The sequence below is a fragment of the Manacus candei genome, unplaced genomic scaffold (genome assembly GCF_025592945.1).
Source record: "Manacus candei isolate 608988 ecotype Guabito, Panama unplaced genomic scaffold, ASM2559294v1 h1tg000050l, whole genome shotgun sequence".
In the NCBI taxonomy this organism is placed as follows: Eukaryota; Metazoa; Chordata; class Aves; order Passeriformes; family Pipridae; genus Manacus; species Manacus candei.
Window position 1 is genome coordinate 13,597,332 of NW_026138098.1, and position 207,536 is coordinate 13,804,867.

The 207,536-nt window shown below is 48.1% G+C and overlaps 5 protein-coding genes across 11 annotated transcripts; 2 read left to right on the top strand and 3 right to left on the bottom strand.

Annotated features, from left to right (window-relative positions):
- Window positions 1-1,412: 1,412 nt before the first annotated feature.
- TRIM8 (tripartite motif containing 8) lies at window positions 1,413-31,966 on the bottom strand. The gene is made up of 7 exons (XM_051800486.1): window positions 30,931-31,966; window positions 29,988-30,643; window positions 5,841-5,936; window positions 4,723-4,956; window positions 4,353-4,384; window positions 3,683-3,798; window positions 1,413-2,977 (listed from the first exon to the last, which is right to left on the bottom strand). The coding sequence occupies exons 2-7, from the start codon at window positions 30,555-30,557 to the stop codon at window positions 2,370-2,372; spliced, it is 1,656 nt and encodes a 551-aa protein (XP_051656446.1). The 5' UTR covers window positions 30,558-30,643; window positions 30,931-31,966; the 3' UTR covers window positions 1,413-2,369.
- Window positions 31,967-43,056: 11,090 nt separating this feature from the next.
- Window positions 43,057-141,804, bottom strand: SUFU (SUFU negative regulator of hedgehog signaling). 3 transcript variants are annotated; one of them, XM_051800495.1, is made up of 12 exons: window positions 141,506-141,803; window positions 135,707-135,841; window positions 111,755-111,891; window positions 89,458-89,600; window positions 86,912-86,997; window positions 84,739-84,811; window positions 79,977-80,133; window positions 78,418-78,529; window positions 67,758-67,892; window positions 66,182-66,320; window positions 52,999-53,067; window positions 43,057-49,821 (listed from the first exon to the last, which is right to left on the bottom strand). In XM_051800495.1, the coding sequence occupies exons 1-12, from the start codon at window positions 141,685-141,687 to the stop codon at window positions 49,732-49,734; spliced, it is 1,458 nt and encodes a 485-aa protein (XP_051656455.1). In that variant the 5' UTR covers window positions 141,688-141,803; the 3' UTR covers window positions 43,057-49,731. The 3 variants fall into 3 exon arrangements, with proteins under 3 accessions (XP_051656455.1, XP_051656456.1, XP_051656457.1); XM_051800496.1 differs by having other exon boundaries at window positions 79,977-80,130; window positions 141,506-141,802; XM_051800497.1 differs by lacking the exons at window positions 43,057-49,821; window positions 52,999-53,067 and adding an exon at window positions 53,074-65,862 and having other exon boundaries at window positions 141,506-141,804.
- Window positions 141,805-143,466: 1,662 nt separating this feature from the next.
- ACTR1A (actin related protein 1A) lies at window positions 143,467-157,196 on the top strand. The gene is made up of 11 exons (XM_051799556.1): window positions 143,467-143,604; window positions 149,127-149,191; window positions 150,070-150,145; window positions 150,849-150,974; window positions 151,749-151,873; window positions 152,187-152,403; window positions 153,324-153,416; window positions 154,142-154,316; window positions 155,177-155,238; window positions 155,610-155,650; window positions 156,039-157,196. Exons 1-11 carry the CDS (start codon window positions 143,557-143,559, stop codon window positions 156,139-156,141), a joined length of 1,131 nt encoding a protein of 376 aa, XP_051655516.1. The 5' UTR covers window positions 143,467-143,556; the 3' UTR covers window positions 156,142-157,196.
- Window positions 157,197-158,881: 1,685 nt separating this feature from the next.
- On the bottom strand, window positions 158,882-172,110 carry MFSD13A (major facilitator superfamily domain containing 13A). 3 transcript variants are annotated; one of them, XM_051799554.1, is made up of 9 exons: window positions 172,050-172,110; window positions 166,262-166,530; window positions 165,736-165,815; window positions 164,481-164,930; window positions 163,474-163,591; window positions 162,437-162,533; window positions 161,527-161,698; window positions 160,788-160,981; window positions 158,882-160,592 (listed from the first exon to the last, which is right to left on the bottom strand). In XM_051799554.1, the coding sequence occupies exons 2-9, from the start codon at window positions 166,424-166,426 to the stop codon at window positions 160,339-160,341; spliced, it is 1,530 nt and encodes a 509-aa protein (XP_051655514.1). In that variant the 5' UTR covers window positions 166,427-166,530; window positions 172,050-172,110; the 3' UTR covers window positions 158,882-160,338. The 3 variants fall into 3 exon arrangements, with proteins under 3 accessions (XP_051655514.1, XP_051655513.1, XP_051655515.1); XM_051799553.1 differs by lacking the exon at window positions 172,050-172,110 and adding an exon at window positions 171,740-172,035; XM_051799555.1 differs by lacking the exon at window positions 172,050-172,110 and adding an exon at window positions 171,740-172,035 and having other exon boundaries at window positions 160,476-160,666.
- Window positions 172,111-175,579: 3,469 nt separating this feature from the next.
- On the top strand, window positions 175,580-185,766 carry CUNH10orf95 (chromosome unknown C10orf95 homolog). Of its 3 annotated transcripts, none has more exons than XM_051800025.1 (2): window positions 175,580-175,783; window positions 184,038-185,766. In XM_051800025.1, the coding sequence occupies exon 2, from the start codon at window positions 184,102-184,104 to the stop codon at window positions 184,774-184,776; it is 675 nt and encodes a 224-aa protein (XP_051655985.1). In that variant the 5' UTR covers window positions 175,580-175,783; window positions 184,038-184,101; the 3' UTR covers window positions 184,777-185,766. The 3 variants fall into 3 exon arrangements, with proteins under 3 accessions (XP_051655985.1, XP_051655984.1, XP_051655987.1); XM_051800024.1 differs by having other exon boundaries at window positions 175,580-175,646; XM_051800027.1 differs by lacking the exon at window positions 175,580-175,783 and adding an exon at window positions 178,698-178,729.
- The last annotated feature ends 21,770 nt before the right edge of the window (window positions 185,767-207,536 follow it).

Sequence of the window (207,536 nt, forward strand, 5' to 3'; positions counted from 1 at the left end):
GCAGGAGGCAGCTGTGCCAAGGAGGAAGTGGATGAAGAGGAGGACAGCTGAGGAGTCAAATTTGGAGGCACCAAAGCATAGGGCTGGGGAGCACCCTGAGGTGGGGGGTGGCTCTGGCTGTGCATTGGGGACCTCCCTTCATGGGAGGGACATCACTCATCCCACCTGTGTCCCCCTGACCCCTGGGGCTCTTCCTCACCACGTGGCAGTGGGCACTGGGAACACAGAGGGGAAGCATCATGAGGTCCCTGCACAGAGGCTGGGAACATCCTGCTCCTTCCTGCTGCCCCAGGATGCTTTGCTTGTGACTGAGAAGCAAACCCCCAAGTATCCCAATGGATTGGGGGATTCCTGAACAGCCCAGGCAGGACAGGGTTGGGAAGAACCTGGCAGGACAGTGGGGCCGTGCTGCCACCCTCTGCACCCAGTGCATGAGGCAGCATTAACCCAGACAGTGGCTAGAAACATAGGGACAAGAGGTGCTGGCTCTACACTCCAACACTGCCTGGGAAGGGGGCCCCATTGGCCAGGGATTTGCTGCCATCTCCATTGGGATGGAACGGGGGGAGCTAGGTGTGAGGGTCCCCTCCCTTGGACCCACTGTTCCCCTCTTTCAGCTCACTGAGACTCTCTCCCTTTCCTGTTTCCCACCAAAGCAGCACGGGGGAAATCCAAACCGGAACTAAAGCCAGGGGCATTTTGCAACCAGGAACAAAATAAGGCAAGCCAAGCCTGAAGAGAGTGATGAAAAAACCCTCCTGCCTCTAGGACACTGCTCTGCTTTATGAAGTCAGCCTCATTTTTCCCAGACCGTGAGCTCACCCCTGCACAGCCACAGCCAGGCCAGCCCACGGCTCCACCACACGTCCTGGAAAAAGCGTTCCTCCTCACCCTTCCCAGCCTTGGCTGAGAACAGAAGGTCCCCAAACGAGCCCAGGGTGCTGCCAGCACCCATAAGGCCCCACGGGGCAGTGGGGCTTTAGGTGGGGACAAAGCCTCAAGGGCTGGGTGCCGGGGCAGCGGCGTGGTCGGAATGGTGGATACTGGCAGAGTCAGGAAAGCTGCTGTCCCCAACCCCATTCCCATCCCACAATGGGGATTGTTCTGGAGGCTGTGGGCAGGATGTGGCCCGGCCGGCTCCATGCCTGACTCACATCCTCGCCGTCTGGGAGGGAGCTGGTGGAGAGCCACGGCTCCAGCACACTTCCCCATGGGGATGGGTGCTAGTGGCAACCCCCTCCATGGCTGGGACCTGCTGCCCCCCATCCCTGAGCTGCTCCCTCCCAAACAGCCCCTCCAGAAAACCTCCCACCGTCCCCTTTGGGACCAGGGAGTGGTTCCTTCCAAAAGCAGGTGCGAGCCTCCTGTCGGAGCTGGCGTTCCTGGGGGAAGAGCTGCAGCAGAGCGAGGCATTTGCACTAAGTGATCACATTTATTTGAATATTTTATGTGTGTGTGTGTGTCTGTGTGTGTATCTAAAATCGGTTACAGAATAAATACCTGTGCCTTATAGCAGGAAGTCCACTTTTTTTTTTATACAAAGTGCTTGTTACAGGAAGTTGCATCAGCGATACACAGGACGGGGGTGCCTTTCAGCAACGCTTCCCCTCCTGAAAACTAGAACAGATTTTTTTTTTATTTATTTATTCGTGGTTTTTTTTTTTTAAAGTTTCTTTTCCCTTTTTTTTTTGTGCATTAAATTTCCTGCCATTGTGTATTTACAAATCTCTGAAAGAAGGAAAAAAAAATGCCAATATGCATGATAAGTGGCCTCATAACACAAAAAAACCCAGCCTTTAAAAAAACAAGGTAACAAACCCAAAATCTACAAGTATCGTTTCATACTGAATCAATGATAGACTTTTTTTCTTTCTTTTCTTTTTAAAAAGGGAAAGAAAGGGGTGGGGAAAAGGGAAAAACTGAATCAAACCAGAGAAAATGAACTTGGAGAAATGGAAAGAGAGAAGGTGCCATTGTCCCTTCTGAAGTTTTCCAAAGGCAGAGAGGAGTGAGGAAGAGAGCGACGCACAGACCCAGACGTCCGACTGAAATCCCCATCAATTTCTTCTCAGTAATTTCTCCCTCGTGTTTTCCCAGCGAGGGGCAAGAAGGACTTTCCAAAATTAAATTAAAAAAAGAATTAAAATGAAAAAACCTTATTATTTAATTTTAAAAGGATTAAAAAAAAAAAAAAAGAAAAGAGAGATACGATAAAACAACCCTCCCCAAAATCCTGGAGGGGTGCGAGGCAGGGGAAAAAATTGAGTTTGATTTAAAAGGGGTTAAAAAAAAAAAAAGAAAAGCCAAACCAAACCAGACTTTTCTGTCTGAACACGTCATCGAGCGGGACTCTCCAGAGAGTGTGACGGTTAACTGGTGACGTAGTGTTTCGCCGATGGCTGGCCGTAGACCCTATAGAAATCCTGCCGCCCGTGCTGCTGGGATGCGTCAATCCATTCCCTCACGGCAAGTCCCGGGAGCGACTGGGGGACGGCGGGGGCGGGTGGCAGTGGGTGGGAGTACTCCTGCGACGAGACTGTCCAGGGGAAGTGCCCCGACCGCGGGTAGGGCTGGTGCCCGCTGTGGTTGGACACAGAGGAACAGTAACAGTTATCCACGGAGCAGACGAGGATTTTGCGCCCGCCATACTGGGAGAGCACGGACTGCTGAGATGACGTGGTGTTGGGGTAGTGAGATGGGTTGAAGACGGAGCCCGAGTGCACCGGCTGCGGGCCGCTAGGAAGTCCAACTATGTGCTGCGTGGAGCTACAAGGCACCATGGCTTGTGCGGACTGCCCCTCGCCAGCTGAAGCGCCCTGGCTCATGTACTGGCTCGCCACAGTCCCGGACGATGGCTCGAGGAAGCTGCCCTCGGGGAAGGCGGTGGAGTGCTTGCGCTTCTCTGCGCCGGAGTTGCTGACGGTGCAGGGGTACATGGGGATACTCTGCAGGAAGGGGACAGGGGTGCTCAGAGGACCTGCGGAGGGGAACGGGAGAGGGAAACTGTATCAAGCACAGCATGGAACAGCTAAAGGGTGCTCTGGACATTTATCCAAACCTGCAGTGAAGCCCCAAAACCTGCACTCCAGCCCCATATGAGCAGAGGGTCCCCCACCCCACTCCACCAGTGGCAAACCGGGCATGCAACCACGCACAGGGGTTTGCAGGTTCAGTGCTGGACCCTTGCCAGCAGGCTTGGGGTGGCCTCAGGCACTGCTCTCCAAACAGCTCATCACCATAGTCCCTAACAGGACCAGGGTGGGACAATCTGGGGGACAAACCCAAATCCCCCAAGGAGAGAGAACTGGGAAGCCTCTGCAGGACATGATCTGCTCTCAGGTATGGGCTGGGGGCTGTGGGACCATGCTGGGCCCTGGTCCCTGCCCACATCGTAACCCCTACTTTTCCACTGACTTTTCCTGCTGATGGCCAGTCCCTCAAGAAGCCCTATATTTCAGGGTTTCACGTAACTCTAAAACACAGTGCCCTTGGGAGAGTCAGGATCTTGCTTCATGACTCCCTGTTCCCCTGCTGACTGCAGAGGGGCTCCCCCCAGGGGTCCCTGCACCCTGACAGCTCTCCCCACCCTTTTGTACTGGGATCTGCAGGACACCCAGCTATGGATACAGGAGATAGTGAGGTCCCATGCCCATGCACCCCACAGCCCTCAGGTTTCACCCACCTTCCAGCAACTTCCTCAGCTGCTTCTCCTTCTTGGCGATCTCGTTCAGGAAGAGCTTGGAGTTGAGGTGGCCGATTTTGGGTGGGGGCAGGCTGCCACCTGTACAGTTCTGGGTCCTGTTGGGGACAATGGACAGAGAGGAGAGGCATGAGGGACAAGGCAGACTTAGAAGAGGATCAGAAGCTCCTTCTCCTACACCCTCCCAGGGCCAGACTCCCTCCCTAGGGTGGAGGGCAGAAGGGAGCTGTCTCTGGCAGGCAGGACCTTCCCTGTCCAGCTTTGCCCCAAGCCAGGGCACATCTGCAGCCCATGTCCCCCCTGCACAGCCATCCCAGATCACCTATGCTCTGCTGGTGCTGGCTCTGAACCCCCTGCCCTGTCTCTGGCCCTGTGGAGCTGGACTGAATCCTGCACCGCAATCTGGCTGGAGTCCTGGGTCCTAGCTTTGCTCTTCCACAAGCACACTGCTACATTTCTCCTAGTCCAAGGGAAGGACCTGATTTAATGGCTGCACGAGGGGATGTTTTCATCCTCCCAGACAGAGAGGGAAGCTGAGGCATGGCACGTCTCTCCCAGGCCCTGAAGCATCCCTGCCCTTGTCCTCCTCTGGACATTGTGCTGTTGTGCCCCTGTGAACATGAATGTGCCCTTTTCCCACAAACATGCTTACCTGTCCATTAAGATTTTCACAGACTTGGTGTTCTAGGAGTAGAAGGAGAAGCTCTGGTCAGTAAGGCCATTCCCTGCCACATATCCCCTTTCAGTATCAGCTTCTGTGGTCCCCCAGGAAGGGACAGGCTGCACCAGGGCTGCCCTAGCCCCATCTCCAGGCTGCAGCACCTCCTCATTTGAGGCTGGCACCGAGCCTACCCCACTGCTCCTTGCCTTCTCCCACTGCTGAGCCCTCTGGAGGCATCAGCCAGCCCTGCCAGTGTCCCTAGCCTGCTCCCTGCCATGCCCCACACCTCCCCAATGCTCCCCACACAACCAGCCCTCCCCACAGTCCCTGTCCCACCCCCACCACGGGCAGCTTGTCTTACCTTCATGAAGTTGATGTCCTCAGTTTTGTCAAACATGACCTGAACAGAGCTGAGGAGCTTCTTGGCCTCCTGCATGCGCTCATTGAGGTGCAGGACTTGGGCTGCATTCTCGTTGCAGAACTTGGCCTGGGCCTTGTCCAGGATCTCCATGGTCTTCCGCAAGTCCTCGTCCAAGATCTGGTGCATCTTCTCATACTGCAGGCGAACCTCATCCTTCAGCTGGCTTACCTTCTCCTGGGGAGAGGAGCAGGGTCAGGCCCTCTGAGCCCTCCAACCTCTCCCATGATGTCCCAGGACACCTGGGTCCTTTCTCCCAGGGAGAGAAAGCAGGGAAAGGTGCAACCTGAAAGCTGCACCCCAGTTCTGCTCTCCTGCATCACCCACACAGATCCAACCCTGCCATCAGCTACCACATGGGACTCCTATGTGCCAGATCCAACAGGGACACTGCGGAGGTTTGGTTGGCCCAGGAGATCCCTGGACCTACTTTCTGGGGTCTACCTGTGAATTGCCTCCAGAGACCTAATGTCAAGCAACAACCTGCTGCACCACCAGTCCAGGTGTGCTCCCCTGAAAAACCCCACCTATCTTCATCCCCAGCCCCACCCCAGGCTGGAGACTTCATACTCCAGAGACCTTCCCTTCATGTTCTGGGAGGCTGAGGGGCTTTAAAGACCATGACCTGGTCTTGTTTTCCCTGTATCCCAGCAAAACTCTTGCTTGCATCTCTTCCATCCTGTGGGTATTTCAGTGGTTTATTCAGGGATCTCCCACTCCAGACCCTCCCTTTCCACTCGGGATGAAGCAGGCAGGCTGGGGAACTCTGCACTGAGCTGAGGGCAGAGTGGCCATCTGATACTCAAGGACAGTCTTGTTCCTCACTTCCCAACTCACCTCACGATCCATGAGGCTGTAGGGCAGCTCCAAACACACTTTGTCCCCAAAAAGGATGACTGCCAAGACTAGAATTGAGGCAGCAGGTCTCTCCAGCTATTCCTCCCCTGCATGTCTGCCTTCCTCCCTGCCCACCTGGTCCCTATGTCCCAGAAGCTTGTCTCCATGGTGCCATGGGGTGACAGTCCCCAGGACTGGCCACAGCAGGGTGAAGGACCAGTTACCTCGACCAGCCGCTTGTCCGATTCCAGCTTGTAGAGCTGCTCTTCAATGTCCTGCTCCCGCTCCTCCAGGCGGTCCTGCTGTTTCATCAGCATCTTCTGCAGAGGTGGGAGAGAGCAGCATTGTCAGAGCCCAGTGGCCACACACAGCTGGTGAGCATTGGTGCTGCCCACACCAGCTCTGCCCATGCAGTCTGGGAGGGACAGTGCTTTTTCCCAGCAGGATGTCACTGCTGAAAGCCCATGCATAGCTGGTGGAGCTGGAAACCACGCAGAGGGCTGCGTGTGCCGGGCAGCATTATCTGCTGGGGACCTTGGTCTGGGTTCCCTGGATGGGGGCAGCCCCTCAGGTAACTTTCTGCAGCCCAGTCAGAGGGGTCAGAGCAAAGCCCTTGGGACCCTAGTGGGGACATGGAGAGGCTCATCTTCCACTAAGGCAGTACCATTTCAAGGCCCATCACCCATCGCCAGCAGGCTCCTGTTAGACATCACCACGTCCCTCACGCCCCTGTACACCACGCCAAATCCTTTCTCCCTTCCCTGCCTCTGTGACAAGCCCCAGAGCCAGCGTCATCATAATCGAGAGGGACAGAGTGAGGAGGAGCGGGGCCTCCCCCCGCCACACTGCCAGCCCCCGGCCCCACTCCTCAGGGCTGGGCCTGGGCCATCAGCCCAATAACTGGGACAAGACCTTATCCCCAGCTACCAGCGTGAGTGCCTCGCTCCTGTGCACTTCCCCAGCCAGGATGAAACCCACCACCCATGAGAGAAGGGCTCCATCCCTGCAAGCAGGAGCAGGGATTCCCAAAACACCCTCAAAATCAACTCCAGATATTCCTCCTCCATGGTTATTGGGGGGAAAAGCCAGGACACCAATGGGTCGAGGAGAAGGGCTTTGCCTGGCACAGAGATGCGGCGTTAGAGACTCAGTGATGGGGGTGAGATGGGAAGAAACCAGCAGTGAGAATGAATTTCGAGGGGATTATTGCTATTATAAACTGCCACTCGGGAATTTATAATCAAGTAATTAATTCCTGGACGAGGCAGGAGGGGGAGGGTGGCAGAGGCGCTGCCGGGATTAATTGCATTGCAGGGAAAGGCTGTCACCTCCGACTCAATTCAGGAGCAGGAATGTGAAGCCTCCTCCCTCCTGTTGTTTTTCTTAAGGTCTCGGGCACCTCCAGCCTCACTGTCACTGGGCTCGTACCACTAATAATAACGAGGAGCAAAAAAAACCTGGCTTCCCACTCGCAGGCGCACTCCATGTGCATGCCCGGGGCCCACACGTGTGCACCCACCCAGGCACATGCAGGCAGACACAGACAGCACTTCCAGTTGAAACAGGGGCTGAGGGGCAGCCACAGTGATTCAGACACCCCCAGCTATGGGGGGACATTTGTTGGCACGTGTGTACAGAAACACAGGGACCTGCAGCATTCAAGGGCATCATTGCTGCTGCTGCTGCTGGTTTTAAGACCCAGTGAAGAGGTGGGAGCATCCACACGGAGAAAGATTTGATGCATATATTAAAAACCTCCTTTTTTCATTGTAAAAGGGTTGTTATTTGTGCTGCGGTAGCATCAGGAGTCTGTGGCCCACTCCCAAGTTAAACATGATGGGAAATGAGCTCTGGAGAGCGAGTGAAACACCACTTGCTTGGAGAGAGAAGGGTGCAAGCAGGAATCATGTCCCAGGTCCTGTGTCGGTAGCTGGCCCTGGGTGTGGGGCTGCTGGGGAATTTTCTGGGGGCTCAGACAGGGTTTTGGGTCCAGCACCAGGCAAAGCCACAGGGTTTCGGGTCCATCACCAGGCAGAGCCATGGGGTGGGTGGGCAGTAGCCCAATATAGCCAAGTGAGAAGTGGCAGAAGGCAAGCCCACTCCAGGAAAGAGCCGCCTTCCCACATCCCTGCTTGCAGGAGGCCAACTGAGCATGGGAGCTGAGGCAGGTCATGCTGAGCTGCTCATTCTCCATGCTGGAGAGCCAAAGGACATAGCGAGCTTTGCATCTTCCCTGTGTCTCCCTCCCTGCTGCAGAGATTCACCATCTCCATCACAAGCAGCCAGATGCATCCCGCACCAGCCCACCAGGAGGACAGCTGAGTCCAGCAGGGTCCCCAGGAGCAGCCCAATCCTCTGCCTGACTTCCCTGTCTGACAGCTGGGACAAGGATGTGGAAAAACCTAGGACAGGATCCAAGGCTTATAGCTCGCTGGGCACAGAGGCCAAATCCCTGTCCCACTCTGACGTACGCATCAGGTATCTGACATGGAGGCAGCAGTCTGAGGCAGCCCCTGCCTTTCTCCCTGGTGCTGCTGGGATGCTTTCATGGGAGAAAGAAGGCTTTCCCATCACTTCCAGATGCCAGGCAATCAGAGGTCATCCTGCCAGCCCCACTGGTGTGAGAGACCCCTGAGAGAGGGACCAAACAGCCCCAGACATGCACGTACCATCACCCTGCAGCTGCCATGGCAGAGCTGCCAACCTTTGTGTTTTGTAACAAACCTTAAACTGCTCCACTCCTGGAATCATACAGTTATGTGAATTCACAAATATACACACAAACATATATATAAATAAGTTTTTACATATATAACTTAATAGCCCCTCACAGCTGCAAAAATTGACCAAAAATTCAAACTAAAGCCACAGAAATCAGAGAGAATAGAGGACATGCAGTGTTTTCTTTAAATCTCAGATTTGAGTCACTCTCTTGATTTTAGGGTGATTTAAAAACTGTGCATGCCTGAGACTGCACTGGGATGGGAGGGCTTTTCACCCATGGCAACAAAACCTTAACAAGACACATGGGTATGAACTACCCCTTCCAGCAGCGAGGGGCAAAATCTCATTGTCTATGCAGCACAGGCCAAATTCCTTAGGTATTTTGAAAAGGAAAATATATCCCTTCCCCTTCCATCCCCTCCCAAATCTGGTATTTCTGAAGTCATGAACTCCTCCTTCTCCTCCTCTTCCTTCAGGATCAGAATTTCTCGGGGTAATTTCTCATATTTCACGCATGACCTTGATGCCAGGAGAACCGCAGTTCCCTCATACAGGCGCCCTTTCCTGGCTCTGAGCAACTCTGATCCCAGTTTGTCTTTTCTGAGACAAGTCGCCAGTTTCCAAAACAGACACTAAGAATGCTCTGTATTCCAACACCAGCTGAGAGTGAACCCATCTCATTAATTAATGAGTTAACCAGTGGCTGGGGTAAGTGGCTGGTCCACCATGACCCCACTGGCCCCAGTGAGATGGGGCTAGTTGATGGACACTAGCTTATTCTGAGATGGACGTAATCTGTCCTCTCTCTATGGAAAAAAATAAAGTCGAGGTACAAACGTGCTGAGCCCATACAAGGAGTCATGACACACACTGTGGGCATTAGCCCCATGTGGGAGCAGAACCACTGGAGGTGGAAGGAGAAACGAGAGGAGGCTGTCCTCGGCTGGTCCATCAGGAGCCCCACCATCAGCAGAGCAGGGATTCCTGGGGAGCCATCGTGGCACGTTGGATGGGTTTGGGATACCAAGGTCATGCACTGGGAGGGAAATGCTACTTGGAGGGGCATCTCTGCAGGAAGCAAACAAAGCAAGTGCTGCAACATCTCACTGCAGGGAGGATGCACATAGCTGGTCCCCGTGGGATTGTGTTGGGGGAAGGCTTGCTGACCACTGCTATCTGCCCACGGATTGCTGGGAGGAAACCACCACCAGGGAAATACCACCCTTGCTCTGTGCACCTTACTGCACCTCCCAGTCAGTCCCCCTGAATCTGCACTGGCCCCAACTCTCAGTGGCCGCTCCAGCATGGGACACATTCACCCCCCAGGCAGGGGATGGGGGATGTCTGCTGGGGGACAGGCAGTGAAGAACTACTGCAACATCAAATTCCTGCAGCCACAAGATAGCAAGATGGTAGCACAGAGTTTAACAGCTCTGATGATACAGAGTATCTAGGCTCCTTATCTGAGAGTCACTGCACCGCTTCAGCACGGCAACATGAGATGTGTTACATACACGGTCCAGCCCAGCCAGTTGGGCAACCCCCTACTGCAAAGAGGGGTACTGGGGAGTGGGAAGGGGCTCACACCCACCCAAAACCTCCCAGGCAGGGAGAAATCTGTGGGCAAGATGTCTCCCTGGCTTGTCTTAAACTGGTCTCACCAGTGTCCTCTCCCAAAGGGCAGAGCTAATCTTGTTGTCACTGCTGAGCCCACCATAACAGCAGATTGTGCCCTTGCCCTGCCTGAGGCCCAGCACTCCCCTCATCCCTGCTTCACAGCCCCCAGCAGCCCATGGCCCTGAGGCAGCAAAATCCCATGACATGCCTCAAGGTTTCACCTTCTCCGAGGCTGGTCAAGGCCCTTGTGAGCCTCTTAAGGAGAGCTGGCAGGAGAGAGCCTGTGGCACCACTTCCCTGGGGTGCTCGAGTGCTCACCAGCCCGTGCCCAACTCCCAGGAGGATCAGGAAGGAGCCTGGCAGCTTCACCTGACATAAAGCAGTGCCCCATGACCCGCTGAGCTGCTGTGGTTTTAGACAAGAGCTGAAACAGTGAAAAGCCTGACTGTGTTCATAGGGTAAATAAAGCCCACGCAGCTTCTCTGATGTTTAATAAGTGCTGTGCATCCTTCAGGGCCATTCACCTTGCAAGAGCAACCAAGTCCCCGCACGCTGACCTGTGGGATGCTTGCAGGATGCTAATTCCCAATCAGCTGTGCTGAAACTGTCTGTGGGTTTGGAGGGTGCTATAGCAGGGCAGGTGGACAAACCATAGGAGTGCACAGCCCTTGTGCCTGTAGGAAATTGGGAGGAGGAGAGAGCCAGACTGCCCCACAGAGCGCCTTTAACCACAGCTGGACGGCTGGCCCAGGACAGGCGCACTCACTTCCCTGCCTCTCTCCTTCCTCCTCCTCTGCGCCCAGGCCTTCCCCTCGCCGCCAAATCCCAGCCACGGAGTGAATAAGGACATTGTTTGCAGTCACCGGAAAGCCAGAACGGAGGGAGCAGCTTGAAGGACAAGGGGGAGAAAGGGTGAGGAGGAGGAGGAAGGTGGAACCGGAGCAAGGAAGCCGCAAAGGGCAGATGCCTGTTGCGGGAATGGCTCCAGACACCTGCAGCTCAGCCCAAGGACCGGGATCAAGGGCTCCCATTGAGACACACGTCCCGGCACGTTGCTGGAGACGGGCCTGAAGTCACAGTGACTGAATTTTAATGCACCAAAAGCCCTGGACCAAGGAGGCGAACGCAACCTTTCGCCTCCCCGCGCCTCCCACACACAGACTTCCCTCTCCCCAGCCCCGCTCTGCTGTCAGCTGGACAGTTTTCTGAGAAAAACCCATGCAGTGAGCTATTTTCATCCCTCCTGAAAGCATCCCCCCACCTGCTAACACACCAGCACGTTGACACTGTGAACATCTGGGGCACAGCACTCTAGTGTGCCCCAAAAACAGGATGTCAGACCACGAGGTCACACTGCCACAGCTCAAGGGGACCAGTCCCAGCAGCCTAAACCCCCTGGAGCATCCCTCCCACCCTGTCACAGTCTCCTGCTGACCAGACCCAGGCAAAACCAGCTCTTTCAAACTCCTCACAGCCCTCACAGCACTCGCAGGAGACTTGATCCCCTTACAGGGACAGGAAGGAAATGCTTTCACGTTGGGGTTTCATCTTGCACACATTTACAGTAAGCACCAGGCAGGAGGGGAGGTCCCCAGCCAGAGCAGGAGGCCTTGCCTTCCCTGGACAACCCGGAGTACACACACATTGCTCCAGGCGTTGGTTTTTCTCATGGTGCTCCCTGTGCAGAGATCAGGCTGGTTTATCCTCAGCAGGTGAAGAAAGAAGGGAGGGGAACAGTGTCCAAAATATTAATAGCTGCCCTTGCTAGGAAGTGATGGAAGCAGCAGCCATGCAGTGCACAGGCATCAGAGACCCCCTTGCTAGCCAGAGACCCCTGAGCACCGGGAGAGCTGGGGGTGGAGAAAGGCTAGAGGAAAAATATTCAGTGCCAGCTTGGAGGAACAGGATGCACGGTGCCTCCAGCCTGTCCCCATCACCCTGTGAGGTGCTTGAAGTCACCAAGCCTCCCCCAGGACACTGGGAAGGAGAAACCATGAGGCTAAGACCTATGTCCCATCTTCAATGGCCACCCCACAGGCAAAGTCCCATGTTCCACCTCCAAGTGCCCACTCCAGCACAGGGTGTCCCTGTAGCAGCTGGATGCTCCCGTGGAACCATGACTCATGGTTGCTTGGCAGGATTCAGGCTGGCCCTGGTTCCTAGGGCAGCCCGGGATGGTGGGCATGGCAGACCACGCTTCTCTGCATGTCCCTGTACCAGAGCAGATCCCGGACTGCCATTGGGCTGTGCCAGTGCCTGCAGCCCGGGACAACTTTTCCCCTTGTTTATACCCAGCAGAAAGGAAGAACTCATTAGTAAGGGGAAAATAAAAAGAATTGTGTTGCATGGGGCCAGCAGCAGGATTTCTGGAGGCCAGGAAATGAGGACCTATTCTCAGTCAGAAAATGACCTTCAGAAGGACCTTGAGGATGTTAATTCACCTTCCTGGGCCTCTGTGTGTCCCCCCTGCTCCTCGCTGCCACAAGGGTTACTTGAGGCTGTGCCTCTCACACAAATAGGGGAACAAGGCTGGTGCTCTACCCACAGTTTTTGGACCCCAACTTCAAGCCATGGACTGGCTGCCACTGCTGTCAGTGTCCTCTGAGTAGGGACAAGGATCTGCTTCAAGGAAAAAAAGGGGATAAGGGAGATTAAGGAGCAGAGAGACAAGGCAGTGGCTGGAGACGCATCACCTCTCTACCAGCAGCCCTGCAAGTCCTGGAGGCAGGAGCCTTCCTGATATGGGGTGCCCAGTATGGATGATGCGTCCCCCAAAACAGAGGCTCCCTGAACCCACTTTTGCAGCATGTTGGTGGGCAGGAGTGAGGCCATGCTGATCATGAGCCAGCTATTGACAAGCTGCTCACATGCAAGAGGCAGTGAAAGAGGGGCAAACCACCTCTGCCAGACCTGGGGCTCAAGACTTGCTCATAGCGTGTGCAGGACAGGAAGAAAAGAGCTGGAAATGCACTGGGAAGATAAATACCAGGGCAAGAAGCTGGTTTGCATGCTGAGCATGCAGCCAGGCCAGTCACAACTGATGCTGCTGGCTCCACAGGACAAAGATGAGCCTTGGTGACAGAATCATAGAATCATCAAGGTTGGAAAAGACTTCCAAGGTCATCAAGTCCAAACTTTGACCAAACACTACCACGTCAATTAAACCATAGCACTCTAAGTGCCACATCCAGCTGTTTCTTGGACACTTCCAGGGATGGTGACTCCACCACCTTCCTGGGCAGCCCATTCCAATGCTTGACAACCCTTTCAGTGAAGAAATTCTTCCTGATGTCCAACCTGAACCTTCCCTGGTGCAGCCCATGGCTGTATGCTCTTGTTCTGTCACCACCTTGCTACAACCTCCTTTCAGGTATTTGTAGAGAGTGATAAGGTCGCCCCTAAGCCTCCTTTCCTCCAGGCTAAACAGCCCCAACTCCCTCAGCCGCTCCTCATAAGACTTACTCTCCAGACCCTTCACCAGCTCCACTGCCCTTCTCTGGACTCCCTTCAGCACCTCAGTGTCCTTCCTGATTTGAAGGGCCCAGAACTGGACACAGCACTCGAGGTGTGGCCTCACCAGTGCCGGGTACAGAGGGACGATCACTTTTCTAGTCCTGCTGGCCACATTACTGCTGATACAAGCTCAGATGCCATTGGCCTCCTTGCCCACCTGGGCACACACTGGCTCATATTCAGCCAGTGTCAAACAGCACCCCCAGGTCCTTTTTTGCTGGGCTACTTTCCAGCCACTTTTCTCCCAGCCTGTGGTGCTGCAGGGGGTTGCTGTGACCCAAGTGCAGGACCTGGCACTTCACTTTATTGAACCTCATACCATTGGCCTCGGCCCATCAATCCTGCCTGTCCCCACCCCTCTGCAGAGCCTTCCTACCCTCCAGCAGATCAACACTCCCACCAAGTTAGTGTTGTCTGTGAACTTACTGAGGATGCACTCAATCCCCCCGTCCAGATCATCAGTAAGATACTAAACAGGACTCGCCCCAAAACTGAGCCTTGGGGAACCCTGCTAGTGACCGGGCCTTTGGCCAACCTCCTGCCCTGTATCTTCCAGGAGAGACGGCATCTGACCAGGGAAAATACTCCCACGCTGTCCCAATAGCAGAGGGACAGCAGATGCTTTTGGGTGGTGCAGGAGCATGATGGAGAGACCAGCTCTGAGAGCTAGTGGGGCTGTGGCTGCAGGCGCGACCAGGCCCTCGGGGCAGCAAGAACTCAAGAAATCTCTTTTCTTTCTGCTGGGAAGGGAGGGAGAGGAGATCCCCACCCAGGCCTGGGTGCGGACACTGGCCAGCAGCCCACTCCAGCCAGCTTTTGGCAGGGAGGACAGTCCAGGACACCTTCGCCTGGGAGCAAGGAAAGCCAGGAAGAGGCACAGAGTTCAGCTCCGTGCTTATGAAGGACAAGGTCCACATTTTCTTTGCCATCAGGGGTGTGAGGGAGAAGCTCTTTTCCTCACCCCTTTCAGTTTTAGGGGGAAAATGTCCTGGTTTGGGGCTGCTTATAAATCAATGCCAAAATTCACCCTGCTGCTGAGCCATCACCAGCATGAGGCTCCGGCTGCAGGCCTTGGCACAAGCCTGCCCTGCCCACCACCAAATGCCCTTTGAGTAACCGGCTCTGGAGCATCCACATCAGGGCATTGCTGGGAAAGCACAGGGGTTTGTGACATCCAGGAAGTTTCAGACATCCAAGTCCGAGCACCTTGAGCAACCGTTTCCAGCCACCTGGGACCTCAGACTGGCACCAACACCTGGAGCACATCTGGTTTAGATGACTAGTGTCCCCTTATGCTTCCTCCCCACCATGCCAGAAAATAAAATCTGGTCCCTGAAGCTACTCTGACTGGGATTCATCAGATTTCACAATTTTTCAGAGCCTAAAAGATTGTGTAAAAAAGTCCTACCCTTTCCACCTGTGCTTGTGGTTTCTCAAATGCTTCAATCGATTGATATGGACGTTATGGGGGCCCTAACCTCCTCTTCTCCCTCTACTGTCTGTTTTCATACAGCTGCCCCTTCCTAACCATGGATCCAGATGAAAAATTATTCCAGGAAAAAAAAAAAGCAGTCTCTTTTTGGTGGGATCATCTCCCCCAGCTCACTCTCAGAAGCACTCTGCCAGCTCCAGTGGTGGCAGTCTGGGCAGCAAAGGGAGGTTGTTCAGTGCTGAAACTCAGTCAAATCACAAAATCCTGCTCCTCATGCAAGCCCTATTGCTCTGACATATCAGTGAGTTGCTCCTCCCATAACCCCCACGAAAAATCAACAGGCTTTGGCAGCACCCCGAATCCAGCCTCAATCTGCTGTTGTCCCAGTCTTGTCTAGCTCTGTTACATTCCAAGATCTTCCTGACGTGCTGAAATCTCAGAGTCTCAGCCAGTTGTCCCCAGATTGTGGCTGGGGGAATGGCTTGCCTTCCAAAGCAGCCATCCTGCAAAGACCCGCTCCCATCACTTGTCAGTAAACCTACCCCCATCTGCAGCCCCTGCAAAATTGAGAAACCCTCACTCTCCCTTCCAAATAAACATCTTGGATTCAAGATCCAGCTGGCCTGTGTGATCTCAGAGCCTTCTCCCTGCAGGGGTGAAACACAGCCAGCCTCTTCCACCCTTCCTCCCATTGCAGGCTGAGCAGCCGCTCCCTCGCCCAAAGACCTCTGCTCCATACCCACGACAGCTGAGTCCTGCCATGGGGAGCCCTGAACTCTGAACAACAGCCCCTTAGGCTTCCTACTCCCCTGATTTCTAGTTTCTGCTCTGGAGGGAGCCTGGCCTGGGGATATGAAAGCACAAACAGGTTTTTTGGGGGAACTCAGATACCACCGAGGAGCAGAGCAGCAGCAGCAATACCCACGTGCACCCACATCCCAGCCATGAGACAATGGGCATGTGCCCCATCAGCATCTCATTTGGGGACCTAGAGATGAGGGGTCCAGCTGCACAGGCAGCTGCAAGACTCAGGAAGCACCAGAAAGAAAACCTTCCTTTGATTTAAAGGCCATGATTTTATTTTTTTTTCCTCCCAACTGATCTAGTTAAACTTCCAACCGCTCAAGGCTATTTTAATTTGTACTGGTAAGTTAAATCAACACAAACAAGGGCAGAACAGGTTTATATGCACCTCTATTACTGGCTTGCACCAACTAGAGTGCAGCTACATTTCTCCAGGCACCTTTTTTTCTCTCTAATAAAGATAAGGGGGGACGTTTTTTGTGCACCTTCAACTGACAAATGGAGCCTGAAAGTGAGTTGGGAGTCAAAGCCTTGAGGAAAGTCAAGGTGACTTATGCACCAATAGGCTGGATTCAAAGAGCTTTGCAAAAATGCAGATCAACTAACAAGATTTATAAAACCCGTTAGGGGCTTAGAGGTCGCTTAATTCTCAGAGGTGCCAAGGAAAGTGCCTGACTCGCAGAAGGATGGATGGGGTTTACAGAGGTGGCTATCTCAACCTTTCAGTTGCTTCAAGAAAAGGGGACTCAATTTCTCTTGGAAACGAGGTTTTGACATGCCAAAGTGTTTACTCTGAGCCTTGGCTCCTCCATCACCTACTTTAAAGAAAAAGAAACTAAGTCCTGTTGCTGCAGACAACTGTTACAAACATCTACTGAAAGCAACAGCAGAATCTGCTGCTTCAGCTCACCAGCGCCAGACACCACCCAGAGGAGTATGAGACTCAACCGCATTCGGCACACAAGTTAGAAAAAATAGAAGGGGGGAAAAGACTTTGCACTTCTACAGCTCCCCTGTGCCTGGTGTTTGCAGGCTGGAAGCAGCCTGTCAGCACCTGTGGGCAGCCAAGGCAACGTACAGCCAGTCCATCCACCTCACTGACCACGACCACGATCTGCTGGACGCCGAGGACCCTCTGCTGCCTCCCTGCTGCGTTTTCTCCCTCCCCCATTTTTTTTGTGAGGCGGCAGTTGAGAACCTGAAAGCCCGGATTATAATCTTTATGAATCCCATAGTTAGATCGTGCTGAACAGCAGCCCAGCAATACCAGATGTTCAAACAAAGCTGCCAACCGACAGCTGTCTGCAGCTTGCAGCGTGTTTTTACTTTAAAATGCAAAATGATACCAATCTATATTAAAAGAGAGACGTTCTGAGCCTTGCGATAGCAGCTGAAGCCGTGGATATTGCTCTTTCACGCAGGGTGTGGCGGCAGAAGGAAATATCTCAAAAACTACTGCTTAAGCCACCCTCCCAGCCCCCCCAAATCCTGGCCCCTTTCCTAATGGGAAGGAGACTCACGTTACTGCCTGAGTGCTGTGAATGTACCAGTGCGTGTCCAAACAAGCCAGCAAAAAGAAAAATGCAGCATGAACAAATACCATCTAATGAAGGATGCCAGAACGAATCTGGGCGCTGCCTGCACCTGGCTCTCAACAGCGTGCAGAGGACAAAATGACACATGGGGGGACAGAGGGAACTGGGGCGGAGGGTGCAGCCCCTCCTGCACCAGTCACCAAACTGAGACAGCAAAGGTCTCTTCTGGCAGCAAAGCATCACCAGTAGAAGCTAGGGATGGAGTGGCATCTTCCACTGCTTCAGCCCATCTACCCAGCATCCCACCTTGGGTTGTCCCACATCCCTCTAAGCTTGTGTAGCACTGACCCCAGTGGGGAAACTCTTCCTCTGAGACTTGGCATGCAGCAGGTTTTGAATATGAGGTTTTGAACTTGCACTGCTTTGTACCTTTTTCTGTTAGGCCGGCTGGGACCAGGCACAAAGCCGTACACCCTGCAACCCTTTCCACATGTCAGCTGCTGGGGAAGGCAAGAACCGGAGCCCAAACTTGCTCTCTGTTATTCTTCCCTCTGGAAATGCAAGCCACGCACAACCACTGCATTTTGGGGATGGCAAGTCCCGAACACACTAGGCATGGCAGAGTACTCCTGGATTGCAGGAATTGTTTGAAGAGGGTTCTGACTTACTCAAACGTGACGTCCCAAATTCCCCACCAGCCGCGATCACAGGAAATCTTTGGGACCGGTCCCAAGGCTGCCTCATTGTGCTCTGAGCAGCAACAGCATGAATGAATCATGCTCCTCAAAGTGTCGCCCAGCTCCCAGCAACATACTCGGGACCAAAATATTTACATTGCAAATGAGTAAGAACAGGACCAGATCCCCTCCCCAGCACGGTGACATAAAAAGGCCAACCTGGTCTTGAATCAAGCAAGTGGGTGGCAGGAGGATAGGAAAGCAGGAGGCAGAGATCAGCTGTCTGCCTCGCAGCCTGGTTTTGCCCAGTGATGCTGAACCAGAACCCTTCTCCTTGACAGCAAAATTCCCGCAGCGGTGAGCACTGAGACTACAATCCCCATCGTACCATGCTCACGCTGGAGCTCAGCAGCAGGGTGATATGTGAGGGAGCATGCTGGGATCTGTAGTTTCCAGTCAGCCAGCTGCAAAATGCCATCCTCCAGTAAACACATCTTGAATTAAAGCGATGCGAGGCCCCCAAGCTCCTGGCAAGGCGCCAGCCACGGCTTCTTGTTGGCAGGCGCTTGGCCAATTCCCATGTGTTGTATTAGCCCTTTCCAAGGAGCAGCCAAAAGCCCACACCCCGCAAACTCCCTTGCAGCCGAGCTGCAACCTGCCCTTGCTGAAGAGACTCTGCATGGACAGAGCCCTGGTGCAGCCCTGGGCCACAGGAGATGGCAGCCCTGCTCCTGCCTTGGTGTTGGGCCCCTCCACTTCTGCTGCATGGCACTGAAACACTGACCCTGGAGCAAGACTCTGCAGCCAGCACAGGCCAAGCTTCAGCTATATAAGGTCCAACACTGTATCCCTGGAGGGGTCCAACAAAGATGCCACAAAAGCAATCAGAGTCATAGGCAGCAAGAAGCAACACACTGGAGTGGTGCTTTCAGACAGAGCACCACAAGCAAGGCAAAACTCCACCAAATCACCACATCGACAAGGCTGCGGACAACCCCCTCTCCACAGCACCCTGGACGGGCATGCAGCCTCTCCTGGAGTGCTGCTGCCCCATGCTCCAGCACAGTCAGACTGTACGTCAACCCCTGGGGAATGTGGCACCCTTCTCCTTGCCTGCTCACCCTCCCTGCTCTGGAGGAAATCGTGCGCCCGGCTGATGTCAGGAGGCATCACTTCACACAAAGGCCAGGCTTCCTGGCAGGGAAAGGGTGGGGGAGTGGGGAGGAAGGGGAAGAGGAGCCCGGGGCAAAGGCAAGCAGCATTTCCAGCTCCTTGTGTGTGCATGAGAGGCAGCATCAGGAGACAGTAAGGCCCCTTCTACTTTAATCACCCTTGCACTTGGGAAAGAGAGGCAACATCCTATTTCTCAGTGCCCTTCACAGGAGTTATAGCATGGCCCTGCCCTGAAAAGCTGTGATGGAGCACCCTGTGCACCCCTTTAAGGATGCAGAGAAAAAATGGACTCAAGTCTACTTTAATTTGCTTCTGCAAATAAACCATTTACATCCTCTTCACCTCAGCCAGGCTGCTGATGAATAAGGGAAGCTCTCTGCTCAGCACCCAACAGGAGAAAAGCCACTTCTATGATCAGATCTAACACCAGCACCCCCAAAATGGGCATGAGTGCACACTCCATCTATCTTCTGCTCATGGGTGGCTAAATACTTGTGGTTCCCACAAATTGATAAATACAGGTAAAAATAACATATTGAGAACAAAGTCAAGAGTGAGCTCCAGTCCTCATCCCCCAAACTCCTCTCCCCAGTGTTCTCCCCAAAGCCAAGCATCTTTGCAACACACAGCATTTCATGGTACCCACAGCATCAACATGACCTCCTACTTCAGCCTCTCCTCTCCTTCCTCCTCCACCTTCCAGAGTCCCAGCTCATCCCCAGGCAGCAAAAGCGGCTGGTGGCCAGCACCAGGCTGCACTGCTTTTGTCTCCACCTCAGCCACGCTCCCAAGGGCAGGAGCACTCTGGACCAGCTGCATGGGGACCAGTGAAGAGGGCTTGGCTGTAGGGGACCTGCAGAATCTGGTCAATGTTGACTGAAGAGGGCAATCACTGATATTGCAGGGGGCAGCCGGGAAAGGTAGGTTTGGGATATGGGCACCGCCAGGGAATAACTGTAAAGGAGCAAACCCTACCACTCTCCTTCAACATGCTGACTTCTGCTCCTAGGAGGAAGCCTGTCATTGGTTTTTAATCTTGCCCGATTACGGGACAGCCTTTGACATTATTGATCTCAGGCCCCTGAAGTATCATTTATCTTCCAGGTTTGACTTGGCAATCGGAGCTCGACAGCTCAGACTCCAGTCAGCTCCATCCTCCCAGGGAGCCAGGGGAACTGCTCTGCTCAACTCCAGTCCTGCTGATGCAGGTGAGCCATATTCGAGGCTCAGTTTCCACCCTCAAATGAGGTGGCTTTCACCAGATGCCCTCTCCCTACCTGGCATTTCATCTTCTGACTCAAAAATCCAGCTCCTCAGGTCTCTGGTAGATCAGCAGTGTGCACTGCTTCCCCCTTTCAGTTTCATTATCCTCGTTGAAAGAGGATGCAGGGAAAGCACAAGTGTTATGGGATGTGCTGAGAACTGCACAGAGACTGAGGGAGCAGTGCCAGCATGCAGGGTACAACCAGAGAAGCCATTTCTAGCTGTGACTGCACTGCCATTTTCTGGAGCAGAAGGACCAACAACAGCAGCTCCTCATTCCCTGGAGAGATTGCACCCAGAGGAACCCAGCAGCCAGTGCAGTTCTGTGGTGGCTTCCCCTTACCTGCTGGCCAGCAGAGCTGCCTTGGGGCCAGCTCATGATTTCTGCTTGACCTTCAAAATGTTAATGCCTGCTCCCTCCACTAGGCACAAGAGATGACCCCACAGATTCCCTCTCCCATGGTTACCTCCATCTTCCACCCAAGTTGACAGACACTCCCAGCCTCTATTGTTTGGGAAGAACAAGAACAAGGTTTTCCTCAAATGTCTTTGTCAACAGTTACTGGGTGCAGTGTGTTGTGTTTGTGAAGACTGCCTTTTCAGATGCCTCCTCTCTCTCTCTCTCTCTCTCTCTCCCTCCTGCAAAGTCAGGTCTTGTGTTTTGGGAAGGAGGAACATTTCCCAAGGAAGGCTCCAGCAGGCAGTTTTTAACACATAGAGAAAGGTTTAGCTTTTGCTCATTGCCTTGTTATTGTTTATCAGATTGCTGAACGCACTTTTGTTAAATGGGGATTAGTACCATGTGTGTTCACAGATCATAGCAGAAGCCAGCCTGGGAGGAAGCGCCTGTAAGGGTGCAACTAGCAGGGTCCATGTTCTGCAAGGTATCACCATCAGCAAAAAGAGCTCCAGTCTCCAGGACTGCTGTCCCACACTTCCACAGACTTCCTGACTCCCTAGCAGGTCCCCCCACCTCTGCTTACCTCTACTTTAGGGTAATGCCCTGTCTTTCTGACCCAGATTTTAGACTGTTGCAGAGATTAAAATGACCTTTTTCTCCCCCGTTGTAAATAGAATGCTACAAGTTCCTTAACTGGAAAACAGTCCTTGGTTTTACCTCCTGGGCTCACACCCTCTGGAGATGCATTTGGCAAGGAGTGGTCTTCACAGGAGGTGCTATTTCCAGTTCCCTGCCTGGATGTCCTGTTGTGCAGGATGCCAGCAAGCAGAGGCAGGAAAATAACTCCAAAATGTGCTCCCATTCCCTTGTAGGGGCCAGGTCCTGTGCCCACCCCCTACAACCAAACCACCTCTGACTGAAACAGGGCTCGCAGGCCTCAGCCACTCAGCCACAACAGTGCAGCTGTGGCAGGAGAGCTGCAGTAATTCCCTCCCGGATCTGGCCACCCCCATCACTAAGGGGCTAGCACAATACCAGAGGGAAGGGGGAGCGCAGCACCCCCCCCGCACTGTCCCCAAAGGGTCTGCAAGGGGGACAGAGACCTCGCAGCGCATTTATTCCGCTCCATCCATTTGAGAGGCACGCTTCAAGGGGCTTTTTGCCGTCAGAGGCGGGTGCACCAGGACAGGAAAAGAACAAAGGGAGGCACCGGCACCCCCAGCCCTTTGTCTGAGCGCAGAGGAGTTCACCTGCAGGGAAAACCTGCTCCCACCGCAGAGGCAGCAGCTCCACACAGATTCAGATGGGGAGAGGGATGCAGCCCCACCACCCCCGCTGCTAGAAGGAGGATAATGAGCAGAAGGATGCAATCACATTACCCTCTCTCTCCCCTTGCCACACGCACAAGCCCGTTACAGCTCACACCAACCCCCCCGACTTTCCAACAACCGCAACCAGCAATAAAAACCATTGCCACAAAAATATCAACCCACCCCCCAAGTGTGATCGATCTGTGTCTGCGTGTGGCCAAGCACCAAACCCTGGAGCTTGGCTCCACCGACCAGGATTGACTGGGAGGGAAGGGGGTGGGAGACTAGTTTCCAGGGGATGGGGTTTTAAAGCCACACAATAACTGGCTCAAATGAGGGTTTAGATTAAGCTGTCGTATGGCAAGGGAAAACACTGCCTCCATTAGGACATGGGGGATTTTCTTTCCCTTTCTCCAAAGCTACAGCTCTAGGATGAAGCTTCCAGGTCACCCAGGCAGAGAGAGGAGAACTGGGTGATGCTGAGCAAATGGGGGATCCTGAACAGGGAAAGATGTGCGGAGGGAGGAAAGGGCAGATCAGCCCTCCCCAAACCCCGGATCATACAGTCGGCTGGTCTGACAATGTTTACTCATATTTCAGAGAGACACAGCCATCCGGAACGTCACTCCCTGCCAACTGCCTCATCTGGAGCCATCCGCAGCTCGGCTCTTCCCAGCCTGCTCCAGAGACAGCCCTCCCCCAAAGCATCCACACAGCAAGGAACTGAAAAAAGGACAGGTAGGGGGAAGAGAAGAAACAGATAAATTAAATAGATTTGTGTTTAATTTTTTTTTTTTAACAGTTCTGGTACATTATCCCAGCAAATGGATGACTTCGAGTGCACGTTACATCGACAGCACTGCTGCAGAGTGGCAGGGCGCTGCTCTGAGCTGGGAACTTCTGCTCATGTTACCATCACAAGAGAATCACAAGACAGAAGAGGGACAACCATGATGCCCTGGTGCAAACGGGCTGAAGCTGTCCTTATCAGAAAGGATTTGGGACTGGGAGCCTCTTCCCTGAGTTCATCTGGGGGACATATGTAAAAACTTTTGCGTGCATCTACAGTCTCATGCCTGTAAATAACTGTCCCTCCCTCTGTATTTGGAACCAGGCATCTTTTCCTCCCATTCCCAAGCACGCTGGCTGTAGCTCTCCTGGGAAAAGAAGGAGTGGATGCCTCTATCAGTCCTTCTTCCGTGGAGGAAAGAGAAGGACATCCCTGATCCTGGACATTTCACATCTCCCCATTGGTCCCCCAGCATCCGCTCCACCTTCTCTACCAGCAAACAGAGGTTCATTGCAGAAAACTGGCTACCACTGCAAACAAGCTCAGCAGCTCCAACTCCTCTGTGCCATTCCCCTTATTCCAACCAAATCAGCACCTCCACAGCCCATAGGCTATTGATAAATGCAGAAAGTTGACAAAGTCACCAGAACCTAGCCCAGATCCACAGCATTTTATTTTTTTAAAAGCAAAAAAGCCAGGCCAGACCAGCTTCTGCCCCGGAGCCCGCGTGGCAAAGCAGAATCCAGCTCCAAGTGTTTATTTATAAATCTGTACATACGTGTACATTTGAATTCTGACAGAATTAATTCTGGCATCCAACTAATTCAAAGCATTCCTCCCCCATCACACTACTGTTGCAGGCCAGCCCTGCACAGAAGCTGATTATAAAATGCTGCACTAGCCAGGCATTTCTGCAAAGGCTTGTGCTATTGAGCATTCAGTCTTTCCTTGCTTGGCTATTTCATTGTTTCGGTGTCGATCCCTCCTCTCTTGCCCTGTGTTTCCTGGTTACTTTTGTCCCTGCTCTGGAAGCACTGCTGCTCTCAGCCCCATTTCAGTGTCAGATTGAAAAAAAATGCCAAAACAATTACATGAAATTAAATAAAAGAAAAGAAGAAATTATCACCATGTACCAAGATTTCCAGTAAACAGATAGGTAATGAGCAAAAAATAGGCCAATATGCTGCAAGGCAAGCTGCAGACAGATCTGGGGATAAAAACCCCGTTGCCTGCCTCCCAAGTACAGCTAAGAAATCCCTGTGTGGTCACACGCTGTCCTCTGGAGCAGAGAGGAGAGAGGTCAGGGCAGCCAGCACTGTAAGAGCCTCTTTATTCTTGGGCAGTTGCATGAATCTGATCGCTTGTGCCCTTTGTGAGACATGGAAATCTGCCTTCTCCTTCCACCCCCTTCACCAGCCCCTCTTCGGCTCCCCCACTCAGATGGGGACAGAGGCAACTCTTTGGCTCCAGAGGCAATGACCAGAGCAGCAGAGAGGCCATGGACGCTGCTCGGGCAGGACCGGGCCAGGCTGAGCATGCAGGAGACCTTGAGGACAGTGTTTTTTTGGAGCAAGGGGAGGGGACAAGATGAGAAGGATGGTCTTGGGACTGACACATCCCTTGAAGGGCTCACCCAGGCTCCCACATGTAAGGCACAAGGGTGAGAGGTGGAGAGAAGTCCAGGGTGTCACACTGCAGGTCATGTCTCTCCTACTTTTCCCTCTCCACCATGCTCATGAGGTTGAAAGATCATGAGAGTGGCACGCTGCATACCTCCATGCCAGCAGCTGCACGATGCTCACATAAATATCACAGGTTGGATTTAGATTAAACAAGGGTCTATTATGCCCCCATCACCACCAAAAGCTGGGCTTGCACCTCCTGGTTCAGAGACCAGACCACAACAGCCCAATTTCAGGGGCTCATTCAAAGTCACCACCTGGGGATATCTTCCAGGTGAAAAAAGCTCTAGGCCAAGGCTGCCTGGCAAGGGTGGGCAAGCCTGTGCCTAGACATACCCACCTGTAAAGTACAGACAACCCCTATATACCACAGGGGGGTAAGCCTGGGCTATATTTTCTTCCTTTTCCTTGCAAAGCAACTCAAGGTCCTCAGATGAACCTCTCTTTCCCTATCCTCCTTCCACCTCCCATTTCAAGAGTACCCATCCACACTGCATTATTCCCCATGGGAAGAGAGCACTCTTCACTGCAGCCCCTGTCCTACTCCTTTACCAAAGCTGTCCCCTCCATGCAAGCCTTCTCCCTCCCACCCAAACCCACCAGGCTGCCTTCTGGCATCTTCCATCTCTGCTGTCACTTCTTGGATTTACTCTGCACAGAAGACTTGCAGCTGCAGGTCTGGAGCAACCGCTGGCAACCTGATGGGCTAAGGGCAAGGAAAATGCTCAAGCTTAGCAGGAAAGCAGCAGAGAAAAGCCCTTAATCCAAACCCCAGGGAAGCAGGAGACTGTTCCAGTTCAGCCAAAGATCTGGGACCGCCAAGATACCCACTGCTGCTTGGCCAGCAAACCCAGAGGGGTTTGCAGCAGGGTGGCTCAGCCCCCCTCCAAGACCTCTCTAGGGCAGCACAGGCTGGTATGGGTTCAAAATATCGGTTGAAATATGCTGCCCCTGACAACACGGCACAGCAAAGCTTGACAGATCAATGGTGGTGAGTGGCACAGAGCTAGGAAGCCAAACTAGGTGGGTGCTGGGATTTGTGCCACTGCCCAAGGCCCAAGAAGTCAATGCTTATCATGGCAGCTTGACCAACTGACAGCATCCCAGGGCACAATGATCAGTCACATTTAGGAGCATAGTGCCAGACTCCTGAGGCCCCTGAGCAGGAATCAGGGAATGGACAAAGTCAGGAGAGGGAGAGACCTGGGTTAGGCTGACCTAACCCCTGGGTTGGGCTGGCGGTTCAGCTTTGGGGTGTTGGTGGAAGTTCAGATGGAGGGTGCAGGGAGAAGCTGCCCAACTCCAGCTTTATAGGACCTACTGCAAAAATTGTCTGGGGACCAGGTATGCTCAAAGAGTGCCACAGTGAACACCTGCCAGGCACCAGCCCACACCATCTACAGTCACAAGAGCTAAATTAACACTCAAGCACTCAGGCACTTGCACTCACAATGCCTCCAGTGAGCTGCGTGCCGCGCTCCTCATAAACAAGTCATCTGGAAAATAAGTAAGCCTGTAAAAATCCAGTCCATCACAAGTTACCAAACCTGTTTCAGAGTAAAACAACCTACAGCAGCTCATGCCTGAAGCCTGGCAGTGGAGCTGATCCCAGCCTCCCCACCAGTGGGGAGGTCTCAGCAAAACGTCCTGGGCACAGACAGCAGCATGGGGATGCAATGGGACTCACTGGTGGCCAACGCTGGCAAAGAACCTGAGTTTCTGGTACTGACTTGGGATTCATCTCTTCCTGTGCTCCCACCAAGTGCTCACCTCTCCTCTTTCTCATAATTTAGAAAGCACGTGAGCTGGCCTTATGTGGGGTGCTGCCAAGAAAGTAAGCCCAAATCCACAGAGTTGCAGATGGACTCAGCAGCCCAGTCCCTGTCCCCCTGGATTTGCTGAATGGGCACTGGGGAGGAAGTGTCTGTAAGGGTGCAGCTAGCAGGGTCCAACATGGCCACTGCTGGGTGCTGCTCCTACACACCTGCAGGAGGATGCCGAATGTTTTCCTGCAGGTTTCAGCACCACAGCACATTTTCTCCCTCTTAACGTTCAAACCACAAGAGATCCTCAGAATGTGTGAAGGGATTTCTCCCAATTTCCAAAAAACGTACTGCAAACTAAGTCATGGGGAAATCTATCTCCTTCCCCTGAAACAAAACAGAAGCAGCAGAAGAACCCCTCTACCCAAGTCCCTTTCCACTGGTGGCACCTCCAGCGAAGGACAGGCAGCTGGGACAATCCTAAACAAGCTCTGATGTACCTGGCCTCAATCAACCCTGCACCACACAAAGAGAGGCAAACATGGTAATACTCTGCAAGTGAGTCCCTTTCTCTGCCTGCTGACCCATGCTCCAATCCTGACAATGTATTTTTCCCCTTTCTGGATGGGAGTGAAACAAAAAAAACAACAGATCAACCTCAAGCTGGAGCAACTTTCTTTTTCAACCCTAAAAGCAGGTTCCCCCATGCAGGCAGGAGGCACGTGGCTGGTGCAGCAAAGGCAAAGATGGAAGAAAAAATGTTTCGTTTTCAGACCTTGACACAGACAAAATGACAAGAAGTAAAAAAAAAAAAAAAGAAAAAAAAAGAGCACGTTGTTGGCTTTCCCCCCCTCTTCTGTTTAAGCACTACAAAAACAGGAAACAAAGGAGAAAACATCTCACGGGGGGAAGGGGAGGTAAGCACTTTAAACGCCCACGAAAGAAAGATTAACCACATATTTTATTTACTGTTTGTATTATGGTTGCACCGTGGAGTTCAACTAATTCTGAGCCAGGGCTCTGTGGGTTTGTGCAGTGCCTAACGCTGAGCAGGGTCCTTCCCCCAAACCCACCAAGCGCGCGCCTCTGCTTCAGGCAAACCCTGCACAGACACCCTCTTTCCTCCCGCAGACACCTCCTGCCTCCAGCCTCTTTCCCCCAGCATGAGCACTCTTGCCCTAACTGCCAGCTCACAGCTGACAAAGCGCTGGTATTGTCCCCAAGGAGTTCTGAGCCCCTTTTCCCCTTCAAATCAGCCTGTAACTGGGGGTAAGGTGCCCTTTGAGACATCTGGCAGCACAGCCAGAGGAATAAATGCTAAAAAGGGGAGTTTATAGGGAGAATGTTTGCAAGCTCCGGTCCCTCCTCCGGGCTATGGGGGCCACCACCACCACACCAGGTCGATGTTGCAACCCCCATGCTGGCAAGTCCCCTGCACCAAGGACAGGGCTCTGAGCCTCCCAACTTTGACTCATTTCTCAATTAACGGCTTTCCGAAGGCAAGCCACACATGGAACAAACCTCTCACAATGGGGCCTCCCCCGGACCTCCCAAGCCCAGTGTTACTCATCTGACCCCCAGCCCCAGCCCTTCTTTCCCGGGATGCTCCAAGTGTGGCTCACCGCCGCTGCAGGGTGAGCAAGCAGCCAGGAATCCCGGGCCTGGCTCCCGCAGGCGGGAAACTGTCACCAGCTGAGCTCACGCACCCTAATTCGGGAGCCGACGAGGCCACCTTCCTTGCTGGCTGGCGAGGGGTGGCTTTCACCCAGAGACCTGGCCAAGGCCATGCAGCAAGGGCTGGCAACCTGCTGGGTGATTTTCCCAGGGGATCAACCCTACTCTAGCTGCTTCATGGAAGAACTGCTTCAACTACAGGGGGGATCCTTTGGACGCATGGTCCCCCAGCTTCGTGCTGTCCTTCATCGCCCCAGACTCCGAGCACCCAACCGAGCCACGCGCCCAGCGGGAAGAGACAAGTTTATCATCACAGAGAAAGGAAATTAAGATAACGTGGCGATGGAGGTACCGAGGGATTTGGCCAAGGTCACAAAATAATTCTGCGGCTCTACAATACAGCTGCCCGACACTTTTGGTGTCTGGCCACATGTCCTAAAATTTCAAGCCAGGGCCAAAATCCAGTCTAGTTGGTGGCAGCTTTCTGCCAGGTCATTAGCAGTGTGCATCCGCAAGAAGCGGCGAATATCCAGCCATAACAACGGCAGCAGCAACAAAAAAAAAAAGCCACGCTGCAAGATCGGGAACAGATGAGATCGAAGTGTCCTGGAAAAGGACCTGGAAAAATAGTTTTGGTCCCTGGCTAAAGCTCCTGGGAGATGCACATGCGAGCCCCATCCCAGCACCGCGCAGCCCTCCCGAGGTGGCTCCCCACCCTGGCAGAGGGAAACCAAAATGACTCCCTATAAATAGAAGCAGAAAAGCGCTTCTCCAAAAGCCTGACTGGGTCTTTCCCCTTCCAGCGTGTGTGGTGGAGCTGCTGGCACCTCTGTGGAGGTCTCTGGTTTTCCCCCAAAAAACCTGGAGAGGAAAATAACCTTCCTGTGAGCTCAGGCTGGCTCCTCTGCACAGAGCTGCCCCCCCCCCCCCCGCCCCACTTCCAGGCCTGGCCATCCAATTGGAAAGTAATTATACTGCAATTTTTATTTATGACTTCTTCTTTTTTTTTTTTTATTGCTAAATGGTGACTCATTTTGGCAACATTAAAATACACAGGAAATCATCCCCATTTTACAGTAATCACCATTCAATTCATTGTTAAATATTTATTCGGCAGACAAGCGCCGGGCCTCTTTCGAAGGGTCGGAGAGGGAGAGGAGGGGCAACCCTGGACAGGGGGAAGGTGGTAGTGGGGTCATGGCAGGGCTGCCTGCAGGGCTGGTAAATGCCCGCCAGGAACTGGAGGGTGGGGAGCCAGGGGTGAAAGCTCCTGCCAGATGGCCTTGCCAGAAGCAAAACACAGACTCGCTTTCCCTCAAATCCAGCACTACGGCCCATGCTGCTCAAGGGAGGAGGTGCAGCCCTGTGCCCCCTAATAAAAACCCCATTATTTGTCCAAACCCCAAGCCTGAATCTCTATCAGTGAGACGTCATGGGTCTCTGACACGAAGCTCTTCCATTGCCGGGGGGAAGGGGATGGCAGCCACCGGCCCCAGTGGGAGGCGGTGGGAAGAGCAGGCAGTTTGACATTCACAGGCCTTACAATGGACGGGGTCCGTTCCTGCGGCCGCTTTGTCCTCCCAGGAAGCCCAATTTCGAGGCGACTTGACCTCAGATGCAGGCAGCTCCTCTGCCTTCCTCCGAACGGCTGCACAGCCCAGCAGGATCCTGGGAGATGACCCCTCCAGACCCCCCTGGCCCAGGACCTCAACCCTTCACTGCATAGCCCAGACCCAAGCGGCTGTAGGTCCTACAGCTCAACAGCCACAAAGGCCTCCTGCCGCAGATCCCCTTCCCTGGGGAGCCCTCCTGGCACTCACGGGCTCTGTCACTGCTTGGCTGGGGAGGCCACCTAACATGTCTGCCATGGGGGGACCGGGTGGAGGAGGAGCAATGCCAGGGTGGGTTTTGTGTAGGTCCTACACAAGCACAGGGGAGCAGACTCGGCAGGGGAGAGGGTGGCCGGATGCCCCTGGGCTGGGCAAACCCGGGTGTCCAGAACAGTCCGACTCACCCGGATCTCATTGCGGCGGATCTCCACGTCGCACACCGAGTGTCCCTGGTGGGCCCCGCTGTAGTAGCAGCAGAACTGGCAGACGGCCACCTGCTCGGCCTCGCAGTGGTACAGCCGGTAGGCGTTGTGCTGGGGGCAGCTCCAGGCCCGCACGTCCTCCGCCTCCACCAGGAGATGCCCCCGGGCCGTGGAGGGCTGCTGCAGGTGGGTCTGGACATGGGACTGGCAGCACGGAGCCTCGCACCTCAAACAGATCTTCTGTGCGGGCAGCGGTGGGCCCCGGCGGCAGAAGACGCAGTGCAGGACTGAGGGGGGCTTCTCCAGGTTGAGGGAGTTGAACTTCTCCACAATGTTGGTGAGCTTCAGGTTCTTCTCCAGGTTGGGCTTTTGGTTGTAGGCCTGGTTGCACTCCGGGCACCGCACCAAGCCCGACTCCTTGGCCCACGCCTCCCCGATGCAGCCTCGGCAGAAGTTGTGCTTGCAGGGCAGCTGGACTGGCTCCACAAAGACGTGCAGACAAATGGGGCAGATGAGCTCCTCTTCGAAGCAGTTCTTCCAATTCTCGGCCATCTCTGCCGGCAGCTCTGGTGACACTTCCCCCGAGCCACTTCGGTCGCTCAGTGCGGTCTAGGGGCGGACGCCGGGGTCTGTCCTCCCTGCAAGGGGAAGGCTGAGGGTGAACGGACAGGCTCCCCCCTCCCCGCAGCACGCGCCATAAATAATAAACCGCAGCAGATTTTAAAATCAGGGATAAAATAAACCACAGAGCAGCACTCTAGGAATATCCGGCAAAAAAATGCGACGTCCCCGTCGCTTTGTTAAAAAAACAACACAAACGGTTAAAAAACCCCAACACGATCTTGTTGGACCTACAGCCCAAAGTCCTAACCACCCCTAAAAGCCATTTGCTCCTTTTTACCCCAGAAGGTGAATCGAAACTTACCAAAGGTTGAAAAAAATCCATACAAAATCCAGCAGCAGAGTCCAAGTTCCATATAAAGCTCCTAAATTTAGCGCTCCAGATCAGATTTTTCTTTTCTTAGGTTTGCAACTGACATTCAATATTTTAAGGGGACTTTTGTCCCCCACCAAACCTGGCCAACAGCTGAGGGCACCGACTCGCTCGGGCTTTTTTTTCTCCCCTGGATTTCTCCTCCCTCTTCCCCTGATGGGAGTTGGGAATCAGAGTCTTTTAAAGGAAACAGATCAAAGGGTTAAGATCCAAAATGGGAAAAGGAGGAAGATTAAAAAAATAATAATAATAATAGCGACGATGACGATGGCGGAAAAACGAATTCTCTCCGCGGCCCCCGAGATTTGCTTCTAAATCGGAGGAGCAGCAGGAAAAAAAAGGAAGAGGGGAAAAAAAAAGATAAGGCAGAAAAAAAAAAAAAGGAGAAGGAAAAAAGCCCTCTCGCCTGCTTCGAGATTGCGAGGTCTTGAATGGGAGAGCTCGGTCATTCAGAGCAAACCCCAGCCAAGCACAGCCCGCCCAGCTCCTCCGACGCTCCCGGAGAGGGATGGGAGAGGGGACGGGCTTTGCAACGGGGGGATCTGAGCCCCGCGGACCCCAAATCAACCTGCTCCCACTTCCCACCGGGGCTGGGGAAAAAAAAGGGCGCCCGGGAGGGTCCGACCTAGCCCGCTCTCATGGCCAGCCGGGGGGTCGCAAGCCCCCGACGGCAACAATGCGCTGGGACGCGGGGACGATGCCCGAGCCGCCGGCGGAGCGGTGCCTTCCCCGGCGCGGCCCCGCCGGGAAGGAGAGAGGCGGCGGCGGGCAGCCGGGAGGAGCGGCCGGAGCGAGCGGTTCCGGGAGAGCCGAGTCAGCTCTCAGCCATCTTGAGCTGCCCGGCTGGAGAGCGGAGACCGGGGGCGCGTTAAAAATAAAATAAAAAGAAATTAAAAAAAAAAAAAAGGTTTTCTTTAAAAAAAAAATATAAATAAAGTCACCGGAACAACCCCGCTCCCGGGAACCGCCTCCCCCGCCCGCCCGCCCGCCCGCCCGGCGAGGCTCTGCGGAGGGGCTGCGGGGCCAGGCGAGTCCGAGCCGAGCCGTCCCGTCCCGTCCCGGCGGGGCCGATCAGCACAGCCCCCCGCGCCCGCCCCCGCCGCCTCCAGCCATCTTGGGGTCGCCCTGGGCACCGGAGCCCCACGCCCCGGCTTCCTCCCGCCGCCCCCGGGGAGGCGGCCGCGGCCGGGGGGGGGGAACGAGGAGCGAGGCGGGCGGGGGCGCGGATCCCCGCAGCGGGGAGGGGAAGCGGGGGCGGCGCCTGGGAGGCTGCCGGGCTCAGCCCCGGCGCTGGGGGCCGGGGCGGCGGCGGGGGGCGGGCGGGGCGGCCATGGGGGCGGCGGCCGCGAGGGATCGATCAACCGGGGGAAGGGGGGCACGGACGGGCGCGCCACGCCCCGGCGCGCCGAGGGGCCGCCCCGCTCGGGAGGCGGCCGGGGTGGGCGGGCGGAGCGGAGGCGCCGGTGCCGGTAGGTCCCGCCGGACGCTGCCGCTGCCGCCGCCTCGGAGCTGCCGCTGCCGCTGCGCTGCGGCGGGAACAGCCCCGCCCCGGCCGCGGGACCGCCCCGCGCGTCACCGGGCACCGCCCCCGCCCCGCCCCGGGGCCGCGCCGCCGTAAAGGGGACACGGCCGGCGGTGGGGCCCGGCGCGGTGCTGGGTGCTGCGCGCTGCGCGCCCCTTCGCCGCTGCCTCACGGGAGCCCGGGTTTGGGATGTCCCTTCTGGCCACGGCATCCCTGCGCGACCAGGGTTGCTCGGGGTGCCAGCCCTGGAACCAGCGCACATCTGGGTCACAGCTGGCGCTGGATACCATTCCTCATCGCAGCCTACAACTTCCTCGCGAGTGGGGGGGAAGTGGAGGGCCAGGCACCGATCTCTTCTCTCTGGCGACCGGTGACAGGACCCGAGGGAATGGCCTGAAGCTGTGTCAGGGGAGGTTTTGGTTACATATCGGGAAAAGGTTTTTCACTCAGAGGGTGGTTGAGCACTGTGTAGTGGTCACAGCACCAAGTCCGACAGGGTTCAAGAAGTATTTGGACAATGCTCTCAGACACATGGTGAGACTCTTGGGGATGGTTCTGTGCAGGGCCAGGAGTTGGACTTGATGATCCCTATGGCTCCCTTCCAACTCAGAATATTTTGTGGTTCTGTGATAAGTGCCCTCAAGAGCTTCCTGTGCCCTCTTGGCTGGCCCCTGTATGGGCTGTTACTTTGCACGGAGCCATTTCAGGTGTGTTTCCTCCCTGTGCAGAGCAACAGCCATTTGTCCCCCGGGGTCTTTGCCAAACCGGCAGCCCCAGCACCTCCCACCAGAGCTCAGGGCACAGAGGTGTCTCTGTCAACAGCTCTCCCACCAAATGTTTCCGCAGCTGTTTTGCAGGACACTGTATATCTAACCCCTGCCATATGTGCCAGGCCACTGGGAATAAAGCACATTGCTGGTGTAAATCCATTTCCCACTGGCAAGAGAGCCACAAATGGCTTGAAAGAGGGTATTTACACCCAAAACTGCTTGGGGTCCACAGTCAAGGTTTATGGTGAAGTGACAAGGGGGCAAAGGCTCAGTCAGTGGCTTCAGGACCTGGCCCCAACCTGACTCCTGGATGATGCTAGCTGATAGCAATTTGCCTCTGGGGGCATTTATCAGGAATTCTCCCACTGTGGCCTCAAAGTGTTGATCTAATTATATGTATCTACTATAGCACCCTATACCCCCAGTGCCTTGGACCATCTGGAGCAGCTTGCGAGAGGGATGAGCACCATTCCCAGTGTGTGGGTTATCCAGGTCTTTCCACTCTGTCTTTTACAGGAATCCCCTGCACACAGGCTCCTGCCAAGAGGCACTCTGATAAGGAGACAGTGATGGGTACCGCTCAGGCACTGGGGCTCACACCATATCACCCCTTGGCCACTCCCCTCCATGCCCACACAGCCATCCCACAGCTCCTGGAGCTCAAGCACCAATTCCTGAAAAGGGAGCGGTTTGACATGTAATTCCTCTGCCAGGCCTCAAAGCCCGTGGGCTGTACCTCTCCTCCGGGGTTTTACAGGCTGTCCGGCAGCCAGGACTGGCGGGAGCTGGGCAGGGCGGCATGAGATATGTCAGAACCGCAGCTGACTGGCTGAGCTCGTGAGGAGGCAAACCTCTCCTCAAAAAGTCAGTGCAAAACTATTCATGACTCTCACTTCTTTATAAACACAGGCAGTACCAGACAGCCCCTGGTGACAGCCACCATTCCCATCTCGGCCAGTGCATGGCTCTTCTGCAGAGGATACTCAGGCCCCCTGTGCTCCCACTGTGGGTGAGCTGGGAAAGCCAGCTGGTATTTACCAGTATTTAAAAGAGGAAGGTGGAAGGGATGGGGCTGAGTCAAGCCAAAAGATGCACTCTACTCTTGGCTGGGAATCCCTCTGTCCTGGGATCGGCACTGGCCCTGCTGTTGTCACACCCACATCTGCATGATGCCATCTCCCCACCCAGCCTGGAGAAGGGAAGCCCCAAAGCCAAGCTTGGCATTTCTGCCCTTCCACAACTAGCAGGAGCTGCCTGGAAGGGGGCTGTAGACAGGCCCCCCTCTGCCTACACAGATTTCAAACCCCTTCCTGACAGTGTTGGGTGACTGATGGACACCAGCAGGAGCAAGCTGCAGAAAGCCTGCCTGTGCTTTATAGCCTCTCCTCTACCAGGATCCAGCCTCATGTGGGTGCCCCAGCCCACGCCAAGGAGCCACAGAGGTGGTTTGTAGCTGAGTCTTGGTGTGCATCCCTCAACCCTCCCAAGCCTTGGTTTTTCCGGGCACTGCCAGGCCATCATTCTCCCTCATCAGTGGTCTCACTTTGGCAGACCTTAGCCCTGCCCTGGAGAGACCAGTTTGGTATTTAGGGCTTTGGACCCTCCTGAGCTGATGGGAGAGGGAGGATGTTCGCAGAGATTTACAGAGCAGTTTGCTGTTGAAGTGACTCCATCCCTACCTGCCACCACCCCATCCCAGGAACACTCCTGAAGGCTCTGGCACACAGCCCCACGCCTTCCCCAGAAGGCTGGAGCCCTCCAAAAGTAATACAAAGTGCTGTGCTTCTCGGGTCATTTATAACTCAATTAACCAGTCAGAGAACAGCCATCACTACCCTTCTGTCCCTCTTCCATGTCAGCCTGGTGAGGTGGCTTAGTGTGACGGAGAAAGCTCCCTCCACCCTCCTCCATGTGATTAACGCACTGAAGGCTTTCACTGAAGACTGAGTTTAAGGATGTAAAGAATGTGCAGGGTGGCAGTAGCCTGTTTTGCAGCACTAAATCTGTCTGCTTGTGGCTATCTCCCATTCCTGGTTGGGGTGGAGGAGGAGGGAAAGAGCCCCATGGAGGAGGCACAGCACAGAGGTTCCCATGGCTGGTCAACCCCTGAGCCAGCCCAGGGCACACCACCAACAGGCACCACTTGTGCCCATCCATCCCATGGTGTCACACTTGTCCCTCCCTCACTGTCACCTGCCTGCTCTGGCCTGGTACCCACTGGGAGAAGATGTATGTGTGGCGCATCTGCAGGGGAAACCTCCTGTCCTCTGACATTAATAAAAAGAGACCAGGAGCTGGGTGTTCAGTTTGGTCCCCATAGCACACAAAGCAGGTTCCCAGCCCCCCAGGTGCTGGGATCCAATGGCACCCATATTTGATACTAGCAGCTGGGAACAGGGCTGGAATGGTGCGCTGGATGCAGGGATCGTGATGCCCTTGTTGGCCCCATGGGAGAGCTTTACCCTTGTGCAACGGGTGCTCAGCTGAGGCTCCTCTTGGGCTACAATGCTGGGTTTTCTCCCTTCCCCCCCAAGCCTAAAGCATGGACCAAAGTGGATACTGAAGTCCAGCCAAGGGGAACTGCATGGGGTAGCAATGGAGTGGAGCTCCCCTTTGGCAAATCCAGGGTGGAATAACCCAATCTGAGGTTGAATGGCCAAATCCAGGGGTACACAGCCAGCCACCAGGCAGGAATGGTGCTTCAGGGCTCTCTGCCTTGGCTGGTGCTGATGGGTGCTGGTGAGCGCAGAGCGAGTCCGGCAGCTGCGGGACTGGAGCACGGGGAGCCGGACGAGGCCGAGGGCCGGTGCGGTTCCTTGCCTGGTGCGGTTTCTTTCTATGCAAATGCCTGGGAGCAGCTGCCCTGCCGGCGTGACTCATTTCCTGCTCTTGTGTCACATTCTGGTCAGGCCAGTTTGGCAAAGGCTTTCTTCTCTCCCTCTTTGGCTTCTCCTCCTTCTCTCCCCCACTGCCGAGGGCTGGGATGTGCATTTGCTCAGTCCCTGGCAGGATGAGGCAGGATTTTCAGGAAACTGCGTCAAAGCCACAAAACCTCCATATATATTAAAAAAAAACCCCAAACAACCAAACAAAAAAATCCAGCACAATTTTCTTTTTTTTTTTTTTTTTTTTTTTTTTTTTCTGAGCACGATGGAGTCTGGTGTCCAGACAGGCTCCTCCGCTCTTCCTCCCGCTGGGGCAACTCCTTCCCCTGACACCCGGGGGATGGGACCTGGCAAAAAAGCTGTAAAAGTTTACTCGGGGGCACAAAGGGAAAAAATGCAGCTTGGTCTCATTTTACCTTCTGCTGCCAGTTGGAGAGGTGCTGCCAGAGTCAGGCTGCCAGTGGGCAGCCTTTAACAGCGGATGGATGGTGAGAGCATCCAAGGGAGCCACCATCCCTGGGGTTTGCCTGGCATTTTTTATTCCTCGGCAGAGCTATGGGGCAGCCTCACCACTGTGGTCTAAAAAATATACTGGCCAGGGCTAAAAGGCATTTATCTTAGTGGAGTCAGGAAGGGACAGTAGCAAATTCTGGCAAACCTCAGCTTGATGGGTCTCCCACCACAGGTTGTTGGGGTAAGGCAAGGTGATGCTGGGAGTGAATTCCTCCAGCTGCTCCTGGAGTCCATCCAGGCTGGCACTGCCCTAAGCCCAGGCTGTTCACAGGTAGAAAAGTCACTCTTCGAGGCATTTCCAACCTGATGTGTGTTGTAGTGGTGAGGCTGAGATTTACAGCCTCCCAGGTGGCCATGCAAGCCCTCCTGCCACAGGGCTCTCGCTCTGCTGTGTCACTGTCCTCTAGGTGCAGAGACACACACATGCACCCCTCGCCATCCCCACGGCCAGGGCAGAAAGCAGCAGCCCTTTGCTCCAAGCCTGTGGCTACCAGAGGCCCTGGTTCTGTCTCTGCACCAGCCCTTTCCCCAGTGCATCAAGCTCTGGCACAGCATCCCACACCACAGCGGGGCATCTCCCTGAGGGAAAAACGGAGCTCCTTAGTGCTGCCAGCCCAGCAATGAGCTTGGGGATGTGAAAATGCCATCCCCAAATCTGATCATGGGAGACAGGGTGGAAGCAGGATGTGATCCCACCATTCCCATCTGCAGTTCGGTTCAACCACCCTCCCACAAGAAGACCCCTTTTTTCCCTGCCCAGATCAAGGTGCAACCTTTGCAATCTCCACTCCAGAGCAATTTCTCAGCCTTCCTCTTCCTTTCCTGCATGCTCCCTGCAATTAAATTTGGCTGCAACCAAATGACTCAGTGCCACACACATGCTAACTCCCCCCCACCAGGCAGCTGCTGGGCTTTCCTTTGAAGGGCAGAACATTCAATGCTGCTGTGCCCCGTGTGACCCTCAAACCCGAAGCCCCAAAGCCCAGTGGCACCACTGAGTTCCAGTTTGGTTCAACCAGGGGAAACTGAGGCAGGAGAGGGCAGGGGATCACTCCAGAGCTTCAGCCCATGCACTCATCACTGCTGGGGCTCAGCTTCCTCTCCAAAAGCTTAAAGGTCTGTTTGTCCACAGTAAGGGGAAGAGCAGGAGAGTACTGGTGTAAATTAGGTCAGGAAGTATTGCTAATAAACTGTTACTCTTGGTTGTGTAATGGGAGCAATTATGGGTTTAGGTCTCTTTAAGACACCAGGAAGGAAAACATGACCTGTCTGGGGATAGGAGTGTGATGGCAAACAAAAAAGGAGGGTCCTGTTGACAGAAGGATGAAGCTGCTTTTGTGTCAGAGGCATTTCTGTCCTATCCTGGTGTTGGCAGCCTGGGGCTTGGTTTGACTCTCATGGAGGGGGATGCAAGGGGTGGATTTCCAGTTCTCTCTGTCCTCTACTCCTTTCTCCAGGTACCCCAGCACTCCAGGGTCTCCAAGCTGGTGGTTTTAACCCCTCTGAAGTCTCCTTGTCCCTAATCCACTCTGCTTAGCTCAGCACTCGGTACCTACTGTCCCCCCACAGACCCTCCTTGGGGTCCAGTGGGGATCTGTGGGTGGCAGGGCCTGTGCTTGGCTGTGCCAGGAAAGCCTGGGAGAAGTGCCCAAGCTCCCTCCGCCTGTGCAGCCACCGATGGCCTTCCTCTCCCTGGGGAGCTGCCAGGATTCCCTTTTTGCCCACCACCTTGTGCTGCCCACTGCACTGCTGGCAGTAAACACCTCTCTGCCTATCCCTCCCTGCTACCGGTCTCTGGAGGGATGCTTGGGTGCTGGTGGAGGTCACCCAGAGCTTGCCAGAATAGATCTAGAGCTCCCCATTAACAAAACCCCAGGGCACTGCCAAACCTGGGGTGGGTGGGGACACCCACATCCCCTCCATGGGTGCTGGGAAAGCGGGAGGCTCCTGGAGTGAATCCAGCTCATGTGCACCACTAAGGAGGGGCCAGGACACCTGGCAGCCAGGGTTAGCCTTTAACCACCCAAAACACAGCACGGAGGGAGAGGAAATTCTTGAGGCATCTATTAACATAAAAGGAGTCATACTTTACATTTGGTCCCACTTATGGCTTATAAATGATTACTGCACCTTTTAATAAATGGTTAATCAAGTGTTAGAGTCCAAACAAGTGGATGGGTTGCTTATTACCACGGTTTATAACCTTTTATGAATGCCTTCTGTCGATGTACTTATAAACATCCATACCACGTACTTCTCGTGTCTTGACATGTTGGTCACATCTGTTTGAAGTTTATTAACTCTTGAGCTGCTCGCTAACAGCAGACTGGGGGGATCCCGCTATTTTTCTGTATCGATCCGTGCGGCTCAGGGAGCACACCTGCGTGGGAGGCACCAGCTGAGGGACAGTGTGGGCATCCCCCTTCATCCGAAAGGGGCTCGAGACAAGCAGGATGCAGCCACATCAGAAATAAGTTGACAGCAGGGTCTCATGGGTGCTTTTTTTTTTTTTTTGGCCACCAGGACAAACAGCCAAGGGAAGTTGGTGGTAGATTCTTCCTCTCTTGAAGTCATCGAGCCGAGACAGGATGTCGTCCTGGACTACCCGCTTGAATCAAAAACACAAGTTATTGGGCTCAATGTGAGGAGGATTGGGGAAATTCTCTGGTTTGCAAACACAGGAGGTTAAACGCGATGATTTAATGGGCTCTTCTGGACAAGAAATCCACAGAAACATCCCTGGCCATTGCTGTTCCTGTGCAGCCGAAGCCCCCCTCCTGTTGTGTTGCAAATAATGAAATGAAACGTTCAACAAGCTGAATAATCAGAAAACAATTTTCCAATAAAATCATTCCCTGAAATCTCCTTTTAAGGCAAGGACTGGGATTCCCACTGCCGAGCGTGTTCCTGACGCCTCACATTATTGTTCGGCTGGCTGTGCCGGGCTGGGCAGGCTGCCACGCCACCCCGCACCCCAGGGATGCTCCCCGTCACACAGCCCAGCCACCCCTCTACTCCTGAGCCCCTGTTGCCTTTATTTTTCCCCCTCTGCTCCAAGCTTTGGATAATTTTCCCATTCAAAAAGCAAGCGGGAAGTATGAGGTGCCACAGCGTTGTGCTTGCTCCAGTGTTTTTAAGAGCCAGAGAAGGGATTTGTGCATTAAGCAGACAAGGATGATCCCAGCCCGGGTGGGAAGCTGGGTCTCCCAGGTCACCTTGGCCTTGGAACTCCTGGAGATTTTTTTATATCCAACCATGCTTTTGCCTTTGCTTCCTGCTGTCCAGTCCTTCTGGAGCAGGTATTCCATCTCCTGCAGCAGGAGCATCTCCAGTGTGGGGCAACCTTGCTTGCTGCCCTCCAGAGGATTATGGTTTGTGTCCTGGAGTGTGGGAAGTTTGAGGAAATGTGAAGGATGGGAAAGGACATTAAAAGTACTCCTCCCCTTGGAAAAACAAATCTGAACCTGAAGTACTACTTTTTGGAAAGCCACTGTGGCAATGGCTGCTGCCTGAAATGCGCCCACAGGCAGTGCATCCCTGTGGCAGGTGAGTGGTGGAGGACCAAGGGGACAGAGCCTTCACTGAGGCCACTCTGGCTGAGCCACGGGGGCCTGTCTAAACACTGCTGCAGTTAATGTGAGTGATGAGATGTCAGGAAAGGTAAAGCCATTTTTTTCTCTGATGCAAACTCTGCCTGACAGCAGGAACAGTTGCTCCGAAAGCTATTTGGAGAAGCTGGAACTTCTGGACACACCATGGACATCCAGGTAGGGAGCTGGGGCATGCAGGAGGCTTCCCTACAGTCTTTTCCCACTTCTGCCAGGTCCTGGTTTCCTGCATCAGAAGGTGAGGCTGTGACTAGCAGCGGAGCAAGGATGCTTGCTGGCTGCCTGGTGTCGCCGAAGCTCAGCTGTGGAGCTGAGGGTGCTTGTCCTGTGCCAGAAGGAGCAGCAGGGCCCAGCCCAGCCTGGCTGCTTTGGGCCCCTCTCAGGAGCCTGGGGTGTTAATGTGTTAGGTCCTGCACACCGGGTTGTGTTGGGAGCCTTTCCTCTGCACTGAGGTGCTACCACAGGTGACTGTGCCAGCTGGGCAAGAGAGCAAGCAGGAAAGAAACAAGGCAGAAAGAGCGGAGAAAGAAAAATCCAAAGGGACCTAGTGTGCTGATCCCCTGCAAACCCACGTTTCTGGGTGCTGCATGACACATATTTGTGGTCCTGGGGGCTCAAGCATGGAAAACCCCTCCTTCCCATATCTGCACCCTCCTGCCATGAGCTGGGCAACATGCTGTGGGATGGGGACATGCCATGGGAAGAGACATGCTGTGGCAGTGATGCTTTGGGAGGGGGCTTGGGAGTCAGAACCATCCCTGGGTGCCCAAGTTCAGCACAACCAGTGCCCATGTTGGCTCTGTCCTGGGTAGGAAGGGAGCACCACGGGAGTGGGAGCCCCTTGCCTTGGGGGATGCTCCTTTGTTCCACCCATGGGGCCCCGTCTCTCATCCCATCCCATCTCCTCTCCTGCTTCACAGGTGCACCCTCTTCACCACTGAGGTTCCCAGGCACCACCATTCACTTTTCAGAAATGAGCCCCAGCCCTCCCTTCGCACTCCAGAAAAAAAACACCAAGAGAGGAGAGAAATAAACAAACAAATGCCTTCCCTCTCCTGGCTTGGCATCTGCTCACAGCCTTTCCATTATTAATTAGAGAAGCTGCCGGCATTATTAGCAACAAACCGCTCCTAATGAAGTTCAGAGCCGCAGATCCAGGAGGGGCTCCCAGACACTGCTTTTCAGAAACCTTAATTAAATTCACTGCCCGAAGGTGCTTTTGGCTGGGGTGGAGGCAGAGCAGTGAGGCTACCGGAGCTGGGCATGGCCATGCTGGCGGTGGGGTTCGAGGAGAAGGGTGTCAGCAAGAGAGGGGCACCCCATGGTGCTGCAGCTCCAGGGACACCCCATCCCCTCTGGATTTGGGGCTACACAGAGAAATCAGCTGGCATGCAGTGTTGCAAAGAGGGTGCTGCCTGGCCACCCCAGGAATGGGAAAAGTGGATCGTTTAATTCATCGATTAAATCAACCGAGTGGCCGGCGATGAGGGTTCCCAGCACTGTGTGAGCAGTGGGGTCCCTTGGTGGTCCCAGCTCTGCCGTCATTGCTGGGATATGCTAAAGGGGTGACCCTGTGCTTGCACATGCTTTAAGAACTGGGAAGGCAAGAGGCACAGGGGATCTTTGCCAATGGAACAGCTGTAGGTGGCCTCTCACCCCCCAAACCACTGCCTCCGTAAATAACCTTGCTGGAGAACCCAACTGACTGGCAAGGTGTCCTCAAGTGACATGATGAAACCTGGCCAAGCTGTGGTGATGTTCCCTTCAGCATGTCCAGCATGGGCTGCTCTGCACTAGCAGAGCTTGGAGATCCCACTGCTTTGCTTTGGGGCTCGGGCAATTTGTGTCTAGATATGGTTGTAGGAGGGGTTCTTAGGGAAAGAATGGTTTTCACCCCAAACTTCAAAAGAAAACAAGTCCTTGCAGAAACCCATTCCACCGATTGCTCCCCTTGTGATGCAGGGTGGGCTCAGATAACACCCACAAAGAGCAATGGCAAAACCTGCCCAAAGTTGGATTTTGGCTCCCTGCACATCCTTTCTTTCCCCTACCACCCTTCCTCTGCACACAGCGATCTCCCTTCCCCCCCAGATATTCCACCCTTTCTCTCTGACCTTAAAGGCATTTATTACTGAGGAGTGTAAAAATATTACTGCAAAATCATTCTGCGTTACTGGGAAATCATTGAAACATTAGCTCAGTAATATTTTTTCATAAGTGTTTGCTGTGTCTCTTCCCTGACACATTCAGTCTCTGCGCGCACATCCACACCCCCACAAATCCTGCTGAAGCCAGGAGGTGCTTGGCAGAGCACAGGATCACGGACCTGACCCGGCACTCACCCCAGCTCCCTCCTTCCCGTGCTGGTGGACAAGGTTGCCATCCCTCAGCCAACTGGCTGCATCCTTGGACCCACGTGCAAGCATTCCAGATCCCAGTTTGTCCAAATGGCATGGAAAACTCTGGCTGTCAGGGCACTCAGGCTGCCTTGGCTCAAGAAGTTTTGCCAGAGGATACTCATGGAAGATCCTAAACCTGTTAGGGCCTGGGACTGGCTCTTTTGCTGAGTGTTTTTGGGAAAAGAAAGATCCCTTTCCCTCCCACACTTGCACTCAAGAGGTCTGGGCAGCAGATCTCACTCCCCTGGGGCCAGGGGGAAAAGGTGCCAATGAGGAGAAGAAGGGGCTGCTGAAGCAGCCACGGGGCTGAGCAGGAGACAGTCAGTCCCATTGAGTTGCTCACAGAGAAGGACACTGACAATTCTGCAAATACGTTTAATGCACTTAGAATACACGGGAGGAAAAAAAACGTTTAGTGATTCACAAAAATATTACAAAAAGTCATGTGCAGGCGAAACACACCCAGCACTGCAATAACAATGTAAGAATTTACATTAGAAACTAATATAAAATATTTTAAAACCTCTGCTAGTTTAGCTTTCCATTTGTTTTTTGTCTTTTATTAAAAAAAAGGAGGAGAGAGGGAAGAAAGGCCATCTACAAGGTACTGATACACCGGCTGCAGAAACGCGGGCTCCTTCCAGCCCCCTCGGGAGTGTCCTGGGGCTCCTTGATCCACATGACCCTGTGCCTGCAGACCACACACACACACACACACACACACACACACACACTCACACACACACACACACACACACACAAACACACTGCTTAAGTACAGAAAGGTTCACCTCCGGGCTCAAGGGCAGCCCCAGCGGTCAGGGTTCACTGTGGTCCTGGTCACCCATGTGTGCCCTGCCCAGGGAACCTTGCCTTTGCTCTAGGATTTACAGAAATCAACCAGCACACAAAACAAGTAGTGTTCCCAGCGAGCAGCAAAACTTCTATAACTTTAATAAAAGGGAGAAGTTGGTATGTCCAGCCTAAGCTAGATGAGAGAAGGGTTTTGAATGACTAAAGTTGGGTTTGGAGCATGACTGTGGCCAATCTCAGAGTATCAGGACTACAGGGCTGGATGTGTGGAAGGAACATCCCAGCATGAGGGCCAGGGCATTGCTGTTAGCCCCTGGTGGGATGCTGCCTCCTTCCATGGGGTTGCACATTCCCACTCTGGGGAAAGCCAAAAGCCCAGAGCCCCCCAGCCTGTGATCAGCCCCTACTGGAATGACATGGCCACTCACACCCACCTCCCCTTCCTCTGCCTCCACGGGTTTTGCATCCTGCTCGCTGCCACAGGAGGAACGGTGCAGGAGCCTTGTCACCAGCACCACAGAGTCCTTCTGCGCCCATCCTGCTCCCAGCATTGTCAACACATGCCGTGTTTACGTAGGACCTACCGCATACGGTGACAGCTTGGTCCCTCCCACCCTCACCACTCATGCAGCGGAGGGTTTCCGGAGCCGCACTTTCGCTGCAGTTGGGCCCCAGGGAAAGGAACAAAGGAGCCATTTTCATCTCCAGCCTCGCTGGGAGTGGAGGGAGAGGGCAAGAGAAAAGACCAGTGTTTGCAAAACACAACAATCGGCAGGAAATTTTCCTCTGGCTTTTCAGGGTTGTTTTTTTTTCTCTCTCCCTCTTTTTAAAGAGGGCAGACACAGCATCAGGACAGTTTAAAAACAACCAGGCACTGGCCTGTCACATCTGCCACATGCAGCCCTTTCTGAGCTGATGTTCCTCTCCTGCTGTCGGGGCTCTACGAGCCAAATGGTGAATAGTCTTTCAGTGAGGGAAAGAAAAGGGATACCCCCTTCAGAGCAGACTAGAAATGATGTTTCTGAAATGATCTGCTACTTAGGATGATTTTATGGTCTGTCAGCGATTTTAGGGGAAACAGAACTATGGTAGAAACGAAGAGGTGGTGAAGCACAATACACTCCAGGTTCTCTGCCTGAGAGAGACAAGTCAATGCGGGACCAGGTTTAAAACACATTTGCAACCTCAGGCCTATTCCCCATTTGAAATTTTGGACTCATGTCAAACACAAGGGTTGTTTTTTTTTAAAGAAAAGAGAACAAGCAGACACTGCACAACAGAAAAAATGTCGTAAGAATAGGAGGTTGAAAGAGAGCTCATTAGGTCCCAGAGACCTAAATCCAGCTTTAAAATCTTGGGAGGTGAACCTCAGAGGCAAATGTGGATTTTGAGATTGTTTTGGATACTGTTGTGCAGGCTGGCATTTATCGATAGGGACAGATGCACAGAAAGGAATTTCTGGTTGCCCAACAATTCGAGCTGCCCTTGCAGCCTCACTCACAAGAAAAATTAAGGCACAATGTATTCCCTCAGTGGAGGGCAGTTACGTAGAGGACCGAGTCCCCGGGAGGTGGAAGGGCTCCCCTGGTGCTGGAGCCCCTCCTCAGCTGGCTGTGATGGTGCAGGGGTTGAAGCCTAAGACTTCATACACAGGAGCCACAAGGTGCAAGGCCATGCCCTGGGCAAAGGGAAAATTGGACACATGGGTCTAAGGGTTTCCACTGGCCTGTAGCTTTTCTCCTCAGTTGACATGATGCTGCCCTGCCCTGGCCAGATACAAGCTGGAAAAGCGGGACTCTGGATGCCCATCTAGGAGGAGGGAACAGTCATCAGGACAGATTAACAGCCGAGCAACCACAATCCCATGCCAACCTGTGAGCTAACCCAGCATCCTGTGAAACATGCAGTCAGACAAACATTTTCCAGTGAACATTTTCCAACACAGCCGCTCACAGAGATGTGAACACGGTGGGATGTGCATGGCTGGATGCTTGCACCTGTGCTGGACCTCTGTGGGTCCTGGCATGGAAATGAAGACTGGCCTGCAGGGATCCCGTGCTGTGCTGAGGGACCGATGATTCCCACTTTGGTTTCCAGCTTCCCTTGCAGCTCCACTTGCAGCGCCTGAGACGCATAAGCACTGCACTGCCTTGAACAGGCCTGAGCTGTGGGTGCAGGAGGGGAGCTGCTCACCTGCTGCCCCACACACACCTCTCCGCAGCAATCTGCCCCCACAAGCCAAGCATCACTTTCAACTGGGTTTTTAAAAGATATTTCTACTGGTCACAGATGAAAAACAACACAGCACTCACTTCTTCCAAGACTATTTGATGACCTGATGGTGTAATTTCAAAAGCCATCCATGAGCAACTGAATATCTGAAGAGAAGAGCTTCAGAATATTTCAAATCACTGTTGGCAAATTCACATACAGTAGAACTAGCATATTACCATCCTCAAAGACATTAGATGCAGCAGGCACCACCTATCTAAGCCACTGAAAATATGGGCACAACAGCTACAAGACTGACTGCTCCACTCAGATCACATCCTACATACTTTAATACTGAAATGATACACTCCTTGCTCTGTTTTTAATCAGAAATTGAGAGGGAGAGTAGTCCTGGCTTTTAGACCTTCTGTTTCAGAATTGCTGTCACATGTTGGATTTTCAAGGCTCTTCATCTTTCGAAATATCCTGATTGACCTGCATCGCTGGATTTCTCCAGAAAGGAGAAAACCTGTACGTGCTGCTTTCATTTCCATCCAGGTCACTGTCTTTAGCTAACACAAGCCTCAGAGGTTTTGGTTCCATACAAACCTGCTTCAGACCTTCTACGCAATCTAGGAAAAAATCAGCACCAGTGGACCTACTATCTCAGCAGGTTTGGGCTAGAAAAATACTGTGGCACTTATTAACACTGATGCATTTCCCTGTTTCAAACTACTTGCTCACTAAAATACAAAGGTTTCTTTTCCATTTCCTTCACACACAGGCATATCCTCTTGCCCCAAGATGAAAATACCCAGACTTGACATCTCATTTACTTGCCAATGAGTAAGTTTGCACAGTTGCAAACTTCATGTGAATTGGGGAGGGGAGGTCCTGTGGGTGCCCAGCTCTTCATGATACAGAGTAATGTGCAACTTTCTTATTCTTAGATAACTTGCTGAGAGGCAGCGACATGACCTGGGAGCTTAAGGGCTGACTTTCACCAGCTTCTCTCTCATAATTGGTCTACCAATTAGACACATATTTCTATTTTAGCAGTTATTTGTCTAATATTTTCCCCCTTAACTAAATAGGAAGATTTCACTTCCTTCCCTTCAAGCCTTCCCCTTAATTGTTATCTGGCTACCAGCAATGATCTGTGAGAAAGTGTCTCAGAAACAGAGATTTCTGGCATGCCACCTGTTCATAACTCAAATATACAGAACTATATATAAATACATGACATGGAACAAAAATACACACACACAAGGATCCTGGGTGGATTATCAAAATGCATTCAGCCTGCTCCCTCTGAAGTCAATGAAAATCCAAGCCAGAGTGTCTGATGAGAGTAAATATGGTGAGGAAAAACATATGCATGAGAAAGGCAGAACTGAAGCACAAGGCAGCTTGGAGGAGGTGCTTTCCCTGCGTACAGCACCACATCCCTGCCGCGAAGGCTCAAAGAGTTCATAGGGCACGAGGTCCCAAGCTTTCCAGATGTGTGTCAGAGCTCAGAGAGGGTCTGATGGACTTCTCTCTGTTCCGTGCTGATCTCTGCAGGAACAGCAACAATTGACCTTCCAAATGTCCGTTCTCCACTAAGATGTGGATTTAAAGCTCCTTTTAATGAGAGCTAGCATCTGGAAACAAGGAAGAGCAGCCAGCGTGGTGGCAACAGGCCAGCTCTGCTGCAGGCACCCCCAGCAAGCTCGTACAAGAGCATCCATGGGCTACTGTTGGCGGATGGCTTTGGGACAAAATTGTAGCTGCTGCCCTTGCCTTTTCCCCCACTGCCACAATCATCTGTTTGTTCGTTATCTTGCAGCGGGACACTTGGGCACGTCGTTTTTGAAGCTGGACTAGTACATTTTCATGCCGCTTTCTCACCCACGCTGTCCCTTGCATAGACATCTACAGTACAGAAGGGATGCTTACTGCTAACCAGGACAATGAAAACTGGCCAAGAGATCCCACGGATGAATGCAGCCTGCCTCAGCACAGAACTCACTCTGGTTGGCACATGCAGATATCTGAAAGTTTGCTCTCTCACAGCAGGATTTTAAGATGATCCTCTGAGTTCAGACAAAATGACAAACTCATTTACATGTAAATTGCTTCATAGCTTTGCAGAAAGGAAGGTTCTGCAGAGCAGTGTTGGACTCTGCATTTGGCCTGCCTTAAATTATAATATAAAAACAATTATAATAGTACAAATACTACTTGGTACACAAAGCACGCCCTCCCCTGCAAACCCTGGCATGCTTCGGTAGGTCCTACAGCCCTCTAGTCAATAATCACCCTCTCTGCACAGAGAGACATTGAGTGACTCGCCTGAGGCCACAGAGGAATTCTGTAGCAAGTCCAAGGAAAGCTTTGTGGCTCCTAGCTCTGCTTCTTGACCAACATTAACCAGCCTCAAATATATGCAAAAAACATCAAAGCTGACTGTGCCGGGAAGAAATTAAATCAGAAAACAAACAGAAAACCAACCCTGGGGTACTGTGAGGCCTCCTGGACTTTGCTGTTTGATCAGGGGAGTTAAGTGTTAAAAGCTTTTGTTATACTTGTATTATGATCACACAGCAACTGCGCATAAACCGCCAAGTTATCTTGTAGGCAGAAAGGGGTGGAAGGAAAGCTGCACCTCCCCTTGACAAGGAGTGAAGAGTTGTCACCAAAAGACAATGGGAGAGGAAGGCTGAGGAATATGTATCAGAAACAACCTGCAGCAGCAGCAGGGGGTAAAGCCTGCGGTGGTTTGCTGCAGCGTATCCACAGGGCCAGCAGCTCTATGCAGAGACACAAGCTGGCACTGCAGAGACCAGCTCCTCTGCACACCATGTTTTGCTCCAAGGAGGAAGCCACAGGGATCTAGAGAGAGGGTCTCTTCAGACTGATTTTGATGCTTTCCAGTTCAAGCCTATCTGAAAGGAGGAAGGTCAGCAACAAGAGCCACCATAGCAAGGCTAGAGGGGAAAACAGCTGCATTAGGGCAGAACCCTGCTGAACAGGAGAATAGTTGGCTTTATTGAGGCTGAGTCTCCTCTCTGCTATGCCAGGGCAGCAGAGATCTCCACTTCATATGCTTTCAAGCAGCCTCCTGGATCCTATAGAGCTGCTGAAGTTGTCCCTGTGAACAAATGATCCTTTCTAGCTTCTAAAATTCTGTACAATAGCAAGGAAAAAATACTTGACAGTATCTCTTTAAAGATAAACACACTGTAAACAGGAGATCTCCCCCGCCCCGGTAGCTTTCTTCCTCCTGCTTGTGCAAAACCAGAGGTTGCGACCTTCCCTGGGGTTCAGGCACAAGGACAGGATGCACGAGAATAAAGTTGCCTCTGTTTGCAGTGATACCATAGCTAATAGCACCAAGACCAACACTTAAAACATGCCTAACTTGAGGGCAGGGAGGATCTGGGTTTGTTTTTCTTGACTGAACTAGAAAGTTCATCTTTAAATCTGTTCAGCTTCAAGCATGTGAGCTTTTGGCCTCCTTTAAACAGGGGAAATACCATTCTGTTTCTGAAAAGAAAAAAAAATAGCACATGGAAGAACAGTTCTGCAGTCAGTAAAAGTTTGGCTAACAAAAGGACTCCAGAGTCACGTAAAGAACATTTAATCCATGGATTATAGGCTCGCACCTGGCAGAAATGTATGTGTAAATACAGGCGTGCAGAGCGTCTACACCCTGGGCTAAGGCAGAGGGGAGTTCTGCAGCTAGAGAGAAAAAGGATTCTTACTACTAATTTTCATAGTTAAATATTTCTCACTCACACTCACACATACGCAGGCTGCTCCCAGAGAGTTCAGCCTTGGGAAGGATAAAGGAAAGGGCTCAGTTCGGTCTGGGCTGGTGCTGAGTAGCTCCTCTTCTGTTTGCAGTGGTTGTGCAGCAAACTCTTTTTATTTGCAGGCAGAGTTTTTACTGCATTAATTATCCTGTGAGTCACTGGGTAATGGACAGTAACTTGGCTCTCCCAGTTGTTAGAAGAGTGTAATTCAGCTCTAATGCAGCGGGTTGTCGAACACGGCATCTGGCAAGATGGAAACTTTCAGTTTCTTTTCAGGCCAGCTGTACTCCTTTGGAAGTTTAAACTGTAAGACAGTAAAGAGAAACAGTTAATGCATATTGCTGCAACCTGCATAGAAAAAACCATACTTGTTGCAAAGGCAGGCAGCCCCATGTTATTATTGTTTTTTAAAACAAGAGGCCACTAAGAAAACATTTCCCCATCAGTATGTTTTGGACAGCAGTGGACATTAGATAATGTGGCCTGCGCCACAGCTGCCAAAGTAAAGTTCTGAGCTTTCAGCCCAAGTGCTGTTTATTTCATCAGATGAATGCTAGAGGGTTTCTGCCCCCCGCCCCCCCAATTTCCCCTTCTCAACCTCTCTGAAGATTTGCAGCCAGAAGTGTCTTCCCTCTTACCTAACCATGTCCCTTTATTTCACCTACCCCAGCCCCCAGAGCCCACATTTGCTTTAAAAGTAGACTTCGGGCAGCTTTCAAACCCCTGCTCATTCAAGGGTGGGATGCAGGTGAGCCAGCACAGCTCTGCTGGGGGACAGGCTTGCAAATGGCCACCACCTCCAGGAGGACAAACTGTGTTGCCCTGGCTGTGGAAAGCCAGAGTGCCTGCACAGCATCTACAAAGGCTCCACGGAGCCATACAATGCCTTGTGCTCTCACAGGCACTCAGCTGCTCAGGCTGTTTTGCAAACTCTGGTTGAAGCACACAGAATGGAGATTTTTTTGCCCCAGTGTGGTTTACACAGCACTGGCTCTGGCCAATGTTTCCCAAACAAGACAAGTGCACTGGTCCCATCCTGCCACTCCAGGGCACCCCACCTTAGGCTAGGAAGTCACTCCAAAATCTCTGATCCCAAACACAACCATGCAGGGAGAGACCTCCAAGGAGCCTTACCACCAACCCTTCTCACAACCACATGTGACCAGTGCCCATGCATTCACACAGGTCTCTCAAACACAGGTCTGTGGAGGGTGTGGAATGTGAGAGGTGGAATCTCTTAGGCTACAAATCTGCCCCATCCACAGCTGAACGGCAACAAGTTCTGCATAGGCATTTCACACCATCCCAGACTGAGGATCCAAAACATGTGGGGGATAGGTCTGGAAGCCAGTTTGCAGGATCATTTTGTTTTCAAAACTCTACTGCACCCAGTGTTGCACTGCCTTGCATTATAATATTCTCTCACACCCTGATGAGACTCCCACTGAGGAATCACACCAGTGACAATCTGACCTGGAGATGGCTAATTCAGACTGGTTATGGATACAGTGGTCCTCTCCTAGGAGAGTCCTCAGACCAAGGCCAGCAACACAGTAGGTTCTCAGGGGCAATATGAATTACAGTTGGTACAAGGGGAGAGCAACCTGCAAATCATCCATCTTTATCCTGTCTTTCTTTCCAGAAGCACCCTGTTTCTCAAGGACCTTAACACAGGCTCAGTGGCAGGTTCCTGCTAAAGCAGATGCCCTCCAGCTGCTGCTCCACAGCAAGGGCAGCTCTGTCACGAATTTGCTCCTGACCTTGCTCCACTTGCAGCTGCCCACGAGGGTAACCTGTTGTTAGTATCCATTGACCTTAGTATGCTGGCCTACTGGTTCAGGGTCTGACCCATGATCTAGGGGCATGGCAGGAGGATTCTTCAGGATAGGGGCTACCATAAACTCCTAATCTTTATCCTCTAGGAAACAAACAGCCCAAGTCCCATTTATGGTTGTTTTTTATAAAGTCAAGCCCCGTGTACAGCTTGCACCATGTAACCTAGTGGCCGTGCACTGCCCAGGAAATTCTTCTGAGTTCACTGTCTAGGGCATGTGAAAAACATGCTAAAGATACTCAGACAGATTATTTCACTTAATTTCACCTAACGCAGGTGGCTCTTTATGCAGCAATGGAAAGACTGTCCTCGCAGCACTTTGTTCTACCACATGAACATCATCAGCAACAGTCAGGGCTGCTGAGGAATGCCTTCAGTTGGCCCAGCCTGGGATCCTGCAAGTTACAAATCCTTGGAGGAATCTGGATGCTGAAAGATCACATTTCATCTCAAGTATTTTCGTTTTTATAAACAGCAGTGGTTCCAAAGCAATCCGCTTGGAGAAGCCATCCTTTGCATTTGTTTGTTTTTCAACTTTTAATTTAGCAAAGTCACAGTAACTCAGAACCGAACACTCGGTCGCGGTGCCAGGAGCTGCCATGCTCCTTGCCTCTCAGCAGACAGCAGAGGAACATGAGCTGTCCAAAGCCTTAACTAAAGGGCCTTCAAACCAAAGTGCTACTGGGCTTCCATGTCACTAGCAAAAATGAGCTTCGGATTAGGTTTAACTGGATAAAAGCTGGCCTGAAAGTCACTGCACAGCCTGCAGCGTGCTCTCCCCACTCACACAGTGAAGAACACCCTGGCATTAAGTCAACTCTGGATTAAACAATTAGAGCCCTGAGATTTTCCTGGGGGGAGGGGAGCAGGGCAATGGATGGGAGGGCTGCTCTACAAGCCAAAGAAAGTTTCTTTAGAGTCTGCAGGGAGCTGTAAAAAATGGGATTAAAAATATTACATGTCATTTCTGCCACTGCTCTTTGAAGTCAAGCAGAATATTTATATGGCATGCATGGGAGACGGGGTGTTAAATGTTCCCCAGGAAGAGATCACATGGCAGGGGGAAGTTTAGTACCACACAGCAAAGCTTTATAAAGCTCCCCTGGCTGCTGCTGTAACGTTTCCAGGCTGGTGATGGTCCTCTGCATGCCGTGCAGGGGCAGCAGGTGAAGGCCAAATAGTAGATGTGAGAAAGCCCCTGCCTGTTTCCAAAACCAAAAAAAGAGGCTCATACAACAGATTGTTCAGCAGTAAATGTGCTGCCACCACTTCCAGCCTTTCTGAAAGCAGGGAAGGTGATGTACTTGGAGCTGCTTGCAAGGACACTATCTATGCATGGCATGGAGGAAACCCCCCCCAGACAGGGGCTGCACTGTTTTGATTTGGGATGCTCAGATATCATTTTGGGAAAGATGCTGGTGGAAAGGAAATGCAGAGTCTCTCTTAATATCTATCCCTGTCCTGTATTTCTTGCAATCCTTTCTCTCAGTGCCTCAGTTCACAGCAGATGTGAAGGTTTAGCAAGGCCTCAAGTCTGTGGGGCAGGCCCAGAGCCTGCAAGCTGAGGGGAGGATCAAAGGCAAACTGCAGGATGGGCTGAGCTCTCTGTGACAGTACACGGAAGATATGGGAACGATGCAGCCTTACTTCCTCTGGAGAATTCAGATCTTCTAAATCTTCCAGCATTCTCTCTACGAACTCTTCGGTCAATAGGATCTGCAATGGAAATACAGTAGTTTATGCCTTCACACTCTTAGTTTTAGCCAACTGCCAGGAGACAGCATGGCTTCTGCAGAGAGTAGACTGTACCAACTCACTCCTTCCCCTATGTCCTTCTTTCCCACAATACAAAGGTTTGAGGGCAAGGAGCTCCTAACTTTGCCTTCCACCCCAACCACTGAAAAAAATGTTGAAATTATACAGCAATCTTTTTTGACCCTCAATTATCTTCCTCAGTCTAAAATTAGAGGCTCAGCTTTAGACAGACAGAGTGGGGAAGGAGGAAAAAGGGTCAAGATAACAACTGTTGGAGAGACAGTGGGAGACAGCCACTTTTATCTGATCCATTGAAGTTAAGCTCACAGTTTAATCAGGAAACAGCAGCACAGGAAGAGACTGGGACCTGTGCAGAGTTGGTGCTCCAGGTATGGGGAAGGCTTTGGCCCCAGTGCAGCACATTGTTCAGATGAACCAGATGCTGGCTATGGGAGGTGTTCCCAGAGGTGCCCATGCTCGGCACCTCCATGTTGGGATGGTACATGCCCATCTTGCATGCCTGTGCTGGGAAAACTTTTGGCTCATCTCAAAGCCAGCTGGCAAGCATGAAGCAGCCCAAGAAAACAGCTGCTGTCAAGTCAACAGTCCCAGATGCAGGCCAGGACCCCAGCTCCGTGGAGTCCCCCAAGTTACAGAAACCAGAGACACCATGGGGGAAACCAGCCCCAGGAATTCAAGTGGAGGAACTCCCACCCTCTTTTAAAAACCACGTGATAGCCAAAAGCAAACACATCCTGCCCTCTTCACAACAGCCGCAAAGGCCAGAGCTCCAGGCAGGACAGCTGGTTTGGCACAGGAGCAGAGCCGGCAGTGCAGGACCAGGCAAACATCCCCACGCAGTGAGGGGGCCTTGGAGCAGCATTCCTGGGAGTTAGGTTGCAGCAGCATCCAGTGGATTATTATTCCCATTTTAGCCTACAGGCTTATTTCTTTTCCCCTGCTCCTCCTTTCCTTCCTTCGGTCCACCCTTTCCTCCATCTCTGGCATTACTTTCCATCCTGAAGCAACCACCATCCCCATGCCCCCTTTTGCACCCCTCCCTTTCCCTGTTCTTCCCAGTCACGATCCACATGCTCCAGAGAAGGGACCTGTCTAGCACTAAACACTGCTGGAACTAAGTGCCCAGCTGCACTGCTCCCCAGCTCACACCGGGAAGAGGGGCAGCCAGGCTCTCCCATCGCCATGCAGGAAGCCACCTCCCGTGCCCACCGGCAGCTTGGTGCCAGGAACATCAGTGGAGAGCAAGTGACTGCCAGGGTGCCACAGGCAAGTGGAAGCCTCTGGGCTCCATTTTGGCAATGCATAGGCAGGACTATTGGACAGAAAGAGAAAGGGAAGATTCTGGTCTCCTTCCTTTGTTTGGCAAGAGAAGAGATCCAAAACCACCAAATCCAGATCCAAGAGCTACCAGGACCTGTATGCAGTCCTCTCCCCTCAATCATGCCACCCTGCTGTCATTGTACACAGATTTCCCAGGGGGCGAGGGAACCACTAGCTCCTTTCTCTACTGCATTCCTCTCTTCACTTAACTTCAATGTGCAGCAGGCTCCAGGCCAGGGTTTATGACCAAGCTGCTCAGCATGGATGCAGGCACCTTCACCAGGCCTTTTTAATCATACCTTGAACCTGAAAAAACCCTGCTTCAGCTAGGAGCCAGGAGCTTGCTGCTTTGGACAGGACTCTGCAATCTGGCACCAATCTGCAGACTGGCAAGCTGAGGAACGTTGCACTGAAACATGCAGTACCACCACAAACTGCTGCAGTCTCCTTGTAGGGGCCTGTAACTATTCTGCCTGTTGAATTGGAGATACTCATTTGCTGACTGTTTGCAGGAGGAGGGAGATGTCTGTCCATGTTGGAGGCAGGAGAGCAACCTGATCGCTCAGCTCAGAAGGAAGAGCTGGGTGGGGAGCCGGGGCTCTGCGCAGAGCAGATCGTTTTCTGCGGAGGTGCAGTCTGCAGTGGGGTGAGGGAATGAAAACAATTTGGCAGACATCAAAATCTACAGAACAGCCGGAAAAAGGAGGAGGAATTGGTATTCACAGCAATCAGGCCAGGAGGAAATGAATATTCAGCCATCCACAGATGAGTAAAAATGCCAGAGGTTGGGATGGGTGAGAGAGCAGGAATGAGGAGCTGCAGCTTTGGCAGGGAGACTAGAAGACAAGCACAGCAGGAAGACCCCTGGGTGCTCCCAAGGTGCCAGAGGCAGGAGAGAAATGGGAACCACGTGTGCGAGGCAGCCAGCTGCTCTGAGGCTGGAGGAAAACAAGACACGGTATGAAGGGGTAAACAGCAAAGGGTGGAGATGGAAAGAGGGGACAGGTCAGGTCCTGGCTAAGCCACAGACTGCCAGAGTACCTACAAACCTATGTGGAGCACTGTGGCTAGCACTGAAACTGGGTGAAATGCCTTGAGATGGCTGAGCCCATCTGCAGCTCACTGCCCCCTCTCTGTATGCTGGTAATCCAGCTGAAAAAAACTCCCAAATGCCACTAATGTACTGAGCTGAACAAGCTCCCTGAAGGGTCTGACAAGTGGAGTGGGACAGGAGTCCACAGCTCAGCTGTCTGGTGGACTACATTTGGGGGTTCAAAGCAATGGCAGCCTGCTCTACACTGAGGAAAGATCACAGTGCTGTTCTGCCAGCCCTGCATGGACAGTTAACTTTGGTGGAGGGCAGGAATCACAGGCTGCAATGACAAACTGCTGCAGTGACATTCACACACACAGAGCGTGTCTCTCAGAACCCATCCTTAACAGTCCAAGTCAGAAAAAAAACTCACCCCAAACCCTACTACCCCATGCTGCTGGGAGACCTGCCTTCCTTCCTGGAGAAGCAGGGAGACTCTAAAGTGCTGATGTAACCAAAGGTACAAGCAGCCTCATCCCTCAATACAGGAAACTGACACTCCTGAGCTCTCCTGAGGATGCAGGGGGCAGGCATGTGCCGGCAGCTCACCAGCTGCTGAAGAGGGCTTGGAAGCGAGAAGTATTGTCATCCTGGATTCGCGTCTAGACAAGATTTCTCCTGTTAGAAGTAGCACCGTCAAAAAGGCCCAAGAGCACTAAGGCCTGTGCTCATAGATCAGGCTACCATACCCACCTGCAATCAGCAAAACCACCGTCATGCTGGTGAGTGAGTCTTATGGAGAAGGATGAGAATAAATCCAATCCCATCTCAGTGTTCCTCACTCACAATATTTCACATTTCCAGTTCTTGTAGCATGCCTGCTCCTGCACAGTATGGTACCCCATTACATTAACACACACACAGACACACACACATATTATATGTGCATGATATTAAAGGTGACATTCCCAGGAAATAAACATGACAGACTGCCATTGCTCTAGGCACCTAATTTAATTTCCTCTGGGATTTAAACCTTAGAAGCTCAAATTAAACAAATAGGCCCCCTTCACTTTATACTTCAGACCTGAATCTACAGTTTTCCTCTGATGCTTTTAACTGATCTTATCAACAGGACACTCCACAGAGATCCCAATGATGAAGCAGCTTATTCCCTTCCCAAAGGAAAACAGAGCCTCACTGTTGTGCTGCAGCCATGGGAAAAGCCAGTGCAATCTGCAGGGCAAACGAAGCCATCCCATGCGCACTGAACAAGCCTTTTCTCCCATGAAATCTCTCGGCTGGTGCTGAGGAAGCAAAGGAGTGGTCCTCTGTGGTGGTGGGTGTCCCGGGTGCTGCAGCAGCCCAGTGCTCACAGGGTTGTTTTCACAGCCCTGTGCAAACACTTGGTCAGCCCAGCCTGCCAAAGCTGGTTACAGGGTGCAGCTCAGCACTGGCAATGGCTGTTTGCAGTATGAACAGTGAACGGCCTCGCCAGCCAGCTGCGGATATCTGAAACATCTCCTTGGGTGCTGCACAGTCCTGCTCGCACCAGGATCTCTCTGACCTGACCTAGAGAGGTCTGGACACATGCTATCCCATTGCTAGCAGATCTAGATTCCATTTGCCGTGTGTTTTGTGGCACCTAGTCATGCTACAGATGCTCGGAAGATGATCACTAGACAAAAGAGTTTTCTATCACAGGTACCTCCTGCACGGCTGAGGTCCGAAGTTTGGGTTCTCACAACTTCACTAACAGCTGCATGTGTCCAGACATGTTACAAAATACCAGGCTAGGCTGTCTCATTCAGGTGGATGTGTTCAGGGAACACATGCTGTCTCCCTCTCGTGGCAAGTCTCACCTGAGCTTGCTGAAATCTACTTCTTACCTAAAGGGCTTACCTATGGGTCCTTACCTGAAGGAGTTTGTGTGGAAGCTTTCAGTGTGGAAGCTTTCATACCTGCAGCTGGCTGAGAAACCTGTACCGTGACTCATTACAGGTACATGGCTGCAAGTGTATGAAAAGAGGTGAAATCTAAAAAATGTACACAAAGTCATGGGGCTCCAGATGAGTTCAGCTCACTTTGAAAGCAACTGGTGCTTAGTAAAACATTAAAGACTTTATAGTCAGCTTACAGGTACGACCCCACAGTTAATTCCCCATCTCTCGCTACAGGGTTCGACACTCCCATGAGGGCTTGAAATTGTCTGCTCAGAAAACGCTGCTAAGACCAGAGGTCACACTGATGTTGAATGCCTGGTACAGCTGGAAAGACTTCAATGAAGAAGCTGAACTAGGAGTTGAGCTGCAGCTCTGTCCAACTTCAGGAAACACACTTTGTCCAGGGCAAGACACAAGCAATTGGCCCAGGTACAGTGAAGCAGAGGTGCTTTTACTGACAATACTCTCTTTTCTTGCCTACCTAGGAAAAAACCAAACAATCTCACACTTTGCCCTAGTGCTTTGTTTGCATTAAACACTTGCTCTTCTAGCAGGTTTGTCAAAGAAAGAAAACCATGTTTTATTAGTTCTGGACTTAGTACAGAGTTGGTTTGTATGGCCTAGCCAGAGAAGGTGGGGACACATTGCAATAAACCCCTATGTAAACCATATCAACCCTTCTAAGAAATTGTTCATCCATCAGGCGCTATCCCTGGAACAGGTGGAGCAGTTGTATCCTGAGCCACATATCACCTGTTACATCTGCAAATATCCATCTACTTTTAGGAGTCCTTTGCCCTGAAAATGTTTCAGCTTAATTTTTGTCAGCAGCACAGCAAAAAGTGAAGTAGAAGTGTGTCAGCATTTCCCACTGAAATTCCCTCCAATAAAATGCCCTGATGAATCACATGCTGTGCCACAGGCCCCCCCAAGCCCATCTCTCTGCTCTCCCCTTGACCCTGCCTTCTTTGCACTGCTTTGCTCAGACTGCAAGTGGTTCAGGGTAGAGGCCTTGTCACATCATTGTTCTACGTCACGCTCAGCCCTGACGCTGTCTGAAGAGGCCACCTTGCTGTCTGAATCCACCACAGCTCTCATTACAACCTCAAAGGCACCAGTATTGCAACAAACACCTTTGATGGGAAATTCCACTGTTGCTCTTCCAGGAAATTCACAACCCTCCTTGTAAAGGAGAAACATCCACTCACAGATGCCTCAGGGACTCTATTGCTTCACTCTGCTATGTTACTACCCCAGAAGAGGAAGTATATGATGACATGGAAAGATTTTGACCTTGTGGAATCTCTCTATGACATTCCCAATTGCAAGGACCTGAGATCCTTAGAACCTAGACTGATGAGATCCGTATTGCAGACCAGGCTGCTCTGATTCAACACATAAATTTTGGCTCAGTTGAGGACAGGGCTGACAAGGGAGCCAAGACAACAGGCAATAACAATTTTTTCAGAGAGAAAAAGCAAAGGAAGAACAGGCATTTCAAGGAATGCTCCAAGTGGGTGGAAGAAAACCTATACAAAGTAGCCAAAAATGTAGTTTGAGTGGCAAGGGAGGGGCATTAGGTGGCTGGATAGACAGTGAGCTTAAGAAGGATGAAAGAACTTGACTCATCCCAAACTAGCCTGGACAAAGTACCAGAGAACACGTTGCAGGAGAGTTGATATTGGGAGGATCGTGATGTCCGAACGGGACATTTCTACCCTGGAGTAAGTTTCTCTCAGTGTCTCATTCAGCAGTGAGGGAGAAGAACACAAAGGGATAATGCAGTGAGAGTTTGAGGAGTGTTTGGGGAACATGATAAACTTACTGGAAAAGTGTTACCTTAGATTCCCATGACCTGCTTAAGGATTTGGGGGAAACCACCCAAAAGATTCTGAAAAAGTTTTCTTGAGTGGACAGTTATAACTTCTTTGGAGAAGACCAGGCTGCAGTTGTACATTTCTTAAAACAGCTTCTGGGTGTTGTCCTCGAGCTCACCATGCTGGGCATAACACCGCTATTCAAGTTTGTGGAGACCAAAAATCAATCCCATCTCTTCAAAAGAGGACTCAACCCATAGCTGCCACTCACAAGTGAGCATCTCAAGCATCAGAGTAGCTGTTTCAAATGTTGCTTTGAACCTCTGCTGCTGCCATTATGCCAATGTGCATAAATGATTTAACATGTGGTTTAGCAGAGAGAAGAACCAGATGTGCTCATTTCCAGGGGAATGTCCTGACTCTACTGGAGGAGAGTCATTCTCTTGTGCACTCTGTCTCTTGACTAATTCAGTGTTTTATATGATGTGGAACAACTCCAATTGGACTAGCTGAGGAAGAACCAAAATACCCTATAGTTATGGCACCCATAAAGCAAAGAAGTAGAAATAGGGATTCAAATTAAAGGAAAGAAATAAAATATGAGTTTCTCATATCCTACGCAAGTATTATGTCCCTCAAGTATTGATTAGAGAAGGCAAAACTTCTAACAACTCCAGCCCTATTCTGCAAAACTAGATTTTTCCCCTCTGTTTTTATTGAGGAAAACTTTCTTATTTCTGGTTTCATTCAACATAAAAGGATTTTATTTCAGCTTTTGGTCTCTTTAAGGCTTTTGTTTCAGCAAGAAAAACTGAAAATATTTCAAGATTGGCCTCAGTTTGATCTTCTTTCCCAGATTTTTCCCTTAGGTTGCCAAACCAAAAGAATGGATCGTCCCCCATGACCCTGCTCACAGTAATCCCCCCTCTGCTGTGACTGCCAGCATAGATAGCGCATGTTGATAGCTCCTGCATGCTGGATGCTTCCCACGGCTTCCATGTACCTATCCTGCCTACAGGCGCATTTAACATTTTCTATGAGAGGTTTGACCTTGCTGTCCTAAGCCTCAACTTATTTTTCCATGCTGGATGCCTTGTTTTTGATTTTTTTCTAAAGGTTTTTAGGGAAAAAAGGAATCGAGAGAGGTATTTTGGAAAAAGTGTATTTTGACAGGACTAGCAAATGCGTATGATCATTTTGTTGCAAAGTACAAGAACTACCCATTACAAGGAAGGTGATGAAGATTAGCAAACAAGTGTTCTGGAGGACAAGTCTGACAAGCATGAAAATGCTTTGCTAAGTCAGAAGCCTCTGAAAGTACTGTTTGTCCACAGCCTTTCCAAGAAATGCAGAAAAATGTACTGAAGAGCCCTTCTTCATTGAGCACATCCCAGCCCAAGGCAGCTCTGTCCCAAACACAGGGCAGAGGTAGCTAAGGAGTGATTTTCACTCTGATCATTCCTCTGAGCAGCAAGGGATTGCTATGTCACCAGGCATACCAGGATTAAAGGCAGGGAAACTCTCCAGTACTCTCAGCGTTTCTGTTGGAAGTCAGGCCATGTGGAGGAGCAGGAGAAGGAATCTGCCAACTTCAATGAAGGGAAGGAGAAGAAAGCAAGAAACGGGCCAGGATGAGGGAAGACAGAGACGAAGAAAAACAGGATGAAGGTCAGATTAGAGGTCAAAATGGAGGCAACACAAAGGGCAAGGAGACTGGAGAACCCCATTTCCACAGCCTCAGCATCCATGTGCTGTCTGATGGACATTGTGAACCTACTGGCATAGGAATCAAAGAGCATCCCCCAGCAGTGGCTGGTGCCAGAGGGTAACACCCCACTACTGCTGTGAGCTCCTCGGCTCATGCAGAGACACAGACTTTGTGCTGAGAATCAGGGGGTGCCCAGTGACAGTGAACCATAGCCTCCATCTGCCTGACAGGATTCGTCCTGAAATCAAGTAAATTACCTGGAAAAAACCCCTCTGCACTCAGAGACCAGTGACATTGGGCGTATAAAACTTTGGAAACCGCTGCACAGAATTTGTGCCATGCTAATTTGGCCCCAGCAGATATATCCGCCTCATGAAATAAATCTGCAATCACAGGATCACCTGCAGTTTTTCTCCCACAAGACCTCTGCCCTCCTCAGTCCTCAGGATGGTTCTGCCCACTAATGCAGCATTAGTCATCATTGCTTTTCATTATCATTCAACTTGCTTCTCCATTCTCTCTTACTCTCTTCCCTTTTATTTAATATGCTCCATCCAACTACTGTCAGCATGGATAACACTGGAACACCTCATCTGACTGTCTTTATCTCTCTCATAGTCTCTGATGTGCTTGGCCTCACATTTCTGTGAGGCAGGGAAGTGTTGCTCTCCACACAGCAAATGGAGGATGGAGGCTAAAAGAAGGTAAGAGACTTACAGTCACAGAGAAAACCTGTAAGAGCAGGAAGCTGAATGTGGGTCTTTGACATGGCTCCCAGGCTGACCCCCTACCCCAGAGAGATCCTTTTTACTTGTTCTTGATCCTGACCTGCATGAACAAATTTTAATCTCATCCTGAAATTGTTTCTAGTGTTCCTCTGTGGAGCTGGAATGCCTGGCAAGCACTGAATTCATTACATCCTTCACAGGATGACTGGAAAGAGGTCTCCCTGAACAGACATAGGAAAATCAGTGAAGAGAAAAATGAATCTGAAGGTCCACTTCTCATGGGTGCCCATCTCAAGACTTGCAGGTCTCTGTTTTCCAGCCCAATCCTGTGGGTCACAAGGATATCTGCAGGGGAATTCCTCCTGGCCTCCTCCTGTCACTGGGAACACAGATCAGACCTCAGGTCTTGAGCTGGGCATCTAGAAAATGAGCAACACAAACTCCCTTGCCAGGTGAGAAGTTTTTAGCTTAAGACACTGGAATAGCATCACGAAAGAAAAGTGCAGTAGAGGCAGAAACAGGATCCAGTTCTCCAGGGCAATATTTAACAGGCTTTGCTGTAAGACTATCATGATTTTTCTGCAATTAGCTGCCTCATTCACTACACACCTTCCAATTTTGACAAACAAATGAAGTGGAATTCCTATATGCAACAGCCTACTTTACTCCACATTCCTGATTCATCCCCCAGACACACTGCATCTCTGTGCACCGAATGAGGCAGGCATGTTTTGTTAAAAATAGCTGTAATCCTTCAATTAGATATTGTATTGAAATACACGTGTAACAGGGGCAAGGCTAAAGTGCAGAGATATTTCTTAAATTCTGTGTGCTAGATTTTAAAGTTAACAAGGACTCTTTAACTATAGGTTTGTTTTTATTGCACTGTATTGGCTCGTATGTCAGAGTCTGCAGCAATATCTGATGCGTAACATGTACGCTGCACATGATCAAAGACTTCAGTGTCATCTTCTTCCCTAGAACAATGAGTGCCTAAAGCAGCAGGAGCAGAAATTATCTAAAGGTAGTGTTAAACAAACCTCCTTCTCCCCTCTGGGGAGAGTAAGCAGTCCAGGTGAGCAAGGCAGGAGGAGAGAACAGCATGCTTTGTGCTAGACAGGCAGAGAGCTCCACATAAAAGCAGAGGAGCTTTGCAGAAGCATGTCCTGACTCCCATCACTGGAGACTTAATGATGGTAATTCCCAAAGGATGATGCATGCTGACAGGCTTTGACACAAACTACCCCAGGATAATATTAATATGTATTAAAGGCTCAGGCAACTTTATTGGGACGGGCTTGATCAGTAACACATTTCAACACAGCGTCTCTATCATCTGTTGGAACAAAAGTAAGGGAGGGAGGGAGGGAGGGAGGGAGAATACACGCACAACCTCACCTTGCTTTGGGAATGTTTTTGAGACAAACAAGGTCAATCTGTGATGAATTGCACGCTTGGCACAGCTCAGACGTTGGACCAAGAACCTTGGACGCTCCACCACAAATACGAATGTCACTGTGGGGCAGTTTATGTCGGAGTCTGTCTGCATGATATGCATCCTTAACCCTCCAGCATGGGGCCAGACATCTCCTGCACAGTCTTTGCCTGTGCATCTGGAACATCTACCCCTTGGAAAGGAGAGGAGAGGTGCTTAGGAGGCAGTGTGGGGGCTCTGCTGTCACACCACCGGGGAGACTGGAAGAAAGAACCGCTGAAGCCTTTGATCATGTGTAATGTTAATGCAAGTGTTACACATCAGAGACTTTGCCACAGTAACTAGCATATAAACAGGATCTAGTGTTAACAAGGAGGACTTCTTGAATATGTTTGTACATTTCTCAGTTAAAGCAATTTCCCTATTCAACAATACATGACACAGTGGAAGAAGTTCAGAAATAAACCAGCCCGACATGCTTAGACCTTTAATAGAATTTAGCTTCTTAGAACTAATTAAATGTTACTTAAGTGAAAAAAAAATTCCAAGTACTTGGGAAAGGTGCCAATTTGACAGTTCTGGAGACTGAAATAATCTAATCATCCCTGGAGCATGGGCAGCAGCAGGACAGGCTTCCCCCACTAACATGCCTTAAACGTGACCTGGAAAGACTGTTGATACAAATGGGCCGTACAATCTCTGTGGTTGAATGACTCCTTGCTTTTTCTGCTGAGACTGCTAAAGCAGTTCCCACTGAGTACCAGCTGTGGTGGTGATATGGACACCTGTCTGGTAGGAATGGTGCTGGGACCTGCCAAACTCCTGTCATCTGCTAACCCTCCACTGGAGCCCAGCGACTCTCAGCTCATTGCTCAGCCTGGGCAGTGGGGGCTGAGCAGCAGCTCTCCGGGTGCAGCAGCTCTCCAGCCTGTCCCACCTTGGACACACTCCACTCCAGCCCACAAAATGTAAACAGGAGGTACTGTGTTTAGTCTGCAGGTTTGGGCTTTCACTGCACCAAAGCTTAGGCTCAAGAGAAGTCAGCCTCTGGCTGCTGCTGAGTCGAGGTCAGGATTTTTCAGGCTCTTATTTCTCCCCTAGGATACGGAAAAAGTCCACAGGAGAAAAAGTCTGCCATGTCTCCTCTTCTCCACAGTTTCTTCATTTACTTGTCTTTGCAACAAGCCCCTGCATTGCAGTGATCTGCTTTCAGCCACCAACTCTCCTTGGAGCTCCTCACTTGCCTGGGGTCCCAAGCGAGGGAGGAGGAAAATCCTCTCTGGGCCTTGCTGTGAAAGCTTAGCAGGGCTTGCCAACTCAGCCAGCCCAGGCTGCAATGGACTAAACCAAACTCAGCTTGCCTCTTTGGAAATTTCATGTACCACAACTTCTTTTGCTTCTGAAGCAAAGCCACATGAACCTCCCCCTCCCCTGCTCCCAACACCACAAGGGACTGCTGAGGATGGATCAAGCCTCCCATTGCATTCTAAGCCAAAAGCCTCAGACACTCCCACATGTATCTCACAACCGGGTGCTACTCCTGTTGTCCCAGGCTGCTTTCAGCCTCCCTTCCTCCCCCATCCAGCCTGTCCTCCTTCATACTCAACAGGACGGGGCAGGGGCCAAGAGCAGAGCTGGTCCTGCCAGACAAGAAGATCTAATACATTGACCTTGTGTAGGAGACAAGCGAGGAAACTTGTTTTTCCCTGCCATCTGAGCCAGCAATTCTTCACCCTTCCATCCCACCTTTGCCAAAAATCTTACACAGTTTTCAGCACCAAAGTAACACGCATGAAAACAACCAGGTTCATAAGGGTTAACATGTCTGAATGGTGACATAATTATTGCCATTCTTCACTGTTTACAGGTTACCTGACTACTCTACACATCAATACATTTCGAGATGTGATGTAAATGCAAACAAACACTCATGTTTGGAGTTAACACAGTCACAAGATCCTGTGTATCATGTGTTGGCAAGCACAGGAACCAACAGCAAATGACCCACCCTTAAACCTGACCCTTTGCTGTTAATCATTATAGGAGAGTTGCACTTTCCAGTCAGTACAATCAAAGCACACAGGCTCTTTGAAAATCCCTACACACGAGATGCTTCTGGCCAAGATCAGCTCCTTTACAAGTCATACAGCTTTCAAGGTATGATGTCCTCCAGACATATGAACATGGGTTGTGGAAAGCCTTAAAAACAAGTCACTAGAAGGCAAACTGCAACACTGCAATGCTAAAACAAACCCCTGCCTTCAAAACAGAAGGGGAGGTAGGACTGCCACGGTAACAGCGAAGGCAGAGACAAACTGCACACATAGTTAATGCTTTTCTGCATTAACACATTCCTCCGAGCTTTTTTATTTCTGCAATATGTTTATAACCATGAAGAAATTCAAGGGTAGAGTAGCGCTATGCTGTCATATCATTAGTGCATCACTGCTCCATAGGGCTGACCCTCAACACCAAGCAGATGGGGATTTTCCATGGAAAATCTGAGATACTGAAAACATCTGGGTGCAGAAAATGTGTGGGTGCTTCAAGCCATCACGAGCTTTTGTCAAAGAATCAACAGGAAAGAGCTCAAACTGAACGAAACAGTGCTCTCTGTGCTGCTCTCCCATTTGGGATGATGTTTAACTGAGATTTTGGCTCTGTAGGATCACAGTCCCACAGCTTTCTAGCTCTTCCACTTTGGCTCCATTCTTGTTTAGGTCATTCCACTCTGCCTCCCCAAATTCCTTTCTGGAAGAAATCAAGAATAAATACAGCCTGTAAAGTGTTTGCCATGGACTCCAGGAAATGGACACTACCGTATTCACAGATGATTTTTGAACTTTCCAGCCACTGCTTATCAATGTGAGTTCCATTAATACAAATAGTAACATTTCACCATTATTTTTTGAGTCCATAATTACCAAAATTATTATGCAAGAGCTATGAGAGATGTTGCAGCAGAAAATACAGGTTTGTTACACTTTTAAGTCACATAAGCCCTTAGCAGGATCATTTTTAGGACACAGTAAAGGAGAAAGGAGGAGAAACAGGAAGGAGGCTTTCTCACTTGTAACCAAGGTCCATGTGCTGCATAGGGGTGCTCCTCTGTAGCAAAGGCTCCTTCTACTCCTGTTGATACAAACGTGATTGCTGTATCTCCTGTGATACTTTTATATGTAAAGTGCCGTCCATGTAAGAGCCTTCCCCTGGAGAATTAAACATATGTGCATGAATTGAGAGGGTGTGCACAGCATTCAACACAACGATGAAGATACATCACTATATAGTTTCTGCCATCAGCGTGGGAAACCATTCTGAAGGCAGTAAATGTTAATTTTTCAGGAATATATGAAAGATTTTCTCCAAAAAGCAGGTCACAAGCCTCCTTCTGAGGCAGGGAGCTACCCCTCATCTCTCTCCTTAATCTCAGGGCCTTGTTACAGAACTAGAATACATCTAAATCCCACTGCATGCCTATCCCCATGATGAGGTGCTTATGTAGCTAAGGGCAGGAGACTGCCAGTAAGATGAAAACTGCAGAAGAGAATCCAGACTCCACATCATATGGGAATGCGAAGATGCATTTCTAAGAAGGCTCATTGCTGGAGGCAAACTTAACTACTATGACAATACCTAGTAATCAATTGCCCTGGTGCTTGACAAATGTTAGCTGTATTACTTAAGCTCATGCCTAGAAAATACACACACATGGCCAGCTGCAGCATCCCTTCTGTTTTTCTCATTCAATGCAAGGGAAAATCATGGCTCTGGTATTTAGGCTGAGAGCATGTGTGACATGCATGCATGGCTGCTAACAAGCAAGAGGGAAAACTTCAGGTAAGACATTTAGGGCCTAACAGAGTCACAGTTGATGAGTTAGTGCTGGCCAGCTGAGCTGTGGTAACTGATCAAGATAGGCTGTTTACACATTTATGATGTAAAATAAAATATGTTTGTATTAACTATCCCGTTGGTTTCTCAACAGGCACAGGCAAGTGTGCACCTGCTGCTGATAACTCTGATACTACCAACATGTAACTCATTAAGCTGAAGTAACTCAATCACCTACAATCATTTGTCTCTACCCCACAGTTCATGTTAAGGACTACAACACTTGCACAGGTATTTCCTGACTGAATCGTGGAAAACTAGAAGGCAGCCTGAACCTTCGAAAGACAACATGTAGAGTATGCATGCAATGTTTTGCTACTTCACTAATGTGACATAATTTGTCTAACAAATACACTCATATGGATAAACTGACTGGAAACAGGCTTCGCACAACCACTTATTTGAGTCCATAAGTCAGAATTAACAAGTTAAAGGATTTTTTTGACAGAGTATGTTCAGACATCCCTTCTTTATCACACAGTTGCTAGCATTAGACTAATAAAAAAAACCCCTATACTAACCCTGTCCTGCTTCAGCACTCAAAATACACTGGAGGACATAAAAAGAATGAGAAACAATCTTGCCATAATGAACACACATGCAAAGAATCATCTGTTTCCAATGTGTTTTGGCAAAATATGTCAGCTCTGGCCTTTACAGACCCATTGCATGCATGTCTGTAGGGTGAAACAATGCCACAAGGCAAAAGCAGCATGCTAGCACAAGCTGAGGGGGAGGACAGCTTCACTCACCTTAGACAGAGGGGAATGAGCGCTCCGGACTCCTGGTTAAATTTCAGGTGTACGCTCTCCAGCTGCCTTGTGCGGATTAGCTCGTGAGGAATGATGGCTGCTGAGCTCTCGCTTTCTAAACTGTCCTTACGGCTTCTAAGAGAAGAGACAAAATGCACATTTATTCAGGATGCCAGTGCTGTGTGCTATTTCTGCTGTGTTTCGGAGCAACTACAAATACTGAAGGAAACAGAAACAAACTTATGAAGACACATCTAAATTTTCATCACCCCTACAGAGACAACCTCCCTCAGACTACAAGTCCCAGCATGCAGCTCTTCACCTTGATTTGACAATCTAGGATCTGAATTGATGCATACAGGCGGTGCATCGCTTTCCAGTACAAAAGAAATATTTTTTCTGGAAAGAACTGGAGCAAAACTATACTCCCTAAACCCCCAAACACAATAAAATGGTTTGGAAGAATTAACAGGTGTGCCCTCCCTCCTGGTTTTGCTTTATCTTCAGGATTTTTCAGGCAGTGGTCTGTAGGAAAGGGTTGTCCAGTCCTTTGTGTCCTTGCTCAAATATCTTTGAGGTCTGTGGCATCTCTACAATTGTGTTCAAATCATTCCTTCACACAGTTCAACCCAAAGGTTTTGAGAATCCCCTGCTTCCACCAGCATCAAGTGCAACAGCCAAAAGACAGACTCTACATGTGATGAGTAGGAGATCCACAGATTGTTTTCCCTTGTAAGTGGGGCTGCTTTAAGACAATGGCAGCTTTGCTTTCTTATTCATTCATTTCTGCAAGACCAGCATATTATGAAGCTACGACTAAAGGTTATGTTGTTATATGATTAGGAATGTTGCCAGACAAAATCCTCTAGATAATAAAATGGTCTATATCAAAATACTTGACCATAAACACTTTATATGTTCAAAGAGCATCAGTGTGATGCCTCACTTGGCAGTACAGAACAAAGAATGAAGGACAGGGTGGGTTACAATTTTATGGATGACATGGACTGATGTGAAGTGTTTGATATGTGATTTATCTTTTTGTCACCTGGCATTCCATGTGAATTTAACAGAGGTAAGACTTTTTAAAGATAGTTTCTATAGTACAGAATCATCAGAGGAGAGGGACAGGGAAAGCAGAAGGGAACTAAGATGCCACATTGAAATGTGTCTCCACTGTGCCAGACATATCAAAAGCCAATTAAGGCTATCAAGCTGTGGCCCCATTTGGGAACATTTAAGTGTGGATCCTTCCTCCATCCAAGTTGAACCATCTTTAATGTACATCTGGAAATGATTGTAAAGAAACAGCCTGACCCTTGTGAGCTGACCTAGATGATACCTTTACTTGATTTTACCTTGGAGTGTTGTCCCAAAATTACTCCCATCAACCACACACATAGTAGTGCAGTTCAGTGTGAATTCAAGTGCAGATGCTTCTGTCAGGTCACCTAGTCCCAGGTGAGCCCTTCACCAAGCAGCTGAGCCGCCCACTCTGAAACAAGCTAAAATCTGATATCTCACGGTGCAAACCTGCATTGCCAGCTCAGAGACATGCAGGAGAAAGATATCAGAGCTCAGCTCCCTGCAAGACAAAAACTGTAAAACATGTTCCATGTTCTGCTCTAGCAACACAAAAGAGCAATAATGGATCCAGCAGGGACACAGTAGGTCAGGACAGAGCTTATTCACAGGGTGGGCTGATGGACTGACAGTCAGCAGAATATCAGTTTAGTGGGTTAACCCTGAAGCGAAGACACAACATGCTTTGTAGTCCATAGGTGGCACTTAAAGTTGTGTTTAATCTACTTCAGCAAACATTTTACAGCTCTTTGTAGGTGGGGTCTTCAAAGAGCGGAGTGGGCTAGCATTTTGCAGGCTGATTACCTGAGAAGTGCAGTTACAGTTGATTAATGATCAGTTGACCTTAAGCTAAGCTTTGTCTCAACTTCCTTATCAGATCTTATATACACAGTGAGCTGTGGGAAAGTCAGCCTGTGGTCTACAGCTTCCAATCATTCATTTATCAGCTCCTACCAAAAGGGTCAGCCATTAGCAACGCATGATTTTCAGGCAAGCCATAAGCCTGCACTCCTAAATGCAGTTCCAGAGCTTAGGCACCCTGGAGCGGATCAGGAGTTTTACAGCAATGTTATTGCTACAGACAAGAGACTGTGCCCTGCTCACCTGGACTGCCTAAGCATTCCGAGTGCGTCCCATAACACAGCTGTGGGTTCACGCCTCTGCAGGACAGACAGCTGCAGGACAGCTCCCCATACTCCTGGGCTGCAACCCCCCACCACGAGCTGAAGGTGGGTTTTTAGGTTTCCACCATGCTAGCCAGTACAGCTGCTACAATGGGGCTGCAGTCCAGAGGGGAAACGGCCTCCGGTTGTTAATGCAATAATAGGAATGACGACAATATTCTGGAGGCAAGGGGTAAAGCTTTCTAAGTCTTATTAAAAACAGCAAATGCTGTTTGTCATTACATGCTCAAGAGAAGTTGTTGACTAATGTATAACTATCAAACGGAACTGTCATGACTTTAGGGCTGTCAATAATTATGACTTCACATTAATATGTAACCAGCCCTTCTGTCAAAAAGGTGAAGCAAAATGGTAGTTAATACTTTGAATGACATGAAAGTATTAATCCTTTTCACAAAATTTTTCCAAAATAGTCTTTGTTTCTTATTTCACTTCAGTGGAGCTCACATAATTTCAGATATTTAAAGTTAAGGGTGAAACTTCAATAGTAGAAACCAAATAACCTTTTATCTAAGCTATACCTTTCTAAACAAGAGTTAGGTGTTGTGGACTGCAGTTAACACACCCAGAGGCCACAGTGCCATCACTTTCAAACATGGAAACATGTCGCATGACATGGGGACTCAGCAAGACCAATTCAAATTCTCTCTTTGGAACTGGAAATCCTTGCGCTGGCCCTTCCAAAGGATGATAGCCCAGACGAAGGGTTGGCAGGACCTCTAGGTTGTTATTAACAAAAAGTTCATGTTGTAACACACATTGCCATCTACAGCTCGTAGTTTTCAGACTTAGAAAAAAACCATAGAAAATGTTTGCTTTTTAACACTAACATGCCTGGTTTTACGACTGTCAGTTACCCGTAAGTCATTGCTTCCTCCACCCCATCACCAAATAAATCAGCAGCAAAAGTCAGTGGAGTTTTACTTGTTATGACTAAGATCTAGCTGACTATCACGTAAAATGTTGCGAACTTTGTCTATTCCAGATTTAATACTTCATCCAACCCACACAAAAAAATTTATGTTTCTCAGTGTCCAGAAAAAACAAGTCTGCAAAAGCCAGGGCTGCTGCATTAGGAAAGGCAGCAGATTTAAATGGAAGCAGCATGCCGGAAATGCCCCAGTTTAAGGACTACACATCTCATGTTTTGTGAAACTGGAGGGGAGTTGGAGAAGATTAAAGCACATTTCCCTCTGATTGGGGGCTTGTGGGAGGTGTAAACGTGGGCAGTTGTCAGATTAATTCTTTAGATGATTACATTCTTTTTGTTTCTTTAAAGCTGTTTGTAGTTGGTTTTGATGTCTCCTGTTCTGGGCAAGTGTATTGCTGCAGTTACCAAGGTGACTTTAGCTGACTTTCAACTATTTTTTCCAGCTTTGGTTTCTACCAGTAGTCTGCTTCTGGGTGGAGGAGAGCGGGAGGAAATTATGTTTGTTGTTTTTTTGTTAAATCTCATGAATGCTGATTAACATGAACTTAACCAAAGCCATATTTGATTTTTTTTTTCTATTTTTGAGAAAGAGAGGGTGGTCAAACCATTGCAAAGGTGTCCAGTGTGGCCTGCAGCTTCCCCAGACCTCTGTTAACAAGGAAAGGGCCTGAGAATAATCCACATCCCAGTGTGCTGTGCTCCTTCTCAATGTGAGAGGCCACACGCTGGAACGTGTAGCCTCCTGGGGGCCCTCTCATTGTATTAAAGATGAGGGTGGCTGCAACCTGCTTCATTTTATGCCAACTAACAGCAGCCCGTGGGGATCCTGGAAAATTGCCAATGTAATCACTGGATTGCACAAAGTTTGGATGTCCCCTCCTTCTAAGGCATGTTTATAGCAACCCCTTCTCAAGCAACCACTGGCAGTTATTTTATGGGATTCAAGAATAACCAGGTTGATCGGATTAAGAAAGGTTTATTTATTCTTGCACTTGCATTTCACTTCATGATCAGAGCACTTGATCTTATGGAGCATAATTTTGCTGCATTTCCAAGCTACTCTCTCAGGTACCAAAATCACTAGGGATATGCTGTTGGAAGCTGGCCGTGGTAGGGGCTCTTCGTAGGAGTGAGTGCCCACTGCATCAGTTTCTCTCACTGGTCTTTGCTTCCTCCATATAAAACCCAGCACTGTGAGTTAGCAAATGCAAACCATCAGTGCAAGCTTACACAGCTGGGAGAGAAAGGTCGGACTTTTTCTTTCTTCCCCGCCCTTCTTCCCTTTCCAACCGTGGCTATTTCAAACCTCCTCAATCCCTCACTAAGATATGGTCAAAGATCACTTAAGTGCCAACAATCTTCCAGAGTCTTTCCCACAGTTTCCCCTGAAGGGCAAACCAGCAGTTGTGGGAAAGAGCCTTAAGCATCTTGGCACACAGAGCTATGGCACGTCACGAACACACAGAGGCAAGTGCAGAACTGGGGAGGACACGGTTACACAGCTCTTGCAGTGGTCACACTGGGACAAGGCTCGAGTGCTCAGACCTGGGTGCTCCTCAGCCTGGTTAAACAGGATGGTGATGATGTTCTGTGTGCATTTCCTGGCATGGAAGGGCTGCAAGGACAATGCCAGTAGCAACAATCCTCTTGCCACTCACATATCCCTTTGGAAAGCTGCATAATAATTACTGTCAGAGCTTGCAGGGGCCAGACTGTTCTAAGACCTGCAGCTGAACTGGGATTGAGAGATTTAGGCTGTTCCACTGGCACCCTGCAGACTCAGGAGTAAAGTCAAACAACTCTTTTAAGCTTCAGGTTCCCCGTCTGTAAAACTGAGACATTTTTCCACATAGGGGTGTTGCAAGGATTAAGTCAATGTTTGCAAAGCACTTTTGGATTCTTAAATGGGGAAAGCTATGCAAGAGTGCAAATTATTAGCATGGTGACTGCTCTGCACTTCTACTGACACTGGTTTTCCAGACATTTACGTTTTCAGTTTGCAAGCTTGTCACCCAGCACTCAGCCTCATGCTGAGAGACACTCCCTGAAGTATATCGCCTCCCCCCATTCAGCATTCCTGACTCAAGCAGGACAGCACTGAATGGCATTGCAATGAGAGAGCATGCCTAAATAAGCAGGACTGGATTGGAAACTTACTGCTTATTGGTTGCAGAATCAGAAAGCCTAGCCAGAACCAGACAGTTTCAGAGAATGCTGAAATGCTCCCCTTTATGTAAAGTTTGCCTCCAAGAACTGAAGACAGGAAACGAGCTACACAGACAACAGCTTCCCTCCACCCAAGTGAAGCAGATTCAAAACCCAATGCAACCGGGAGAAGCAAAGGGCAGACTCGTCTCGAAGCAAAACCTACATCTCGGTATTACTGTCAGAGCTTCCTCAGAAATGCTGCTCAGATGGAGCTCGTTAATGTGCATTAACCCAATGCTACCCCCTGACAGGAGAAATCCACACGCCTTATTTACCGAGTCAGAGGAACTACAAGGGCAGTGGACTCCAGTCCTGGAAGTGGTGCCACTATTACTCATGTGCTCCAAACCAGGCACACCGTGTGACAGTCTGGGGTTATCCTGGGAGGAATTCTGCAGTGACACAACAACTCCTTCTTCCCACAAGCACCTGAGATGCTGAGGGTGCAGTGCTCCAGCAGATCACCGCCAGGACAGTCCTGCCAGCCCCACCTGCCGGAGGGTTGGTCCCTACTCTGATTGCCAGGAGCCTGCCTTTATTTCCCTGCACAGCTGCAAACTGTTCAGGGCTGGATGGTATATGAGCTACCAGATGTTCAAGTTTCCCTATACTCAACCTGTCTTTCTGCCTGGAAGTTAAATGTAGATGGGATTTGAGGTCTTTGTGGGTCCCTGGATGAATGATCACAGTGCATGAGGGGACCAGCACAAGCACAGTTACCTGGGAAATCCCAGACAGAAATATGAGAATTAGGCATATTGAACCACACCACTTGATCCTTCTTAAGAATGAGGAGAGTGATAAACAGCAGAGACATGCTAGAAAAACCTTGTCAAAGTAATACAACCTTGGGAGACCTTTTTCTATCACTCAAACCTCATCTTCAGAGACTGGGGATGTGCGTGGGCAATACCTGAATCCCGGCACAATGAAATGCAAAAATTACAGACAATTTTAGCTTCAACACGTGCAGTAATGCAGTGTGCTAGCTCTAGGTTTCTACTCCATGTCTCAGCTCGCTGTAGAACAGTCTGAGTCAGCCAAGAGGCAGAAAAACATCAATTTCAGCAATGCTGCATGATCAAGGGGACCCTTGAGGGGTAGAAAAGGTCAAGAATTCCCCTATCCCAACCCCAGTTCTCACGGCAACTGTGGCAAATTAACTCCTCTGTCCTCATCTGTAGCATGGAGATACTACTCACCTACCTCACAGGAGAGCACAGAGCTAATTACCAGGGACAACTAAAGACTCAGCCCCAGAAATTATTACATCAAGATATTAAATAGTGAATGAAGCAAGACTCCACAGGTGTCACTGAACTTTGACATCTGGAACTTCCAGCCCACTGAAGTCTTAACAGCAGCAGTGTTTAGTCTGACATTTAAACATCCCCTATGGATAACAGCTCTCCATATCCAACGAGAGTGAACCTGCATGGCTCAGGAGACTGGGAGCCTTGCCTTTCTGTCTGAGTGGCACCTACTAAGCTGATGGGTCCTAGGAAATAAATAACGTGCCACTGAAAAGCACATTTGTATTCATACACGCCTTATTTTTCCAAGAGGTAATTGACAGTATTTGGTTACCTATCGTTGAAATGATTAGTCATGTTTCCAAAGATTAATTTACATGTTCTTTTGTTTAATACGTATGAACTGATTTAATGACTGCTTATGAACTGAGCTAACAGTCATTTTGAGAAACAGATGTCCGATGCAGTTTTAAGCTTTAAGAGTGCTTTTATTCATATCCTTAGGAGAAAAAGGGCTACACAGTCTACAGTAATAACACTAATGAATCAAAGTACTACAGCTGCCCAACAGGGTTTTGACAGAAACCAGCTTTTTCTCAAAGGAACTTTTTTTTAGGGCTCTGGGACAGCGAACAACTGGTAATATGCGTGCTACATGTAAGTATGTGCTTTGCTGGAGCCAAAACACTGAATCAAGCCCTATCTGCAACCAAACAATGTGAGGCTTTTGCATAAGTGGTGAAAACTCTTGCTACACAAAGACTGAGAAATCTGTATGGAATCTGGATCCTCTATGTTTTATATAAATAAATATTTGAAAGTTTGAGTGTTTGTGATACTATTTAGTGACACTGAATGCAGAACAGGTTGTCTGCTTCAAGCCCTGATAGATTATTGTGTGTGGGTGGTAGGGTTAGGATAAAAGAAAGGGAAGAAAGCTACTAGGAAAGCAGTTGGTGGTTGCAAACCCATGATAAATAAACAGCACATTCCTCTTCTGCACAAAGCCATTAGAGTCTGTGTCAGACTTTACCATCCTAATGTCAGCTGGGTGCAAATTTGACAGCCTGGGGTTCTGCAGTGCTCCCTATGGAAAGCAGATTTGAAACAATTTGCCATGCCCCAACAGAGCATTTCTGTCAAGTTCCTAAAGAGCTTCTAATGCACCAGTTATTCACAGGACCCTTGCAAAGAACCACGGGTTTGATATTTTATGGTCTGGTGTGTACAGTGCAGGATATGATTACACACAAGCCTGCTTCCCATCAGCTAGCACCTCGTAATCGTTAACATATTTATCCTTGTGGTGCCTCAAGAAGATGACATTGTTATTAGTCCCATTTTATAGATTCAGAAACTGAAGCTCAATAGCTAAATGACTTGCCTTTGATTACACAAGATTTATAGTGAAGGACAGAACTGAGTCTCAGCCCTACTGGGCCCAAGCAATCCAAGCAAGGATCACACCAGAAGGACTAGATCTATGTGCAGAATCATCCTTCATCTCAGGTGCTCCTAAGTCCTACGAAATGGTTATATCTGCATTGGGATTTGTGCCTTTCATGTCTCAGCCTTTATCCCTGTAGGTACCTATAGGGAACATGGACGTAGATACATTACTGCATGTAAAAGCTGAGCTCGTAAGTTACATTCCTCTGCAGCAGCTGGAGATGAGAGTCTCCATATCATACTCTTGTACTTAATAGCACATTGAGCAATTTTGCTCAAACGCATAAGACATGCTGAGACAGTGTATTAAGAAAGGCTGAGACATAATAAGATCTTCCTCTTCTACTTCATCTATACCACACTGTTCTGGAAAATATGTTGACTGATCAGTTTTAGCTGCAGTAAGGGTAATCATCAGTGCCAGTTAGTTAGAGGTTGTGAGTAAACACTGCTTTCCAGCACAAACCAGCCCTTTCAGTACGGTCAATGCATTTAACAAGTCCCATTTTATCTGCTACATGAATTTGAGAAGAGAAGCCACTGCAAAAGTAAAAAAGACCTTTCCTAAACTCCTCTCAAAGCAGTCAGTAAGATGGAGGAAGGAAGTATTAGGACACACCACTGTTTTGAGATCTCCCCTATCCCTCCAATAGTATCACCAGAGTAACACAGCTGATAGCTCTTTCCTTAACTGAAGTGCTGTCATGGAGAAACAGGGTAGCTATCAGTTTCCCCCGTGGTAACCATAGACCTCAGTGAAATGTATTGATCTTCTAGGAGGCAAACACTGGGAACCAGCCATTCCTACAACTCAGGCTTCAGGCAGGGTAGGTGTGCAGCTGCTGCACGTTAAGAGAGATTTGCAACAAAGAGCACTGTCACAGATATGAGGCTCTGAATTTGACCTGCCTTCCTCTCTGTCTCAGAACAGTTAAAAATCCAGGTAAATATTTGTGTTCTTCATCTTAGACCTCTGCTAACCTTTCATCACTCTGTCTCAAGCCTATCTCTGTTTATCTTACCCTCAATAACGTAAAGCTCCCTTATCTAAGCAACAACAGCCTCCCAGCATTAAGGCTTACCCATCAGCTGCCTCCTCGACCTGATGTGCACCTGAAATGTTTCTGGTCATCCCCAAACACTGTGGACTCAGAGGTCACACTGGGCATGCAGACGCATGCAGGAGCCCAGCATCTGTGAGAAATCCTGCCCAGTACTTTTGAGCCTTCCAAGTCTGGGTGTGATTTGTGCAAATCAGATGGTATAATTTTATATTTTTTTCAGTGCGGCCAGCGGGACCAGCCAATGATCCAATGTGACCAACCTTCAAGCAGGGAAATACTACTCAAAACCTGAGTCAGATCAGAATCTGGCTCAATTTCATTACTATATAGTAAAAGTAAGATTATTCCTAAAGCAATAATAAAGTCACTTGAGATTTTTTTAAATAAGCACCAATATCTCATATTAGTTGTTATTACACAGCATCAGCAGTTGATATAATACTTCCCCCAAAGGATTAGGCAACTCAGAAAAATTCATATATAAGGCAAATCAGAAGTCACCCACAAAATGGAACAAGAAAGGACAACTACGAGAAATATTCTTCTCATGAAATGTTTGAATCAAGAATGAAACAGGAATTGAAACAGAGCAGAATGCTGTCCCTGCCTGGCACTACAGGAAAGTGCTGATTTCATGACAATTTTACTCTTGGAACAAGAAAGCACAAACATTCATCAGAGACTAAGAAACCAAAGGAAATGGCAAGATGAAGGAGTGCAGCAAAGATGTATGTCTTTCTGTGTCATTTAGGTGAAACCATTAAAATTGATGGGAAAACACTTAACTAGCAACTGAAGCCTAAGAGGAGAAGGGGAGAAACCCAGAAAGACAGAAGTGCAGAAACTACAGATGGCTTGAAATCACAGGTAATTTCCTATAGATTCACTGTATTCAAAAGTTACAAATGAGAGATCTACAGGTCCACCTAGTCCCACTTAAATCACCTGTTAGACTACAGACTATTAGAGAATAGGGTGGTATTGGCGTGTAATTACTGACAGAACACACCTGTTTCAGCAAGGCAAGATCAAAGTCACTTAAAAAAAAAAAAGAAAATCAACACTTTAAACAAAAGGTTTGTAAGTTTGAGCTTGAAAACAATATACTCAGGCAAAAATATCAGCAGTCATCTATGCCACCTAGCTCTGGATACTGTAGCCCTTTTCAGCACAGTCCATTTTATAGGGATCAGTCCAGTCTGATTTCAAACATAGTACACTGAGAACAGCGGGTTCTACAGAACACAGTCAGAGCCACTCTGCATTTGCAAGGTTTGTCCAAAACCCCTCTCAAAAGCTGCACTCCTGAGTACTAGCCCATTAATCCAACCTGAACAACTCTTCTCCCTCAGTCTTTGCACTTTGCAAGCATTCACTGCTAGTTTCCCTCTCCCCTTGCCAAGTCTTTTCCCACCCGGCTTTAACTTTGTTTTCCATGCTGAGCTCTTTTGCTTCCCTCTGCCACTGAGTGTGCAGGGTGAAACTCACGGTGCTCGGTCGTGGTTCAACCCATTCTGTCTTTGTGCATTGATTGGAGGTAGGACAGGTTTGCTGTTAATCTCAAGCCCTCTCCGCAAAGTCTCCCTGATTTGCTCTGTATCTGCAAAGAGAAATTTTTTTAATATAATTTAGAGTCCCCAGAAACATCACAGACACAAGGAGATATCAGGTGTGTTTCATCTAAACTCTTCCCCTTCAGAAAGAAATGAAGAGATGCTAAGGGTTAATACTTAACTGCCCTTCCTGCACTTCTTTAGGAGTTATTTCACTTTATAAAGTTGGTTTAAATTCTCTTGGTTTGGGCTGTGATAGTATGTCAGGCAAGGAGAGCAAGGTGTTTGCTGTTTCTGTAGCTCTCACAGAACCTCCTCATACTTCTAAGCCTTTCTACTGGAAATCATTTTTCCCATTAGGCATAACAGGAATTTGTTCCTTTACCAAACGAGTGTATGAAAATTTGAAAGGTTTTGCAATTGGCTTTGCAAATCTGTTGATTAATTTACAACAAGATTCACAAAAGAGGGGAATTTTACGCAGAGCAACCTTCAGCCTCAAGCGCACGTCTGAAAATAAGCTGCAAATTATGCAGTTCAGATGCAGTCTTTTTACTTCTGCATTTTTCTAATATGCCTACTGGCCAAATACTTTCAATAGAGATCTTTCCTGCCTTTCTTAGAAGTTTCCTCATATTTTTTTGAGAAATGTGAGAATTGGGTAGACAAAAATATATCCAAATTATTTCAAAATTTTTTGAAGGATATGCAAATTTCACCTGTATGTATGCCTGTCTTTGGCTTTTCCTTTGCAAAGCTGAGGAAAAATCACCTTTTTAGATCCAGTGCAGGTCAAAATAGTTGCACAGGAGCCAAAAGAAACTATATATGCATTTAAATAATTTCTACTGTGGACTAAAGAACAAGTAAGATACCATTTCTGTGCAAACCGTTGTTAATTCCAGGAAATCTCAAGCCCTCAAATTTTATGTTCCTTCACCCATTTGAAAGGTAACATGTATAATTTCAAGCCAGTGTAATGGCTATGACATCTGTACCCAAAGAGGGCATCTCACTGCAAAGGGGAACTCCACTGTATTTTATTTCTTCTTTCCAGAGTTCCGTATTTGCGAGAATGCCTTGAGTTCAGCTGAATCAGTGCAGAATCAGTCCAACTTGCCACCCAAGAAGTTAATAAGGACAATGTTAATAAGGAACAAAGCCTGGGAAAATACAGTTGCTTCACCTTGCAGGTGTTTACAGTCCTGGTTTCACCAAGTGCTCAGTTTAATTTTGTAGATTCAGATTACAATTTGCTTAAAAACTGAAAAAAGCATTTAGACAAAACAAGGCCAGGATCTCTTTTCCTTTCTCCTGCCTTCCTCAAAGAGGCCACACCAAAATTCATTTCACTCCCCTGAGACACACCGAGCCTCCCAATTACTTGGGTGTTTGTTATGAACTCAAAGATGCTGCATGACTCAGTGCACTGCCCAGACCCACCACAAAACAAGCCAAAAGGTCATGACAGTGACTTGGCCCAGGACATCTTACCCTTTCCAGAAAGCCGCCGGGGCTGCGTCCCAATGCAAATGCTCCTGCTGTCTTCATCATCCTCCGGTGGCCGGCTGAGGTCATCCCAGGCACATTTGGCACTCACTCCACTCAGGTTTGAGCCATCTGTCTCAATCCCTTTATCGACTCTCTCCTGCTTGAAAAGATCCAAAACACCAAGACTTTTTTGGGTGTGGCTTGAACCTGAGAAGGAACCCACCATGGTGCAGCCCAACCTTCAGCAGCTCCTGCAGATCCCTCTTTGTGGACAGTTTCTACCCTGTGGCCCCTGTGCTTTGCTGTGTCAGCAAAGAGTGACTGCACCTGGAGCCAAATCTGGGAGCTGGTCAGAACTGAATAAACCTTTTCCATAGCAGGTTTATCTGAACTTCCACCCCTTACCCACTGCTTCACTACATGGCCCTGGCAGGCCCAAAGGAGGGTAAGAGAAAAGTGGAAACCTGGGGTGTACAGGGTTGCCTCTTTCAGTGTTAGCACTGATTTACACCAACTCAAAGTATTTAAGACACTACATTACACACTCCTGTATGAAGCACAGCTTGGCAGTCGATCTATTACATGTCAGTGACAACAAATCCCTGAATAACTAAAACTGCATTCTGTTTTCAACCTTACCAAGGAGTCCTACAATGCAAACAGCTCATGGAGAGACTAATCATTCACAAGGGTTCTTCGTTTGCAAACTGCCCAGACAGCCCCTGCTTTTCAGTGTGCTGGGGTGTCCCATAAAGGACAAACGTACAGGTTTGGATGTGCAAGGAGATACAGGTTTGTTCCCAATGTCAAAGCTTTTGCATAGCTTTCTCTATTGGCAAATAAACAAACTCCCTCCCTCACAAGCTGGACTTTCCAAGCACACAACTAGCGTTTGGGCGTTGGAAGGTGTCACATACCAACCACAAGCAGTTGGATGCTCTCAGACACCAGGCATTTTCTCCACGACGTGCATCTGCAAGACTGCCCTAACTACAGCCAAAACTTTCCCAGGACACCACCTGCTTGGACACTGGCATCAGTCTGACTTTCCACCTGTGACCCACAAGGGGGTAATGTTGAGCTGAACAAACTCGGGGCTGAACTTCACCGAGGACAGGCTCTTACCGCTGTCACCTCTTCCCTGGCTCCAAACCAACCTGGATTGTTTCCCCCTTTTCTGAAGGGGTATCTCTTCTGGTACTGCTCAGTGGCACCAGCAAGATCTCCATCTCTCTGCATACATCTTGGTCACCTCAAAACAGGCAATAAAGCCCCAAGAAACATTGAAGATTTGAGGAGAGAGCAGAGCTGTGTTAGACACAATGCTCCATGTTACTACTCTCCAGCTTCACCTTGCCACTGGAGATGAGACACTGTGTGAGTATTCAGTGCTTTGCAAAATCTGTTCCCTAAGAAAGTTTCCAGACTAAACCCACATATATTCCTCCCCTTGCCCAACTGTGCACACTCTGCCCTAGGAAGAGCATGGCCTGTTCTTGTGATCATTCAAGAAAGGATTTGAGCAGCTCAAAGATAAGCACAGGCACTCAGGGTGTGGTTGCACAGCGGTTTAAGTTGATGTAATTTGCAGTGACTGCAGTCCCACCCTCCTCCATGTGCTCCTACCCCTTTCCTTGAGCCAACTCTTTATTTTTTTTTCATCTGGATCACCTCCCAAAACCCACTCTTTGGCCCAGAAGTAGAGGCAGGAACCTGTGGCTGGGGGCAGGACCAGAGCAGTCTTGACTTAGACTTAAGCATTCAAAAGACTGCCTTCCTTCCGTCTCTCTCCCTGAAAAACTGTTCCTTGTCAGGATCTTCCTCCGGCGTCAGGGGAAACTGACTTCTTGAATGCGTAATAGGAAAATCTGAGAAATAATAAATCTGCTGGGATTTTCTTTTGTTATATCCTAAATATGAAATCAGTTGTATCACCCAGAAATAGAAGTTGTGGAAAAAGAAATAAAAATACATCCGTTCCTACATATGCAAACAATGCTTTAAGTGAGATTTAGCACGTGGCTCCTCCGGGAGCCCTCTGCGGTGCTCTGCGAGGATCCAGATCAGCTGGCATGGGTGGGTGTAACTTGTCAGCACTGTTATTTTTCATCCCAGTCATAGGGGAAGCATGGGAGAGCCACCAAACTTGCCCTTGAGCAGGGAGCAGAAGAGCCCAGAGGGCCCTGAGGCTCTGGTGGGACCTGCTCCTCCATCCCTGCAGCCAGGGCCCCGCTCAGAGCCACAGCCAGGCCCTGCGGACAGTGCGGGCAGCCTCGGGGAGGGGGAAAGGGACTCTCATCTGCAGCTCAGCTGGCTTGCAGAGCACTTCCTCAGGGGAAGAAGTGCTGCTCTGTTGGCATCCCTTGGAGATCAAGGGGAGCTGATGGAAACGAGCTGGCTTAAGGCAGCCTGATTTGCATGCCTGTTTTATAATGTTTGCAAGTATTGATGTTGAACGGGAAAAGTCCAAAATAACCCCAACCAGTTCAGATTCATCCGTGGCAATTCACAGTTTTACCCCATCTTTAGCCAGCAAAGATTTGCTTGGACTGAGGGGCTGTTCTTCCCTTGAAAGGGCAGCCTGAGCAGGACGTTGGAGGAGCCCAGGGCAAAGGAGGTTCAGCTCTTTTCCTTCCTCAAAGGATGTTTCTGTCCTATTTTCCTCTCAGCATGTGGGAGGGATGCTCTGAGGCTCTTATAAGTCATTGATCCCTTTTTAAACGAGCCAGAGCACTGCAGTGTGACCCGCAGAGCAGCAACCACAACTCAGGAAATTCAAATCAGCTTTATTCTCTTCTGAGATATCTGTTAAACAGAAGCAAAGCACTGAGAATCAGTGCAGAGCTGGGGACCGACAGGGATTGTTTGACAGTGCTGCCAGAGAAATCTGAATGGCCTACAGGGAAGCCTTGGCTGAACAGAAAACAGCCAGCCGTTGCCACAGTGTTAATTGCCGACATCCTGGGATGACATCTTAGTTGGGATCCATTCTCAGCAACTCCGAACAGAAAGTACAGCTGCTGCTGCCAGGGCTGGGTTTAGGCCTCAACCAATTCCCACAAGAGACAATGCAGCCTCCAAACAAGCTCTGCCTGCTTCCCAGGCAGACAACATGCTTGCTGGCTCCAGGAAAGTTATCCATTTTCTCTGCCTGCTCCCTCCCTCCCCTCCACCTCTCTTCCACTTCTGCCTTTCTGGTCTCACACACCCTGTACCACCACTAAGAAAATAACACTTTATTCTTTCCCCACTAATTAGAGCAGGAGGCACATGACGTGGTTGAACCCAGCCTGGCACAGCCTTGCTCCCTGCACTCAGCAAAGGCTCTTTGCAGGACCCAGCAGTGGGTTTTGCCCTATGAATTCCCAGGGGCTGTGGCAGCAGAACAGGAAGGAGGTGTGCACACACACACCTGAACATATGGACTTCTGCAAGGGCAAGTGAGAACAGAAACAGGAATGTCTTCAGTGTGAAGAAGTCCGGAAGGACCACAGACATAGCAGCTTTCAGCAGCAGGACGCGCTGGTGAGGCAGAGGTACTCTTCATTTGCCTTAACTTGCCTTGGCTGACTCAGATTCCAGTAAGCTGAGATATTTTTCATTTACAGTAAATTGAAGAAAACCCTGTTATCATTAGGAATCACCAGTGTGCAGAGAACAGAAACACCTCCAGGAGAGGAGAGGGCAAAGTTCTGAAGAGCCTAAAAACTTTATGGGACTTGCAGTTGTATTAGCTCCCTTATTGTGGAACATTTGCTGAACATTTTTTTCCTGAGTTTCTCAGACTGGGGTTATTTTAGATGAACAAGTCCTTAAAAACAGTAAAAGTAGAATTTGGTTTTGTTCTTAAGCTTTCAAAATAAAAGATGTTGTGAGGCAACTGAGGGTAATCAGATGCAGACATGCAGACCATGAGCAAATGCAATAGCTTGTACAAAACGTGCACATATGCACGTGCCCTGCCAGGCTAAGCCATAAGTTCTGTGTTAAAGGCAAATACTCAGTGATTCACTGAAACATGGCCAGCACCACACTGGATTTGCCTGTGACCCATGTACTCCAGAACCATAACTACGCTGAAGGGATGCAGAATTGTCCTCCAAATACATAGAAGTCCACAGGAGAGTAACCTCTCCATAGACGTCCTATTCTGATCTTTAAATGTCAGAAATTAACTTGAACTCTGAAGAAGGTTCAGTATATCTTCCTGCATGGATTATTAATAACTGCATGTGATACTTTTGGCTTCCCATTATTTCTCAGACCACACTAAATACTTGGCCTCAAGTGTCATCCTACGGGAATAAGCAACACTATCACATTTGCCGCGAAAAAATAGGACTTAGGTGGGTTTGAGTTTTCTGTATGTTATATCACCTTATGCTTGCATATAAAAGAAAGGAGGAATTTCCTGGTGTACCATTTTAAAATATTTTATTTTTCTATGTTCTGTCATCTTCTATTTTCCTCCTTTCTAAAACATCCAGTCCAAATCTTACCAATTTGTTTCATGTAGGAGATTCTGTTTTCCTGGTCTCCCTTCTCTAACTTTTTTCCTAGACCTGCCATCCACCTAGGGCTGGACATGTGTTCTCTTGAACCACCTCTGAGAGGGAAAGGAGTTTCTAGGACTTTTACAGGATTATTGCAAACACTGAGAAGATCAAAGCACCTTTAGAGAAGATAATAGAACTGTTGTATATCATTAAACCAATTCTCTCTGTCTACTAAAAAAGACACGACATTTTACAAACTAAAGACATACTTGCAGATGTGGGTCAATCTCGAATATTGTCTCCCCTCTTCTCATATCTGTTATCAACCAGGGGCCTCCAGCTCTACAAAGAAAGACAGATAATGAACCAAACAAGTCCTTTAGCTCCTTAGAACTCCCCAGCAGGGTCCTCGGAGTGGAGCTGTTCTGGAAGGAAGATAGAAAGTTTAAAACAAACCTAGAAGCCCCGCTATGCTGTATATACCTCCCATAGTATGCATTTACCCTTTACATTTCCCAAATACTTAATAAAATTTCTTAATACTTAATAAAAGCCCTCCATGACCTAGTGGTTAATCTGCTTAGTGTCTGGCACCACCAAAAGTTGCAGAGCAGTCAGGACTGGCACACGTTATCATGCCCTGTGCAGGCCAACTTAGTCATACAAGACTGAGCTGGGTTTTAACCTTTACAGGTAACTGAATTGGGACTGAGAAGTCCAGTGTAGCCTGGGTCTAAGACAGATAAGCAAGGCATGAGGTCAAGATTTATACCTCTGTTATGTATCTAAAGATAGAGCAGGGTCCCAGTGGGACTGCACTTTTTGCCAAGATCGTCAGTCAAGTTCGGTACCATACAGAGTTTATTGCTCTGATAAATACCCTTGCAACAGGCATTTTGCTCAGTTGGTACTTAATGGCCAGGTACTCGGATGGTTCAGGAAAATCTTTGTTTTCATTTCATTACCAACAGAAGTTGGAAGGGTCAAGATGTTTCCTGACAAAGGTGATAGAAAACAGGTTACTGTGAAGATGAACTACTAGGAGACTTCGCTTTGGGTCTCAGTGCAGCCAGACTGCAGAAGTCAGCCCTAGATGGTGCTTTCTTCGTTTGCAGTAAAAACTTAAGTCTCTTGGAACTGCCATAAAAAAATTCATTTTTTTCATGAGACACTTTGTTATTGCAGTCAAAAGCCCCCTCCTCTGGCCCAGTCTGTGTTAGTCTCCTAAAGCACTTAGAGTGGGAGCAAGAAAAGTTAATGTTTTATAGTTTTTCAGATGCATCGATAGCCACTCTTTTTTCACATCACTTTGGAAGCTGTGAATTATTAACTGCAGAGGTGTGACCTGCTTCAGTTCCTCACTGGGATGCAAGAGAATTTTACCCTGACTCCACATCAATGGCTTAGTAGTTTGCATCTTTGCCTTCAAATCATGCAGATTTGGGACTTATTTTATCCTTGGAAAGGTGCTTGTACCACAGCACAAAAGCCAAAACCCAACATGAGAACAGACTGAGGAGAGGGGTGCTATATCTGCACTGACTTAGAGGAGCTAAGGGAGCTTCAGAAAGTGTTTATTGTCTTAGGGACCCAGAAACAAAGCTTGCAGCTAGACTAGTACACTCTACTCTAGGGCATTTGCAAGAATTATCTGCACTTGTGCCTAAAAAGGGAAAAGTTCAAGTTTAAGAAGTCCACCTTTTCCCAATAATCAATCAATTCAAGGCTATTGTGTCACTAGTGAGTGTACTATTGTGCTCAAAAACACACATACAGAAGTATTTTGTTTAAAAAAATGTCTTTTGAGCTACAATCACATGGCAACAACTTCCACTAAATTTAAAAATATTTAAACAAAACACCTGCAAGCCAAAAAGGCTTAGCTGTAACCTGGCACCAAATAAAGCATCAACATATAATTTACCATTTAAAACCCATCTCCTCCTTAACCCAACAGCATCTTTGTTATTTCTCCCATGGCGAAACAATGAACTTCACTTGCATGAATGCTCCTCCTGTTGCAAACTGGCCCACCAAGAGTGGGACCAGCTTGAGAGTGACTTTCTCACTTTCAGACAGTACCCAAGCTTTGTAAGCCAGACCCTCTCCTTCCTTTCTTTTGAACTACACAGAAAGGTCACCAGTAACAGTTATCCCAGCTCTCTCAGGAAGAACCAATGAGAAAACCCTGGAGGCATGAGAGGGAGGAAATTAAGCTTTCAAGACCTCATTCTGTTTCACCCTGAACATGTGGACTTCCACATGCATTAATTTGCCATCTAAGTGTCTGTGCGTGAGAACAGATTTGCAATGAATTCCCATCTCTTGCTACAGCACAGATTAAATAAGTGTCATCAACAAGTTAAAGACCGTTAATAAAAATAAACAACTGAATTGTTCTCTATGGAAATGCTCCCCTATATGGACTATATGACCACTTACACTGGGACAGTCCGAAGCAGTTCCAAGATCCCTTGACCGTTCCACTGCTGAGCCGCATGCAGTTCCTCCGTGCAAACCCCAACAATCTGGAATAAATACAGAGATATTAAACTGGATGGGAACCGTGCAAGAACTGTAGAGAAAATATACCACATGGTACTAGACCAAACAGTACAAATACAGAGAAGCACCATTTCTTTAATCTAACTAGATGAGCTAGGACAAATGGAGCCTGAGACAACGGTGGGATTCTGCAATTCCTTACGCTCTCTCTACACTTACCCTGAGAAGCACCTCAGTCATGTAACAATCTTTCACAGCGTGTGTGAACTTAACAATGAGGACGGTCTGGTGACAAATCAGGGTTTATACACTAGCCTGCTCTGACTTTTCAATCTAGTCCACACAAGACAGGACTGAGCAAGACAGGTTAGGGTCTGAGCATATGCAAACACTGCTCTTTCAGCCAACTGCTAGGAGCCAATGCACAAGCAATTGCAACCAGGCAAGGGACTTGCTGCCATACGGGATTGCTTTGGTGCTCATAAAATCCTTGACCAACTCAGTTTGCTGACTGGTTACATCTTACCCAGCACCATAAAGTAAAGCTGCTTACACACCACATAATCCACTTGTCACTGCAGGCAACTGCAGACTTCTGCCTTCCTGTATAAGGCAGGATGTGTTTGCTTTTTCAGGATAGGAGCTGCCACACTGAGCCATACCAGATGTCTCTCTCACAGCAGCTGAGATCAGCCGCTTCAAATGAAGGGGTGAAACACCCTTCAGCTGATAGGGGAAGGCAATTTCTTCCTGCTTTATCAACCTCTGACTTGTGCCTTTGAGCACAATGATTCACTCGGAGATGAAAAATTATTTTATCCACAGCCTTCTATTTTCTTCCTCAATATTCTAAGCCTTTTCCAACAACACTGAATTTTTGGTCAAAATCTGTTCAACTGATGTTTTATCAGAAAATAGGAAAACTAACAACTGGAGAGCACCAAGCAGAAGTGCACAACGTGCCTCTGCTGCAAGCGCGTATCTGCACTGATAGAGATCTGTGTGGAAAACCATCAACGTCAGCATGTACCCAGCTCTGCACACCCTACCTCCCCTGCCCCTTGCAGAGCTCACTTTCTCAGGATCCAGCCCTTGGAGATGCATTTCATCCCCACCCATCTCCCAGGCTTCCTCCATCAACAGCCTGAATCACCCTTGCTTCAGGACACCCCTCCCTGGGCCTTCACTCAATAATTACACATAAACAACAAGATTCTAAACAGGAAATTATTTTGTGTTCATTCTTTGCTTTTTGCAATCATTTATCCTCACGGGTCAAAATAAATCCATAACAACAAGCATCAAACAAAGGGGAAAAACAGGTCAACTGTATGTGTTGTGGAAGATTAGAGTCCAAGGGCCTCAGGATGAAGCAAGTTGAATGTCCTTTGATCCAGGACAGCTGGGCACTAAAGAAGAGATAAGGACTAATGCAGCACAAACTGGAGAGTCAGCCAGGAATTGCCCTGCTTAGCTTGGCACTCTGCCTCTCCTTCCAGGTCCCCCAACTCACCTTTCATTAATTAATCAATCTCACACCTATCTCTTTCTTGTTGATAAAACACAGACTTTTGGGCACCTCAGAAAACTCAGGAAGTTCTCTGCCCTTGCACAGCAGTTGCCTTGTGCAGGTTTGTGGTAACAGAGGTTCGCCTTACATATTGCAAACTACAACCAAAGACAAACGGGAGCAACTTGAAGCTTAAATTGTAAAATACAGACACTTGCATTTTCCCACAGGATGGAAGCTTTTCCACCAAGCAGGGAGAAATTAGCAGTTGGCATGAACTCTTCCACTAAGGTTATTAACTCCATATGCAATTTAAAAGTATCCAAAGCAGCCTCTATCTAAGAGACACCGCTGAGAAGAAGGACTTTGGGAAAGCAAGCAAACCTGTTTGGCCACAGAAGCTCCTCACACTGAACAGCAGGGTTAACTCACAAGGGATTTTTTTAAATGTTTTGTTTGTAAAGCAAACCTGAACATTTTTTAAACAGTAGATCAATGCAGAAAAACTCAGTTTCTAAAGAATCTTTGTGCCAATGCTGCCATTAAGTACTGCTAAAGCAGCTCCAAGCTCTTCCTTTTCTGGAACTCAAACCAATGGATCAGTTACCGATACTACCATAGAATCAATTTGAATTTATCTTTACATTAGTTTTTAAAAGTGTTTCGCTTAACATTTTTTCCTACGCTCACGTTTGAAATATCAGAGCAGTAATCTAATATTCATTTCCAGGTGGGGTGTAAATCTTCTCCCTGTCTCAAGACCTCTGTCTTGAGAACTGCATGTGCCATTGCTCAGTCCTGGTAAAATGCTTACAGAATATCTCCAGAGTAACAGCTCAAAGATGAGATCCACAGTAATTAAATAAGGAAGAAAGCTGGAAGACAGGATAACAAACATCTAACTTATCCCAGCTCAATGCAAGGTTAGCTGCATTCCATGCCCAGGAGGTGGCAGTCAGAGCCAGAGTCATACCTGTAGGAAAGTAACGACCCCAAAAGGAGTCTGCACCGGCTGCATCTGAGGGTCTTCTGTCAGTAACATATGCTGGATTCTAGATTCACTGTTGTCCAAAGGGCTATGCCACGATACATGGTCACCGCTGCAGAAGGTGTTTTCTGCAAGGAAGAGGAACAAGAAATATTTAGTCTGTGAAGTCTGTTAGAATATTCCTTCTGTTGGCACCTGCTCCTGACCACTGTCAGGCAGGGACCCCAAGCTGGGCCCAGGACAGTCACTGGTGGCTATTCACAGGGACTGCCTCCAGCCACCTCTGCTGAGTCTCTGAGTCACCTGAAGCAGGAGTGGAGTCTCATTGAGCCATCTGAATTCAAGCACTGTGAATGAACCACTCTTGAGTCCTGTGGCAAAAAATAGTGTCCTACCTTGATATTATGCCCAACACAGGAATACCAAAAAATAAAATTAGTCTGTCTCTCACTTACTATTAGTGTCCTTCTGTAAGAGGGCATAGAGAGTCATTAGGCCACACTGGGTGCCCATGGGACAGCGATTCATACTTAATTTGCAGCTCTAATTTGCCACAGAGAAAATATTCTGAAATGTGAATTAAACACAAATACTACTCTACTATATCTAATAAAAATCCATATTCTGCTGCCCAAATTGTGACGGTCTAAGTCAAAATCACTGTCTCTCCCAATTGTCTGGCGGCTTTGGTGCAGAATAATTAATATATTCCTTCTTTCTCAAACAGTGAGAAAACCAGTAGGCTATAAATTTCACTCTATGTCTGCATCAAAACAAAGACCCAGATATTATCCTTCCTTCTTCGTGGCTGTAAGCATTCCTTTCTTTTCCTCCTCTCCTACTCAGAAAGACAAAACCTCAGATAATCCCATGTTCCACACCTAGTGCATGCCAGAAGGCACACCAGAACCCATCTGTGTAATGCTGCCCCATCACAGGAAAGGTTAATGCTTGCTTTCTGAGTGAACTAAAAGTAAAACAACCAGCCACGACCATGTTCACACCAATTAAAGCACGTTCCATTTGCACACAGTTTCCAGAGCATGTGTGCAGTAATGCTGCCCAGCCGACTGCCTTGTTCTCGGGTCTTGTGCTTGCCCTGCTCCAAGTACAGCTTTTATAGCACATACAAATAAACAGCCTGGAATACATATTCTGCTTCTGTAGTGCTCCAGGGATGTACAGAGTACTGCCCATCTTCCTCCAAAGTTAGTGGCAGGCACAGTGCCCCTCTCCCTGACCAAACTCATCGATGAAGGCAGTCCAAGCTGCTGTCCTTACTGTGGCCTCTCCCAAGGCCACACTTACAGGACAGTGGGAAAGGAGGCCTTGCCCACCAGGAGGACTAGGACTTCTGCTGCAGACTGGAAAATGTTAGTGGTTACTTGAGTTGCTGTCTGTCAAGACTGGGGCATCTTACATGCTACTGACTAGGATCCAATTCAAAGAAATGCTCTCTGCCTTGCAGCTACGAGCAGATGTGGTTCTGGATCTTCACCTAACCTTCCCACAGCACATGCCAATAGGACATCACTTAAACAACTGCAGGACTTATCTGAGAATCCATGGCAGCTTCTGCAGCAGCAAGAGAGAAACAACATTTGCCAGTAATTGCAGCTTTATTCCCAGTCACATTAAACAACACACACCGAGGAACTGGGCGCTTGCACACCACCCATTGTGCATCAGCACTGCCACGACTTTGTGCACACACTTGTGCAAGGGCAGCAAGGGCAGGATGCTTTGAGGGAGCCCTCAGCAGCAGGCAAGTAAACTAAGGAGAGTTCTCTCAGAGTTGCTGTCATTAAAAATACTCGCAGTTGTCTCCCTGACGAGCCAACTCGTGCTCGCCCACTCCTGGGTGTAATGCAGCGCGTCCTGGACAACTCGGAGTGTCTCCACTGGGTGTCCCCATTGGTGTGGGTTTGAACATTTACTATATATGTATTTTCAGATGAATTTCCTGGACAGCACATTTGATTAAGAATTTAAATAAACTCTAAATACCATAAGGAACTTGGCCTGAAAAATGAGGCATGTAACAGAAGTGTTGTGATAAGTAAGGGAATGTTTTCCTTAGTTAAAATTAGCAAAGAAAGAAAACATAGTGAATGCAAGCTCCTTGAAAGAAAGAGTTTATCGATATGTACACTAAATTACACGCTTTCAGCTCTGTGACTGAAAGGACTGGTTCAGATATTACTTTACTTTCAGAGTTGAGGAAATATAAGCAGACAAATGAAAATATGTTTTTTTTTTTAGTATCAAAATCAGATTAAAGAAACAGTACTTAGAATGTTGGATCTTGCATATTTTCCAAGTTATGTGGAAATGTGACTGATTAATTTTTTTTTAAATGATAAAAGCCTCTCAGTCACAGTTTTCAGGAATGAAACAAAGCCACAAAGAGCTTATTCTTGGGCCCTGTCTTTATACCACAACATTTTGCCCATCAAATGCTCACACAATTCTATGCTGATCGATCGCTGCGTTTCACTGTTGGTGCTGCTTCTGCTGGGAAAGCCCAGCCCGTTTAGAGCAGGTTTTCAAATGCAAATGTCTCTGCTGGAAACCCACCTGTTTATGTCCATGTGAACACTGAACACTTACAAAATCTCCCTCTCCTTTGCATGCACAGGAACACCACAAAATTCACACTGACTACTCAATTAAATCACACACAAAAAAAATTCTGCAAATAACATGAAGCCAAATTGAAACCTGTGAGAGTGCAAGACATTTGGAATTACAGTCTGGAATTCAGCTTTCCACTTGTGGCATTGTCACCCATGTGGAATGTAAGATCAGCTCTTGTACAGAGACCATTGCAGCACTGAGAAAAGCCTGAATTGCAGGACTTGTAGCCACAGAAGCTAAGAAGTTACAGAAACAAAGGACTAGATAACCACTTTCTATTGCCTCATGCTGGAAACAGGGAAAAGCATCCTCCCATCCCACCTTTCACACTCACGTTTTCAAAACAGAACAACCAAAATATTTTCAAGTACTTAAGTTTTAAACAATGTTTTAGCTAGAAAATCTTGAAGTTTTGATTCCTCCAAAGTAAATTTATAATGAAATTTGCATCTTTTACAAATGTTGATTTAGAACTTGAAACTGATAAATCCTCAAAGTCATCACAGCACAGATGGATGTGGAAAAGTCTCCTGTGGTTTTTGTACCTTTCTATCATTTGTAGTGGTGTCAATAGCACACTGTACAACCTGCCTTTCATCCACAACGTGTACCATGTGCTAGTATTTGTGACATGGACACAGGTGTTTTCATAACACCAAGAGGTGGGTAGGCACAGGATATGTGCATCTCATCTTGCAAGGAGCAAGGTGTTTGCAACACACTTCAGGTAGATATGGCTAAAGACAGCTCCTTTTGTTCCCAAAAATGCATCCCTACATCTTCCATACCATGCAGACTGACTGTAGAAACAGCCTGCCATCTCCAAACTGATTTCCGAGATCTCTGCTTTGCACTGCTATGAACCCAGCACCTGTGGCACAGTTTCTTACTGAAGCACAACAGATGTTAAGGAAGTCCTTTTGTACTGTATTTATTAATGAGATGAAATGCATTTGCATCCAGCATCCAGGAAAAGCTGAGATGGCCTTCAGTGTTTGCTGTGAAGAATGATGGGCTTCTACTGAACAAGCACCTTCTCTACTGTTCCAAAAAGGAAATGATCGGTCTGGGAGCAGCAAATGCTCAGACTGGTGTCATTTGCTGCTGCAGGTTTCTGCTTCTTTGAACTTCTGTGTTATCTGAATCCACAGCAAAGACAAAAAGAGATGTGACATGTCCAAGGAAATAACTGCATATAATGGAAGGAGTTTGATATATTCATGTAATAAATAGCAAGCTTCAAAGCAGCTGGTGTGTTCCCATGCTCAGGAGTAAGGTTGGAGAAGACTTCTATGAGCAGGAGGACTAGGGACACTCTTCTCTGCAGATGGACCCATCATTGCCTAAGGAGGAAGGAGCTCTGACTAAAGTTTTTACTGCATTTGTGGCACGAACAAGAGGACCCTATCTAGGTTCACTTGTGTCTAAGATCCAGTGTGACACACCTCCACTCTTCTCCACTATAGGGGCAACAGTGTTTTCATTTGTCTGCTCATTTTTACAATCCTTTAAACACCAAGTCTCTCCAAGAGCTGTACCACTGTTACGTCTGACACTGGCCAACAGGTTGAAACACCATTAGGGTGGCACAGTCAATCCTGGAGGCATGAGAACACCATGACTGCATAAACCTCATCTTAGATGAACACAGCAAAAACAACAGTCGTCAGAAAAAGTACCAAGACATGACCAGGGAATTGTTAAATCCGTAGGACAGGTGCCAAGGCACAGAAATGATCTAGCCATCAACAGGAGAAATTAAATAGCCAGGGAACTGAAAAAAAATATGTTAAAAATTTGAATCCAAATTATTTTAGTGTATGGATAAATTGGCAAATCCTCAGGAGCAAACTAAGGCTCTGATTTACTTCACACAAGCTGACTGCTGCTGAATACTTCTGTCTCATGGTAAACTTGAGGTGGCTACATGTTCCCTCTATGGAAGGAAGAGCTAAGCTACCTTATCTGCCCCAGGATAAATTCACTCCCTTCAGCAGTTACCATGGGAGCATGGGATGTGTTGTAAATACACAGGTTTGCTCATAGTATCCTCTGGGACATTTGCACCCTTCCTGCTTGGAAGGGCCACTAACTAGTCTCAAACCTAGCAGAGCAAGGTGACCCATCCTCACAGTTTTGAAACTAGTTCTTTTCTGCAAGTTTGTGTTTTAACAAAAATCACTGATTTTTCTTTCTTTCTGTTGGGGAATAGGGATTCCATGAAATCCAACTGCTTCATAGGGAAACTTGATTTCATAAGAACTCAACAAGGAATTCAGTAAAATATTTAATTTCAAACTTACTATTTTATTTCATAATTTATAAAAGCAAATCTGAAGCCTCTCTCTAGCTCTACAAAAATGAAAAGTCTCTAAATTTGCCATAGACCAGCTTTTATACTATTCTATTATGCGAAACCAGTATCTGTAAGACAGTTATACTAGACCACTCTGTTCAACTAGCCATACTTTGAAGTCTTTAAAACGTCATTATTAATTTTCTTTTACAGCCCACATAAAGCAGGTGAGGTTCCTTCATGCAGCAACGGTCATAATTCAGCTGCACAATCCCTCCTGACTTTACTACCCAACTGCTTTATAATGAGAACTGGGGAAATAACTCAGAAGGAACCACTGCACTATAGACTAGTAAATTTTCTTTGTCTAACTTTGCTTATGTATTTTCTCAGAGCACATTCCTCCTCCCTCCTTTAATTTGGCTAAATATAGCTGATGCCTAAAGAAATAAAACCAAGTCCTATTCTTGGCCTCAAGATGTTTTATAAACAGTGTGAGGTATGCAATCTATGCTCAAGAGGTGTTACTTAGCTCTAGACACAAACACTGACTACTTCTCACTGTATTTTCAATTTCTTTTTTAAACCTGCCAGTTGGGCACATATGGCATCCTGCTAGGAGTCCTTACTCCCTTAACTGCCACAGGGAGCAAGTTGAAAAGAATGGCAAACAGAGGGGAGCACTGGGAGCTAACAGAGCTGCATCCAAAAGCTGGATGCATTGGGCTGAAATTGGGTCAGGGAAGATCTCCAGTGAGCTGGCTACCTTGCATGCAGACCAAATGGCAAATGGGCATCTGGGAGTTAAGTATCTTCTCCTGCACTGGAAACTTAAGAAGGGAAACAAAGAGCTGATGCTGTTCTACCAGCAAGGTGACAGCAAGGGCCTTTCTCCTGTCCATAAGGACATGCGTGGCCTGGCATAAAGTCCCCAGACTGTCTGGCTCTGGGGCAGTTTGGACTGTACCACCCTGGTTCATCCAAAGGCCATAAACTTGCCCCTTCTGACATGGTCACACCATGTAATTCTTTAGATAAATTTTCAAATTAGGAGCATAAATTTGTAGCCTGACTGTTCCTCTGTATCTCTTCTAAGACACCTCCTCCTTCCAAATGCCAGCTAAAACTGGCAACAGAGGGGTTAAACTGCCCTGACTAATCAGTCAGATAAAACTGCCTGGACAGTGTGTTACAGGTTAGGAGGTGATACTGCATAGAGTGGGAGAAGCCCTAAGTACATTAACTGCTAAGTGTCCTTGGTTTTAAGAAAACAGCTTCTCTATTGCACTCATATCTTTCAAAAGCAAGTTTTTATGTTCCTCCTGTTTCTAGGGAGAGCCAGGCCATTATTACAAGGTCACACATAATATTCAGGGATATGTGTAAAATTACACTGAAAGATACAATCCTGTTTGTCCCCCTGAGACAGCAAGGCTACTTGGATCACCTCCTTGAGGGAGTGATGTTGCTTAGCTATGCTAGCACAACACTGGGCAATTCTCTGCTACCTTGGTCTAAAAATTAAAACCCCAATAAATTTGCATGTGGCACTGGGGATGCTGGCACACAAACAAGATGACTACATCCCTCACACGAGCCAGACCTACATTATCTGCATCACTCAGCAGCTTGAAAACTCGCTGCTCTAAGGGGTACAAACATGCATTTTGTATTCGACCGAGAGATCTCAGCTAAACTGCAGGCAGCAAGTCACAGATGTCAGCCTGCATAACTCAGAGAAATTCTGTATTTGAGGGCAAAGGAGGATTTTAACTCCATGACTTATGGGTGCAGGAATGTTAAAAAGGCCCCCAGTGACTTCCTGACCAGCATGACAGTGATGCAGCCAGACGTTTAAATTGAACGCAGCTTATCCAATACTTACAGAAACAACGTAATTTATTGCATTGCCATTACCCCATGCACAGTCTGGATAATTTATTATATAAATGTATTTTCTCCAACACATTTTTAATCTTCAGTCTGGCTTTGTTAAAATAAGTAATCTGGCAATCTGTCGCAAGTAAGGTTTGATACTGTTTTTCAGTACCGTTTTGCACACTGAACAGCTAAAATTAATTGTGAGAAACTAGGGGCAAACACAAGAGTCCAATGCTGAAATGTATTAACTATATTTTTCACCAGAGCTACTTAATGTATTTCTAACTAGTTCAATAATGGCTATAAGCACGTACGCAAAGATGTTAGCTATAATAAATAGATACAAAAGCCAAAGATGAAAGTTGTGTTTAAAAATCTCAAAGTAATACTGTTATTGCAACTCATTAAATAGATGGAAATTTTTAAAAAACAGAATATAAAAGGAAAGGACTTTATTCGGACTCATTTGCCAGTCACGTTAAATTATGATAATTAATGCTAAATTCAGTCTGTCTGCTTAGTTTCCTAACCTAATAATTGGGATATAATCTGTGGGGCCCACTGGCAATTAGTTTAAAATTTTGTTTTCAAGTCAAGATGAATGTGTTTTAAGAATATACAAGGAATTAGCAGAATCCAAGCCATGATGTATTTGCATTACATTTAAAAAACGCTTTTCCTCCATGTTTTTCTTTTTGAGTTCAGTTTTGCTGCCCCATATCTCCTGCCTGGGAAACAGGAACTGCCCCAGCCCTGGCACTCCAAAGAGGTGCAAATTCACACACTGCTGCTGCCTGATGCAGACATGCAGCATAGACAAGATGCCTTAGGAAGAATTAAATCCCTGGAGTACAATTAAACAATAGCTCCGCTGCAGGGATTCAAATTGGGCTTTTAGAAACAAGGGGCCTAGGCAAAAGGTTCTTTTAAAAAAAATAGCAGGGTAAAACCCAGATTATCACTACTGTAAGGACTGCTTGACCTCTGAGGTTTGAAGACAGTTTCAGAACACAGAGAAGTGTGATGCAAATTTTTTTAAAAAAAATTGTTTAGCAGGTTGAAAATGCAAAATTGGTTACTGCACAGCTCCAGGGTGTTAAATCTGGAAAATTATCAGGCCTACCAAAAAGCCCCATCAATTTATGCAAACACATAAAAACTTATTTGATCACTTAATTCTCCTGGACTGAAAACCCAATGAAGAGCCTTCCACAGCTATCCAGTATGACAAAGTGATTCCTCACTTCTGTGTGCCCTGCTCAGAGCCATCACCTTACTACTGGCAGTGAGATGGTGGAAAATGTGTCTCACTGTACTGCAGCTTCCACTGATGGAGTTGCAAATAATACTTTTCTTATCACAAAGTAGATCCCAGGCACCCAGATGCCTCATGTGACAATGCAGAGTGCAATATTTTAGCCAAAAAAAAAAAAAAGAAAGCTTCTGTACAATAACCAAATTGGTTCTGAGCCTCCTCAGTCTTCTGTTTTTCAAGACATTTTTTTCCATCCCTTACACATCTGCATATCTGGCTTGCTCCTTCTCCCTGCCCATTGCTATGTGTGTACACAAATTCCATGACTGCAGACTCTGGGAATTTCTCACACAGCCTCCCAGAGAGTGACTCCCATGCCCAGGGCATGCTCCCACCCTCTGTGAGCAGTGGGCCTCCTGTCCTCTCCCTGACTCTGCACAGCCCTGCTCCGTCAGCCACTTCCTCCCACACTTCCTCTCCTCCCCACAACTTTATTCAGCTCCTCCACTCTGCTCCTTACAGCCTTCCCCAGTCCTTGCAGTCAGCAGAGGCAGGAGCTGGCATCCCCTCAGTATAAGCATTGCCCAGGGCAGGATGCATCTCCCACCTTGCTTTTGCAACAACAGAGTTCTCACCCATCTAACAGATTTATGTGCATGGATCCCTCCCACAGGGAGGGAAAGCTGGAGGAAGGCATGGCAGCATGAAAGGACTTACCTGGCATTGCTGGGTATGGCAGAGAAAGAAAACGAACACGGATGTGAGTTGCTCCTTCTGAGCCCCACTTAAGTTTCCTCCTCCAAGCTCTTCCTCCTCTATACCCAGTTACTCAGACCCATCTCTCTTGGGTGCTGCAAGGCTGGGCTGCTTTCACCTCCTCCAGTCTTCCCCTTATCTTCTCCACTCCCCATCCCTGCAACCTCAAGGGAGCAGGAGTGATGCACTTGCCAAACTCCAACAAAGATCCTTCCACTTCTGTCCAGCTGTGCTGCCACCAGCTTTCTGCATCCTTCACCTGAATAAGATGTGCTTTGCAGTTTCCCTTCAAAGGATGGTAGTTATGTCTTCAATAGTTTGAGAAAGTGAATAGCCTGAGGATGAAGTGGAGGCCCAAGAGCAGGAAAGGATATTATACAGCAGGATCTCCTGTCAGATAAGGACTCAGCTCAAAACAGGTATTTAATGACAGTTTATTTACAGATCATGTGGTCCTAACATGGCCAATCTGAAGAGATACTTGCCTGTCATTTAAAAACCCTATCCTGTGTTCTGAAACATGAAAGCCTGAACCTTTCCCAGCCAGGTGCAACTAGAACAAAGACTTGTACCCACTGCATTTAGCAACCTTTAGGTGTCCTCAGTGAGGGAAGAGAATTGCAGCAGGTTTTCAACCTTTTTTCCTTGTCGTTGGACTCCTGCACACTTGCTCAGGTGCAGGGCTCTGAGAAGGGAGGATGCTTAGATGGACACACAAGCACCATAAGCCTGTACAGTCACTTGTGATCTTCCCCTAGATATGTATCTATACGACATTCCTGCTGAAGAGTTTTCAAGGAGCTTGAAAGGGAACCAAAGGCAATATCTGCTTCTGAAGAACCCAAAGAACATGCAAGCAGCTCCGTTTAATAGCCCTCATAACACAGACATCTGACAGAGGGACAGCTACACTGCACTAGGGTATTATTCCTTTTAGCAAAAATGACTCAAGAAAGGGCAAGAAAGGGGAGAGGGTCTGTGAGAAAACATCCACAAAGTTATCACATCATAACCCCTTCAGAAAAGAATTCTGATTACCCAGGCATTAGTTCTGGGGCTTGTAATGGACAAAAGGGCAGAGGTCTTTGAGAGAGCACTGTGGTATTTTTCTCAGTGGTTGATTATTTTCCCTTAAATTTTCAGGAATTTAAAGCTTGCACAGGCCAAACTTTTGTTTTACTTTGGCAAAGCAGGAGGCTGAAGGGCAGGAAACAGAGGAACTTTGCATTCACATATACTTGCATAAAACAGTTATGCATTGAGCTCTATCCACCCATTACAGTAGTATGAGAGAAACACACTTCGTCCAAGAGTTGTATTTATGGTTCAAATGCAAAATGGCCAGCCTCTTTATGGTGCACCTTTTGAAATGCCATCCCAAATGTTCTGAGAAGACTCAGAACTTAAGCCCCTAATTTTAAACCAAAAAGCACAGGAGTCCACTTTTCTCAGGCTCTGGGCTGCCTGCAGCCTCTGAATATACTCTCCCAGTTTCTCTTCCCCACCAAGAACAAAATGCTTCCCCTGCTGTGCCCATTTGCTGACTCCTGGCTTAGCAGGCTGCAGAGGATCTTTGCATCTGAGGCTTTCAGGAGACAGTCTGTAATGAGCTCCGCACACTGCCACTCTCACAGGCAGAGTGAGTTAGTCAGAAAGCACAGTTTGAGCACCACTTGCTGCACAGATCTTCAATAGAATGTGTAAGAAGGTGGATATGTAACAGTGAACCCAACTTCCAGCTCAGTCCAGTCTTCTTTGCAGTTTCATCTAACATGGGCTCGGCAGTTGTCAAGGGAAAACACAGTCCTTTTCAGAAGGCTACTCAGTACATGTAACCTTCAGACTCTCCTCTGTGCATCCCAAACAATTGCACACAGGCAGTGAGAGAGGATGCTCCTGCGACTGCGGAACAATCCCTCTGTGTTGTGGCTTTCAGCTCCTCCATAGGAGGAGGCAACACTGTTCTCTGCAGAAGCTTTTAACTACTAAAGCGGCTGCTTCCGTTTCCCAGGAAAGGCCGGGTGGGACAAAGACCTCATATATAAGAGGCCAAAGGACCTCACACCAGCAGGAGGGGGAGTTTTCTGCCTTCCCCACACTGTTTCCTTTGTCCTGAATTCCTCCTTCAGTACAGGGGACAGAGCCTTTGTCCGAGATTGGGCTGACCATGTGCAGCTTCTCCCCTGCCTCCTTATCCCAGGATTAAGAGATGCTCTTCATAACAGGGCTTGCTAGTCTCCATCACGTGGATTCCTCCTCACCCTCCTGCAGCAGGGAGGCTCTAGGCAGGATGGAGAAAAGGCTTCTTCCTGCAGGGAGCTCAGCTCCCCTCCACTTTGGGCAGAAAGCATCAGCAAGATCAGTCCCGATCCTGAACTGCAGCCCCTCCAGATGCATACCTGCTAAGGGCCAGCACCCCGGCATCCCAGGGTATGGGGCCTGCTGGCTGTCCCTCTGCCTCTTTGGCTGCTGCAGCCCTGCACAGAGATGCCTCACACAGCTTCTTCCGGGCCTCTGTGTCAGCTTCTTTCCCCCCTCTCCCATAGCAGCTCAGGTGCAATGTGAAAGCTAAACCAACTTGTGCACTTATAAGTGTAACCATGTATCAGAGTTAAAAGTCTTGCTGCTCTGACTATCCCTGACATTTAGGAGCAGAGCCAGGGCACATGGACTGATGCAAAGCAGAAAGAGATAAGACAGATTTTTGACTCCCCCACGCCCCCCTTTTTTTTTCTCCCTTTCTTTTTTTTTTTTTTTAACAAACCAACTGAATGAACTGTACTGAACAGCTGAAAAACAACCAGTCAAGTTCAGTTCCCAGGCAGGAACAGGACATGAGTTGACAGAATTAAAAGGGACAGCATCAGTTGAAATCCAGCCAACTCAAACCAGGCCTAAACCTACTTTATCTAAATTGCAGTAGCAGCTACAAACAAGCCTTCTCTTTCAGGCTGCACTGAGATCCCTCACTTACTGCCTAGAAATAGTATGCAATCAGTAAAGCAGTCGGGGAAGACAGCTTTCCTTCTATTTCAACAAAGTCTTTTATAAGGAACAAAGACTTTCTGTGCCTCTGCTCCTGGCACAAGGTCTCTCCACGCCTTAGTGTCAACCTATCCTTTGGGGCTAGAGAAGGTCAGAGACCTGTTCCCAGCCAAGAGCTAGAAATTGGAGAGACAACAGTGGCTTCCATGGCAAGGCACAGGAAGTAACCTGCCTGACCCATGAGTCCTGCAGGAGTGGAAAAAAGACCAAACTTCAGGAGATTAGGGAGGTGGAGAAGAAAAGGCTTTAATTTATGTTATATAGCCAGCTCACTGTCAGTGTAACACATAGACTTTTCATCCTCCAAGTCAAATGAGAGTACAGATGTCCTTGGAAACTCTGGGGTTTTCAGTCATGCTTTCCTACTGCTGCACTTCTGACTGGGAGGAAGCTTTGGAGGAGCCCAGCCCAGGTTCACATCACCAGTGCTAACATAGCAAAAGGCAACGTTGCACAGCAATGGTGCTGGTCCCTTCCTCTCATATTCCTGAGAGAGTGTCCTGCACTTTTTAAACCTGGCCAGAGGGCTGCAGTGGCTTTTTTATCACTGCAGAAATAGAAATTTTGTGGAGAAGAGATTTGCTGGTGTGGCAAAAGGGCCCAGCAAGTCCCAAATTAAGGCCACAGAGATGCTACTCACCAAAAGCAGCAAAAGCTAAATAACTGACAGCTTGTGCCATCAGTGGCTGATGAAGGGACAGTGCTTGAAGGCACAGGGCAGAACTGAGCCTGGCACTGGGGTGCCTCCGGAATTGCAAAGGGGCAGCAGCCTGCCCATTCTGAACAGGAAGAGAAGTCAATATAACCAGCAAAATCTAAGGCCATGCAACTCCATTTATGCTGTCAGGAAGAACAGGGGCACACCACCCACGTGGTGGCATAACCACACTCAGCAGCATTCACAGCTGTGTTCCTGCTCTATGTGCTCAGCTAACCACCCACACCTGAAACCACTCTGACCAAAAGAGGACTCACAGAGAGGAAGGACAAGCCACCACGTGTGTGCTAGTTCACAGCCTGGGAAGTCTCAGCCATGGCCAGGGCCACTGCAAAGTTCCTCTCTTATGACTGGCAAAAGCCTGTGCCTCAGCACCCACCAAGAAAACAGAGGTGGGTGTTTCCCTTCCTCACAAGTGAGGATAAAAGCACTGGACTATGAAGGTCCCACAGATTAGTCATACAAACTGACAAATAATATTAAACTTTGCCAGCCTGCAGAGAGGGGCTGCATTGATTTAATTTAGGGAACCTAGAAGCACCTCTGCATGCTGACCCAGGCACCAGTCTCAGTGTCACCAGTGCCAAGATCTGTCCTCTCCATCTTTTTCAACTGAAAAGCTCCCTCCACTGAGGAGCCTGGGTGTTGCAAACAGTCAGTACGGGTACAGCTGGTCCTTACAGACCCCTACTGATGGTTGGCAGGACCACCTTAACATTTAAAACAAGTGCTGGAAATTGCAAGTTTCTTGAGAGGGGGGGAAAAGAAGAGCTATAATAATGAGTTCCAATGAGTTCTGCTGGACCATACCCAGTCACAGAAAAAAACCAACATGGATTAGAGGAAAAAGTTTGATACCAAAGACTAAACAATGAGAAGGTTTCTTAAGACTTGCTATGTCAGGAAAGCGGGTAGGACAGAAGCTGCCCCATTCTTCAGCACCCAAAGGAAAACACAAATAAAGCCACACCACAACACTAATGTTTCTCCTCTGAGAGCTCAGGCACACAGTTAAGTCAGCATGGGTTAAAACTGCATGCACAGGTTGAGATGGGTGTGAGACTTGGCTCTTGAGCTGCAGGAAGGGTTTCTTGCATCTGGCACTGCTCCTGTGCCAGCTGAGGGGTGCACTCACACAAGGAGAGCTGAGCTGCCACAGTAGGATGAGCCTCATCTGGCAGGACATGCAACAGGCATCTGACATCCAGCATTGGACAGGGCAGGGCACGGCAGGGCAAGCACACAGTGCCAGCAGGCAAGTTCCAACCCTTGAGCATCCTGAGCAGTAACAGCAACAAGATGGTAAGAGTAAATCTGGTCCCAGCTTCAGTGTCTTCTCTGCACAACCCTGGGACAGTATTTCAAGAGAAGATGCATTTATGTGCTTGTGGAACGTCTGCTCTTAGAGTCATCCTTTCCACAGACACAAACATTTTCCATGAGGTCTCCTCAGTGCTGCCTGATTCACAGCTTTGCAGACAGATGCTTCTCTCTGGATTACTTGCAGTGCTGCATAAGATTTATTTGTGATCTACGGTAGGGAGTAAAAAGGGTCAGGTCCATCTGCAACAAGCACTTTGCTGCAATGCTTTTCAAGACTATTTACAAGAGTTACATTTGGCAATTCTCTCCCTGACAAATTCAGAGCCGCCAGCCAGCTCTGGAGGAAGCCAGCAACAGGTTTGAGACCAAAGCACGAGCTTGATAGCTGCCTGTCGTGCCCAGCACATCAGCCAACCATTCTGCACACCAGCAACCGGTTTGTTTTATCAGCCAGCACATTATTTGGTACTGGTCACAGCACGTATGTCCCAGCTGGAAATGAGGGGATGTGACAAGGCTGGCTTAGGAGACGAGGGGAGGGATGGGAAGCTTTGGGGAGATGGGCTCACAGGCAGCAGTATGAGGAGAAGGGGATTTGTTGCAGCAGTGCAGGACACAGAGGGGCTAGTGCACAAAGACACAAGGACTAGGCTTGATCCGAGCTGCTGCTCACAGAACAGCTTGTTTTATGGGAAACATCTAAGAGGAATTAGGCTAAAACCCAACCAATTTCTCATGGACCACTGAATAACTATCAGATGATGAGAGCTTTTGGCCATGACAAACTTGGGTTAAATTGGAACCAGTGACTTAATGTTTCCATACCCCTTTGCAGAATAAGGGCATGCAGCCTGCACACTCGGGTGAGTCCTGTTCACCTACGGCAATTTACTGCGCTGCAGTTTCAGTGTTTGCAGAGCAGAATTCACTACGCAACAGGTTCTGCTGAAACAAAATTGATGTTGATTTATACTTTGTAGAGCTAAAAAATGCAGTTAATCCCCCCCCCCTTGTTTTTAATCTAAAATCCTGGAATACTACGGAGGAGCCAGGGCCAGCTCTACACTGGAAACGGGTCAATATTACAAACAGATGATAGAAAAAATACATATATTTTACAGAGCCATAGCAACCAGAAGAGAATAATAAATCAGCCTGGGGTTGGGAAAAAAAAAGATAAAGGCACAGTCAGGGAAAAATATATATGAATTACTGGGAGATTTTATTTGGCTTTAGTCATCCTACTGGGAAGAAATAAACACTGTTTTACAAACAAGCTAGACAAGCTTCATTTGTATTCAAGGAAGCAAGAAGTTTGTTTTGGGTTTGGAGTTTGGTTGTTTTGGTTTTTTTTTTTCCTTTTTACACACAGAAATTGGCCTGTGTCAAGAATATTTGAAAACATGTTGGCAAAGAAAGAGTCACTGAGGCTATTATACTGAAGCTTTTGGACTCCAGAAGATCTGAAGATGAGGCCTAGTGGTTATGGCAGGGCAGCAGGTGTCAAGTTATCTGCTGGCTTAATGGCTGCACGTCTGTGACCCCAGTCAAATCACTTAATCCCACTGAGCCCCATTTTCAGAGTAGAAGTTATAGTGCCTGTCAAACACGAAGTGCCTCTGTGGCTCAGACTAAACTAACTTGAATCAGATGAAAACTGCTGAATAAGAAGAGTGCATCTATACCTGCAGTCCTTACAACTTCTGAAATGACCCTTGTTTAAAAAAGAAGGGGGAAACTGCAGCATACAGAGATAGCATAATGGCCCCAAACTGATGCACTGGGACATCAAGCACGTGGGCAAGAACAGTGTGTGTGTGTGTGTGTGTTTGAGTGTTTGTGCTCCCTCAAACTGGACACAAGCTGTCATAAAACAATTTCTACCTAAAGAAAGTATGACATGTAAGAAATTACTAAGGAAAGTTAGATGTACCCCATTTTGGGCTTGCTTTTGAGCCTGGAGGCTGGAGGCTTATGCAGCTGTGCTGCCTCAAGGCACTTGCAGGCGTCAGAACCATCCTCCTTTCCAGCTTTGGGAAATTGGCCCACAGACTTGAATCGTGACAGAGGATAGAAGCTCATGGATACTAAGTCCCTACAGGTTTCACAGAAATAACTAAAGAATAAGAGAATATATTTCATTGCTTATACTCTGAAAAGGGAAATCCTCACCATGACAGTGCAGAGGTGTCTGCAGGGAAAAAAACTCCACATAACGAACCAGCTACAGTTAGTTAGATCATTGTTTTGACATGTTGTTATCAACATGTATAACTCACTATGTACCTACTGGAATTGGTTGTCCAATCCACTTTTCAAAAGTAGTAAGTTTTCTAAGAAATAATTAATGTAATTTTCTCCTGAAGTAATCAGCTGAAATCTACATTAAATTGCCACTGTTGAACTTAACATCTTGCATGCTTACTTTCTTTGCCTGTGCATTTGGGTACTACTGTTTTGCAACCCCCAAGGCACAAACAGCTTCCTACTACTGATTAGTCAAAGATTAAATACTACAATTCAACTTTTAAATTGAGACATCAATTTAAGTTGAGACATCAAACTCACATTTAAATATCTTTCAGTGCACTAGTAATCAGGAGACTATGAAAAAAGATAAATTATATATTTATGGAAACATAGAAAATTATATTTAGAAGACCTAGTCATTCAAGACATAATTATAATATAAAGGAGACTTAAGAAGTCTCCTACTTTGCCCTCACCTAAAGAAGGATCGGCTCTTCCTGACAAATATCCACGAAGAATAGTTTGACTTGTTCTCAAAGGTATGCAGCAGTAGGGAATCTGCAACTATTCAGTGCTTCACTGCACTTGCCATTCGAAAGTTTTCCTAATGACAAACTTTAAGCCTATTTTACAGAAATTTTCGTATTGATAAGTCTCTCCTATCCCCAGTAGGGGATTACTTTATTTATTACTTTGTTCCTTAAAGCAACCTTTTGCATGTTTGAAGACTGTTCTCTCATCTTCCTTCCATCTCCTCTTCCCTAGACTAAACAAACATAACTCTTTTGATCATTCCTCCACAGGTCATATTTTCTAGACCTCTGGATCATTCTTACTGGTCTCCTCCAGGCTCTCTCCAATTGGGATGCATCTGACTTGAAGCCTTTCACCTAAAATGAGATATAGTGGTCTCCCTTTCTCTTGCAGTGCCATCTATCATATGCCATACACAGAACATTTCTATTTGTACATCAGAATAATTTCACTTCTATCTCCCAGCGTGAAGAGGATGTTGGGTTAGGTATAGCTTATTGGTGATAGTAACTCCAAATAGTTTTCCTCTCCTTTCAGATCTGCTGCCTTTCCCCAGCTGATTTCACTGGATTACTTCTGTCAGGACAGGACCTCACACCTGTTGCACCTCCCTGCCCTTACTGCACATCGGTACTTAGGACTGTTTCTGTAGGTTGTTGGAATTCAGGCTATTCTGAATTCCAGCCCTCTGTGCCATAGTGCTTTGCTGTGTCTGCAGATTTCATCAGGATACTCTGCATTTCATCATCCTGGTCAATACCAAACTGCATGAGCTCTACAAGAGATTTTAGAGGAATCCAAACTCTACACAGCTTTTGTGGTTGATGACTACACATTGCCAATTACTCAGTCTAAATATCCAACCAGTATTGTATCCATCTTCTTTACCTTTTATCAAGATCACATTTCCTCAGCTCACTCACATACTTGTTAGAAAGGACAGTTAAAAAAATCTCACTACTAACAAGGTAACCAACATTCACTGCTTCCCATGGTGCCTGGTACTTTGTCACAATTAATTTGTTCTGATTTAATCTTGATAAATTCATGCTGGAACAACCTTTTTTTTTTCTTTTGCATTTTGGGGGTTTCTTTTTGTTGTGGTTGTTTTTGTTTGTTTGGGTTTTTTTCCAGTATATTTCCTTCAGGACATATATCAGTCAGGCCCTTGAAAACAATCTAAATTTACCTTAGAGAGAAAAAAAAGTGCAGATTTTAATTTCAGAAAAACACAAACCATAGTCTCTCTATAGTGAGCAAGTATTGTAATACTGCAGTACATAAAGAGTTAAGCTCTGGATAAGCTTTCTTTAGGCAAAGCGTTCCTTCTTTTTCATTTGAATTGAAGTATAAATTTGTTCTACCATGAGATATTTCGAGTATAGCCACGAACCATGACAAGCTAAGGTCATTGAATTGTGCAGTTTCATTTTCAAGGTTTGAGGGTTCGGAGTTTTTTTAAAACTAAAAATAACAGAGTTGGAATTTGTGGTCATGGTCAAACGGTGATAAAATTAAGAACAGATAAAGCCACAAATAAAACTTTTTGAGACTTTCAAGCTTGGTTTTGTTGAAGGAGGGTAAGTAGTGCCCTTTAATCAAAAGCACAAAGCATCAAGTGCTTGTTACAGTGAACAGAGAAGCCAAGGCTCAAAGAGGTTTGAAATTCAATGCAAAAGACTGCTTTTCTAAAGCACAGCCACAGCGCAGGAGAGAGAGAAACAAAGGAATGCAACATTCATTTGCCTGAAAGTGTTTGTTACAAAAATACACCTTTTGCAATGAGACATACTTTGCAACTGCAATACACAGGAATAATATTTAGGACAGCAGTAGCTGCTAGATGAGTATTCAACTCAGTCGTCACCACCTGAAAACGCTCAGGTTCAGCAGGAGTATAACTATACCTTACTCTCCCCTAGCTTCAACTGGACTCAGCAAAGCGCCTCTCTGATAACTAAAAAGTTGGCTTTTATCAAGAGATAAGAATTTAGCTCTTAGCATAGCTTTCAGAGTAAACAATCTTTTAACATGCAAAAGTGCTTGGAGCCTATCCAAAAAGTTTCTGCTGGTTTTATTCTTTTTCTTACTTCTTGTTCAGAGTGGATTCATAAGCATTAGTTGTTTCAGTTCATCAAATGTTTTTAAGGCTACTTTGGAGTATTAAAGAGACTCCACAGATATTTTTTTTAAACAACCAAAGAGGAAACGTTAAGGTACATACACCAGAGTCAAACAACGCTTGTCACTGTTGCATCTGACAAATGCTTTAAGTGGTACAGTCAGAAAGAACTTGAGCAAAAAGAAACCTTTCATCACGTAAAACAATGCTGTCATGCCACAGCCTGCCTAGTGCCCAACGAGCTTCAGAAGAGCCAACCTTTCAGATACTTCAGAGTTTTAAAGTTTTGACATCTAATCAGAGAAGTCCTGTTAAAAAAAAAAAAAAAACAAGGAAAAAAGATGACGGCAGAAGCTCACTTGGCTTTTCAGAGTGAGAATGTCAAATTAGGGGAAATCCTATTAGGCCAAAAAAACCAAACCAGTAGCATTGCTGAGGAATAGGTGCCTGGTTACCCAGGAGTGATGCAAGGGAGAACATGGGAACTGCTCTGGAGATTGCCAGCCTCAGAGGTGACAGCTTGTGGAGGTAAAGCAAAACAAAGTGGGACACAATACATGTAGCAGAAGGATTCAGGACTCTGAAGAGCAATGGAGTGAGAGTGCTTTGACTAAATTAGAAGCTTACTGCATCTAGCTGTGGTCAACTGGTATGGCCCTGAGAGATCAAGAAGAAACATGATAGAGTATGCCCTATTACAAGTCTTAGTTTTAAATGCACCATCTTGTCAGGATTAACCTTGATGTCTTTAGAAGATTTGAGTCTGAGAAGGTTTTTATTCAAAAGAGACATATGATATCCAATTTGTACTGAAATAAAACTAGAGCTTGTTCACTTGTTGCAACAGCACACAGATTCCCTTTTTACAAGGCAAAGAATGGTTGGTAACACTTGGTGATAGCACAAAGCTGCTTGCTTAAGGGCATAAAGCACCATGGAAAAACAAAAATCCAACACTTCTGTAATATTTTAAGAAGCCTCTGCAGGTCTCTTGTCCAGCCTGCCTATTTGAAGTGGAGCCATCACCAATGCTAGATCAGGGCCAACTTGGCTCTTTTGAACCAAGTTCCGAACATTTTCGGAAACATAGATCCAGCATCTCTCTTATAAACCATTCCCTGTCCTTTCCAACTCTCCTTGTGCATGAATTTTCCCTGAAGCCCTTCCAGGGCCTCCCACACTGCAATTCAGAGCTGTAGTCCCTTGATGTATTATCTAGGGCTTGACCCCACAATCTTGTAACTACTCTCCCAACAGCTGTAGGCTCTGATTAGATCACCCTGGCCTTCTCTTCCCAGGCTAAACCGACCCTGCTCCCCCAGCTCTCCTCATAGCTTATGTGCCCTCGGACCCTGATCACCTTGGACTACCTCCAGTTTTTCAGTATCTCTTAAACTGGAATGCCCAAACCAGAACACAGTATTTTAAGTGAGGCCTCCCCAGTGCCATGCCAAAGAGTTAATAACTTCCCTTAATCTGTTGCTCATGCTCTTCCTAAGGTAACACAGCATGTGGTTTGCCCATTGTCCAATGAGTGTAGCGTTGGCTCATAGCCCATTTCACAGTAAAAGAAAAAAGTCAATTTATGATTCATAAACTCTTGTTTTTCATAATGCAAATTGAGAGCTAAACACCCAGAGGCTAGAATCCATTAGCATGTATTGGAGCAGTGCCTTTAAAGAGTCATGGTGGATAGAAAGTCAAAACCAGCATGGATAAGCAGTGGATAACACTGGAGGGCCTGAGAAGTTCACACCAGATTGATATGTATGGGCACAACCGCTCTTTTCAGTCTAAAACCAGTTCTTTGGCTTTGAGGTCAAAAAGGTGGGACTGCATTAGGGCAGGAACCAAACAAGGGAAGTCTCTGCCTCAAATGCCAGCTTAGTCACCAAGAAGTTTGCCCTAAAGTACCTTACCAAATCCTGTTTCATTCTGCAGACCTTCTCTCACCCACGAAAAGACAAACAAGCAACTGCTATAGAGAGGTTGCTTAGTGGGTGAATAGAAGGCATGGAAACTACTCTATCAAAGAGACAGTTATGAGAACCTACCATGGACTAGAAAATTTAAAAGCCTCCAAAAGGGGCCTTAATGTAAGGTAAGTTAACATGAAACATGTATGTTATTTTATATCTAAGAAGGAGACTTTAGACACAGATGTTTTCTTTGGACTCTGCAATCATTGCACAGAAAATGTGGGTATGAATTCATCACTGCATGGTCAGTACCAAAGAGCTATTGTACAATACAATTTAGGCAGGAATGGGAACCTCAAACAATGGCAAAAATAATGACAGTCACATGGATTGAGATATTTAACAGGAGCAAAAATCAAGACAGAAAGGTGAGCCAAATTTTGAATGGCAAATGGGGAAGACAGCTACACAGTAAAGGTTACAAAAAGACAAGCAATTGTCTGTGCTGGTACTGGTCTATGTCAGTCAATATTTAGAAAAATACCCCACAAGAGTTGCCACTGCCTCAGAGATTTGTCACAGATGTTAGCTGAGCAATCCTGTTCTTATCCAGACCTTTTCCCTTCGAGAGTCAGCCAGCTGACTGAAAACCAGTGACAGAATCAGAAGTTACTGAGCAATTTATTAACTAGTAGAGCAGGTACCAAATGTTAGAAATTCAATAATCATTGATTTAGAAGGTACTTCACCTGCAAAGGACCTCAAACTAGGTTAAAAAATGTTCTTCAAATATTTTCATTCAGATCTTGTGATGCTGCAAAGTGCCTTTTAAGTACATTAGGAACTTAGCCATTCCACAAGTCTTCATGTGCTAACAACTGAAACTAACATTCAGTCTACTGATATAAATGAAACCCTGAAAGAACAGTGCAAGAGGGTCATTTGTAGGCACCTCGGTTCCCAGTTTTCTGGCAAGTCTCTATCTGCATTAATGATTCACAATTGTTAATTCCTTGGCCCTCTCAGCCTTAGCATCCCTTAGGACTTTTACATTTTCACATCTCAAGAGCTCTGTGTTTACATACATTGCTACTCCTCAACTGCAGGAACCATTGGAAGAGATTCGGTTGTGAAGGAGCTGCAATGTTTTTGGAAGTTATAACCCTTCTGCTGAGAAGTGAGACTTTATCAGATGGCTTCTCCTGAGCCATTCAGGATAAGCAAATGTGCTTTTCTTGCTGAAAGAAGATGAATCCAACTATGCAGAAGAGAAACAAAGAGTCACTGGGCAGAATTCCTATAGTTACTGGCTGTTCTGTACCTTCAGCTTTTCAGTACTTGGGACTTGCAGTTACCTGAACAGCAGTGCGTTCTGTCCCAGCAAGCTGGGCTGATGGAAGGAACACATTCTTTTAGGTTCCCACACAAAGACAATTCTTAAGATTTGATTGGGTGCCGATGAGAAAAGCGTCACACGGTGTAACAGATGTGCCCCTTCAGAACCAGAGCAGGAAAAAGCGAGGCCGTGTATCGAGCCCTGTGGTACCTGACTGGAAGACGTATCTGGCCAAGCCCTGCATCAGCTCTGCTGGCCACGTGGGCGGCGCTGACTCCCCTGTTTCTCTCTTCAGTCGAAATGTCAGCTCAAATCCGAAACCACTTGGTCCGTCTGTTCCCGTAAACCTGGAGGGAACGAAAAGAAAAAGTCACAACATACTTCTTGTAACCAGAGCAGGCTTTAAGCTTAGGACCGTGGAAAAAGGATGAGTGTTCTCCTCATAGAAAAGATAAATTTAGAACTTCTCTTTCAGCCTACTTTGGCTCAAATGGCATAACATGGTTAGATTGGCTAATGCAATACAATTTCAAAGATAACTATCAGAGTAGTGTTTTCAGTTAGAATAATGCAGCCTTGGAACCATGACTTCTTTCCTGGGACTGGTGGGATTTTCAGCAACCTGAATTTGTTTTTGAAACATCATTGTAAGTTTTGCACTGATAGCTAAATGGGAACACCGAAGAAAGTGCATAATAGAAAATAATGATATTCCACCCTTGTGAATTCAAATTTCTATGCATTGAGAAGTGGCATGCAACTGAAGTACTGGGTAGAAGGTTTCTGGGTTGAAACAGCTGAACATTCTGATGAACAACACACAATTTCTATGTTGCAGATGGTCAGTAGGGGAGGGAGAAACAAGGAGATGCAGGCAGAAAGTTAATAACCTCTCCCACAATGCACTAATTCCTAAATCCCCAGCAGCTAAAAAATGCCACATTTGCCTGTGGAAAATAAGAAACCTCATGGAGAAATATATAAGCTTGCAAACTTGAAAGCAAGTTGGGAACATTTATGTGATTCCTACCACTGTCATTTCATCCCTTGCTCATTTGCTGTAACTGTTCCACAAAGGCAGAGGAAAGAAGGAAGGATTTACACTGAGCATAAAGACACCTTACAGAAGCTTTCATAAACTAGTATCATTCTGCAAGTTCAAATCTCCAACACCTGCAGCCACTGGCAAATTCTCTGGAGAAAGTTTGCAAATGTCTTGGATGCTCGTACCTTGCTGGCACATATGAAAGACACGATGCATAAAGGTTTAATAACACTGTACTACTTCTAAAAGCAGACAAACAGAGCAGTCTGGAAAGTAACAAAAGCACTTTCCATTTGAAAAACACAGCTCACCAGCAGTGCAGTGACCAGCTGCAAGCGTTGGAAGGACTGTTCCAGTAATACGGGTTTGAAGCAGAAATGATTTATAATGACAAGGACGAGTCTTAAAACTGATCAGACTTAAGCATCGATGCAAATCCACCATGCAAAGTAACTGAGGATTCTCCAAGGAAAGTGTGATTGTAGTTGACTATCAAATGTAGTAATAAAAGTAGCTGAGAAACACACCCTAGGACAGAACTAGACTATGGGACAGCCCAAAATGGTAACAACAGTAATTACAATTACAATGCATCTCAGATGATCTGAGATAGAGCATATGCAGGAAGGAAACCTCAAAATTAGTATTTTTTATCTGCATGTGGCCCCAGGTACAAAACCTGAAAGCTGCAACACAGCATTAAGTTTCTGTGCTAAGAGATCTGAATATTCCACATAGTTTGCTTTATGCTGAACCCTCCTGTTTTGAGTGAAAGCTTCTTTTTTTTTTAAATGCTAAGGAAAAAAAATTTGGAAAAAAAATCTGTGATTGAACACAATGAAGTATTGAAAGTCATTCTGACATCTGCAATAGAGGAGTAAACAATATAGCAAATATTAGTATAACAATACACAAGCAGGCCTATTTTTATTTCTCTCAACATTGTCCTCAACAAAGAATTCGAGAATTAATACTACAGAAGCAAATTCTCTATGAACAGGGCAGAAAACCCATTTCAGAATGCTCAGCTGGTACATATAAAACCTCTTTTAGGAAAGAAATACACCTTTAAGCAACAATCATTACATTTGGTTCTCAAACAAAGCAAGAGATTATTGAGTAACCAGCCATCCAGGAATCTGGATGTGCAGTGAATCCTGTGTCCTGCAATCATGGAGGTCTACCAAACAGACTGATACAGTACAGTGACAGCCTCACCAATGCAAAGCTGTACTTTGTACATCCAAGCACCCCTCTAGTATTTTATTAGTTTCACATATCAGTTAGCAAAGGAAAAATACAAATATTTCTTAAAGGGAGAAACAAAAATGCTTCAAAGTGGATAATTTTCAAGGATTGATTCCAGGAAAAACCAGAAACTGAAACACATTATGAATGGGTCAATTTTAAGAAAGATCAAAGTCAACAAAAAGCCTTCAAGCAGATCTTTCACAGTTAAATTTTTTGGAAAGTAAGATGGCTCCCTATTGAATTTCCTCCTTTCAAGGCATGTTCTGAAACAACACAGCTTTACTTCTAATATGCAATGAGCTAGAGTTTAGTGGGCTTTTTTTTTAACTTCTTGGATCTCTGCTTCTCAAAAGTAACTGTTAAAAGGAAGACCAAGCATGCTCTATATTGATCCCTATGAAAGTTACTGATTAACAGAAGTGTTCAGGTGAGAATCCATCAAAGCAACATTTAGGAGAACATTGCTCCTCAGCAACATACCAGTAGTCACAAAGCAGTAAAACTGACAGGCAACGTCACTTACATTGATTTGTTCATATAGTAGTGAAAGTCTCTAAAACAGAGAACTACTAAATAGAATAAAAGATAAGGAAACAAGCACTAAGTTACTTCTGTTCTAAGATTTTAAAAAATTCCTGAAGAATCCATATGTATCTTCCAAAGAAAACTCAGAATATACAGCAGCATCAGTATACAATGCTTATAATTTTCAAATTCTTAAATTACCAGTTAAATATTAGAAAAATCCTATTTGCACATAAGATTTAAAGATTAGATTTAAAATGTTTTTGAATAGTTAATGGTCACAGTTTGCTGAAAATACACAGCTTTGTTACAGGGAAAATTTGAATGCATGCAATTCACTTGCTCTATGCAGCTGTTCTGAAGTAACAGTCTATAAAGTAAAAGTCTTTGATCTGTTTAATTTTAGGTTAGTAATCTGGTTTTGAGGAAATTGTGACACATGGCTTTAAAAACTTGTGATTATTTTGGTAACTTTTTGTGTCTAATTTAGACGAGTCTTTCAGAGGAGGAAATATTAATATTCAGAATGTAATTAGGACAGTAATTTTCAGCTAGTATTTTTTTCCAAACCTTTTGCTTTTATCCTCCAAAAAGGTCTTGTATTTGACAGTAAATTGAATGTAGTTTCAACAGCTGCCATGACATTTCTGTCACTGAACAATGGACCATAATCCAGGATCAGAGCTCCTGGCCGAGGTTAGGAGGATGCACCTGAGAATGGAGGCAGACACCAGCTTCAGGAGCTACACAAACCTGGTAACCTTGCCACAGGCTTCTGACCCTTGGTCTAATGAAAATCACCGAGAAGTATCCAGTAGCCAAGTTATGCAGCTTGGCTTCTCTTATGGAAGTCCTTTTCACTCGGATGCAAGTGCTTACACTAGCCCTAACTCCAAAATTTGCCAGTGTAAGGATGCATCAGTCTCCTGGTGGAGAGGCAAGTAGTAGGCACAGCCATCAAATGCATGGGAAATGATTTTGCCCAGTTAGAAGCCCAAGATCTCCAGATACATGTGCCAATGGAAGACAGAGCAAATGGCTTATTATCCTTCACAAGGACAAAGAGGCTCCTTCCTCATATTCCATGTGGAAACACTGGAATCTCATGGCAGCCTCCTCCTTGCAGAGTATGCTGCTTGAGAATTATCTTAGGGGGATGACAAGGAACTGGACAAAAAAAGGACCACACCTTGCAGGCTTGTATGTGTTCGAACTCGTGCTTCTTCCCACAAGTTCCAAATTTCCCTCAAACTCCCCTCAAACTTCCAGAGAAGTCAACTACCTTCAGCCAGCCAAAGCAAAAGAACAAGCTAAAAAAAACAAACAAGAATTCCAGAAGAGAAAGACCAAACAAGCCTCATTTCCACAAAAAACTGAGTAGAGAGGTAAGGATAACCCATAGATGGAAGAAGTCCTGCTAAAGCACATGGAAGCTGTTACCTCTTCCTCCACTGACCTTCCCAAGTTCACTGCTACCTGTACCTGTTCTAACTTGCTCCCTTCCACAGCCAGCAAAGTGTCCACAGCAGGTCAGTCTAACCCCAACTCCTGTGTCAGCTGCAGAGGCAACACACTTTGATTACACACTTTGTGAGGTACAGCAGCAAGATTCTGGAATTATTTTGGGTTGGTTTCTCTGCAAGCTAGGGAGACGAGGGTGGGATTTTTTGGTCACAGTTAGGTTGTTTGTTTTTTTTTGTTGTTGTTGTTTTGGTGGGGTGGTGGTTTTCTTTGTTTGTTTTTGTGTTTTTGTTTGTTTGTTTAATCTGAAGGTAACTGATTCAGACTAAAGCCAATTTAGATCAAAGGCTTTGGAGCTCAGTTCAGCATCTCAACACTGAAGTGCTTTGCAGGTCATTTCTTCAGCAAAACTATTACAACGTAGCAGTCCAAAAGCGCCTCAGTTTTACAGCAAGATGATGATCTGAGGGCGTGCAGGAAGGAAACCTCAAAATTAGTACTTTGTATCTGTGCGTGGCCCCAGCTTCACAAGCTGAAACACAGCTTTAACTTTCTGTACTAACAGATTTGAATATTTCAAATAGTTTTACGTCTTGGTTCTGGTAAACCCTGCAGTTTTGAGTGAAAGTTTCCTGTAAACACTTCTAAAATGCTAAGAAGGGAAAAAAAAATAAATCCATATATTGCCCCAAGACTAAAGATGCTAACTATAAAGAGTCAGCATGGGTCATATTGTGCCCACCACTGCTTTGCCCCCTCCAACACAAGGACACATCACCTTTATAGGCAACCCAATTGCAAAGCAACCAGCTAAGTTTTCACAAAAATAAACACTGATGGAGAAATTCTTGGCTTGCTGCATGGCCACTGGCACATATCAGATAGTTTTATATTATGACTACAGCGGTAATGGAAGGCTCTGGTATCTGCCAAGTCAAATCCAACCCTATATTTAATATTAAAACCTTATTTTGTCGCATGAACAAAAATAAACCTTTTGAAAGCCAAGGTCATATATTACATGCCATTCTTTGGGTTAAAACTCCCTTTATCTGTTCAGCAAATCAGCTCAGCAGAACAAACCACGCTACAACACTGCTCATACGCTGGAGGAGTCTGGCTTGTTCCTTTAATGAGGTAAGAGTTTCACTGATCATGATATTTAGTTCCAGCAAAAGAATCCAAAGAAATAGAGGCCCCTTTATTTACAGAGCCGTGCAGCCGGGCCCCCCGAGCCCCCCGCCACCCTGTGCTCTGCCAGGCCTCTCCTGAAGCCACACACAGAGAACTGAAAAGCTGCTCCCCTCTGCAGCAGAGTACCCAGGGTGTTTTTCACATCAAATAACCCAGCTTAAGAGGATCAAAAGCCAAAGTAGCCCTTTGCTTTAAAAGCAGCTCTGAAAACCAGGGGCTTTTCAGTTTAAATCAAAGCTATTTGCCAAAGCATTTTCATTCTCACTTCTGCAAGGAAGGAGAGAAGGTTTTCCTCACTGCAGTGCAAATGGCTGTAATTCTGCAATTCTGTTTTTGAAAGCTACACAGCTCTGGACAAGGAACAGAGTGTACTAGATGTTTATTTTTTTGAGAGTTTAAGAGTACGTGTATATAAATATATTAGGTGAACCCATCCCGAAAATGGGAGTTTAGGTAGGGAAATGCTGGCCCTTCACTGTGATTATTTCAGCCAGGGAACAACAAGAAAGCCCTTTCAGGGTGTTTGGGGATGGTTAGGACTGCACTTTCAGAAGTCTTAGCTGCACTCCCAGCGGTTCCAGGGAGATAAGCCAGGTCTCTTCTGGGAAGTGAGGGGAGGCTCACAGTACTCTGGACTGACTTGTCCCAGCTTCAGTTTTCAGCTCCATCACCACTACTTTCGTGAAGCCACTTAAGATGCCTTTTGCTTCAACTCCCTAATTGCATGTCCCTATATCTTCTACAGAGACAAAGCTCTGCTGCTGGTGAGCTGCTCCAATACCATTTTGAAGGCTGCAGAAATCACTACATGCTGTAGTATCACTACATTCCTAAGCCTGATATCAGGAAGAGCTGCTGTTATTTCCATCAAGTAAGCAGTTTTAATTCTACCCCCAATACACATCCCACCCCCCATAAAAACCCCAACACAGCAATTGCCAATCCACAGCTTTCAGTACTCCAGACCAGCCTATTAGGACCTTTTAGAAGTTTGAGACACTGGTCAAACCAAGCTGAGGGGTAGTATCCACCACTCTGCTTGACAACACCAAAGCACTTCAGAGCCCAACCCTCAATAGTGTAAGACTGCAGAGCCAGTACCCATCCCAGATTTTTCTATTAGCTAGCAAAGAGACTACTATTAGCAACACAGAGGACTGGCATAACAAAAAGCATCAGGGTACCCACTGACTGACTTCACAGGTCCTCGCTGAGAGAAATCAAGAGAATCACTTCCCTTTCACTGCCCACATCTGCTTACAAACAAGCAACACAAAGGGTGACCTCCTCTTTAAAACCCAAGAAGAAGCCTCCAGCAGGCTGTTACAGCCCCTGAGCCAAATACTTTAGTTTTTCCATCTCCTAGGAAGGACATCGGGCAAGAGCTGTTGTGCCCCGAACAAGATTATGCACAGTCGGTCTTCAGAATTCAAGCTCCAGGTGCATTACACAATATCTACCCACTATGAGCTAATGACTCTCAGATTCCAGAGCTTCAGAGGGAAAAAAAAATAGAGGGGACTCTACCTAGCGCTTCCAGCATCTTGCCTAACAGGAAACAGTTGTTTTTAGTGCAGCTGTCAAACAGTATAAAACTCTCATCCGAGAACCCCCACGGCAAGCTGGGAGGCTCCTGTGAAGCAATTTCATAAGAAAACAGTCACAGCAGCCCCCTTACATAAAAGATTTAAAAAGTATCCAGAAAAGTTATTTCAATCAAAACCTACCTGCTTACTCACATATTCTCCTGGATTGCTTCCTGGTATTCAAAAAAGCATCACTTCACATAAAGACATTTGAGAGAAGCAGGGGTGGTTATCTGGATGTCAGATGGTTATCTCTTCACAGTGCTCAACAGGAAATTCCATGAGCTCTTGCCACCCCAAACTTGCGCACACGATCTTACTGGGCTCCTTTCTAGCTCGATTTAAGAAAAATCAAGCATAAGCAGGGCAAATACAACTATAATAGGAACCCATGTTCAAAGATTTCTCTTCGTATAAAATCAAGGTTAGAAAGCAAGTGACATAGTGCTCAGAGATGTCAGTCCATGGCAGCTGTTGCTTAGAGCTTTCTCTTGCAGTACCTCATATCAAATGTGTAAGCCATCAACCAAATGGAAAACTCTTCTAGAAACAGCAAGTTAAATTGTTTTTAGAGATTTATTCCAACATCTAAATCCAAACATATGCAGAGGCACTCACTCTGCAGTTATTTGGTGATGGGTTTCTCAGCTTTCTGAAATGCTCATCTAGGATCCACTTAGAAAGCTTACCTTGAGATCAATCTGAGTAAAATTTGTGAATTGATTTGTGCTGGCCAGTATGAAAATAGAGCTGTGATTCACTGACCTACCATTCAGAGAGTGAAGGGTTATTACAAGGCAGAGGGGAAGAGGAGACAAGTTACAGTTTCACTCACATATACACAACACAGATTTCAAAGATTTTACTATTCAGCTTCTTCAAAACTCATCTGGTGACAATCTTGCCCCTGAAGCCTGCAGACTCACAGTTTAGATTTTGTTTTTACAAAATCATTTCTGTAAATAACAAATGTTGACACGACAGATGAATTGATTTTTCCTCTAAACCTTAGAGGAAAAGTTAACTACAGAGTCAAGTTAACCTTATTCCTAACTCTGTAGACATAACTGTCTTAGGTAATGTCACTAGATAGTGATCAAACTCTGGAATAGGATCCAGGGATGCAATCCAGGGAAGTCAACCCTCTGAGAAAGCATCAGTTGGAAACTTTCAGAGGTCCCTTCCAACCCAAGTGATCCTATGAAGCATCACAGCCAAGAACACAAGGATGAACTTTTACTACTGGTACCCTGTATCCAGAACTGAGCTGGCAGGACCACAGCTGGTAATTCTCAAACACTTAAGTTAAACTCGTTTTGAGAGCAGTGGTTACTGTATTCACCTTCTGCCCAGCTACATGGGAAACAGCTCCTGAACTACACTGTCTTCAGCCTAGCATGTTAAAGTAAACCACCGTCAGTTTTCTGGTCACTTTAATGTGTTGGGCTGCAAGTTAAGGCAGTTTAGGGGTTGCTTCTTTGAGGTTGCTGCTTGCTGTCCCTGTCATGAAAGTAGTAGCATTTGGAAGGAGGACAGGATCATGTTTAGCTGTTGGAGGTTAATTCCTTTGAGCTCTAGAGGCTTGGAAGCATTATTGTCTCACTCTGGAGAGTGCCAACACACAGTCACACACATAGGGGTAGTGCAGGTAGACCAAGAAGAAAAGGCTGCAAAGGCCCTACTGGTGCCAAAAGGATCAATCTGCTTCATTACTAAGTCAGGAAACTTCAGATGACTCTTAAAGCGTTAAAACAGCACCCACACAAGCTAAGTCTGAATCTCTTGTCTGCTACAAAGTTCTCATCCTCCTCAACAAGTTACTCAGGAATTTGATTTTCAGATGTAAATAATGATACTTCCTTGCTTCAAAGAGCAATGTGACACACTCACCATATAGGAAATGCTTATATACTCCATTTATCAAGGTCACAAAAACTGGGAAATTAACTCCACATTCTGCACAGCATGGACAAATGAACAAGGGAAATAACTAAAACAACAAAATACGAAACAGGAGGTTGCATGGGATGTGTCACTCCCCACTCCAGCAAAAGTTGTTCACATGAGGGCAGTTTACATTTTATTTTCTTGATTTTATGGTGCATGGATGAGCTATACCAGTAGGTGATGGTTTACTCTCCCATTACAGTCATAGCTAAACTGAGAAGATCAAACCATTTCACCCTCATGATTACCAAAATAACTTACTAAAAATAAATAAATCTATGTGAAATTAAGTAACTAGAGTACTGATCATGTGTTTCAGCTCAAGGGCTCACACATTTCTCCACAGAGCCACCAATATGGCTTCCCACCTCATGGCCAGCAGAACCAGTCCCAACCCAGCCCAAGTGTCCCTGAGAGCAGTTTCTAAACCACCACAACCAGCACCACAAGTGAGGCTGTGCTTCTTGGCAAAGAAAGTGCAAACAGTCTCACTGCAATGGTCTGGGGAAGTTCCGGCAGAGCTGCATCATCTTAATGCCCACTGAAAGGATCTGGAAAGAAAAAGCTAGGAGTACAATAAGGATTTACTATTGCATTCACAGAACAAGGGCCAGGGCACCAGTGAAATACAAAACTTATAAAGATCTGTACTTTAACATTTTACTTAAGCTCTCTATGCTGCACCTCAGAACTACTCATCCTTCATTTCTACATGGCCCAGCAGAACAGTGCTCACGTTTGGCCTGAGCTGAAGGTGATTCTGCAAACAAAGCACACAGTCACTGCACGACACAGTGCACTAGGGAACATAACCTTTCATCTGCACATGGATCTTGTTTCATATAGGAACTGAATCCTCAGCTCTGATACACAGGGAATGGTAATGCACCTCCACAACTTCACCTAAGGGCTCAGCTGCAACCTCACCAGGCAAGAGAACATAAGCAAAGGGCCAGTTTGAGCCTGTGTGGCTGGGAAGGACGGCATTGCTGTGCTTGGTGAGCAGCTGGGAGAAGGGCACCAACTTTCCTTGCAGTGTCTGCTGGCTCCTTCCTAGCTCCTGCTGTGGAAAGTTCTGCAGCTGCCGGGAGGAACCATTCGCATAACAAAAGCGGCTTTCAAAAGCAGTATGGGAGAGTGGGAAGAATAAGAGAAAAACCCAAAGCCAGAAACTACAGTGACAGATAGAGTTATTTTTTTTCAGCATTGCCTAAAGGTCTCAAGTGAGGATCAGGGCTCCATTATGTTACATAGAATATAAACACTGGTGTCACCCATTACTTTCCTGCTGGCTAAAGAACATGTTAAGAAAAATCACACAAGAAAAAACTTTAGCATACCCTTGAGTACATTTTTAGAACTCGCATATAATTCATTCTCCACTGCGCAATAAATGAGTTTGAGGCATAAAAGGTATTTAGGAGCTTTAGAAGCCTGAAATCCAACAGATTTTAAGGAGGCTGTGGGCACAAGTACTGTTGATGAAAACCTGGCAATGTGTGCCTGCAGCCCAGAAAGTCAGGTATGCCCTGGGTTGCACCACAGGAAGTGTGGCCAGCAGGTCGAGGGAGGCGATTCTGCCCCTCTGCTCTTACAAGATCCCAGCTGGAGTGCTGCTCTGGGTCTCCCATCATAAGAGGAAAATGAACTTGTTGGAGTGAGTCCTGAGGAGGGCCATGAAGATGCTCAGAGGGCTGGAAACATGCTGAGAGAGTTGGACCTGCTCAGCCTGGAGAAAAGGCTCCAGGGAGACCTTAGAGCACCTTCCTAAAGGGGCTAAAAGAGAACTGGGGAGGGACTTTTGACAGGGGCATATAGTGACGTGACAAGAGGGAATGGCTTTAAACTGATAGAGGGTAAGTTTAGATTAGATATTAGGAGGAAATTATTTACTGTGAGGCTGGTGAGGCACTGACACAGGTTGCCCAGTGAAGCTGTGGTTGTCCTGTCCCTGGAATTGTTCAAGGCCAGGTTGGATAGGACTTTGAGGAACCTGGTCTAGTGGAAGGTGTCCCTGCCCATGGCAGAGGAGTTGGAACTAGATGATCTTTTAAGGTCCCTTCCAACCCAAACCATTCTATGAATTTCTGATCTTGATGGATCTGGAATTTAATCCCTGATCTTTCACTTCATTAGCTATAGAAATCAAGACAATACTGCCTTACCTGAGGAGCTGTTACATAGTCTCATTTCATTGCAAAGGGTACACTCAAAAATATACTGATGAGCACCATGAGAGATCTTAATCAATTAAACAGGCAATGAAAGGCCCTTGGAGCTTGTGCTGTAATTGCAGGGAAAAGAAAGCATCAGATTGCTGGTTAAAGACTCCCAAAAGGGAAACACAAGACAGCTGCGATGAAAAGTCTACTCTAGATACTTTTTTTAATCGGCCTTTAAATGTTAAGCTTCTCCTGTAAGACTATCTTTCCTTTAAAGCATTTGAAACTTCCAGAGGTAGGCTGATATTTTTGTTCTATAGAAATAAACACTTGGCTTGTGAACATTACACAAACTCCACTTGTTGTAAGACAAAATCCAAAAGGATAAAATAGGTCTTTGCATCTTAAAAATCAAACAAAAGAGGAAAGAAATCATCATTCCCCACCTTTCTTTCAGTGGCTCCAGGCTTACCCCTAAAGATTCTAATAGTGGCAGAACAGTGTTGCCTCTCAGCCAAACCACTTCAGTTATGGAAACTGCAAAATAGCTCAGCTTGCCTTTCAAACAGGAATAAAGTTGGGAGAGAGATGTCAGGTTACAGCATATTTCAGTACTGCTTTTTAGTGCAGTAAGCAGAAACACGCTCCTCACGTTCCTGACCACTTTAGGAGGAATAACCAGCCCAGTAAAACACAGAGTTCACCGTACAGCTCATCACAGCCACTCTGCTACAGAAAATCCCTCATCTATCTCTGAACACTAAATTCTTTGCTTTTCTGCTTCATGTTACTCTTCTGGGTAAAAAGGAATTCAAGGCCCAGAGACATATTATTTTTGCGTAATAAGGTTATACATATGGATTCAACTTAGCTAGGAAATGTCAACTTAAGGCTTGTCTTCATGAGGAAATTTACTGTAACTAGTCTACCAGTATAATTATATTGCCATAGTTCTACTGGTAAAATTCCCCTGTTGAGCCTTATTCATAACAACAGCTGCCTTTATGGTTTATTTTTGTCGACTATGCCAAAAAGGGCCCCTGCTCCAGAAAGGCCACAACAATTCACAGGGGAGGAGGGGAAGGAGCTGTGCCAGTGCAACTGGAGAGGTAGAAAGGATAACTGTATAGAAATGGCAGTATTTCTATATACTAATGAATTATTTGCTACAAAAAAACCCCAAGCCCTATCAGAAAACTATACTGTACATCAGATATCATTGCAGGTAAGGTATGTGCCAGTTTCATGATGCATTTTACGGTCTTGGTAAAGGCCCCTGAGCCAGACCGTGCTCTGCATCAGTCCCTCCGTGCACATCCTTTTGTTCTCGCCTTGTCCCCAGATGCTGCAGTGCATTTCCCAGAAACCTACTCTTTCCTCCCACTCCAGCAGCCCAGCAACCGCCCAGGGCCCCTTGGACAGAGCACTGACCATCCAAAATAAATGGGTGCTAAAGACCAGCCCCGCTAGTTTACAGTTTACAGGGACCAGGGATATCTGGAAAGCAAAGAGCACTCTTTGCATAAAGGATTTTAAAACAATTGCCCTTCGCTTAGGCAGTTCGAGAATGCTGAGCTAGACAAAACAATGAGCCATCTGTGCACCCTTCCCTCCTTCCCTTGTCTCTATCCTCCGAGCTTAAATCAGAGCTCCCCAAGAATGGCTGGGTCCCCCTTCACCTCCGCCCACCCTGTTTACAGCCTGCAAAAAAAGCCAGTTTTTTGGCCTCTTTTTTTTCTTCCTTTTTGTTCTTAAGAGCCCTTGCAAAATCTTCCTTTAAACCTCAGCCCTTTGTCAGGTGGTATCCCATCTACCCAGCTTTGTCAAGTGATCAAAAAATGCCTCCCACCAGCGATCCATTCCTTGTTTACCAACCCTGGAGGCAGAGTGGCACTCAGGAGCCCTAGTCACCCCTTTGTCCAAGGAAGGGAATACCATCTGAATGGGAGACCACCAAGATTTGCAGCCCTCTTTTGTTAGCCTGGTGTCACTGCCTATTGGGCCTCGATTCAAAATTGAGATGACAGTAGAGAGGCAGCGGAGTTAGGTGATCGCTATGGAGTTTCCAGCTTAGAAGAGAGAAACACCAATAGCTTAAATATCAAATAACATTGGCAACTTTATTACCAATTATTTGTTGCTACCAATTGTAACCATTGTCTCATCAAGTAACATGTACTATTCTAGTACTAGTCCGGAAGGCATGTTCCCACCACTAAATCTGGGTTGAGGAAAAAAAAAAGGGGATTAATAACATTCAGCTCTACCTCTTCAAATATCCACTTTGTTTGTACCCCTATTCCAGGGAGCAAATCGATTAAAAAAGTCAACTATCCTTTGATCTCGCAGCTGGTATGGCCACACAGCTCAAAAATGCTTTTACCTCTATGTCCCACTGAAAAAAAAATAAATCTTTTAATTCTTAATTTTTAGAACATCCTAAACAGATCTTTATCTCATAAAGCAATCTTTCACCAGAAGACCCAATTTTGATCCGCCCCAGTCACTACTCCTCCTGGTAGGCTGAACTTGATGGGAGAGCAGAGTTTGAAAGCTCTCCCACATCATCCAGCACTAACCCAGCTGGGAGGTGAGAGTAAAGAAGCTCCGCCTCAGATCAACTCTCCTTCCATGTGCCAAGATCATAAATGTGGAAGTTCTGCTGGCCAAAAAAAAAAAAAAAAAAAAAAAAAATCATCCAGTTTGAGCACTATGTCCCTTCCCCTGCATGGCAGTGAGAGGCTCATCTTACTGGGATGTACAGGCAGATGCAGTACTAAATAGGAAGTGGGGCTTGTCTTCAGTAATGCTCAGCTATAAACCTACTTCCAAGTTTTTTCCCCATTTTCTTTGATTGAAAGCAGTCCTTCTTGTAAATGCTAAATGAATTTCCTTCAATGCTTCAAAAAAACATTCCAAATCTAGCACAGTCCAAGCATAGTCTCATCCCACAACCTGTGCAGGCAAACACAGATAGACCTCAGCACGAAGAGCGCTGCTCTCCGTAGGTGGCCCACATCTTTCATTTCATTAAGGGTACTAACTACCGCCAACAAATGACATTTGGAAGCCAAGTGTGCAGTGCCTGGGAGGAGGAAAAAATATTTCCCTTTGGTGACCGTAGCTTCAAGGGAGGTCTGCCTCCAGCAGTCAAACACAAGGCTTAGAGGGTTCTGGTGTATTGCAAAGTCATTCAAGGGACACCCTCAATGGGGCACCTAAACAGGCATAATGCTTGGTTTAACTGGGGTTTTTGCCTAGGAAATAGAGAATTAAACTTTACAAGATCACATTTGTGCATATGCTTCTTTAAAATGTCTCCATAATTTTTGAGCTCATTGGTCAAATCCAATCAGGTCCTTCAAAGGAAGACTTGTCCCCAAAATGTCACATCTCTACGAAGTACGCAAAACCAAACAGCCAGACAGAACAGAAGGATGTACAGGTGCTCACAGTAATCAAGTTTCAGTAGAAGCACAACTGTATTACCAGACACCAGACAACCCACACAGGAGAGGCTTATTTAAAGTACCTTCATTTTGTGAAAAGCTCAGTCTAACTCATTATCTTTATAGGCATGAAAAAATCTAACCACAATCTAGCCATAAAATTAAGTACTTTATTAGAAATTGCTAGCCATAGATAAATTCTATGTATTTTAGACTAAGAATTTTAAAAGTAGAGTGTTAGCTCTCATATATTTTAGCTCTCATAAAGAACCCATATATTTTAGTAAGATTGGAAGTTCCCAAGGGAAAGTGTATAGTTTATAATTTCTTGAAAATATTTGTTACAGGCAAGAATTTTGATAAAACAGAGACGGTTGCTTGCACCCATGAAGAGATGATAAAGGTGAGAAAGAAGACAAAACAGATGAGACAAGACTGGGTTTAGGTCTTGAACCAGGTCCAGAAGGCAGAAAACTGCACCAGAACCAAGGAGCCAAGGGAAAAACAAGTTATTTGAGGGGGGCATGCTGTGGGGGAAAATGGGGTGGGACACGTGAAGTAATCCTTGAATCTGTAATTAGAGAATGGTATAAAGTTATGAAACCTGTGTGATTCCAGATGCACCCTCTGGGATTTTCTCCGATGGACCTGGCACTGCAATAACTGTGTGTGCTTTTTGGCTTTCTATACTCAAAATGAGTCTAGAGAGTTTCTTCTCTGACTTTTCAGCATCAACGAGACAAATCCATTAAAAACCAGATCTTGTCCCCCCATGCAGCTAAACTACTCATTCCAACTCTGATAGATTCTCAAATAAGCTATCATTAAAAGAAAATAGCTTTTTTTGTCACAGAACTCTCTAATTCCATTGCCTCTTCCTTCCCACTCTGCCATGAACCTTCTCCTTCCCTCTGCCTCAGACAAAAGACCAAACAAAAGATAAGCATTACATTTGTGGTCAGTCTTTGATAGACAAACAAAACCTAGGAAGAAAAAGGAAGCCCAGAGTATGGTCCCCATCTGGGACTCTCTCTCCTCCAAGTCCTAACTCTTGCACCTCTTTCCTAAACTGATGCTCACTAATATCCTCATCCATGTTATTCCCTTTAGGTGGGGCAGATGCTCCACCTCCAGCAACTGTATGAAGAAGAAAGATTTCTTCAGTACACTGGCTTAAGTTCAATTCCCCCAGATGAAGCCAAGGCAACACAAAGCAGGAAGTTATGGAGACCCAGAAGAAGCCTTTCAGGGTGACTGTAAACCTCTACAAACAACCCTTCACATCATCAGCATCACAAATTCTGACCCAGGAACAGAACCACTGTTTCCTGATCTTCAGTTTGAGGATATGTCCTCAGCACTCAACCTTATTTCCCTGTTCCATGTGCTGAAGTAGCTACCACACAGCCATCCCTGACACAGCAGGTGTCCTTTAACTTCAGAGCTAATAGGCTAGAAAACAAAACAAGGATGAATAAGGAAGGGTTTACATATCTATGCAATTATTTAAGAAAGTCCTCAGGTTCCTCTGTGTGAAATATGCTTCAACATTACACCTGAAAGCAACTGGAGACCATGAAAAATGGAAGAAAACCTTGACTTTTAAACTATTTTCTTTGAATTCCAGGCTCAACTCCCAAACTGAAGTGATTTGATCTTTAATCTCTCAAGGTAGAAATACTGAACTCTAAAAATCTTGTCTGAAATATGGATCCACAACAAACACCACCTCTCTCTAACTTACTGTCTTCCAAAAGGCCCCCTATTTTATCCCATTTTCATGAAAACAAAGAGGGGCAGAGTCAGTCTTCACCATTTCTAAAGCATTCACTGTCACTTTGGAGTTTGGTGTAATATTTCAGCAGTTCTTTAGGCATGTGGTTTATAAATCACTTAGGGACCCATTAAATAGCAAAATTTAAGGCTAAAGGCTGGCAAGCTGAGGGCAGTGAGCTTTTAAATTTATGAAAGGCTACAGAACTAAGAGGCCACTGAAGTGACAGCTGTCAGCACCACTCTGTCCCATATTCATGCAGGTTCAAAGGAGAAGCCAGCACGCACTCAAAAGAAAGAGAGCACTCGTTCCAACTTTCAAGTTATTTTCTAAATACTCTTTTCAAACTCCTTTTATACTCAGAAAAAGCCTTCCAGAAAACATCCACCCCTCTGCAAGCCTTGCATTTGTTACCTGATCCAGTTTTGCGCTCCTTTTTCTTCTACCCGGCTCTAACAAGCATCCTTGCCCTTTTACAAGTTAAGATCATTCAGAGGATCTATACAAGCAAGCAGAACACAAGCTGGACTGGAGATCTTGAAAGGCTCATGCTTACCCTCACCTTTAATAGGGAGGCACCACCCACAGAGACAACACATTATCCCGGCATGCACCGCTCCCTCCTGATCCAAATGGTAAGCAGCACAAATCAAAAGGACCACAGCAAGTTGGAACCTGTTGTCTCAGCGGGTGGTACCCTGCATCTGTAATAGAGATGAAGGCAGCTGTAATCTCTTTGGGTTTATGCAAATGGGATGCTGCACTTCAGCTCCTGGCCAGCCACCATGGAAAAAAACAAAACCAAAAAAACCCCAAACCCCACCACACTTGTCAATCTGAGGATGGTGTAGTAAACATCAAAACACAGCTGATCTGTTTCTTCTTGGGATGTGGGAAGGCCACAAATAAAAATCTTATCTCTTAACCTAGTCATAACTTAAGCTTTGCTTTCTATTGTAGCTCTGAATTACAACCCTGCAATTTTAATACAAATAAGACTATTGAAGGTGTTCAGGAATTCTATCACATCATGGTTTTCATTTTCCATGTACTTCTTTAAATTGTTAACAAAAAGGGTGAGCACTGAAATGCCAGAACAGTTAAGTGAAGATTCAGCCTTGGCCTTAGAGCAAACTGGTGACAGAAGTCAGTCTGATGAAAACGCACATCCCTTCTTAGCTCCCTGGACAACCCTACAAACCCCTGTGTCAGCACAATCCAGGGCTGGAATACATCCTGGCACTGCAGTACCACAGAATGGGTAAGGCTGGAAGAGACCACAGTGGGTCACCTGGTCCAACCTCCTGCTCAAGCAGGGTCATCCTAGAGCACATGGTACAGAACTGCAGCCAGACAGTTTTTGAATATCTCCAGTGAGGGAAACTCCACATCTTCTCTGGGCAATCTGTTCCAGTGCTTGGTCCCCTGCACAGGAAGTTGAATATGAATTCTTCCTCATATTCAGGTGGAACTTCCCAAGCGTCAGTTTCTGCCCATTGCCTCTTGTCCCACTGCTTGGCACCACCGAGAAGTCTGGCTCCATCCTCTTGACATCCTCCCTTCAGACACTTAGACAATGATGAGGTCCCCTCTCAGACATTCTTCTCCAGGCTGAACAGGCCCAGCTTTCTCAGCCTTTCCTCATAAGAGAGATGCTCCAGTTCATTAATCATCCACATGGACTCACTCCATGTCTCTCTTGTACTGAGGAGGACAGAACTGAGCACAGCACTTCAGACTGGGACTCACTAGGGCAGAGTAGAGGGACAGGATCACCTCCCTTGACCTGCTGGCAATGCTCTTCCTAATGTACCCCGGGATACCATTGGCCTTCTTGATCACAAGGACACACTGCTGGCTCATGCACAGCTTGTTGTCTACCAGGACCCCCAGGTCCTTCCTGCAGAGCTAAATTCCAACAGGTCAGCCCCCAACCTGTGCTGGTGTCTGGGGTTATTCCTCCCCAGCTGAAGGATCCTGCATTTGCCTTTGTTGAATTTCAGACAGTTCTTCTCTGCCCATCCCTCCAACCTGTTGAGGCCCTTCTGAAGGGCTGCACAGCATTCTGGGGTATTACAGACTCAGAATCACAGAATATGCTGACTTGGAAGGAACCCACAAGGATCCTGGCCCTGCACAGGACCATCCATCCCCAAGAGTCACACCATGTGCCCGAGAGTATTATCCAAGCGCTTTTTGAACTCTGTCAGGCTTGGTGCTGTGACCACTTCCCTGGGGAGCCTGTTCCAGTGCCCAGCAACCCTCTGGATGAAGAACCTTTTTCTGATATCCAAGCTAAACCTCCCTGAGGCAACTTCAGGACATTCCCTCAGATCCTGTCACTGGTCACCACAGAGAAGAGATCAGTGTCTGCCCCTCCTGCCAGCTTTGTGTCATAAGTGAACTTGCTGAGGAGGCATCAACCCCTTCAACCAAGTCATTGATGGAGAAATTAAACAATACTGGGCCCAGTACTGAACCTTGGGGGACACCACTAGTGACAGGCCTCCAACTAAACCCTGTGCCACTGATTATGGCCCTCTGGCTGTTCAGCCAGTTTTCAATCCACCTCACTGTTCACTCATCCTGAGTTTGCCTATGAGGATGTTGTGAGAGACAGTGTTGAAAGCCTTGCTGAAGTCAAGGTAGACAATATCCACTGCTCTCCCTTCACCCATCCAGGTAGTTGTTTCATTGTGGAAAGCCAGGTTGGTCAAGCCCAGTTCACCTTTAGTGAATCCATGTTGACTGTTCCTGATCACCTTTTTGTCATCCCTGTAAATAGAGATGGCCTCCAGAATGAGTGGCTCCATCACCTTTCCAGGGATTGATGTGAAGCTGACTGACTCATAGTTCCCTGGGTCCTCCTTCTTGCCTTTTTTGAAAACTGAGGTGACATTTCCTTTATTCCAGTCTTCAGGCACCTCTCCCGACCCCCGCAACCTTCCAAAGACAATCGTGAACGGCCTAGTTATGCTGTCTACCAGCTCTCTCAGCACTCATGGATGCATCCCATCAGGGTCCATGGATTGTGGATATCAAGTTTTCCTTTGTGTTCTATAACCCAATCCTCCTTGACCAAGATAAAGTCTTCCTTCCAACATTCCTTTATCCTGGTCTCCTGGGCCAGAGATTCCTAGAGGCTGGTCTTGTAAGTGAAGACCAATGCAAAGATGGCCTTCAGCAGTAGCTGAAGTGATGTTGCCACTGATGGAGTCAGATTCTGGCTAAGTCTGCTGATGCTGCCTTCCTCAAGCACCTGTTCTCCATGTGGAGCTGTAAAATTAGGTACTTTTTTAGAAATTGTTAGCCACAGAATTTATGTATTTTAGACTAAGCATTTTAGAAGGAGAGTGCTAGCCATAAACCCCATGTATTTTAGTAAGGTTGGAAGTTCGCAAGGGAAAGTGCATAGTTTATAATTTCTTGTGAAAATTCTTTACAGGCAAGAATTTTGACAAAAACAGAGATGGTTGCTTGCACTTGTGAGGAGGCAGATAGAAAGCGAGAAAGATGATAAAACAGGTCCACGGGACTGGGTTTAGGCCTTGAACCAGTTCCAGAAGGCAGGAAGCTGTGCCAGAACCAAGGAGTCAAGAGAAGAACATAGCAAGAAAGACATTAATGCCCGGTATCAGGGGTTGCTTTATGACCTTCGAAGCAATTCAAGGGGGTGGGTGGAAAACGGGCTTGAACAGGTGAGGTAATCCTTGAATCTGTAATTAGAGAGTTGTTTAAAGTTATGAAACCTGTGTGATTCGGGCTGCATACTTTGGGATTTTTTCTGATGCACCTGGCACTGAAATAAACGTGTGCGCTTTTTGCCGATGGCCTGGCATCGGAGCACGATCTGCAATTGCCAGCTGAGGCACGGTGCTTTGTGCAGATGCACAGGGATACATTCCCTACTGCTGGCATTGCTGTGGGTGTTGCTGCTGGCAAGGGGTGCAGAAGGGCACAGGACCCGTCATCTCCTCTCCTGCAATGGAACTGGCCAGATGGTCCCTGCCCGCTGACACGCTGCACACACACTCACCACTGTGGTGCAGAATCTCCTCAGAAAGCAAGAACAGTCTGATAAAAGGCTCTACTTTAACACTGCTGAATAGATTCAAGAAGTTACACATTTGTTTTGATTTGAAAGGAGATAAAAAAAAAAAGCTAAAACCAGAGTATAACTTGCAAAAACATCCTGGAAGGATTTCTGCTGCCACTCAAGTTGTGCAACATGTTCAACTGGAGAGACTTATTTCCATGCAAGCAGCTTGGCATGAAATCCCACTGAAAGGCCTGTGGTTCCCTAATGCTGTCATGACGTCATGATTTAGGATTTTTAGAGCTATCAACCCAGCACAGCTGGTGTCATGGTTGCAATTATACCATGAAACACTGAGGGGTTTTAAATGAAAAAGGTTTCCCTGTTTGGAATTCTTAGATTTCTTCCATGTTATTCCATGGATTCTTAAAGCCAGACCAGTTCTGTAAGCAGAGCATAGCTGACATTTAAGCAGAGCAGGAAACAGTGCTGCTTTAACTGAAAATAAATCTGTCAACAAGGAGGCACAGGGAGAGCTCCACTTCAGACTTTTCAGGTTCTTATTAAAAAATATAAATTAAAGTCAACATTTTCACATTATTTGCTACATCTGTTTGCTATTCCATTATAAATAAAAATACGGGGGCCTCTAATTCAGTGTTAGTTCACCCAACAAAATCAAAAAGTCCTTTTCATTTAATACTGCATTATAATTGTTCTAGATTGTACTGTATTACCAGAGGAGGCCCACAAGAAATAAGCTATGCATTACCCAAAGTCAAGCTGGACAACTAAAAAGACCTTTGTCAGTGTACTATTCTTCCCTTTCCAAAGGATGAAGGACAGCAAGGTTATGGAAGCATATCCCTATTGTAGGAACCTTGCTGACTGTCACAAGCAGATCCATCTCTCCAGTCTTTGCAGAGAGAGCTGGGAAACAAAAACCCCCACAAACTCACTCCTATCTCCAGGGGCCAGGGCAGATGAGCAGAGTTCAGTGCCACACCAGCTTTAAAGGAAATATGGTAAAGATTTAAACAACTCCCCTGTCACCCTATGCTCCTGCCAACCATTCTGCAGCATGTTTTACCTGGGACAGTAGAACCCCAAAGCCCTTCAAGCAACAAAGAGACTGATATCCATTTTCTTAAACAAAAGCTTTATTAAATTCCCTATTGGAGAACAAGAGCTTCCTGGGTGCATAGGAAATCCACCACATTCCTGCAGTGTGCACCTAGGTCTGGTCTGGTGAAGTGCAGTTCCCATTGCCATCACATTTCAAGAGTAGTTGGCTAACAGCAATTGCTCTTGGGAGTAAGAATTGCTGGCGAGTGCTCAGCTCCTTTGAAAATCGTCTCTCGGGCAGTCTACAGTGCTCACCTACCTGGTGATAACTTCAGCTTCAGTGTTTAAGAGATGTGTAGGTCTTGACAGGTCTACCACATGCATAATTGTATATTAAGACTTTTGGACACAAGAGCAGAACCCACTCACTTGACAGCACAAGTAGTATTAAGTTTTGTAGCCCCAAGAAGGAGGCCAAATTAAAGGTGACTGCAGACAGCTTAACATCTCAGGGCAAGTGCTCTGGAGCCAGGAAGACTGTTCCGGCCACACAGAGAGAAGGGAAACACATGCATGCACTCAGGGCACAGAGATCACTTTGATGGATCTGAGCAGGCCTGTGCTGAAGAGGTTGCAGCCAATATCCAAAAAGCAGCACAGCAATGATAGCTTACTATTTGCATGCAGTGCCCAGCTGCAGCAGCCTCTGGCAGTGTGGTGCCAGGGGCAGCCAAGGCACACCAGCTCCCTTAAGCTTCTGCCCAGGATCACATCCAGGTAGGGCAGTCGGGGACTTCAGACCTCCCAGAGCATGGCACAGGCTTTCCTCCTGCTTCACTCAGCAAGCCTTGGAAATCACCTGCAGCTTGTGTCTAGAGATGGGACTTTAATTCCTGTGCCCTGCAACCAGCAAAAGGCATGTCCCATTACCCCAATCCAAATTTCCAGACCAAACCATATGGCAGTATGAAGAGTTAGGAGGTCTCATGCCAGGAAGTGATGTAAAGTTGTGACATTCCACCTGTGTGACACTTTCGATCCTCCACCCCCAAGTTCTCCACTATAAAAGCACAACAGGTTTTGGGAGTGAGAAGTCAGAGCACGTACCAGGACAAAGGAAGCTGTGTCTTTACAGAATTTGCATCTTCATTCATAAAACCACAACACTCTTCATGTCTTCAGCTGAGACCCTCATGTCCACTCCCCGCTCTCACCCAAAACCATCAGAAAAGAGTCTGAGCAAAGAGAACAGTCTCATTATGGGAAAAACTCGGGCTGACAAGTCACCAAAGAAAATAAGTCAGCACAGCTCTACTCTCTCTAAAATCAGTCTCATCACAAGGTGGGCAAACATAGGTCATCTAATCTTGGCAACTTCAGATTTTCAGTGGCATAGATGAAATATCACGATCTGAGAACAAAGGCACCATGTGAAGGCCTGCATGTCCATGCTAGGGTCTCTTGCAGAAGCAAGGGAAGGAAGCCTTTAATTTAATTTCTTTCACTTGCCCTACTTTTCCTCTGCCCCTGCTACTAATGACTGGAGTTAGCTGTTAGACATGTTGGTTAAATGTCCCAGGCACATCCCTGTGACATTAGAGTCCTGTATAAACTCCAGTCTTAAGAGACTTGTCTTCTGAAAAGCAGTTCTGTAATCACAAACACAAGGAGGAAAAACAAAACAGGACAAACTGCCTTGAGGACATGGGTAAGGTTAAAGAGACTGCCTGACTGCTGCTGTTGCAAGAGAAGCATTTGGGTGAAAAAAAAATGGTGGCTGAATCTTAACCAAGACAAACAAAAGGAGGAAAGCTTGGGTGAGCAAACTGGGGCCTTTGCTGCAACATTCGTCAAGGACATTTACCCTGCAACTATGAAACAATGCATAGACAGTTTCAATAAACAGCAACAGCAGAAACTTTGTGGCATTTCTGGCTGGATAAAAGGCCATGTTCACAGCCCTGAGATCATGTCTGCTTAGCTACTGCTACTCACTTTAACTGGAGTTAAGAAGCAAGGTCAATTAAAGAAAGACAAGGGTAAGATTAGCTCACGCTGCCAGCTTGATCTAAAACAAAATGTCTGCTTGAAACCATCCATACCAAGAAGCTAAGATAATAATTTAATTACTGGAGAAAAGACAGTCAAATAATTAGAATTTTAGGCTTCTAATACACAAATTGGCACTTTATACAGCAGCCACTGGGGTGGCAGCCTGCTGACAGTAACACTGCTGCGCCAGCAATAGCAAAAATGCCCTTACAGCAGTTTTCCAGAGGAAGGCATTTAACATGCACAGGGAGGGGTCAGGATTTAGGCGTATGACCATAACAGACTACCAAGAGTGAAAAACACAACAAGACAGACAGTTAAAAGAAAATTTCCCAACCAGTTAAAAGAAATAAAAAAAACCCCTCTAACAAAAAACCACTCGACTTAACACTGAAAAGAAATATATTGCATTCAAAGCCTACAGAGGGGAACATAGAAATTCTTCTACATACGAGAACAGGCAAACCTCATCCTTTGTGAGACCAGGGCTGGGCTATTCTCAGCAGAAAACCAGCTGTTCAAATAATATGAACAGCAGGACAGGGTTTTACCTACATGGCCCCAAAATGCAACACAAAACACAACATGCAGCTACAGAACTTGAATGGCACTTACTCATGTACCCTGTTGTCTCCATACAAGTCACTTAACCCAAAGCTGACGTAGTGCCAATGCTCAGGAACATTCAGTGCTGGATTTCCCAGGTTTCTGTACATGCTAACATAGTCCAGAGGGTCAGGTCCTCCCAACCTGCATTAAAAACAGAAAGATTACTAGGTAAGTTAGTTTATTCAAGACAAATAGCAAGTCTCCACAGGTGCTACAAGAGGTTGTACAAAGACCTGTTTTTAAACACAGCTAGTGACAAAAATTAAATTAGCATGTTCTAGTTACCTCTAAAAAAAAAAATAATTGAGGAGAAAGGTTGGGTTAAGTCCAGAATGATTCAAGCACAGGAAGGCAAAGCGCATGTGTGCAACATACTACAATGTTTTAAAAGTTAAAGCATAAAAACCTCTGGAAAAATCATATTAAAGCTTCTACAAAACACAAAGAAAATTGGAAAACTGTACTAGTAAAGAGCAATAGCTGTATCTGCATTGCAACCTCTTAATTCAGTCCAGAGGCACATACCTCAAAAAAAGTGATGCTATTCCTCAAAGTAGAATTTGAAAGGGCTAAGTTTTGAGAAGAGTACTCCATACTTCTGAACACAGAGAAAGAAGTTAAAAGAGTGGAGGAGAAAAACATTGATTCAGAAGAATTAGCATCATAACTTGTAAAATACACCACTTGCATTAATCAAGAATGAATAAAGAGCATCACTGCATCCCCTGCTTCAACACTAGGATGTGTTCCTTAAAATAACATTACTTAAAAGTCAATGCAGTACAGCCAGGTCATGTTAAGCAGTAATCACCACAACCTGCATCCACCCTTCCTGTTACAAGGCACAGGGAAGTGAGGCCAGTGTGCCAGCAGAGAGCATGGCATGCTCCTTCTGCCACTCCTGTCACATCTGCCCGTTCAAGGCAGGACAACTCCCCACTGAGGGAAGGATCACACCACACTGTTTTACTTGCAGTTCACTCTGTCAGTCATAAAACACCTACCACAAGCAGTTACGGAACAGTGTGAGCAGCTGTTTAACTGTTTCCTGACTACAGTTCACTTTGTTTTCAAGTAAAACTCTCAACTGCTCCAAATAAGAAAATCCAAATTAAGATGACCCCCCTTCATTGAAACCACACTAATTCCCCTCATCTGCATTGTCTGTTCAGACCCTGACACAATCATCCGCAGGTTGCAGGGCAGCCTGTGCTTCCTTTGCTAGCCCTGGGGGTTTGTGTATCACCATCAAGCAGTCTCTGTGTCTAGACAGATGGATCCAGCCCTAGTGCAGAGAGACACACTATTCGAAATCCTCTGCCACCTTCTTTTGCCCAACCTTTCAAGACTGTCTGAAGTAGCATATCAGCCTGTTATATTAAAGGCTCTTTCCACAGGTGAGCTGTGCTGCCTCCCTCCTACTGCTGCAGGAAAAAAAAGCAGAGCCTTTATCTAACAAGTGACTTTCCCTAGGACAGCTTCCACCCTCTGAAGTCACATAAGGCCACCACGGTGGCTCCAGACCAGTTCCAGTTTCCCCAGCAGGTCAGTCAAGGATGTATCCCAGGATACTGGGGCAGGACAGAGGGGATGAGTAGCCTACCCCCAGTAATGGCACAGAAGTCCATTGGTGAGGGCTACATCACAGCTATGCAGCCTTCTCATATGACAAGCAGCATCTTCATGGAGTAAAAGGCAAACTGGTGAGCAAGTCCAGGGAATGCAAGTTAGAACCCGGGATGGAACAAAGTCTGATTCTCAGTAGCCACCTGGGAAACACTCATTCTCAAAATCTAGCAATAGTTTGAAACACTCAGGAAAAAACAAGTCCCCTCTGACACACCCATTCCCCACTTGTTCCCTCTTGCCAGCACAAGGTCGCAGTGGAGGCTGGGATCTCTACCGCAAACACCCATTCAGGTGGTTCTGCTCAGAGTGTGGCACCAATACCCTGGCCAGTGCTCAGGCTCCCAGGGATCCATGATGGAAGTAGCCAAATGGAAGAAATTCCAGTCAGGACAATCACTCACTCCCAAGGAGTGGCAGTGAACAGCAGCAGCCACACACAATTACCACCCTGACTGGGAAGACTCCAGAGCAAGGGAGATCCATACACTGACCAGCAAACCAGTGTGAGAGATTAGTGAGTGGTCAGAGCAGTTGTGTAGGATTTGCAATGAAGGGACCACCTGATAAACAACCAGCACCTCCCACATGCAGAAAACCTGCTTCCAAACTGGGTTTAGTAACACCTTTAGATGTCAAACGATCCGTTCTGGAACACTGCTGACACAGGCATTCTGATATGGACAGCACACAAGACAAACCCTTACACTGCCCTTTTTCAGGACAGGGACTGTTCCACGAGTACATGCTTTTCCCTAGGGCTACTCAAAGGTATTTGTCAGGTCTGATGCAGATGGAAAGTCCTGCCTAGACTGCACCAGGTGAGGCAGACACCTCTCTCTCACTCCTGTCAGCAGCCCTGTGTTTCCTTCCAAAGGCCAAACCTCTCTGGGCTATCCAGGAGGTGACCACAGCGATGCAGCACCAGCCTGCTCAGGGGAGCCAAATTCTGTCCTGTCCAGCGCAGACCCAGACAGAGTTCACTACCCACTGGTTTACATGCTGCTCGATGACCCAAGCAGACTGCCTTTACTTCCTGAGAAATCTGGTAGGCTTGGAAGAGAGGTAAACAAAAAGCCTGCAATGGTGGTGACTAATTAAATTTTGAAAAACACATATCCAAGCCATATACCTATCCCGGAACCACTGCAACTGCAGGAGCATCCAGCAGGAGCTTTAGGCCAGCTGCCTGGAGCACAGCTACTAGTGTACCCAAGGCTCACCAAAGGTTAGTCAGCACAGATATTCATCCAGTTTCGGTGGCAGGTTTCACTGCTCTAAGGTTGGGCACCACTGATGCCTATTGTGGTACATCCTCCCACCCACGGCTGCCGTGGCAGGGCTCGACCTTGAATCACAATCTACATATCAGTACATGGTTCACACAAAGAGCTGGAAGCATTGGAGGATTTTATTAGGAAGAGCTGAACTTCAAAGCCAGAGGTACAGTACAAATTTGTTACATTCTGTATTCATGGAGCTCATTCACAAACAAGAAGGGCAGCCTCGGGGGAAACCCCCGGATTTGCATCTGCACCAAGAGTCTTCTTTTGACTGACATTTAGAGCGCTCTGAAGTTTCTGTGGAAGTAGAAATGCAAAGCGGGCAGAGGAAATAGATCCACAATGGGAAAAAATTCAAAAATTCCCAATTCATTCACCCTGAGAAGTCCTCAATGCATGGTTCATAGTCACTTCCCAGCAGGTGACAACAGGACTGCTTTTCACAGCTACCTTTTGATAACCCTTCAGAAGTAATCCACAATCCCCAAGTGGCTGCAGACCACAGGTCAGTGCACTGTTTTTTGAATATATGGCCTAAATTTAAGACAGGTGATGAAAAACCAACAGTCCAGACCAAAGTATGCCTGTTTCAAAACCTGTCACAAAGGAAAGCACACATTTGCTTGTTTCAGCAGCAATTCTATGTAACAAGATATTTCACTTAAAGATACTCAACCATGTTTTGTAATAAAAGCGGACACTGGACATCAATAGAGAAAACTTCATCTCAGCACATGGCCTTTATAAACACAGCCAGAAACTCTTCAAAAAGATTGAATCACAAACTCTCTCCCAAGATATGCAAATAGCATTTAAAAAAAGACTAGTTCCATTAAATAACTCACATGGCTAAACTTCTCCATGTAATAGGCATGGAGTTCTGCAGATTCTCCAACATTACACAGTAAGGATCTGCTCTGACACGCAAGCTGAGGACTATGATTTCAGCTACCAGAACAAAAAAAAAAAAGCACCTCTGTTAACCATAGAGAAACTGATACATATAATTAAAAGCTGATTTAGTGTTACAATATTTCTCCTAAGGCAGGGAACTTAGTTCAGCAATTTCCTCTTTCAATCTAAACCAGCTAATAGCTGGTAGCTCGGGCAGAGGAGGACAGATTAGCAGAGAGTAAGCTGTGGCAGAAGTCATTTTACCAGACTTCACAAAACCAAGCTCCAAGTTTCACCTTACAAAGGAAGAGAAAGTATGTGCAGTGTCCACATAGGCTTCACCTTGCACAAGAATTTCCTGCACAGGATAGCAGTAAGAATCTCACCTCTGGTTTCTACAAGCAAAGCTCTCAGCTCTTGCTGCTGAGTTGACAGTCGGAAGAACCACTACGTGGAAAGTGCCAGGATAAACAGGCCTTCACATTACTTCTTACTTGCAACCTGCCATTACTGCCAATAGCAGTTTTTCCAGTGTTTGAGCTCCAATTGAAGTGAAATCCTAATCAATCCCTTAAGCAAACAAGCACCAGTGTTTCTTCCCAAACAAGGGTCTCTGCCATTTTTCAATATATAACTAAATTTCCCTCAACCCCCACAAATCTTACATCACTCTAGTCAGTGTTGTTTTAAGCTGTTGACAGGAAAGTGCTGACTCCCAAATCGAGGTGACTGGAAACTCCTCAGGATTGAATATCTGAGATTAGAAATGGGTATAAAAACAGACTGATCAGACCATCACCAAAGTACTGATGCACACAATCAGGAAATTATTTGTATTTTGAAGTCTCAGATTTGCAACATCTCAGCCCATTGTGTTAGTTTAAGTACACCCCCCCCAAGCAATAAGGGCTAACAGTACTGTGAAAACCAACAGCAATAGCTTGTGTGTCAGAGCAGCATCAGGGAGGATGTTATTCTGCTGTTCCTCAGGAATCTAACCAGATAGAGTTAAAATGAACTCTAAATAAAGAAGCTGAGCATTGACTAAAGTTTTTCCAAGTGGTGGAGTAGGGACTGGTCAATGTCAGGTACAGCAAACTCTCGGGAGTGACTTTATCGCACTCCTTAGGCCCAGAAGAGGTGGTTGAGCAGCAAAGCGATAGTAAAAAGCAAAAGGAACTCCTCTTCACACGAGGTTAGATGCTAGACACTTACTCCATAGCTAAACATCCGAGTGCTTCCTTCATGCCACTCTCCCACATAAACAATGGCTGTTCCCGATGTCAGACACTGTGTCAGCAGACACTGAGCAGCAGATTCACAGTCTGCGATAACACATGGCTACGCAAGGCCAAGAGGAGCTGGCACTGCCCCGTGGGCTTTACGGGTATGCACAGCGTGTGTTCGGCCTGGGGCCGGAATGCGGGATCACTCCGGTCAGTGCCGGCCACACTGGAACCCCAAGCTCCCGGATACAAGACAGAGCTCGTGGCTCCTGTCCAGGAGGGGAAACTCCAGCCCCTCACCCTCTGTGGGAATCCTCCGATGAGTAACACACACTCCCCTTTTGTACGACCTGCCCCAGCCACGGCCTTCATCAGCCACCTCTCATTCACGGACCCTTCAAATCACCCCAGAAGCCCCAATACACCCTCCTGTCTTCACTGCAACCCTCCCTACAGCCTTCCCCCCTATTGCCAGTGCATCCTCCCTAGGATGCCCCCAAACACACCGCCTGGACACCCAATGCATTCCCAACGCCTCCATCCCATCCCGGCCACAAGAGCATCTCACCCCAAACTCTGGGTACAACTCGCGGTCCCTCTCCCCTTGCTAGGACCCTATCCAGCCCCGCGGCCTCACTCCCTGCAGCGTCCCCAGCCCCGCTGCTGCTCCCAACCCCACTACTCCTCCCAAACCCTCTCCTATCCCACACAAGGCGCCGGCCCCACCGCTTCCCCCAGCTCCACGCGAGACCCCGGCCCCATCCAGGCCGCCTCACCAGTACTTGAGGATGGCGGTGACCTGGAGCGGGTTGGGCTGGTCGGGGTAGAGGCGGCGGCACTCGCCGTAGATACCGTGCAGCCCCGGTGGGAACAGCGACGGGAAGGACCCGGACGCGGAGCCCGAGCCGGACCCCGGCCCACCCGCGGGGGGCCCCCCGCCCTGCCGCACGCCCTCCATGTCCTGGAGACGACTGGTCCCGGCGGATCCCGGCTGGTCCCGACCCCGCTCTGCTCCCGCCCGGCGCTCCCGGCCCGGCCCGGCCCGGCCCAAGCGGCTGCGCGGGGCCGCGGGAGGAGGGGGCGGGGCCTGCTGCTGGACGGCGTGACTGACAGCGCGGCTCGGCCAATGGCGACGCCGTGCGGGGCTCCGCCGGGCGGGGGCGGGGCTCCACCTCCCGGGCGCCGTGAGTGACAGCGCGGCTCCGCCAATGGCGGCGCGCGGCGAGGGGGGAGGCCGCGCCTCTTCTCCCTCCCTCGCGCGCCACGCCGCGAGCGCGCCCTCTAGCGGCGGCGCGGGGCACCGCGGGGGGCGGGGCGAGGCGCCGTCGAGGGGCGGGGTTACGCAGGTGGGCGGGGCGATGCGATGGGTGGTGGTCGAGGGGCTCACTCATGGGGAAGGGAAACCCGTGTGCGAAGCACGGTGACGGTCTGGCTCGTTCCCGACCTAAAACTACACTTGCAAAGCGTGTGGTTGGTTCGTGTTTATAGTCCTATATACATAACAAATGTCTCCTGGCATTCACTGAGGTGATGCAACACTGGCCTTGAAATAATTTAAAGCCCTCCACACTGCTGCCCCTCTTTTACAGTAGGTGAATGGTGAAGATCCCTACAGGTAAATATCTGAGATTAGACTCTAAGCCTGGAGAAGAGGAGACTGAGGGGAGACCTCATTGCAGCCTCCAAGTTCCGCATGAGAGGAAGAGGGGGGGCAGACACTGATCCCTTCTCTGTGGTGATCACTGACAGGATCTGAGGGAATGGCCTGAAATTGCCTCAGGGAGATATCAGAAAAAGGTTCTTCATCCAGTACATTGTTGGGTGCTGGAACAGGCTCCCCAGGGAAGTGGTCACAGCACCAAGCCTGACAGAGTTCAAAAAGCACTTGGATAATACTCTCAGGCACATGGTGTGACTCTTGGGAATGGTCCTGTACAGGGCCAGGAGTTGAACTCGACGATGCTTGTGGGTCCTTTCCAAGTTGGCCTATTCTGTAATTCTGTGATTGTCTGCTTGGGCTAAAGGCAGGAACAACAGGAGAAAAGTCCATATCTGCAGGAGAGATGTGGGACAGGACAGGTGAGTTCTGAATCAGCCTTCAGGTGCACTCACTGACATGGAAGTTCATTTTAATTAATTTCAAGACCCCGTGTTTCAGTCATCGATCATTTCAAGTGCTTTTAGAACATGTAGCCAATGGAAAACAAGAGGAAACACATTGTTCACGACCAAAATACCTGTGATGTGTATCCTTTATGCCAGCACTTCTTTTGTGGTTGCCGTGCCTCAAAAATGCAGAGAAACAGGCATTTCTCGGAAGCAACAGATGTGTTAGGACCAGCAGTTTGTAGAGATAATCCCATGAAATGATGAGACAATAAAACACTTTCCTTAGTCATAGATGCCCTCTCCAGAAGTTGATGGGATCACCTTTTTCTCCCTTCTTATTAGAAAAAATTAGCGTGCAAAAATCTATTAGGTGGAAACCTGCCAATTGTGATGTAGCGTTTTTGGTGGAAGTGCCCAGTTCCCCCTTGGACCGCAACATCCACCGGTTTCCCGGCCGTGGATGTGTCGGGAGCACTTCCTTTTTCCGAACTCCGCCTCCCGGCGCGCCCCTCTCCGGGCGCTGGACTACAACGCCCGGCATGCTCCGCGACAGGAATGTAGACTCACCGAGCGTCGCTTTACGCCGGACTACAACTCCCGGCAGGCGCCGCGGCCGCGGGAATACATCACCCAGGCGGCGCCGCGTCCCCGCTCCGCGCGTGCGCCGCCGAGGGCTGGGCTGTTGCTCCCTGACGGGCGGCTGCGGCGGGTCCTCGCCATGGAGTCCTACGACGTGATAGCAAACCAGCCCGTCGTGATAGACAACGTGAGTGCAGCCGCCCGCGCGTCCCGGGACCGGGGGGAGCGGGGAGGGCCCGCAATCCCTTTGTCATCGGGGCTTGCCGCGCCCCGCCCGCCGCACCCCCCCCCCGGCCGGCCCGGCCGCCGCCTCTGGCCCTCGCAGAGCGCCGCACGGCGTCCTCGGGGGGCGGGGCCGGCGCGCCTCGGCGCGCCGCGATTGGCTGGGGCGGCTGCCACTCACCCGCGGCGGGGCCGCTGCCCCGCGTTGGGGGGCGCAGCCCCCGCCACCGCCGGGCTACCACTGGCGGGGAGGGGCGGCGCGCCCCCATTGGCTGCGGCGGCTGTCAGTCAGCGGGGCGACCCGCTGGTACCTGCTGGAGCAGGGCGGGACCGCTGCGGCAGCACCTGCGCTCATTGGCAGTGGGGGCTGTCAGTCACGCGGGGCTGCCCCGGCCCCGCCCCGCCGCTCTTTGTGCCGGGGGGACAATGGGGGTGCTGGGCCAGGCTGTGGCCGCACTCCCGGCGTGCTCTGCGGCGGGATATGGCCGGGGGTCCAGCGGGCTCCTGTCAGGCCTTGGGTGGACCCCCACGCGCTCTGGGGGTCCCCGCTCCTCCCGCGGCCCGTGCGGGGCGTGGAGCCCTGCATCCAGGTCCCCATCACAGCCCCAACGGAGGGGAATACACCCCCAGTACTGCACTTCCTCCAGTGCATCCAGCACGGCGGTCACAGCAAGGGAGTGCCGCTCCCAAGGCCTGGATTTCCGTGCTCCTGAAGGATCTGCTCCCAGCACAGATTGCATCAGCTGTAGTTTGACAGCGTGGTGTGGTGTTGCAGATGGCTGCTCCAAGCTGATGATACTGCTCATTAGCACAAAGCAGACATGCACCTCTGTGGGCAATAGCTCGGCTGGAGATGAATGACAGTGATTCCATGCCTGGTACTTCTGGGTCCAGTTCTGATTTGCCTCATCCAAGCTGGCCTCCCAGGAGGAAGGACCATCCAGGAAAGGGTGGGAGGGCGTATCTTGGAGGGAACCTCCTCCAGTGTAGTGAGTCACAAATCCATGCTCCTCCCTTCTGACCTCTACTGCCAGGGATTCAGATTTTGTTGTTTTGAAGGGTCAGTATTGTGCTCCGTTCTTTCTCCAAAAGCTTAATTTCTGCTGAATCCTTTTGCTGTATGACATGTGGATCTGCTAGCCTGGCACTTCTCAATTTATTGCTTTATATCCCCATGAAGTGAGTGATTGTAGGTGTTCTCAGATCAAGCCAGTTATTCTTCTGACCCCTTCTTTATTATTGATCCCAGTTTCCTCTCTACGCATTGAGCTCTCTGATACAGTTTTGGCGTTGTTTCTTTCCCTGGAATCACAACAGAGAGATTTAGGTTAGACACTGAAGGAAAGCATCTAATGGAAAATGAGATTAAGCAGTATAATTGACCATGTTGAGGAAAACATGTATCTCCTTTATTGAGGATATTAAAGAGTGTGTTAGGTTGATTTTTCTTAGAAATGACTGGAGCAGCACCGATCCTGCTGTGTTGTCGAGTGATTAGCTGACCATTAAAGTTATTTCTAGGCGTTCTGGTGCTGTGAGGATGAGTTTGTGGAGCTACGGTCACACAGTAACAGCCTGTATCTAATTTCAGCATGTCCTCTTACTTAGTGCAATGATTGCCAGCCACCCCTGCATCAGAGCTGAAGAAGGGCTCATGTGCCAGCAGCTGACTCTGTGTCTTTTTTCATTTTATCAGCTGGTCTTATAAAAGCCAATTCTTCCTTTTGCCTCCCTGATAAGCGAGCTCCCTCCCTTCCCCTCCCTGCACAAGCAGTAGAATGGAGCAGTTGTTGTGACATCTGCCTCGAACACCTGCAGGCCGTGGGCAGAGGGGCCTGGTGGTGACTCTGCATTTTTGGTACTCTTTGGAGTTCAGGCAGGATGGGAAGTGGAGCTGCACAGAGCAGGTACTGCCGTTCCCACGGCTGTTCCGTTGCTGCTTTTCCTCAGAGAGGTGTGTGTGGGAGGGTAGGAAGGGGTAAATGAGATAGTGAGCTGGTGAACGAGCTCGACCCCCTCTAGTCCCGGCTGTGCTCTAGTATCTGTGTGTTCCAAAAGGCCATTAAAGGATGTAGCTAAAAACTCAACAAGGAGGATTTTTTCCCTTCCCTTTACCAAACAGTGCTCTGGTTTTCAGTAGGGAGAGTTTTGTAATTTACAGTGAGAGGTTGGAGCTGTACCTCAGCACAACCTTAATGCTCTTCATTGTCTAATTCTTAAGAGTTGTGTTCGTCTTGCAGTCCCAGAAGCTCTCTCTGTGTGATTTGGGAGCCCTGCTGAACCTTATGCACATGTAGATAGTTCAAAGGTGGCCTTAGAAAGTGCAGATTCCTCGACCTCTGTGAAATTATCCCTTGTTTCATAAAAAGAGGATAAAATTTGGCTTTATAGTCTAAGTGGTGGCATTTAAGCAGCTGAGCTGTCAGTAAGGGCTGTTGTGTCTTTGGTTTGTTCTTGATCTTACAAAATCTGTATCTAATAAAAGAATTCTATGACAATATAAATGTGCACTCTCCGTAGAAAGTGCTATGCAGTAGATTGACTCTTGGTGATTTCTGTTTAAATTCATGCATCAAGATGAATGTATCCATAAACTGACTGGCTACAGAGCCAGAGGATGAGGCATGTTCAGTTACTTCATGGTACTCACAAGAATTTTCCATGAATTTATCTTCCTTGACCTTTACATTTTACATCTAGTTTTTCTTCTTTTATTCTTTTGCTCATATTAAAGTAAAAAAATAAATAATAAAAAATTGGATGAAAGCTCAGGCAGGATAGTTGCTGGTGGAAGCATATAAATTTGTAAATTTTCTTTTAAGTTCTAGTAAATCAGAGTTTGTAGCAGAAGGGAAGATGCATGGGTTTTTTCTTATTTGAAACAAAAATGGAAAACCAGGTCTTTAAACTTTCCGAATCAGGGTTATTTCAAAATTTAAATGTTTTCTTCACATTGTGTAGGAATCTCAAACTGGTCTATAATAAACACATTTACTCATTGCACTCGTATCTGCAAAGAAGTAAAACGTTTTCAAGAAAAATTGAATAGGTCAGAAAGTGCTGTCAGGTCTTTGTAGTGCAGAGATAGCAAACAGCTGTGCTTGGTTTATTCCCAGGCACTTGGAAGCACAACTGTGTTGAAGCCCCATCGTACCACATTCAAAGCAGTCACTTGTTTTTGACTCCAAGTAGGAGTTCTGAACTACCGGCACATTCAGTTAACTTTGAACTTCAGTATGTAAATCTTAAAATACATAACTTGCTGGGAATCTCAGCAGGACATGCTTTGTAATTTTTGGTCCAGCATAAGGAAGTTTTAATCTCTAAATTAAAATAGGAGCATCATTGTTCTCCTGAAACCAGTTCCCAGCAGCAGACTGTGCTGGCAGCAAGATCAGTCATTATCTTGAATAAAATATTCAAGAAGTGCAATATTCTGATGTGGTTAAGTTATTGCATTCAGCTTGTTTGCTCTGAGACTTGACAAAGTATGGTACTCTTTCCCAGGTAGAGAGTTGTTTATAACCTATAAGAAAAATGAAAGCAGTGGTTTTGTTTTATTCCTTGCTTCACTTTGAAGGGAGTAGCCAGAAGAGAGTCTGTCTCAAGGGAACTCTTTTTAACACTTTACAGGCCAGTTTGACACTGGTTTCAGTTAGTACAGACCTTGGGATGCAACTGGAGCTGAGTCCCTCTTGCCAAGAGGGAGCAGTCCTGCCCAGATGCCAGCTTGAGTGTGCTCCTGGAGCCAGTTTGGGTGCAGGTGTTTATCAAGAGACGAGATTTCAAGCAATCTACCTTCCATATGCTTTATAACTAGCTAGGTCTGGTCTGCAGAGTGTTCCTGACACTCACCTCCTACAGATGTGTCCTGGCAAACCTGACTGGCGGTTTCAAGGCAGGAGCGCCCTGGCTCATGTGACAGAGCACACATGCTCCATGCACAGCCCGGCTTCCTGGCTGAAAATGCTGATGGAAGTAGCTTGGCAAGAAGGCGATAGACTGTGAACAGGAGAGGCTGGGGACACCCCACATTCCTTTCTGCTGAGCCTGCTCTGGCTGGTAACCTCTGGCACTGGGATGGCGGAACTGCTGCAGCCAGGGCTTGACTTGCAGAGCCCTGAGCAGCTCATGTGGCCTCAGCCTCCTGACCCATGCAGAGGTGGTGAGAAGCAGAAAGCTACAGAGAAGCTGTGTTACCACTCATTTTAAAATGCTGTGGGGCAGCCAAAATGTCTTTTTGGCCTCAAAAACAGAGCAGTCCTGCTGCAGAACCCTTGAGAGTGAACAGGCACTTCACAGGTCACAGCTTTCAGTGCAAACTCACACACTTTGCTCCCAGTATGGGGTAAAGCAGAATTGCTTCTCTTTCTGCAGAAGAGCTTGCTGCCATGGTAGTCTGGGATTAACAGTGAAATGGCTTATCCGAGGAGATCCTATGAAAATCTGCTCCTTACCAAACCTGGGTGTTCCTGCAAGCTGCTCATTGTTTCAAGATGTCATTCCCTTGTGCAGGGAGAGGAAATGGAGGAGGGGAAGGAGTCAGCACAGATCCAAGTTGATGATGGGGTTTCCAGGGTGCTTCCGGACAGGGACAGGAGCTGCAGGGCCAGATGCCTGGCACTGACTCCCTGCCAGGACCTCGCTGTGGCTGGTTTTACCCACTGTGTTTGCTGCTTTGAATGTTGTAGAAGGCTCTTTGGATTTGTGCCTTACTGACTGCCATATCTCATCTCTTCTTCCTTATTCCTTTTGAACAAGCCATATTCCATCAGCTGCATTTCCTACCTCCAGCCTTTTCCTTTGCAGTCTGACCAACACCTTTGTCCTTTCCAGACACCAGGCTGGTTGGTTTCCAGTGTCTTTTCTGACCACGTTTCTGTGGCCTGCCTCCTTAGTGTTAACTAGTTTATCTACCACTTGATCTTCTTTTCCCTAGTCTCCACTCAACCTGTTTCCCACAGTCCTTTCCTGCTCCCTTCTCTGACTTTATCCACCTTCCCTCCATCCTTTCCAAATTTACTTCTGAGAGGCCTGTAGCCATCATCCTCCCAGTACCCCCTGAAGCTGGCAGGGTTCAGTTGCACTTCCCTGGCTTTCTGGAGTACTCTCCTCCTCCCAGAGAGTATCTGAGATTGATAGAAAACTGTGGAGCATAGATTCAGCCTCCTGCGTTTCTCACAGTAGCACTGGGTAGAAGGTTACTGGTCTGTACAGAGCAGTGTCTGAGTGTGCACATGGAGCAGTGCCAGGGCCCAGGTGGTTGTGCTGATATTGTGTGATGTGTTGCTGCCTGTCACGCCCCTCCAGTGGCCAAGCTGCCACTTCCCATCCCCAACCCTACCCAAAGAGTTAGTCCCTAGGGAGCTTTATTCCAAGTAGAAAGGAAGGGATCTGGCAGTGCTGATGTACTTTGCTACTCCTCTAAAACTTATGAGGATGATGCAGTGAATGATAAGCTCATGCATTTGTCTCTTGCTCCCACAGGGCTCGGGTGTGATTAAAGCAGGTTTTGCAGGCGATCAAATACCAAAATACTGCTTTCCCAACTAGTAAGTATTCTGCTGGTCTTGGTAAGTTCTTAGTACTGTGTACCAATTCTCTGATACATAGAGTGGAAGAATGGTCCAGTTTTGTAATTGGAGAAATGAATTATTCTTTTCTGCCTGCTGCAAAGAAGCATCAGGGAGCGGAGATCTCTGTTGTTAAGTACTTTGAGATTTTCGGGGGGGGACACACATCATAAAAGATGACTTATCACTTTGTCAGGTTCAACACACAACCAAACCTGTAGGGTTCTTTAGACTGTAGACATAAGGAAAAGGACCTGGAAAAAGTCAGAGCTGGGATGAGAGGTGTGAAGACCTCTATATTTCTTTGGTGGTCCAGTATCTTGATTCCTGACAGACTTCCTTGGAAGTTTTCTGAGAGTTTTGCCAGGATGAAGACTGCAGGATCAAGAACTCTAATTAGTCACTGGCTTTTATTTTCGGTGGAGTAGATTTTTAATGAGTAATTTTTAGTTTGTTTTCTAAGCAGTGTGATCTGTAGGAGGTGGTGGGGTATGGGACCAGAAATGTCTAATCTCAGAAACCTGCCTGAGATCAGGCAGCTCCATGTGGATCTGTCAGCTCAGACAATTGCTCAGTCTAGCCATTGGAACAGGTAAATCCTGAGTCATCAGTGAAAATGTGGCCAGACTCAGATGGCTTGTGTCCCACCAATTCAAAACTCTCTAAAATCTGTTCTCTTCATCTCTGATTCTGAGATTAGCTTTGAGCAAACCTGGGTTTGTCTGCACCTGGTAGTGCCCCCAGACCCACCCATTGCTTTAGAAAGTGTGGTTAGGACAAGAGGAACACAGAGTACATAATGCTTTGGTGCATCTGAGCCCCCCGTAGAAACATTTATACTCTTGTCTCTGTTCCAGTGTGGGCAGACCAAAGCACGTTCGTGTTATGGCTGGTGCTTTAGAAGGGGACATTTTCATTGGTCCAAAGGCAGAGGTAAGAACACCTGTACACTCTACTTCTCCATATATCTCTGTATGATGCTGTAAGGAGGGGCTGTGGTTCCATGGTATCAGTGTTAGACCTGAAGAACAGAACAGATTGTCACTTCTAAGTGTGTCCAAGGTGAAGTGGGAAGCTTCATGAAATTCTTGTGCCAATCTGCTGACCACAGACCTCGTTCCCAAGACCTTCTATATCTGTCTTTTTTTTTTTTTTCTAGGCTACTTCTAGGTCTGTATCATTACATCCCCATCTTTTTGACTGGGAACTTTAGAAGTGGACCCTACTTGATTGCCTTTATCTCCCTGGCGTGGACACAAAGCTTGCTTTCCACAGTTCTGTTTCTGTCAGCACATAGTCATATGGTCTCACACTTCTTGAGAGCCCTCTGAACTTCATTCCCCAGTACCACCATTTGATAGGTGTCTGTGTGTTGGCTTGAAAAGTGTTAGGATGGAATGTGCTCTGCAAATGTCAGACTTTTCTACTTGGTATAAAAAGGCCTTGTCTGATCTTGTGAATACTTCTCTGGGAGAGATGTTTGTGATTAATTTTCACGTTTTTCCCTGTATGATAGAGATAAGTTATTTTGTAGTGGAATGCAAACTCAAGTTGAGTCTGACATTAAATCATAGTCCCAGGGCTCAGAAATGTGATTGAGTTTCTTGATGTTCTCTTGTCCTTTCTGTTTGCTCAGGAGCACAGAGGTCTCCTTGCGATCCGATACCCGATGGAGCATGGCATAGTGAAGGACTGGAACGACATGGAGCGCATCTGGCAGTATGTGTATTCTAAAGACCAGCTTCAGACGTTCTCAGAGGAGGTGAGAGACCTTATTATGTAACGGCACAGGTGTCATTCAGTGCATGTGTAACAGCAGGAGCCTTGGAACTCTGGGACTTTTCCTTTGCCCTTCTCTCTAAATGTGTGTCTGTCGTTAAATTAGGTTCTTTCACCTCTCAGGCGATGCTGCACAAGAAGTTCCAAGCAGAATTCCTCTCCTGATATGATGTTCTGACCTGACTGAAAATCTACCTTTCACATTTTCTATTCACACTCTCTAATGATTGTGCTCTAGGCCAAGTGCTTCTAACCTTTCCTGTTCTGCCTGCACATCAGGCATATCCACTCAGCAGTGACATGATTTGAAGTGAGGAAGGAGAAAACCACACACCTGTGGTCTGGAAGGATTTGACCAAAAGATTATTACATGTCTGAGAGTATAAGTCGTATAAGTGGAGTAGGAATATTTCTGTCTGCTCGTACTAAGACCATGTGCCTTCACCCTTTCTTAGGATCTGTGTATTTCGGCTGATCTGACTGACTTCTGCCACTGAGAGTCTTGTTTGTCCGTCATGGGGCAGAGTTACTCACAGACTATGATTCCTAGCGCTTCTTAATTAGACCAGAACCCTGCTGGTCTTCCAACCTAATCAAGATTATTCAGAGGCTAATACAGCTCAGTAGCTGAAATGATTCCTTTCTACCTGTCCTCTTGCACCAGTGGTTCCAAAAGTGAATAAATAAGTAGAAATTTTCAGGAACACACCCCTAGCTGCCTCCTGGTTATTGCAGCACAACTCCTTCTCTTTGCCAGCATCCTGTGCTGCTGACGGAAGCCCCCCTAAACCCGCGCAAGAACAGAGAGCGTGCTGCTGAGGTGTTTTTTGAGACCTTCAATGTGCCAGCACTGTTCATCTCCATGCAAGCTGTGCTTAGCCTGTAAGTGTCTTTCGTCTTTGATTTGTGTTTGTGGAATGTTGCTGTGAAATCCATTCTTTCACAAACCAAAAAAAACCTGTAGAAGATCTCACTGATGTCTGACTTGTCCCCTTTCCATGTAAGAACTGAAACTCAGTTTCTGTAATGAAGAGTTTTCAGGAATTTGCTGAACTGTGATGAGACCTCAGTTTTTGATGGTTTTTTAGCCTCTGTTCGTGTGAAATCTCTGCTCCCTGAGTTGAGTGTGGATGTGCTGTGTGCTTGGGCTCACTTTGAGTTGCTTGTTCTGACTTGACCCTTTGTCCCCGTGTAGCTACGCGACCGGGAGGACCACAGGAGTGGTGCTGGACTCCGGGGATGGCGTTACTCACGCGGTTCCCATCTACGAAGGCTTTGCCATGCCCCACTCCATCATGCGGATTGACATCGCTGGCCGCGATGTCTCACGCTTCCTGCGCCTCTATCTCCGGAAGGAAGGCTATGACTTCCATACCACCTCTGAATTTGAGATTGTCAAGACCATCAAGGAGGTGATGCCCTGTCTTGTTTCTCTTTATCCAAGCGGGTATTTCTTCTCAAGGGAAGTTGTGGCTTGTGGAATCTGGCGGGAAGTGCCAGCTCTGCACCTAACTCCATTATCTACCTGGGGGAGTCTAGGGTCACTAAGATGATTAAAGGACTGGAACATCTGTTGTATGTAGAAAGGCTAAGAGAGCTTGGACTGTTGAACCATGAGAAGAGATGGTTGGGGAGTGTCTCATCAATGTATATAAATGTCTGAAGGGAGGTTGCAGAGAAAACAGAGCCAGGCTCGTTTCAGTGATGTCCAGTAATAGGACAAGATGCACAAACTGAAGCACAGGAGGTTCTGTCTGAACATAAACTTTTTTAGTGTAAGGGTAATCAAGTGCTGGCACAGGTTGTCCAGAGGGTTGTGGAGTCTCCATCCTTTGTGATGTTAAAAAGCCACCTGGACATTGGTCCCAGACAGCCAGCTGTAGGGGACCTTTCTTGAACAAGGTGACTGGATAGGATGACCTGCAGATGTCCCTTGCAACCTCAGCCATCCTGTATTCTGGGTGAGTTATAGTCAAGGTCACATTAATCACTATTGAGGGGCTGTTAACATGAAGGTGAAGATGGGCTGGTGGTTTAGAATCCATTTTGCGTTTATCTGTGCTGCAGTTGCTCTGGGTCTGATGTCTTTCACTAGCGTTTGTTTACCCTTCAGGGCAAGGGTCTGCAAAATCTGTGGCAGGTAGGGGCCACGACTGGGACATTGCAAGGTATTTTACCTGATGTGAGCCCAAAATGTCAGTTCTTCAACGCAAAATACTGTTAAAATTGGTCTCCCCAAAGGGATACATGGATTTTGATTATTAGTGAGAAAAATATTTTACCAGAGGTATATGGGTTATCATCTCCCTCTCCCTGACTGTTTCCTCTCCAGCGTGCCTGCTACCTGTCAATAAACCCGCAGAAGGATGAGACTCTGGAGACTGAGAAGGCTCAGTACTACCTGCCAGATGGAAGCACTATTGAGGTTTGTAAGGACCACCCTGGGAGAATTCCTCATGTGAAGCACAGGGTTTCCAGAGCAGCCTTCTACCTAGTGATGGGAAATTTCATGTGGTGTTAGGTGGCAGGGGATAACTTTAAAAGACCAGAACTCATCCCGGGCTGTTGAACTGGACACTAGAATTTTTAGAGAAAGAAAACATTATGAGAAACCTTAACAACTTCTGGAAGTCCTGGGTAAGGATGCAGCATGACCATGAACTGTTTGAGTGCAGGCTCTGATCTAGGAAAACTTTATGCTGATCATTTGTGGAGTGTGGGTGGTTGTCGGCTCACTACATTCAGCAGTGGTTTTATTTGTGGCTTTTGCCCTGCCTAGAATTGTTTTCTGTGCAGGAACAGTTCCTTTGATTAGTGAGTTAGGAATATTCCTCAGAAGACTGAGCCCACTATAAATAGTTGAAGGAGAGGAAATACAGGTCTTACCTCCAGTACCAGGGCTGGATTTGCTCCCTTTTTGTTAGTGACCTACTGTATAGAGCTCAGCAAGCTTCTTTGTCTCTTTCATCTACAGAATGGAAATGGTGCCCTTTGTAGGAGCAGTATTGGCATTCACTTGGGTTCTAGTGATGCAGCATGAATGTCCAGGAAACTTCATTACTCTTAAGTTTCACCTAAGAAAGGCAGGCCCAACTGTAGGCAGTGAACAGCCACGTTGCTCTCTTCCCTCTGTGCTAACTTCTCTTGCAGATTGGCCCTGCCCGTTTCCGAGCCCCAGAGCTCCTATTCCGGCCAGACCTGATAGGGGAGGAATGTGAAGGACTCCATGAAGTGCTTGTTTTTGCCATTCAAAAGTCAGACATGGACCTGAGGCGAACGCTGTTCTCCAACATTGTGCTGTCTGGAGGATCCACACTTTTCAAAGGTTCCTGCCTCTTCTCTTTCTGTGGGCTGTGACGTACATGATCTCTTGCTTTCTTCTCATGTGAAACTGGGAAGATAACCCAGATCACCCAACTTGACCTGTGGGGTGAGGACTGTGGGAACTCTGCTCTCTTGGGGCAGTTACTGCCTGATTTTTCTGAGTCCTCATCACAGTCTTGTGGGTATGCTAAACACCTCTGCCCTCACACATCACTTCCTGGACTTAGGAGCTTTTATTGTTTTCTTCAGTGTTTCTGCCTGTGTCAGGACTGAATAGCTGTGTTCATTCCTTTTGCTGTAGCTCACAATATTTGAGGCTAGGTACCTGAAAGGCTCTTGCATCTCCTGAGGTTCCTTTAGGTCTGTAGTGTGCGAAAGAGTCCAACAGTCCTGGTCCTGCATGAAGTGTCGGCTATGTGTGTGCAGAAAGGTTTCTACCCATCCCCTCAGGGCTCAGCTGGTACTCACTGACCTGAAGATAACCCTCTGCTAGAACTCATCAGTCTGTTATCCACAGGTTGACATCTCCAAATAGGTCCTTGGCTTCCCATTCAACCCCCTGTAAAAACGGGCTGTACAGAGGAGGAATGCCTAGGGAAGGAGGAGGTCCTAGCTAAAAACCTGGTTTGCTTGACTCAAGTTGCTGCTGAGGGAGAGCCCATTGTGCCAGTGTTTGACATCTCAGTGAGACAAATTCCCATTCTCTCACTGGCTGTGTTATGTGCCTCCCCAAACTTAGTCTCTCTGTAAGATCTGGAGTGGGATATTTGAACAGGGCTACACAGGACATGTCCACGTTGTTAGTGGATGGAACCTGGGATTTTGTTGAGGTGCTCACATTACACATTTTGTCTTGTGTAGGCTTTGGTGACAGGCTGTTGAGTGAAGTGAAGAAACTAGCTCCGAAGGACGTCAAAATAAGGGTAGGAGCAATCTCTTGTGTTTAACACTTACTACCTGTGTTGTTCTGTGACCTTGAAAGAACCTTGTTGAGAGTGCAGCTGCCATTTGCTTCAAACCAGAAATGACTTGACTGGGACAGCCCACCAATTTGCTGTTGTGATGAAAACCAGTTTGGTTTCATCACTGAGTAGGTGGCTTCTCTGACAACATGACCCCTGTCCAGGATCCTGGACCACAATGGCTGTTTTGGGGGGACTGCCCAGGTGTCTTTCTGTTGGGAGAGATCATATCTGTGTTTGCCAGGCGTTAGCTGGAGCGAAGTAGGGGCAGTGGGTCAGGGAGAGCAGACTGGAGGTCAGGAAGGTACTGACTGATTCTCTCTTTCTCCCAGATATCGGCTCCTCAGGAGAGATTGTATTCCACATGGATTGGGTATGTACTGCACAGCAACATGTCTTGCTGTGGGAGGGGACTGGGGAGAGGCAGCCCATTGTCTCTGATGCTGTTGTCCCTCCTGGTGCTGTGTGTCAGGAGGGTTTTGTTGCTCAGCTGGGTGATTCTCAGTGTGTTCCTGGAACAGCAGTCAGCAGGTCGTGTGGGAGGGGGCAGCTAGTGCCAGGCTCTGTAGTGCCAGCACGTTTGCAGATAGAAGGAGAGGGAGTGACTGTGCAGAGAGCATTTCTGTCACAGGTAACTGTGAGCCTCAACACCTTTCTCACATGGGCAAGTGTCATGATAGAAACAGCCCATCTCTGCAGAGATACGATGAGAGTGCCCTCAAAGTTTTCCTCTAACCCATAGCATGCCTGTCTCTCCTCAGTGGCTCTATCCTGGCCTCTCTGGACACCTTTAAGAAAATGTGGGTTTCGAAAAAGGAATATGAAGAAGATGGAGCTCGTGCCATCCACCGAAAAACCTTCTAGCCCTGGGACCTGTCCTCAGTCTCCTCCGAAGACTCACTTAAACTCGCTTTTCTGAGTCTGAGTGTCTGAGAGCTGCCTGTGTGTGTGTGTGTGTGCGCCAGCATGCCCCGATGTCACTGAGCAAAGACGACAGCAGCAGGAGGGTTGTATTAGTACTACTAACTTTTTTATTTTATTTTTTTTTTGTTGGTTTTTGTTTTTTTTTTTTCTAATGGAAAGGAGAAAGTATCAATCTGAATTTCTCCAGAACGGCCCATTCCTTTTTCATGTCAGTCCTTTATTTTCCGTATCACAATCACATCTGTCACTGTAAAACAAACAAGCAAAAACAAAGGGAACAGCTCATAGAAACTGCCTGGCAAGCCAGAAGGGAGCCAACCACTGCAGACTGCTCGTGCAGGCTTTAGTCAGCCTAACTGCAATGCCTGGATTGTCTGGAAACACACAGCTGAGACCCCATAGCTACTTCCTTCTTTAGCAGTGTCTTCTCCATCAGTAGGTTTTTGAAGTTGTTTTTAATATATTTTTTATTAAGAGAAAGCACATTCTCAACAGTTAAGCCCATTTGCCCCCACTGTTTTTGGTGTCTGAGTGCGTGTATGCGTGTGTAACTTCTTAGCCTGATGTGGGGTCTGCACCACAGCTGGAGAAGTTGGCGATAGGACTTAGTTTGTATTGCATGGAGTAGAACAAAGCAAATCTAATCAGCTATCGTTGTACTAGACGGTTATTCTCTCGTATCTTGTTTTAAATACCTTTTCTCCTCTGGAAGCAAGTGCCCCGGAATGGGCGTGAAGGCACTTGTGTGTTCCCCCTCAACCTGCCAAGATTTACAGTGCTGACTTCTCGTGTTCTTTGTAAGAGTCGAGGCTGTTTCCCTCCTTCCTGCCATGTCAGGGCAAAGGGAGCATGTATTCACAGCCAGGCATTACTCTTGTGTACTTAATCCATTCTGGGGCAAAATAATAATTGGGAAGGTGCATTGTAATGTAAAAATTGTTTTATTTATTGAAATGTCTGAGGATATCTCAAATACTGACCACAGCACCTGGGAATTATGCTTTGGGTCTTCTTTAAACACCTGTCACCCAGGTGTTCGATGTTCGCACTGCGCACCGCACACACGCTTAGCGGAACGGCCAGCCCTGCACCACCCCCCTCGATGTTCTCTAGGAGTGCACAAAGGAGAGGACAATTAGCTCCACCAGGAGGTTGGTGTGAGTGGCAGGTTTGTGAGCAGGAAGCTGTCCTGCTGGCTGTGTTCTGCTGCACTGCGGTGCCTTTCTGCTCACCTGGTGACTGCTTTGCTTCTACTGCTCTAACAGCCGTGGGCAGCCTGCAGACCCGCTTGTGTTGGGGCATGCCACTGTTTACCCTTTAGGTTTTTCTTGTGCATTATTCGGTGCTCTTCCCCCCCCATTGTTACTTTTCTGCAGAACCTGGCAGTAGCAGTGGAGCGGGAGTTGCTTGGTGGCAGTTCCTTTCTGTTCATCACCAAACATCACCTTGGGGTCACTCCTGGGCACAGAAATGGCGTAAGAGCTGGAGGACTGCCACAGGGGTGAGGGTAAAGCCCCAGCTGAGACGCATGTAAGCAGCAAGTGGTTGCCACTGCAGGAACCACATTCTTGGGGCTCACCAGTGGGCTCAGAGAGGCTGTAGGCAGGCAGTTGTGGTGATCTTTCCCAGCTGAGGCCAGGCTGCTTGTTCACCTACCCCCATCAGAGCAGACTGTTTTTTAAGCAAGAATCATCAGTGCTCAGCCTTCTGCTGGAAAATCAGTTCCATTCTTGCTGGTTTGCTGCAGCACACAGAGGGGAGGCACCAAACCCCTCTCGGTTCCATGACGATGTGCGCCAGGCAGTGTCAGTGCTCTCCATCCCCCCCAGCCCCTCTGCTGGCCTTGCAGCAGCAATGCTCCATTTTGTAACCTGCAGTGACTGGACAGAACAGTGCTGTATCCAGTCTAGCGTGCGTTTGGTCTGCCTGACTGTTCCCTCGCACACTGTCCAAACCATGTTGCCTGGTGGTGCCCAGCATACTTAAATAAAATCATTCATATACAACCCTCAAGCCTCCTGGCCTCATGTTCCCACATTTGCAATTTTAAGGAGGTAATAACTTGTGTTCTTCTCTTGCCTGTGCAGAATTGTTGCTGGCCAGACTCTGCAAGGAGACACCATCTCTGGTCCAGGACTGCATTCCTGGCCTGGCTTTTGAGCTGAGTTAGAAGCTTCCTGGGCTGCAGCTGTGGTGTCCAAAGCTGCTCTCCCTCCTCTGCAACCATTATCTCTGAGATCCCTGTCATTGCAGACAGGACTGGGGGAGGCAGTAAGGGCAGCCCAGGCTGAGTAGGGGTGAGGGCAGTGATGCCACTGTCATTGTGAGGGGAGCTGTTGCCAGCCCAGGTGTTTGCAGAGAACTAACGTGTCAAGCTGTGCTGGCAGGGCGGGCCTTGGGAAGGTGGCACAGTGCCTTGTCCTCAGCAGAGGTGTAGGAACAGGACAGACCTGGGGCCTTCCAAAGCAGAAGGGTAAGTGACAGTTCCCCCCAAAAGGCAGCGATACCCACCCCAACCTACTGATCCCCTCTGCCCCTTGCAGAAACAGCCAAGCCCCAGCACACAGTTTTGTGGGGAGGAGCTCTCCCCTTCTCTCCACGCAGCCACAGCTGTGTCCCCACAGCACCACATGCACTTGGCCAGGTTAGAGCCACCGGCTAGAAGAAAATCATTAAGCAATTCAGAAAAAGATCATCTTTAATTTATGAAATGAAGAATCATTCTTGAACTTGGTTAGAAGTTGCACAAATAACTTATGATTGAACCATCAAGAGCTACAGAAGCCTCGTGGCAGGAATGTCTTGGTCCAAGACAGAAGGCAGCTGTGCCCTGAGGCAAGATGGCGGGTTGGCAGGCTGAGACTCCAGAGGGAACCTGGCACTAAAAAAAGAACAGCACATCCTTCAGTGTGCAACAACACTGCCTGCCTACCCTCTTCCTCCCACCTCAGGGACCCCTTTGGGTCCCACCCCTGTCCCATCTGTTCCCAGCCAAAACCAGGGAGACCAAAACACCTGCTCTCCTCCTTGGATCCCTGTCTCGGCAGCCAGGTGAGATGATCAAATTCTGGGGCACTGTTTAAAGCACAGAGGAGCTGAGGTGTCTACCTCTCCCCATGGCTGTAAAATCTCAACCCTGTGACTGCCCAGCATTGTGTCAGACAGGCTCCAACAAGAAACTGAAGGCACAAAAGCAAGACCTGGTGTTCCTCCAGGCTGTGCTCTGCAACAGGGGACAGTGCCGGGCTGCCTCACCAGGTCACCTGGGATGGCCCTGGGCAGGGAGGCACTTCCATTGGCTCATTTAGGAGTTGGTTCCCTGACCTGTGCCAGCATGGGAGGGGGCTCATGGCACAGCTGTGTGACAGCACTGAGTAGAAGGGACTGGAGGGATAAACATAAGCAATGTTTATCCAGCTCAAGGCTCTGAATCCAGTTCAAGCCCTGCACCTTTCCCAGGCTGGCAACAAGGCCTTCTGCAAGGCCACAAAGGATGGAACCTCAGCATAAAACACAGCCAGCAGATCCTGCCTGTGCAGGATATTGTCCTGGGAACAAGAAATGTCAGAGTGGATTTGGTCCAAGAACTGCAGCACTGTACATGGGAGGGTTGTACCAGTTACTGGGAAAGGCCTTTGAGGTCCTCTCATCCCTGCTCCTGCTGTTCTGCCATCATCCCCTCAGTCACTTAGTCCCTCGGGAGCCTCCCACTCCACTCCCCAAAGCTGCAAGGCTCTAGCAAGGAAGGACTCCCTGTGCAGTCTCCTCCTGCTCAGCCAGAGGCTGTGGCTCCCCAGGGCCATGCTCAGGGCAGAGGAGCGCACTGGGGACGTGTCTGCCTCTAGCACACACTGCAACCCAGCACCTCCTCACTGGAATGAGCAGCTCTCTGCTCCCTGGAACAGGCTGGGATAAAATGTTCTTGCTCCTGTGGCCAAATGATCTATCCCAAGCCCCTCACATGCTGAACTTCTCTGCCTTCCACAGTGACCACCTCCTGGAATGAGAAAACATTGGCATCACAGCGTTTCACAGTTGAGCCGCAAACACCAGGCTTTCTCAGCCTGCCATCCCTGCGTTTCGCCTGCCCTCCGGCACCAGCCTGGAACCAGCAGCACCCCGGGGGCTTGGGCACCCCTAGATTGTTTTGACCTCTGGTGCTCGGCCTTGAGTCAGGCTCTGCCGCTGAGCCTTCACCATCTGCAGCCTCTTCCCGTGCAGGTTAAACTGCGACCAGCTGAGGAGCTGCAGCAGCGCACACGTGATGGGCACGAAGACGAGGAGGTAAAAGCAGCCCTGGCGAAGAGTTGGCTCCAAGGCCATGGCAGACTCCAACTTTGGCTGGGCACTCACCACGTTGCTCAGGGGGTTGCGCTGGAAGATGTCGTAGCCTGGTGTCAGAGAAGAGTTTGTGAGACTGGGGACAGTGGGGATGGACCCTCGTCCATTCTCTCTGAGCGACTGGCTGTGGAAAGGCAAGGACCAGGCACAGCTCAGCCACTGGACCTTTGTCCCCAGGGGACAGGACACTGAATTCACAAGTCTGCCCTCTCCTGCCCCACTGCTTTCCCCAGGAGCATCCTTACCTGTGTATGCACAGAGCAGCCAGGTGCCAATCAGAGGGGCAAAGGTCTGGCCTGGCTTGGTGACCAGAGCCACCATCCCAAAGAGCAAGGCTGAGGCTGCCTGCTTCCTACGGTTTAGGACTAGATCCTCATCCACTAAGTCGGTGACCACCAGGTTCAGCAGCTTACAGGTCCCTTCTGTGAACACACGGTTGCTGCAGAACAACAGGCAAAGCACTGAATAGGGGTATCAAGAAGTGACAGGAGTAGGTGAGAGATCAGAAAAAACAGAGTGTGAGAAAGGTTTCTCCACACTTTAAATAAGAATTTCAGAAGCCCAGGTTACAGGAGGGGAACACCACTAGCAATAAGACTTTGTACCCTGCAGCAACGCCTTGGATCATTCCTGACCTGCCACACAGACAGGCCTGGGGAAAGGACACACCAGGCCAGGGGCTAATGGGCAGCTGCAGCACACACTGAGGGCTGTGGATGAGAAGAGGAGCTCTCAGCAGCTGGGAAAGGCTGCTGCAGGTTGCTGCCAGTCCAGCTGGTCTGTGCCCTCCTGAACATCGCTGCCTCCCTCACAGCCAATAGATTCCAGTGACCCATCCCACACGCTATCAGAGCTGGAAATCACATGGTTTATGGGTGACCCTGGCTATTGTTCCCAGCCTCCCACCCCTCTCCTTAAAACAGGGTCAAATAATTTTGCTTCCCAGGTGGCAGAGGGCATGGGAAGCAAGTGCTGCCTGCCTACCTGGCAATGAAGATGCAGAGCAGATACACCTGGTCAGGTCCTGCCAGGAGCATGACAACACTCAGAGCCAGCTTCAGGAGGAAGAGTCCTCGCACTACAGCGTAAACCCCACAGCGGCGGCAGAGCGACAGGAAGTAGAGGTTGTTGAGATGGGGGGCAATGTAGGAAACACCTGAGCAGAGACAGAGGCACAGACAGCTCAATGGAGTTTCAGTTTCCACCATGCCCCCAGGTCTGATACTGAGAGTAAGAGAACAAGGCTGGCTATTCCCAGCAGGACTCTAAGACACAATACAAAGCATCCCCTATGCACATACAGAAGGCTGCAGCAGATTTACTCTGTGGCTTTGTGGCACAGCACACACTTTCCTACAGAGGGAGGCCTTCTCCCATCAACCTCATGGGCAGGAAGGAAGAAAAGATTTGCCCAGTGTCACACAGAAGCTGCGACTGGAGCAAAAAACAGAAAGAAAGAACTGCCTGACCAGACCTAGCCTGCACAGAACCCTCCTAGGGTAACTCTAGGATCACTGTCCACATATCTGTGGCAGCCTGGAAATGGTCCATATGCTGTAGAGGGAAAGGGTTTAAATTCAGGGCTCTGTTCCCTGCTGCATCCCGGGGGCACTATCTGCAGCCTCTAATGCTCAGAGTAATACCTCCGTGGAGTCTGGCATCCAGCATGCCAGGCCTGTTACTACTAGAACAGGCCCCAATTTACTTCTGTGCCCAGGAAGGACAACTTGGAGGTCCCATGGAAGCACGTGGGCTGTGTGCATGTGTGAATTTTACAGCCCAGAGACCTGCATGTGAGCACACCTCTCCCCAGACAGTGTGCAAAGAGCAAATCCAGACTCGGGCCAGGTCCTACCTAACTCAGCTGCTCCCTCCAGTCCCACCTGAGACTCACCAAGCAGGAAGGATCCAGTAGAGACAGAGATCTGGTCTGACAGCAGGTGCTCCAGGAACAGAGGGAAGAAGTTGCTGTTAAAATGGCAGTGAAAAACCTGTGAAGGCAGCATGCAGACGAGCTGGTCAGCAGGAACAGCAGTGAGAGAGAACAGAAAAAGCTAACAGCCCTCTGAGCTCTGTTGTCCTAGAAGCCCCATGCCAAGGGACCATGCAGGATGGACCTGGAGTACTTCAGAAAAGTAAGAGCTTGGCTGTGGAGTTTCTGGCACTGTCAGCTGAGATTGCAAAGCTGCCATGCCCCCAGCCATGCCCACCATGTGCCCAGGGTCAGCACTGCTGCCCAGCTGCCGAGGCTTGGCTCGCACAGCACAGTGCTGCTGGGGCAGGCAGGGCCAGCAGGTGACAGCAGTGACCACAAGGCTTTGGGGACACAGTGGCATGGCAGGAGGGAGGAGGCTGCTGGAAGGACACAGATAAGGCAGCAGCAAGGCTTGAACACAAAGATGCAGACCAGCATCAAGAGCCTGCCTGAGGGGAACTGCGGAATCCCCAGGGAGCCGTAACTGCAGCACACAAAGCTGGGCAGGCTGCCGAAATTTGGTAGTAATCACTGAAGAGGATGAAGAACAGAAATGGCAAAGCCAGCTGGGAGGTAGATCCAGCTGGACAGCAAGAACAGCGATGTGAGCCTCAGGAAAGCGGAATGGGGAAGGAGACTGTGCTGACAGCCACACCAGCCAGCCAGCCCTGTGCTTCTGCACCCCAGATGGGCTGCACAGAGCTCAGCCAGCCCCTGTAATCCAGCCTACGCTCCAGAGAGGAAGAAGCACCCCACAGCTTGCTTAGGAAGTATTCTCGGTCACAAGCAGGGAGAGTGGCTACCAGCTGCTTGATGTGCAGGAGGCTCCAAGAGCAAGTGGGCGCTGGAAACATCTCTGCCCTTCCTGGGGAACTCACACACTGCTGAATCACCATGTCAAACAGCCAGAGCCAGTGCTCATCCTCTGAATCACAGAGTGTCACAGCTGTGCCTACCTGGATGAGATTCATGCAGACAAACCAGAGGAAGTTGCGATGCCGGGAGAGCTGCTGGAGATACTCTGCCAGGGTGATCCTCTTCTCCTGGGGGACAGAGAGTTTCTCAATGTACAGCCTAAAGGGAAAGGAAGGAAAACAGCAACCATAAATCCCTCACAGGAGGCAGGACAGAGCCCCCAGCTCTTCCTGTGTAGTTGCAGAACTGTCTCTCCTCAGCTCCCAACCCAGCCATTCCTCTTCCTGGACCAAAGTGAAACAGTGGAGTCTACAACAATGATTGCTTATTGCTAGCAAGAACCACAGGCAACAGGTCTCCCAAGGTACACCTGTCTTCCAAAAACAAAATTCACATTTCTGTCTATAATTCATTCTCCTCTTATTAGCCATTCTGCTACATACACGCTCCTCTTCCAGATCCCTGTGGTTAGCTCACCCAGCAGATCTCATCAGGATCCGCTGCTACGACAGCATAATGCTGGCAGCTCTTAACAAGATGACAAGAGGGGCAGCCCAAGGAAAAGCAAGGAGCTAAACAGGGAACGTCAGCTGCATTGTGGCCTACCAACAGCCCAGCCACTACCAGGCAGCTAAAGCAAGCAACAGGGCAAGACATCCACTTGTCCAACTCCACAGGGAATGGGCAGCAAGGTAGTCTCATGCTCAAGCAGAAATGCTTTCATAAGCTGCATCTGACATTTTGCCACTCACAGGCCTCACTGGGTGCTCTAGATATTAACTCATTTCATATTCCAAACACTGGGTGGCCATACAGCAGGTCAGGGATCTGCCTCCAGTTTAGGCCAGGAGTGTCACAAGATAGGTTTGTTCTATTTTCAGAGGGCCTTCAGAGCCAGTGTAACAGAGTTGATCCTGGAAACTGTATCAATAGACAAGAACCACAGATAATTAACAAAAGTTTGCCTTGTACTGGATCTTCCCACACATTCAGTTTGCTGCAGACCTATGGTAGGCTTTTGTCTCCGCGGAGAATTGGTGACACTTACTCTTTTAGGGTTGATTCCTGGTCCCATTTCTCTTTCCCATCAGCCTGGAACCGCTGGCGGAGCAACTGTGTGGACAGGGTAAAACCAACGATGGAGCAGAGGGCCAGCAGGACGCAAAATATGCGAAAGGAAAAGAAGTCCTCCTTGTTCCACACCGCATAGGACATGAAGACAGAGAGGGAGCCTATGGCACTGAAGAGGGAGCAGTAGAAGTTGAGGCTAGTCCTGTCTTTTGCTGAAACAGCCAGGTCTGCGAGCAAGGCGTTGTGATGGAGGTCGACCATGGTGAGAAAGCTGTCATACATGCAAAGGCAAAGGAGGAACTGCAAACCAGGATGAGCCCAGGCAACCCAGAAAGCCAGGAAAGAGATGGCAAAGAGGGGGCCATTGTGGCTTAGTGCTCTGAGCCTCTTCAGAACTACTTCAGGGGAAGAAATCTCTGCTCCTGGCCTGCAACAGAAGGAAAAAAAATATTTTAGACACCTGGACAAAGCCCTGCATAACCATGTATTCTTCCTCTCCAAGGGAGTCATGTAAGTGGCACAGACACAAATAGAGCTTTTGCTCATGTACCAAGCGCCCACATCAGACACCTTCTCAGATAATGTGTGAATACACTGGAAGTATGGGTTTAAGAAGGCCAAAAAGTGTGGAAAGGGACTTTCTTTTCTCCAGAGCAAATCTCTTCCTGACAGTGCTGTACTGTCTGCACGTAGCACAATGTCAATGATTTCAATGAGTTTTTACTAGTTGCAGAAAACCACACCGTGATTTTCATTAAAATATTGACGTAAATACACAAGAAATGCTAATGGCCAACAATGCAGAGCTGTCTTCCCTCAGCTCCCATCCCAGAGAGTTTGGGAACAACTAGTCTGAGGCTTTCCACGTGGAAATATAACTGTCCTTTTCCCCCTTCTGCCTCCCAAACTATGAACAGATGCTCTCCATCACCCCACTAAGAGTCTTGCTCATATAGCAGGGGCTTGAGATGTTAGACGCCCACGTTTTAGGTTCTGCACCACTCCTGATTGTTGAGGGTTAGGGTCACATCCCGATAGGTGTGTGACTTCCTCTATATAGCCAGGTACTGAAACATTAATAACTTCAAAGGTGCCAGGAAAAGGAGGTATTTAAGAGTTCTATACCCCAGAAACCATTCTCTTGCCATCATTTTAAAGCTCCCAGTTTCACATCATCTTCCCCAGAGAATAAACAACTTCCCAGCCTCTGCTGGAAGAGGAACTTCACTTACTGCTGTGTGCTAAGGAACACTCGGTCACTCAGCCAGCCGAACAGAGGGTCATTGAGGCTGTTCCAGATCAGAAACACTGTCTAGGAAAGAAAACAGGACAGTGAAACAAACCCCAGGGCAGCTCCAACAAAGACTCAGTTCTGCCACTGAAGCAAGCAATGCTGAGCTGGCACAGTGAGCCACCAGCAGGAACTGTCCCAGCCTACCCTTCCTGCCCTATTCACCACTGTAGGATTCCCCCGTTTCGAGCAACTGGCAGTGAGGCTAGTGGTTTTCCCTGCCTGTGAAACACTGCAATGTCTCCAGAGAAAAGGCAGTCTTAAGAACAAAGTTTCCAGGTTTTCTATCCCAGCTTGTTCTATCTTTATATAAGTATGAAAAACTGAAAAGCCCAAGTTAGCACTTAGAAGGCTCCCAAAGGGGAACACCGCTGTTACAACTAACACTTTTCACACATCTAGCAAGGAGCAGTCTTGGTTTCAGAATTCCTTACTTAAGAGGGCAGAAACTTATGGAAAAGACTAACCTCTCCTATCCAAAAGGACAGTTTATCAATCTTGTAAACAGAGACAAAGGTGTCCACGTAGTACAGGAGGAATACGTTGTGCAAAATGGAAACAAACAGCGACAGGGACCCGTAGATCACTGCAGTGGGCAAATGGAAAAGACAAGCCTGCAGTCGCAACTCCATGTTGGTGCAGTCAGCATTCAGCTCCCACAATCACCTCCATTTCAGGTGAGATGTCTTCTCCCAACACCTGATACATCTTTGTTGGGGCCAATCCATTGTTGCTCCTGCAGGAGAGAAAAAATAAATAAAATGAAATAAAATGAAACCAGGTTCAATTTCTTAAATGAAGTAAAGGGTGAATCAAGTTAATTGGTAAATCTTTGTCTGCAGAGATCAGAATTCATATTGCTTTGAGTAGCTGTTCAAAAGTGGATTGGAGGGGATTTAAGAGACTCGAAGCTCTCTGCTGCACTAAAGCTGTTTCATGAAGCTGAGGCCAGGCTGCGAGCTCCCGGCAGTACGCCCGGTCCTTTACCCTGTAATGTTCTTTGTTATCCAGCAAGTAGCAGATTTATTTAAAGCTCTTTAAAGGCAAGGTCACAGGAGCAATCAAGCTCGACAGCTGCAAACAATAAAGCAGCTTCAGAAAACACACCTAGTCCCTGACGTTTTCAGGTACCAGTGTAAATTTTCAGCCAAATGAAAATGACAACAGCTGTGATGCAACCTCAGACGTGCACCCTGCTTTGCGTGGGCAGCCACAGCTGACTGCACCTGGGCTAGCTCAGACAGGAGTTATTTATGGCAAGCAGTGCTGCTGCTTCGTGGCATGAAGAGACACGACCAGAGCATGACGGCATGCAGTAGACATGCTGCCATCACATGATAAAGGTGACCAGAAGTGCCTTAGCAGCTCTCCAGCTCTTCTTGTAGTGGCCTAGATTTTAGGATTGGAGTCTGAAATAAAGATGCTTTGGCTGGACAGCAATATGTACAGAAATAAAACCAGTGGAAACAGCAGCCTTAGACCAGAACAAGGTGCTGGATGTTCACAAGGGGCACCTGTGAGGAGAGGACTCCTCACACATCAGCACTGACTGGAGCTTATGGCCAGGAGATGAGACCAGCATCCTCCCATGATGTTCTCTCATGCTTTTCAGGCTGAGCCCCCTCTCATGCTCAAGTTGCTACAGACCAAAGGCAAAGCACAAGGCCCCTCTTTAGAGGGACTTTTGTGAGATGTTAAGGGTTCTTAAATCAGTGCAAGCCAGCTTCTCCAGCCCATGCTGTCATAAGAAAGCCTGTTCAGAGCACGTACATGAAGGGTAACAACAAGGTCATGTTCTTTACACTGTCAAAAGCCAGATAAGGGGCTCATAGTCACTTCCATTTCAGCCCTCCAGGGTCAGCACTCACTCAGCTCAGACACACTGTTGGGACTTTGCAACACGGGATTGGAGTGAGCACACAAGGAATGGGAATCCATGCACTGAGCCAGCCTTGCTGGGCTTCCAGCACCAGCTGCAGCATGTCCAAGCAGAAGATCAAGTAGAAGAATAAACATCTGGGTATGAAAACTGATGAAATGCCAGTCCCATTCAGCATTTCCCTGAAGCCATGAGTCTGACCACTTCTAGGCAAGATTAGAAGAGCAAAAATAACCATCCGCTCTGCCTAGGCCAAGGAATTCCTCATAACTAGTTCAGAAAGAGGAACAGCATTTGTTCCAATTAATTACATCACTAGATTGAAACTGCACATCGGCTTCACTCCCAGACAAAGCACTAAACCTCAACTGGATCCAACTGCAGAGCTCTTGTCGAGCTAAGTCACCATTCTGCATCCCTGCCATGCCAAAACCCATGGCCAGATAAAAGGAAGACACTGCTTGGAGGCAAATGCAGCCAGACAATGAACTTTTATAGGTGTAATTAAAGACAGACAAGCCTCAAGGGGAAATTGCATTTTGTATGCAATTGAAAAGGAATCATGATGTCTAAACATAAAGGTTAAGAAGAGAGAGCTAAGCCAACTGTTCCACCACTAAGTCCTCTGTCTCTCACCAAGAGCCTTCTGTGGAGAACTGGCTCAAGGGCAGATGAAGGCACCAGAACTCGAGGTACTCTCATGAATGGGATGGAGAACAAGGGAACAGCATAATTTTGCACCACGTGAAACCTCAGTGTATCCAGACCCTGACCACTGCGTGCACATCCAACCTCACTACAAACTTCACACAACGTGGAGATGAGGGAAAACAAAGTAGGGCACCTAAGGTGCCCAAGGGACTGAGGCAGCCGCCTTCTGAGGGAAGACTAAACAGGTGGGGCTCTTCAGGCAGAGAGGAAAGGCTGAAGGGGGACACGACTGAGGTTTCCTCTCCCTCGTCACTCCCTCGCAGATGTGCAACCCCTCCAGCCAGCTGATATTTGTGATTTTTTTGCTAGGATAATTGTTAGGTCATTTTATGTGCAGTTAAAAAGAAACAAATCATAGTTGTCTGTGAAAAGCAGATTTTGCTTCTACACCCAAAGCACTGCATTATTTAAGCTTGCCACACTGGTATTTTCATAACCTTTTCCTTGGGATGGAGAATTACTCATGGAGTCTGTCAGAACTTTTCAACATTTCAACATAAGGCTGTAAGTAGTAATGGGAAAAGGAGCTGCAGGAGGGAATAGCTATTCATTCATGCTGAACTTCTAACACACAGTCATAAAGCAACAAGCTCGTAAATTAGAAAGAAACGAGCCTTTATTTGAGGAACTTCCGCCTCCGCATTTGACATCTGGCTCCTGCCAGTGACGTCTGCAGATCTTATCTTCCTGAGAAGGATGTTTGAATACTGGCTACCAGGAAAGCTCTACTTTTGTTGGAGAGTTCTGGCGTATGGCAGTGTCTGGAAACACACCACAGCTCTCGCACATCTGCTGTAACTTCCCAGCCAGCTCACAGCTGGATTCACAAGTCCCTGTGTCCCACCATGATTCGGCAACGCTTTGGGCTTTCAAGGCTGAGCTCCAGCCTTCCACAGCAGAAGTCACTTGTACTGAGCTACCAGCAGAGCCATAGATGTGAATCTTGGCCCAAGCCAGCCTTTTAAGCAGGGCCAGATGATTTTTATGTGCTGAGATTGCCACTCAGGAGCCTGAAACAGTCATCTGCAGACCTGACCGCAGTAACAGGATGACTCTCACATTCATTCTCCACTGTGTGGGTAACGCAGGCTGGACTGTCCCAAATAATACCTCAGGATATGTCTATGCTTACTTCAGCTGTAACTACACTGCTTCTGCTGCACATCCTGGATTTTGGGTGTTTTACTAGCAGAGGGCCAAATACACCAGCTCCGTGTTTCTGCAACTGCCACACAACAAATCCACCCATCAGCTGGAAAAGTCACCTGAGAGAGGACCCTATTTCTAGACATTGGTCATGGCCAGACAGGACTGGGATGCTGGCAGTCCAGTCCCATTCATAGGGAAGCTAGGCTGGAGCTGCACCTGTGAAAGAGCTGATGCTCTGTGACCTGTCCCAGCAAAGCAGCTGGTGCTGGGCACATCAATTCCTCCCAGACCCTGTAAGTGACAGTCACAGGTGTCTTCATCTGGTCAGGCTTATCCACCAGTGACAAGTTCCTTTTGGGAGCACAGAACAGGTTCTGCACACTCCTTCCCCAGGAGATGTCCAAGACATAAGACACCTCAGAGGGTCCTTAACTCAGGAAGCTACTTGGATTCTGGCAGGACTCTGTCAGTAAGACGGGAAATCCCTCCACAGAGCTATTTCACTGAATGAAACTGAAAGAGCCCCCTCTTAAACAAAAAAACCCCCACTTTTAAAAGCCTATTCCTATCCCAGGAAAGCTCCTTCCTAGACACACAAAATTTAGGCTCCTCTGACCAAGCTTTGATCCTGTGCACCCTCTTAGAGGTGAACATAGGTCCAAGGCTCTGTTTCTCCATCGTACTACTTCTGAAATCCTCACTCCACATTTCCTCAGATAATCCACTTACTATGAGGAAGTCCCGAGGGAACACCAAACAGTCCTGTGTGAAACATGAAGGAACCCCCCGACAGCATACTCCCAGCAGCCTGGTATTGGAAGGGTGAAGCAATGAAGCCTTTGAAACTCTGACAACACCTGGATCAGGCATGGAAACGTGCCTGGAAGAGGCTATGAGGGTGTTTCCCAGTACTGTTTACCAACTGAATAATCACTGATAATTGTGTATCATGAGGTTTAGTAACACCCTTCTTGTTACAGGCAATCATGTGCTTCCATCAGATGCTTCCGTCACTCCTGCCAGGCTCATACACGTAAACCCAACTGCCACACAGACAATTAACATCTCAAACCAGCTGGTAGTTTCTGTGGAGCTGTGTTCCAGCAGAGCAATCTCCTTCAATCAGATCTCACTCCCTAACGGGTACACAAGGTTTGTTAATTGAGGCAACTGGGTAAATCTCATAGCCTTGGAACTTGACAAGTCTTTTAACTTAACAACACATGGTATCCCGTGTCTAAATGATTCATTGTTTTACAGTGTAAGGGAAGTGTGTTAGATGTACTAAAAATGATGGGTCTCCCCATCATTTACTGTCAATACAAGCTCTGATCCTGTAGAGGACCTCGCAGCACTAGCATAGGAACCACTGGCAGGTAACTCTGCCCTCAAATTACAAAACTGGAAGTAAATATGAACTCCTCATTGAAAACAATCCCCAAGAGTAGGATCACAGAATCTACAAGAGGGGATTATTGCACAGATGCCTGCTCTTTGTTAAGACTTCAGAGGAAGCACCAGGTGAGAAGCACTTTTTACCACTTTGCCAAGTGCAGCCACCAGGAGTTCCTGCTATATGCCTGTCTTCCCAGCAAGGAGTCTCTTCACCTGTGCAAACCTCCCAGAGCCAGTCCCCCCGTGATGCCCCAGCTGCAGCCACAGGGCCACACACCACTAACTGAAGAACTGGAAGGAACCCAGCTGCTGAGGCCACCAGGGATCTTTGACAGCACTAGGTCAGCAACTGCAGCTGCTGATGTCCCACATGTGCAACAGGAGCATAGGGAGACAGGCAATACCTGTGAAGCGAGGCCGGAGATGGGGACGCTGTGCCTTTGGACATGGCCGAGCAGCGCCGCCACCCCAGCGCCCCATCCACAGGGTCCCCCACACTGAGGAGAGGCCTGGCAGCCCTGGGAGAGGAAAGGGTGGCCGGGCAGGGGCACTGCCACCCTCCCGCGGTGGGCTCTCCAGGGGCACTGCCACCCTCCCGCGGTGGGCTCTCCAGGGGCACTGCCACCCTCCCGCGGTGGGCTCTCCAGGGGCACTGCCACCCTCCCGCGGTGGGCTCTCCAGGGGCACTGCCACCCTCCCGCAGTGGGCTCTCCCGCGGGCTCCATGGCAGTGGGTTGTCCTGCCACGTGAGAGAAAGGTGTGACAGGGACACCAGAGCCCCACTCCACACTCCAGGGCCGCCTCTCCTTACCGGAACCTGGACTCCGACCGACTCCACAAGGACCAAGACTCCCGCCCACGGACACTGACAGCAGGGAGCGAGAGAGGGTGGGCACCCCCCGGCCCAAAGTGGGACCGTCCAGAGTAACGGGGGGAGGTACGCGCTCGGGCTCTACCACTGCAGGGAAAGGGGGAATGGCTCCACTGGGGGGGATGTCTCCCCCATCCCACCCGAATTGCCTTAGAGGAAGGGGGACCCCCCCACCCCACCGCGTTGCGCTGCAGGCAGGGAGACAAACCGGAGCCAGCGATGGGGCGGGAAAGCCCCCAGCACCTCCTACCTGCGTCCGGTGAATGCACTACCCTGCCGCTCCGCCTCCGCACGGCGCGCCCGCGCATGCGCATCCTCACCACCAGGCTCCGCCCCGCGGCCATCTTGTGTCCTGGCGAGTGAAGCCGCCGCCACCTCCCGGCCGCCATCTCGTGTGAGGTCACCGGCTCGCTCATTTGCATAGCCCCGCCTTCCAGCGGCACGAGCCTCTCTAGCCGGGCGGGCGGAGCCGTCTCTATGGTCCGTCCGCCTGTCGCCAGGGCTCCAACGCTGGGAGTCACAGAGTCCTGCAGTCAGAGTCGTACAATCGTAGAATCGTCAAGGTTGGAAGAGACCTTTAAGATCATCCAGCCCAACCATCAGCCCAGCGCCATCACTGTTACCCCTAAAACACTAAACCATATCGCCCAGTGCCAGATCCAGAGGCTTCTTGAACATCTCCAGGGATGGTGATTCCACCACCTCCCTGGGCAGCCTATTCTAATGTCTGACCACCCGAACACTGGAAAAAAAAAAATCTGATATCTACTCTGAATCTCCCCTGCCTCAGATTAAGGCCATTTCCTCTGGTCCTCTTACTGCAGGCATAGCAGAAGAGACTGGCCCCACCATATTACACCCTCCTTTCAGGTAGTTACAGAGAACTGTGGAGTCTCCCTTAGCCTCCTTTTCTCCAGCCTCCAAGGAGCGTGTGCCAAGCTGCAAAATGACACAGTGGAAACAAAACAATGTACATGGCTGCTTGGAGGCAGGCAGCCTTCCCTGAAATCCATCAAATGTCCTGTCTGTGGTCTTAGTCATCAGCTACTTGCACTTCTTTCCCAGGATTCATTTACAGTCATCCTGTGTAAGTCAGAACATAGGGAGTGTTGTGTCCTTTATTATTTAAGATCTCTCTGTGTGCCTTTCCCTCAAAGAAGCAATTCCTGTGTTCAGCATAAGCATCACCTTCCACCTCTCACTGCAACAGTTGCTCCCACCCAAGTATTCTCAAATTTAACCTGGTAAAATTGAGGCAAAAGCCAATTTACTATTTGTAATACAATAAAGCCAATTTGTATTATTGCATTCTATTACTTTCCAATGTTTTTGTGCATTAGACTTACTAGTGGTTTCCTAAACAGCTCATTTTTATAAATTCATAGAAGCCAGGCAACTAATTGCAATCAACAGTGTTTGTAATTAAAGAGTGACTTGTAGGTGTTTAGCTTCAGCTATTGAGATCACCTGCAGCAGAACAAGGTATAAGGCATTAATCAAAGAATCATTTAGTTTGGAAAAGACCTCTAAGGTCATGGAGTCACTAAGTATCCCTAAGGAGCATGTACTGCTGCTGCTGTTGTGCTGGGTAATGATGAACTGATCTGAAGACCAAGGAGATTAAAACCCCTGTGGAGATTTCTATCTCCAAAGGCCCATGACAGTGCAGGTGTTTACAAAAGGTAGTGCTGATGGGAGCCATTGATACGGCTTCTTACTTAATTACAACCTACTAGATGAGCAGTGAGTACAAATAGCAGCTTAGCTATAGCCGAGTGTGAATAAAAAGCCTGGGGGTAAAGCAAAGGGGGGAAAAAAAAAAAAAAAAGCCAGTAGTGTTCATTTCTAAAGTATTCAGTGGTGGGCTTCTTTCTATGTTATTCAGTCTGTTACTTTAAAATTTATAGTTCTTTGGGTGTTACTAATAGTGTTTTGCTGACTCAAGAAAGAACCTGGAGTTCTGGTGAGTGCTTTTGAAGTTTTTCCATGCTGGCTTTATGTGCTGATTTTAGCTGTTTCTTTACCTGTGTCCTCTATCCTTGCTCCCTGCCTGGGCATGAAACTCATATAATTGCTGAAGGAATGAGCTTCCTGTTGCTTTTTTTTTTAGGTACAAGGGCATGTTCAGACAGGTATTGCAGCCCTGGTTACCACAGGAAAACTTCCACAAGGTGTGATGCAGTATCTTAATACATCTCCTGGTTCTGTAAGTATGTTCATTAAGGCACGTCAGTAAAGAGACTGTAGAAAGCAGGCTGCCTTCTTAAGATCAGGTTGTTTCTTGCTCCTCTGTTAAGTGAAGGCATCATCCCAGATGTTTTTTCTCAGGATGTGAGTACCTACACACCAAAGAAATGTCTGTCTTTGTGTTCTGCACTTATGACTAAAGACCAATCTGTGTTACAGTGTTTTTTCTAGCAATGGTGGCAAAACAATACTGGTTCTAACTTAAATGTGTGCTGTAGCAGCCTACGCCTGAGGTGTTCTGAACTTTCTTTGGCTTTTTGGAAATACAAATACGCAAATACCTCTGGAGATGCTGCCTTTTTCATCCTGGCACATCTACTTTTTGATCAAGTGGATGAAAGTCCACATATAGTAGCGTAACTTGGTTGTAGCATTGATTCATGTCAATGCTCTATCCTGTAACATTCCTAGCACCACCTGCTTGTGAAAGATACTAATGTCAATTGTTATTGTTGTGTCATGATAGGCTTTAAAGACTTTAGTTCAGAAAAAATGACAGAGAAGGACCTCTCTGAGCGATTGTCTTCTTCAAAACACATTATTGTCTTTTGATTCTCATTAAAAAAATCAATAATGATATTTGTGAGCTATGTTCTGTATTGTCTAAAGAGCATTAACAGAAGGTAGTTGGATTTTTTTTTTTAAAAGTTATTAGGGAGTTGTAGATCAGCAGATGCTGTGGCTGTCTGCCTTGGGGGATGCAAAAAGCAATATTCCCGTGGGTTATTCTAGCTCTGATGTTTGAATTTACACTAGAAAGACAGTGTGTGTTGCTGTTGTAACAGAAGACATTTTTATATGCTGAATGAATATGTTGTATGTAATATAACCCCAAAATCTGGATAATCTCTTTTCTGCCCCATTCCTCTGTTTGAGGTGATGATCCCATGGGAAGACCTAGTACAAGTGCATAAGACTGTACTTTCAGCAGTTCTAAACATCCATTCTCAATGCAGGATATGTGGGAATGGGATCCAAGTGTATTTAAAACACAAGTAGTTAAAATGCAAATGTTTTGCTGTGACATTGGTGTATGTCAACAGAGGAAACCCACTGTGGGCATAAAGTCCCTCTGGAGAGCCAGGCTATGTAACCAGCTAAGGCCTTTGCAGGACATCAGCACTCTCCCAAGAACACTTCAAGGACAATGACTTGTAATCAAGCAGCTGAGAGAGCGGGATGCTGTGAAAGTGCAAAACATGTTGCCCTGCTATGTGAACTGTCTGTGTGTGAGATAAGAAAGTGCTGGGAGGTGACTGGAGCTGGGCACAGGAATCAAGGCTGGAGTTGAATGATTTATCTTGGAGTGTGTAAAGTCAACAATATATAACCAGGAGGAACCAGATAATTATAGGGGTGTCTGAAGCAGCTTTTGCAGGGTAGAACCTTGCAAGGCCACCCGCACCATATCAGTAATACCATGTAAGGCTGCGATTGCCTAGGTAACAATATCAAAAGTGTCAGATTTAGTTATGGACATAGCAAAACTGAGACCAATGAGGAAGAAATAATTAGGGGTGGACTGTCTGTTTGGGAGGAGACTGGAGTAAGGGAGGCATGAGCGTGGCAGAGAAAGCGGATCCTGAAATAAGAGAATAAGGTATAAAATGAGACAAAGGCGGGAGCAGCTGATTGCAGGAGTGCAGACATCTATGGATGATAGTGAAGCCTGAGGACCTGAGCACACTGGAATGCTGAAATGATGCTCCTTTAACAACCTGCTGGACTCTCCATCAGGTCTATGTTGGAAAGACTTGGGAGAGGGTAGAGCAAAGAGGGCTAAGTGGTGTGGAAGGGAAGGGTGGCACTCATGACTCAATAGCATTGTGTGTGGTTCATAAGACTTGATTAGTAGCTTCACAGCTGTGTACAAAGTGATAAAAATAACCGTGAGATACTGGTGGTGTGTTAATGAGGTTATTGATCATTCAGTTGATTTACTGGTGTGATTGATTGATAAAAGTTAGTCTCCTGAGTGCTGTCTCAAGACTGCAATCCGAAGGGGCAGAAGTGACAGCTGGGGCTTGACCATGATCTCCTAATTTGGAAGTTTGAGCTAACTGATACTGGGAACTTTTCTTTGAAGAAGAGAGTGTGGATGGAGATGATGGATATCACATGAAGTCTTGAGTGAGAGGAGGAGCAGGTCTGTGTGCAGGCTGTGTTTGAACGTGGAGGGGATCATTAGGACTGAACAGTATGAAGTGCAGATTAAAATGTGCTCAATTAAAGAGAACAATGTTGAAATATGATCTATGTCTGGGAAAAGCTTTAGATGAGGAAAAAGATGACAGCTTTTGGTAGGGCTGACTGTGATCATGAGACATGGGCAGATTTGAACCTCAGGTGAGGAAGACTTCTGATGCAAAGGGTGCCTGCATTGATTGCTGGGAAGATGAGTGGTGGTGGTGGTAGCTTTAATAACACAGAACTTAGGCTGTGACAGAAGTAGGAATATCAGAAAATGAAAAAGCTTGGAGTGTGTCCACACTGTAGACTTTAGTGCACTGGACACATCTACCTAGGGAGAGGTTAAAGGGGTGATAGTGTTGGGATCACCTTGGCAGCAGGCAGGGGTAGTTTCCAGAGACTTGCCTACTGATGCAGTCACCCTGTGGTAAAACTCACCATGTTTTATTATTGGTAGTGCAGCTGTTCCAGAGCTGCTGTGTTATCCAGCAGCTGCAGTCAGAGTAGGAGGAGTGGCTGCTTCAAACATCTCGGTCACCAGCAAGTTGCATTTTGACTGCTATTAGAGCACAGTTATGCAGGGGGTGGGTTTTGGATCATTGGAGTCAAGTAAAGTCTTGCTCTGCCACGACTAGGGCTTTTCCTGGTCTTTTGATCTCATACAGAGTCTGGTCTTTGCACAAACCTCAGAAACAAATGCCAGACCCATATTAGACTTCAGTGCTTTCTGGGAATGTTGCTTTGAATAGCTGAAACGGATCTACTCCCTCTTCAAAGGGTCTGTATAAGGGGTGACTGACTGCAATATGCATTAGCTGCTATTTCCACAGTTACTGGTGCCAGCTGAAGCTCTTCTCTTTGTGATGCACTAGTAACAGCAGGATGAGACTGGTGTCTTCTGGTTTCAGAAGTTAAATCCTCCTGCTTGGCTGAGCTGAAGGGATTGTTCATGGAGTTTTGGTATCAGCTGTGCTTGTGGTATCTTCTCAGTTGGCTTAGGCAGCTGTAAGAATTTGGACAGTGAAGTAATTCCTGATGGAAAGGTCCCTCCCATGGTGTGAAAGGAAGCAAAGTCAGAGCCCCAGAACTGCTGGGGGAGTTCCTCAGACTGGGTCAGTGGTGTGGGAACAGATAAGGCTGCTTGAAGGTCTTCTGGTGGCAGAAGTAGGGGGTCCTGCAGCCATCTCCATCCATCTGCTGCCTGTGCTACTGCTTTCTTTGATCCAACCAAAATAACTTTTGTATTTACCTTCAGTAAAAACATACAGAACCATCTGGATTGGTGGGTTTCTCCTGTTTGTACTGATCTCTACTTCTAATCTCTCTTAAACCCTTTCTACCTTGCAGCTTTACTGTTCTCTGGGGAGTCATGAAGCTTTCACTCAAAGTACCTGCTCTTGCCTGCAAAGCCCTTTTCTTTCTCATGGATTGTGTTCAAGCTGCTTTCAGTATCCATTACCTTCCTCTACATGTTACCAGGTTACCATGGCAAATAACCTCACGCCTTTTCTGAGCAGCAGAAGCTGTGTATCCTGTCACAGTAAACTTCCATCCTGGAATATCCCAGAGGATCAATGTAAGGAGAGATGCTGGTGTGCAACACCAGCACAGCTCCCAATAGGCAGTGCCAGCTCTGCCTGCAGGAAGCAAGTTATTGTTACGTGCACTGTGGCTTTATAGAAAATGAGTTGCATTCAGAAACCTGTGACTGTGGTGGCACTCAGGGCTCAAGTCTGAAGGGGAGAGCTCCTAAGCTGTGCTGCCCGAGCATGGGAGCTGTCGGGCTGCCACCCTTACCCAGGCTGTGCTCTGTGCTGCTGGAGAGGCCACAGGGATGAAGTGTGTGAGCAGGAGTGGGGCAGAAATGGCCCCACTTCACCTCAGCCCATCACACTGCATCTTTCTCCCTTTCTAGATGTAAGAGGTCACCTCTTTCAAGAAGTCAACTCTCCCTTCAGGTTGTGGTGGGCTTTGCCTGGCAAAGAGGAGGCCTGTTCTCTGCAGCCCTGGGTTACACTCCTGTTAATCACTACTGCCTGCTGGCACTAGGCATGATGTAGTAACCTCTTGTGGAAGTATTTAATGCTCCTTGCTAGGAGTGTGTGTTTGCTCGGACAGTGTAGGTTTGCTTTTCTCTTGGAGACCACAGCAAACTGTGTGGTGCTGTTTTACCTTTGTGGGATGGGTGTGTCTGTGCAAAATCCAAGTTTTTCCATTATTAAGCAGCACTAGCATGGGAATCTGCTCCTCTAGATAAAAATTAAGGCCTGAAAAGACCCAGCTTGTAACGAGTTATTGCACTTTCCTTGAATTCCTGTATTGCTGCCAGGCATGTCTGGCTAAGAGAAAACATTCCCTTTAGGAAGCCAGCCAAGTGCCTCTGTCCTAAGGATCAGTACCGGTGGTGGAGGATCAAAGCTATTGTGTGGTGCTGTGTGGCTTTTTGTGCTGCTCTCCCACGTCTCCAAGAAGTACTTGGGAGTCTTCGTCTGGGTGAGTTTTTCTTAAAGGACTTCAAACCAAGCATGATCTTATGCTGGCAACAAAGGGGCGGAAGTGACAGGGAAAAATAAGAAACTGCTTTATTGTGATCTTCTCCCACTCACTATCAGGATGCTGGATAAGTATGTGGGACTCTGAGACCAGAGCTATGAAAGACAAACCTTGGCTCAATAAGAACATTCGGTTTTAACCTTTCACTTTAAGCAGCCTTTGAAGTTTTGGGGTTTTTGTCCAAGGCAAGCCTTTGCCAAAGCTTTGTCAGATGGCAACAATGTTGCAGACTCTGCTCAAAATGGGGAGACTAACTGGAAATAACTCATGAGTTCTTCATTCCCTTGGCTGGGGGAATTTGGTGCTTTTGCAGTATTCATCCCTGTACCCTTGGGAGTTGCTACAGAGCAGTGGTAGGAGATCTGTGGTTTTTCTGGGATGGGGAGAGGAAGAGGGCAGGAAAAAAACTAGAAAGAATAGTCTGAAAGCTTGGGTGCTGGAACAGTGGAAAGGAAAGGGTAACTTAATGGGATCTTCATTTGGGAGCTGATCACAGGGCAATGGAATGAGGCAAGAATAGTCTTGATTGAGAGTTACAGTAAATTAGATGGCCACGTCCTCTCCTGTGGGCCAAGGTGTCTCTACAGTTGTGCTGAATTTAATCATGCTCCCTAAGGAAGCATCCAAACCCATTCAAGCTGCCAGCCTGACCTGGGGACCCTGCTGAATTTGGCTGCTGCTCCAGGTGGACAGAAGACTTGGTGACATTCTTTGAACTGTTTGTCTTGGTGACACCAAGACCCATGAGATACTTGTATGAAGTTTCACGTTAGATACTGTGGGACACCTTGTATGTTGGTCTGTGTCCATGCTACGGTCAGGCTCACTTTGCACATTCTCTAGGAGAGAGATTAGTCTGGCATGGACTTCAATATTTACACTTTTCTCTGTTTTCTGCAGCTCACAGTGGTTTTTTTTGTGCTTTACAAATACCTAAACAAAAAGCTCCCCAAATTCAAAGCTAGCTCAGGTGACAGTAAAGCTCTACTGCCTTGAGATATGTCCAGAAAAACTGTGTGTTGCTAGGAGGTAATTTCTGTTGCTTTAGATACCAGGAAAGCCCTACCAGCCTTAGGCATTTCTGTTTTAACAAGTGGTGGATTCATCACCTGTAGTAACTGAGGTAGAGTGTGGTGAAACAAAAGCTTTTCTATACTTGAGCTATCAAATATCCTCTCTGGTTTTGTATTGCAAACATTGCTTGGTTGCTCCAAAGCAACTCTGTCTGGGGCAGCTGGCACTGAAGCACGCTTTACTTGACATATCTTTTTTGGGAACTGTGGTGTCAGTCTCCTTGACCTGCACCAAGAGGTGTGAGGAGGGAAAGGCCCTGCCAGATGGGCAGTGAGTAAGGGAATTGCTGGAGTCAGCTTTGGCAAGCCTGGGAATAGCCTGCAGTATCATGTTCTCACCAAACAGAGATGACAATCTCATTTCAGTTGTCTGTAACCATCTTTGAAATTTTTTTGCCTTTTTTTTTTTTTCTTTTGTGCCTAGTATCTTATTCATCTCCAGTCAAGTGGCATTGAACCCTTTCCAGCAAGACCAGAACTGCTGGAAAGGCTTAAAGGGAGAAGCTGCCTGGTCTCGTGCTGTGGCCTTTCTTACTGGGTTGGTCCCTTGTTGCTACCTGCTGCCAACAACTGCTCCCAGTGCCCTGTCTTGGGGAGGCTTGGCTCCCACGTACAGCCTGGTGTCTGCCATCTATGTTTTCAATCTCTGGCACCGAAAAGCTGGCATGTATTGTTGGATGTCAGTGGCTCTCAGGACCAGGGAGGCATTTAGCAGGGCTCAGCTCAGGTTTTAAGGACTGTTTTGCCCTTTTCCTGCTCAGGAAATCTGAGTGCCAGGCAATGGATGTGGTGATTTTTCCCCAAGGCATATCAGAGCTTGAAATTGGAGCAAAGGAAGAAAGTGGCTGGTAGTCCAAAGAGCCAGGATCCCCTCTCCATTTCTGGTCCTGCAGTTGATCCTGAAGAGCTGGCAACTGTCAGATGTTTACTTCCAAGGCCAGGCTGGCCTCTGGCTGTTGACATGGAGGAACAAGGGAAGTAGGAGGAGGTGAATCATAGTATGGTTTGGTTGGAAGGAACCCTAAAGATCATCCAGTTCCAATCTCCCTGCCATGGGCAGGGACATCTTTCACTAGACCAGGTTTTTCAGAGCCCCATCCAGCCTGGCCTGGAATGTTTCCACAGATGGGGCATCCACAGCTTCTCTGGGCAATCTGTGCCAGTGCCTCACCACCCTTAGAAATTTATTTCTAATATTTAATTTAAATCCATTTTCCATCAGCTAAAGCTATTACCCCTTGTCCCATCACTGCTTGCCCTTGTCTGAAGTCCTTCTCCAGCTCTCTTGTAGACTGCCTCTAGGTACTAGTGCTCTAGGGTCTCCTCAAGAAGAGGAAGGAGAGAAGAAACTAGGGGTTGGACCCTTTCCTCAAGTGGTACCACTAGGTAATGTTGGTGTTTGCAGTTGGTTTTCTTAAGCATCTGTCTTTTGATGCCTTCCAGCCACCAGATGACCTGACAGAAGATCACCCTCCAGGCAAACCCTGTTTTCCCTGAAATACTGCCTGCTCTCACTTCCCAGTGAGTGTGGGACAGGATCAGGCAAGCTGGTACTGGTGTTCTAAAAGCCCTCTTTTCCTGTACACATGAACTTATCACAGTCTAACTCAGCCCTGCAGAGTCTAGCAGGGCTTTGCTGCAGCTGTGGTCTCCCAAATCCTGTCTCTGGAAGCTGAAGCAGCCTGAAGGTCAATTTGAACAACAGGCACTTATGTAAAGGTGGCGTAAACCACATTGTCTGCCCCTGGGAGCACCAGGCTGCAGCTCTGGAGGGGCAGGGCAGGAGCATTGTGCCTTCTGCATACCAAAACCTGTCGCAACACACCTGAGGATTCAAAGCAGTGCTGTGCCCTGCAAACCAGGAGCTGGGGTTTGGTGCCCTGTGCTAGTGCAGGTAAGCCTGTGTCGAGGCAGTCTGAGAGCTCTGTGCTGGGGCACAGGGGAGAGCTCTGTGCTGGGGGGCAGGCAGGGACAGGGCAGTGCCAGGCAGCTGTGCAGTGAAGCCCAGCAGAGGCAGTGCCCACCTGAGCCCTGGACACCCAGCCAAGGCTTGCAAACCTCCTCCAGGGCTGTGAATTCTTGTCTACACTGTGGGACCTGTCAAATCTCTCCCCCCGGGTGATCTGCTTCCAGGGAAACGTCTTCACTTCTGTGGTGGGGTGTGTGGCAGTGCTGTCCTGGAGTGCTCCCAGCCCTGCTTAATCCTCATCTTGTTCCCCCCTCTTACCTCTTCAGTTTGCTTCCTCTTGTGGGTCATCCTGCCTGGCTGAGCCACCAGCTTGTTCCCCTTATCTTTCTCCAGTGCAACATCAAAGCAGTTAATAGCTGTGCTCAGGCTGCCTTGTAATTTAGATGGCCTGTCAGCCCTTCTCCTTGCAGCTGTCAGGAAGACCTGGGAGGAATGATGCTGCCAGCCAAAATGCAAGCTGCTACAGCAGCTTTTGAGCAAGAGCTGGTCATCAACTAGGGCTGTCAAAAACTGGCATGGAGCAGCACACTGACCCAGCAGGGGAGGTTGCTTTGTTTCACACGATGGATGCAATAGCTGCACACTCTCTGTGCAGACCACTTGCTCTGAAACACAAACACTCCACAGAAATGATCCTGTGGATCTCAATAGGGATGCAGGGATGAACTATTAAAAGGGGTACTGAGACTGGTTTTCAAGAAGACACCATTTACTCCATGTACCCACCTTGTGCTGCCATTGACATACAACATTCCTTTGGATTTCTGTGGTAGTTCTGAGCAAGTTAGGCAAGTAAGCTGTGAACTTTTTTGTTTGATTGATTCACTTCCTCCTATCTGAGGGGGTGATGGTTATGACAGGCTTTGGCTTCTAGGCTGCAAGTCTCATTTTAGGGTGCTGCCTAGTCTTGACTAAATACTCTAGTGCTGTTCTGCTGTTCCCTGTGTGGGGTGAAGACTTCTAGCCCTGGAGCTGTGGCAAAAGCAGGTTTGAGGAAGTGCAGATTATGAACCTCTAGGGACAGAAGCAACTTGTGCTGGTTAAAGAAAAGAAAAACCTCCATTGTTCAGTACCCAGCATTGCTTGTGTCAGGCAACTCTTAGGGGATGGCTGAACTTCTTGTTAGGCTGGAGGAAAGCACGGGAACTGAGGGCTGAGTTTCACCTCTCCTTCTTGGTCACCTGAGGGAGAGGCAACGCTAGTTAAGGCTGATACAAAAGCAGTTTACGGGATCTGAACTCCATGGAAAAAAAAATTACCTGACTTGCTGCCTTTGGTTCTGTTCATGGTCTTTTCCTGTCTCTGGTAACAAATTAAAAAAAAAAAAAAAAGACAAAAAAACCCCAAACCCATGCTATCTACAACTTCCCTTCCTGCCCTTGAGGAGAGGATAATGAGTCATGGGAGGACATTGCTTAAGGCCCTAGAGGGTGCTTGGATATCTGGCAAGGGCAGGCTAGGAACAAATTCCACTGTAGGTCAGAGTTGCTCAAGGTGAATGCACACTTAAATGTGAATTATAACTAGTGAGATCAAAAGGAGATGCTTATACATGGGAACTCATCAGAAGAAATGTAGATGTGCCTGGATTTTGCTCTAGAAACAAACAGTAGGTACAGCTCTTCTGCTTATTAGAGTAGAAGCAGGGCTTTAGGAGGATGGGAAGAGAGAGTCAAGGACAGTTGAAGATCTTTTTATTTATTTAAGACTTCCTAGTCTAGGCAGGATGGCAGTTGAAATGACTGCAGCAGGGCTGGGCTGTTGTCTCTTTCCTTTCTTTGCCTGCTTGCTTTGTTTTTGTTCTTTCACTTGTGCTTGCCTTCCCCATTTTCATGCTTGCTCAAGGGCCTCCAGCTTCTTGCAGTCTGTACTGCTGCCTCCCAGCAGTGCAGAGATATGTCATGAGGACATGAGGTGGTTTCTTTTGCCCTCAGTGGTTTTTTGTCAGCTTGGTCACATCCCTGTAACTCTGAGATGAGTGGGTTAAACGGCGAGTCTTGCTGAGCAGCTAACAGGCAGTCATTGGCAATGTGGCTCTGCTTGTTCTTGGCAGGTTACTGCCCCTGCAAGCTGCAAGGAGCTCCTTTTATTAATTATTAATTAGTTGATATGCTTACAGTGCTAGGCATATCTCCTTATTCAGCCTGGTTCTGGAATATTTTTATAACCAATGTAAATTTTTTCTCTTCCCCTCCTGTCTTCACAGCTTTTGAGACTCTGCAACTTCTTCAGAGAAGTGCCTGCTGCGTAAAGCCCCAGGCTCCTGTACAATGTACCAGTCCAGCTTTGTGCCACGGGAATATTACCCAGCCATGATCCCACCTTCTGCCTACGCCTACCCACCGCTGCGGCCTGGGAGAGCAGAAGACATGACCAGCTCCGTGATGTTCCCTCCCATCCACATGCACAACTTCTACAGTCGACCCATCACCTTTGTGGTGGACCAGAACAGCTACCCTGACTATTCAGGTGGTCAGGTGGAGTATCATCATCTCTATAGTGCCTCCAATCCCTATATCCATCCATACTACACCTGGCACTTCCCTCCCATGGTCCCCATCCCTTTCTACAATCCCTATGCCAACTACCATCCATACGCTGCCTACCAGAGGTCAGATCAGTATCGAGACACGTGGCCAGAAGGCTTTACAATGAGAGGGGAGCTTCAATGGGGCAAGCTTGGAAAGGTGTTTGGACCAAGGAAAGACCTCCCAGAATTTGTGAAGGATGATCTCCGGAGGGTTTATGGTACCTACCCACGGACCAATGTCTCCATATCCTATCGGAAAGGAGAGTTCCTGGTCAAGGGAGACCCCAAGATAGAAGAGCAGGAATATGCAGTGGAAAAAAAAGTCATCCAGCAGGCCGTGACCCCCAGTGCCAGTGAGGCAGATGACAGCAGTGAAGACCAGAACCGTAAGAAGAAAAAGAAACTGAGACATTGATGTAGCCAGTCCCCCAATGGACAGGTGCTCCAGTGCCCTCATGGGAGCCAGTTGACAGCCGTTCTTGGTGCATTTGACAAGTAACACAAGCAGTGGATACCACCACTCCTGTTGATTTTTAACTGCTCCCCATCCTCCACAAGCTTATGGCAGCTCTACTCTGTTTGATACACAATGCCCATCCTTTGAAGAAGCCACGTGACACTTGATTGTTGGATCAGCTCATTGGTCCTGGTTTTGAAATGAACATTTGGTTTCCACTGGTTTGGTTGAGTGGTCACAGTCTGGTGGGGGGATCTCCAGACAGTAGCCCTTGATTAGAGAAGATGGGCCTCTTCCTACTTTGTCCAAGGGAAGGGCCTGTGAGCTGGTTCCCTTCCTGGAGAGATCAAAGCAGGATTTCCTCCAGGCTGAGGGCAGCGCAGGTCCCAGAGGACAGAGGGGTTCTTGAATACTCTAAGGAGCAATTGTCTGCATATCTTGTCACTGCTGTTTATGATCATACCACTGTGCTTAATCACCACGTGATGCCTGTATGCAGCACTTCCCTACACGCTGGCAGAAGGTCCTGGTGTTCCCATCCTCTTACACTTGGTAACCGGGTGCTCAGTACTGCTGGCCACATGTCCTTGTTGAAATTGCTCTGGCAATGCTCTGGGTCTGACTTGGCTCTGGTTGAAGGTACTGGCTCTCCAATAATGTTACTGGAGTTGTGTGAACCACAGCACTTCCACAGCTTAGTGGTTGTGCTGAAAGAGTTGTGTTGGAAGTGTGGAGGGCTGTTAGGGGCTGGGTATGACTTGCTTGCAAACTTCTGTACCTTTTAAATTACTATAAACAATTAAAAACCCAAATGCAAATGCTCATATTTCTGATTCTTAGCTACCTGTCCTGTGAACAACTTGCAATCAGATCTAGCACCTTTTGCAAAGTTAGGGATGACTTCTGTCATGGCTTGTGCCCAGCCACAGTGGGTTATTCTGCTTGTCTTGCTTGGCAGTACCTTGCCTTGCCCCAGTTTGTTGCCTGTCAGCTTCTTCTTTGAGGACCAGCATGGACTTTATGAGCATACAGGAGAAATACAGGACTTTCTCTGTCCCCCTGTAGGCTCCCCCTGACCTGCTATATGGGAGAAAGGCCTTCTAATGCAGGAGGGAACTGGGAATTCCCCATCTGCATAGCAATAGAGAAAGCCTGAGAGGGTGAACTGGGAGGCCCTTGTTGGCTCTAAATTGCTATAAAGTGAAAGCAAGCGGATTTTGTTTTTTTTTCTTTTTACTTAGTGCAACAGGTTTTGTTTAACCAACTGCCAAAATGTCTCAGCAACTGTCTGGATTTCTCCTTCCCCAATTAGCTTCTTGGAAATGGGTTAACTCTGCTGCCAGACAAAGCTGCAAGAGGGCTGAACCAGAAAAACTGTTGCAGCACTGAGTGTTGCACTCCCTGTCCTTCCAGCAGCAGTGGCTTCCTTGGGCAGTGAACCCAAAATTCATGCATTGGATCCCTGTGTGGATGGTGCAGCCTCCAATGGGGTGCTGGAAGGAGTTTCTTCCCCATCCCCAGAGCTGTTGTGGGACACAGCTGGGCTGTAGGAGCTGGATGCTGCCTGCCATGGGAAGGGGCTGCTTTGAGTGAAATGCTGGAGGACATGCAAACCACATCTTCTAGGCAAGGTGAGAAGGAGTGTGGGGTTTGTCCTATGGTGATGCTGAGATGCTACCATAAATTAGCAGACTTTCACAGTAATCTATCCTAAATGCCACTCTTCCAGCCAATAAATTCCTGGTGGCAGGGTGACACTTGTTATAGTGGAAATGTCCCCAGAACTCAAGGGGTGCAGCCAGTGTTTCCCAGAGGTATATGATGTATGGGTGAAAAGAGAGCCTGTTGCCTCCACAAATACTTTCTCCAAGTGCCCATTCCTGCTGGGGACATCTGCAGGGTCCATGGGGAGAGACAGGGCACAACTCCTAACTTTACCCATCCTGTCCTGTTTATCTTCTCCAAGTTTTGTTTGGTTTTGCTGCCTGGACTCTGAACAGGAGATTGCTGGGCACACCCACGCTGTTGTTCTGACAATGTGTATTTTTAGCAGAGGCTCACAATCGCATGCAGTACATCAGGAGGTAGCAATGTATTTATTTTCTCAAGTGCCATTTCACTTCCAGAAGGAAGAAAACATTCTATAGTTGGGCTTTTTTTCCCAAGAGAAAACCTGCCACAAACAGCCAACACTTCCACCAGCTCTCTGATAGCAGGTTTTCCTGTTGTGGCCATAACTCACCTCCATTCCTAATCTGGTCTCCGTGCAGGAGCAAAGCTTTGCACTTTCATTGTAGGAACAGCTCTCACAGTTGCATTCTCTTCCTGGAGGTTTGAGGCTGATTTGCTGCCCAGCTGCAGAACTGAATCCATAGGGCATTTTTGGAGGCTGTAACGCCTATGGAATTCAGTTCTCAGAGCCAAGCAGCCAGTGCACGTCAGCTTCCCCTGGCTCCAGCCGGCTGTGATTCCATCTGCAAGGGAGGAAAAAATAGCAAAGAGCTCATCATGTCTCTGACACAGTGCAGGCACTGAGCTGACACAGATTTTTGCAACTGGAAGCTGCCACAAGGAGAAGACTTCAGCACCTCTCACCCCAGAAGCGGTGCAGACAGACACAGCTTTCTTTGGAAACTTTGTTGAAGTTGGCTGCTACTTTTTTCCACTGCTTCCACACATCATTCGGTCATCCGGAGTCACTGCAAAGCTTCAGGTCAGCCCTGAACTCTAAACCTGCTAGAGCTGTAAGAGAAACACCATTTCGGCGATTTGAGGCTGGTATTGGCAGGTGTGTTGGGAATCCCACCTATGTATTTGCTCTGTGCACAGGCCTCACACACCCCTCAGTCTAAACTGCTCTTCCTCTGTGTGTGTGTCTAGAGAAAGAGGCACAGCTGTGGTAGAGACATGCTCAGAGCTGCAGGAGCATCCCTGCAGTCCCAGGCACTGATCCTCTGCTCCATTCATATTGAAACCAGGAACCCCTTGAACGGGGAGGTGCCAGCTGATGGGAATGGTTTGTGTAGCACATGGGACCATGGGTGGACCATGAGGTGCAGGGGCTTTCTGCCCACTTAGGACTGGGAAGGGACACAGGGTAATTCTGTGGCTTAAAATGGAGAGTGGAAGGCTTTTTCCAGGCAGCTCAGAGAGCAGGTTCATGGAGGGACCAGTCTTAGTCCGAGTCAAGCTCGGACATGCTGGTGCATCCCACAACTATGCATGTGCCCTTTGCTGCCTGCTGCCCCCACCCTCTGGTTTGGGCTGCAAAACTCTCATGGGACCGAGCTGATGGCTGAAAAGCTTTTTTTGGCTCAGCAATAGTTTGGCACTGTTGTGATAACAGTGGTTCGGGCAGGAGTAACCACTTGGAGAGGATTACAGCCCTTTGCCTGTACGCCAGCAGTGCAGGAGGGGAGCCCTCGGCTCTGATGGATCAGCAGAAGAGACGGGAAATGACACACGCTACTTTGGATCACAGGCTCCAGTGGGGGAAGCACCGAGCAACTGTCACACGAGGAGTGAATTCCACGATTGAGCAACAACTGGCCTGGGGCTCTATTTTAATCCATCTGCAGGGAATTAGAGTTCAGTGGGGGCAGCATGAACTCACCATCCTTGATGCGTGTCCTGAAGGAGCCAAACCCTGTTGCAAAAGCCATGGAGTCCCAGGCTCAGGGTGCCAGCCCTGGCACAGCCCAGGGACCACATGCAGCAGAACTGCAGGGGCTATCTGGAGGGGCAGCAGCAGAGGGAGATGGGGTAAAGCAGAGCTTACACCAGGGTCCCCTCACCCTGCAGCAGGTGGTTGGGGTCAAAGACGTGGCTCAGGGACCTGGCTGCACATTGCACTGTTTTTCAGAGCACTGTGGCATGGCAGGGAGTTTTCAATAGCTCAGTTTCAAAGCTCAGAATAATGGGGTGATGTCCCTCCTCCTTCTCCCCCTGCTCTGCAGGCAGGCACCTGTGCAAGGGAGTGGGCAGGAAGGCAGCCTGCTAGAGGTGCTACAGCCAGGTGAGAGCAGACCTGCAAGCCTGGAATGTCTGGTAGGGTTGGGATGCTTTGGTGATGCTCCTTGGCCATCTCATGCCATGACGTGGTCACCCTGCAGTCCCTGGGTGTTTAAGCACATGAAAAGCCTTTGTGCTTCATTTTTTAAGCTGTAAAACTCCCACTTGTTGGGGCTGCTGTTGAGAGTGCCACCTGCCTGCCTTCAGCCCTCTGCCACTGAGCAACCACTGCTTTCAGGAACCCTGCAGGCCAGGGAAAAGCCTTCCTCCCCATCTTCCTCCATGGGCTGATTTGCAAAGAAAGGGGAAGGGTTTCAAGCAGGCAGGAGGGTGAGCAGAATGGGGGCCAACCCCAAGAAGCTCTCCCAGATAGTGCTTTGGTAATTGTCCCCCTTCCCTTGCTCCATGGCCCCAGAGAGGTGATGTGGGTGCTAGGGCTGTGTGGGACAGCTCAGCAGCTGTCTGGCATGAATCCCACTGTGTTCTGTGTCCCTGCTCTCCCCGAGATGGGGGCAAACTACTTTCAGTGTTCTACCTGTGGGTGCTGGGACTGGGGTACTCCATCACCAAAAGGCACCAGGAACAGTTTGATCCAGGTGAAATGAAAAGCTCTTGGGGAATGAGCTGGGAAAGGAGTTGAAATGCAAACTCAGACAAGCTTCAACTCTTTGCTTTCACTCCTGGCTGTTAGTGAAAGCAATGTCCCCATGACATGGCATCCACAGCACCTGTGGGTGCTCTGCCTTTGCTCCTTGGCATTCCAAACTCCAGTTTTGCCCCACATTCCTTCACCTAGGCAGAGCCAGGGCTGGATTTGGCCCTATGTCTTTGAGATTATCCCTTACCCCTAGGGGATCTGCACTGGAGTGGGGTGCCAGGTAATGCCAGGGAGGGCAGGGATGAATAGAGAGGTGGGAGCCACTTGGGTGCTGGGTATTTTGTTACTGTGAAGGTGTCCTGCCCTGGCCTGACTGTGTTTTCCTGAAGCCATGACAGGGTCAGGCTGTAGCACTGAGCCACGGGGTGACCAGCACCTGCTGAGCCCATTGCCTTGGGGAATGGGCTCAGCCCCAGGGAGAATTGCATCAGCTGCTGGCTCTGCAGGTGAGGGTTTCATAGCCCCACTGCAATCTGCCTCTCCTGACTCAAGGGCAGGAGCCCTTGGCAGCCTGCATTGCTTAAGTCCTCCTCTCTGCCCAGCTTGATGCATGTGGGGGTGACCACACATGCTGGTTCTGGTGTACATCTGCCTCTGGTGCCTGCTGTTGTGGGCTTGGGTCTGGATTTAAGAACCTGATCTTGATCCCAACAGCGGGGTGATGGCTTGTTGAAGCTGACAGACCAGCTCAGGAACATTGGCTCCAGCACAGGAGCCAGAAGGCTGAGAGCTCCTCAAGGCTCCTGAACTCAGCCCAGAAATACTGGTCAGTTGAGAGACACCCCACACAAGCAGGTGCCCAGCAGGACATGTGGGCTTTTCTGCATGGAACACAGCAGAGATGGCCACACAGGCAGACTTCCCCATGGCAAGCCACGTCGGAGGTGATGGCAGGACACAGGGAAGCAGAAGCTCACGCATGACCAACCCTGCCACCGCAGAGTACTGCACCAGTTCAGCCCTGAGCTGCCAGTGGCAATTCGCCCGTTCCAGCTTTCGCCCTCCCTCCCTCCCTCCTGTGGGGGACACGAGGCAGGCTGGAGAGCTCCCCTCTCCCTCGCTCCTGGGCGAGACAAAGCACAAGTGGCTGCTCCAGAGGGGACGTGACTCCCAGGCAGCGCCACCGCTCAGCGGTTAATGATTTATTGCTTTACGTCTTAAAAAAAGCAGCAGCGCCCTCCTTTTGGCATTTCCAGCTAATTAGCCCGGGAGTTACTGATTAGCCAGGACGTGCCTGGGACCAAGCAGCGGAGTCTTGTGGATGCTGCACAGCCACAAGCACCGTGCTGACATGGTGGCTGGAGCGTTATTCCAGAGGGTTTCACTTTGTCTTCCTGGGAAGTTGCCGAACTGTTCCATGCCTCCCGCTCCCCGCCCTTTAAAATCTAAGAAGCACGAGTCTGGTTTTGCAGATTACCAAAAGAGTCAGGGATAGAAGTGAAGATGCTCTTGCAGCACACACGGGGTCTGACACCTCCTCTCCCGCTTCCCGCAGCCGGGAGCGAACGCGTTCCCATCGGCCGTGAGACGTCACCGCGTCCCCCCTGCTCGGCACGGGCAGAGCCGCCCTTTGCAGCTGTGGCTCCCTGGGGAGAGCAGCAGCCGAGAAATCACCCCATGCCAGCCACACCAGTCCCCCCAGTCCGGCGCAGACCCTCCTGTGACCCCGGCACTCACCCGACAGCTCCGGCTCCCGTCGAGGCGGGTCTGCGGGCGGCGGGGCCGGAGGCACTGTTAAATATTGCAGCCGACTTACTCACTTCTCTTCCTGGACGGCAGCGTGCAGAGTTTCCACCCACTTCTTTCACCTTTGGTTTCCAGGCTTTCTGAGAAAAGGGGAAGCCGTGGGAGGGAGCAACCAGCATCCCCGTGCCAGGGCCACGGCCCCCAGCAGCCTCTGCTTCCCGGGAAGGGGTGGATGCCAGAGGGGGTTGCTTTCCCGGGAAGCTGCGGCATGGTTGGGAGTGTCCAATGCTCGTGCCTAGCACTCTATGACCCTCCTGGGTTAGGGAGATTTTCCTCCTCAGCCGAGCAGAGGGGATGCCTGAGTCCTGCCTCCCTGGCACAAGCTCAAGGGTGGCTGCCTGGCTGGCTCAGCCTCCCCCACTGGGAGTGAAAATCCCCCCAGGACTCAGACAGATCCTGGCCTCAGCCTGCCAAAACCCCATTCTTTAATGTAATGCCTCTGCAAGTGATGACAGCACCGGAGTGGGGTTCACCTACACTTTGCTGACACCTGTGACCAGCAGTGTCCATCCCCAGCTCACAGAGATCTGCCAGCAGCAGGTGCTGCCATGGGCCCAGCAACGTGCCAGCCAGTGTCCCACCCAGTGGCATGCCCACTGGCACCTCAGGGAGCTGGTTGGCCTCCCATGGGACATCGATAGATGGTTAGATGTTCCCTGGGACACTATGGCCAGGCAGGTCACCCCCACCAGCTACTGCCAGCTCTGGTGGGTGAGCACATGTGCCTGGGTTGGACTCCTTTTCCATAAAGTCCTGTTCTCCAACGTCCTCTTCCCATCCTTTCCCCCCAGTGCTGCTGAATGCCCAACCAATTTTTTTGCTCAGAAATGACATCACCTCCCCAGGGGTTCCCCTGCACCAGCAGTTTGGGAGTGAGAATCTAGGGCCTCAGCACAGGCTGCAGCACTGAGCTGATGGTGAGGTGAACACCGCTGCTCCTTCTATGCCACAGTGAACAAATCCATAAATATTCTGGCAAATCAATTGATAAGGAGGTGGTGAGGTGCCTCACATGCCTGGCTGCCTGCATCTCCCTGCCTGGGCTTGAGAGCTGCTCTGCAGGTTCAGATAACGTTTACAGAATGGTTTTGTCATTTGGAAGCTGCCATGTGGTTTTGGGGTGGGAAGCACCTGGAAGGCTCTGTCCTGGAGGTGACTGAACCGGAGTCGGAAATTTATCCATGGAAGCCCCCAAAACAAGTGGCATCAGCAATTCAAGGCCTCAAGGTATGTTTTCAGGCCGTCATGTGTGGGCTTGGCTCCACGCCCCACCTTTGCATGGCTGCCGCTCTCTGCTCCTTTTCTCTGTCGCAGTGGGGCCAGACGGGAACTTTGCTACATGAATTAGAGAGCTGAAACATCTCCGATTTCTCAAGGCTGGGCTGCCCTCCCGCTCGCCTGCCGCAGGTCCCACCCCAGCATGGCACAGCTTACAAGCACCCACTGCTCCCTCCCCACAGCCATTGCCTTGGCAGCTCCCGGTACCGCACTGGAGGGCTGGGTGTCTTCCTGCTCCTTCCCTGTGGGCTGCTCAGCTCTTCCAGAGCAGCGCTGAAGCATCAGGGCCATGACACTGATGTGCCCATCAGAGATGGGGTCTGACCAAACTGCTCCCCAGCGCTGACTGCATTACCACTCCTTACTGCAGTCAGACCTTGGACATCCTCTGGCCACTGCTCCTGGTGCCTTCCCTGGGACAAGGTTTGGCCCCAGAAGGGTTTTCCCCTTCCCAGTACAATGGCTGGCCTGGCCACTTCTTTGTACCACTCTCCTTGGCATGTGCTCTGCACATGCCTGCCTGCTGGGAAGAGTCTGGTGAGCTCCTGAGCTGGAAAACTGCTGGGGAACAGGATGAGAAGCAGGCAAGAGAGAGACACAAGTAGGGCAAACAGGGAAGTCACTGTAGACCTGATGCCAGGGGGATCGACAGCAGGGCAGCTCAGACCCCGCATGGGTGGGAGAAAGGGGGTGCACAGTTTTGCTAGTGCACAACTTTGCCAGCTCCCACGATGCAGGTTGTGGGAGGAAGAGGAGGAGGAGTGTGCTTGGAGTTGGAGTGACCACTCAGATCCCAGTTTTTATGGGTCTGGTCAACAGAGATGGGCAAGCAGAAGCAGACTCTGGGGCTCACACTGCAGTATGTGGGATCCATCCCTTCCCTGTGACATTGGCACAACTGAGACTCCCTAACCCCTAGTCACCATTTCTCCAGATTCTCCCAATCTCCCTTTGGCCAGGGAGGAGCAGCCTGGCCTGGCTCCCTGCGGAAGCACAGCAGCTCAGCGTTTACTGGGGGGGGGAAGTGGGAGCTTCCTGCAGCCTTGCTGTGCTGGGAGCATGGGCAGGCGCAGGGATTTGCCCTTGGGGGGGTGTGAGGGAGAGGAGGTAGGAGGACAGCCCACCACAGGGCTGGGGCTTCACCCTGGCTGGAGAAAATCCACCCTCCAGCTCTGGGAAGGGGGCAGAGGAAGAGATAGCAGATGTATTTTCCTGCCTGTCCAAAGAAATATGGTTTAAAAAACCCCTACCTTTGAGCTCCCATGACTGCAGAGAAAGCCAGCCAGCAGGACCAGGGTGCATTTTAGGACTCAGAAATAAGCCAGCAATTAAAACACCTCACAGTGTTACTGCTGGAAGCAGAAGTGGCCTTAGGGAAGGCTGAGCCCCACAGCACTGTGTGGTTTTGGACGAAAGCTGATGCAGCTGCTCAGTGCCCTGGGGAGGACACTGGAAAGGGGACCAGTGAAACAGCTGCAGCCTGTGGGACTGTCCCAGTGCCAGCCACAGCCTCTGGGGCTGGAGTGGGACAAGGCCTTTCCCAACTCTGCTGCTGTCTGAGATGTGGTCCCTTCCCAGGAGGCTGCTCTAGGATGCAGTTCCAGGCTGTGCACAGAAGGGAGGCTGCAGCTGGCGGTGCTGGGAGGTGACAGTGGCTGCTGAGCCCTTTAGCAGACATTAGAGAAGCCCACAGGAGTGCCCAGATCCAGGCTTGTGCCCAGCCAACTCCTGCTGCCCCTCCCCAGGCAGTTTCTCGCAGGTGTAGACTCAGAGACGTCTAATACAGAGCTAATACCACATTTCAGCCATAGCTGAGGCTCTGTCCATCTGTGTATTTAAACCTAGAAACATCGAGCTTTGCGTGATTCAGTGGCTCTTGTGTGTCTTTCCTTTTCCCTCTCCACTGAGCCAGTAAATCATCTGCAAGCCACTGTTCCTCCACTGAGAAATGTCATATGTGGGGGAAACCACATCCTTCATCCTTGCCCTTGGGATGAGGGATGTGGTGCTTGGGGCAGTTTGGGCTCAGCAAGTACTTTTTCTGCTGTGAAATCATGACAACATAAAGCCAGAGATGCCCTCACTGAAAGAGCTGAGCAGCCTTGCCCACAGAGTCTGATCCTCAAAACCAGGAGGAGCTTATCTGTGGTTAGAATGTGGTAATGTCCTGCAAGAAACCTCCCCCTACAAAGGCCTGGCAGCAGTGGGTATTCTCCTGCTCTGGGGACTTGCTTTGCCTCTCTCCCTGGCAGGGCTGTCCATATGCAGCCAGGGTCTCACTCAGGCTGTGTCACTCTGAGCTTGGGCTCTCCCTCCACCTGCCTGGCTATTTTTATCCCATGTCAAATTTTTGCATTCTTTGAGACCACCTGCCCTCTGGCCACCTGGATAGAAATTGTGTGAGATTTCGTAAATGGAAATGAACAGGGGACATGCATAGGAGTTCAGCTGGTGTGACCACCACAGATAGCCATTTATCCCTCTAGAGCAACTCCTTCTGCCACTGAAGAGATGCAGAAAGCAGCAGGTACTGCACACAGCTCCTCACTAAGTGTGTTCTGCCAGCACAAACCAGTCCCCTCCATGCTGGCAGTCCTGGCGGAAGCATGGCTAGGGGGAAAGGGAGTTTCTCGGAATGTTTTTCCCCTCAGGGTTCCTGTTTCCCCTCCAGCTCTGGTCTGTGGATGCTGGCAGCCCTCTCCATCTCCATGTAGCTTTGCAGAGGGAGCAAAATGAGTGGTTGGGGCTGGATAAATCCGGGAGATGGAGGACGGCTGAGGAGAGGGGGCCCTGGGGAGGCAGGGTGCCCCCTTGCCCCACTGCTGGCACAGTGCTGCCTTCCAGCAGCCCTGAAGCTCTTTGGGAGTCAAATCTGCTGGCAAGGAAGGGAGGAAAACCACAGAGCTGAGTCACTGCTTGGAAGGCATTTGCGTCTGGACAAGTTCCAGCTGAACCCCCCTCCCACTACCTCTGTGTGGGGTGTCACAGGCAGCTTACAGGAACGGCCACATCCTTTTCCCCCAGGACGGAGCCTCCCTGGCCGGTCACACTCAGCCAGAAGCTAGGCAGCATCCACTGCTGGCTTTGGCAGGTTTCCATCAGAAGGCAGGAAGGCTTCCTGGTGGGAAAAGCTGTGCTGGTGAAGCAGAAGCGAGAGTAAAGGCGAAGGGGGCTGCGAGGAAACCAAGCCTCTTACCAGAAATGGCAAAGCGGGGTGTTGCCTTTCAGCATCTCCTGAGAGCACCAGGCTGGGGCTGGTCCTCCACCCAAGCTTTCCATTAGCAAATGGGGCAGGATTTGATATGACAGTCTGCTCCAGGGATTTAGGCTAGGAGAAGAGCAGCATGTGAGGAGGATGGAGGACTGGAAGCAATCCAAATGCTGCTCCAGCACCTGCAGAAGCCCGTTTTTGGCAGGTGTGGCAGAGTGATTGGGAGAAAGGTGGCAGGGCTGGAATTTTTCATTGGTGGTGGGGCTGGCAGGAGCAGAGGAGCCACCCAGGAGGTCACAGGGTGGAAACAGCTTCTGCAGGAGTAAAAGTGCAACAAAAGGGTGCCTAAGGACTCGGCATTCCTCCCCCCTCAGAAACATCGTGGGGAGCTTCTCACTATGCACTGTACCCACACCTGACATTTCCTCAAGTTTCAAATTCCCCTGATGTGCAAAATTATGTTCCTGTTTGAAAGACCTTTGCCAGGGTCAGGTGCTGTGTGTAGCTGGAGCAGGTTGGGTCCTGGGATCGGTCCCTGCCCAGAGCTGGGCTCAGGTACCTCAGGTGAGATCTCAGGGTCCACGTCTGGATCTGGGACCCGTCGCACACCTCCGCAGCTCTGTGCACCATCTCGACGTGTCCGACCTCCCTTTCCTCCCTCTAGCGGCTAAAATCCCGGCACCGCCTTGGGCTCCTGTAGCCCCCGGCAGCGCCCGGGGCTGGGGCACAGGGAACAAAGGGATTGCCCTACGCTGGGGCAATGGGTAGGTGACCCCAGGCCCTACCGTCCCTCCTAATAGGGATGATCCTGCTTGCCCCAGGTCTCATCTGAGAAGAGATGGAGCTCTGCAGAGGGATTTTGGATTAGGGACCACATTATGTGGGAGACTTTTTCCTGGTGCAGGGCAAGCATCATGCTGGTTCCCACACTGCTCCATGCTCACAAATGCCCTATGAGCAATACCAAGGGAAATGTCAGCTCTTCCTTAAGTAATTCCTTTTGGTTAGCCTTGCAACTAGTCCCTTGGAAAAAAAAAAAAAAGATAAAAGATTTTGGGCTTTGCCAGCACTCCGCTTTGCAGACGCTGCCCTCATCTTGTAAGTAGGGCACAGTGGGAGGCAAGAGCCAGTTAGGTCTTAGCACTGAGCTTTCTGCAGACAGCATGAGGTGGGTGTGATGAGCCTGCCCGGGTGGGCTGCACTCCTGCTTGGGGAGGGGAAAAGGAGCCTCCAGAGTCTGAGTGGATGGTGAGGGGTGCACGGCAGTGAGGGGTGCACGGCAGTGAGGGGTGCACGGCAGCTCGCCTGCATCCAGTGACCTGAGTCAGGGCACGCTGGGGCTTCCTTTCCCCTCCACACTCCATAAGCGTTTTGCAGGTGTGTGTGAACCACAGGTTTGCCCCTGCACTTGTGCTTCCCAGCAGGACAGATTGGAAGGATGAGGAGAAGAAGGTGTGGAGCTGCTGCTCCCTGAGCCCAGAATGAGCGCCGTGTTGCTCCCGGAAATCCAGCTGGGATCCACCCACTGTTTACAGAGAAAAGTGAATCATCTGTGCAGGGAAGGGAAACACATCAAACTTGTGCCTTTTTAAGCTTTCCGGGCAAGTGAAAGCTGATGAGAGGGCACTTGACTGGGAGCAGACCTGGCTCAGCAGCTGGGGTGCCCCAAGAGTAGATGCCAGGGCTGGCTCTGCACGGAGAGGTCTGTGTCCTGGGACAGGACACCTGTTTCTACCCCAGCCCACTAAACATATGGATGGCTAAACCCATTGCAGCTGGCAGCAACAGTGCTCTGCTCCCCACTGGTCAGCCCAGGGGGGCTCCAAAGTGTGGTTTTCCGGGGAAATATTCTGGCTGGTGGGGAAGAGGTGATACTTGAAAACAAATGCTTTTCTGTAGACATGGAAGTAGGAAAGCATCGATCTGGATATGGGTTTGCTATAGCAAGGACTGGGCTGCTACAGCTGCCTGAACAAAGAGACCAGAGCCCTTCAAGATAGCCTGGGGTGCTCCACCTGGCCTCCAGAAGGACACAGGTCTGCCAGGATCCTCTGGTGTCTCTGACAGCCCCCTGGACTGTCTCAGGTGTCCTTTGGTGCTGGGCAGATGCTCAGGCAGCTAAACCAAACCCTCAGCATCACACACAAGAAAATGTTACTTCTATGTGAGGTAGATGACAGGTGAGGGAAGGCCTTTGCATCTGCCAAGAGCTGTGTTACCTGCCAGCTGTGGCAGCCAGAGCAACTGCTCTCCCCATGGATGTGGCCTTAAACCAAGCTGCCCAGTGCTGAGACCTGTGTGCTGTGCCCCCAGGTCTGTAGCAGAAGGGGAAGGTGGATTCAATTAGCACCTGGAGAGCCTTTGGGATGGAGTCTCAACCTTGTTAGGAGTCAGCAGCGGGAGACTGTAAGAGTAGACTGAGGGCACCTGTGGTCAGCAAATAAATATCATGGCAGGCAAACCAGCACCTTCTGTGGCTCTGGGGAATAGCTGGGTGTGCTCTGAGGTCTTCAGACAGTTGCCAGGAGCAGAAGGTGGAGGTAGGTGGGGATACAAGGGGAGAAAGCCCCTAAAATCCAACTGGGATCCTAGACAAGGGTGGAGACAGCTGCTGTGTGGGCAGTAAAGGGCTGCAGCCCTGATGCCACCTTGGCTGCCAACTCAGCTTTGAGCCCCTTTGGGGTTAGTGAGGAAGTAGTGCCAGAGAGGACAGGGGAGCTGGATGATGTGCAAAGTGTTAAAGTGCAGCAGCAGTGAAACTAGAGCAGAGATGCTGAGGAAGCCTGGGTTTCTTTGCATCCCAAGTCAGAGTTGATGCCATTGTTTAAAGGAAAATCTTCTGCACTCATGGCTAAGTTAGAGGAATCAGAAAAGAATGTGGGCTGATGGGGATGTTACCCTTCAATACAAATGCAGGTATGCCAGCCCTGCATGCTGAGGGAACGTTTGTGGCTGGATGGAGCTGGAACAGTAGAAGGTATAGAGGAGAGAGCTTCTGGTCTGGCCCTGCACACAAAGGCAGTTGAAACTAAAAAAAAAAAAAAAAAAAAAAAAAGTGCCCTGAGCCTCAGGGTGCAAAGCCCATGACCTGCTGCCCATCAGAAGGGATTTTGGGAGAGACAGGTCCTCATGGCAGAGAGGTGGAAAGCTATGCAGCTCTGCAGAGACGTGGCCACTGGTGTCAGTAATGTGGCTGCCATTGGGCACTAGAGGGCTGCACATTCCCGTTGTTGCTGCCAGAGGTGTCTCACACTGCACAGCCTGGTGGAAATGCTGATTAACTTCTGCCAGACTCAGTGACCTGAGAGAGCTGTGAATAACTCTGAAGAACAGCAGTTGCCCACTACATGGCTGGGGTGGTGATTTTCTTCATTTTAGTTGCACTTTCCCCAAGATTTGCTGCTGCCAGGGCAAACTTGCAAGGTGAAAAGAATTAAGTAGTGCAGGGGCTTGGTGCTGAGGGGGCATGCTGAGCTTGCCCAGTTCCCTTAGCCCCTGGAAGCTTCTCCAGCGCAGCCCTTGCTCCCAGGAAAGCTACGTCCTTGGCAGAAGCAGTAGACTCCTTGGGTTGTTTAGTGTGACTAGGGGTGGTGCAGGCATGGCTAATCCTGCCTCAGGTCTGGGCAATCCGCTGGGTTCCTTCCCAACACGGGAACGTGGCAGCACTGAAAAGGCGGAAAATTAAGGCACACTTACTCTGAGTCACCTAAAGTAATTCTGGAGCAGTGTTAACATGACCAGTTATGTCCAACTCTCTCTTTTTTTTTTTTTCTTTTCTTACCTGTTTCTAGCTGTTCTGTTCCCCTGCAGGAAGTCCCTGCTCCTTTGGGGCCAGCTGTGGCCCCCTCTACCCCACATGCAAGCTTTTCTATGATTATTTGCTATACCATAACCTTCTGGGAACTCCCACATTGATGCAGTTGTGCATGTTACTCCCAATAAGCTTTCAGTGTGCTCTTGTAGGTGGGCCTGGCCTGGCATCCTGCCTGTCTGCTACGTGACGTGAAAGCTTAGCTGCAGTTTGAGCACTCTGTGAGAAGTCATCTCCAGATTCTGCATGAAAGCCCATGTTAGCAAACTTGAGGGCATCCAGGGGAGCCCTGTGCTCCTGTCCAGGCTGTACCTGGCCAGGAGCAGACCGTGGAAATCATGATGTTTTCATTAATGCACCTCAAGGTATATGAGATGTTTGCTTTTAGCTGAGTGAACTCTGTCTCGGGGTCATTTTCCTACTCTGTGCTGCTGAGAGCAGAGGGTGAAAAGGCTCCCCTCTGTGCCTGCTCTTGCCCCCAGCTGCGTGATAAATACTGATTGCACCCCACAGCCTTCCCTTCTTTAAACAGGGCTGTTTGAGGTCTCGCTTTTTGCCTCCTGTTCAGAGTCCTGGCCAGGGTACTGTATTGTATGGCAAGAGGATCACCAAATTTAGACTTTCCTTTCTTCGGTTTGCTTTGCTGTAATGAACCATCTTTAAAGCTGATGTCTGAGCTGTAAAACCCTTCTGAGACCTGCTGGGGGCACCAAACCCGGGGAGAATAACTCTGCCGTTCTGACCAGCTCCGCCTCTGCCGGTGTTGCTTGGAGAGTAAGGCTGGCTTATTTCAGTTATTGAGAGGTGCTGGCTTAAAGTGCCCTCACGCTTGATTGGACTGAAATTGGCTCGATTTGACAAAATGGGTCTGTTGATGTTCGTATTAATGGCCATACCAGCCAGTCCTTTGGACTGGGGAAAACGTGTGGTCAGTAGTTTCATCAAAAACCATGGTAAAGGGGTAGAAGAGGAGATTAATTTATGAGAATGGAGTTTGTTAAGGTGGTAAATATACGTGGTTGCCATCCTTCCACCGGATGGGAAAGTTTGTCCAGGTGTTTAGAGGTGTACAAGGTACCTGACCCTGGGGTTACCACAGGCATTGACATCAGCCCAGAGAAGAGAGAGGAAGGAAGTGATGATGAGAAGGGGCTCTCACCTCTTGGGACTGTGAAACTCATTCCTTCACTGCCTATGTCACCTCTTCTGACAGCACTGACCTCCCACTGGAGCACACACTGGTGATAAAGGTCCCAGACAAGAATCAATCATGTCTGTGTTGTGGGAACTGGATAGGATGGATGCTGGGACTGACTGAACATCTCAAGAGATTGCATGGGAAGAGAAAGGTTTTGTTTGTGTGCCAAATATGGAAAGACAAATGTAAAACATCACAGCATTGCCTGCCATGTTCCATGGTGCAAAAGGGATCACAGAAATGACTCCTGCTGAGGTCTGGGTGTATGAGGTATATGGGAAAGGATTCAAGATGAAAATCATCTTAGGACAACACAAAAGGCTGGCCCATCCAGTTGTCAGGAATATTGAGTAGATTGCTGCCTGCCACCCCAAAGAAAGATCTTTGCAAGGGGCACATCAGCAATACTGGACCAAGGAGAAGGTGGAATTGTTGAAAAAGCTGGACAAGCAGCACAAGGGGAGTAAGAACAACCGGATTGATTGGGGAACATATTCCATCAAAAAATCTGAAACACGTAAGTGACAAAAAAATGGTATTATATAAGAGCTCAGTGAAAAAGAAGGGGGCTGATCTGGAGTAGGGAACATGTTGCTGTCATTGAGTTGCATGCAGCAGTGAATTGAAATGTCGCTATCAAAGAGTTGTTGCAGATTGGTAACCACCTGAAGAGCTGCCTATTCTTCAGAGGACCTTTGAGAAAGTGATCACATATGTTTGCTACTAAGTTGTAGCCTCTTGCTTCTATTTATTAAAACTTGAAATAAATTATCAATTGCAAGTTAGATAGAGATGTCCTGCCCCACCCCTGTGTTGGATGCCAACACAAGATCCAGCATAGATCCAACTACCAGGAGTGTACTTTCATGAAATTCAACCTATCCCACACACACACAGACACTTGAACTAGTCTGACCCAATAATTGATATAATAATCCAGTGTCTCACAATAGCACATAGATAAATCTTCAGGTCCCTTGTGAGAGACATGGGCTATCCTCAAGTATACAGCAGGGACAGCATGAACTGATGCACTCTGCATGTATTTGTACCCTGAAGGGGGTGGGTGAATAAAACCTCTGCCCTCAAAGGTGTCAGTGGTGTGAGAAGAAGGCATTTATCAGAGATGGTCTCCATATGAGCTCATCAGGCTGAGTCCTGCCTTGTTGGCTACAGGAGGGGAAAAGGGAAAAATTCAATAGTTTTGTCCCCAGAAGCCTTATATACATGGAGTGTGAAGAAAGAACTGCAGGAATACGTGAGGATGAAGATGTCTGCAGATATTGCTCAGGGCACTGACAGAGAATAAAGGTAAAGGAGGAAAAAGCCAGCACTTTCTTGGGAAATTAGGTAAAAGTCAACCTGCTCCAGTTGGTCATGCTGGGAGAGTCCAACCAGAGTGTAATTGGGTCAGGTGGGAGATGTTAAAGACTGATATTTTTCTACTGTTTGAGAATTGTGATGCGGCTTTATAGAAGTATATAGAAGTACTCAACCTCTGTTTTCCTGTGACATAGTGACCGAATTTACTTGGCAATACTGGTGTTGGTGGGCAGAAGACATGCAGAGATTACACGCTCCTCCTTCCCAATGCTAAACTTTCTGGGAGATGGCCTAGCTGATATAATGGTCATGGGAGCAAGTACATATTGCAGAAGTACACCCTGATCCTCTTGAAGATTTTGGCTGATAGAGAGAGGGGGAACATAGGCAGACCTTTTGAGATAAATGCTTCTTTCAGGATCAACCCATCAAGGCAAAGGTGAATTAACTTATGGAAACTCAGTTAAATTAAAGCACATATGAGCTGGAGCTACTGGTGGGAAAATGCAGAAAGATTTTGTTTCTACACACAAGGGCTCATTTCAGTCAAAACAATCTGGATTAGCAAAAAGGCTATTTAATAAGACAGGAAAAGCTACTTTGATGGAAATGGGGGAATGTGTGCTTAAAGTACCAGAATAGGAGAGCTTAGGAAGTGGCAACCTTTAGTAGAGGGCAGAGAGCAATGAGCTGCGTTGTACAGCTGTGACCGATAAGGAACATTAATGAAACTAAATTATTGGATTGATTAGAGTCTTATCATTACAAACTAAACTCTTTCCTAAGAAGAAATTAAAGGAAATTCCTTTGGACCAGCTGAGGGAAGTGTAAGAATACCTGCTAAGTTATAACCCTGTCTTACATTTTTGTGGCCCATTTAATGAAGCTGTAAATGATTCATGCTTTTTATGACTCAACTGTACCACCTCATAGTTTTAACACAACAAATGGTTTCTAGGTGAGTATCATGCTTTGTATATTAAAAAACCCTCAGTTTCTTCAAGGCTATTACATGAGAAAAACTTTTAAAGAGTCTTTATGACTTTTTTATTAAAAAAAATTTAAATCTTAATTATTAAAAGTTAATTATAGTCTGGGGCTGTCATACAATATAAAGTTAAAGGCATATCTGAGCTCCAAACCACTGCCTTATCAGAGATGACATGCAGATAATTACGCTCAGCTAACCTGTTGAAAATACTGACCTTGTACCTACAAATGGAGTTTCTAAGGATTAAAATGCCAATGGGTGTTTTGGAAGGTCACTCATATTTCTCAAGGCTTATTTTAAAACTGTGTCAGTTTGTCTCAGCTCAGGGTTTGACCTCTGAATCAGCACAGACTATTTATGTAGATTCCACAGTCAACAGCTGATCATTAAGTGACAGGTAAGCCACTGAGAAAAACACCAATGGGTGTCCCAGGGTGGCTCTCTAGTGTCACTCTGGAAGATTTGGTTGGAAGCAGGAAGCTGTAGTGGAGAGAGCCTGTTTTATTAATGCTCAGAGTGATGAAAACATGAAGTAGAGCAGGGCAGAAGAGTCTCTCCTTTTTAGCCAAGCTGGGGATAGTGAATGTATACACATATAATGTTAAATAGTGTGAGAATTATTGGCATGAAGAGTGTTGCCTCTATATTTCTTCTAAATCTTGCCTCTGATAGGTGTCACCTGAGATTTAAGTGTCCTTATGTTCTTCCACTGTTTGATTTATCAATTTAACTTAGTTGTCACTACACCTTGAAAATCCAACATTTGCAGAAAGCAGATTTATTTCTTTGAATGCTCTTGTTGCCTTTTGCTGCCTGATTTTTACCCTGTGATTGGTCACTAGAGTATATTTACACGTAAGCACCATGAAGTGCAACTCTAGCTGGCAAAAGTACACCTGAAACCACTTTCAAGCTACCAAGCTAAGAAATCCCTAACAATGTAGCCCTACAGAACAGAATTTGGCAAGTTATATTTGTCTATTTGAGTATGTGCCATGTACAGTTAAGTGCCTGTCTGTCCTGATGTGTGGCCTGAAAAACTGACATGAGAGTTTTTTGCACCAGTTGGTGCACCTAAATTGCACCAGGCCATCTGTATCTATCCTGTGATCATTTGTACTTAGGTGAGTTGCTGAGGGCTTGTTGCCAGAAGAGTGGGATTTATTGGCTACTGTTTTACAGGAGCCTGTCCAGTGTCCAAGGGCATGCTATGTTTCATTCAGAGTCCACAAATGGCATCAAAGGTATATATATACACTAGGTTTGTGGAGAATGTTTGTTAAATTGTTGTGAATTTAGGACATGTGGTGAGCACAGGAGAACAGGATCAGAGTTAAAAGTTGTCTTGAGGAATAGTCTAAGGAATGCAATGAGGAACAGTACAAAGGATTGCAGTGAGTTAAAGCAATGCAAGACTGTCAGATGGAGAGTCTCTGTTCAGCAACAGCTCTACCAGAAATGATCTGCAGGTAATAGCAAATCACAGCTGTATGTGAGGAGGGGGGAAATCCCCCCTCCTGTGCAAACAGGATTTTATCCTGCAGGGATGGGGATAGATGTTTCTATCCCCTGTACGTGGAGCTGCTGTGGGAGTATGGTGTGCAGGTTTGCAGTCTGTTCTTCAGGAAAGCTGTAAATTTCTCAAGGGAATTTAGAGAAGTGCAATTAGTGGTGTGCTGTAGTAATAGCTGATCTTTCTTAAGTGGAAATGGTTCTGGCCAACCCAGTATGCTGCCCAGTTTTGTGCATTTCTAGCAGTGATTTGGCTTTAGATCCAAGAAAGAGCCTATGACTCATCTCAGCTATCTGATATGGGCCAGTCTGGGGGAGCTGGCTGGAGTGCTAGGCTGGGAGGGTGTAGAAAAGCATACAAGACTCATAGGAAGATATGTGCTGCACTTGCTGCCCTATACCTGTAAAAAACATAATGTATCAAGATTTAGTGTGAATCTTAATGAAAGAGGAAGTTTAGTTTAAAGAGAACTTATTTTATTTGCTCATTGTCACACGTTCTACTCACATTTTCACACCTACATACTTGTGGATTCCAAGACACCTGTCAAAACTCACAAGAATCGTTTGCGTAACACTGAGGATGTGATGTTGGCTTTCAAATACTTGGTCCATATTTTAGGTTCCTCTTGATCATGCTAGATGTAGTTTTTGAGCTGGTTTGAACCAATTTTTAGAATGTCTTTTACTTCTTTAGGAATTCAAAGTCATTGCAGTCAATTTGTCCCACTAAGAGTCTTGCTTCTTCCTCTGTAAATCTTGGGTAAGGTGGCTGCCTGTTGTCTTTGCCTTGTTTTGGGTATCTTTATGACCAATTTGCCTTTGTGTTAGGACAGCAGAAAGCAATGGCATGTACAAGGTGACACAACCTTGTCAGCATCCTCCTGTTATTGCAGCACAGGTCTCTTGGTGTTTTTCTTTCTGCTGTTGCCTTATCAGAGAACAGTCTTTAGGATGTAAACATCTCATTTGTCAGTGTTTCACTCTGATTGGTGCTGGTCATGTGCTTTGTTGTCAATATAAAACACTCTTCTAGCCCTTGCTCAACTAATAGCTTTTGGTGGTTGTATTGGGTCTGGCTGAGCTGGAGTTCATTTATTTCCCCATAGAAGCTCTCACAGTGCTGTGCTTTGCCTTGGTAGCCAGAAGGGTGATGATAACACACCGGCATTTTTGCTACTGTTGAGCACAGCATCAGCACTGTAACATTTCTTCCTCAGTTGAGGGCAAGATCCTGGGACGGGACCCAAGTAGGCCAGCTGACCCACACTGACCAAAGGGATATTCCAGACCATATGATGTCTGCTCAGATCTAAAAGCTAAGGCATGGAGCAGGAAGGCAGGCATTCATTGTCTCCAACGGCTGCCTGCTGAGGAACCATCACACGTACCCAAGCCCTGCTTCTCGGGAGTGGCCGACCATCAATGCTCATGGGAAGCAGAGAATAAACCCTGCTGTCTTTCACTTTGCTTCGCTTTTGTGCGTGCAAGCTTCAGCTTTGCTTTTTGCTTTAAATAAACTGCCTTATCCCAACCCACGAGTTGTTTTTCCACCTTACTCTCTCTCCTGTCTGGCTGGGAAAGGGAGTGATAGAACAGCTGGGTGGGCCCTTGGTGTCCAGCCGAGGTCAACCCACCAGAGTCATGCTTTCCTTCACATCAATATTAGTGTTGCTGTCACGTATCTCGGCATTTCTGTCGGACCGCCAGCCTTCCTGGCAGAGGCGGAGGGATGTGGTGTGTTGTGATCGGTAGCGTTTTGTAGGTGAGAGATGATTCAGAACTGATGTAGGAGGAAAAGGTCCCTTCATGGGCTGCCCACAAAGCTTGCTGCAACTCCAGTGTTGGTCACAAAACTGAGACTCTGTATTAACACAAATGCAACCTGTAAGTGCTAAGCAGACACTGTCTTTGCCAGTTTGCTTAGCGTCCCTAACTAACCCTTCCAGTGGAGTAATTATGTCTGTTTTTGAAGCCAGCTGGTATCCCAGGCATATTTGTGATGTCAACAACAGAAATAAAAAGACCCAAACACTTCCCTGTTACCAACACTTATTTCAACAGCCCAGCTGGTTAACTTGCTGGGCTAACATCTAGTCCTATTAGCATCTGTATTCTGCTTTTACAAAGCCTGCTCTCCACTCTCACCAAGCCATGATGCCATCCACTAGGTCTTTTCCTCATTGAACTGATAGCCATGTGGTTCCCTGGCTTCTAGTTGAAATGGCTGGTCCTGCAAATTTAGCTGGTTACTAAAGAAAAAGTTCTTTAAAGATTTGCTAGTGTGTGCCACTTTTGGTATGTCAACCTTCCATTTGTTCACTCACAGACATGGAACTTAGGTTAAAAAGAGTAGTAAGTCAGTGTAGGCGGTTTTACTGACTGATTTCATGTCTAGCTTTTGAAATATAACAGTGTTTGCTCATTTTGACTAGACATCACTTGTCTTGTCTCTGCTTACCTGTGATGGAGGCCCTGACTCTTATTTTCCTGTCCAAGCCGGCATTTCCCAATTAGTCATTTTGAAGGCTGAGCAGCCCACAACTTCATTAGATCTCTGACTGCAAAAGAAATATAATATTTGAGGCTGAATCAGGGATTCCCTCAATCTTTGCAAAAAGAGTTTGGTCACACATATAAGTGGAAGAAGATAAGAGAGGTCTGGCAACTTGATTGCCTAACTGAACTTAGCAATTAAAATTTCTGTTGCTTGTTACACTGAAAGCAATGTGTTTCTGTTGTGTAGGAAAAGACAGAGAAACACTGATAAGCTGCTAAAGGAAAACCCTTATCAATGCCTGCTAGTACTGGATTGCCCCTCACCTTTTCTTTTTTTTCCTCACCTTTGTGTCAAGAATGATTAATCTTTGCAGAAACAACGAGTGATTTACAGGAGGTTCACCAAGCATATAGCACTGCTCTTCTCCCAGAGACAGCCTCCAGAGAAAGGGAGCAGAAACGACAGGAATTAGCTTTGGT

Excerpts from the sequence above, each read along its gene's own strand:
- SUFU (XM_051800495.1), bottom strand. The coding sequence starts at position 141,687 with ATGGAGGGCGTGCGGCAGGGCGGGGGGCCCCCCGCGGGTGGGCCGGGG. Across the intron at positions 135,842-141,505 it reads ACCGCCATCCTCAAGTACTG|GTTGGGAGGACCTGACCCTC; the intron begins GTGAGGCGGCCT and ends TTTTTAATGCAG. Across the intron at positions 111,892-135,706 it reads GGAGACAACAGGGTACATGA|GTTTACGGGAACAGACGGAC; the intron begins GTAAGTGCCATT and ends CGTTCCCTCCAG.
- ACTR1A (XM_051799556.1), top strand. The coding sequence starts at position 143,557 with ATGGAGTCCTACGACGTGATAGCAAACCAGCCCGTCGTGATAGACAAC. Across the intron at positions 143,605-149,126 it reads AGCCCGTCGTGATAGACAAC|GGCTCGGGTGTGATTAAAGC; the intron begins GTGAGTGCAGCC and ends TTGCTCCCACAG. Across the intron at positions 151,874-152,186 it reads ATGCAAGCTGTGCTTAGCCT|CTACGCGACCGGGAGGACCA; the intron begins GTAAGTGTCTTT and ends GTCCCCGTGTAG.
- MFSD13A (XM_051799554.1), bottom strand. The coding sequence starts at position 166,426 with ATGGAGTTGCGACTGCAGGCTTGTCTTTTCCATTTGCCCACTGCAGTG. Across the intron at positions 164,931-165,735 it reads GTGTTCCTTAGCACACAGCA|GCCAGGAGCAGAGATTTCTT; the intron begins GTAAGTGAAGTT and ends CTTCTGTTGCAG. Across the intron at positions 161,699-162,436 it reads TACTGGATCCTTCCTGCTTG|GTGTTTCCTACATTGCCCCC; the intron begins GTGAGTCTCAGG and ends GTCTCTGCTCAG.
- CUNH10orf95 (XM_051800025.1), top strand. The coding sequence starts at position 184,102 with ATGTACCAGTCCAGCTTTGTGCCACGGGAATATTACCCAGCCATGATC.
- TRIM8 (XM_051800486.1), bottom strand. The coding sequence starts at position 30,557 with ATGGCCGAGAATTGGAAGAACTGCTTCGAAGAGGAGCTCATCTGCCCC. Across the intron at positions 5,937-29,987 it reads TCCGCCGCAATGAGATCCGG|AAGATGCTGATGAAACAGCA; the intron begins GTGAGTCGGACT and ends CCACCTCTGCAG. Across the intron at positions 2,978-3,682 it reads GCTGAGGAAGTTGCTGGAAG|GTCCTCTGAGCACCCCTGTC; the intron begins GTGGGTGAAACC and ends TCCCCTCCGCAG.